Here is a 288358-nt window from a genome sequence, read left to right as displayed (position 1 = left end):
ATGTTAATATTTACAATAATTTTTTATAGAATTATTATCAACCCCTCTAGCAGCAGTAATATTATATTGCAGATAACCGAACTCTGCCGAGGTCGCGATGTTGGCTGTCAACGCCACTGGCGGCAGTGGCAACGCCGCGTACTAGACATTCGTGACAGCGCGGTCACTTTAGTTAGCGTGGGAGAATGCCAGAGGAACCAAAAGAACTTGTTATTGCCGGGTATGGATGTGGATGGCACGTCTTTTATGTCCGGGCGCCCGCTTCGGCGAACTGCAGCAGGAGAGTGGACGGAAGAATTCTGGAAAGTCCAATCATTGAAAACAGCTTCAAAATTCTTGATCTGCTTGCGGGCGCAGGATATTTGCGAGGCGCTTGTGTTTGAGAAACGTAGTCCCCGGGCGTGTTGACATCTTTAAAAGACATACTTTCGTTAGCGAGAGAGCGGTTCGGAGTGTAACAAGCGGCACGCCAGCCCACTAATTTGTTCAGTTTCCCTCTCTCTCTCTCCCTCTCTCTCTCTCTCTCTCTTTTTTTTTTTTTTTTTTGTAGTGGCGTGAAGCAGTGTCAGGCTCGTTCTTTCTTTTTGTGACCCTGTGCAGTAAAGATGAGTTGTTAATCAGCGCTTCAGTTTGTCTTTCTTCATTTTTTTTCTTCGTTTGTTCGTTCAGTTCGTGTGAGCGGCGGCGCCTTGGACTGGCGTACGGAGTTCTTCTGCAGTGAAAGAACTGTTTTCACCTGTTTCATATCCAGAAATCTGGGACACGAAGCAATGACGCCCCTGGTGGCCCCGACGCGAAGCACGCGCGTTTTCATTGGGAAGAGGCTGTTTTTTGAATTTAATTAAAAATACAGGGCATAAATTGAATTTGTGAGGACGGGGAACGCTTCCAGTAATCACTGCGAACATTTTAAAGGCCACAGCACGTTTGCGCACGCAACATTAGTTGTTCCCACAGCGAATGAAGTTTAAACAATGGGAGCCTATGGAAGCAGCTAAAATTTGGGGCCACTTTCAGCCACAAAAACGCGCCTAGTGACAACACAGTGGCTGAAGTGCAAGTTGTGTTAACTGATATAGCTAGAGCAGGGACTTGGCTTCCCTTGCGTGCAAACGACAAGTCATCACGCGGACGATAAAGCGTTCCAAATTGACAATTTCTGAAACACAGTCGCTGTTATCGCCTAGCAGCTACATAAGCGCACTCTTCATTCAGCGCTTCCATGTGCCGATGGCCGAGCGGTTTTACCTCAGGCACTTTGCGTTGATTTCATTTTGCAGGGAAGGGATGTCGATTCCGGACGCCGCAGCTGTTTTTTTTTTTTTTCGATTTAACTTTGGTGGTGAAAGGACGACATTTTTGGTGACAAACATTTTTAGTGGTACATCTACTGTACCTCGCGCGTTTGCTTTATAACGTTTGTACAGATATCCTTTTAATGCTTATTTTCTCTGCTTATGAGGGGTAAAAGCTCGTCGCGAAATATGTTTAGCACAGTTTCAATGTTTTCTTTGTGTGTATGCAATGTTAAGGTAGCTGGCTGTGATTCGTTTATTCAACATACAGCAGTTATCAACGAAAAAGTTCAGAAATTGCAAAAAATATTAGAAGTGACATAGGTCCCTGGGATAAATTGCTAGGTAGCGCCATCTACGCAGTTCCCGTGAACTAAAAATGTCGCAGTTGAAGAAAGTTACAAGGGCGGCGCTAAACAACAACTCGTATCATGGGGGGGGGGGGGGGTACATGCGAGAGGGAAGGTATCTCTACGTTGTTTGACTGTTGGCCTTTAGCTTTGACCATACAGATACAGTGGCTAGAAGAGGGAAGTGTGTTTACCGCCGGTGGGCTCCTATGGCCACCGCCGTCGCCGCCTTTCATGCATCCGCGAGATGGCGCTAGCGGTCGTTTACACGTCGATCTGAGCGCGCGATACATGGCCGCAAGCGCGTTTTGCGATCTTTTCGTTCTAAATTTTTATCGCGCTTCGTCAGAGTTATGCTAGATGTGGTGCTGAAATTTTGTCTGGGATAAGCCGCTGCCTTTAGAGTCACTGTTTTGTGCTTGGTTGCACGACGGGTAATAAATGCATGGTTCCAGAAGTTGCTTTTCGGGGAGTCGGAAGGCGAGTAAACGTGGCTCAAGTGGCAGGGCAACAAGCCGCTCGACCATTTAGATCCGCAGTTAGCGTCGCGCGTCAATTTGAACGCAACATCCAAGGTAAAATGCTGCGCTGGTGCACCATCTCACCTTGAATGTTGTGCATGCCGTTTCTCCAGCCGGATGGGAGCCCAACGATCTTCCCAAACGTGCCACATTGCCTCTCAAAGCCAGTGCCCAGGAAGAGAAAACCAAAGGGAAGGTTGGAAAACAAATAAAGTTGCGCCTCCACAAAAATATGCCCCGAATATGGAAGGGTTGTCACTGGACGAATTATGCGACGCCCCCGCGCATATTGCCGCCAACTCTCTAGATTACCGAAATGTCATTATTCCAAGTCAGGCAAGCACATTTTTAGAACATTTATTTCACCGCAGGGCATAAATGAAAGGGTTCGGTTCAATTAGGATAAGGAATTGAAGAGTAATTAGGTGAATATAAAATCTTAATGTTTTCTCTGAAAAACTGTGAGCGGTGGTGTCAAACTGCCTTTTTGCTTAATTGTTTCTGGTAATTATAAATGGAGAAGTATACGAAACGATCGAAACATTTATTGTTCTCATTATTACTTACGTAACAGGTGTCAATTAAGCGTCACCGTTGGTTTTATCTTTCCTTCAATTACGTATCGTAATATGAATTTCTTCATTCTTCAGGCAAACCTATTTATAAAACAAATTGAATTTAAAGGGGTTTCTTTTGGTCTTGCCAATTATGCTTTGCTAATATGATATTTATTCAATAAAACCTTTTATGCTTGTCAAATATATCGTGTTTTAGTTAATTACTGTGTCAAAAAAAAAACGAAACGAGCACGAAACTAATATGTGTTTTCTTAGCTGGATGCAGCCACAACCGACAGTATGGAAAGTACAGTGATTGATAAAACATTCAGCCGTTGCTGTAACATTTCGATAACTACACCCGGTTTCATTAAGTTATAATCGGCATAGAAAACTGTCCAATAAATTGTGCAGAAATGTAAATATTCAGTGACCCAAGGTGACTATCCATGCCAAAGAATTCAATAATCTAATTGCAACTTCCCTTTCACGGACCGCTTTTTGTTTGGGGGCTGTGCCTGCGCCTTCACATGTGTGCGCGAAAAGCGACTGTAATGAAGCGAAACTCGGAAGTTTCCCGGCTGGCCGCTTGCGCGAGAGCATTTCAAGACGGCATATATTTCGAGGCAAATAACGTGTTCTGTAATAGGAAGCGTATATTATTATATAGTTGCTGCAATTGTGAAATAATCTGAGGTAAAAAAATGCGTCGCAAACCACGGAGCTTATCGGACTGCAACTGACGCGGCGTTGACCGGCACGTCGGGCGACGTGAAAACGAGCGTCAGCGCCACCGCGCGGTTGCATCCAAGAAGCGCACGCGAGCCGCGGCGCCTTCGTCACACTTCCCTATTCTAGCCACTGTAATACAGACGGAAAACTATTCCCTGACGCCTGTTATTTCATGTCCCACGCGCTGCGAAGGCGCGCATGTTTTACATCTTGGTGCTGCGATCGCAATTCCCTTTTAGAGCAGTAAACAATCGTGACAGGTGACAATATTAGAGGGAAGTAATGGCTAAATATACTAACCACCTCCGCTAAAGGAAAAAACTGTGGCCACCATCCCGCCCTGCGAACGTGAATGTCCAGCGAAGCTGTATGAAACACCACACATGCTGATGGGGGGTATGTTTTATTATTACTTTAGAGTAATGGTAGTGATAATCGCTTTGTGGTCGCTGTTGTAGACCGTGATTGGTTCTGCGACCATTTTCGCTACATTTTATGCAACCGGGAAACACAAGCGGGGTGAAGGAACGTGCTCCCATTGCTGCAGGCTTGGTTATAAACCATTATGCGGTTTGCACTTCACATGAGAGTTTCAAATGAGATCAAACGGCCCTTTCGAAAGCAGCTGCAACCTAACCTTTACCGGGAACGCGTGCGAGGGTGTTCCCATTGTTCACAGGACCTTATCATCCATCATATGCGGTATGATGCTTATTGAAACGAATTTTAAACCATCGTAGCCGTTTGACTGAGGGTTGCATATTTATGTTTAATTACTGGATACGTCCATGTACCCCTCTCCAAATGCGAACGGCTTCGACCGCGTCGGAATGGCACAATCGCATTGACATCGGCTACATATCGCGAAGGACCCATGTTCGAATCCGAACACGGGAACTGTTTTTTTTTCTTGAATTCATCCACTATCATCACCATTGCCAGTGAAAGTTGACTTTCCTGCAGTGCGTTTTGCGTTTACGCCACGACATTTTTCCACCAACGAGAGGTATACAGCTTCGTTGTAAAAAGACCGAAGGTTCGTCGAGGAAGGACCAGACTTGCCGTGGGAGCTTCTGTGGATTAGATTTATTTTCAATTACGGATGCCCTGTAGCTAGTATTGCCTGCTCTGACTGATATTTATGTGTAGAAGAAGTAACAACTGGGCTAGTTGGTAATGTAAATGGGACATCTTGAAGGTAGCGCACTTAAACACGGTCACTAGCGAAAGAAACGACAAACCACAGCGCTGTGGTTTGTCGTTTCTTTCGCCAGTGTCCGTGTTTAAGTGCGCTACCTTCAAGATGTCCCATTATGATATTTATGTAGTGGTTACTGTAACTTCGCGTTTCGTGCTGTGCTCTTTCTCCCCCTTTCCCTTTTTTTAGATACGTGCGTGAAAGCTTGTTCGGCAGCGTGCGACGTATCGTTGTCTGCGGATCGTCCTGGTTCCCCCGTGTCAAGTGTTGCGACCACGCACACCAGACGTAATCGAATTAGCAGTTATCAAGCCGCTGCCGGTTTGTGCATACTCAAGTTCTAGTCATACAAGGGGCCGGATTCTGTAAACTGCTGGCCGTCTTTGGGAATGACGGGGTTTTGGCGTTAGAAATGAGTGTTTTCCTTGGTTCGGGAGGTCTGTGATCGTAGACAGCCGAAAAAAATAGCGCTGCTCCTGACGAGAAGCAAAACGACAGCTCGAAGCGACGCGACACTGGGCGCGAAAAAAAAAGAAAAGAAAACAGAGCCATTTTGAAGAGGAGGAAACGACAACAAGGAACGCGACGGTGTCGCTTCTAGTCAGTGTTATTTGCCTTTTTAAATATACCTACAACATTTCGTCTTTTATTGCTGAGCTTCTAGGTGCTTTTATCTACTTTGCGTGCGAACTGAAGCTACTCAAGTTATCGTCGGTAGACGGAAATATCGCAATCCTAAACGGTATCGGCATGCTTTCTACTAGCGCGCGAGAATTGAAAATCAGGCGCTAGCTGTTTAACGAAGAGCCATTATAGCTGTGCTTGAACCATGATCATATTGTCCAAAGATACTTTAGCAACAATGTATAATTGATCATTTTCAGAAGAAACGCCCCATGCAAAGACAGAAAGCGCCGCACAGTTACATGCTCCACCCCCCCCCCCCCCCCAACTTTGATCTCAGCATATGAATGACAATTATTCACATGTTTAATAACAGCGTAGTGCAGACAGGATGCAGAAAAAAAAAATATTTTTTTGGTGTTTCGAGTAAGCTCAATGAATGGGCACCCGAGTAGCTTCGTCCAGCCCTGTTACAGTCATGAGTGTGGAAGTTCCCAATCACTATGAATAAAACCCTGTAAGCACGTGTCATTTACATGCTATTTCCGTTTTAGATGCGACTGCATCTCATTCACTCGCCTTGTCCCTCCATACGGCGTTGTCCGTCCACACCCCTCCCCCTACACTATAAAAAAAATAATAGTTAGCGGCGCCCGGTTTCGATCCCACGACCCAGTGGGCGGAACGCGAGGTACATGGTGCTCTTCCCACTGCGCCACAAAACCGAGACAGAATCAAATGCTACGAACGCGCCTTATATCCTTGACTCATTCAAAATACGTCAAGATGCTACTGATACAACGCATGATGGGGCAATGATTAACACTTGCAATAAAAGAAAAGAAGCTCCCACTTACCGCAACAATGATGGAGTAAAGGTCGTTGCGACAGCGAAGCCCCAAGCATACCACTTAGAGAGATTGACCAAGATTGGCCAAGAAAACATAATAATAATCATAAAACATAATAATCATGCGCGTTCCCGACACGTTTCACGCGATTTCAGAATCAATCCAACGGAAACACCAAGTGAACCCCACGATGCGTCGCATCTACACAGGGTTCCCCTCGCGGGGAGGTGGGCGCAATTTTTTCTTTCATTTCGTTTTATAAATTATCAAAATCGTTTTAAATGCGAATGCATTTATTAGTCGGGGGTTGTCTTGCGTCCATCGAGCGGCGTGCGCCTGCATTCCTCCAGCGCGAGCGCACGTGAGCGCGCGCCTCGTAGTTCTGCCTTCGTCGTCGTCGTAAATGCGAATGCATTTCTTAGTCGGGGGTTGTCGTGCTCCGTCGGCGTGTGCCCGCAGGTGTTATCTCTCCGCGCTCCTCCAGTACTGCGGTGTTAGTCTCGTGTCTAACGTGTATGGGAACTTGATATCGCACGCCGTTGCCACGTCTCCCGTTCGAGACACGTCTCCGTACAAGGACTTGTACACCCTTGCCTACACCGGAGACGGAGCCTTTGTGGTGACCGTGTACCTCGCGCCCAACCTCGCTCGAGACGCCGTTGCCGCGCAGCTGGACGCGGCTATGGAAAGTGTGCGCGTGCGCTCCAAACCCTCTGACCCCATAGTCTTGGTTGGCGACTTCAACGTTGACGTGCGCAAGAAGAGTGGCGAGTGGCTGGTCGAGTACATGCAGACCAGGCACTCTATGCATTGTCTCTCTGCCGGCTTCGACACGTGCCCCACTACCATTCACGGGAGTTGCATTGATCTGGTCTTTACGCGAAACTGTGACGCGCGTATGCTTCTCAAAGACCCTTTGACCGTGCACTTTAGCGATCACAAGGCAGTGATTGTGGCCGTCAGGTACAACGATAACACAAACAGGTGCTGATGAATAAAGGATTACGTTCACACTCTCGTCATTAATTACGCCATTACTCGCAACACACTCATCGGTGCACCCAATGCATTCGAATTTCTGCACGATTCCCTTCAGGAGGTGCGGGGGAATTTTTTTCTTTTATTTTTTCAGTCTCTGAAAGTTCCCCCTCAGGCTGTGCTCCTGGTCGAATAATAGATACATTAAGAAGGGAAAATAGCAGTTTGTAAACACTGTTATTATGACATAGCTTGATATTTCATTCTCACAAACTGATTCCATTTTCCCCCTTGCTATGGGAATCACATTTATTTGCAATGCGTTATGCATAGAAGGAAAAGCTGAAATTTTAAGGATGTGCAATGCCGTCAGGATTTCCAGTAGGGCATGAACCTTTCCATGTGCTGGGAAAAATAAAAAGGATATTGCCGCTTTTAAGAAAATGCAAAACTAGAGAGTTTTAGCTGAGCGGATTTTCGGCCAGCGGAGCGCAGACGCCAGTGTGCCTGCGCAGAACGCTGAGGTCACCAGCGGTTTCTGGGAGCGGATTTCACGTGCGCTAAACTACCCACCCTACGGTGTTAAAGGGGTACTGATACCAATTTTCGGGGCTGATATTATTGTACAGTTCCTTTCCTTTACCCACCAGCGTACCCTGCGTAAATTATAAACAGCACGCGTCGCGTGGAACATATCCTAAATTGAGTGCAAATGTAGCGCCGACGAGACTGCTGTGCTGGAGGCTTCCACCGAAATCGACATCGTGTGACATCAGGATGTGGCAGAGCAAACGAGGTGACGCAGCCGTGTGCTCCCCTGCTCCTTGACGTCTACCCGGCACCCGGCTAATGACAAGGCGCAACCGTCTGGCGCGTGGATGGAGCGTCACAGGTTTTCGCATACCCACGTGATAGCGCCGGCCCGGTTCAGCGGAAACCGTGACATCCTAGCGTACTTTTGGGCGCCCGCGAACTCAGGGCTTTTTGAAACGGCAGCCGTTGACGGCGGTTATCGCGGCGTTATAGTCCCTCATTTATCGTCCGATGATGTATTTGAACTACTGTTTCATGATAGTTAGCCCCGTAGGCATCGATCTAAGCAATAAAAATATGACGTAAAAATTTGGTGTCAATAAACGCTTCGTTTTGTTTCTAAGCTAGAGGTTATCTTTATCCTTTTTGACTGAAATAAGGGAATGTACGGCCGGCTAGGGAAAATAATTTGTCTCTGTAGACCACCCAGTTATCACTCATGTTACGACTGTAGAAAGATGGCAGGAATGTGTCAGTATAGAAGGTCTCGAGTTCGGCGTTAATTTTGCTGTAGTCACCTTTACTGTAACCGCGATTTTTTTTTTGTTTCAGTGCCAGTGAACGCAAGCCGAATGTTAAGCATTACTTGAGGAAGGTTGTGATCGCAAAATCTATCTATGTGTAGCACGGTACCAACTGTTTCAGGGGTGGTCGTCAGAATGAGGTAGGGAATGTTAGAACAGCGAATGCATTGGTTCACCATTTGAGATATAATGTCTAAGGCTAGGTTTATAAACTCAATAGACGTCTTCTTCCAACCTACTAAAGTTACTATATTTCAGAAGCCGGCCAAACAAACGCAAAAAAAGCTTTAATTGAAGGTCAACGCCGGTATTGAATTGAAATTTAGCGTGCGCTGCATCCTTGGAAGAATGACAGGGACAGTGCAACAGACAAAGCTTATGTTGGTGCGCAAATTTGCAACTGGTTTAATCGAAGTGTTGATCGTTTCATGTGTGCATGCGAGGTAGTGGTGGGGGTACAATCCTGGTGAAACTGCTCACGTGTGCTCACAAGACATCGGATTTTTTCTTTAGCATTGCGATCTCCTTAGCAGTGCGCGCTATTGTCGGCACGCTTAACACATTCGCCATGTGCCTCCGAGAACATATTAATTAACAGCCTCTGCCACCTCCCTCACTCTCTGGTCCCGAGAGCATGACAGCTCAGTTGCATGGCCAGCCGCGCATCCACACCTAGCACATCGAGTAAATGGAGCTTTCAATAGCTCCCCGGTACCACACGAAGTACAACCGGTTATACCCAATTGCAACAGTACAAAAACAGGCCAACCGGCAAAAAGAATTTTGTCCACACGAAGGTGGAGAGAAATTAACTGGAAAGACTTTCTTGCGACCCACACAGTGGACAGCTATATGGACCGGCGATTGCAGTTGTTTGCGAGCGTTGTTGCGCTCGAAGTCTATCATTCAAACACCGGCCAATTTGGCCGATGTAAGATGCACCACATGAAAAGAGAATTTTATAAACAACGCGAACTGCGAATTCGACGAATTCGCTGACTTGTTTTAGCCACGAGACCATTGCACGTTTTGCGTGGTTTCCTTCAGCGAATTTACTTTTTTGAAGATCGCCTTTAGTTTCGAATGCGCAGAACATACCACGTAAAGATTGTGCCTGCCTGCCACTTTTTTCAGTATGTGCGAAACTCTGTGAGCGTACAAGAGCACTACAAGGGCTTTTTTATATGGTTTCGCTTTATTTTGGTCATAAATGTTTCTGGGCATTGTTCTTGAAGTTTGAGCTTTCAAGCTGAGCGCCTTAGGTCCAGCGGATACACGAAGCAGGGGGTGGTTTCCGTGGCTAAAAGTGCCTCAGGAAAATTCATGACAAACCGAAAGAAAAAGCGAAACTACACAGAAAAGTCCCCGGTAGTGCTCCCTTACGTGCACAGAGTTTCGCACACACTGAAAAATGTGGCAGGCAGGTACAATATTTACGTGGTATGTTCTGCGCCTTCGGAACAAAAGGCGATATGCGTGTTATTTGTCTGTCCCACTGTTCCTACATGTCATTCGTCCAAGGATACAACGCACGCTAAATTTGAATTCCAGGCCATACCAAGTAGCCTCTACACAAGCCTTTGTTAGCTTCAACGCTGCTGTCATGCGTTTCAATCTCAGTTTTTTTTTTTATTCTGAATATTATGTTCCGGTGTCGATAGTAAAGCTAATGTGCCGCAGTCCGAGGGGGTTTTCATTAAATTTCGCTGAACGGGCAAGTGGCAAACAACCACGTCGCACTGCCCTCACACCTCACAGTCAGGAGGAATCAGATTTTGAAACCGCTCCCAGCACCCCTACCCCCAAAAAACGTCATCGTCAAGCAGCGTCGCTCGAGAAAGGGTCCGGCCCTTATCACCTTCAACCTGGGCCGGAATCATTTATCATTCCACTCCGGCGCAGGCCCATCCTTCTTCTCAACGCCTACTAGGGCGAAAGCTTTAAGTGCCCCATTCTGCGAAAAAGTGCGGTTGTAGCTGTTCGGTACAGGAAAGGGCTGCCGCTGTAAAGAGTAAATAAATAAAAAACACTTGTCTTCCGATCGGATTTCAACTCGGGCTTCCAGCGCCGTAGAAAAGCGCGTTACCAACCACACTATCTCCGCAGTTTGCCAGCGGTGGAACAAAACTTGTTAATCCTTTCTTCGTGCCACATACCCGTTTGGGGCATTGGCCACGAATCGAGAGCTTTAAGGGGCTTATGTGCCAACTTCACAAAATTTACAAAAAATTGGCTGACGATTACGATACTCCCTAATGCGAAATGTGAGCGCAGCTGTTTAGCTGGCTCGACTATCCAAAATATGTTGAGGCAAATAATTTCGGACAGACGTATATGTATGGTTACAGACCACTTTTATTCTTCACATATTACTCCTTCTTCGCGGTGCGACTCCACGCTAATCCGGGCATCGCGGGAGCCAGCGAGTGGGTGCGGTCCACAGCCGCGCCGCAGACACCTCCTGTTATGCTGCGCTTTGTTTCCACATTGGTATCGGTGGACGTGCTACGCATTAGTGATCGCGTCATCGGCGAACACACAACGGCATGCGCTAAAGCTTCCCTCTCTCCAGTTTCCTCTTCTTTCGACACACGGCGGCTCGTGGCGAACACACAACGGCACGCGCTACAGCTTTCCTATCAGCGGCGTCCTCTTCTCTCGACACACGGTGGCTCGCGATGCCGCTTGCCTCGCTTCGGTGTCCTCTTCGTTCTCTCGGTTACACAGACGCCAATGCCGATGCCGACGCTTACGCTGACAAACCCCTGGAGCGGACGCATAAGAGCTGCCCTCTAAAATGTGAATTGAACCGCAAAAGTTGTAACACAGTGTGTACCGCGTGACACCTGAACGTGATGGCACGTGAGCAGAACAGGTGCACACCAGCCCCACAGAACCCTGACTCTCGGAAAGCTGTGGCGGGCACCAATCAGGTTGCTGTCGTAAGCAGTGAATACAACAATGCAATAATGACTATCGCTAATAATGGACAGTACTTCCCCCGATATATTGGTTCGGAGCGTGTCAAGGCACGCATTCCGCATTTAGCGCGTGTATGATAACCAGAAGCTGAAGCAAGAGCAGCTGCGGGCGATCTAACATCGCCTTCACTTTTTAAACAGCTGAGCTGTTTAAGCTTGCGAGTTCCATCCGTGTCTGGCGTCGCTCAAAAACTCGGTGCAGCAAAGTGGAGAGGAGGAAAGTGCTAGGCCAAGAACTGTCAGGGAAAATGGCGAGGAGGCGAGGAGCCGACGAGTAGGTGTGGGGAGTGCGCGCCTCAAGAAAAAAAAAACCACTTCTCGTGTTCGGAGTCAAAAATGGGTCCCTGGCTTCATGAAACCGGCGTCTATCCGATTACGCTATCATCGCATTCTTGGCGCTCAGCACTTCCTTTGGGTTTGTAGAGTGATTTGATTTGATTGTAGGGTTTAACGCGCCTTGAAAATGTCATATGATCAACATAAAGGTGAGCGCTTCCTTTTATGCCAGAAAATAAAAGTAAAAATGGCCTAATAGCTTAGTGTTTCTCTTGCGTAGTTAAAATGGAGTGGGCATCTTACGGCCAATTTATTGGTACTGACTGCCGTTAGGCTCCTGACATTCGGGTTTGGTAATTTACTACACAAAACTATACTGCCGAGAACAACGCCGATCTGATTTTTGTGCTTATGTTTTGGTGCTAGCTCCTGGCCGCGCCCAGCTATCTGTTTTGTGTTAAGTGAAGCGCGGGTGTCGTCCTCCTCCTTTTGTACGCCACACCCGCAATCTTATTTTGATAGGAAACATGTGTTGCTTGTGGTCGCTATACTTGAAGCTTCTCGTTTAATCTATAGTGTTCTCGGTCTTAACCGACGTTTGCGGAAAGGAGCACCTATCGATAAAATCGGGCTGAACATACGCCTTGACATTCACTTCGCCGACGCTCGACTGTGCATGCCACTTTGTTCACTGTCGACATTTGTGTTTCTTTTTTTGATTTATTAGGGAGCAAACGTTCGCTCCAAATAAACGTTACTTCTTCAAAAACCTTGCGTCGTTCCTGGCTGCGTGACAGTATAAGGGGGAACAATACAAATCCCTACAGAAAATAGTGCAAATATGTAAAGTCCAGCCTCGTTTTACTAATAAATGCGCCTCCATCCACCAAAATGCCCCACGTAAGATGGTTTTTAAGCCCCCACATAAAGTAAAACAAACTTGGGATACAAAACTTTTAAATTTTTCACATGCACAGAAGGATGGACTTCGCAGAGAGCATTGGGTTTGTTTTACGTACATTGAGTGTAGGCTACGCAGAGGGGAATACGACATCGCCAGCTCCTACGTCACCCCAAAGTGAAATGAATTTTCTCGATAGCACCTCAACCTCACCGTTTAGGTTTAGGTCTAGACAGGCGAGTTCAGCATAGCATGGGATAAACCCATGCATTTTAGTTAACGGAAGGTGACGGACGAGAAACAGGATCCTACCAGATGTATGCCACGCCCCCTTCCCTGGCACCCCCTTTACTTCACATTTACCGCAAATGTATACAAAGTACTTAACACGCCAAATGTCTTTTTACGACGCCACACGACGCCAAAATGTGCGTCGTAATGCACGCGCCATGGGAAAATGATTATCGCGGTGTGTCGCCTTCTGCACGCACGAGCCAGCGGGTTCGCCTTGCGTGTGCGCCGTGACGCTGGGCGCCGTAAAACTTCAACGAAAACGATAGCGAGCGGGCGCGCATAAGAAATGAAATACAAAGAAATGTAGCGCGCCCATTGACTGCGACGCGTACTTAGCAAAAAATGTACAAAGGGAGAGCGCTTACGCTTTCTCGTTCCACCCTTAAAGGCGAAGCTTAAATATTAAAAAAAAATCAATGAACAAAATTAAATTATAGGTAATAAATAATAAAGATTAAAAAATAAATTAAATAAAAAAATAAAATAAGACATTCAATAAAGAAATAAATAAAAATATATCAAAACAAACGAAAATACGTGCATAAAACAATGAAAAGATATAAAAGAAAAATACATCCATAAATAATGTGAACACAAATGAAAATGAGGAAAAAGACAAGTAAAAGATTAGTGTAAATAAATAAAGCATAGTATAAAATAAATGAAAATAAAAACAAATTGGAAATGAGTACAAATGAATAGATTTATTGATTGATTGTGGAGGTTTAACGCGCTGACGCAACGCAGGCGATGAGGCGCGCCGTAGTGGAGGGCTCCGGATTAATTTTGACCACCTGGGGATCTTTAACGTGCGCCGAAATCTCGTACACACAGGCGTTTTTGCTTTCCGACTCCACCAGAAAAGCGGCCGCAGCGGCCGGGAATCGAACCCGCGACCTCGTGCTCAGCAGCACAACGCCTTAGCCACTGAGCCACCGCGGCGGGTAGTATAAATGAATAAATAAATAAATAATTATAATATAACTGAAATAAAATTGGCAAAACTACGCATTGCGCGCTAAGCTTCGCTGGTCATTCACCTTCACAGAGTGGATTGGCTCATCAATTTTTTTATCTTCATCGCCGCTGCTCTTTGGGTGCTGCACGACACAGCTGGTAGCCCGTGGCGATTTTCATTATTTCTTGAAAGAAACAAACAGGCAGTAACAAGAAAAGCTACGAGCACAAGTTTCTGAGATACTGCTGTGCGCTCACAGCAGCTTACGATAAACTAGCCGTAGTTCCCGGCCATGCCCGGGTGTGTCAGTACGCATAACGATGGGTATAACACATACTGAGTACACCGTTAAAGCCGTTGTTTTAGCCAAATCTAGATTGGCCTCCGTAGGTATAGTTTAGAACGAAGTCCGAAATTACGTCGAAGACATTAACCTCGAAGACATAAAATTACTTCGAAGGATCTCTGAAAGAATCGTTTTATTGATTGATTGATTGATTGATTGACTGATTGATTGATTGATTGATTGATTGATTGACTGATTGACTGATTGATTGATTGATTGATTGATTGATTGATTGATTGATTGATTGATTGATTGATTGATTGATTGATTGATTGATTGATGGGTTTAACGCGCCGACGCAACGCAGGCGATGAGGCGCGCCGTAGTGGAGGGCTCCGGATTAATTTTGACCACCTGGGGATCTTTAACGTGCGCCGAAATCTCGTACACACGGGCGTTTTTGCTTTTCGCCTCCATCAGAAAAGCGGCCGCCGCAAAGAATCGTTTTAGCCTTTGAGTGAAACTGTATACCAATACCCCTCTCCATCACAAATAACTCAATCGTGTACGGTGTCAATAGACGAAAGTACACACAATACGCTTTACGGCAAAGCCAACTTCCCCACGAATTCTCAGTAGCTCTATGTCCAACTGGCGATTTTTAAAGGCGAAGGCCTGAAGTGCCCCATTGTGCGAACAATCGGCGTTGCTGTTGGAGAAGTTGTTATCATCCCGCTCAGAATACGGACGCAGCTGAAAAGAGTAAATAAATAACGCATTTCAGTGCGAGTGGGAATCGAACCTGGGTCTCCGGAGTATGAGCTGAATGCGTTACCACCACGCTACCACAATTTTTTTAGGGGCGAAGCTCCTCTTGCTCGGGCCCTGTCCCGTCCCTCGTTGCTGCTGTATCCGGCACATTAATGATGATTGTGGCAGGATCCCACTAGGGATTGGCCAACCAAAGATTGGCCGAAGAGGTCAAAACGTTCAACGCGTTCGTTGCTACCCAACAAGGAGGAGAGGAAGAAGAAGAGGTTGTCGTTCGTCGCCTGCGAGCTCAAAACACGTACCGGGGGTGCGCGACACAAGACGGTCTCCAGAAGGCGATGGCCAAGGTGGCTAAAATGTCACACACCGAATTCGCCAACTTACCCATGGAGATTTTCATCGTCCCAAACAAGCCCTACATAATCACCACAAACATCGACGTCGTCGACGGGCTTGTCAACGGAGCGGTGGTAAGCTTGACGTGTCGAGTCTTTATATGATGTGCGGGCGAATGTTTCACGGTTTTACCGATAAGTATTTTAGCATCTAGTATCTACCATTGTCGCTGAAGAAGAAAGTGTATGACAGCTGCATCTTACCGGTACTCACCTACGGGGCAGAAACTTGGAGGCTCACTAAGAGGGTTCAACTTAAATTGAGAACGACTCAGCGGGCAATGGAGCGGAAAATGATAGGTGTAACATTAAGGGACAAGAAGAGAGCGGAGTGGGTCAGAGAGCAAACTGGTGTTAAAGACATATTAGTAGAAATTAAGAAGAAGAAATGGACGTGGGCAGGGCATGTAATGCGAAGGCAAGATAACCGCTGGTCATTAAGAGTAACAGAGTGGATCCCTAGAGAAGGCAAGCGTTGCAGGGGGCGGCAGAAAGTTAGATGGGCAGATGAGATCAAGAAGTTTGCGGGGATAAATTGGTCACAGTTGGCGCAGGACCGAGGTAATTGGAGAATAATGGGAGAGGCCTTTGCCCTGCAGTGGGCGTAGATAGGCTGGTGATGATGATGATGATGATTTTAGCATCGCCCCTCTCATCATCATTCACTTCGTGGAAATGACGGGATTTTTCTTTAATGCCGGTATTCGACACAGCACAAAAACACAAAACAAACTGATTTACGTGAGCAACTCGAGCGACAAGCCACCTACCTATGAAAGCTGATGTCTCTCTAAAATTCCCTAAGCGTAATCAAGGGTTCTATCTTTGACAGCCACTCAGGAGCGCATGCCTTGCGCTTCTGGACTTCTACGTACTGGGATATGGACTCACGAATATACTGCCGCGTAGGGCGGACGTCCAGATCACCGCGGAGCCAGGCCATGCGCGAGCACCGTATGCTATGCAAGGCCACCAACATAACGGGGTCCAAGGGCGCTTCCTCCTCGTTTTCTACCGCTAGATAGCGTATGCCATGGGGGCTCAGCGGGAAATCTTTATGAAGGGTCCTATACCGCGGCACAACAATGCAGAAAAACGTGCTCTATCATTTCTGGCTGTTTACAAATTGAACACTGAGTTCCTCATGACACAAATATCCCTCTATTCTACATCCACATTCCAACAGACAAGGTGCCAGTGTGTAATTTGAAGAAAACGGTTTCCACTCAAGGGTGAACCTCCATTCTTTTGACGCGCTTTAGCACATTTTGGCCTGGCCCAGCACGGTAATTATATCTACAAATAGGACGGGGAAAACAACATCGCAAATGCCCTTATACTGTTTTTTGCGTGTCACAGAGGACAGGTACCCGTCAGATAAACGTGCGAATAGAAAATGGGCCGTCATAACTATTTCCTTCAAATACCCATACACGCCACCTGGCATGCACCATGTTGATACTACATATTCCGGCATAGCACGCGCCAGCCGTACTTGCATGACACTCTGCAGGAATGGGTCACGAACATCTCGCAAAAACAAAACCTGGTTTACCAGCTGTCGCACATACAGGTGCGCCAGCCCCAAGCCACCATCTCGGACTCTCCGAAACAGGTTTGTTCTGCTGCACCTCGCCCATGAAGAAGCCCAAACGAACACTGCAAATGCCCGGTGAAGCCATAAAGCAAGGTGTCCTCGAGTGCTGCGACGCCCTGCACACGGGGGGTGCAGTCCTGCAGATTGACTTGGAAAAAGCGTTTGATTGTGTGTCACACGAGACATTGTTTTGTATTTTGGACCATGTGAACGTTGGATTTGTAATTAAAGAGGGCGTCGCCCTGGCGTACCGCAATTGCACTACGCGGCTGATCATGAACAAAAAGTTGGGAGCCCCAATTGAAATGAAACGTTCGGCATAGGTCGGCAAACTGACTCACGAGTGCACTCACACCCCCCCCCCCCCCTCACCACTCACGAGTGAGTGGTGAGTGAGCCTCACCGTCGTTTTGGTCTGGTGAGTGCGAGTGCGAGTGAGTGCGAGCGCCACTCATGGTGAGCCCCGTTCACCACTCGCGAGTGCGCGTTCCACTCGCAGCGGGCCACGCCGAGCATGCATTCGCGAGTGCGAGCGCCACTCGCGGCGAGTGGAACTCGTCACTCGTGAGTGCAAGTTCCACTCGCGGTGAGCCCCGCTCAGCACTCGCGAGTGCGAAAGCCACTCGCGGTGAACCCCACTAACCACTCGCGAGTGCGGGTTCCACTCGTGGTGAGCCCCACTCACCACTCGTGAGTGCGAGTTGCGGGGCTTACCGGGGCTAAGTGCGGGGCTTACCGCGGTGAGCATCACTCGTTGTTGGCATTCGTCGCAGGAGCCGCTTTCTGTGGTAATTGCTGCTGGCGATATCCACTCGTACGCATAGTTAATAGAACGACTGCCTTTAGCCTCTGGAATATCTGGCTACTCTTTTTTATAATTAAGGCACCGTGGAATCAACTCTCCAGTGACCTGTTGATTTAGGAATACGGTTTGGATGGACGTCTCACGCCATAATTCACTGATACTCTCACCGTCATAACTCATTGAGGGGCTGTTGCGCACACTCTCGCCGAATGATGTTTCTGGCTCGCAGCGTTTTCTGTTGGAATTAGTGTCGGTAATGTCGTCGCAACAAAGCGATTGCACTTCACGACCGCTGAGCGCTGCGATGGAGGCATAAGGAAGCACCGTGGTCTAGTGCCGTAGTACTTGGTGTACATAATTGGCCGGCTTGCTGCAGCTGTCAAATGGCCGGCTGTTCTGAAGCGCAAATTGCGAGTGCCCGTATTTGTTTGAAAAGGTATCGCAGATTCTCACTGATTCGCGTATCAGGATGGCGAAACGGTTCGGTTTGCCGAGTTGCGTATTGTGGAAGCAATAGCTCATTTTCGATGCCTTTGCGTATTGAACGTATCAGTATTTGCCTATACTTGTTACGGCGGCGCTCTGTTATGATGCTCGCTTCCACGCGGACTTGGCGTCACACATCCTTCTACGGCAGTTAGGGTGCTTGCCTTGAGGCATGTGATTTGCTGCTGTCCGGGTGTTTGACACACCTGAAAACTTTACCGCTGCTGATTTTTGCAAACTTTACCAAAATGTTTACGTTTCGTTATGTTGCGTGAATGTTGCAGTGACTCATATACGCCGATGTGCGTACCTTTCGCTAGCAAACGAAGTAACCTCGCTTTAGCATAACCTCACATAGTATTTGCCATGCTGACTCGCCGATTGCATCCCTTCCATTAGTTCCCTGTCTCCCTCTGAAGTTTGTGTATCCGTTCGTGCACATTCACAAGAATCGTGCGTTATGTGTGACTCCTCATTCGCCTTACCGAATCACGGAGTTCGAATCGTTACTGTTGCGTGCGTTTTGTGAAATATATATTTCATATCTTCAGATAGCGAAAATTAAGATACTCGCTGTTCGCGCTGCTCTGTTGTCATCGACGGTCATTTACCATTACGCTTGTGAATTTGCCTGCCCAAGTGGAAATTGGGACCTGGGCTTCCGCATTTCGCTTTTTTCATTCTGTCCGTTCACAGTCGCCAACCTGCTAGCTATGAAAGCGAAATTGCTTCTGGTGTTTTTTTTTTCGTATTTAGCGTTGTGGTCAGCACAAACACTGTAGTCCTCGTCACGCTTGCTGCGCTGATTTGCTGAAAGGTCTTCGCAGTCTAGTGTTCCTCATATTTTTTGCACTGTATGTAGATCGTCGTAGACTAGCGGAGAGGTACTGTGACCCCTGTGTGGTGTGACGAATGGCGCATTCAGTACAGCTGACAAGTCGAATTGAGCCGCGAGGATTCCACGTTTAAATTTCCCGCCAGCACAACGCGCATGTCATCGGTAGCGGTATGAAGACTAGCTATGCATGCACGACCCCCTTCGTTCACACCATAGAGTTTGTTAGTAAGTATACTAGAGAGGAAACACCGCCCGTAAGCCATGTCGTCGGGGGGGGGGGGGGGGGGGTCATGGGAAGCCCCCCTTTTTTGGCTTGGGCTTGGCGTGACAATTGGATTCTTAAGCGGTTTTCGGGATTTGCTCTCTTCACTATGCATTAACACGTTTATAAGCTACAAGGAAGCCAAAATCCTCCCTGTTGTGTGGTAGCCGTATTCGATGAAACAGCAGGCAGTGCGTGATCGCACCTGACGTTGCTCATACCGCAATCGAAGGACGCATGACTGAGTGGGTGATATGCCGCCGCGAAATTTGTAGCCGACGAAAAGAATAAACAAAACGTACTTGGACGAAGACAAGATACGACAGCAAAGATACTACAGTTACGGGCGCTTGTATGCGTCCTATCTTGTCATCGTGCACGACTCTTTAACGCCACGTTTTCTTTTTGCTTGTTAAAAGTTGGCCCTCGGTGCTCCGGTTCACCACTAAGGCAACGTTGTAATAGGCACGCTCCAAAAAACTTTCCGAACTCTTCAAGCAACCTAATATTTGCAATAATGGTAAAATAATAAAATCAGTCTCTAATGAGTTGAGTTGCCCCCCCCCCCCCCCAAATATTAACCTTGTTCGTAACTACAACATTGGACTGCGGAATACCAGGCACAACAGTTCCGACAAAAATACGCTTTGCTTCTTATTCCTTAGTTTTAAAACAGCCTGTTTTTATTTTCTACTTGCATAATTACCATATATTCTTCGCGTTTTGTGGCACTTTGTTTAAATTTGCGGTCACTAAAACGTTTCAATCCAAGCCAATAATGAAACAAAGACGAGCTCGATGTATAATGGCGGCCCATGACGACACAGACGGCCTTGATGTGAGCCGCATAAACGCTAGCGCCAGATTCCTCTCTAGTGTATAATGTAAGAAACTCTGTTTCACACCACCCAGTGCAAGCATAACCCGGCAATCGGTGATGGCCGCGTGCTTAGGCATAAAATACACGAGCGAAAATGTCGCGCTGAAAGCCTCTCATGCTGAAACATTATCGGCTCACGTTGGCGTTCAAAGCCGCAAAGTTGCTCAGGTAACGCCTGATAAGGGTGCTACCGCCGTTATCAGCTGATTTCGAAGCTTGTGAAAGAGAAATCGGTGGTGGCGAGGGGAATAACAATTGTGAAAGAAGTGTCAGCAGTGGCAAGGAGAGGTCTAGTTGGGTTCGTATTATTGTGGGCTGCGTTTTAGGTTTTATGGTACACATAATTAGTGAGATCACACGAACCAAGGGTACAGCACAAACGCAGCTATCAACTAATTTATTCAACTAATTTGCATGGACATCATGAGGGACAACAAGATGCCTCAATAAGAAGCTTAGGAAGTCTATCACATATAAAGCGAGCAGAGCGCATACATGCACTCATGCTCGGTAATTCTGACCGCCCCTAAAATGGACCTAATGAAACGCAGCTTACAGAGAGTTGACACATGGAAAGAAAAGGCGCCAGGTACGCGGGTTCGATTCTCGGCCCCGACGGGCGCTTTTCTGGCGAAGGCGAAAAGCAAGAACGCCTGTTTTTTCGAGATGAGGCGCACGTTAAAGACCCCCAAGTGGTAAAAATTAATTCGGAGCCCTCCGCTACAGCGCGCCTCACAACCTGCGTAGTTTCGGCGTGTTAAACCATAAAGCGTCCTGCAGAGAATGCACTGCTACTAAAAAATTAAAACAAAGGAAAAGTGCCTTTTACCAGCTTATGATGCTTTGAGTTATGATGCTTTGAGTCACCTGTGAGTTATAGTGAAACGTTTTCCTACACTTGCCCCTCCACCCATTCTATTTGTATCTTGTAACCCTTCCGACTGGTCTCGAAGGAAATAATGTACTTGTAATAAATCAATTTACAGTAGCGCTCACAATGTCCACTTCGTGTTTTTTTCACCATGCAACCTAAAGCGCACTCTACAAAACGAAGGTGAAATTCATTTTTATGTATTGAGGGTGCAATAACCGGCCTAGCAAAGTAGCAGACGCCACTGCTTGGAGTCGGCCGTTAAAACTGAAAGACTGTCGCCATAGAGAAATATTTTGTAGCTGTTGCGCTTAGCAGCTGCATTGCCGATTTGGGAGGTTACGTGTTACTCCTTTTTCAGCGTGCTTTTAACAGTGAGGCTGTTGTTGCTGACCGTAATGTGTGCGGTGTGCGGCGTCATCAAAAAAACTTTGTCATAGTTACTCCGGCTGTTTACCGAGCACACGAGCAAGCGTCTCACAAGGAGCGCCCGGCGTCGTCCTGGCTTGAACACGGCGCTCGCAAAAAAAATGCGAAGACAACAGTTCACGTACGTCGGCGCCTCAAAGGGGGTACACAAGGAAGCTCGCGCTACAGACGCCCAGTTCGTGAAGTCGGTTTCACCTGCGGAAAAAACGACACGGACCCGCCAGTCATGCATGAACAATGGTATAGATGGATATGACAATGACTACTACTATCGAAGTGAAAAGCGACTATGCAACATGTAAATAAACAGTTTCAAACCTAATGCAATGCGTCGTGGTTCTTACATCGAAAGAGAGTGCCCACAGAGAAAGAAATCATCCAGCTTCGTTGTGGTGTAAGCCTTGCGCAACTTAGTGCAAACTTCGCCATTTTTTTATGTGAAGCTTTTTATTCCTCGCTGATGGCGTGGGAGCCTGAGTAAAATCCATGTAGAAAAGCGAACCTTACAAAGTGGTTTTCAGAAAACGATGATGATGTCAAGCGAAGGCACATCAAGCGCTTCAAGAAAAACCTTTCCCTTGGTGAGGATTGAACCTGGGTTTCCCGCGATTTGAAGCCGATGTCTATCCGATTCCGCCATCCTAACACTGTTGAATCAGTTTCTATTTTAACTGTGACTTTGACTCAGGTTGCACGGAAGAAAGCTTCGAGGTTTAATTCTCGCAATACAGGCATTTTTTTTTTGTCATTTGGATCACGTTGGTTCGAGTTAATGATTGTTTTGCGGCATGCCTCACAGCCAATGTGAAGCTTATCTGAAATGAAACAATGAAACACCCAATTTTTTTCCCGCTTCACGTAACATAGTTGTGTCGGTGTTAATAGGGCCGCATTGAAGGTCTCCGCAAAATGGAGCGATTCATCTGGTTTACAAAAGGGCGAAGTTAAAACTCCCGTGCAGTAAAAAAACAAAGTTAGTTGTAACGTGAATTAGCGGTGGTTGTGAATGAGCGTGAGTGGGTGATCATGTGAAGGTAGCGAGTGGTGATTGCGAGTGAGTGTGAGTGGCCATTGCAAGGGGCGAGTGCGAGGGAGTGTAAGCGGTGAATGCGAGCGGTGAGCGTGAGCGCGGATGAGTGCGAGTGGTGACGCTGAGTGGTGAGCGCGAGCGCGAGTGAGTGTGAGTGGTGGGGATGAGTGGTGAGCGTGAGTGAGTGCGAGTTGTTACAACGAGTGGTGAGCGTGAGTGCGAGTGGTGAGGACGAGTGGCGAGCGTGAGCGGGAGTGAGTGAGAGTGGTGAAGGTGGAGTGGCGAGCGTGAGTGCGAGTGAGTGCGAATGGTGACGACGAGTGGTGAGCGTGAACGGGAGTGAGTGCGAGTAGTGAGGCCTGAGTGGCGAGCGTGAGTGCGAGTGAGTGCGAGTGGCGGGGCGGAGGGGTGAGCGTGAGCGCGAGTGAGTGCGAGTTGATAGTGCGGAGTGGTGAGCGTGAACGTGAGTGAGTGCGAGTGGTGAAGACAAATGGCCAGCGTGAGCGCGAGTGAGTGCGCGTGGTGAGGGTGGAGTGGCGAGTGCGAGTGAGTGCGTTAGGATAAATATATTTTTTTGAGTGAGTGTGAGTGAGTGGCATCCAGTTTTGCCGAGCTATGGCGTTCGGTGCGCCAGGGCTGCCCCCTCAGCCATGGCGCCCTGGGCTGAGGGGGCCCTGTGTATGAGTATAATCAGAAATAGTGCCATCGAAGGTTTCAGACTACATGAGTCGGAAGTCAAACTTTTGGCTTACGCAGACGACGTGGCTGTTTTTTGTATGAACGAAGAAAGCGTTCATTCAATTGGTAGTTGACACGGTCAGAATGTTTGGCATGGTGACGGGTAGTTTTGTGAACTGGGCAAAGTGCAAAGGATATTGGCATGGGAAATGGTCATCAACACTGCCAGCCTTTTCTAATATTAGTTGGGTCACCACTCCAGTGAAGTACTTGGGCGTTGAACTGGAATATTACAGGGATAGCGAACCATACTGGCGTAGCCAGACACAGGCGTTGAGGGAGAAGGCCGAGAAATGGAAGGGGGCAAGGTTGTCAATTTTTGCAAGGGCCACTACATGTAACTTATTCTTTGTACGAAGATCTGGTATATAATGCAGGTACTGCATTCTTCGCGAATCAACGTCCACCGCGCTACCACAATACGTTGCAAGGCGAGGAACAAGAGTTAGCCTAGGACGTGCTCGCTGACGCCAACTCGGGTGACACGTGAGTAGAGAATGTGCACACCAGCCACGGAGAGCTACGATTATGCGGAAGGTGGGGCTGGAAGTGTCGCAGTTGTCTGTTGTAGTTATTCGCGCCAAAAGACAAAGGAACGAAAGTCAATGAAGGGACGCAAACACGATATTGCAGTAACGAAGTTTTTGATAAGTAGACAGCTCCACGGGGTCCTTACTTACCCCCGTGCTAGCTAGTTACGTGTGCCCCAGTGTTTATGAAAGTGATGTGAGTAAACTGTGTGCGAAGGAGAGAGCCACCGCGGCTCACATCCTGTGGGACTGCAGAGTGAACCCAAGAGAGGCCAGCAAGATGACGACGCTTCCGCCGCAAATTGAGACGGCGTTGAAGACCTACGATCGAGAAGCACAGCTTCAGGCCGTGCAGCAGGTCTCGGCAGCTGTGGAAAGGCAGCGACCGAGCGAAACTGAGGGGAAGGGGGGAAGCACCCCCAGGAAGGGGGCGGCGGCCCTCTTGACCCGAAGGAGTAGCGAGTGAGCAAGACCTCGAGGAGCACGGCGCCCGAGATAGACGTGATAGCCGCGTCGCGGTGAAGACCCGTCTTCCCAGTGGGGAGACATCTTAACCGACTGCAAGCCATTCAATGAAGTTGTTCTCTCTCTCTCTCTTCAAAGCACGCAAGCAGACTTACAGGGACCGAGAAGCACTTTTCTAGGAAATTACAAAAACCCTGTAGAGGAAGAAGAAGAAAGAAAGGAAAGGCCGGGAGGTCAACCAGGTGTAGAGCCCGGTTTGCTACCCTGCACTGGGGGAATGGTGCTCAGGGAATAAAAGGGCGGGAGAAGAGGAAGAGATAGGAGTGGGAACGCGCGCTCTCTAGTCCCGTTTCGGGCACTATAGTCTTTCACGTCAGTTCGTTTCACTCAGGAAGCGTAAGAGGGCTTTCGTCGCCTTCTGCGATGTCGATGGTAAAGACCGATGACTTAGAATAGTTTCCACTGTAAATGGCCGATTGTCCAATCGGCTGAGCGCGGTGGCAAGAATGCTCCTCTCCGACGAGTATTCGGGGCAGCGACACAGCACATGTTCTATAGTCTCTTCCGCCCCACAGGCGTCACAGTGGGCGCTGCTAGCCATCCCGATGAGGAAGGAGTAGGCTTTCGTGAAGGCCACTCCCAACCACAGTCTACAAAGTAAAGTTGACTGGGGCCGAGACAGCCATACGGAATACGGCGCTGAAGAAGAGGATCCTGAATATACAGACGGAGATTCGAGAAGTCCGGTGTGCTCCATTGCTGCATGGTAATCTTGCGTGCAAAGGAGCGAAGTGTCGTGGCGGTATCGGTCCTTGAAAGCGGAAGCAGAATGGTGCGGTCGCTCTCATGGCCTGTACGGGCAGCTTCACCCGCCAACACGTTACCGATGACTCCGAAGTGACGTGGAAGCCACTGGAATATTACGTCATGGCCGGCTGTGATGGCTTGATGGAATTTTTCTCTTATCTCTGTCACCAATTGGTGTAGGGGGCCGTAGTGCAGGGCTGCGCGTAATCTCTGTATACAAGGCAGCCTTGGAATCCGAGAAGATCGCCCAATTTTGATGAGTAGCTCCGATGACATGATCAAGAGCCTCACGAATGGCTGCAAGTTCTGCTCGAGCTCGTGGTATGGCAAACGCGGAATCTAGTTGTGGCAAAATCTGCTGGCACAAACATCGCACCTGCCGAACTGGATGACGTTACTGAGCCATCCGTGTACACATGTTTCCAGTCGTTGTACCGTTCATGCAGTAACAGCAGAGAAAGCTGTTGAAGGGTCAATGGTGACAAGTCGGCTTTTTTTCGAATTCCCGGAACAATGAGGCGAATCTCAGGTTGTGCCAGGCACCACAACGGGGAGGACGGTGTTCCCGCAGGGGCGTACCTTGAAGTGATTGCAGCCCTGTGCGTTGTGATAATCGCTGAAAAAGTAGATCGTGGTCTATTTTGAGGAAGCTGCGCCAGATGGTGAGAAGGCAGCCTCGTGAGGAGCCTGATGTACTATTACGAGCAATATGAAAGGGAACGCAGGAACGCGTGGCAAACAGCCTCGAAACAGACTCGGAGCGATACGCGGATGGCGCTGTGAAAAACGAAGGGGGAAAGGAGGGAGCTCTTCCACTAACTGTTGGCACCCCTACCACGCTGACATTTCTACAAAGACGCAGCTTACGTCATTTTACCGATAATTTGGTATCGTCGGACAGCCGATAAGACACACGGCGGGAATGGGAACAGTTGTTAGAACAGCGTCCTCCTTTCCACTTTGGTTCGGACGGCGGCCGCTGCGTATGACTCATATCTGGGTCTGAGGGTGTTTTCCACGCGTTCCCGTGTTCCCTTTCATATTGCTCATAATAGTACAGGCGTAGTGTTTCAGTAGCCACGTACGTTGCTATTGGGTGTTCCTGAGCGATGAAAATGGTGCCCACTGTTGATGCACAATGCGGCAAACTAAGACACGCACGCAGAGCCTGCGCTTGGGCGCTCTGTATTACCCGCAGGTTAGTGGTGCAAGTGTTGGAAATTGCTGGAAAGCTGTAACGCAAGGCTCCTATGCCTCAAGGAATCAATGTAGAAACGCATTGCCGTTGTAATTATTGCCCTACGTTCGGTATTAGGCATGTCACGAGCGATAAAAGTACCCCTCAATCTCCGCCGATCGCTTCCTCCTCCCTCTTTGTTTCTTTCGAAAGAGCTGGAAACATTGGGACTCTTCGATTTACCGCCTCGGACTCACCGAGGATAGTCCGCAGGTATTCCGAAGATTCTCCATGCCATAGGAATGCATATGAAAAATGAATGCCAGATTGTTGCTCGGGGAGTCCGTGGTGAGTCCGGGACGGTAAATCGAGGAGCCCCACTGTAAATAGTCACGTGACGTCAGGACGCTCGACTTTCCGTCTGTGAATCCTGCCAACGCCGCCTGTGCGTTGATCCTGCTTATCTGAGGCACTATGGGTCCGAACCTTGAAGAATGGTAACCCTTGCTCTGCCGACCGCAACGAGTGGTTATACGTTTCTGTAGGCCCTAGGGTTGCTGAGTTATTCAACTTTACGTCTGCCCGCCTACCCCACCCTTGGTCGCGCCCTACTCGTAGCCGGTTTTTGGCCGGATGGTGCGGACGCTACGATTTGGATATTTGAGGTTTTTCTCCTTCCTAACTTACTGTCGGGGGCGGCGGAAGGGTCTCGGAACCTATTTCAACTACTTATTGGTACCTACCGAGTACATTGATTACTTTTTTTTTCGACTTTTGCTCCGCCGGCTTGGCCGGTTCGGCTTGCGACGAGAACGGTTTGATATCAGCAAACACGAGTTCGATATCTGAACGGGCCGGCGATAAATTCGGTCGGTCGTCAGTACCTAATTGTTTTGATAGAAATTTTATTGCGCCGTGAGAGAGAGAGAGCGATCTTTAATGAAGTCTGGCGATGTTAGCTGGGCTAAAATGCCTAATTTGCTACGCCAGTTGATGACGTGATGAAGATGATGGCGAAGATGTTCAAGAAGTTGATGCGTACATATACGGCGAGTTATTCACAGCGACTGGTCTAGACCTGGGCCGAAACCCACGCTGGCCGTTCGCATGAGCAAGACGGGCTATTGCAGCTATCCTAGCCCCCAGAGAAACAAATAAAAAAAAGATAATGCTCCTCCTCCCTTCTCTCCTCTTTTGTTTTTACCGGCGCATTTATTTCCCGCAGAGCTCAAAAAACGGCGTCCGACGGTGCCAAAAGTAACTTCACTTTGATAGCGACGTCGCCTCGGTCGCTATCGAAAGCACCAGCAGTGCTGGCATGACGGAGTGCTTAACGGGAGGTGTAGATAAAGGACCACACACGGAAAGGCGATCGGCGATAAAGCCCGCTACTGGAAACGTGAATTCTTTTTCTTATAATTTTCATTTCCCGCATCACCGATTACGTCACCGCGGGAAGTTTGAAATCTTGAAGGTTGAGACGCCACGTGGTGCCAACCAGCTGAACTAGAAGCTTCCTGTCCCAGATTTCTGGATAAGTAATAGAGCGTAGATGCGCGTTTGCTCCTTGTGGGATTCTCTGCATTACACGTTGCTGTTCTACTGTTGCTATCATAGACAGTTCACGGTATCCTCAAGGAAAGATATGTATGACGGGGAATAGAACTCGCGTCCATGGGCTCAGACCACTGCGGGGTGCGCGAGTGATAACTGGAGTAATGAAGTTCACGAGTGAACGGCGATGAGGCCAAGCCTGCGTTCTCTTGATTTGAACGCTTGTTTTAAAAGTTCGCTCTGTACAAAAATTTAATTGTTCTTTTTTCGACGTGTAGGGATTTACACCAAAGTTTTGCTGTTTTTTTTTTCTGAGTATTTATAGGCACAATTGCGTCACTGGAATATTCTTATGCGTTTGGGTTTGTGAGATAAGTATTCATTTCTGCAAACAGCGCTGTTAGTATCGTGCCTCCACAGAAAAACACTGAATCATCGCACTAGGATGCGATGTCACTGATGCCTTTTGTAGATGTAGCAGATGAAATCGCGTTTTAAATGTACCTCCTCCCCACCATCCATCCTCGGAACTGGGACCCGAAATGTGTAGCCTCACCCCCCCCCTCCCGCCTTTCCGTTTTTTCCCGGCCGAGATATGCATGCTTCGTGATGCCGCTCCAACTTTCCCGAAGACTGACTTCGACTATGTCCACTGCCGCTAAAGCGGAAGCTTAGCAGTAGTGGAGATTGCTCATTCATTATGTCAATGCGTGCTAAGGTATAAAGAAGAAAATCCGCTGCTATTCGCCCCGAGCGCGAACAGAGTCGGCCCCTGGCGGCGGCGGGACGAACCGCTCCTAGTGTGGATGGCGCTCTCGCGTCGTCTGCTTTATCACGTTGCGTGCGGCGCAAGACGCGTGCTGCACACGACGAAACAACCAATATGTGTGCTCGTTTGGCAGTAAGCAATGACATAGTTACCTCTGCTTGTGCATTTCCTCTAGAAACGCAATAATCAGCGGCCGTTGCGGGTTAATGCGCTGGTTTAATTCCGCGAAACATCTTCGCCGTGGTCACCGCGGCTTGAGTGTGAACATCAATTGCTTCCACACATTGCACTTTTGCTATTGCTGAGTGCAGTCGTCTGCCGTTTCGGGAACGTCGAAGGGTGCTTTTTGAAGGTGGCGTGGTGATTATTTAAAGGATAAAAGTTTAGTACGCGAAACGGGTAAGAAGCGACAAGACCTGTGCATACGCGTGCAAATTCCACACCCTTGTAAAACTGCGCTGTGTCCTTATAGAAAGAAGAAACAAACAAAAACATTTACACTGCACACGACCCCTGAGCTATCGCCCATACATTACCGGACACGTATTTTACACCAGCAAGCGCCTGTGTGATCGTGTCCTTCCCGTATATTTCTAAAATAAATACCATTAGTCGTATTTATACTGAGGAGGAGGAATAAACATTTATTCAACTGTATCGAGTTGATAATTTTACGTATTATTTAAAATACGTTTCTATGGATGCGCTAGAGTATTTAGGGGGGATTTTTGGTAAAATTAAGCAGTTGTGAGTTTGCGTCTGTCATGTGGCATTTCGTGTGTCATTTTCATATATATCATTTTCAAATCCGACATGAATCACCTTGTCCAGAAACGTGTCTCACTCAGCATAACCAAATGCCTAATATGGTCAAGTCTTAACCTCTTAAGGTGGACCTAAGTTTAAAGAAAGAGGAGAAAACGTGTAATATAATGCACGTTGTTGCCCACATGTGTGAGGGGTGTGTGCCTTGACTCGCTGATTTTTTCTTAATTTTTTCCCACAATGCTTGCTTTCAATACATTTTTGAAAAAGGCGAACCACAATTTCTGGGCAATCTCGGACCAAAGGGGGGTTAATTAATTTTGAAAATACGTGTTAAAGTACTGCTTTTTCACCGCTACAGAACACAACTCCTAGTGTAGTTTCGATTGTCAGTATTGATAACCATAGTTTGGCTTTTCGCGTTACATGCGTTCTCTTCTCTCTGTTCTTGCAACGTTGGCAGGACCCCCCCCCCCCCTCTTCCCGAAAAAAAAAAACAAAAAAAGAAATGCACAGAATTTCATTTGTTAACCAATCCTCAAGAATTAAATGCCAAGACAAAGGCGATATTCAGTTTACAAAACAAAGTAGTTACCGGGAACCCGTTGCGCTGATTCGCAACGAGAAATAAAAAGGAAATGTTTTACTACATCTGCAAAAGCGCAACTTCGATCATTTATTGCCATCTTTTGGGTTCGTAAGTGACCTTATACGCAAGAATGCAAACACATGTCGCTGTTGCAGGCACCTGTTTGATTTTAAAAGGAACGATGGTCAACAGAGCAGCCGTAACAGAAAATTTGTGCTCACTGTGAGGTCCCAGAAGCTTGGTTTGCACACTGTAAACCTGCTTGTCCCTTTGCTAAAACCTAGCTAAACATGAGATGTTGATTGTACTGCGTGCCTTGACAATTCAATTCGCAAGTTCACTTGCGACGAAAGCCGTAAATAAGTGATCTGAAACCGTTATTCATCAATTTGATTGATGATTGTAGGTTTTAACGCGCCGACGCAACGCAGGCTAAGAGGCGCGCCGTAGTGGAGGGCTCCGGATTAATTTTGACCACCTTGGGATCTTTAACGTGCGCCGAAATCTCGTACACACGGGCGTTTTTGCTTTTCGCCTCCATCAGAAAAGCGGCCGCCGCGGCCGGGAATCGAACCCGTTATTCATCAAACCTTCAGAGTCGCTAAAATTTAATTTAAAAGACCCGTTAGAGCGGTTACATTTATATCTCTGCGTTGACCAAAATTCAGTAATTTTATGTTGCCTTTTGAACCCACAAAAAATATCGTAAGCTCTTAGAAAGAATTTCGGGGCAGTTAAGTAGTGTTACCATTTCAGGGCATCCCACAAATGCAAGAATGCGTCACGCTACCAGTGAAAGCGATTGAGATTGCCGTTGTAAACTGAATTTCAGAGATCGAGGATTCCTGATTGGTTTCTAATTATGCTTTTATTGAAGGCTCAAAGCCATAGTCTGGAAAGATCGAGGTTGCTACGAGCCACAGCGTACAAGTTCATTGTCACAATTACGGCCATTCTGAGATTCCCGATGAGCCGTCGCTTTTTTGGCGTAGTAATGAAAACTGACTGCCGCTTCTATGCTTTACATTGAACGTTGAGGAACCGAACTACAGCATACCACTCTTGTTTGCACCTTTCGTGCGCACATACTGCGAGAAAAAAGCACGAAGCGCGCCCACACTGTGCATTCTTACGGGCCGCTCAGCGGAGCATCCACACTAGCAGCGCGACGGTGTCGCCACCTACATGTCGAGCTCGCGGCGAATAGCAATGAAACGATTCCGCGGGAGTCACGTGCCAGAAGAGATGAGTCACTAGAATTTTGTCAATGTTTATTTCCTCCATTGTTTTGTGCAAAGCATGTTGCGGCAGTATTTGAGGAAATGCAGTCAAAAATTGTCCAATATAATTGATTTCCCCACTTAGCAGGTATAATTATTGTTTGGGCGAAGATGCTGCTGGTAAAGGCTACTGGCCTAAGGAGTTTTATCAGCTTTGAAAATTAAGCGCGAACCATAAACCATGGACAAAAAAGAAGGACACTGGTATAATTTTTAACAACGTATGTTCACCAACTAGCTCGACTCTCAATTTTACTTGATTTTTGTCAGTAGAATCTCTATTGAGTTTCAATTAAACGAAGTCATTTGATATTCTGTTGAGTTTTGTCTATTGAAACCTTGTTGACCTTTTATTGACTGCACTCAATAGAAATGTTTCTGTAGAATAAAAAAACATAAAAGTAACCTAGTAGTCTTAATTCTGCAGACACAGTGGGCAGCGCTGAAAAAAATAGCCCTTCAAAGTGTATGTTTCAGCCTGATGAGTTTTGTCAATTGGTTCTCCAAAGAGTTTCAATAGACTGGTGTCAGTTCGTTTTGTATTGCGTTTTCTCAATACAAATCCTTTTGAGTTTCTACTGACACATCTCAATAGCCAATTGAGTTTGAATTAGGTTTCTGTTGACTCAATAAAAACTCAACTGGAACTGAATTGAAACTCAAAATCCATTTTTGTAAGGGTGTGCTCAGAATCACTCATGCGTGAGATGTTGCGAGGATGATATAAGGGTCCTATACGCAAGTTAACTACAGTCTCAAGGTTTTTTTTCAGTATGTTTGGTTGTAGTGTTAGTTTTGTTGAAAGCTTCCACATAGCAATTGCACTACCACTCAGTGTTAATATTTTTATGTTGATGAAAGCAGGAAAAATGTTAATCAGAACCTGCAAGTGTACAACAATAAGCTATTTCTCAGTAATAACGATGTTCCATCAACATAGATATATGTTGGTTTGTCGTCTTCGGCATCGTGTAATATCTGATCTGCAATGCAGGCGTCTGCCAACTGAACAGGCTGAGTGTACGCAGTGTGTTACGTATTTCAATGCTTCACTTTGCCTTGTAGTTTGTTTCTTCTTTTGTATCGCTGGTCCACTTGAACGGCTCCATCGGAAGTCGTAGCCCCACACGACCTTGCTTGCCCTAAATACGGCAGACACCTCAGTTTTTTTCATTGCATCGTGCAATGCGCCAGGAGCAAACATGAATGTATAACTGCGCTTCTCAATGGTTTTTCGTTTAACTTTCATGTCGTCATGATAACCGAAACGTGGTATACTTGTGACGGTGAAGTTCTTTTAATACCGGGTTATCGATCTTTTTTTCTTAAATAGGCAAGGAAAGCGAGGTGGAGGAGTGCTTCAGGTAATAAAAAGTGAACTTTCTGGAAATTGGCTGCCTACCTTTACAGTATCTTCAGTAAACTACAAAGTACTATCTGTACCGTGCGGTGACTACATGTTTACAGTTATATATATGCCACCATCTGGTAATTTGACTTTCTTTTTGGAAACTTTATTTTGATTTGCGAACGATAATAAACTCAGAATGGTCATTGGTGGTGACCTCAACTGTAACATGTTAGAAGTGAACACGATGACTAATGAACTTTCATTACTGCTAGAATCAAATAATCTTAAGAATATAATTTCTGAACTTACGCGCATTATTCTGGAAGCTGAAACTCTTCTAGATCTCTTTCTTACACAAGCTGAGGTACAAAATATAAAAGCCGGAGTTATCGAAAATACCATTAGTGACCATCTTCCTATTTATATGTTCCTAAAGGCTAATCCCCAATGCAAGAATATTTATTCATCCTCTACAGTTCTGATGGAGGACATCACTGCTGAATTAGGAAGCTACGATTTGATGCGACCGAAGTGCCATTGTATTTTGTTTGTGGACCCTTTGTGGTCCAACACTGTTTTTGTGGTATGTTGCTCTGCAAAAATAATGAATGAAGCTTCAATCAATCAATCACTGATACTACCCTGAATACTTTCCGAGAACAAATTACTTTATTGAACTGAAATAATGTAATAACCTCGCACAACGCAAATGAAGCCTACAATATTTTTATCGACGAATTTACTTGTGTCTATAAAGAATGCTTTAAATTAAAAAAACGTGTGAAATCAAAGAAAATACGTCACCGCAGAACGCCTCGAGATGATTCGCCAGAAGAACTTCTTGTACTGAATGTACAACTTCTTGAACAAACCTACTGAATGAGGCCACTACGAGACATCCCGATAAAAATTGCGCCCACCTCCCCGCGAGGGGAACCCTGTGCAGATGCGACGCATCGTGGGGTTTACTTGGTGTTTCCGTTGGATTGATTGTGAAATCGCGTGAAACGTGTCGGGAACGCGTATGATTATTATGTTTTATGATTATTATTATGTTTTATTGGCCAATCTTGGTCAATCTCTCTAAGTGGTATGCTTGGGGCTTCGCTGTCGCAACGACCTTTACTCCATCATTGTTGCTGTAAGTGGGAGCTTCTTTTCTTTTATTGAAAGTGTTAATCATTGCCCCATCATGCGTTGTATCAGTAGCTTCTTGACGTAGTTTGAATGAGTCAAGGATATAAGGCGCGTTCGTAGCATTTGATTCTGTCTCGGTTAAAAAAAAGGATTTGTGGCGCAGTGGGAAGAGCACCATGTACCTCGCGTTCCGCCCACAGGGTCGTGGGATCGAAACCGGGCGCCGCTAACTATTATTTTTTTATAGTGTAGGAGTAGGGGTGTGGACGAGAGAGGGGCATCGAAGAGGAGAGAGGGTGAGCGGCGGAGAGCGCAGTTCGCGCGGCGAGGAGAATGGGGGAGGGGCGGACGACAACAACGCCGACGCTGCATGGACAAGGCGAGTGAATGAGATGCAGTCGCATCTAAAACACGGCGTTCACTAAACACACTTTTAAACGGGTCGCGAGCGTGCAATGAGATAACCCAAATAGAACACAACGGCGCTATTTTTAGTGGCGGAACACCTAGCAGATGAGTTTAACTCTTATTTTACTAACCTAGTTAAAAGCAACCACGACGAATCTATCAGGCAGTTTCTGACAACGCCTAATGAAAATAGCGTATTTTTGAGCCCAACGAGGCAACAGGAAATTTTTGCAGTTTTTATTTCGCTGAGTAACTGAAAGTCCAGGGGTGTTGATGGCATTTCCACAAGACTAATAGAGTATGTTCTTGACTGTATTTTACCACCATTGGAGCATATTTATAACCTATGCTTGCACTCCGAAGTGTTTTAAGACAAAATGAAACGGGCTAAAGTGGTAATTATATACAAATCTGGAGATAAAAACAATTTTTCAAAACTACCGTCCAATTTCTATACTTCCTGCATTTTCAAAAGCTCTAGAAAAAATATATCAATACGAATCAATTCTTTCTGTGACAAGAATAATATCCTATCAACTCAGCAGTTTGGCTTTAGGAAGGGTAGATCGACAGAGCTAGCACTAATAACAGAAAAAGACATTATCCCACAACCATTGGAAGATAAGAAACTGGGTATTTTTCTTGATTTCTCAAAAGCATTTGATTCTCTTAATCACCATTCACTATTATTAAAACTTGAACACTATGGTTTCCGCGGTGTTGCCTTAGAATTATTCAGATCATACCTTGACAATAGGGAACAGTGTATTCTGATCAACGAATGTATGTCTAAATTTATGAAACTAACCGCTGGCGTTCCTCAGGGTAGTACACTCGGGCCACAACTTTTTAATCTATATGTCAATGATGTCGTAAAGATAACTACTGAAGCCACATTTATTATCTATGCCGATGATACGAGCATCTTTATACAATCAAAAGATCCGCATGAACTTTGCCAAATGGCGAACGCAACATTGCACAATCTAAATATATGGAGTGCGGCTAATTCACTTAAAATAAATACCGCCAAAACCAAAGCAGTTCTTTTTACTCCCTCCCAGAAGCGTTTATATTATCAGTTTTGCGTTCGAATCGGCCTAAACAACATCGAAGTAGTGTCAGAAATTGAAACACCTGGGGTAATCTTTAATCAGATTATGTCTTGGACTTCGCATGTGAACCGAGTACTCTGTTCTCTGGCTAAGATCTCAGGCGCTCTTTGCAGAGTCCGTTATGTTTCACCTGAGAAATTTAAGTTATTAGTTTCGAAAGCTCTTTTTTTCTCCCAGATAAATTATTGTACTTTGAACTGGGGAACTACCTCAAAACAAAATATAAATAGGATTTACTCAGCCCAAAGATAGTGCCTCCGACACATAGCAAACCTAAGCTATCATTCACCCATTGACCACCTTCTCCATTCCTATAAGGTTTTGCCGGTAACTTCTTTATACAATTTCAATTTACTCATCAGGTACAAAAACAGCCTCAAGCGTAATAACACAACATTTTTATCTCTATCCAGTTTGCAGAGTGTCCCTGAAACTGGGTATTCTTTTCGAAGTAGAGATTATTGGGTGATTCCGTTTTGTAGGACCATCCACGGAATTGATATGATTAACAACCGTGCACCACGGATTTTACATGAATTCGCCTCCGAAGGAAGTCATTTACGTAGCATTACACCTACTCAACTGAAACTTTATTACCTTCAGAACCATTTGTAAACACCGCTTTTTTTCCTTCCTTTCTTTGAATTACTGTGCATTGTTACATTAGAACTGAGATTTAATAAAGCTCCAACCAATACAATGCAAAAAAGCAAAAAACCCGACGTTTCGAAGCCGGCTAGGCTTCTTCTTCAGGGGTGACAGTGGCCACGCTGCAGCTCCATCTTATAGTCTCACATTTGCTGGCCTCGCACATTTGTATTTGCCATTGTGCGTTTGTAACGTGATCCCAATGTGTTGCAGTTCTTTTTTCCCATATTCTTTCAGCTGTAGAATCCTGCACTTTTTTTTTCCACCGAAGCTAAATCCTACAAAGTTGTAACGATGTACTAGATGATAGTCTTCCTTTTTCTTTTATCCTTGTTTACGTTGCACTGCAAGTGTCCAGTGTCATTTTTTTTTGTGAACGTGAAAAGCATGATAAAAAGAGAGAGAGAGAAGAAACATTTATTAGAGCAGACGGTGGTGGTTGAGCCGTCACTCGGTGGGGTGGGTTCACCTCAGTCCAGGTACCCTTGGGCCTTGGCTGCAGCCCTGGCACGGGTGACCAGAAAGATCTGGTCAGCGTGACGGGAGCTGGTCAGCAGGACCTCCCACTGCTCTGGGGAAGGTCTGGAATTGGGGCAAGCGATGGGGTGTTTTGACAGGCCCACACCATGTGGTAGGTAGTATTAAGAGAGGGGCAGAATTGGCAGGTGAGGGTGTATTGGGTAGGGGAGATAGCGTGGAGGATGGGGGCGTTGTAATATGTGTTTGTTTGTAATCGACGCCAGATGACTGCTTCCTCCTTGGTTAGTTGAGGGTGAGGGTGAGGCAAAGTGAGGCGAACGTTGCGATAATGGTGCAGGATGTCGTGGTAGCGTGATGGAACAGCGGGAGTTGGAGGAGGCTGGACCGTAGGTTCTGTTCCTGAGGGAAATGCCCGGTGTGGAAGGGCGCGGGCAGCGGCGTGAGCCGCCTCATTTCCCTCGAGGGACGAGTGGCCAGGGGTCCAGACGATGTACAGGTCGGGGAGGGGATTGATTGAGGCGAGTATGCGTAATGCAGGAAGTGAGATGCGTCCACGTTGAATGTTACGGCAGGCTTGCTGGGAATCTGTTATTATTGTAAGGTATTCGGAGCCAGTTGTAGCGGCGATGGCTATGGCAATTTCTTCGGCAGTGGTGGTTGATGTCGAGAGAGTTGTGAGGGAGGTGAGAAGTGTGCCTTCTGAGTTGCCACTAAGAAGATCGTGCCCCCACAGGATGCAGGATAGCATCCATGCACAAGAAGCGCGCCTACATAGCTCTGGCTATCCACATGACGTGGTGACGTCTGTGGCGGGGCAGGTTCTGAGGGAGCTGAAGAAGAACCGCCGCCGGAGCGAGGGCGAGGCCACGGTTGTGGTAGAAAAGGAAAAAGAAAAAAGGAAGGTTGCAGTAATTCCATACATACATAATATAGCCCATAGGCTGAAAAAAAATAGGGAATGCCGCTGACGTACAAGTGGTTTTTTCCGCCCCTCGCAAACTGGGGGTCCTTTGCAAAAAGACGTACCTCCCGAGAAAGGATTCCCACAAGTGCTCCATTGAGGGCAAAACGAAGTTCGTCCTATGCGCAAAGTCGGTAATCTATGAGATTCCTTTGCCATGCGGAAAAAAGTACGTGGGCCGGACGGGAAGGTGTCTTAATACAAGGCTCCGGGAGTATAGCAACAACGTACGAACAAGTGTCAAAGAGCAGTTTGGCATTCACTGCCGAGATTGTAAAGGCACCACCGGAAAGTGCATTCCCATGTTCGAAAAATGCGAAGTCATTCAGCGCCATAGTGACCAGATGACAAGGGAGATAGTGCAGGCAGCGAAAATTGCTAGGTTGGGGGAAAATTGCGTCAGCGTACCTTCGGTTGCTCTGTCAGCCAAGGAACTTGATTTTTTACAAGGGGGACGGAACGCTACATAGAAAGTAATCTAGGGGCGCAACACGTGTGTCATGGCTTGAGAGGGTTTTTATCATTTCAAGTGCGTGTGTTCTAATGGGAATTTTTAGAGCGTGTGTGGCGCGTCATAGCACCGCTGTGATGAATTGCTTGTTTTGTTGTGTGCATTTATGGCACGTGTGTGTAGGTGTGTGGGGTATAAATATGTGTTTTTTCAATAAAAGATCAGTTAGAAGTCAGCGCTCGTCCTGTGTACCTCAGCTATAGTCCGTGTTTTTGTTGCGCTGTTTAGTAATGGGGCAATACGAAGCTTCCTGGCAGGACTGATATCCCTGCCAGTGGCCAAAACACTTCCGACGTATATTGGCGACAGATGCAGGCATGTTCGCCTTGTATGGAGACCGGCACACTCGTTTCTGCCGGGGAATGAACTGGCTTACGAGGCAGCCCGAGATTTCGGCAACCAGGCTGACCACGACGGAGACATCGGGCCTACGTTCATGGGTAGTCGAGCCAGGCTGTCTCGTAGAGGGAGATGACGCACACTACAGGGGGAGCCGCCTGGAGTACCCTGCACCCCACTCTTACCTCAGCAGATGGCAGCCGGTTGCGTGTAGGCGAATACAGTCGAACACCTTCCCTAACCCCGTTATCTGCAACCTATATTCCCAAGACACACCTTCCGACAGACGCAAGTGGTGTGCAGTCTAATCCACCCTACAACTCATCCTATTCACACAGAAACCTCACTCACCTAGTCGAACATTAAGCATCGAAACTCAAAAGCAACGGGAGGCCACCTTGCTCAGCTCTCACCCCGACTCACAGCTACTACTCGCCCAAATGGCGGAAGATGCAGCTAGGGCCCACGGGAGATGCAGCTAGGGCGCCATCTACCGGGGAAGGCCAAGTGAGAGAGCGAGAGAAATAACTTTTATTTACATAGTGGATTAAGGCGCGGTGGGCGCAACCCTGAGGGTCGCGACCACTTCAGCCGCTCGAGAGAGAGAGAGAGAAAATGACATTTATTTGTGTCCGGCGTGCAGGGGCGGGTCAGGCCACGCAGGGCTTCACCGCCCCCTATCGGGAGGCTAGACCTCGGGGAACTCTAGGCCGATGCTCCAGCTTTGGCTACTTGGCGAGCCCGCTTCCTCCCGCTAGGGGATGGAGGGTCTCCCGTTCGCGCCTGCTGGGCAAGGGCGTCCTCGAGCCGCTGGTTCAGCCGCTCGAGTCACGAGCTCCTTCTGGAGCTGGGGGTCCGAGCGGCAAAGTGACTTCCTCCCTGAAGTTTCCTTCCAACAGTTTGGGCTTCAATAAAGTTCCTTCTTTCTCTCTCTCTGTCTTGTTCCGAGCTAGTGCTGCCAAGATTACGGCGATTCCTTTTTTGGCCAATCATGGCCATTCTCTCTAAGTGGCCAATCTTGGCCAATGTCCCTTGTCGGCATGCACGGGGTTTTCTTGCTATTTTAACTGCGGACTGCTGGAAAGAGCCAAGCTAGGGCCTTTCGCCACTGGAGTCCTGGAAATAGGATTCCACCCTTAACTGCACCCCGTCCCATTCTACCTTTGTTGTGAATAACTTTACTACTACTACTACTACTACTACTACTACTTTAACTGCGGACACGAAAAATAACGATTTGCTAAACAGCTTTCCTGTTAAAAATGCTGAATGAAAAGGAAATTCAAATTGACTTTGGAAATTGAAACCTAGATACACCTGGATGGGAACCAAGTGTGCAGGCGCGATCGTTTTAAACTTCAGCAACCTAGATACACCTGGATGGGAACCAAGTGTGCAGGCGCGATCGTTTTAAACTTCAGCATTTGTAACCTATGCACTGCGGCTTATGTTGGGAGCCACAAACAATGGTGTTTGAATTCGGGCAAGCAGCGAAGCCGCAAAATCTTTTGGTGCCCTGACACGAGCCAGTTTGCTTGCAAATGTTGGTTCGGAATGGCTGCAAGATGATTTGGTGTGAAGCCTTAAATTGTGGCTTTGTACGGCGACGATCCAGGTGCAGGACCGACTGGCTGGTCCATGGGAAGGCAAGAATGCTGGGTGGGGTGATTGCTTTGATGCATCTCCTGTACGACGCGTTCGGCCAACGCGATTGGTTGACTTGGATGACGAATTAGGTGTTGATGCTGGTGACACTTCTTACATCGTATTCGATGACCCAGATGGTCGTATGGTCGTTCGCCTGGTGGTTCGCTGTTGCTTGTGTTTTATCCCGAAGCAGCGTTTTTTTTTTTGCGACAGTATGCCCTTTGGCATAAAGTCTTAGAGGTACAAGTTGGCACCCGTTTTCCGGAGGAAATCCAGAAGACAGCGGTGGTGGGGCCCCCACAGCCATCGGTGCAGATCAGGAGGTCTCCCAAGATGCAGGCCTGTGCCGCGAAGGTGTCTGGATCTCGCTGCACTAAGGGAAGGGCACGTCCATAGTAGGTGGTTGGTGTCGGCGTCTTCGGCAGGAACCGTACAGAAAGGGCAGGTGTTGGTAAACGGGGCATGGTATCGTGGTGGCCACGCCCGAGTTACCGCAGGAGATAGGGCCACCCCAACTCGAAGTCTACGCAGCAGGACCTCCTCCCAGTGAGCGAGCCCACTGGGAAGGTCTGTTCCACACGGTGGGATGAGAGCGCGTGTGGCGCGACGCAGATCTTCCTTTAGTTGGACAAATTTCTCATGTGGTGAAGTTCCATTGGCACGTAATTCTCAGAAACCAAGCCACTCACCGACCGCTGTGCATCTGATGTCGGAGTCACGCCTACAGCTTCACGGCTTTGTCCAAATGCAACCGGTTCATCCGCAGCTGGTGTGGTTGCCGTCGTAAGAGTTCACGGTGAAGGCTATAATGACCTCTCCACTTGCACGCTGAAGGATGTAGGCCAACGCTCTCCTCGGTGACCGGGGGCTTCTTTGACGCCAAAACACCGACAACTCACTGCGACACGGGCTGCGGGCATGTATCTGTCACCTGTTCGACTATGTAGACGTGATTATTTTACGTATGGGAGGTATTTACGCAGTTTGTGAGATTTTTCTCAGGAGCAGTGTGAAATCAGTTATTCTTTCTTTTTCTTGGGCGAGTTGGTTACTGACTAATGAGCTCTCCAGGGTAAACGAATGGACACCAGTACCACCAGGGTAAAAAATAGACAGCCAGAGACAAGTCTAGAGGAAGGGGAACGCCATTATTTCGATGGGGGCATAGAATAACAGCAATCAGTGCAAAAAAAAATTGACTCGGGCAGCACAGGACAAGAGCGGTGAAGGTCAATGCAAGAGGTCTCCATGCTGAAGGGGACCTGAATAGGATGTTGATCATGATGATGATGAATACACCCTCATATCGTGTCTTCATAACGCTTTTGAAGAAATCTTGAAAACCACTCTCGTAGCACAAAACAAAAACAAAATCGGGACGGGCCATCGTATCGAAGATCGGCACCCCATCAGAAAAGAGACGACTGCATGCCATGAAAGGCAGGTCACAGATACAGCGATTCCGCACAAACACTCCCTTTTATTTATTTAAAATATTTATTTATTCAGGTACCTCTAAAGGCCCTCCGCAGGAGGGTATTACCTAGGGGGTCGGGGGGCATTCAGATACATCAAACAAACAAAACATGAATGGGTGCTAACAAAATCGAATTATAAGTATAGAAAAACGCAAGCAATAACATTTTCTCAATCCACAAACCACATAACCACAAAACACATGACTACAAAGTCACATTACTACAAAAAAGTTTTAAAGGATGTGAAAGCAGCCGCGTCGGCGGATTGCCTCGAAAGCGCGTCATCCCTATTTCATATTTGCCGCGCTTTCGAGGCGCTTTTTCAAAGAAAGTGCTACGAGTTGTGCCGCGCCTCCGCCAGATGGCGCCACGGGTCCCGCGTCCAAGAGAAGACGCAGTGAAACATCCCCCTCGCGAGGGGCACGATCAAATGCAGAGCATTTCCGGGGGCGCACGACGTTAAGTAGTTTGCGTTACGTTAATGTTGTTGCACTTGTGGCAACTGCTGACGAGAGAGCGCTCGTCAGCAGTAATTTGAATGAGTCAACGATATAAGGCGCGTTCGTAGCGTCCCATTCTGTGTCGGCTTTGTGGCGCAGTGGGTAGAGCACCATATACATTGCGTTCCGCCCGCAGGGTCGAGGGATCGAAACCGGGCGCCGGATAGTATTTTTTTATATAGTAGGGAGGGGTGCGGTGCGGACTACGGACGTCAACGCGGGTGACATCGTGAATTACTGAAATGCTCTGCATTTAAAAGAAGGAAAGCATATGGAAACAAGCAAAGAATTCGATCAGGTCGCTTCATTCCTTAACAAGTCTTGAAATTTTCTTATGTTAGCTTTAGTGGCGATGTGGTGTGGTAGGTTATTCCATTCTACTATTGTGCGTGGAATGAATGACTGGGCGAACGCAGATGAATGGCAAGTGATACGCTTAACTTTGCAAGAATGATAGCGCCGTGAAAATGTAACAGCGGATGTGTGAAAGAAGTCGTCGTGAAGGCGCTCATGGTGATACAATTTATGAAAAAGTGTTAAGCGAGCATGTTGGCGGCGAAGCGATAATGAAACCAACTCGGCCCGGTTTTTTAGGGCAGTGACGCTTGCGAATGGTGAATAATCAGACAAAATAAAACGAGCAGCACGGTTTTGCAGGGATTCAATGTCGCGTATTATGTAATCGTGACTTGGATCCCAAATGGCCGATGCATATTCTATTTTAGGGCAGATAAGAGTGAGGTATGCCGGTTTTCTAATATGTGATGGTGCCTGCTTTAGGTTATGTTTTATTACGCCTAGTGTACGATTGGCAGATGCGAGCGTCTGATTTATATGGTTATGCCATGTTAAGTTCGATTGAAAATGCACTCCAAGGTACTTATAAGTAGGAACTAGTTCTACTGTAGTGTTATTTAGCAAATACGTAGTTGAAATTCTAGAGGAGGAACGGGTGAATGACACGCACTTTGTTTTAGAATAGTTAAGAATCATTAGCCAATCAGAACACCGTGCGTTTATTGTGTCAAGGTCAGTCTGAAGGGCCTGGCGGTCAGCGTCATTTGAAATGTTACGATATATTACCCAATCATCGGCAAAGAGCCTTACTCTGGATGTTAGACCGTTAGGTGAGTCATTAATATAAACAAGGAAGAGCAAAGCGCCAAGCACACTGCCCTGGGGTACCCCAGACATCACCTGCACCAAAGTCGAATTTGAGCTGTTAACGGATGTAAACTGAGTTCGGGAGGATAGAAAATCTGTTATCCATGCAAGAACGTTAGAGTGAATATTAAGACGTCTTAGTTTGATTAGAAGTCGGTGGTGAGGAACACGATCGAAAGCCTTAGAAAAAAAAATCCCCGCACCTCGCCGAGGGGGATTGTGAGGATGATGAGTGTGATGCGATTAATGGCGAAGAGAGAGGCGCGAGTGTGAGCGTAATCATTTATTTTTTTCTTTTCCCACACCCGTCATTTCCGCTTCGTTATAGAGAAGCGTCTTCGAGACCGCGTTGAACGCAAGCGCCAACTGCAGAGGATCGTTCACGTCAATGTCGTCGGGAATCGTTTCGAACTTACCCTCAGCATCATCGACTTCGTCTTCCTGCGGTTCCTTTCGTTCGCCGCCGTCATCGAAGTGATCGAGCCGACTCCAATCGACCAGAACGTTGATGGCGCGATACAACGGGGTGTGTTCCAGGTGCTTGAGCCAAGCCAGGATGTTGCCGCGGTTCACCAAACCGCGCTTGTACGTTGCCGGACTCATCAGCCTCCGCTTGATGTGAACGTCGAACGCAACGTCCTCGGGTACCATGCGAGGAAGGCACCGCACAACCTTCGATACGTCGATGGGCACGTTCACCGCCTGTCCCTTGATTCGAAACTGCCCGTTGCCTCGAGTCAGCCGCCTGATGCTCATGAAGGGGAGTCGAGGCGCGATGAGCCGCTCTTCGACCGGGTTCAGATCGGGAAGATGCGCCGGCCGAGGAGAATAACGGTAGCCAAAACTCACGCAGCCCTCCTCTTCGCAGCTTTGTCTTCTTCTCCTTCTTCTTCAGCGGTTCCCCTACAGGAAGATGACGATGGTGGTTGAACGCGAAGCTATCTCGTGATGGATTGTTTGGTTGGCCAATCCATAGGAGCACCATGCCACAATCATCATCGGACGCGCTGCGCACGCCGGCCAAGGGACGCACGACAACCCCCGACTATAATGCATTTCTGCATAAAATTCAAAAAAATTGCGTCAACCTGATTACTGGCGTCAAGAGATGAGTGGAAGTCATGAGTAAAACCGGTGAGCTGTGTGTCACATGAGTAACCCCTGCGAAAACTGTGCTGATATTTGTAAATAATGTTGTGTTCTTCATGGTGTCGAGTGATTCGGGAATGTATTATATGTTCTAATTGTTTGCAGATTGTATTAGTTAATTAAATGGGCCGGTAATTAAATGGTGATGTCCAATCGCCTGATTTGAAAATTGGGACCACTTTAGCAATGTGCCAGTCATCAGGAATCAAACCATGAGATAATGACTGTGAAAAAAGCGCTGTTAAAATTACAGACATGCTGCGCGATATATTTTTAAGAAGTTTGTTGTTGAATCCTACATAATCGGATGTCGAGGAAATTTTTTATTTGTTTAATAGCAAGTAAATACCCCCTTCTTCAATTACAATTTCTGCCATAGGACTATCTGGTGGTATATTAGAAGTTAACGGAACGGACAGACAGGCATCCTCCCGAGTAAACACTGATGCAAAGGCGTCGTTTAAAGAGTTGTGCACACTCAGATTCTGGAATCGTTGCACCATTAGAATCGCTAAGGATGATATCGGGATTGTGTCTTGGATTAATTACACGCCAGAATTTTCGGGGGTTATTCAGAAGCAAGGAAGACAAGTCATGATTAAAAAAAGTCATGATTAAAAAAATACGGACTGGTATTCTTTTTCACATTTCTTGTACTTAAGCCAGGATGTCGAAAGTCGGTCTTTATCAGCTAATCTGTAAAGCCTTTTCTTTTTATTATTAAGGCAGTGAAGCTGTCGGTTAAACCAAGGAGTGTTATTGTTTGTTTTTATACTCCTTATAGGGACAAATCTGCTGATGAGGCTAGTTAAATCATCTTTCAAAAAAATCCAGTTTTTTTCAACCGTGCGATTTAAGTAAGTTTCAAGAAACCGTTCGCTGAAAATGAATAACTCGGAATTAATTGCACCAAAATTTGCTCTGTTGTAACAAGCTATGTTCTTATTGACAACTTTTTTAGTTGCGGTATGAATAATATCTCCTGTGATTATATCGTGATCAGAAAGCCCATCAAGATGAGTGATGTCTGAGAAAATGTGTGGATCATTTGTCAGAATAAGATCTAATATGTTAGAGGTAGAACCAGCATGCCGCGTGCGCTGGGTGACTGTTTGTGTTAAAGTGTGATCAAGGCATCTCTGCAGGAATGAATGTGTTTCCTTGTCACTGGAAGTAACTGATAGTGATGACCAATTGATATTAGGGAAGTTAAAATCGCCAAAGATAATTAGTGAGCACTTTAGGTACGGAGTATACACTTCACACAAGACACGATTAAACTCGGCAGAAAAGATATTGCCACGATGACATGGTATACGGGGCTCACGCTTTTAGCAAGCTGCTGCCGCCGCCAAGCGGCTGCACGGCTTTATGAATGAGGGGATCGGCTTGGTTGCTCTGTGTTCTTCTTCTTCTTCTCTCTTCTGGCCTGCGGCTGCTGGCTGTTCTGATCGCCGCTCTTAAATCATTAAAACCCCCTTCCACCTGGACTCGGCTTTGGGACGTGACAATATTATCCATATCAGGCGGCCGATAAACGACACCCACTACTACGTCAGTAGTTTTACATTTCAGCAAAACCCACACGCACTCCAAAAACGAAGTTATATTTAAAGGTGCACAGATAAATTCTTCTTTTATGGCTATCAGTACGCCACCACCTTTGCGTTGTTTTCTGTCGCAACGAAAAATGTTAAATTTTGTACTAGAGACAAAAATATTCATCAAATCAAATCAATCAAATCAAATGAACTTGATTCGCCTTACAGATGGGTACAGCGGAAGGAGCAGCCACAAAAAGCTGCGCAGAGCAGCTTGACGGGGCGGCTGCCCACCACGTGACTGACAGCGACGGTGTCGAAAAGATTAAAAGATACAGCAGAGGAACTTGAAACACGTGTGAAGTAAAACATAGCAAAATGGGCTTAACAGCCATCGTTAGCAGGGCAATAGAAACAGCAAAATGAATTCAACAGGTGCATGTCACAGGCATTCATAACAACAAAAATACAACAAATATATAATACGCGTTACAAAAAATATTCTTTCAAAACCGATTTAGAGAGTTTACCGATCTCAATTGAGTTACTTGAGAAGTTATTCAGCAGTCTGGGTAAAGTGAAAGTTAAGGATTGACGGTCGTAGTTGTTGTGGGGTGTAGGAGTATACCATGTGTCTGGATTGCGCGTGTTATATGCTGTAATATTTTTCTTTAACTTCGCTGGGCCCTCGTAAAAGCGGTTGTTATTTTTTATAGCTGCAAGGTATGACTGGGCCAACCGGTATTCGTAGTAATTGCTAACTTTATATATTTTAAACTTCTTGAAGAGTTCAGGCGTGTAGAAATTATATGGCAGATTCGCTATTATCCTTGCAACTTTTTGTTGGACTAGGAAAAGCTGGTTAAAGTTCTTGTTGGTTGTCGTTCCCCAGACCAAGTGTGCATACCTGAGTTGCGGTAAAAGTAGTGAATTATATAATAACAGTTTCATTCGTTCAGGTAAGATATGTCTACATTTATTGACGTCAGAAACAGTATCACTAAGCCATGTTTCTGTTAAAATAATTATTGACGAGGAACTTGAGTCAGCAAGCGATAAGAGTGCAATATTTTTGGGAATTACGCTCCTGATATTAGTGTAGAGGAAAGAAAGACTGTTAACTGAGCTAGTCTGCTTCGCCGCTGTGAAGCAGGACGTGTTTTACCCATCGGAACAAGCAGAGCTGATGTGTCATGACACAACCTCTGGCACGGGTGAAGCATTCACCTCTGGAGCGACAGGTTGAGATAAACATATAGCACGATTGGCTCCTGCATCCCATACATAAACAGCGTCATTCACCATTAGCTTGTTGAACGCGAGGCGCACGCGGTCTCCCTCTTTTTTTCTCGCTCGCGAAACTCAAGTAGCCTACGACGTTTTTCTCGGACAGCCTCAGAATAAATCGCGTGAAATACTGAACGTTGTGTTCTTAAGTTTAAGCCAATAACTTAGAACAGTTTCGACCTCTTTTTCATTGTAAAATTTGGCTATGACTGGGCGCGTTTTATCAGGTGAGAACCGCCCAATTCTGTGAGCCCTGGCAATTGAAGTGGCTGTCACACCAAGCTTATTTGAGCAAAACTCGCGAATATGTGTTTCCGACGCTTCCCATGGTTCCGAGTGGTCAGTGTCTGCAATGCCAAAAAACAAGACATTCGACCTCCGTGAGCGGTTTTCCAAGTCGTCAAGTTTTTTCTGCATACAGGTCAAATTCGCATCATGACTAATGCTGGTTTCAGTTGAAGCAGCCACCACGGATTTGGTTTCTAGATCATTGACACGTTTAGTCAACGCATCTAATTCATTCTTTATGTCGATATGGATTAGCAAGAGTTTGCTGACCGCTTAAAGTACGGTCGCATTGCTGGCTTCGAGGCGTTGGACAGTACTAAAAACTAAGCCCTATTTTTCTTCTTGTGCTTTAGTCATTGGTCCCGGGTTTGCTTCAACGTCACCGCCAAGGAGTAGTAGTCGCCAAATATACAATGCAGTTGAAGGTATACGCTTCAAAATATCGGGGGGCCACGACATCGCAACAAGACAGACATTATTGTCTCGGTAACAGCCCGTTTTTAAGTAACTGACATGTGCAAACGTGAACGGTGAGCGTGGCATGCCGAGTGGGGTGGCGCGGACCGAAGCAGCGTTGAAGTGCGCACCGCTATATGCTGCCCAATCTTGTGACGCACTCCCATGTTGCCAGGCGAAGTTGGTAGTCACCGCCAACATTGGCACCGTTCCTTGCAGCTGGCTGGAAGAAACGCCGAAATCCACCAGTTCTCATGAGAGGCCGGTAGAATCAACGCTCCATCGACGTTCATGTAGCACGAGTGCCACATCAGTCCAGCCTGGCAGCAGGAGACCCAAGAAGACCAGCGACAGCGCCTGTGCAAACGTGAACGGCGAGCGTGGCATGTTGAGTGCGGTGGCGCGGACCGAAGCAGCGTTGAAGTGCGCGCCGCTATATGCTGCCCAATCTTGTAACGCAATCCCGTGTTGCCAGGCGAAGTTGGTAGTCACCGCCAACATTGGCAGCGATCCTTGCAGCTGGCTGGAAGAAACACCGAAATCCACCAGTTCTCATGAGAGGCCGGTAGAATCAACGCTCCATCGACGTTCATGTAGCACGAGTGCCACATCAGTCCAGCCTGGCAGCAGGAGACCCAAGAAGACCAGCGACAGCGCCTGTGCAAACGTGTACGGTGAGCGTGGCATGCCGAGTGCGGTGGGGCGGCCCTTGTATCGAAAAATTGCCTAGCGAGCTAATTACTTTGCCAAAGAATAGGAACAGCCCCGCGATAATGCTCCTGTCACGGAATAACTAGGTTTCTTTTAGTTGCCTTAACACCTACCCCTAGCTGAAACTTGTCGTGGCCATCCCTTCGCCGGAAAAAAGAACACGTTTATATCTGTAAATGTATTGGTGATAGAAAGTGCAAATTTCGTACAAAGGTGCTCTAGAATTTTATGAAAGACAAGTGAAGAAGGATGGTATCTTACATTGGAGATTTCCTGACGAAAATTTGATATTCCACGCCATTCCCTCCAAACTCGTCTGCCATGACGTCATCAAAGTACGGTACCCAGGAGTACTGTACTCATACTCATGAGTGCTGTACTCATCATTACTGTACTCACGAGTTTTGTACTCATGTCTGTGCTCTCTTCTCAGCATGCTCCCTTTCTAAATCAGAGGGAGTACTCACTCATCAATGTAGTCAGTTGTAAGTTTTAGTACAAATGAGTACAAATGAGTGTACTAACGCCGACCTATGGCAGAGCTACTCACGTATCCGTCTATTAAATGACGGCATCTTTCTTCACGCGGACTGGCCTGGATTTTGGCCAGCACCAGCGGAATAGCACCCGATTTTGAGGAAAGAAATTGTGCACAGTGTTGCCTGCTAGTTTCTCCGCACGTGTAGATGACCGGCAAACTGGATCATCCGGGGACGTATTACATGGGCATGTACCTGCCTGCACTGGTGGCAATGGCTTGACACGTTAGTTTTATTGGCCTGGCACGTTGTGTGCAAATATTGCTAGTACCTACAGTTGAGCTTATTTTTCGCGGCACGAAATGCGTAAGTAGGCCGCTTTGATACTGAAGTTCTGTCCGCATTATTTATTTATTTATTTTTACATGCTGCAGCACCCGCTTGGGGTAAGCATTAAACAGAGCAACCGAGCAATGATCGGATTAGAAGAAGCGTGGTTTCTGGAGATGTTTCTTTTTTCTGCCTGTGAGCTTAGTCAACGCCAGCCCGCGCTTGGGTTCTCTGATCCACTTGCGGATGTAGTCCCTCTCGATGTTCCGCGCTCGAGTGAGGGCGGGGGGGTCAGTGGGCCTTCGGAAGCGCATGTCGGCGTGGTGCGCGGCGCCCGGAATCAGCAGAGCCACCACGGCCTCGTTCGGGGGCTCCAGGACGCCCAGGGCGGCCCACGGATCCAGCTCTCCGTTGCTGCGATGGAAAATAGTGGGAAAGTTGCGCGGATCAATGCGCACTCAAGCGTGTCCTCAGATAGCGCATGCATGTCGCCAGGCGGTATCGAAGGCGACTCGCGGTGTTTGCTCGCACCCATAACTGGCAGTGGGACTGAATAAACGTGTGCGCCAGTGAGTGAGTGAGCAAGTAACAATAACGAAGTTGCATTGCCGTTGCGCTACTGTCGTAATAAAGTACCTTCCGCCTTCGTAGGCCAGCGACGAAATGCTGCAGCTCGCTGAACGTGGTGAGAGATGCGGCCAGACATTCTTAATGCCGAAGGACTGAAAGGCCCATTGATTGAGAGAGAGGGAGATCGTCCTTTTTAGGCACGAGGGCTGTACATCAAGGGGAGCGGGGAACTGGGAGTAGACGGAGGGGCCCTTTTGCATAGCTCGAATAGAAACATGTCGGCCCCTCGAGAGGGCAAACTCACGGCTCTAAACAGAGAACACTCACGCCTCTAAACTGCTCGCTCTAGGCCACTTCCTGTAGAGTCACGTGTAATTCGAATGAGAGTAGAAACTCCTAATATATAAGGGTGAAAAACCGGCGTCTGGCGCCTGTACAGCAACGCGACGGACCCGACCATCCCTGCCGGTGGCTGCGGCGCGGAGCACACCCCGGGGAGGCGCATTCAAGACGTGGCTCGGAAATGCACCAACACGGAGAACACAAAAGCCTTATCGTTCTGCATATCTGTGAAAGACTTTTGTTTCCTCAAGTCTCGCTGCTTTTTTTTTTCTACGGTTAGTTGTCACCCTTTAGGCAAGAGATGAAACGACCGATGATATAAAAAAAGCATCCTCCGTATCCGAGTTTTTAACCCAGACGCAGCAAAGTGACGAGGCTACCAGCACGGCAAAAACAAATTCTGGACTTTTTGACCATAAACTAAATGGCTGTTTTACCAAATTGGCTGGTTGAAACAGCCGTTAAAATTTTAGAGTGCGTCCAATGTTAAACGGACCAGGTATGGTACAACCTCACTCAGCATTTTCAGAATACCAAATTCACAAAAACCTTTTTAGAACTGTTGGTGCACTATAAACATACATGCCGATATGAATTACCCAAAATTATTAAACACATTGTTTCTACCTCGACTCAGCTTTGCACAAACAACGTCGACAAATATATTAGACAAACTATTCTTACTGAAAAACCAGTGGTAAAAAGAAGAAACATCCCCCTCGCGAGGGGCACGATCAAATGCAGAGCATTTCTGCGGGGGGGCGCGCCTGCAAGTCGTATGGATTACGTATTGGTTGTTGTTGTAATTGTTGTCTTCCAGCGTAGACATTGTCGATGAAGTCGATGGTGAAACGTGCCGTGAAGCCCCTGCCGCGGCTATGACGCAACGTGGAGCGGCTATGACGCAACGTGGCGCGGCAATGACGCAACACAATCCAACACAATCCACTTTAATCCAATCCAAATCCAAGCCAATCCAAGCCAATCGAATCCAATCCAATGCCCCTCGCGAGAGAGTGTTATAGCGCCGAAATCGCCACTACGCGAACGCGTGATGCTGCCGTCACGATCACGTCACAGATGTTAGCGACCGCAGCGCGCGCGAACGACATATGTTTTTTAAGCGCGAACCGACCGCGGCGAGAGAGCGCGATGCGAGCGCCCCACCTGTTCTTGCGCGCGAACCTAACACGGCGAAAGAGGGTGTTGCGCACGTCCCCACCTGTTGTGCGCCCGAACCGAACGCGGCGAGAGAGGGCGTTGAGAGCGGAGAGAAGGCGAGGAGGACGCGGGGGAGAGGGCGCACCTCTGGCCGATGGTTGAATGAGTCAAGGATATAAGGCACGTTCGTAACCTTCCGTTCTGTGTCGGCTTTGTGGCTCAGTTGGTAGAGTACCGTGCACCTTGCGTTCCGCCCGCAGAGTCGTAGGATCGAAACCTGGCGCCGGCAAGTATTTATATAGTGTAGGGGGAGCGATGCGGACGCGGACTACGGACGCCAACGCGGGTGACATCGTGAGTTACTGAAATGCTCTGCATTTAAAAATACCGAAATGGCGTCCCGTCTCATGACTGTTACCAGTAAGCAATTTGTCCCACGTGATTCCCCTCATCGTCACCTTTAACTTGATAGCTCACAAGCCCTAGTGGCATCACTTTCACTTATAACCGAATCCATGACTCACGTGACCATCTCGTGACTAACCAGGAAATAATTTTTTATTTGCCCAATGTGATTCCCCTTATTAAAACCTTTAATTTGATACCTCAAAAGCCCTAGTGGCATCACTTTCACTTATAACCGAATCCATGACTCACGTGACCATCTCATGACTAACGAGGAAATAATTTTTTATTTGACCAAAGTGATTCCTCTTATCAAAACCTTTAATTTGATATCTCACAAGCCCTTTTAACCGAATCCATGACTCACGTGACTATCTCATGACCATAGAACATTTCTCACCGGTCACTGCTCAGAGGGCGCGACGAATAAAGTACACCCAGCGCCGCCCCGCAGAAGCTTGAGCTAACTTTGGGTCGGTGGAGCCAGACGGCGGGCTCGCGTTCATATATTGTGCACCTCTCGGTTGTTTGTATTTGCGATTCTGCGATTGTTTTTGAAAGGTGTCTCGTGCTTGAAAACTGTTCTGGCAAATAGTTCCCCCCTATATGAAGTGCTTCTGTGTGATTTCCGGACAATTACCTGGCGCAACTACTACGGTCGGCCTCGCGTGCGCGAGATGTTCGAGATTGTACGTTCCCGCGCGCGTGTGCGCCGTGCAAGAAATTGATGGGACAGACATCGTTGCGAAGACCCATTCTCAGCAAGGGAAGCCTATTTAGAGCGCCGATTCAGGTCAGTATTAATTTTTTATTGTTTTACAGCCTAATAAAGTGACCCCAGCATATACAACGGCGCTCCACGACAGAAGCGTGTTTGTGCTGTTTCCTGTGTTCGCGCAACCACACTGCAGAGACTTTTCCGGTTGCCCTTCTTCAGCTCGGTTGGTGTTGTCACTAAATAACAACGGATTCCAAACGTTATTAGCTAATTACAAAGCACGTACACAGTTGGAAATCTGCTGCGGAGCTTCGGTTGTCTTTACGAAGATTCCGTTCAGTTTCTTCTTCTATCTTGTGAGTAATGTTAGAGTCATCTTAGCGGCTAATTGTGATACAGTTTGTTCAGGCCATTCAGAATTCTAAAAAAAAATATTTCCTCCTCCTCCCTATCCTCTGCTTAAACAATAGTAACCTCAACTTTCAGAGTACGCAAAACGCATTAAAGAAGTCCGCGCGAGTGAATGCAACATTGCCTTTGACAGCTTGCCCCGCACAAGCTTTGTCCCGCACAATTTTACAACACACGAGGAGAGAGAGAACGACTTTCAGAGAGCATCGCTCCAGGGGTTTATGCAGAATTTCGATTTTGGGGGGGTGTCGGTGGGATGTTTGAGGGGGGGGGGGGTGTATAAATTTCTAGGCAGGGTTGTGTGGTTGTGGAATCTTTTTGTGGGGGTGTCGAAGTCCTTCTGAAGGGGGGGGGGGGTGTTGGGGGGGTGTTGGGGGGGTGTTAGGGGGGTGTGTATAAATCCCTGCATCGCTCAGACAATCGTGTGTAACTCGCCCTCGTCCTATCTAGCGTATTTGCGAGTTTCAGCGCTCAGAGCTCCTCGATAAGTATTTAAAATGCGTATGCTTCCCTTAACTATTTCTGAGATGCTCTTATGAAGGCTCAAGTCTAATGCTACGCATCAAGCAGCGGGTCGCACAGCAGGAAATAAAACGGGTGTTTTTCTGTCGGTGTTGTTGGATGAACGTTTTTTTTTTTCTGTGCCCAACGCATTCATTTTTCTGCACCGTCCTAAACGTCCTAGGAGGTTGGGGGATGTTTGCGAGGCTCACAAAGTTCGTGTGAATATTCCATGCAATAAGATCTGTGCTACGGCGCAGATAACGTTGTCCACAGTACTCGAAGGCGGCTTTTGTGCACCTAATTTCTATCGAACCATCGATATCGTAACGAAATCGATCTCAACCCGAAAAGTTATGACATGATTACGGCGTTGAAAACTTGATATACTTGCTAACTAACGCAATAAATAGTATACATGCCAATTTTCAGTATAACACAATTCGAAACCAATGAATATGTCCAGACAACTCTTTATTGTTTTCCAACCCATTTAGTCGCAAAGAACAAATCCTGGCCTACTCGGGATGGCGTTTGGTGAATTGAAGAATGAATCTTACTCTCTCGTCTTGGACTGAGGAGCCTGCCCACTAACCAGCTCGATTTTACTATTAAAGTTTTCTCCTCCTCCTGGTCCTCCCCCTCTTGAGTGCAGTTTTACTATAACGCCTATCTGAATATTGGGATGATATGGCTGCGCTAAATGTACCGAAATATCCCTCCAAAATCTGAACAAACATAGCCTTACTGTATGTTTGCCTTACAGGTTACTCGTTTTGCTCAATAAGCCTGCATACTGGTTAGAAGCCATAAAACCAGCACGCGCCTATACACACAGCAGGTTATTTGGAAATCAACCTACATTATTTGTGCCCCATAGTGCATGTCCGCACACTTTCATGCCGTGACAACGTAAAGTGACTTGATACAATAGTTTCGAGTGTTAGGCAAGATTGCCAAATCTGTTTTACCTTACATACGATTAGCTGGAATCGTAATGCCTTCTGCCAAAGCCGACAGCCCCGAAGGGCTGGAATTTGTTTTGGTCTTCCGTTTTCGCTGTTGTCGGTTGTCAGCCTGCGGCTGTTACCTTTGTTCGAAAGACTGCTGAACACAGAGGCTGACGGCCTAGCTCCGACTCTTCGCGCTCCGCACAGGACCAGCTTCGCATCAATGCATGGGCGACGCCGGCAATATTTTTTTCCGGAGCGGTATCAAAAACTATACTTAAAATCACGCCTTGAGCTAGTTTACGCTATTTTAAATCTTTTGTTACGAAAAAAAAGTTGCGCATTTGCGAGATCTGCTGCGGACAAGCACAAAATCTCAACCGCGCGCAAAGAGCATAGAGAGCGAGCCCGAGTGAAGCAGACGACAAATGCAAGAATCCCTAAGCCGACGTCACGGAGGCGCGCTCCGCAGCGCCGCCCGTGGTCGCGCTCACCGCCAATAGAGGAGCACTGCGGACGCCGCCGCCGCCGCCGCCGGCGGTGGATGATTTGGGGTCGCTTATAAAGTGCATTCGCACTTAAAAAATTCCCCCGCATTTCCCCGAGGGGGAGAATGTGAAAGTGCGAATGCACGGTTGTCGGCCCGCTTGCGGCGCTTGCGCTCGGCCCCCGCAGCCCACCGCCTCGCCGCCTTCTCTTCCATCTCTTCCATCGGGTTTGTAGTATCACGTGTACACCACGCAGTTATCAAGCCGCTATAACGCCGCTGAGTCGCCAACGCACGCCGCTGACGACGTAGTTTGAATGCGTTAAAGATATAAGGCGCGTCACTAACACTGATATCTGCGTCGCGTCCGTGGCTTGGTCGGTAGAGCGTCGCGCTGCGGCCGCAAAGTCCTCGGATCGAAACCTGGCGCCGGATGCTGTTTCTTTTTTAAAAATAGAGGAGCACTGCGGACGCCGCAGCCACCGCCGCCGCCGCCGCCGGCGGTGGATGGTTTGGGGTCGCTTATAAAGTGCATTCGCACTTAAAATGTCATGGCTTTCTCACTGCCAAAATCCATTTCTTGCGACGCTTATCCTCCCCGGCTGCCCGAGAAACCCGCACAGACTTACGCGGTTGTGGCAGTTCTTCACGCAGCAGTAGCGGCGTGGCCACTAATTCTTTCCTGCGGCATTTTGATCCTTTCGGACCCTCTAACTCGCATTTATAACTATGTTCCTTAAAAAACTTCCGCCACACAACGTCGAACCGCATGCAGCGCGCGTATTTTTATGCGAGCTGAACGGCCGGTCGCGACATCCACCGACCCAGAGTTGCTAAGCGGCGGCGAAAGATGGCGCTGCAGTCGCGCGCAAACTTCACTGTCCGGTGCCTATAACCAGGAAGCAACTTTTAATTTGTCTCGCGTGATTCCCCTCATCAAGACCTTTAATTTGATTTCTCACAAGCCCTAGTGACATTAATTTGACTTTTAAGCCAATAAATTAACAAATAATTATTATTACGAGTAATTAACATGGAATATGTAATTAATAAGATGAACAAGCGTCGCCCGCACCTAATGTCTGACAAAAAATGTGTGTGTCATATGACTTACATTGTCAGGGTAACGAGCGGCTGCACATTTAAACAACACGGAAACACGCGTGCTCCACATTCACACGCCAGGGCATGTCCAGACCATTTTTGCGATTTTCTTCCTCGGGTGGCGCTGTTGAACGGCACCAGCAGCGCCACCTGTCCCACGTTCGGGCTCCCATAGGCGCTACAATTTTGCGTGCGTGTGTGCGTGCGAGCGTGCGTGTGTGTGTGTGTGTGTGTCTGTGTGTGTGTGTGTCAAAGCCTGTAATTTTCGTTCAGTGTAACCAGTGGCATTTTCTCTTTTGTGTGTGTGAGATGTGCACATCTCGCTTCGCCTGTTTCCTCTTGTTTTTTTTTTTTTTGTCGTGCGCCAGCACAAAGGCCCCCAGACTGTTCTTGGGCACACTAATAAACATTGATTTATTGATTGACTGATTATTATGCGGTCTGTGCCCGGTGGCCCAGCAGGGGTGCATTTGCTGCTGCCGGTGCCTTCAATGACTTTCTTGCGACACGTGACCTTATTCCCCCCAATCACTTGGAACCAACGAGCGCCTAGGCGCCTCTGCAGCGGAAGGGTGCCGCCACATGCTTGTGGCCTTGAGCACACGAGGTGCACGCTCGAAGGTCAGAGGGACCCTAACAGGAATCTCCTGGGTCTGCAGTTGCAAGTTTGGCTTAAAACTGCGAGGATATGAGCAAACTGTGCGAACAGGCCATCAAAGTGCGGCCGGGATGGGGTCCCCGAGCAAAGGGCCATTTTTGCCATCTCGTATGTGGCGCACCAACGCAATATCGTAATATCAGCTGCGAAATAAAGCAGGGTGAATAAGGATAACAGCGCATTAGATAACCACAGTTAACTTTTTTCAGTGAGGACGTGGGTCCAGTCTCACTTCCTGGCCTTACAACGCTAATCACCCGATATGAAATTGGCTTGAAAACGGTAGAATTTTGAAAGTACTTAAACAAATGCCGCGAAACAGTATTCACGTAAACTGGTTACTTGGCACGCCGAAAAATTCCGCAACCTAGCAAGAACTAAAGCACACGAATGGTAGCCGATGTTATTGGTTTTGCTTTTGTTTGCTTTCTTGTTGAAAGTGTTTTTTTTTTTTTTTGCGGTGCGTATGCGTGTCCTTTTCTCAATAGATGTAACGTTTTTCCTGTGAGAGAGTATTGCATGTGTATGATTGTGCTTACTTACCGCGTGAATATTATTGTTTGCTTACTTGCACAGGCCGCGGATCAGGTGGAACCAGTTCTGTTGGTCTTTCGTCCTTCTTTGCATAGTATGCAACAATCGCTTCATGTTGTTTGATTGAGCGTTTGTTTCCACTCGAGTGAGTATATTTGCTGGGGACTACGCCCGTTTGCTAGTACCTCGAAAACAATGTTTTTAAGGAAGACACTGTAGTCACTGTCTGTTCAACTCGAATATTTTGGAGCGGCATGAACAAACTGTACATCCTCGACTCGTCGGTACACTAACAATGCAACATGCTGCTACCTAGCTGCTAAGCTTTACATTCTTCTCCGTAAATTACCGCCTAACTTTTATTGTGTGCTTTCCGTGGTAAACATAACTGCGAAAACGAGAGCTGAAGGCGGGTGTAGCCTTGGCTGGCCATATAGTGAGAACGACGGCAAGGATACGAAGATGCATTTTTCAGCGACATTGATTGCATTTGAATGAATCGGTCACCTGAAGATAATATTGGAGGCCGTCTCGAAGCTGTCCCCTCCGTAGAGCATGATGGTGCGGTAAAAGTCTGGGCTGATGCCGAATTCCTCTCGACAGCGCTCCCTCTCGGCCGAGGCGTTCCAAGTGTAAGGGAAGAACATGTCGCTCACGCCGTTACCGCACGTCGCACTCATCAGCTCGTTGCACGTCTGTAGCAGAAAAACATAATTTGAACCATTCAAGCCTGTGGAGGTGGATCACCAGCGAAACCTTTTAGCACGCTACATATAGGTGACACAGAGTGACGGCATAAATGGGCCGTGGTTGAACGCGGGCAACAAGGTTGTCGAGCCGCTGCTGTAAATGCGCGCACAACTGCACCGCAATAAAAACAAACGCCACCCAGCGCCGACACCCTGTAGGCCCCAGCGCGCAGAAAATTTCAATGTTCTGTCATTGGCAGATCGAATACGAACCGCGGAACGCACGGCCGATGCTACTGGTGGAGCCACCTGGAAGTGGCCCTGGGAAGTGTCCCTGGCACAGACATGCGCAGTTGACAGGCTGGGAGCGAGATTGCCATCTTGCCACGATACAGTTCCCTGTCCTCGCTCACACGCTCCACCTCAAGAAATCTGAAAGTACTACCAGCAGCACAACTGCTGGACCGGTAGTTTGTGCTTCGGTTCGCCAAACGTGTGCTTCGGTTCGCCAAACTATCTACTTAATAATTCGTTCTTGAAGAAAACCAGCGTTCGGACGCAGAGATAAGCATGAAAAGAAAGCAACGTCATTTTTGGCGGCGTTGCATTCTTTTGCGTTCGTCAGCAGTTACTGGGGCAGGGAACAATGAGTTGTCCGTCCAGGACGTACGTACTTTCCTAGAACGCATTATGGCTGAATCACTTTGTAAATTCGATGCTTGTACAAACGTAACAAAATACTTGCAGCCTTCATAATGATAATGCAGGAAAAATACAAGTTCGTTTTATTCGAAGGATTTGGTGTCTTATAGTGCCCCCAGAGTTTGCCTGGCACCAACCGATGCCTTATTCACTGGGAATAAACAATTTAGGCCGCATGTTTTATTCTCCCGCTGTGTTTCGTGGCGTTGAGATGGCTTATCTGGGAAAGTACTGCTACGTATGCGGACTATGGATGCAGGGAACGCCTTATTCTCTGTCTTTGATGGCGCCACCGCTGCGTTCTGTTGGCCGGTGTTGTGCGTAATGTTTCTTACATTTGACAGTTCTTGTTTATTGAAACACCGGGTATGCTCGATAAACAGTCACGTAAGACAATGTCGCTAAGCCAGTTTGCCAGTGTAATTACACTGGCCTATTACAATTAAGCGGGCGCGTTGAGCTAAACGCGCCCGCCCCTCTCAAGCCAGAACCGGCATAGGGCGCGCTGTACGCAGTGGAGCTTCTATGTTTTCATGCGAGTTCGTAACTACCATTGTTTATCCCACCATTCTTGCTCCGAAAAAATAAATACGCATCAAAGTTCAGCGCAAGCAGCTGGTTCTGCAAGCCTGCAATCACTGTTTAAGTTGGCAAAGCAGCGATTCTCACAGCTGCCCGTAATACGTCGTAGGTTCTATCGTGGAAAATGAGCCAGAGGGTCGATAGCCGTTCTCTTTTTTATTAATGATATGGCTCATTCCAGCGAGATTTGCGTTCAAAGCGGTATCAGTCTCATTCTAACGAGGCAATATTTCGAATGAACCAAGGCTGTGTTTTTTTTCTGCATGGTCCCTTGAAAAGCAAGTTTCCCAAAAAAGAAAGTGAAGCAGCTCCAATTATTTAAAAGGCGCGTTGCCCTTGCACAAAACGGCGAATTGCTCGAGGCATTGCAGCACGCATACGAAGCCATGCGATGCTGACCCGGACGGGAGCGTGCGACGTGGGGTCTGCGGATGGCAACGACTGCACGCCGCAACGTGGCTTCAGCGCTCTTGCAGCGGGGCGACAGGGCGAGCAAGCAAGCAGGGAGAGGAGACGCACGCTCGCCAATGGCATCTCAACGGCGCATGTGCATGGATTTCCCAAGGCCACTGGTGGGCGTCGTCTCCAACGTGGTTCCGTATTCAATTGGCCCATGACCGCAGCATAATCTTTGGCGCCGGCTTCATCTCGGATGAGGAGGAGCCGCTTTCTCTGTGTCACCTGGACTTAGTTTCGGTTCGCTTATTCTGCGCTTGAAACTTCCTAGCCCGCCAAGATTAAATTCTGAGCATTTGCAGTAGGTGTAAAATGAATTGGCCTTGTGCAACTAATTTTTGCAGTTTTAAGGAGCACCAATTCGAGAAAGTCCGCGAAAACTCCCTAGTAACGCTAAGCATTCTGGCACCCCTCGTCTATATTCTTTACAGCCCGATTTGGCTATGAGTAGCCATATACGTTTGGTTGTTTCACAGCTTCGGATATATTTTTTGTTTCTTGTCCAAAATGCTGTACTTTCAACCATTACAGTGACTAAGTGCCTTTAGTTCTGAAAATATGTTATCAAGAAAGCACTGCGCGAAGTCAACCTGGGCGAAGGACAGTGAGATACGAGATGGAGGCATACGTGCATCTCGTGTCTCATTGTACTTTGTCTATGTAATGTTGCAGAGTGTTTTCTTAATTAACAATGTACCAACGAAGCCGCAAATAACCCCTCCATGGAAAATATGAGTTTTTCTGCAGATGCAAAGCGTAGTGCAGGGTTGGTTCGTTTTCGCAATTTTCAATTCAAGTTTCGTCATTCTTTTACAGGCCTCATTAGTTAAGTCCTGGATTTTTGGAGATGTTTATATATACGTTTATACATAAATTATAAATATGACTCTTATTCATATTTAAAATTTTGTCAGTTCAATCACATAACTTTTTATTTTTCATTTCTTTTGTTCCTCAAATTTCGCTTCGACCAAGTGTCTCTATTAAGGTTTTTATAACGCGGAAATGTGTTTTTTTCGCGAAATACTTGTTTTTGTGCAAATTCAGGGCGCTATACGCTTAGCTCATTTCCGATATTTGTCATTCGTATTTCCAACGTTCTTTTCAGGGCTTTCCTACACTGTAAACTCAAACTAGCCGGGAATGGAGTTTTAATCAAGTAATGTGCCCTGAAAAGTACTTATAGCAAAAAATGTACTCCCTAGGCATGGTCTAAAAATGTGGACGAACCTCCACGGTAGTACCGTTGCCCATCCGTGTAGCAAAAGGGAGGATTTAGAACCACTTAACACCATTTGTGAGATGGCGTTCGGTTCTTTGTATAGTACCACGTCCAAAATAAACTCCCTATCTGGGATAATCATCTCAAGCGGGTGGTCGCCATGTTAGTCTTCTGTTGTTTCCGTGTATCAACGAGTAAGCAGGACGCGACGGTTGCATGCAGCTACAAACCCCATACCGTACGTATACCCGTATAGATGCTTCAGCCAGCGCAATCACAGGCAGACAGCGCGGCCGTGTTGTTTCAATCTGTTTATTTTGGCGATAGGTGTTGTCAAACTCTTATGAAAACGAAGAGACAGTTCTCGTCGTTGCAAACAATTGCAATGCTCATCTGCTTCGCTTGCTTGTGCATATATAGACGATTGAAATTCTCGTGCCAGCGCGCCAACGCACCCGACTGCAGCGACTCAACTTGCCCTGGCGGCACGACTTGCTGCCCGGATGTAAACAACCTCCGTGCTATCAACGCAGCGCGGCCGGTGACTCGGTGCGGCCGGAGCTTCAAGCCTCGCCTTGGGCCATCGTTTTTTCTTATTTGAGAAGGACTAGTAGTGCCATTTGGTGGAAAGATTTTTATGTGCCCCTGTCACACGAGGAACGGCCGCTAACAGCATTTGGATACGGCGACAGCTGTGGACAGCTCGCTGGTAAGTGGTCTGTTATCAGTCGATGCGTTTGTCAAACGTTTGGATAGGGTTAACTGCGAAGTACCCTTGCCGCACACAGCACGTACACGCACGGGCAAAGAAAAAAGCGCACACTCGTTTTATTGTACTTGCTTGTGGCTTTTGGGGTATGCATTCGCATTCTTTTGTAGGCCGGTTTGTAACAGGGCATTCGAGAAGAAATCGTTTGTCGCGCGCGTAGTCGTTTCAAAGCAACGTGACGGTTACTCAGGTAGCCGAATCGCCTCCGACAGCGGTGCATCGTCGGGCCCGGTCGGTGAATATTGTGGGACTCTGTCTCTCATATGCATCGAACTGCTCGTGTTCTTTTTAGTTAACAGATCTACTTTGTAATATCTATTTGTTAACGCTCCTGATGGCTTGCCTGTCCAAATATAAGTCTTTGTGTTGTTTTCGTTCAAGGCTCTGACTCATTCTTAGCGCTCTGGTCGGCGAAAGCCGCAGATCAGACGGCCACCCCCTTCGAAAACTCTACCCTGTAGATTCGGTGGGGTTGTTTGCTCGCTTGAGTCGACTCTTCACATCTAACAGCGTACCCTATTAAGGAAACGATGACATGCGTAAAAGATGCTATGAGCCTATCGAACGATTAAATGCATATAGTGTGGACCACGACGGCGACGTGGTTCGAAAGCGAAATGTTTTTATTCCCTTTCGGATGATAGTGAGGGGTCTGTATACAATCGGGGCCCGTCAGTCGCCAGCTAAGGCCACGTAATTAAAAACACAAATTCATGCCCTTATGGAAGAGAACCGAGTTTGCCGTAGCATGACACAAGTCTGCCGGGCATAAAAAAGGATATCATTTTTTAGAAGAACAATGCACACACTCTTCTTTTGTTGGTAATAACTTTGTCATAATCAATAGTAAGACCGTACACAAAAATTACTCGATTATCTGACACTCGATTTTGACACGGAGCTTGCAGCTCCAAAAAGTGCACTGTGATTTTGCGTGACGGAAACTTCTACAATCATGGTAAATTAACTAAGGCAGGTGTGTGTGGCATGCAGCGTTGGTAAGTTTGCGAGAATAGCGTTTCAATTTCAGCTGTTTTTTTTTTGGTTGCCATGCAATCACAAGTAATTTGGTGCCATGAACGAGGTTTACGTTAGCTAACAAGGATGTAGTAACGGTTGCGGCTACAAATGACCTTATGCACCAATCATGCTTGTCAGCTCGGTGACACAGAATATTAAGGTGTCAGAATACGGATGACTGAGTCGCCTAGTTTATCACTACTGTAAAAAAAGAAAGTGTTTTCTGACCCAGTGAAGGACTTTCCTGTATGACTAGCTGTGTTATGACAGATGACCATACTTGATGAGACAAGCCGTAACAAATTAGCTTTGGATGTAACACCAGGAGGGAAATAGGTGAGTATAACTGAAACAGTGGGTGCCTGTCCGGCATGAATTCATTATTTGCTGACACGATTTTCTTCTGCAGATCCTGATGCATGATCGAGTTGAATGACTTCATAGATCTTAAGGCAGGATAGGCTGTGCTGTACAAGGCAAGGCTGCATTCGGAAACCAAGTTGGCCCCTCCAGCAGAAGTGAGTATTGCACGGCTTGGAACAGCCGTCCAGCTCGAAAAACCTGCACTTTTTCTATGAAAGTGAGCCACCATGGTAGGGGAGAGGCAGTGTAAGGGTTTGCATCTTTAACTGTGTGCCCATTCACTTGAATAGATGCAAGCTGGCATCTTAAAGCAAGAGACAGCAGTTAACAAAATCATGCAATACCAAAGTGTTTTTCAGTCAAAAACAAAAATTAATCTATCAACCTACAGAGACTTGCATTTTATCTTCACTGTCATTTAAAGTTGGGCTCGAGTACATTGTGCGGAAGTAATATGTTTTTTATGGCTGCCAAAGCCACGACGGTTAATGTACTGGCACTTGGTTTTATGAAGCCTTTGCATTCCTAATTTAGGTACTAGAATTCGGAGGGAACCTGGCCTTACAATTTTATTACTGTACCGAATTATTAAGTTCATTTAACCATAGTGTCTGTTACGTGTGGGGCATTTTTTTTCTTTGCTTTTTCAGGCAGATGTTCTTCTGACTCCCTGCCCGCATTCCGTGAACGGGGAAGTTAGCCTCCACATCGATGGCCAGCGTGTCTTGACTGCATCATCTTTACTGGGAGGACTGTGTAGTCTGTTTGCATCGTTCTGGGTTTTCAACATTCAGTATCCCAAGAAGGCACACAGAGCTCTGACGTTTGTGGAACATGCATTTTTGTACCTTGCCAACACCAAACCACGTGTGAAGGATTTAGAACTAATTAACTTTTATCGCATCAATATCGCTCACTAATATTTGTTTTCAATCCTGTAATCATTGGATAGTAGTCAAAAAGAATTCCGTATTATATTTCTGACTTTTTCTTTTTTCTTTTTTTAATAAAAAGGGGATATTTGATGGGCCGTTCTGTATGCTGATAATACAGCTATCTTTCAGTGAAGCAATAATATTAACAAACTAATTTAACTTGAAACAATTATCTAAATAATATTGGCAACTGGTGCGAAATGAATCAACTAAAAATTATCCGAAAAACACGAATTTCGTGGCTTTTTGTTCTCACTCTAAAGAAGCTGTCGCGATACCACCCATTCTGTTCTATATCATTGCAATTAACCCGCCAGACTCGGTCACTTTTCTTGGCGCATTTGTGTCTTTATCCAAACGCACTGGTATTTTCCGCAGAATATTTTTCGTTCTTTATATTACTCATTTATCCATATCCATCTCACTGCAGTCTGTCTCCTACATCATTTATCTCTTGTGCCTTTACCACCTACAAAATGCTTGTTACCTTTCATTATCAAATCGTTGCACAGCTCTCGCTCATTTCACCACAAATTGAAAAAATGTTTTGTTGTTGTAAACCACTGCAACCATTTTTTCTTCACTTTGTGGAGAAGAAGGTCGCCGTGCTTTGGCTGCACATCGGCTCCTTTCTAATTGATTTTTTGGCCTGTTTTACTCATGTGCTGCACTTTTTTTTTGGTGACAATGGCTCCTTGAAGTTCATCGCTGTCATCAGGCCGCTGGATTTTTGAGGGGACGCAGCTCAATCGGAACTGTGGGGCAAAGCTCGTTTCCGTCTGCGCTACGCCTAACACCAGCGCAACGTCCGCGCCACCAGCCTCTCGCCTGGTGCTGCGGCCGTCGTTGCTGCAGCAGCCACCCCTGTCGACATTGCCGCAAGCGTTAGCGTCGTCCCCTCAATGTGTTGCCCCACCTTTGCTTTGTGCCTCTCAGCCGTCACTGCCCACAACTGTTTCTATGAGGCCCATCTCTACCTCGTCAAATCGAGCCTCGACACCACTGCGGCCTGCCTCTCTTAATCGAGTGCCTACTTCACGAACTGTGCCTCCATCACAGCTGGAATCTGTGACTCCAATGGATGAAGACGGTCAGGCTCAAGACGAGAACCGCTCCCAAGACGACCCCATCCAACCTGACCCATCGCAGTCAGCTCCTCCATCGACGCTGCAATCTTCCGTGCAACCAGTGCGACAGTGGTGCCGACCCAAGATACGAGCTGAAGATCGAGTAACTCGCACCGACCGGGTGAGTAGGCCCCGCTCTCAACTTGTGCTACGACCGCTCATCAGATTCAGTGTTAACGACATTCCCAAGCATACTTTCGCACATGTCATTTGAACAACTGCCCCCCAACCATTTCTAGCTGAACTCGCCTCGCACAAATATGACACCATAGGCAACTGTGTTTACATAACAGTCTATGATGACACGCACGCATCGAGACTACTACTCGTCACGTCACTATCTTGGGCTGACCGCATTCGAACTAATTCAGCATCGGCGAATCAATCCGATGCCGTCGCATCTTCTTCCAGTAAGCCCCAGGATGCAACTTTGGCCTCCATACTTTTGCAACTGGCTGCATTGCGTTCCGACATTCAACAGCTGCGAACTGAAAATCGCCAACTCCGCACAGGGAACCAAGAGCTCAGAAGCCGCCTCCTTGACAGAACAAAGCCTCCCGCGAAGTCTAACTCCAAGCTCCGTCTGACCTACCAAAACCGACCCAGCCGTAGTCCCAGCACCAAGCGCACACCAACCTCCAAGTCGTCCCACGACTCCCCTCTTCAACTTGCCCTCCAGGCGGTCCGCACGGACATTCATTATGAGCGTCTCGCGCGCCAGGCAGATCGAAAAAAAGACCAGGAAAACTTTGACAACCAACTCAGCCAGATCAGAACCCTAATTGAATCTGTTATTCAGAAACTGCCCAAGCAAGAGCCCCCCAAAGAACCCCCTCGCAAAGTCCCATCGCGACCCACCAAACAGCCACAATAGGTACACCCGCGACTGCCCTACCGTGGAACTGCAGAAGCTTCTGCCAACAAGAAACTATCTTCAAACAGAAAATAAAACAAATTCAACCACTCTATATTCTTCTCCAAGAAACGCGATGTACCCCTCACGTAGCTGGGTATGTTACGTTTTCTAACCCCTCTATACCTCATCACATCCGCCGTGGTTCTCTTACCACTTCTGTTCTCCCCGGTTACGCTGCAGTTCTGGTGCGTTCCTCCGTAGGTACCCAGCAAATTTTTTCTAGCGAATTTAACTCCAACAACCATGAAGTCGTCGCGGTGCACACCCGCTTACCTAGCGGTAAGGCTGTTATCGTGGCCACTGCCTATTACAAACCTGTCAATTCAACAAAAACTAACGTCTCTTTCGCCTGGCTTCCTGCTCTCATGGCCCAATTTCCCGGTACCCCAATCCTTCTCGGTGGTGACTTCAATGCACAGAGCACCACATGGGGCTATGCCCACACTCATTCTCGTGGACAAGCGCTAGAAGACGCCGCCGAGGCCTCAAATCTCATTTTAATTAATGAACCAGGCATGACCACTCGAGTTGGCCTTCATTCTTCGCAGCAAGATACGACCCCTGACCTAACCTGGGCTACTCCTGGCCTTACTCGCAAATGGTTACCGTTCTCTACAACTTGGGGCATCATCTCCCAATACTTATCCATCTCCGTGGGAAGAAGATCCGCCGACGGAAGACCATGAAGCGAATTGATTGGGATGCCTTCAGGGAGGCTATAATGAGTGCATCTCCCCCAGCCTCATTACGGGACTTCTGCTCCTTAATCACCACAACATTTATCCGGGCACAGGAGGACATCGAATGTGCTATGGAAACACCGCACATGGACAACCACATGGCTAACCTTTGGAAAAAAGTACATAAGCTCACTCGCACCTACAGATCTAATGGAAAATGCCAGAAAGATCTCCAAAAGATTCGTAAACAGTACCAACTTATTACCGCTTATCAAAAAGAGCTAAACCAATATTATTGGACAACTCTATGTGACACCCTCAGTCACGCGAGAGGCTTACCGGCGCTTTGGCGTCTGCACCACAGCCTCACTCAGAAGACTGCCAAACGAACCCCTCTTTTCGCTACCCTAACCCTCAGCGCAGACCCATCAACAGTGGAGCAGCGACTTATAAGTACCTTCTTTCCCCATGCTTCCACCTCTCCCCCCGCTCCACTTCCAATTATTGATATTCCTCAGCCTGACCCTGACTTGGAGCTACCTTTTACAATGGCCGAGTTACGCATCGCAATCCGCCAGGGACGGCTTCATTCTGCGCCTGGTCATGACGGTGTCACGCGGCAGCACCTCCGAAACCTCCCGTCTGAGGCCTTGGAACACCTTTTATGTCAGATCAATGACCTCTGGGAGCACGGAGTAGTGCCAGAACACCTTAAACTAACGCTTATTTTTCCTATTCCCAAACCCAACAAGCATTCCAGTGAAATCAAGAACCTTAGGCCGATATCCCTCACGCCCGTTATTTGCAAATTGATTGAGCGCCTTATCAACAATCGGCTCACACATTATTTGGAATATGTCCAACCGTATTTTCACCCAGCCCAAACAGGCTTCCGGCCAAATGTTGGCACGCATGATAGCCTCTGGCTTCTGCGTAGGGTAATTAACCGCCCTCACTACCATCGCGACACTCCTGACCTGATCATGGCGGTTGATCTGCGAAAGGCGTTCGACAACGTTAGCCACCTGGTCATTCTAGAGGAACTTGCTCACGCCTACCCCAGTGCCCGCACGCAAAATTGGATTAGAGCATTTCTCCAAAGCCGGCCTGTACGCCTTCACGGTTCGCACCCTGGATGGGAACCTACGACTTACTACCTCGACCGCGGTGTTCCCCAAGGGTCGATTTTAGGCCCTCTACTTTTCAACCTGGCCATGACCAGAGTAGCTCGACAACTTGAAATTGACTCAGGCACCCGCTTCACCATATACGCCGATGATATCACGGTCTGGACTGAAGCGGCCGACTTTGATTCTTTAGGGGGCCAGGTTGTTGAGCTACAGGCCGCGGCTAATAGCCTTGAGCTCACTCTGGCTCAGCTAGGTCTACAACTCGCACCTGAAAAAACCGAATTTTTGGCAGTATACGGTTGTAAGCCACCTGACCCGCCCCAAGAAATTGTAGTCAACCTAGTCAACTGCGATGTATCTGCTTCAACTGAGCCCATTACACTCCTAGGCCTCCCCATTGAAACAAAAAACAGTCCTGGCATCTGGCTCAAAAGATTAAAACAGAAATGGAATGCCATACTGCACTCCATTCGTCGATTGTCGAATAAATATGGTGGAGCATCGCAGAAAGCCATCTTGAATATGGCCAGGGCTGTCACTGTGAGCACCCTCACGTACGGTGCAACGGCTTACGACCTCAACAAGACCGACACCAAAACCATTCAGGTGCTACATCGGGCGACCCTCAGGACAGTCACTGGCTTACCAAAGCATACACCCATTGGTAAACTGGAGCAAGCTGTACCTCTTCCTCCTATTGAAGCCATCATTCAGGAGGCCAAAGCCCAGGCGGACTTCAAAAGACCCCTTACACACCAGGGACACGCCTTAGTAGCGTGGGACGCCAGAAGACCACCAGTACTTTCCAATTACCCAGTCGCCATAGCACCCTGGCAGCGACCAGCAATTGATACTGCTACGCATAGCAGACCTATAGAGCGTACTAATACTCTATTGCGACAGCGGCGAATTCGACGCCTCCAAAGGGATCGCCTTCAGAACGAACTGGACATTTTCACGGACGCAAGCGTAAACCAGTACGGCGCGGGCCTTGCTTGGACATGCCCTGAGGCACCGGTTCTCTCAGGGTACACTACCATACTTGGCAAAGAACTTTCCAGCCTCGATGCGGAGCTGTACGCTATTAACAACGCAGTGTCAGCTATCGCCTTTGACTGTGACCCACCTCTACCGTCCTCCATACGCATACTCACAGATTCGTACGAGGCCCTCACAGCTTTGCGATCATATGATTCGACCCACCCTGTCGTCCACGAAATTCTATTTCAAATTCAACTCCTCAAACGGAACAACACCAACATCCGCGTCGACTGGGTACCTGGCCACGAACCATTTTCTTCAGGCAACCAGGCGGCTCATATGGCCGCTCAGGAGAGTTCCCCCTCTTATCCTCCACTGGTACCTGGGGTAAGGCCGTCGCGGTCTCCCTCTCCCTCCCCAGCGATGCGTATTCACCAGCACAAGAAGGACCGACGCACACGTCTAAAAGCCCTAACTCCAGCTGGCTTCCTCAGCCGCCTACCTCCTATTCCCCGCTCAGGCGAAATTTTTATTAACAAATATATTGCAAATTCAGCGTACACACCTGAAACACTTCGCAAGTGGTATACCCCTCACCTGCCCCCTCGATGTCCTTACTGCCGTACCACAACTCCATCAGACCTCACACACCTAGTTTGGTGGTGCCCAGCTTTCGCCACGCACCGTACATTTCAATCTCCCCAACCCCATCCCGATCTACAACAAACTGATGCACAACTATTATATGAAATAGCGGTTTATTCAATCAAAAGCGGTCTGGCACGGGTTGTTTGAGCGGGTCCTCCCCCGAACGAACTGGTGTATGTGCACAAACTCTATTGCGATCACCATGAACTGGCCCATGAATTGCAGGTTACACGAACTGGCCCAGTTATTGACTCTACTGAGAACGACCAGCATTAATTTGTTTATTTTCTCTTACCCTCCCTCCCCATTCCTTTCCCCCATCGTGACCAGTGGTCATCCTTTTCTATTAAAGGTTGTCTCTCTCTCTCACTTTGTGTACTTAGTACTTATGCGTACTGATAAGTTCTGATAAATACTGACGCGTTCTCGATCCTCTAGTATTATATAATGATTTCACTTACCATGCGGTTGTGTTTGTGCCTATCTTTGTTTTTCGCGTATTTCCAGTTCTTTTAGTAATATTGATTCTGCGGTCTGTTCAACTAGCATCGTATTGCTGTCTTCAATTCCTAACTTGCGTGTTATTTAGCAATGTACCATTTGTGATTTCCAATATGAGGTCGCCATAAGTATTTATTTCGGAACAACCTTGTGTACACCATGTACCATGTAAACTTGTCTACGAAAGTTCGTTTGAAATAAACCTGAAATCGAGAAAAATCGTGTGAAATCAGTACTCCCGCAGGGAACTAGAAATTCTCCCTTGTGGCCTTGAAAACCTCCTTTCGGAAGGCCTACAAAACTCCCCAAGCTTTCGTCAAATCCATTCAAAAGAAGTAAATGCTTCCCTTGATCCTCCTAAAAACGCCCCTAAACTAACATAAGTACTTCCAAAGGGAGCCATAAAAGGCTCCTATTCAACCGCCTAAAAATTCCGTAAACATCACTTAAAAACGTCCTTCAGGAAGTAAAGAATACTCCATTTTGACCTCCTTAAATTCTCCCGAACATTTCTTACCACTCCCTAAATACCTCCTTTCTATAACCTAAAAACGCCCTGTTTTGAGGAGGTAAACAAAACCTCCCTGTTCCATGTAGCAAAAAAACTACTACAAGGAGGACCACTAGAGGACAGGCGAAAAAGAACCTCTAGGGAGTATATGGGAGGAAAAAAAGTTTAGAGTGTAGTTCAGTTGTTTTCTGAAGATCCTTAAAGGAGCACTGACGCCAATTTTCGGTGTTAATATTATTGCACAGTTCGCTTCCTCCACTCAACAGAATACCCTGGCTGAAATATGAGTGGCCTGCGACGCGAAGAACATAGTTCAATTGGATCGCATTTATCGCGCCGACGGAGCAGCGCGCGGAGCGGCACTCAGCAAATGGACATCAGCGTGACATCACTCCAGGAGACGAAAAAGAAGTGACGCGACAGCGCTCGTCAAAAACTCGTCACGTCACTTCACGCGCGCGGCCCCACGAGCGGCGAGCAGGCGCTCTCTCAAGCGGGCGCCGGTGACGTCCGCACAAAGCGGTGAGTTCAAACCGGGAGGCTGTCATATGCTCCGTTCGGGATGAAAGCGCGGGAATTTGAAACAAACGATTTTCAGGCCGTTCAATGTAATTAAATATCGCGCGCTGAAGTATTTGAAGTGCTGTTTCAGGTTCGCCAGACCATTAAGCATCGATAAAAGCAATAAAAGTGTAACATAAAATTTTCGTGTCAGTGCTCCTTTAAGACGCATATTTTTTATTTTGACAAGACACTTTTGTTAATTTTAGCGTTTTATATTTTTGTTTTCTTTGTGTTGTAGGTTTTGTTTAACCAATTAACCCCATTCAGGGCATTACAATTATTAAATGATTTGCTTCCGCCAAATATTCGTTTTGGGGCAAATCGGGAAGTTACATGGACTGCTCATTTTGAATACTTTTATACGTATTTCTAATGTTTTTTTCCAGAGTTTCTTAGTTCAGTTTTGTTTTTTGAGATATTTTTAGGACACACATTGGATTTTGTCAGATCAATTACTTCTGTTTAATTTTTTTTATTTAAATGTTCATTTGGCCAATTATCTGCACTTACGCGATTATAACGTTTAAATATGTTGCTACCACCAATTATCCGTTTTTGGGCAAACCAAGCCCGCTACATGGTTTGGTGATTTTTTATATTTTAATGCGCAATTGCAACAATCCTTTGGGGGCTTTTATAGTTGTCCTCGCTTTTTGAAGAAGTTAAAATGCATATGTTTTATGGTGCATAAAATTTATGTAATTTTGTAATTTATTTTTGTTTGTATATTCTGGTTCTTCACAAGTTGTTATACGATTTAACCCCCGGTAAAGGTATTACAACGATTTAATGTGTTTCTTCCACCAATTATTCATTTTTTCGCCAGTCCTCGGTGCTGCACGGTTTGCTCATTTTCGATATTTTATTCGTTTTTCCCATGTCTTTTTTCGGCCTATATCACTTGAGTCCGCAGTTTTGGGAGGTGTTTAAAATGCATAGTTTTTATTTCGTTCGATAATCTTTGTGAAATTCCTTCATTCTCTTCGTGTTTCTTTTGTTTTCAAAATTCTCTGCCACCCTGGCCATCGCGCTGAATTTGAGTGCCAAGGAGACTTTTATGCACGAAACTGGTGCTTTTGGGCGAGTGCTACGGAAAGTAGCAATCGTACGACGTTCGACAAACAAGTGCAGGGGACACGTCGCCTCGGTTGAAAGTTTTCCGACTCCCGATGTTTAGCGAAAAATGCCGGGCCATCTCCTCTAACGCCGAACCTGGGGAATGGCGAAGCATGCAGTTTATAAGGGTATCCTTGGCGCCTTGGCGTTTTTGCCAACAGGAGATGATACCGGTGGGCGGTACAGGCATACGACTTTGCTGTAAAAGGCTCGTGTCTTTGAAGCACGAAGTATTCCAGAGCGAGGCTTAAACTAGTGTCCCGGTGTTTTTTTAGTACACGTCACGAAGCGTTATGGGCAGATGAGATCAAGGCGTTTGCGGGAACAAATTGGGGCCGGGTTCATGCTGGAGCGCACGCGCGTTCCGAGGGCGCAGATACGCTCCCCATGCCCTATTGCGACCTGAACGACGGCGTTGAATTCGTCGTGCATGAGGATAGCCTGAAACTGGTTGTCAAACTCGTGCAAGGCTTGCTGCTTCACGAGGAGTAAGTCGAGATGCGTGTGCTGCGTGCATTTCGAAGGTCAATGCTGCCGGTTTCTTCAGCACAGCGTCGAGTGCCGTAATCTATTTCGTAACAGCAGTACTAATCCATGGCGCGAGTCGGAGCTACCGGACGGCTAGGGTTTTCGGCACGAGGCATTGTGCGACGGAAACAGCTAGAGGACCAGTCTTCCGGCTACTGTGAAGAAAGCCAACCGAAAGCCGTGGAGGGAGCTCCCGCTGACTGCGCTTGTGGTTAGCGTCTTATCATTATTCAACAGCACCCATACGCTAGCGAGGAGTGGTTGATTCGGAATTATTGCTCACGGGTAAGATGGTCCGAACGCCTCACTACCACCCGATTGCGCATTTCCAAGGAAACACGTTGATTCCGTCTAAAGTCACTGTCGGCATCACTCAGCAGTCACTTGAGCAGAGCCGTGTTGTGGCTGCGTATGCACCCATTACATTTGCGGTCGTCAAACCACAGTGAACGCCCACCTGGAATCGGTAACTCGAGAGGTTCCGCTCGAAGATGAATAGGTCGTTGCACTCGCGCTGTCCACTAGTGTTGTAGAAGACGTTCATGGCGTTCGCGACTGCATCCACCAACTGCGACGCCTCACTAGTGTAGGCGCTCGCCAGGCCTTTGCACACCACCTGTGGGACAAACATGCGACCGGTTATAGAGCCCCTTCCTGGCACAGTGCCCTCCCAGCGAGTGTCACTGTGGAGCAAGCCGAATCAGTCCCAATGTTTGCGTCGTGATGGACCATTATGATCCTTGTTAAACGCCTATCAAGCACATCAAGTTAAAAATGGCTAGGCATGGCCAGTGCTCAGTCCCCGTTTCCAGGACGCGGCGGTTTCTGGAAAGGCGTCTTTTTAAAATAGAGATTCAACGCCTAATCCGCCTTTATATACATTCTAAAATGATATCTGAACGCGCGAGTTCTCCGTGGTTTAATACATTCCTTAAACGCTTAAAGAACACAGATAAAGCGATTGTTCCGGGCCGCAAAGAATTCTAACACGAGTCAAGCCTGGCAGAAATGTTGCACCGCTGAAAGCGATTACAACACTTCAACCGCCCACGCTAAACAAAGTATCTTCTCTGTCACCTGACCGTCTGTACTACGCACTGAACCGAAGCGCTTCTGGAAAACGATTAATCCCAGTGCACCTAACTCTGTTTCCCTGTGCGATAGCTCTGGACTCCCTACTCCGGAACATGAAGTACCAGATATATTAAACGCCGCATTACGCGCCGTTTTTACGCGTGAACCCTTGAATGACCTTCCCGCTGTCCATTCTTATGATAACCCCCCCCCCCCCCCCACAGAGTATTCAACCACAAGGCATAGTCAAAGTGATTGAATCACTGAAAAATTCATCGTCTGTCGGTATTGATGGTATAAATTTTAAAGTGGTAAAAAACACCAAACACGTAAGCAGCTTGTTTCTCTCACTCTATTTTCAACAGTGTCTCAACACAGGATCAGTTCCCTATGACTGGCGCATCGGTAAGGTCATCCAAGTCTTTAAAAAGGGCAATCCCTTGAACCCTAGTAATTACCGTCCCATTTCCATTACTAGTATTTGTTCTAAAACCATGAAGCATGGAACCATGGAGCCATGGAACCATGGAACACATGATTTGTTCTAAAACCATGAAACAAATTCGCGCTTTGCCAAATTTTTGAATTCTGTTGAGTTCTTTCATCCTAATCAGCATGGTTTCCGTAAAGATCATTCCTGTGACACTCAGCTTGCCATGTTCCTTCATGACGTGCATTCATGCCTAGACCGCAACATTCCAACTGATGCAATCTGTATTGATTTTGAATCGCCGACTGCTAAAATTGTCTCGCCTAACTTGGACCCATTAGTTTTGAATTGGATAAGCGCCTTTCTAAGTGACCGCCAGCAATTTGTCCACGCCAGTTCGCATACATCCCGTTTGCATACACGCCAGTTCGCATCATCACTCACGCACGTGCTCTCCGGTGTTCCCCATGGAACCATCCTGGGGCCACTTCTTTTTCTCATATATATAAATGATCTCCCCATAAATCCTACTTCGAACGTCCGTCTTCTCGTTGACGACTGTGCCATTTACTGCCCTTTAAGTAGTAACTGTTACATATCCGCACTACAAGAAGACTTATTTCAAGTTCAGGATTGGCGCAATAACTGGCTGATGTCTTTAAATGTCGAAAAAACTGTGCACGTTTCTTTCCACCGCCGCCGCAATTTTGTGGAGCCTAAGTATACTATTAACAACATTACTATTGGCTCTGCTGACTCGGTTAAATACTTAGTTGTCCGTATATCCCACGACTTAAACTGGTCCTGTCACATTAACCACATAACGAACTCGGCTAACCGTGCTCTTGACTACCTACGCCGTAATCTTGGCCTAACCCCTTCCTCAATAAAATTACTTACATACGTAACTTTCGTGTGGCCTAAACTAGGATATGCAAACGCTGTCTTCGATCCTCACCAAAATTATTTGATCAACCCCCTCGAATCTGCCCAAAATCACGCCGCTCGATTTATTTTGTCTGATTACTCCCACTATTCAAGCGTGACGGCGTTAAAAGCAGAACTTAACATTCCTACACTTCAGTCTCGTCGCAGAATAGCTCGACTGTGCCTTTACCACAAATTCTTCCACTCGCAACAAATTAGAAATCAGTGGATCCGACTAGCCCACCGTATTTCCCGTGCTAGTCACACCAATGCAGTCTATCCGGAACGTGTCCATACTAATACATTCCAACAGTCATTTTTCATCTGCAAATCCCGAGAGTGCAATGACCTAACTGCTGCAGTTGCTACCATCATTGACCAATCACGATTCAAGCACGTCATTTCATTGAAGAAGTGCCCCCATAATTAGTGTACCCCTTCTGTTGCCGTGACTACGTTGTTGTAACCCTCCTTTCTACACTCTTAGGCAAAAAGGACTAACAGTTCGTCCTTTGGGGGACTAACTGCCTCTGCCACAATCATTAGTCCCTTTGGGGACTAACTGCGAGGGGACGAACGGTTAGTCCCCCACCCCCGATGGTCTGTTCCGATACTCCCCAGAGACGAACTGCTGAGAGTGCAGAAAAAAGAAAAGCGCTCAGGCACCGGCAGGGATCGAACCCCTGACGCCCGGAAATATACACAAGGAACCCGACGCGCTATCCGCTAGGCCACACCGCTTTTTTTTCTTTATTGCCTGCTTTGGCACATACAGAACAAAGACATTCATTCACAGACAGCCGTCAACCGGACTTTGGTTGACGTCATGTGTTTAAAAGTCCCTTAGGTGTACCAACGATTCCATGTCTGCAAGACATTCGGGCGGATTCGACATATATTTTTTATTTCCACGTATTCACTCATTGCCTCTCTAAAATACTGTCTCGCGCTTCGCGCATCGATGTCAGAGTACCTTGCGGCCATTCTTGCTTTCCAAATAGAGCTCAATCCAACAAGCATGATCAGGTCGTAAGGCATTCCATCCTCGCTTTCAACAGGCAAGTACCGTATACCTTGGGCATCCACAGGCAGATCCTTTTTCAGAGTTCGTTGGAGCATACCCCACAGGAACACAGCATCCCAAGAATCGATGAATACATGCTCAATAGTTTCAGCTTTTTTGCATATTATACAGTCAATTCTTCATGGAACGAACAAGTCTTTTTCTGCCATCCACGTCTTAACAGAGAGGGTTCCAGTATGCAGTTTGAAGAAAAACGTCTTTAGGCTAGGGGGTACCTGCATACGTGCATACGCTTAACTCTTTTAAGCGCATCTTTACCCCTACCTACTCTATACGCTGGGCCACGCCGCCGGGTAGTAGCTGCGGTAGATAATAATATTCAAGTGTACAGCGTGTAGTTCTGTGCATAACGCAACAGATCCATTGCAACTGGTACCCGAATTTCTATCCGTACAAGCGAACGTGAGCGCGTTTTGCGCCTTGCGCTTAGCGCTTTGCTAGGTTTAGGGACCATTGCTCAGTTCGATTGGAAGTAGAGCCTCACAACCATAGTTTTTTCTCGTAAATAACAATCAACTCGTCGTCGCCTAGTTGATATAGGTAGCTGGGCGATCGGAGGACTCATGTGTTTCCCCACAAATTAGCGCAAGCTAAATGTTTTCTTAGTGTTCGATACATATGTTAAGTACTCTAGGTATTGTGTGTGAAAGCGGTCGCCTGTGTGATTGTCAGAATAGGGAAACGGACCATATTTTCCTGCATCGGTGAAACCAAATTCGGTGTTCCTTAGCCTGAATTCTTCAAGTTCGCGTCGCTAGACGATTGCGACTGGGAAATGCAACCGGGTTTTACAGCAGTTGCAACATTGTCATGGCTTTGGTGCACAAGGCAATTATGTACCGAGTGCAAAAGATTACTTCGAGACGCTTACTTGTAGCGAGCATTTTTATTTTGCAGTTGTCATCAGCACTTACTGCGTTTTTTCTCGTCTGTTAAACATATACATATTCATTACGCTTAGGAATCAACGTTTGCTATTGTCAATAATTTTTGTGACTGTTGACGCGCTTGAAATCTTTCATTGGACGCTATTACCTCGCATGAATCGTACGAAACACAGCGTGTCAACATAACCTCACCGAGAAGCGTCTGGCAATCGCGCTTCGCCGCTCCTTGCCATTACCTGCCGCTCTAGTAACCCTTGGTGATTTTCTTATAATTAACATCAATATTTTCTCCCGCGGCACCATCTAAAGGACCCACTGACTGCAATGGCTTGTGTTTTGGAAATGTAAAACTGTTCGCAGACATATGCGCAAAATGGCAACGACGACGCCATTAGGGGATTAACGACGCAGCAAAGGGACTAACTGCGTGCGTTTCGTCTTCCTGTTGCTCCTTATAGATCGGCGGGGACGAACAGTTATTCCGCATTTATGCACACGGCACGTACTCTGCTGCACATACTCCCCTTGAAGTTGAACGGTCGCCCGCGAAGACTAACGGCTGTATTTTACTCCCTATTTTAGTCCTTTTTGCCGTAAGAGTGTAGTAGTGTATCATACCCACCGCTTATATAGAATTGCCGCCATAATAACTGTAAATTGTCTGTTACCGTTACCATGTTGTTACCCTTCGTTCAAGTGCCCACCCTCATGTAATGTCCAAATGGTACCTTTGAGGAATCAATCAATCAACAAGTGTAACTGTCGCTACAACTCGCCCGCCTGAACAATATTTAGACGACACGTCTTCAAATACATTTTACAAAGCGTGCAATTATATTCGCATATCCATTGACTTTTCATTGAACCATAAGGCGGTCCTGCGGTGTTTTGTGTGCATGCCAATGCAGTAGTAACTACAGTGGTAATTCTTAAGGACCTAAATTAACGCAATATTTTGCCGGATTCGGTTTCGGTCAAAACATATTTGCTTAAAGGGAAACTGAGGCAGTTTTCAAACTGCTGAATACACAGAAATTCGGAAGCGTTGACCTTAAACACCTTACCTACGAGGTGTTTTTCTTTTTTTTTTTGTTGAAATAGTGGCGTAATAGGCGAATAAACAAGCGCCATCGCCACGCCCCCGCGACGCGCAGAGCGCAGGGAAGGAGGACGGCACGAGAGTGAAAGGGGTCGTGGTGACGTCGTCGTGAGGAGCGATCGGGAGCCGCGGCAAGTGTTCGGCCCCTGCTGCTACCTTTCTCAGCGTGCCGTCCGCCATCGTTAGCTTTCCTGGGTCCCGTGCTGTGTTTTGTTTTTATTTAGCAACTAGTAGTGGAAACTTTTTCAGTGCTTCGTTGTACTGCTTCACAATCGTGCCGAGGAAGCGCAGTAACCATGCCGAGGTTCTGCTCGGCATTCGGTAGCAACAGCTCCTATGGCCGCGATGAAGTGGTCTTTCACAGATTACCGCGGGAGCCGAAACTCGCTGCTCAGTGGGTTGCTACTTTAAACAGGGAACACTTCAAGCCCACAAAGGCGAGTGTGTTGTGTTCCAGACATTCCCAGACAGGCTGCTTCTAGGCAGTATCGGGGTGCCATTCTGTCGAAGTGCAACCTCCAGCACAGCCCTGTTGAAGCACACCTGGGGTGCCGTTGCCTCTCTCGAACCTCCCGTATCTCCTGGCAACAGCAGCAGTCTTCTTCGTCGGTCATTGTAACGCAGTGTGCGCATGAGCACCTGTTATGAAAACGTGTTTATCGTGATATGAGTGCCTCAGAAGGGACCACTACTGGCCAAAGCGTTTCAATATAGCTCATGCTGAACTAAGTGACGACGCCACTGCAGTTACAAAAGCCCCAGCGGCGGGATATCGGCTCTAAAATCTGGAACAGCAGTGGTGACGTCGCAAAAAACAGCTGTGAGGAGCGGCTCTCTCTAATCAAAATTAGAGTAGCGTATTGCCGCTGCACGACTGAAGCCGTTCGTGCGTACTGGCGTGTGCGCTGCTTGTACTGTATGTACTCCTCAACTTGTTGGATCAAGGACAAAGAAAATATAATGGATGTTATGGATGAACCCCCGGAGAAAAGTCCTCTGTAGAACTTAAAATTTGCATATAAATTAGTGCGTCCGTCAGCAGAAATTTAACCCCCTCTAATAAAGAAGGCCTTACTTTGCACCATGGTACCGCATTTTCGAGAAACACAGTGCAAGAAAGGGAAATTAATTGTTGTGGCTCAAGACGACACTCGCTGTTTCGAAGGAAACTTTTTATTGCAGAGGTAGTTGCTTCTCAAAATCAGCGCAGAAAATGATTCACAAATTGTATACGCAAACCATACCCCTTAAAAAAAACGCTCGAAAAAAAAAACTGACTTCGCCGGGAATTGAACCCGCAAAGTTGAACACATGGGCGCGACGCGCGAGAGTACTGCGCCACCGCACAAATGCTGACACCTGCGAAATAGCCTGGGTAATAGATGAAGGCCCATCCTTCCGTGTCATACGTCGGTGTTTACTAGCTGGTTTACAGAATTCCTGGCTGGTAAACTGAAATTTCTTAAATAGCGCTAGCACAGCAAGGTTCCCCGAAGCCCCCACAATACCTTATCACCATCAACTCCGCTGCTTCGCGAAAGCGCTCGCAAAAATGTGTGCGCGGCTGCGACTGCGATTTCCCACTGCGGGGATAGTGCTTGCCGTACTTTGGCTTTACGTTCCACGTTAAAAACCTTGGCCGATATTGATTCCTTATTACCCAAATTACCCTATGTAACTCTTCTTTTGCACGAAACTGACCTTATATTTTCTACAGGCGAGCCGATCGCACACGCATTTACAGCTTGCAGCTCCGGGATAGCGGAGTCGCCGAAGAGCACAGCCGAAGCGTCGAAAGCCAAAATACGGATTGCATTAGGGCTAGTGTTGAGTTGCACGGGCTTCGTGGACCTTACTGAGTTTATTACACTCCACAAACTATCAAAATAGAGCCGCATTATTGCGGCACGGATGTTGTCGGGGAGCAATTTTCGCTTCTCGGTCGATTCCCGACGACGCGTCGGGCGACCGGTCGGGTGACCGATTTTGTTGGCTTCTTCGGTCGGCGAGTCAGTCTCACTACGGCGACTTTCCATCGGCCGACGTGTTTGTGTCGCCGTCGGCGTAGTATGACAGCGCGGTCAGGCCGATGGTTTGCCGATGGTTTGGCGACTCGTCGGCATCGCCGTCGCGCCGTCGTCGTGCCGGCCTAGTGTGAACGCGCCTTAACCGCGTCGACAACGCCGCCCATACATTACTGTAAGCCACGCGAAGCTAAAATTCTCAACACATGGGCGAGCGACGCCGTCAGAATCGCCCCTCCATTGAGCGGCACAGAAACGCACGATGTGTTGCCAGCTTGCCACACCTTGTTAGCGAGAATGTCTACGCGTATACTACTAGTGTTATGCGTTTGTTTATTTTGTTCCTCGCACGGTATTGAGGTGTTGACATGCATTTACGTGCCAGTCAAGGTTTCCCAGGCGGGTGAACGTTGCCGGTAGGGACGCGTATTCCTCGGAAGTGTTGTTATCGTCCCCGGCACTTGTGGCCGTCGCCGCTCGTGCACGGGCGAGAGGCTCGAACAGTACGGGTGTACGATAAACTCACTACTCGGACTGGCCATCGTGGGATCAATTAAACAAATGCAAATACAGCGCTTTCTACCACGACGACTCGCTGGGAACGCGTTTCATGCTCCGCCTCCTCCCAGGTTCCTCACGACGACGTCACGAAGACGACTTCACCAATCACGAACGGCAGTGAGGTTCGCCAAATGGCCCTAGGCACCCGTTGTTCATTTTTGCAAAAATTAAGTGCTTTGTAATAGTTTATGCCAACCTTTGACTTGATTTTCGAGTTCGCGTATGAAAAATAATAAAATCGGAGCAAAAGCTCTTTTTTGTAAAAAGTGCTTCAGTATCCCTTTAAAAAGCACGGGAATGAGGATAAGTAAATATTGTGTTCGCGAGTACACCCAAGTGGAGAGGTCCGCACTGGTGGAGGAAGTCGTGTTGCGATGTGAAACGCCGATGTTGGTAGTGTCATTAAATGAAATAATAATGCCGAATAAAAAAGTAGCGCAGCGAAGGGCATGCACACGACGTACAGGCCATTGATATAGCGACTGCTCTGCAAATCTCTCTGCTGCCGAAAAACATGAGTCGGAACATAAACAATGACAGGCGGCGAACCCGGGTCAAATCTCGCTGAGGAAAGTTCTAAAACTGTGAAAAACCGTTGACAGTGCGCAACAAGTCCTACGACGGTTCAGGCGGAGTGGACGGTGTACGAGACCCCCGGTGCGCATGAACTTATGAACCGCAGTGGGCCGTCCGAGTGCGGCCGTTGTGCGCGCACTCACTAGAAGGGGGGGGGAGGGGGGGGGAGTATTGTGGTGACGCAAAGCGGCGCTTCGGTGTGTGCTGCAAAGAGCGCATGCGCACGCAAGAGAAAGTTATCTGCGAGAGGAAGGCTGATAATAAACACAGTTGTTGTTTTGGACGCGGGTTGTTCACTTGCGCAGCTCCGCCGAGCAGCGCGTCCTCACCGGCACTACCAGTGAACTCTCATGCCCATGGGTTTAGATAACAGTCCTGTGGTTTTAGGGCACACCGCTGATGTTGTCCTCTAAGGACTCATTGGGCATGTGTGCCACGTTTACATGGATGACATCATCGTGTATACCACTAAAGGAGCCATGAAGAGAAAATACAACTTTGTTTAATTTGAAAGAACTAGGATTCAGTATCTTACTCAGCTCCATTACAGCCCCAAAAGATGTTTTTTTAACGAAAAAAAGCAAAAAGTATTTAAAAACTTTCAAATTTTGCGCCACAGTGACGTGTTATGAGCAAGCATGACGTCATAAGGGCCAACAATAAAACATAATTTTCAGTGCGTTAACTGCACGTTAGCATTCAAGTGATGCGGTCAAATGAAACTAGAGGCCCCATTACAGACGTCGAGTCAGTGTCATCGCGACAGGTCACTTAGGCGGCCGCCAATCGCGCAAACAAGGTTCCGTGACGTCATAGAAAAGTTGCGGGAAATTGGCTAGGGGGTCGCGACTGCTTCACACGTTTTCTTCAATATCTCCGTTATTTGTTCGAAGATTGCGATGATATTTGTATCATTGTTATCGGGACTAAGCAGTCTTTCTAATAAGCCCAACTTGTATTTTGTCTTCATGGCTCCTCTAAGCTAGAAAAACACATGGAAGACATTGAAGCAGTTCTGAGGCGACTTGGTGGGGCTCGCCTAAGGCTGAAGCCAAAAAGTGTCAATTTTTGAAACCCCTTGTAAAATATTTGGGTAACGTGGTCTCATCCGAAAAAGTACGACCTGACGAGGAGAAAGTAGAGGCTGTGAGCGGCTTCCCCTCGCCAACAAGTGTCAAGCAGGTGCGAGAATATCTAGGCTTGTAGGATGTTATCGGCGCCACATTGCTAATTTCGCGCAAATCGCGAAGCCCCTCACCTTGCTCACCGCAAAAACGCCAGTTTCGAGTGGACGTCGGAGGCAGAATAAGACGATGATGGTTGGATGTTAATGGCGCAAGGCCAACTTGGGAAAGGGCGCCAAAACAATGGTTACATAAGTGAGGTGAAACCATAAACACTAAGATAAGTTAGCAAAAACAAAAGTAAAATCAGAAAACGACAATGAGCACGGCTGGTGTATAGGGCCAGGGAGTGATCATGTAAGGTATGAAATTATGTATAAAAATTTAACTTCTTCTAAATATAAAAAAAAACACTTGATAGAACACATGGAATAGTCAGACAGGAAAAACGTTTTGTGTAGTGGGACGTGTAGTCTGTGTAGTTGTGGGAAGTGTTTGCGTCGTGTTGTGTGAAGTGTTTACAATGAATGAGTATACTTTTGGAGTTCCCAAATAAGCGGCTGTGCAAAGGACAGAACCCTCGGGCAGGCAGCTTCATACCCTATTTGGCGAGGCCTTCGATAAGGTTTCCGGCCAGTCACAGGAGATTGCGGAGAACCGCTGCTCCCCACTTTAGGTACGATAATTGCGAGCGCGAGACCTTCTGCAAACGGATACTACCGGGAACACCGCCCGTCAGAACTGCCACGAACAGCAAGGATGGCCTGCAGAACCACCGGTGGGGCCGAGTGCGGACCGTGGAGCTACCGCCAACCGTCCAAGAGGACCTCGGTCGAAGCGACCGCGGAACTCAAGAGGCTGCGGGAGCTGGCGCTTACGAGAGCGGCGCGAGCCTTCGGGCAGCAGCAGTGGGCGAGGCGGTTCCGGCTACCACCTCGGCTCGCATCAGGACGCTGCCTCGGCATTCGTCGGCTGCGGATGCAAGCTGCCCCCTGGCCTGGCAACCTGCTGTGCTGCCTAATTGCGAGGGACTCGGATCCAGCGCAATGGGTTTGCGTGTTTGTGAGGCGAGCACCGCGACGGCAGCATGGTGTGGCGAACCTTAGTGTGGACTAGCACAGGAGGGGCGTTTGGTGACAGTATTGCTGACTTGAGGCATTGTGACGATTGCGGCGAAACATGGCGTCACTCGAGCTCAAGAGGCGTCCAGTCTCTAGGGGGGAGGAGTGTGGGAATCGTGGATAACAGCCACCCACGATCCCGAGCTGGTGCGAGCTTCCGGGAGAGACGCGTTGCGCTGAAACCAGTTCTTGCAAAGGTCCCTGTATTTTTCAAAGGTAACGCAAACTCCCTTCCCCGCGCCGTTTCCTTCTCGCCCCCCTCTCTCGGCCGCCATTAGTGAGCGACTCCCGCAGAGCGCGCCGCCGGACCTTTTCGTTTCGTATGCGCGGCGCGTTGAAGTGCTTGCTTAAAACGCGACAGTTCTAGGCGTAAATTCACAACGGTGTTCGCAGATAATGTGTAGGAAGAACTGTGTGTGATTGGCCAATGCCTTAGCTATCATCTCGCGTTTTGAGGGAGCCAACTGCACTTTTGTGCCGGCCTATCGAAATCTGCGTTTGTAGTACTCACGGTCGATTTAATCTGGGGCCTTCTTCACAAGATAGAAAAATCTGGTCTATGTGGAATTTTTCTTGAGTTTATAATTGTGAAAGAGCACCTCAAAGTTCATGTGAGGGCTATCAGAGCTCGAGTTGGTCCGTGAACAACACAGCCCCACTACAATTTGGAACATGCACGCCTACTTCCAGAATGGGACGTGTGTACAGTCAAACCCGGCTATAACGAACCCGGATAAAGCGAATTATGCTATATATCGAACAAAAATATTTCAGTTACGGAAATACATGGGAAACATATTCCTTATAACGAAGTTCACACCCGATATATCGAACTCTGCGCGCCGAAAATGGCCGCCGAAATGCACGGTCTCGGAGCGGCGATTGGGATGCGGATTGGCCGCGACCACAAAGCAAGAGTTGCGACTGAGACATTGCGCCTCGCAGGGACGACGTAACGCCAGACACTTTCCGTAACTGTTTCCGACGCGCGGGACTCACGACGGAACCCGCGCAGCCAGCGAGTCCGGACCACTACAGCAGCATCGGTGAAATGCGGGAAGAGCTCCCCCATGTTCCCGCTGATGTCTCGAGTGAAAGCCGTCCGACGCTTATAATGAAGCGCTTTCGGGAGTCGATGTGCTCGGCCAATGCGTTTTAGATTTTGGAAGACGCGGACTCGAACTGGTGTAACAATCTTTCGTGTGGAGAATGCTATGCTAGTTGAAGCCGCCAAAACGAAAGTGAAAACAAAAATCACCGCTTTTTTCGTTCCAAAGTAGGCAGTTCAGGCGGAAAGTAGCTTTATTACTTGCAATAAATGGATTATTTTGGGTATGGTACTGGCTACTTCAATGTGTTCGTTTCTGCATGCGGAGATGGTGGAGTTGAGGAGGGCGAGATGGGAGGGGGAAGGGGGGGGGGGGGGCGGGGCTCCCTCGGATTGCGAACTTGTACCAATAAGTTCGTTATAGGCGGGTTCGGCTATATCGAACTATTGGATATATCAAACTAATCCCAGTGCATATTGCAATACGCTATAAACGGGTTTGACTGTATATTGCGCTGCTGAGCACGAGGTCGCGGGTTCGATTCCAGGCCGCTTTTCTGATGGATGCTGAAAGCAAAAACGCCCGTGTGTACGAGATTTCGGCGCACGTTAAATATCCCCAGGTGGTCAAAATTAATCCGAGCCCTCCTGTACGGCGCGCCTTATTGCTTGCGTTGCGTCGGCGTGTTAAACCCTACAATCAATAATCGGGGACGTGTGTATACGATTCATTCATAAAATACACAAACCTTCAGTGGATCGAAAGTAGATTTTATTTACCCTTCCGCGGGGTGGTTTGCGCTCTTTCGAAAGAGGCCGATGCGCAAATATGGAAGGAACCGCATTTGGCTTGACTTTATTGAGGCCAGTTTGTGACAGAATTACTGGTTCAAACTGACCCCTCGTGAAGTGTTTCTGAAAGATACAGACATCCTCTATCGCATTCTTTGCAGTTTGGCTGAAGAAATATTGATGAATCAAAACATTTTGCTTCTTATGTTAAAAAATGCAAACAGCCGCGAAAACAGGATGGTGTTCTTGCATTCACTAGGTTACTCACTATTTGTTAATCGAAAGTGTTCGCAAGTATGTTCGAAACTTGAACAAAAGCATCCATGCATTTCACAAATAAACAACTAAACAACATTATATTAACTATGCACTCTCTTATATTAGCTGTACAAGCACGCACAAAATTCGCGTGCAAGTGCACAGAAATGGTTATAAATATGAAAGAATACAAACTGAGAACATAATAAACCACAAAAAAACAACGAACGGCGAAATTTTGCCTACAGGTAATCAAAGTTCAAGCTAAAAAGATTAAAGGAAAAAAGATAAAACACGTGATTGCTCTCCGGTAAATAGAAAGCAAATCGTGAACGCCAAACATTTGGCAGTAATTATATTGTGGCTGTTTCCGAATACCCGATCCAATACGAGCGAGCTAAACACGAACGGGCTATCATCGTTGTTGAAATCGTGGGAGAATGCGTCGACGGAAACATCAAGTTGCTTTTTTTTCTGTTTAACCTGAACGTCAGTACCAGGGCTGAGCTTCATCTAAAAGCCTTCCAGAGGCATGTCTACGCGAAAAAGTTTTGTAGTGACTGCTTACCTCGCAAAGCCTCCCTCAATGACAATCGAAGTTTTTTCCGGCTATGCGATGCAGCCATACCACTCTCCGCTCGGTATCATTTTTCCTTCGTGGAACCACAAAAAGCTTGTCGCCTTTTGCAATGCTGCTGGAGCAGCCAACGGCACAGCAGGTCGGCATTACACTGCAGCCGAGACCGCCTTGCGAAAGGCAGCGCACATGGGAGCGAGGAGCAGTACGCTCCCTAATGGCGTCGTTACCCGACGAAACCGAAAGTGACGAGGGGTCAACAGGGTTCATTGGTCACGTGTTGCGCCAGGTCCAATAGGGGAGTAGAAAAGGGCGCAGTGGGAAGGAGAGAAGTAGAGGGCGGGGAGAAAATTCTCCTCTTTACTTTGTACAATGGTTTGCGCTACCTTTGAAAAATACAGGGACCTTAGTTCTTGCTGGTTCGTCGGCGCCACCTAGAGATGGCACCACCGATCTGTGTGCGCCATAGGCGCGCTGGCTGCGCGAACATTTGCGCGCGGGGGACGGAGAGAGACTCTCATCTGGGTGACTTCGCAGGAAGAGAGCGGCTGCGGCGGACCATGTGACAACTGTGATAGTCGAGCGCCGTGAGTGCCTGCCTCCCTTTCGCGATCCCGACCAGGGTGGCATGATTTATGAACGCCGTCCATATGAGCCGTCCTTGGTGCTCGCATGCTTTGGGAGTTCCAAAGTAAACGGTTCTGCTTCGGCGCTACTGTCTACTGTGTTCTTGTATCGGCGAACCCAGGCAGCCGCAGGTGTGGGGGCCTACACATTATTGACACGTCGGGAGCTAGCGTGATGTCCCACGCCAGATTTCTGTCTAGGTCGCCCCCAAAGCCCCACATAATCCACAGCTGCGTCCGCACTCGATGGTCGGGAAACGCGAGACGCTGTTGAAGGAACCTGTTTCAGGCGCGACGGGTTTGCGAGCCCGAACGCGCCCAACCCCAAGTAACGCCGACTCGCATGAAAACCGCTCATGCAACAAAGATGAAAGCCACAAGAAAGGTTAGTTGGGAGCCAGTAAAGTTAGGTTCGTTGAAGAAGGTGGATGGTTTCGTACTGGAGTGGTGAAAGTAGTCGATAACGCTGACGCAGGAGGTAGATGTTGAAGAAAAGTATATTTACAACGATATTTACAAGGACTCATAGAAGACACGAAGACATCTCAGGACAATGGAAACTGGATTACAATTAAAGGGCGCCGTAGCGCACAAGGTGGTATCGCAGCACGATCGGTAGGGGCCCGGAGGCCAAGAAGGTGCCAAACCGCCGCATGGTTGGCTGTCAAGGTGTGCGGGGTTCTGGCGCCCACAAACCGCCACGGGAGCGAGTCTTCGTGCGACCGCTCGGAGTCGCAGCTCTCGAGAAACTTAGCGAAATTGCGCATGCAGTCACACGCGAAGCTACCCCCGCACTGCAACACACCTACCAATTAGGGTTCTCATTCCCCGCCGCCCTGACGGTCGGGAGGAAACGAAAGCATTCCCAAAGGGTTACCAGATTGCGCTATTATTTTGGGCTACATTGTGGTTAAGTTCGGGCTCCTCACTTATTAATTAAGACCGTCCGGCAATTAAATATCTTCCGCTTGGGGTTAGCTTGTTTACCTGTATTCTGTTTGTTTCCCCACCGGCCGAACTGAGTTAGGCGCGAGTGCCGTAGGTAGAAACGTGGAGGCTTTTGTTATTCGCCGCACTTTTGCGTCCACCCGGAGAGCGGGCCCGCAGACGACGTATACAAGCGCGTCGGTCATACCATAATGGCTTAAAGCGATGTATGCTTTCGGAGAAAGATTTTCTTGCGTTCATCTGAGAAGCAGGCGGAGGGGGACAGTTGATGTTTTAATGACCGCGTTTACCGCAAAGAGAATCTCCGAAGGGGACGGGAGTTGAAGGTCGGTCTTGTGGTGAAACATTGGATCATACCTAGGAAGAAGTCACCAGACGTTCAGTCTGGGACAGTTGCGCTGCTCAGTGTTACTGGGCGAAGTTTCAGTTCGTCACACGTCTGAGCCTGGCGACTTGGCGGCTGGATCCGTCAATAGGGTGGACGACCAGATGCTCCACGTGTTAACAAAGGAAAGGAATTCTGGCGGCGTGGAGCACAAACATAGGCGTGCACGGTATGACAATACTTTAAGATGGCAGGGTGGCGAGTTGGGCGAGTTGGCGTACTTGCATCTTGGGGAACAGCGCGAACTAACAGGGACACAAAAAGAAAGAAGTGGACAGGACTAGCTCAGCGCTAGTCCTGTCCACTTCTTTCTTTTTGTGTCCCTGTTAGTTCGCGCTGTTCCCCAAGATGCAAGACTTTAAGATGGGTCGGCCGCGAGCCGATTACCGGAGTTGGGTCTGCTTTTAGTTGGTTGGTTTTCATTTAGGTTATATTTGTGTTTTGCAGAATACCTTTGGGTTTCTGTATGAGAGAGGTGGGTCACGTGACTATTTTGAACCCACCTAACTTTGTTTGTCGTGGTGGCCAATCAGTGGCCTAGTGTGGGCTAATAAAGAGCCATCCTCACTTTGAAGTTGTGACGTCCCTTGTGTGGTTGGGGTTTTGTTCTTAATCCGAGGTGTTTGATGTTTCTGGAGGAGGATTTGAACGGAGAGGGAGGTTGAACTGAGAGAGGAGGTGGAGCCCCGCTCGACGCGGGCCTTTCCCGACCTCTTGTTTACGATCACAAGCCATGAGTTGTAAATACGTGATGTAAATAAACGGTACATATTGTACATTTTGAGTTTACTTGGAGTAGACCGTTGTCGGCTATGTGCCGTCGGCCAACAAGCCAGCGAGCCGTCGTCTCATCGAATCATCGATCTTCGACCTCGGCGACCGATCCACCTTCTTATTTTAACTATTGTGTTCGAGTTGGCGTCGATATTTTTTTCGTTGGCTATGTGGCTACATGGCTACATGTGGCTACATGTGGCTACATTGGGCTACATGGCATCGAAAACTGCCCCCTCCCTTCTTCCGCCACAACGCGTCTCCCCCAAACTGGTGACGCTAAGGATGGGGCGCATGCCGGACTGATTTGCCGACGTGTTTGCAGGATTTCAACTTGCAGGCTTTCCACGCGCTAGCAATTAACAACTCGCAGGAAAATTGCACGTTTAAGCTTGTTTCACAAAATATTCTACACTAACCCAGATATTCAAACTGACATTGTTTCACCTCCATCTTACATTTCCCCACGCTTTGACCACAGATTAAAAGTTGCAGTCCCCAATTGCCGGACGAATTTGCGTTTAAATTCGTTCTCACCGAAGACAGCATCGGACTGGAACAGCCTCCCCGCCTCCATTGCCAGCAACCCTGATCCTGTTTCCTATAAGACGGCCATAACTTGCATTGTATAAACCTTCCAACTCCTCTCTGTAACGCCCTTCGGGGCTTTGAGAGTATTGAAATAAATAAATAAATAAAAATAAATAAATAAGCGCAGAAGCAAAGGTCGGGCAAGCGCCTCCGCCTCGCGAAACTCTAATCCAACTTGCCTGATGTATGGAAACATAGATGATGGAACTTCGAGTGACACGTTGCCATCCACGGGAGCTTCCAGACTGCTGCCACCTGGCTCCTGTGATCAATGGGTGCTTCAGTGATTGGGCGTTGGCGTCCGGAATCACACTGGATCGAGCGAAGTGTGTTGCACTCGCCAGAAAGGTACCAGGACCAACGTTTTGAGATGAACTCTTGGAAGATGAACTCTTGGAAGGTGAACTCTGGCGCGCCATATTCACTGATTCTGGACAAGAGCACGGACATCTCAAGTACAACGGAACTATAGTTGTCATGGCGCGTTTTTTCTCTTTTTTCTAGCAGCAAAAATGATTTTGTTACAGCCTTTCTTGGCCTGGTGCCTGTAACTGATGCTTGTGCGGGGAGTCCATTTTCACAATTGAAGGCGCTGCTAGCTGAACGCAAACTTGACATCAAATTTTGTACAGGCCTCGAGACACACGGGGCAAGCGTCATGTGTGGACCGCACGTACGACAGCCTTTACACTAAAATAAAGGCAGAAAATTCTCGGCTGGTGCTTGTAAAGGGTGTGTGCCATTCGCTCCAGCCAGCCTGGAATGAAGCGATTAATGTGCTACCCAGGCTCATTGAATAGTCGTATACGAAACTTTCAACTGGTTCGCGCATTTCCCAAAAAGGCAGCAGGAATACAAGAACACATACGCAGCCATATAAACTGGTAGGTGTCTTTGCAATAAGATGGCTAAGGATTGCACCTGCCTTGAAGTCAAACGTGAATCAATGGTATGCACTGCAATCCCACTTCGAAGCAACGAAAAGTCGGAAACGCTGCTATGCACCAAAAGTGCTAAGCGAAATGTACACTCGTCCGCCAAATTTACTTCTATTTCAATTTTTAAGCACAATCATCGACGAATTCGAGAGAATTACAAGCCCTTTCTGCGCGAGGACCTGGACCCTGTGGAGGAATTTATGAGGAATTTATTTCCTAAGTGAAAGCGCTTATGGAAAGAGTTCCAATGCCTTGCTATGCAGAGCCTGACAACACGGAATGAGAGCAGCACATACTGCATGCCAGGCATGCGGCTTTGGAGTTTGTTTTCTCGACTGTCTGGAGAAGTCGTCGCTCAGTAATTCTGACAGAGTTTTTCTATTGAAAAGATACCGCAAGTTCATCATAGCTTGCATCAAAAGCGTGCTGAAGCGGTTTCCTGTGAACCTGAAGCTTTTGTGTGACATGCAGCGTCTTGAACCAAAAAAGATAAAAAACTACTCATTCGGTTTTTTCAACAGCTCGTTCAGTGCTTTTAAAGAAACAACTGCTATTCCGGCTCTACAATCTCAGTGTGGCTTGCTCCAAACTAAATTCGACAATCTGGCGGAGGGTACCGATACTATGAACGAAATATGGGTAAGCGTGAAAAATGTAAAAATCGTTGCCGGGAGCCGGACCTTCCCGCTGATGTCTGAGCTGGCGCTCTCTTTGCTATCACTACCCGTGTCAAACGCTGCCGTGGAACAGCGTTGAGCCAAGTCTCGATTGCTAAAACTGACCTTCCAAATAAAATGTGTAACGAGACATTTCACGTGAAGTTTGGTCTGGCGCGGAACGGAGACTGCTGCAAGAGTTTTGAACCCGGCCAAGAATTTTCGTGCCGTTTTAGTTCGAACATTTTGTACGGGGCAAGCAGTTCCACTCCCACATAAGATCATCATGGCTAAGATCCCTCTTTAGCCATCTGTACTCTCTGCATACTCTCTAGCCTAGTGTACGTTCTTTGTTATAATGTTTATTTCAATGAGTTCTTTAGATATGAATGTGTGCTTTTAAATAAGCTGATGTAAATAGTTATGTACTTTTATGAAGCCTTGTCAGTTTCTGTATGTATAGAATGTAAATAGATTCTTCTGTGTGCTGTTTTTCTCAGAATTTTCTTTTTTGCGTCAACTTATCTGATTCTGCGAAGCGCTGCAGTTTCTGTATGTAGATGTACAGATTGACAACAGATGTTCTGTCTGCTGTTTGGTGGCTATTCGTCAAGTTATGTGATTCGACGAAGCCTAGTCAGTTTCTGCATGCAGCTGTATCGATTGTAAATAGATGCCCTCTGTGCTGTCTTTCTCCTAAAGTTTTGTCTGCGTTGCGTTAAGTTACAATAAACTTTTTACATTGTATACAATCATTAATCGATCGTTTTCTACGACAAACAATATAATGTATATGTACACCATGTGAAACAATGCAGCCGTTTATGATTTGGAGTTGTTCTTGGCCTGCGTAAAGCAAGAATGTCAAAAATGGTACAATTGGCCGGTCAGTTACGCGCCCGGCATTCGGGCCCCGGTGATCTCCCTGGGGCGCATGGCCTTCGTGATGGTAATTTGCCTATAATAAGCACATGCTGCGCGCGGTGAGAAAACCACGCAGTTCGCACCTCAAATTTCGTGACTGACGAAAAAAAATTAATGCCCTTCCACTCTGTGAAGAAGGATGACCTGCAAAGCTGGACGCAGTCCACGGAGTGCACGAAACAAAACACGTTTGTTGTAATTTGCGATGCAGCACACTTCCCAGCCACTTCTGAGCGGAATCAACCTCTGAAAGGATCCAAGCTTTGTACTTGCAGACAAACATGGAGCTGCCTGTGTCCCCCTCCCCCCGCGTCATAAGCATCTTACTGTTTGTGTAACACACAAACCCAATCCGCTCTTCCACTAAGGCTGACACACAGGTCCCATTTAAAGATCGAGTTTAAACCTCGCACCAGCACAGTGGGAATGCCATCAATCAGTACGGGCCTGAAACCAATAGCTCTGCGTGCCCGATCCAACTGTTTTTCTCTACAAACCTGCGCTGCGCACGCATAACCCGGCAACCATTCATGTGCGCGCCCTTAGAAGTGACAGACGCGGTCGAAAACATCTCCTATATGCCCTCTGAAGAAATGATATCGGCTCACGCTGGCATTGAATACGGGAAAGTTGCTGTTCATCCACGAGGGATTCGCCGCTACTCGATGAGCGGAACTTAAGGCGGTAACGGCGGCGCCAGCAGCTTTCCTTTATTTTTGCTCCCGTTTGGGCTTGTGTTCGGACCAACGCTTCAATTCTTGCTCTTCCTCCAAATGAACGACATGCATCCGTGCCATAACGATTTAAAACCTGGAAGCCCTTCAGCTCCATTCTCGCAAACAAACATGTGGCGGCCTTGTTCCCTTCCCCCTCGTAGGCATCTTACTGCTTGTGTAAGATGTCTGTGCAACACATCAACCCACATCGGAACGACTCGATTAAGGACAGCCGACTAAGCGCACTGAGCCATGTAATTTCGACATCTAAATCTCCAACAAGCACGACCAACATTTCATCGGTGGCGGCATAAGCCTAGCGGTGTGTGCACGCCCCCTTTTTCCACCCGCAAACTGCGCACGCAGAGACCATCAAACTGGTGAGGGCGCATACTTAGGCGTGAAAGACCCAGGCGAGAATATCGCTTCGGAGGCTTTTTAACCAGAAAAAGAAATATGGGCTCACGCCGACCTTTCGACGGGGCAAGTTTCTCTCCAACCGGAAGAGATTCGCAGCTACAGGGTGAAGTGGAATTTCAGTGGACACGGTTACGGCGCGTTTCGATCGTCTTAGGGGGCAGCCCTTTGGCAGCCGTTACCGGGGCTTCGCGGGAGCGGTGTCTGTTTATGTCCGCGTAACCGAGTGAGCGAGTGCAGCAGCGACGAAAGAAAGAAAACGGAGAAGAGCGTCTGGTGAAGGGTGAGGTATAGTACGACACGTGCTGTTACGGAGTCATCTCTCTCACTGCCTTTCCCTGACGCATGTCTCATGCGGCGCCACCAAGGAGCTCCCTCCCCCTGACACTTTCCCGAGACACTGTTCCATTCTCCGCTAATCCAAACAACTTGACAATTGCGCGGGGGGTTCCAACACGATTCGCAACATCATCGCTGCTCCCTTACGCGGGGCTAATCCGAACCACTTGACATTTGCGCGGGACGTTCAAACACGATTTGCAACACGCTGTCCGGGGGCTGCGGCGCGCTGCGTGGTAGCGTCAGAGTAGCGCACGCCGCCGTGCGTTCGTTGATCACGCAAACACTTCCTGAGACGCAGCAGAAATGCGCCGTGATCGAGAAGACTGCAGCTCGCACTGCGCACAAATTTCATATTAGTTAGTAGAGTAATCATCAGGGCATTTTCGACACCCATCCGTGGTTGGGTTTATTTTTCGCAATCATCAGATAACCGCACTACCGCCGTTAGCTGGCGACTGCGCAACTTGCCAAAGGGGCACTGGTGGAGGCGAGAGGAAAAATAGTTGTGAAATACGTGTCAGCGGTGGTGAGGAAGAGCCCCGGAGCGGCGCCGAGTAAATAGATGACACCGGAATGAGACATACTGCTTTGCACTAAAAGACCTCCTTGCGGAAAAGTAATTTAATGCGCACAAAAAATCACTTGTAAAAAATTAATGTTGGACTACTTTTGGGATATTTGGCGGTTTGTGGTTGGAACGATCTGATAACCCTGGCTAGAAGGTCGCCGGCAAGGCCGTCCCAAAGGGCTGTCACTTCGCCGACGGATGGGGGGGACAACAAAGCCAGGAGAACGAAGGAGGGTTATAGCCCCGACGGGGTCCATCGGCACTGGCATCACTACAGAGCCAGTACAACGGGTAAACCGCGTGGAGTAAACATGGCGACAAGCGAAGCAGTGCTTGTCCAGCAAATCATGGCACGGAGCTGTTCACCTACGACGGTGTCTTCAATGCCTTGGGAGTACGTCGGGTAATGAGGTCAACCGTGGACGCTGGTTGCTCACCGCTGTCCGTGCGTCGTGGTTGCGGCTCACGCCACGCTACCCCCCCCACCCCCCCCCCCCCCCCCCTTCCACCACCTTTGGCCCCAGCTGCTCTCCGGCGTGCGCACCACCCACCTGCTCACCCAAGAACCGCATGTTTGTGACATCGTTTGCGCATGTGCCGTGTTTGATGGCTTTACGCTCACTTCGTCCTCCTGTGTCCGTGGTGTGCTCACTACCCACAGTCACCGGCACGCTAGGGGCACAGGACACGTCGGGGGCTCACGTGCCCTCAGAGCTCATGTTTAGGCTGTGTCGTTCCGTACTGTGAGTCACTTATGGGTGGAGTCGAAGTGAAGGTTCCTGATGCGTCGTCGGTGGTTCGTGGCGTTGGCTACAACGCTCCAAACTGTAAGACCACCGTGATCACTCTCACGCCCCCGGCGACTGTGGCCCTTGACCCCACAGCGTAGGCGTGGTCTTCTGTCGCTTTGAAGTTTTTTTTTAGTTTCTGGGTGAGGTTACGTACGTGGCTTGGCGTCTAAACGGGGCTGCTTTACCGTGCAACAAACCTCCACTTGCGCACGTGGCACATCTAAAACGCTCTATTTTCCCAAACACATAGTGACTCGAACCGAACAGGGCTACGTCTGCGACAAGGACTGCGTTACCCTGCAGAAATTCAGCAATGCCGGCTTTTCTCATCCGCTTACCCAACCGTCTTGACTAAGCTGGAGAATAGAAGGCCGACGTTGAGACGCAAGCCATTGTGTGGAGTACAAACTGGGCATTTTTCCCGTTTTGCTCTGCCCGTCCCTTTTCCTCCTCCCTCAGAGCCAACGCTCTTCTGTAAGTAAATCATTTCCCTGTGTCACAATACTACGAAATGTCCCAATTCTTAGGTCACGATTATTCGATTACCTCCATTATTTTGTTCATGCTTGGGATGTTCGCTCATTTTTTATCTTTAAGTATGCGACCAGAAGCATGCAGAGGCCTTTTATCACTACGGTTAGTGAAGAAGGATGTGTAGTTTTGGAGGAGAGGGTGAGGGCACCACTTCCAGGACGCGTACTCCGGAAGCGCATGGAAGCAATCAGTGCCTGTCATGGCCGCGAGGCCCACCACTGGAGAGGCCGGCGCTGCGATCGTTTTGACGTCCCTTGTAGGATCACCGTTCCTACTTGCTGCGTAGTTGGCTTGCAACGCGTGACACTTCGCTTAGGAAGCGCGTTCTAAAAGTATTTTCGTGTCATTTTCCTTAGTTTGAAGTTAATTCTCACTGCGTCAAGCGCAGTTCGACCTAATGGTGACTGACTAATGGTGACCGTATCAACTGTGGTAGATTATCCGCAAAAACCATGAGCGTGGTGGTGTATTACGCATGCGACCGAAGCGTAAGCAGCGGCTTGTTTCCCCGATCAACAATGTGGACTACGACGATCGCTGAGTGAAGTTTCTAGATTTCCCTTGTTTGCAAAAAATGTATAAAGCAGGAAATCGTGAAGCGTTAACTGCTCGCAGAAGCACACGCACCCGCCGTGCCTGCCCGCATAGCCGACGGTGCGGCTAGAACCAACGCAGGTCGCGGCAGCAACAACTTGTCGCCGCTTTTTAAAATCACACAAGTCGTGGAAAAGAAGTTCCAGATTGGTGAAAGTGGATGTTAGTGTGATGGAAAATTCTGATAGGTAGTGTCATCAGCTGTGATTTTCAAAACGATGCTCAAATATCTGCCGCGTTTACGCCGACCGGCCGCGGAGGTCGGTCCCGGCAGCGCCGGCCCGTTCGCGCACGGTGCGGCGAGCGACCGAAGGATGGCTATGCTTGCGCGCAAGAATCCGCCGAGGCCGTGCAGGTATCTTGATCGTCGATCGCTTCAACGGAAATCACCGCGCTTACAGAGTTCCCAGCGCGGGGAAACGTTCTGTTAGGGACTGCCACTCGCAATTCTAACGGCGATGATATATTGCTGCGACGCCAAGCCTAAAGTTCCCAACATCCGATTACGTGCATCCGAAGCCGGCTGCGAGCTGTTGGCGAAGGCCCTCCTGTCGCGCACGCGCGTGTTGCGTTTGGGTTTCCCTAACTTCTTGGGGGCCTCCAGCGCTCGGTTCTCCTATTCTAAATATCCCCATTACCCGAAATCATTAACGACGTGTTTCGCCTCGTACGCAGCCTCGCCTTCTGTGAGCAGTCACGAGTTTCGAAATTGAGGCTTGAGAAATGCCGGCTTACGGTAAACATACAAAACACGCTGCAATTAAAATTGACACGCCGAGCACCTAATGAAAACTAAATATAGCCTTGCCCGAACCCGCTCGAAGGCGTTAAAAACTCGCGTTCATACCGTTCATACATTGCGGACAAGTCGCGAAAAGTAAACATCAGCCGTGCAGAGTATGGGCAACAGCAGTGATCGTTAATCGAATCTGGGCATCACTATAAAAACATCGTAGGGGAAATAGGCACTGATTAAGCCAAACTGCAGACCATAACAATACTTTTAAGCATGTGCGGCGAAGCAATATGATCACCGTTCTCGCGTCATTCATTTACCAGGCAATACGAGCAGTTCGCCGGTGAGATCATAAGTGAGCGACGCGTTTCCGTCGCTGTTACAAGGTCTTTGCTTGCACACACATGTCCCGTCACAAAGTATTTCATAGTGAATTCACAGCGTACATCTCTCGGCATCAGTTCCATCGTCCTTGGCGTTAGCTGGCTGCGTATGTAAGAGCTGTGGGTCGCGATGGTAGCAACTACCTAAACGCGGCGGTGTCGCCGGGAACAAGCGAGTCGCTGATTGCTTGCCCGAATTATTTGGTTTACAGACAACTTTTTTGGTAATTTGCATCAAATCCACAAGGAGCGGGCGAGACGGTGGCTACAACAACAACAACAAAAAAAAAAAAAAACACGCTTCCGCATACGCGCAGGAAATATGTTGTAGCAGACGACAACACGATTCGGCGTCCTACAAGTGACATGGTGACTAAACAGCGCAGAAGACGAAACACAGAGAAGAGCAAAAACAGGACGAGCGCTCGTCCTGTTTTTGCTCTTCTCTGTGTTTCGTCTTCTGCGCTGTTTAGTCACCATGTCGCAACACCAACTCGCCCAACTTTCCATCCTCCTACAAGTGACGTCACTCGTACGTGGCGCCATGGTATGTCCTCGGGGCCAATATAAATCGAAGCCGCGAATGACCCGGTGTATTGCACAACGATCCATTCAAGGCCCTCGCCCAGTAAGTGCCTTTTGTGAAGGCTTGCGATGTTGGCGTCAAGCGTGCTAGAGATTTTCCCCGCCCTCGGCCTGCTTGGAAGCACGTCATCGCTGCTTTTGACCGGCCTCACAGCGTTGCAAGAACTCCGACCGACCCACTGGAAATAGAGACGGCATCCACGGGAAGATTGAAAAGTGGCAGGCATTTTCATACGTTTTTCCAGTGTGGTTCTAAAACGATCAAAACATTGCATGGGTATTTATAGCTGTCCAATATGATGCCGTTTTTTTGTAAGGTTGATTTACGCCGCTCCTCCTGGAAAGACAAGCGAGAGCACCACGGAGCAACGGGAACATTTCCTGAAATACCCTGCCGGGGAGTCGACAATTCCACGCGCATAGCACACCTTGACTGGCTTGGCGGGCAGGGCTCCAACGAGGTCGGCTGGCTCCGGAAAATTGGCCATAGCGAGTGTGGAGTACGTTTCCTTGATCCAGTGCCTCAGCAGCGTGTAGTTGTTGGGAGACAGACTCTGGCAAAGCTTGAACGTCTTCCTCAGCCGTTCGCATCCGGCAACTGCAGGTAGAAAACAGGGTCGAGCACCGATGTGTGAATAAATTTTTACTTTCAACAAACACGTTTATAGAGGAAATTAATGGAACAGTGGCAATTATGCAACTTGACAGGCCTTACAGCTTATTATAGTTTGCGACAGCAGCGTAGACGCAATAAAAAGAGCAAAAGCAGCATACGCGTCTATAGAAAAGGCGAAACAGAAATAACCTTGAAAGGATAAATGATCTGGTAGCAAACCCATCCTCCCCGCATGGTACGAAAAAAGAAGGCGGGAGGCTGGGGGTGGGGGTGGAGGCAGGGGCTCATGGGGTGCAGAACAGAGAGTAATGCATAGATATTCCCACGTATTTGTTTAGGAAGCAATCCCGAGAAATTATATGGAGGCAGTAGAAGTAAACAGTGACTCCAAATGAAAACAAGGAAACAAAAAAGAACGAGTTTACACATGTGGCGGCATAATGCTGGAGTGCATGAAGTTTTTGACAAGAAGGCTTGTTAGTTGTGTAGGTCTAGGTTGTTTATTACACTGGCACCTGAAGATACGTTACATCAATTCTATGAAATTGCAGGATTTTTCGTAATTTTGGAAAGTCGTAAGAAAGCATTTGCTCGGCACAAATAGCACGCGGGTGCGCGAAACGCCAACGTTGTGATTTCCGGGTGGTATAGCTGGGAATGTTTGGAAGATACAAGATATTTTATTTCAAAGTCAAATGATGCCAGGCTTCGGGTTTGCTAGACTAACAATAAACCTTTGACTATTTTCTATTTGTTCACGGTCGATGATTGATTGATTGATTGATTGATTGATTGATTGATTGATTGATTGATTGATTGTGGGATTTGAGGCGCCGACGCTACACAGGTGATGAGGCGCGCCGTAGTGGAGGGCTCCACATTAATTTTGGCTGCGTAGGGATCTTTAAAGTGCGCAAAAATCTCCAACACGCGGGCGCTTACGCTTTTCACGTGCACCAAAAAAGCGAAACGGCAAAGAATCGAACCCACGCCCTCGTCCTCAGCATCACAACGCCATAGCCTCATAGCCACCGCGGTCCTTGCTGTAAATAAGTGCAAGGCGGCTGGTAAAGTGGTGCGGTATTTAGAGAACTCCAAGATTACTGAACAAGGGCGCAGTGTTAGACACCAGATGTTTGGACACCAAATATTTGCAGCAGTGTTCGTACCCCAAGCCAGACTTCATTATTTAGGCGGGATTGAAGAAAGAGAACTACAAATGAATAGTTTTAGTTCACCGAAGCGAATATACTTGTCCTTCAATCTGGGAAACATAACCTGTTGAAATAAGTATGTGCGTATTCCGTAACGAAGCTTGGTCAAAGTACACACCGGGCGTTTCGGGGGAAGTTACCATCTCTAATTGTGACAAGTTTATTTTGAAATCAAACGGAGCCTTCAGCAGAGAAGCAATGGCAATTCGATGATTAAGGTGTTTCCCAAAACTTAGTATAACAAAGAATAGAAATCTCCGGCACCGGCAGAATTAGAACCTGTGACTGGGAAATAAACGTAGTTCGAGTCAGTCTTCTTACCCACTTGGCTGCCCCCGTCAGTTAGTACCCCAGAGTCAAACGGCATACTCACTCGGCTGTGACTGTGGGGAGAGGAATGACGCCACCAGCTCGACACAGAACACGCTATAGGGTACACGTTGCACCTTCGGGCGCCCACTTTAACTGTTCGTTCAGTTTGCTTCCTCGATTGGTTTCTTCTTTGCCGTTGTAGCAACACAGATGAAGTAAAGGTCGTTGCGGCAGTGAAGAAGAAGCAAATAGGCTGCAATCGTCCCCTCAAACCATCGGGATGGTCGCCAAGGTTGCGTACAGCTTCGCTACCTGCAACTCTTACGCGTCAGGGTGAGCTTCCTTCTTTTTTTATACGTCTACCATTTTTCTGATCAATATTTCTCTTGCTTTGTTGTGAAAGCAAAGCTTTATTTCGCCGCGGATGCCCGCGTTCACCTTTTGACCGGAGCCACACCCGCTGCGACAAACCCTCCGAAGCGCATCGCATGATCCGCCGGGCCCGCCTTCGGCAGTGCGCAGAAGGCCCCGTTTTTAAATGCGAATGCATTTCTTAGTCGAAGGTTGTCGTGCGTTGGCCGGCGTGCGCCTAGCAACAGCTGTGGCGCGCCTAGCAACCGGATCACGTGGTAGCTCGGGCGGGAGTAGCGGAGGGCAAGGGGAGAGGAGGAGCGCGCTCGGCGTGTGAGGGTGCTCGCATCGCGGAGCTCGGGCGGTGTAGCGGAGAGTGAGTGGAGAGAAGGAGCGCGCTCGGGCGTGTGAGGGCGCTCGCATCGCGGAGCTCGGCAGAGAGAGCTCGCGCGCGGGGCGGGCGTGTTGCGCGGGTCTCTCTCTCCTCTCCCCATACCCTCTCTCCGCTCGCTGCGCTCGGAAAAATATATATAAATGCAGTGGAGCGCGCGCCTCCCTCCGTGACTGCTTGCCGCACTCATCGGTGCACCCAATGCATTCGCATTTCCGCACGATCCCCTTCGGGGAGGTGGGGGGAGTTTTTTTGTCGTTCTGCTCACCCATGAGTGGCGGCGACTGCGGCGGTTGCAGCCGATCAGCTGATCGCCAGCCGATCACCCCCGCAGTGTCCCACGCTTGCGCCGCTGGGTTATCTCGGGCTACGTCACTCGGATGCCGTGGGCGTGACTCGTCCTGCCTTTCGCCGTGGATAAAAGCGAGGCCGGGCCTCCTTGCGTAAGCGTTGCACGCAACCGAACAACTTTTAGCTGTCGTCGGCAACAAGCTGCATCAAAGGATAGCCAAGCAAAACCAAGACTGAAGCAGACTAGGCCAAGCTTTCGCTTTCCATATCCAAGGTTAGCTGAGCTAAGCCGCAGCCGTTTTTTTGAGTCCTTAAGCCATTTTTCGTTGACCATAGTTGCAGTTTATTTCGAGCAGAGTTTGCGATCACGATTAACTTGTTTCGGTTGTCGGCTCTAAATGGTAACGTGCTGTCATTCGCGCATATAATATATTTGGTATTAGCGTCAATGTTTACAACATCGTTTACATATAATATGAGGACCTAAAACGCTTCCCAGAGAGAAACCAGCATTTATCCATTTGAGTTTTGAAGGATATATGGGTGAGCTGATGTCTGTGACCTAAATAAGATTTAATGAGCTTTCGGGTGACTCCGCGATTTTCATTATATGTCATTTTCTAACGTTATTTTCAAACTAATAATTGGTGATCGATGCTGTCAAAGGCTCTTCTGCAATCTAAACGCCCCAACAGGAACGAGACGATCTTCAAAATATTGTAAAATAAATTCTTTTTGCTCCAGAAATGGGAACTCCGTACCCATTCTTTTGCAGGGGGCAATTCCCGTCCCCCGAAATGCCTTTGCGTACATTACAGTGCTATACCGATTAAATGACCTCAGAAATGAACCAGGTTTGTGCTGCTGAAAGAAGTGACGGTTAATGTTCTTAGGCAATTTTTCGTTTGTGTTGAAGGTTTTATTACTGCATTAGTCGTGTGATCGAGGTAGTTTCGATAGACTACTGTGATGTAAATGCTGGTTTTCAGTTTTGGTATTTTTTTTTTGTTTTTCTTCACACATGACCGCGACCAGGGGGCTGACGTAGATGCACGCGCCTCACTTCAGCTCCTGCTTTTATCGCTCTACCAGTGGCCGGTCTCAACAAGCCACGTCCAAAACTTCCCCACTGGCTTCGTAAAGTCCAGCAGAGCATTTGGACACCAAGACGACCCCCGAAGACCATCGGGGGAACTCCAGCCCAGAAACTTTTCCGACCATACCGGCAGGACGGCTAGGCCTCGCCTTCAGGCCTAACGGTACGGGCCTCCCCGCCGAGGCTCATCCCCAAGCGACCACGATGGCGAGCTCCGGAATACCGCCAGCATCCATGGAGTACGACGAATCCAGCGGCCGGGCGATCCATCCACACAACCCATGAACCGAGGTCATCGCAGCGCGAACCCGCCAAGCTCTCCGCAAAGCGCGAGCCGAGAATTCAACAACTCCGGACAGCAGCTCTGCAGCCAAGCCTCACGTGCCTGAGCGCGCCATTCCAGCTCTCCGCCTTCCTGACTCGCACTACATGGCTGTATATCGACCAAGACCGGGCCTGTGAGTTGGAGCTTGGGCCACGCGAGACATCGTACAAGGTTTGATCAACTAAAGCGGTCTCCCACGGGAGCAGTTCCTGGAACGGGTCACCATCCAAGCCCAACCGGCCCAGAAGTTCGTCGTAGCCGGCACCCAGACCCCGACATCGCCACCGTCCTCTCACAAATAAGAACGATCTTTCTCGGGCAAATCAGCTTCGAAATCACTGCCTACTCCCGGGACTTCCCGAGGAGTAACCCGCAGCCTGCCCGAGGACATCGACAGTGACGCCCTACTCGAAATGACTGCTGCCAATAAGCCTTACCTAATTCATGCAACCCCGCAGGGGCACCTTGTCTATTTAAGGTGACAGTAGTGGCGACACACACGCGGACCCCGATCCCATGTGGGTTGGACCCACGCACGCCCCGGCTGCGCGGGACTTACCCGTGTCCAGGGAAAAGGGCATCCTGGTTGCTGAGTTGACGCTGGGGTTGTCATTGGACCTTTACGGCCCCCTGGCGGCAACAACCCGCCACGGTGGCCCTTGCTTCCTGCAGACGTACCCTAGGATTTACCCGCCCTGGGGAAATATCCAGTCGCCTTTTCCTGTCTCCTCCACTGTCTTTCTTTTTCTGTCCTGTCATATTTTTATGCCTGTCCTCTCACCTACTCTTTTCCTGTTTGCAAGGGTTAACTTTGTCGAAAATGGCCAACCTAGGCTATTTTACATGAAGTTATAGTGGCCACGTATGGCTAGCCTGAGTACCTGCGCGCTCCCCTGGTTGGGCTCCGTGGCGGGCGGCCAGCCTGGCTACCGAAAAACCAGCTAACCACAAGGCAAAGGGCAAAACACCTCCTGATCGGTCCCTGAAAAGTGCCCGGACCGAAGTGACGGCTCTGTCCATCCCGCAAAAAAACAGTGACAACTTTGCACGATTCTTTGGTATTCAGGGAATCGAAGAACCTTTGCGGACGAAATCCCCCTTTGCGATAGCCAAGGAACTCATTCAGGTAGTCGGGAAGAACTACAACGCCAGGAAACTCCAGATTGGTGACGTACTGGTAGAAGTGCACATCAGAGAAGAAGCAAAAATCAGGGAACTTGCGAAACTGCAAGACACAAATGTGGCAGTGACAACGCACCGCTCACTAAACTTCTCCAAAGGCTTGGTCTCCGAGTCCGAGCTATTTCACTGCTCTGACGCGGAGATAGAAAACTTACTGGCAGAACAAGGGGTGGTCGCAGCACGAAGAATACTGATTAGGAAGACCAAACATGTAGTTTTAACATTCAACTCGACCACACCACCAGAGTCGGTGAATGCAGCATATCTGCGTTGCAAAGTTCGGCCCTACATCCCAAACCTAAGGCGGTGTTTGCAGTGCCAGCGGTTTGGTCACGGATCGGGATCATGTCGCGGCAAACCCACATGCGCCAGATGTGGAAGAAAAGCGTACAAAAATGAAAGGTGCAAGAAAGAACTCTACTGTGCTAAATTTTCTGGGAGCCATGGTGCGTACTCCATATTCTGTCCGGTCTGGAAGAATGAAAAAGAAGTCATGACGATCAAAACCACACAAAATGTGTCATACCCCGCGGCTAAGGAAAGACTTAGTTTCCAACAAAAAGAAACTTTTACGGAGGTGGTGCGGCGGGGGCCGGCGTCATCTCTGGTGGCTGTAGGCACGCAGGTTGAGCGGAAGGACCTGGTGTCGGTGGTACGGCCCCCTCCTGTCCCAGAGGCAGGGCTGCCCAACGCCTGGTACTGAGTCCGTCCATGAGTGGGCCGCTCAGCGGACTGCTCAGTCCCGCAGCTCTCTACACAAGTCGGGCCAGACGCCGGTGTAGCGGCTACTGATGGGGTGGACGAGGCTTTGGGGCTAACACGCGACTCAGCGGGTTCTGCCCCGCTGCACGGTCGACCCCCCTTCTCGGGAACGGTCGACACGCCCCAGAAGAAGGCGCCGCCCGGAAGTGGCACTGTTACAGGTGTGGCTCCTGCTGGGCAACGGCCTGGGGAACCCACCGACCCTCGAAGGGTGCCGAAGTGGCGCGGAAAGCCAGGGCGTCCAACAGGCGACAGTAGGAAATACAGAAAGGAGGAGATGGACGTGACCTCACCCACACCTCCTCGAATACAAGAAAGCAAACCCGAAAAAACCAGTATGGTGCGAATCATACAATGGAACTGCCGTGGAATATTGCGTTACATAGATGACACTCACGAATTTTTGGAGAAGTCCCAACCATCTCTTATCTGTCTACACGAAACGCATTTATCTTCTATGCACAATAATCCATTCAGAAAACACAAACCTTACCGCAAAGACACAGCAAATTCACTTGTATCTTCTAGAGGAGTGGCAATCGTCCCTCCCTAGTCGATCCCAACAAACGAACTGAAGCTTCAGACCACTTTGCAGACAGTAGCCGTAAGAACACACATTGGAATAGCCCTCACGATTTGCTCCCTATATTCTCACGATGACAAAGACGACGCAGTTGTCTTCAAGAAAAACAAGTTTATTGGAGCGAACTTGTGCTCCCCTAACAACTCAAAGAATACACAGGCGGCGAAGCAGCAGTCAGCAGAGTGACGTACGCAAGCGAGCGTCGGCAACCGGAATCCCGCGGCGTCTGCTCTGCAGGCTTTTATCTTTCGGCGCGAGTGTTTCTCGAACCGTGGATTTACATTTAGAACGTTGTATATCAAAAAAGACTATACGAGGGTAGTGACGTTAGGGCGAAAGGCTCTCCGTATCACAATAAGATAACTCGTGCGGCATAAAAATAAAGAATGAAACACGCCCTTCGCTTGGGACACAGATAACATAGCCGGGCGCGGCCGGGCAGTAAAAACAATACATAAGCAAACAAACCCAATGCCTAGTTCGCGAAATTACTCCCCATCTAATAGCGCTTTCCATTGGGCGAACAGGAGCACTTCTAACTGCACCCAAAGTGCTCTCGCGAGTTCTGGCGTCTTCCAGTGGTCGGGCAGGAGCAGGGGCGTTGTGTTTCATTGGTCGATGAGGAGCACTTTTTTGGCGCCGAGAGCAGCCGAGAGCAGTTCTCGGTGCTCCGTCACCAGCGGCGGAGTAACAGGGAACGCCGAGGAAGTCACATCACCTCTTTTGCGTCACTTCTCGTTTTATCCCCGGGTGGCGGAGGAAAAATGGCGGAATCCAGCAGCCGCGGTAGTCGCTCAGTGCGTACGGCAGCAGCTAAGCGCGGCCGTCTGGACAAGGCATTGCTGCTACTTTTAGGTGATGAAAGCACCACAGATTCAAGCGCAAGCTTATCATCGGACAGCAGCAGCAGCGACGACGACGACAATTTGACATTGCATGAGTTTATGTTCGAGCCACTGTTCACCCCGCCGGAGCAGCGACCGAAGGTAGAGTCGTATCTGGAAAAGACGGTGGACGCTGTTATCGTTCGCAGCTAATTTTTGGGAGACACGATGGTGACCCCTTTATCATGAACATGAACATCCGCTCGGCTTCTTCATTCGTCGCCATGCGGAAGGCAGACACAAAACCACCGGCACGTATCTGGCAAAACTGGCGAGGAATAACTGCGTGCGGACATCGCGAGCGCGGGAAACGTTTGGTCACATGACTCTTGACATCTCGCCCTCCCCCTCTTTTCACTGCTCCCACGGCAGCGAGAATGTTTCATTCGCGGAACGAAAGCACACGTCCCCGTTACTCCCGTGTGCTGCTCTGGCTGCTCGCTCCACGTGCTCCTGTTCGCCCAATGGAATTCGCCATAAGAGTGCATCGAACTGATGATAAAATAAAACGACACTCCGAACAAATAGGAACAACAAAAGAAAGTCCACCATCTCGCGCAGCAAGGTTTGAGGCGAACCACGTGGACGACTTCGGGCCGAGTGCGTCGTCGTGATGTCCCGGAATCACCATCAAAGACCACCTCGTAGGTAAGTTGACCAACACGTCGTAGAATCCGGTAGCGTCTGAAATACCGTCTCCGAAGCTTCTCCCTGAGTCTGCGTCGTTGGGTGGAAGTCCAAACCCACAAACGATAATCAGGGTGGCACTCGGTGTCTCGGCGTCAGAGATTGTAGCATCCGGCATCCACCAGCTGCTGGTCATTATACGAACACGAGTGAGCTGGCGGGTCTCCTCCGCACGTTGAAGGTATCCTTGGACGTCGGCGTTGACATTGTCGTCTTCTACGTGCGGAAGGATGGCGTCGAGCATCGTAGTCGACCGTCTTCCGTAGACAAGCTCGAATGGTTTCATCTGCGTAGTTTCCTCAATTGCCGTGTTGTACGCAAACGTGACATATGCGAGGATTTTGTCCCAAGTCTTATGTTCAACGTCAACGTACATAGCATATCCGCGATTGTCTTGTTCAGACGTTGCGTTAGTCCGTTCGTTTGGGGGTGGTACGTCATCGTTCTTCAGTGATCCGTGTTGCTAAAGCGTAAGATTCCTTGCATAAGCTCCGCAGTGAAGGCCGTTCCGCGGCAAGTGATTAGGACTTCAGGTGCTCCATGTCGCAGCACAACCAGGTTTATGAAGAACTACGTGACTTCTTGTGCAGTCCAGTCGCCCTAGGAAGAGCGGCCGTCTCGGTGTAGCGCGTCATGTAGTCTGTCGCTACGACCATCCACTTGTTCTTGGATCGTGACGTAGGGAACGGGCCCAGAAGGTCCATTCCAATCGGGTGGAAGGGCCTCGATGGGACGGCGATTGGCTGAAGAAGTCCGCCGGGTCCCGTCGGCGGCGTTTTTCGTCGCTGGCAGTCACGGCAGCTCCAAACGTAGTGGGTGACATCGAATGTAAGGCGGGGCCCTTGATTTTTCGCCTTGATTTTTCGGCAGTGGCACAGCTTTCGCATTGCGCTCACGGTGCATCTGCTTTGCATTTTTTAGGTGAGTGTGCAAACGTTTATTACTGTAAAGTGTTTACAATATTCGCCATTTATGCCACTGCCGACTGCGTGTGTACCTGTTGTTGGTGCCAACTGTTCCTTTTGCATGTAAGTGTCATTCACGATGAGTTCAGACACATCTTAGGGGATGAAGGCCATTAATGACCTACAGCGGTAAATGCGCGCGGAACATCGCGCAGTACACCAGAGTCTGAAGGATACTTCCGACACTGCAAATAAATTGAAATCGGCTGTGAAGAAGATCAAGTCGATCACGGCTGAATTAAAAAAGACAAGAGAGGACTACGCGGTTTTGCGAAAACGAAATGCGGAGTTGACTGAGAGGTTGGCGAAAGCTGAGGACCGGATTCTCGAGCTTGAAAACTACAGCCGGTTGTACAACCTAGAAATTAAGGGACTCCCATTAACTGTAAAGGACCAAGCGAACGAAATGTTCAAGAAAATTGCACAGGTTTGTAAGGTACCTCTTGACGAAACAGATATTGACATTGCAGATGGCGTACCAGTGAACACAAGCAATGACATTAACCTCATTGCTAGGTTTACTACGCGATCTAAACGTAACTTGATCCTGGCGGCTGCGCGGAAGCTGAGACTGACAACCTCGATGTTAGGTTTCTCCGGGCCCACGCAAAATATCTATGTCAACGAACACCTGACCCCTAAAACCAAGCGGCTTCTGGGTGCCACTATCGCTCGAAAGAAGGAGATGTTCTGGAAGCATGTATGGACGAGGAATGGGGCAATTCTTGCGCGCGAGACGGATGCCTCTGACCAAATTCGGATCCGATCATTAGCTGACCTGCCAAAGATGACCTAAGCTCCGCCCGCTGTCATAGATGCAACGTTTTCCCACAAGCTCCAATGGAAAGTACACCGCTTTATTCGCTTGATACGTTCAGCGTACCCATCTCTGCAGATGAGTCAAAATATTTAAAACTATTGAATCTTAATATGCAATCTTCTGTCAACAAAAGCGGCCGGTTTTCTTACTTTTTAGACACGCTGCCATTCTCTACTGATGTACTATACTTAACTGAAACGTGGTACCACGACGATAACCATGTTATACGCATTCCCGGGTACAATTCGTTCTTTCATAACCGTACAGATAGACGAGGCGGAGGCGTTGCCCTCATGATAAAAGACAGCTACGCTTGCCATCTGATCACTCTCTTTCGAACGAAGATATTGAAATGCTTACAATCAGGGCTGGTCGATGTATATTTACCGTTGTTTATCGTCCCCCGCATGGTGATCGGGCTAGCTTTTTTGAGAAATTTGAACGATCAACTTTTTATTTTAGTTCTGAATTTTTTGCATCTTACGTTGCCGGTGATTTCAATATAGACATGGGCGCACCTAGCTTTGCGCAACAGGAAATGTTACTTACACTCCAATGCACCGGCTTTAAGAATTTGATCCTGAGTCCTACACGCATTACGTCAACATGTCCCACTATCCTAGACTTGATAATTGCAAATAACGACCGCAAACTTTTTCCTGGGCGCATTGCCGCTGATATCAGTGACCACCTCCCTGTTTTTGTGTTACTTGAAAAGCATGTACCTAAAACCACAGTTAGCAACTGGCGGCAGCCGATTCCATCTAGCTCGCTTGAGCCGCAGCGGCGGCGTTCCACTCTACCGGCTGCAGCGCAGCGACGCCGCTCAATTCCCCAGCATGGAAAACGTCGTCGAAGGTGTAGAGATGGACCCCGCTGAGTTTCAGAAGCCTGGCTGGGCCACCATCCGGCACCGCCAACAAGTCTTGACGCCGCGGAACAAGCCTCCACAAGTATGATGAATACTCCAGGCTCAATGCGCGCAGCACAACAAGGCCGCCGGCGCCCTCCGAAGCGAAAGCCACCTGCTTCCCCACTGCCAGCCTCCGACGTCAAAATTATCTTACGCCCACGAGGCGGACTAGCGTTAACGTCTGTCGCACAAGCAATGCTAGCTGACGTCATCCACGCTCAGCTGGATTAACCCCTAACTGAGATGACCAGATAAGAATTAACCAGGTCGCCAACTACGTCATCGTCAGCACCCCATCAGAGGAACGAGCGAAAATGTACGCCAACATCAACTCCCTCACGTTCCGTGGACAGCAGTATGAAATTGCAGCTCACGTCTCGGCACCAGCCAACACCGTTGTCGGTGTAATCTTCAACATTCTCGAGGACGATACTCCAGAGCAGATCATGAACAGCATTTGCAACTACAACCCGGATCTTAAAATACTGGACGCCAAAAGGTTGAACTCTTCCAATATGGTCCAAATTCTCTTCGACGGCATGCAAGTCCCCTATTGGATCCGCTACAGGGCGACTACCTATCGCTGCAAGCCGTTTCGTAGGAAGACAGAGGCCTGCACAGTATGTTGGCAGGCCAGACACAGACCAGATGTGTGCCCGAATTCGAACGCTCAAGGTCGTCCCCGCTGCTCCAGCTGCGGCACAGTGAACCCCGCTGAGGCCCACCTCTGTTCTCCCAGGTGCATCGTCTGTGAGGGCCCTCATGTCACTGGGACTGCGGATTGCCCTAAACGATTCCGACCGCGCAGACGACAACCCACATTTGCCCAAGGCCACAACATCAACAGGACCCCTGAAAAGGACGCCGAATTCCCGCGATCACAAGACAAACCAAAGGATAATCCCACCAGCCAGGCCAACGACGCGGGACCCAAAACAACAACTGGTGGCAACTCCTTCTCGCCCCGCCGCCGGGTCACCTCGTCAAAACCCGAACTGAACTTCGGAAAACAGGTGAGCTACCCGACGCCTCCCACCCTGGCTCGGCACACTCGGTCTCGCCCCTCCCTCCCTCCCATGACATCTTTAAAGAGCTTGACGCCATTAGGGCGGAAATGACTCTCCTTCGCCAGGAGAACGCAGCACTCAGGCAGGAAAACCAATCTCTGAAACAGAGAATTACTCCTCACATGGAAGAAGCTCCCTCTCCCTCTCCCAATCCCCAACCACCTAAGTGTAAGGCAGTTTCAGACGACTCCCAGTCCGCTCCCGCCTTGTCGGACAGAGAGGAACTGGTGGGAAAGCACCTTACCACTATAGAAGACTCATGTAAGCAGGCGCTCCTGGAGCAAAAGGCAGAATACCCCAACTTGTATCAAGCTCTGCAAAGCAATCTCTCCGTTGTTCAGACCAACACTGAAGAACTACGAACAGAACTGCACAATTTCATGAGGGAAATTTTTGCCCGTATTAACGCTTCCACGGCCCCTCCTGCGGTGAGCCAGCCCCCCCCTTATGACACCACGTATGAGCAACAATAAGGAGGTGCTCCGAGTGTGGCAGTGGAATTGCAGAGGGTACCGCAGGAAACGCCCCAATCTGCAGATGCTCATTCAGTCTACGGAGTTACCCCCTGTAGTTATTGTCTTACAGGAAACAGGCACTGCAGTTAAGCTCCCGGGTTACAATGCGTTCCAATGTATAACCAATCCAAAAACGGCGGTCTTGGTTCAACGGAATGTGCCAGCTCAAAGATCTCAATTCGATAGCGTTGATATCGCACATGATCTTGTCGTCTTATTTCCCCCTAAACGAGATGTACTTAGGATATACATACTTAACGTATACAGCAGCCCCAAAGATACTGGGCACAAATTTGGTCACTTATTTTCTCTCGCTAAGAAGGCAGCCCAGAATCACATGCTGATCATAGCAGGGGACTTCAATACCCCTCATACTGCTTGGGGTTACTCTCATTGTACAAAGAAGGGTCGCCTGCTATGGGAACAAATACAAGCACACAGGCTTGTTATTGAGTCAGATTCCTCGATCCCCACCAGAATTGGCAATAGCGTCCAAAAAGACTCCTCCCCAGACCTCACTCTCACTCACAAAATCAAGCGCTGCCGTTGGACCTGCACTGATTCATCGCTGGGCAGCGATCACTGAATTATTTAAACGGATATCTTCCTTGACGTTACCATTCCACCGCGAACCAGACAAACCTATTTTACTAATTGGGATGAATTCCGCAACGTCCGTGCTAATAACTCCTCGCAAGAACTTAGCACCCACAACTTCCAGGACTGGGTAGACAGAATCATCTCCGATGCCCGACTTGTAAGCACTCGCTTAGACCCAGAAATTCCTTCGGATGTAGTAGATTCCCGGCTACAGCACATGTGGGAAGCATTCAAAAGCATACAGCGCCGCTGGCGCAACAACAAGCACAACCGCAAACTCCGCCTGAAGCTAGCTGAGTTAACCGAGTCCATACAAAACCACGCTGCCGAATAAGCGCGAGATCAATGGGGCTAGATCTGTGATCAGATGAAGGGAAACCTAAGTATGAAACGCACATGGTCACTTCTCAGACATCTAGATCCCGAACGGTCCAAGACAACTCAGTTGAATTGACTGTCCGCATAGTTCATAATTTCCCGGGCACAAATCAGCAACTCTTCAATAAGGTACGCTCTCTTTACATCCCGAGAGGCGATAGACAGGCTCTTCCGTCCTATTCAGGGGAAACTAATGCTGAACTAGATGCGGAAATAAGGGAAGCGGAGGTACGAGCCGCCCTCCTCCACCCCCTGCTGCAGTCCCGGATCCTCCACCACATACGGCCCGGGTGAGCTGATAAGGGGCCGAACGCGGCACTCCCACTGCTTCCTCCCAACCTTTAACTACGTCCCACAACAACCCCTATCCCCCTACATAACAGCGTTCCTACACAATATGTCCCAGCAACAAAAAGAATTTCAGGCATGCCTAGATGCCCTCGCATAAAAAGTGAACACACTCACCTGCTCCCCTTCCCGCCCCTCCCGTCTCCAGAGCCCGAGCAGCTCGATGAGCGTTTCGACACTCTGCTGGACACCATTTTAAAAGCCCTATCCGGAGCAACCTCCCCACTACACGCCGCAGTGGAAGCACTTACAACACGTCAGCTGAAGCTGGAAAAGGCATTCTCTGCCCTCTCACCAGCCACCAGCCTCATCACGAAAACTGAAGTTCAACACGCGTCAGAATATGCGCTGTTCCCTCCCACCGCCGACTGGCCCAACCCCTTCATTGCCCCTTTACGGCAAATAAAGTGATCCCAATCGTGTGCATATCATTTGCGAAAAGTGCTTCACGTTTTACGCTTTGTGTAAAAGCTTCGGCACATTTAATTGTTTTTTCACCTAGATTCACTTCGAAAATCCTTCTCCTGACTTTATTTGAGCGTAAATTTTAAAAAGCGTACTTTCGCGCTTACAGCTTGCAATTCCATATACAGCTTACAAGTTAGCCAAGAGTCGTAAGCCAATATACGGGCGAAATATGATCTAGTGTGGGGGCATTTTGACTTTATGAGCTTGGCTAAGCTTATTACACGGCAAAGACTAAAAACAACCAAGCCACGATCTTCGCACCACAAATCTTCCAGTTCTCAGTTTTTACCATGGCCATGGTTTTTACTTCTGACCGATGTCATGACTCGACGGCGGACCGGTCTCACGACAGAACATGTTGGAGTTTCTGTGGGTCCTGCGGGTTGATGTGGCTCGTGACATTACTTTTACGCCAGTACGAAAATATATTAGCTGTCGCCATGCACTCTTAATAGACTGTGGATTGGTTAATTATCACTGCTTGCGTTGCTATTGTTCTTGTCGTTAGCTCCGCAATTATTACATTTCAGCTCCGCTCAGCGGCTAGTTCAGCGTCCACACAACTGGCATGCTCTAATTGAACGCCCAATTTTTCAGGTGGATGAGCGGATCATTGTTCTGTGGGCGCTGGTCCGTTATGTACGTTGCCGCGACGGTGAACTTCAGGCTGTGAGTTTCCCGGGAGCTGGACTCAAGGCGAGAATTTCTGAATTCCCTCTCCACGGCACCTGCGTTTCGGTATGCCGCCAAGATCCCTGCTTCTTGCCTCTTCCGGAGTGAGCACATATGCTTCGTTTTGCTTCGTGTCAGGTTTTACTCAGTTATAGTTACTGATGTGCGTGCATTCCTAGTTCTACGTAAGCACTCTTTCGTTCATGATGGCCAGCCCAGATGAAAACAGGACAAGAAGAGCATGGACGACACAAGCGCTCTTGTCCTGTTTTCGTATTCACTGACCAACATAAATGTGCTACAAATCGCCCAATTCGCTACATTATTGCACTGTTTCCTGACCGCCTCCGATCCGTAGGCCGGTAGAGCAAATTTTGAACCCTGCAGTACCGCTCGCTGTATCGGCGAGAAAGCATTGAAAATAGCTGTCAAACCACTGCGAAGTTTGAAAGCATTGGGCTGCGCTACCTACCCGTGTTCCCTAGGTTTTGAAGCGCTGTCCATGATCTTCGGATGGCAGCTGAGCACAGCTCGGACTCCCGGTCAAAAGCAGCCGTAACCGCCTCGTTGAATGTTTCGCAAGGCACGAGGCCAGGGGACATGTTGATCGGAGCGCTGCCTGCGAGCGCACTGAAACACACGCAAGAAATTGGTGGGGTTAGCCTTGAGCACTTGTTACGATTCAGATGTCCCTCTAGGCTACAACAGACGCCCCGAATCAGGCGAATCAGGCCCGCTGTTCCACGCATCACAAAGACACCGATGCGTGCAAAGGAGTTGGCCTCTGTTGCCAGGCTACAGCCCCGTGAATTGCAATAGACCCCTCTCAGCAAAAGCCGTTGCAGAAATTACAGCAGTGTGGAGACAGGTATGGTCGTCTCATACGCTTTCCTAGACTCGGATTTCCTAGACTGCAGCACGAAAAGTGAAACGGGATTGTCTAAGCGTTTTTTAGATGCGACGCATCTCTTGCTCTGAGGCATGTCCCTCTTGCGTCGTCGTCGCGCCATCCGTCCGCATTCTTCTCTCCCACAGCTGTGTGCAACACTCTCACTCCGGCTCATTAGCATACCCCAGCTGGCGCGCTTGTTTGGGCGCGCTTCTCTGCGTAACGCTGCATTAGCAACTGCTCCGGCGCGCGACTCTCCTCCAGTGTCTCCTCTCCTTCAAGCGCTGTGAATATAAAGCGGGTATCGCGCTGCAGCGGTTCAGTCAAGCGCTCGCTCTCGCACTTGACGTGACCTTGCTTGACTACTTCGTGCTTGACTTGATTCTTCCGATGAAGACGTGATGGAAGCGACAGTCCCTTCAGTGAGTGGTGTGACACAACAATTACGCCCATCGTCCCGCGTATAGGAACACCCGCATGTGATGGAAACACGTTTCACGCGATTTAGAGAATCAACCCAACGGAAACACCAATTAAACCTCCCGATGCGTCGCATCACACCAGGGTTTCCTCGCGGGAAGATGGGCGTAATTTTTTGTCTTAAAGAGCCATATCAGTAAAGCATAAAATATAATTGTATGCGGGAACTTCTACCAAGATCACTTCTAAAAACGCTCCGATTTCAACTTCTGAAGATTATTGAGCGGGTTATTTTACTGGCGTTAACATTACCTTAGCTTCTATTGCGATCCAGCCGGCTGATGTTGCAAAAAATGATAATTTAAAAATATGTAGCGCCACCATCATCATCTTCTTAAGCACCACCATCATCATCAGGAGATTCGCCAGCTGGCACAGCGGAACACACTTGGCACCCGGCACACCTCTGGAACGGCACCCTCGTTCTACGTACCTGGTCCTGTCCATGGCACAGCCAACGCAACCAAAATAAACGTGGGCTCGGCCGCACCGCCTCATCGGCCGCCTACAAATATAATAATTGTTGCCCGGTAAATTTGCTGGCGAATGGAAAGCTGATTAAAATCTGTTCTGAGGTCTGTAATGTATGGTTGATCGCATGAGTCGAATGGAGAAGTGTTTGAGTTGTTACGCATGCCTAATTTTTCTGTGTTTTTCAGATCATAGAGTTTTATTTATTTATTTATTTATTTATTTATTTATTTATTTATTTATTTATTTATTTATTTATTTATTTATTTATTTATTTATTTATTTATTTATTTATTTATTTATTTATTTATTTATTTATTTATTTATTTATTTATTTATTTATTTATTTATTTATTTATTTATTTATTTATTTATTTATTTATTTATTTATTTATTTATTTATTGATACTGCTTGCCTCAACTCTGGAGGCTATTGCAGGATTGGGGGATACAGGAATAATAGGCGTGCTCTTTTTAAACAATTCACGAAAGCAGAAACAAGGGTCAAGTTGAAAACAACAATATCAACAAGAATTATCAACAATCCCACTCGCGTACAATTCAATTCGTCAACTTTATTCATCTATTTATAAAAAATGAAAAGAATAGACCACATTGCTCAGGCGTACTCGGTGCTCACATAAGTTATCACCTAACAATTTGTTTTGTCATGAGTAGCCATATGATTCAAATCGAAAAATTAAAAAGCAAGCAATCAAATATCGCAACATGAACGATATAACACCGAAGAAGTTCTCAAACGCATTGTCAAATGCGAATTTGGATGCTGTTTTTCATAATGAAGATTGTAACGATTTTGTAACAAATTTCAGGAGCTTATATTGCAAATGCTTTGCCCATAAACCAAGACGTAAACCTCGTAAGGCACGTAATAGCTGGATTACTAATGATTCTTTAAAAGCGATAAAGAATAGAAAGCCTTTTACCGGCTTTTTCGAGAACCTGAAATGCTGAATATTTCCAAATTTAAGGAAACACAAAAATATAACAACCTATTGCGTAAAATTAGAAATTAGTATTTTCAAAATTTGTTTAACGGTGATGAAGTGCAAAGCTCTGACATAATCTGGAAGCAACTAATTGCTCGGCTCAAACGGCAACCCGGCCTAAATTCGAGGGCATTAGAAATAGTACAGAAAGGCAGAACATTGACCGGTGAAGACGTCCCAATGCATTTAATGACGAATTTGTGTCCATTACAAGAAGCTGTCTTAACACAAACTGTGCAAGCTTCCCTAAATTTAAGCATAGATTAACAGAAAATGCATTCTTATACTCATCGATATCTGTAAAAATCTGAGAAGCAATGCTCTCGTTAAAAATAGCACGAGTTGCGACAAAGGAGACTTCGAAATTAAAATCACTGAAAAAGCACGATTGGTGCGGTAATTGATGTTTTTGAGTGCGTAATAAATCAAACAATCTTAGAGATAAAATTCCCCGGAAGAGTCCAGTTAGCAAAAGTGTACGTAGTTTTTAAGGGCGGCGACCGTAAAATGATGTAAAACTAAAGGCCTGTATCTGCATTGCCGACATCTTAGAAAGTCATTGAAAATTTTGGCCGCGTATCTGCTCTTTTCGTTGCAAATTTTGACGAAAGTCTTTCGTCGACATTTGCCAAGTAACTGCCACCCTTCTCTTTCCCGCTCACCTCTCATGCTATTTCTATCCCGTCCCGCTCCTCCCAAGGTAAACACGCTGGAGCGTTTCTCACGTCAGTTTACCTTTACCGCGTTCCACTGCTCCAGGCCGGGTTCCTCGATGCCAGCGCTGCAGTACGGTGGAGCGGCCTCCTACTTCAATGTTTTCTAACCACATTTCCCTACTTCACGTGCATTCCAAGCGGAGCTTTGGAGCCTTTCGAAACTGTTTCCGTTTGATTTCTTTAAATTCCGCTAGAAGCAATATTAGAGCGGCCAACAGCACGTGACGCAGTGTTTTTTTAAGCAATGGATGCAGTATTTCATTTCCAAAATCATGCACTCATAAACTAGTTATAAAGGAACACAGCAAATGTCACTTATGTATTGATTTTCTGAGCCATATTTACGTAATTGTTTGTTCTCGGCCAACAATGCTGGCAATTGCCACCGGACTTAGACGCTTAGATTTGGCTGTGGATACATAAACCGATTGTGCAGCTACTGTTTCACTTTGGCCGACCTGAAACGAGTTGCAGACACAGTAGCCCAAGAAAGACTACCGTCCTCGAAATTTCTGAACAAACAAATGAAAGCATTCATGAGCATGCATACGAGTATGCCAGTGTGGGTTAACAAAACACCGTTCCACTGAAAGCCTCCAAAAAGAAATACTTGTGCTCTCCTTCGCGCAGAAACCTCACATGCCCGCATTATTCAAAAGCTTTCAACAGAATAAATCATAATACCATCACCGAAAAATGACAACCGCATGGTTCTCTTAGACAGTTTCTGCAGCTCTTAAACAGCGATTGCAATGATCGTAAGGAGCAATTATTATTATATCATTCCAAATTGAAGCGTCTATCAATATGGGGTGGTATACCACAAGGAAGCATGCTTGGACAAGTGTTGTTAATATCAATATCAATGATGTTGCGTATATGGATAAAAGCTGTTGATTTTTATGCACGCTGATGATATTAGTCTCGTCTCTAATCTTCAGAGAGCACCATATCGAGACGTAAAACAAAGCGAAGCAATGTACTCACATCGTTGAATTCATGGAGTTTACCAAATTCTCTAGGCACAAACGAGTCTAAAACCAAGGCAGTGCGGTTATGTCCAAGAAATTAAAAGTTGACTTGTCTTTATCTCCCACCCATGGGGCTAGTAACATCGAAAAGGCCTCAACAGAAAAAATTTAGGTGTAATTTTTAATAAATTTGTTGCATGAAACACACATGTGGCAGCAGCAGCAACAGTGGCAGAAGCAGCAGCAGCAGCGCGGCGCTTCATATAGCCGATTCCCCGCACGGGGCAGCTTGAGTATTCATGGTGACGGTGAACAGCGACACCGCGGACCCCGACCTCCCATACATAAGCCGTGTCCAGCGGTGGCGAGGTGTTCAAAAGTGAAGGGTAGAAGCCGTAAACGGTGGCCGTCGGAGCCCTGGTCAAGCTCCGGCCGATGGGCTCCCCGTCTGTCTACTAGGCAGGGAGCTCCGGGACCTCATTTACTACCAGGGTTAGGTCAATGAAGAAAGAACCCCGGTCCCCTGCTTTATACTATGGCGCATGGTGTTCTCAAAACCCCTCTCTTCAAATGATCGGGCCCCAAAAAGAACCAGCACCGAAGCAATTTCCAAGCCTATTTCAAACCTGCTTTTCACCAATCCTGACAACTTTACACGCTTTCTAATAATACAGGCAGCTGATAAGGCAACGCCCATTACCAGCAGGTCTGTGTTCTTAGTAGCAAAGTTTACAGAAAGTCTCGTAGGCAAAAACTACCAAGCCAAAAAACTAACCTCTGGAGACCTGCTTATTCAAGTGAACAACAAGAACCAATCGAACACCCTACTGAAGCAACCGAATTTAGCCGACTTTGACATCACTGTAACTTACCACCGCACCCTCAACAGCTGCCAAGGAGTCATTTCAGAAGCAGAACTGATATATGAAGCTGACTCGGACCTCCTTGATGGTTTGCGCGATCAGGGGGTAACCGCTGTTCCACGCATCACAATGAGACGTGACGGAAAGAAAATAAGGACAAAGCACATCAGTTTAGCCTTTGATCATTGCACTTTGCCATCAACGCTGGCTTTATTCACTGCAATACCAGAGTGTACATACCTACCCGCGCCGTTGCTTTAGGTGTCAACGGACGGTATGGGCATGGAACTAATGGGTGCCGAGGGAAACAAACGTGTGCTAAGTACGCCGGACACGACCCTGAGACTGACGAGTGCAAAGCAACACAATTCAAGTTTCAAGCAACACAATTCACTGCCCTGATTCAGGCGCAGTGACGCAGGTAGCATCACCCAGAAAACCGCATACACAGCACCATAGTCCTCCTAGGCTTTAATGCTAGCCCAAAGTATAATGCAATGGAACTGTAGGGGCCTAATGAAAAACCTCGATGACATCTACGAAATTCTCCACAAGTATCAGCCAAATATCATGTGCCTACAAGAAACACACCTGAAACCCACACGAACCAACTTCCTCACTCAATACACAGTATTCAGGAAAGGCAGATACAGCTGCACTCACTCCTCTGGTGGTGTAGCGATTGTCACGCAAACATCTGTCCCCTGTCAATTCCTTCAGTTACTCCTCTCGAAGCAGTGGCTGTCCGGGCAATAATTTTTAATAGGCTAATAACAGTCTGCTGCTTATACATTCCGCCTGACTACCACCTATCAAGTTCAGATTTCGAGTCTTTAATAGACGAGCTTCGACCGCCTTTTTTGTTAGTAAGGGATCTTAATGCTTATTGTGAACTCTGGGAGTCTGAACGTCTGAACCCGGGGCCGCTTGCTGGAAAAGTTTCTTTTATCATCCGGTGCTTGCCTATTCAACAAAAAACAGCCAAACAGCCAACATACTACACTCAAACACACCACACATATTCGCACAACGATTTGGCTATTGGGTCTTCCATTCTTTTTCTATGTGTTGAATTGGAGGTCGACACTAACCCCTACGGAAGTGACCACTTCCCAGTTACCCTCAGATGTCTAGAAACGTGCCCCTCCACTTCCATCTCCTATAAAAAGTTAAGAGAATCCGGTGCTGACTGGGAAAAGTTTAAGAAAAAATAAAAACGTTCTTACTCAACCATCAGTCACTTGGGCATCGATGAATCTTGTAGTTTTCTTACGTGTCATATCCTTGAGTCTGCCCGAAGTGCCATTCCCCAGGCATCTTGTGGTAGTTCTAATCTTAGGAGACCTTGGTGAAATGAGGAATGCAGGCTTGCACGACAAACACAAAATAAGGCCTGGGGTGTTCTCCGTAGATACCCCACTGCCCAGAACCTCATAGCTTTTAAACGCGCTAAAGCCATGGGAAAGCGCATCCGGCCGCAAAGAAGCCAAAACCAACAGTTGGAGGTCTTTTATATCATCTATTAATTCTTACACTGACACAGCCAAGGTGTGGAATCGAATAAGGAAACTCAAAGGACACAAGACAAACAATTTACCACTTGTCAGCACCACAGGCAACACGCTTGAGCACCAGGCAAACACGCTTGCGAAACACTTTGAACACGTATCAAGTTCATCACACTACACGAGCACATTTATACAGCATAAAAAGTCAGCTGAGCACAAACCCATACGGGACAACAAGCCACTTAAGGGCTCTTACAACTCCCTATTCTCGCTCCAGGAGCTTCAGGCTGCCCTGGCCGCATGTGAAAATTCAGCACCTGGCCCAGACAAAATCTCATTGAAATGATACGAAACCTCCACGCTAACACAATTGACGCTCTTCTTTTCCCTCGTTAATAAAATGTGGTCTCTTGGACGCTTTCCATGGGCGTGGAGAGAGTCAATAGTTGTACCAATTGTGAAGGAAGTCAAGGATCCTTCCTCTCAATCTAGTTGTTATCGTCCCATTGCCCTTACCAGCTGTCTAAGCAAGTTGCTTGAAAAGATGATTAATAGACGAGTTATGTACTTCTTAGAATATTACGGAATCCTCGATAGCTGCCAGGAAGGATTTCGGTCGGGCAGATGCACGACTGACCAGTTGGTGGCGTTGGAGTCGTACGTCAAGGATGCATTCAGTCACAGGCAGCACTGCATGTCTATTTTTTTTATTTGGAGAGAGCGTATGACACTGCATGGCGTTACGGTATCCTGCGCGACATGAAGTCATACGGTGTGTCAGGAAACATGCTGAATACACTAGAAAGCTACCTGTCTGAGCGTATCTTCCGAGTAAGAGTTGGTGCAGCACTTTCGAAAATACACGCACAAGAAAACGGAGTTCCAGAGGGCGGGGTACTCAGCTGTACACTATTTATCATTAACATGAACAGTCTTTGAAAGGCACTGCCGCCAACTATTTTTTACTCCGTATATGTGGATGATATACATATCAGTTTCAAATCCTGTAACCTATACATATGTGAGCGGCAGGACCAACTAGGTGTGAACAAGCTTGCCAAGTGGGCTGATGAGAATGGCTTTAAGGTGAACCCCGATAAAACTACCTGTTTTGTTCTCAAGGCTGCGTAGCATAGGCCTGACCCTGATATTATTTTGAATGGTACGGCCATTCCGTTAAAAAGAAACATACATTGCTTGGTGTTGTGCTAGACGACAATCCGACGTTTATTCCGCACATTAAACAACTAAAGAGTAAATGCATAAGGGCAATGAACATTCTCAAAATCTTGTCCCATCAGTCCTAGGAGCAGATAAAACGTGCCTTCTGCGTCTCTTCAACAGCTTGATGAGGTCGCGCCTTGACTATGGCAGTGTCGTATATGGATCCGCTACTAAAACAGCCCTAAAAATGTTAGATCCAGTCCTCCACCTAGGGCTCCGGCTTGCGTCCGGTGCCTTTCGGACAAGTCCCATCCAAAGCCTATATGTTGAGTGTGACCAATGGTGCTTAGAGCACCAGTGGACGTATACAGCAGTAAAGTATGCTCTTAAGATAGCATCGTTGACTAATCATCCATGTAATTCGATCATCATGGACACGTCGGCTAGCGATTTCTTTTCTAACCGTCCATCTATCACCATGCCATTCCCCTTCCGAACGGGAATGCAGGCACAGGAACTTCGGGTCTCATTTAATGACTTATACAAGACTGCTCCAACCGACCTCGTTGCCCCTTGGGACCTGCGTCCAGCGTCGTCTGACGTATCCTTTAGACAAATAAGCAAAAAAACGCACCAAGAGAACTTATTTTACAGCATTTTTCACACTTGCAACACACGTACCCCTACACTAATTTTTACACAGATGCGTCGAAGTCCGCTTCTGGTGTCCCATGTGCTACACATGGCCCCAACTTCACTAGTACAAAGACAGTGAACGCAAACTGCAGCATTTTTACAGCAGAAGCATACGGAATTATAATTACGGTAGAGTACACCACAGAAACAAACATACAACAGTCAGTTATCTTTACAGATTCTCTCAGTGTCGTGATGGCATTAAATTGGCCAAACCAAGTAAAAACCCCGTATTAAAAGAGCTCTATAGCCGGTATTCAATAGCATGGAATGCATGCAGGCAACCATGCGAGTGCGCCGCCATATCTTTGGCCAAGCGTGTGTTGCCAAGGCGACGTTGTGTGCACGGCCCCCAGAGCAGGCCCCCTCTTCTCCTCCATGCCTTCATAGCGCCCAGGCAGGCCACGGGCCACGACGGGACCTTGGGTTTCCGTGCAAGGCGTGTGCGAGTGATTCGAGAGTCAGTTGTACCGCGATAGCGTTGGTTACGCGAAAAGTCATGATTCGGCTCATAGTGTGACAACCTTATCTGCAATTCAACCCCAGCCTCCGCGCACACCTACGAGCGAGTGCGAGTCGGTTGTGGCACAAAGGTTGCAACGTGAGCGCAGTGGTCTGTTTGACCGCAGGAACTGCATCGTTTTCAAACTGTTGCCCTCTGGACGCAAAGTAATACCTCGACGCCAAGTGCTGTTGACTGCAGCACGCTACGATCTACCTATCGCAAGACGCGTATGAAGTAGCCGCCGCAGATCAGTTGATTGCCAGCCGCCGCGCTCTAAAGTCAGACGTGAGTTGTTTTGTTGGGTGTGAAACATTTAGCCCACAAGAAAGCCAGCGCTAAATCGGTGTACGTGTGAACCATTTCTCCAAAGAAATTATTCGGTTTTGCTACTCAACCACGTATTAGAGGCCACCTACCAGACATAAAGTCGTGGGTGCGGTGCGGGTGCACATGCGTCGACATCCGCGGCGGCAGCCAACTGCAACGTCGGACTTATGCTGTTTATACGCGCCGTTCGCAGCCGCGGTTTCATCCTCCGTTGATTCGAAGTGCTCGAGGGTAGGTAGAGCTCCACCACTTAATGTGAGTGCGAATAATATTATATCTGTTGACGCCACTACCGATAAGCGGGCTGAAACGCAACAGACGATGTGCGCTGGTGTTTTTTTTCGTCGAGATGCGGGCGCAAAGCGTATGCGCTGGCACGGTGGCCACCGACATGGCGATTTTTAGTGTTGCCAGGTGGAGAAATCGCCCGCTAAACTTTTCATTGAATACCGCCTATAGGAAGATAATGTTGGCTTATGCTTTAGATATGAGGATAGTAGTGTGGTGGGTGCCGAGGCACAGCAGCATACGGGGGAGCGAAATTGCCGACCGGTATGCTGCGGCAGCTGCTCTTCGCACTCGCGAGGATGAACCTCTGGTTCCATATCTGGACATGAAACCAGCTATATGATGGAGGCTTCGTGAAATGTGGCAGCAGGAATGGAACGAAGGATCCAACAACGTGTTACGCACAGTTAAACCTTACATAGGTATATATCGCACCGAGAAACAAGATAGATTCACAGAGGTATTCATGTGTAGACTGCGAAGATGCCACACACACGCCACACACGCATATCTTTTGAATGGCGCACTCCCACCAGTTTTTGACAAGTTTGGGGAACGGCTCTCCGTTCTCCACGTGTTAACTGAGTGTACGTCCATGAATGATGCCAGAAAACGACACTTCCCTAAACTCTACACACACAATATTCCACTACACCCTTCACTATTCTTCGGAGACGAACCAATGTTATCTTAAAAATTTCTTTTAACTTATCTTGCAGATGTCCGTTTCTTAAAACTCATTTCATACAGAGCGTGACTTCAGACCACAGACTCTCTCCTATTTCATGGAGTTTCTGAAGACAGGGAGCCTGGCTGTGCAGCATGCTCTGAGGCTCCAGGCGCCCTCATGTATCAACCATTGTTCCTCTCATCCGCCATTATCAGCATTTTTATTTTTTAGTCTAAGGGCCCTCTACACCCATATATAGTTTTTAGGCAGTGTCATGCCCATGCTAATCTCATACACATTTTAACTACAAACCTGACATAGAAAGACCACCTAACAGAGTCGTAGCGCTCTTTGGTCGCAGATACCCTTGCGCCGTTAAACACAACCATAATAATAAAAATAGTGCTGATTTGTTTATTTTGTTACTTACAAATACTGCTGGCCAGAGGCCAGGGGGGGGGGCAAAACAATACAGTTATCATACATCATCATACATGAAAGAAGAAAGAAAACGAAAACAGGAAATATTTTATACGAACGCCACGAGAGCAAAGGTTGGGATTTTGTGCGTGTGAATGCCGGGTCGGACGTGTTCTAATTGGTCTGAAGTAGGGGTCATGGTTCAGAGCAAGCTTGTGGTTACAAGCAGGTACAAAGATTTTAGGCGCAAGAAGCTGCGTCGTGACTGCAAAGTTAGGATACCATTTGATAGCATAATGTGTAGTGACAGAACAACGAGCTTATAGAGAATAAATGAAAGGAAATACCCTCTGCTGAAATTTTTCTGTTTCAATGTTAGTTTTAGTATATGGGTCCAGGACAATGCAGACACATTCCACTTTTGGGAGTATCGAGGATTGGTAAGCTGAACTTTTGTGGGAGGATGCTTCAGCTTGTGCCTCGGGAAGCATAATTTACGCACCATTGACGAGGAAACTTGCTTAATGTTGGAAATCCAGCTAAAATTATTTGTTAGAGTTACACCAAGATACTTGTATTCCTTGACTTCCTGGAGAGGTAGGTTACAGAGCTTATATTCAGTTAGTACCCGCTCTTTCATGTTAGTGGCACGGGGAAGAACTGATTTATCAAAGTTTAGTTTCCTCCCAAATTGGTTGCAACATGAAGATATTATAGTGGGGTTTATTGACAGGGCGTTATAGCGAGGTCTTACTGCCGTGAAGTCCAAACGGGTCAGAGCGAGCTCTCGGCGGGTCTCAGGAGCAGTCTCCCGCACAGCACTCTCGGTGGGGCTGCCAGTCGCAGATCCAGGCACATACCCGCTTGTGGCGGATTGTCCCGTATTCGAGGACATACCCGCTTTGGGGGAATTGTCCCGATACTACGCACATACCCATTTAAGGAAGTGCCCTTGCTGCTCGTAGTATCTTCATTACAATATATATTGTTTAGAGCGGAATGGAGAGCTCCTTGGTCATCAGGATTTCCTATCGAGTTAAACAGAATACTGCGGCGAAACGTGCAGTGGGTTTGTTTATATATGTTTTGGTATTGCCGCCCGGCTGCGCCGGGCCGTGTTATCCGCGTTATCAGTGGGCCAAGTGGAGCGCGTATTCCATTTTTTATTTTTGATGCCGCATGTGTAATCGCACAAAGGCGATAACACATACGGCATCAAAAATAAAAAATGGAGAGCGCTTTGAACTAACGTCACCAGCCTAGAATAATCTTATTTGATCCACAGTCTTCTGGATGTCATTCGACACTTCGAGAAACACTCGCGCCGAAACAGAAACACCCTCAGAGCGGGTGACGCGGTATTCGCAGAGCGATGACGTGGTATTCGCAGAGCCATGACACAGTATTCGCAGAGCTATGACACCTACACTCACCTGCGCACTTCAATTTGTTGACTGCTGCTTCACCGCCTCTGTATTCTCCAAGTTCGCTCCAATAAACTTGTTCTTCCTTAAAGTCAGCTCGTCGTCTTTGGCTTCGTGGCAGTCCAATCATCCGCAAAAAAAAAAACATTAACAGGTTTATTTACACGATTTACTATAACATTAAAAATAAAAATACTAGAGCACCAGGTACCATGCCCTGTGGAACACCTTAAGTAAGCGGTAGAAGAACTGAATGTTGATCATTAATGCAGACGAACTGGGAGCGATCAGACAAGTAGTTAGGAATCCAAGCTAATCGAAAATGGGGGAATCCAACAAGCGTAACTTAACAATTAGTTTGTCCTGGGGGATTCTGCAGAACGTTTTGCAGAAATCTAAGAATATGACGTCGTCTTTACCGCCTTTATCAGTCGCAGATGCAAGGGAATGAATGACTAAATTGTTGTTGAGAAGCCTTTCGAAAACCCATGCTGATAGGGAAATAAAATGTTACGCTCATCTAGATGTTTTGATATGCATGGGGTGACAATGTGCTCTAACATTTTGTCCAAGACGGTATTTGACCAAGGAGTGGGCTAGGCAGCGGCAGCGGCGGCAGTATGCTTAACCACTCCTGCAGGTTTTGGGATTCCTGACGGCCGTGAATCAACACTCCTGTGCATCCACCCGCTTCGAGCATGTGCGAACCACTGGTGCGTCATCGTTCTTTGGGAACTTCACGCACAGCAGCATCAAGCGTTGCCACACGGACTCCTCTGTCACGCGCGCCTGTGTCTACCGCGCTGGGCCCTGCAGCTGCTTGGTCGGAGTGTTACATGCGCATGACCACCGCGACCAGCCAATCATCGACAGGCATCATTCTGTTACGCCATCCAGGAAAAGTGTGAACCTCTGCACGTGGTCTCCCTCGTCAGTTGGCTGGGCAGCGGCTGCGGCGGCCGCATGCTTAACCGCTTCGCCTTTATTCTGCAGGTATGTTATCTTGGTCATGCCAAGTGTTTTCGCTCTGACAATCGTTGTTTCCTGCTGCTGTCATGTCCACACAATTCTGTCAGTGTTTGCTCTCATGCCGCATATAGTTTACGTCGCCTTCTCCTGAGCGGCGATGTTGAACTAAAGACCCCCCCCCCCCCTAAACCTCTCCCGCTAAATCAAGTGGTAATGATGGAAATCCTCAGGTACCCACGACGCGTTCTAAGAATGAAGCAAACGCTGGTTTGATGGATGGTAACTCCTCCGTGGAGCAACTGCTTTCTAAACTCCTCGACGGTCAAAATCAAATGGGCAAAGCTATCCTCGATATTAAAAAAATTTCACCATACTGTCAGCGCTAGATCGGGTTCTCTGGATTCACGTGTTACGGCCTATTCCATCCCTGCAGCGATTGCTTCATCGGTAGCATTTAGCAGTGAATTTGCAGCGCTGACAAAGACGGTTAATGAACTAACATGAAAAAATGATGATCTCCAAAATCCCGTGAGCCGACATCTGCTGCATAAGCTCGGTCGACATGCAGAGCAGACTCCCGATACCCCCCAGCGAATACCCACTGCTCAACGCGTGAACATACGGGTGCTTCCCATCCCACGCCATATGCACCCCACGTACAACATTGGACGACGACAGCATCGGACCCGCCTCCTTCTTCGAAAGTAGGGCAGTGATTCAACTGCCCTTTACACCGACGCCACTCCCTACAGCCGACAACGAGCGCACGTAACTGCCGTAGTGCGCTCCGACACCACCACCCTCGTTGCTGCCAGCCTACAAACAGCATCAACTAGCACGGCAGAAGGAGCCGCTATAGCGTCGCCATCACTCACGCTACGACTCCAACTGTCACGGTGCTCACGGACTCTTAAGCCGCCTGCCGCCGCTACGCTCAAGGCAGAGTTTCGACCCCGGCACTCCACATCCTGTCCCAACGCCGCACTCTACCGTTAACCCGCATCGTGTGGACACCGAGCCACAACGAAGTGGCTCACCGAGCCTGGCAACGACACCGAGCCTGGACAGGGAGCGTGGCAACGAAGTGGCTCACGCCATGGCGCGCGATCTTCTTACCCGGGCCCTCCTAGACGAGGCCTGCCGCCCCAACCTAGACCACGGTCCCCCTGCTCTGACCCCCTCCAACAAACCTAAACCGACATCCTGTACCACTACAGGGCCTCCCGACGCACTTATCCCCCTCCTCACCTTTCGCTCTCTGTTTCCGACGCCCGCGTCTGGCGAATACTTCAAACTCAAACATACCACAACCACGTCGCCCTCCACCACATCTCCCCCACCTGCTATGCACCCAACTGCTCACGCTGCGACACTCCCAACACGACCCTGCACCTTGTTTGGATGTGCCCACTGAACCCCCAACCACCCGATCCCCCTTCTATAGAGCGATGGGAGAGCGCGTTGCGCAGTTGGCAGCTCGAGGACCAGGAAGCCCTGATCTCTCGGGCGAAGGCTGAGGGCGACGCTGCGCGGCCTACTGGAATAGGATGGCCACCCACCGCTCCTAACTATTTCTCTCCCCTCTCCCTTTTTCTGAATAAATGTTTTCCAACAACACGAACTAGAACGCAACAACGTAATCTTTGCATGGATTGAATGAAGAAGACGAAAATAGTGACAGTGTCAGGGCTAAGGTATCCCAAGTGATACCTTGCTCATAGACTGTCCTGCCATTGAACGTTGCCTTAGGCTCGGCCGGTCCCGAGATAACCATGTTCGGCCCGTTATTGTGAAGCTGCTAGACTACCGCGATAAAATGAAAGCTGCGAAGAAAATCTCCAAGTTCAAAGGATCTAACTGGTACGTTACGCAACATTATCCCCAAAGTGTGTGCTCTGTCCGAAAAAAGCTTTGGGATGCTACTGCTCCATTTCGTAACAGCGGGTCTGAAGTACGTTTGCGCGTCGATAAACTTTTTATTGATAACATTCAGTATACCATAGACGCCACATCAAACACGCTTGTTAAAGTACCCTCCCGTCAATCTTCACGTAACCCTGTTCCCCCTCCTATATCTTCGTCCCCTCCCTGACTACCCCTCCGTCCATAAAGACCTAATAATTTTGAATGTGAATGCAAGAAGCCCACTCAATAAATTTCCTAGCTTTGTCTCCCTAGTATCCACGTTTTCCCAACACATAGTAGGTGTAACCGAATTTTGGCTACATGAAGGCGTTTATGACTCTGAGATAATTCCACCCGGGTACGTCCCAGTTCGCAATGGTCGACCCAATGGTTCGCAATGGTTCGCAATGGTCGGCAAAGTCGGGGGTGTGGCCTTATTCTTTCGGTCGGACTTGAAGTTCTCTGTTTTGCCTGCGACTTTAGATGCTGAATCTGATCATCTCGTGGTTGGTGTCTGCTACCGCCCACCTGGCACCTCCGTCGATCCTATACGCAATCCTAACACAGTGAAAGGTCGGTAATTCAAACTTAACTGTTTCCACTGTTTCCACCATAGTGGAAGCTGTTTCCACCACAGTGGATTTCTAGCTGGAAGTGCTCGGGGCAGTCGCGACATCGGGGTGGATGGGGCTGAGGAGCTCATGCCAGTGGCATTGCGCGGAAACCTTCAGGGCGTCAGTTTTTACGATTCTGTTGAAGTTGAGGCAGGCGCCTCGTTGCCGTTATGAAATCCCCCTCCGCCTACCCCGAGACTATGTTAATCCCCTGCGAGGCCACATGGGCGCATTTCACCTTCAGTTTCCACGTATGTGAACTCTATGCCACTATGATCTCTACGTGAACTCAAAAAATTTACACCATCTTCCCGCGAGGGGAACCATGGGGTAGATGCGACGCATCGGGAGTTTCCTTTGCGTTTCCGTCATGTTAGCGTGTCCATTGTTGTTGTGTGTCCATATTTTACGCAGCATGTTCATCGCCGATGCGTCGCATCTACCCCATGGTTCCCCCCGCGAGAAGATGGTGTAAATTTTTATCGGGGTGGCCGGTGCTTGTTACCACTTGTGGCCTGAATGTCCAACGAGACGAAAGATCCAACGAGTCGAAAGGTCCAATTCGTCACGTGACCAGCGAGTCTGAATGTCCAACGAGACGAAAGGTCCAATCGAGCCTGAATGTCCAACGAGACGAAAGGTCCAACGAGTCTGAAGGTCCAATCGAGCCTGAATGTCCATCGGGATGAAAGATCTACCGAGACGAAAGGTCCAACAATGAGATAAGTTTAGTGCACTCATTCGGATAAAGCGGACAGCGGTGGGTTTGAATCAGTTGTGTAAAATTTTACCCCATCAAATTTAACCGATCGTTTTGACAATTTTGTTATTCTTATTCATGTAAGACTCAGTTTTGCGTTCATGTAACCTGTTGCACGTGAGGGTATTGATTGATTGATTGATTGACTCTTGGGTTAATGCGCCGACGCTACAGAGGCGATGAGGCGCGCCGAAGTGGAGGGCTCCGGGTAATTTTTACCACCATCTGAGAAACGGCTGCCGCGGCCATAAATCGAACGCGCGACCTCGGGCTCACCAGCACAAACGCGAGCGTATTGTCCCGCGATGTTCAGTGGTCAATTTCAGTAATATGGTCTGTAAATAAAACAAACAATAAAATTTCGTTTTGAGTACTGCTATTCGTCATAGTCTAATCAGTTGGCTTCCTCACACACAGAGTGGTAGCATCACTAAATACACGTGAATGTTGTCGTCAGATAATCATATTTGGATAATTACCTGTAGGCTAGAAAAAGAAACTTCTTGCGCTTGCTATTTTTCTTGAAATCAACGCACGATCCATCCTATTGAGTTAGCTGGTGCACTAAAAGACTTGATTCAAGTTAAGCTTGACGGGATTTAACGTGCAGAGAAAAGCAGCTCAAGACACAGCGGATTGCATAATTTAATGGGTTCAGCATCGACAGCCAGCCCTGTAACTTTTTCGCTGCATAGTGCAAATTTAAAGCGCAACAAATTTAGACAAAAGATGAATGACTTGTCCTTGTGGTCCTTGTGTCATTCGTCTTTCGTCTAAATTTGTTGCGCTTTAAATTTGCACTATGGAGTACCAACTAGCTTGAACCTTCACGTTGTAAGTTATTTTTCGCCCCGTAGCTTCAAGCAGAACTGTGCATTATTTTGCAGTTGTAGTGTATTACATGGGCGGAACATTACAGCCACTTGGTTTCTACTCCCAGAGGCTAAAACCTGTCGAGACGAGGTACAGCACCTTCGGGCGCGAGCTACTACTGGCTGTCTACCTTGCCATCAAACATTTCCGGCATTTCCTGGAAAGCAGGGACTTCTACGTCCTTACGGATCACAAGCCCCTGACGTTCGCTTTCCAGCGCAACCACAGCTCGTACTCGTCGCGTGAGATCCGTCACCTCTCCTTCGTCTCGGAGTTTACTGTCGATCTCCGCCATGTCAGCGGCCCGATCAACACTGCTGCTGACGCGCTGTCTTGCGTCGAAGCACTTTCGTCTACACCCCAACCAATTTCCATGGAAGAGCTTGCTTCTGCACAGCGACAAGACCCTGAGCTCCAGCAACGCCGCTGTGACACCTCCACGCTGACTTTCACGGATGTGCCGTTGCCGTTTACCGAAGGCACAATCACATGTGAGACATCAGCCGGCGTCTCCCGACCTTATGTTCCACCGGCGTTTCGTCGAGCCGTTTTTGACACCCTGCACGGCAAGAGTCACCCCGGCATCCGAGCAACTCAACACCTCGTCACAGCTCGGTGGTTCTGGCCCTCCATGAATGCAGATGTCCGCCGGTGGGCACTCACCTGCCTCCAGTGCCAACGTGTCAAAGTAACCAGGCACACGGTCACTCCTGCCTCGCCATTCCATCCACCGGACAGCCGTTTCGCGCACGTGCACATTGACCTGGTCGGCCCCCTACCACCGTCGCGATGCGCCACCTACTTGTTGACGTGCGTCGACCGCTTCACGCGCTGGCCAGAGGCAGTCCCGATACCTGATATTACGGCGGAAACAGTCGCCAAAGCATTTGTTGGTGGTTGGGTGTCCCGTTTCGGCTGCCCTTCTGTTGTCACCACTGATCGCGGGCGTCAATTCCAATCAGCCCTGTTCAACGCTCTCGCTGCCATCTTGGGAGTACGCCACATACACACCACCTCCTACCATCCGTCTGCCAACGGGATGGTGGAACGTTTACACCGCCAACTCAAGGCAGCTCTCACCACCTACGAGCCAAGGGAACACTGGGCCGACCACCTTCCCCTCGTCTTGCTCGGACTACGCTCGGCTTTTAAGGCAGACCTGCATTGCACATCTGCCGAGCTGGTGTATGGCTGCCCTCTTCGTCTCCCGGGCGACCTCCTCACACCTCCGCCTGCCGATGGTCCTTCGGACCCCGCCGGTTACGTGGCTGACCTTCGTCGCCTTTTCGAGCAAATCCGGCCTGTCCTTCCTCGACAACGCAGCGAGCACTCCGTCTTCGTAAGCCAGGACCTTTCTTCCTGCAATCACGTGTTCGTGCGCCACGACGCTGCCCCTCGACCCCTCACTCCCGCTTTCGATGGCCCGTACCGCGTCATCGAGCGGCACCCGAAGACGTTCACCCTCGACATCAACGGCCGCCAAGACGTCGTCGCCGCTGACCGGGTAAAGCCTGCATACCTCGCCTCTCTCCGACCCAGCCAGACCCTCCCCGTCTCAACAACCATGCCCAGAACTTTGCACCATCAACCGTCCAAAGCTGTCACGTGGTCTTCAACAACGGCCTCCGGCTCTACGGGGGGGAGCCCTGTAGCGGCACGTGTCCACCGCGCCGAGACGACGACGACGACGAAGGCGGAACCACGAGGCGCACGCTCACGTGCGCTCGTGCTGGAGGATTAAAAAATCAGTTCGAGCCTAAACGCTGTTGTGGCTGGTTGTCACTGCGCCGGTCGCGACAATATGTATACACAGATGATTGTATGTCAATGCTATTGTTTTAGAAGTATCTCTACTACTACTGGCAACAAGCACATGTGTCGGAATGTAGTTGTCGTTTATTTCTGTAGAGTTGTTCAAACCAGTTTCAGTTTTGGGTTCCCCGCAGCAACATGCTTGGCGCCCAACGTTACCGCTGGTTGGATGTCGTTGTCGGCGGCATTATAGGTCAGACAAGGATGCCAGACGCGCTTAAAGTCGAAACGTGTACTAGATGACGCTATCGCAGTGGCTGCATGCCGTCCGCAGCATCGGAGACGCTCAGCTTCTCCCTCAACTCCGGAGCGTGCCTTGCTCGTCTCTGCTTAAGGCCGAGGCTCTCACGAGGCCGGCAGTCGGCGGATTCGGCACTGTGCCTCCAAGCTGCCGGTTATGTCAACACCACGCCAACGAAAACTCGCCAGCGCGTCAGTGTCTGTCTGTACGTTGTCTTTAAACTCGCTCATAAGGCAATGATGATTGCAGCGCAGAATGGCGAATGCAGTAGATAAAACGTTACCTAAAAAAAAATAAACTGCCCTGCCCCCCCCCCTTCCCCCCCTCCCCCCCCAAAAAAATTAAATTAAACCGGAGATTCGAACCTCCAGCTAGGAAGCACTGCATCTAGTGCTTCAGAGCACTCGTCCATGCCGCACTTCGTTTATGCATAAAAAAACTTGCAGTTAATATGCAATACAAAAGTTAACTGTTATCTAAGAAGGATAACACCAAAGCAGCTACAATAAAGCAGCCGCCAAAACTTTAGAAAGCAGTCATGTGCGTCCAACAGGTGCAGCCACTCTGGTGGGTAATTTTCCTTCGCATAGATGCTCTCGACCAACGCAGCCAGCTCCCAAAAAACGGACTTCGTCGGGCGGGGGAGTTCGGCATGCCGGTCAGTCATGCGGCACTTCTACAAGGTACACAATTCCATCACAAAAAATATATCATAGGGCACTCCAGTAGTATCTAGAGAAGGCAAGAACCGCACTGTGTAAGGGACATGGACAAGTAAACGTGTACATGTCCCTTTTAACAGTTTGTTGCAAAACATCCCCAAAACCACCTCATCCCAGCACAAAACAAAGCAACGATTAATGGCTTCTGGTTGATATAAGCGGCAATTATCAGATCAAGAGATCGACATTCCTTTGTGGCGCAAGTATGTTTTCACTAAGAGTTTTGATGTAAGCAGCTTAAAGGAAATTTTTTTTGCCTCCATCAAATCCCCACAAATATGTTTCACTAGAGACTGCGTTCTTCAGGCTGGTAAAAAGAGATTGCACATGTGCGATCGTGCTGCGGACCTCTGTGCTAGCTCACCCTGCGCTAAAAATGTTTCCCGTACCTTGGATTTACGCTTTACAAAGACAGTATTGGTCGATTTTCTGGCGTATTACTTACATTAAATTCGCTGAATCTTCTCCCACTTTTTATTGGCCTTCGAGTTTCTACTAGCGTAGCAGTTGCGCGGGCAAATGCAACTTACAGCTCTCGTGAAGCGAACTCAGTGAAGCGTCGTAAGCCAATATAAGTATTGCATGTGCGCTAGCGTAGATATACATTGACTTGGACTTTTTGCAAACTACCAAAATAAAGCCACATTCTTCCAGACACAATTCTTGTCAGGGCTTAGTTTTAACTTAGGGAATGAATTGCGACGACCCGCGGGCGGCCGGCCTAGGGTCGGCGAGCCGCAGTGGGTGTAGTCAAAGCCTACAAGAGTAAACGTCATACGAAATTAAATCGGCAAGGAGGATGCAGAGATTAGGATAACACTTTAAAATAATTTATAAGAAAGTTGCGTAAACGCAATCAGAGTGGTCGAAGCCCAAGGGACTCTAGACTATAATCTCCACATGTAATCCCGCCATGTTTACAGATCACTTCACCGTCACCTTTGGATAATTCGACTTCCATACGCACGGTGATGTGTATTGAAAAACGTCACAGGTGGTTCGCATGTGTTTGTGGGCATTCCTGTTGTTAAGGTGCATATTCCTGCTTTGTGAAAAAAAAATCCGTTCTCCGCCATATTTCAACTTCGTTAGAACGGTGGCTTGGGCTATTTGGTGCATACTAACTGAATTCGTAACAGCGCAAAAAGACGTGCAAAAAACACCGCCGTGTGTAGTCGTTTCTTGTGATGTCTTTTGCGCTTTTTGAATACAGTTAGTCACATTTAAATGCTTGAAGAATTTGGCGGGTATTTTCAACCCTCTGCCGACACTATGGCCAACACAAATCGCGTAGGTATTGCCGTCCGCTAAACCGTCGAATACGTGCTGAGACGTCCCACAGACCGCTTAAAACGTGCTGCCGAATTTCCAAAAACAAATATGTACCTTCCGCTCTTACAAGAAGTGGACAAAAATGAATCACCACGCTTCGTCTTGGAGCTGCAACAAAGAACTCGACAGGCTTTCACCGAACCGCGTCCCAACCAATTTTTTTAACCCCCTTGGTCCCAACAGCGTAATTATGTCAGTAGCTGGGAAATTGAGGCCCGAGAACAACAGTTTTGTAGAAGGGTGGCGTAAATACACTGCACTGTCGCCCTTGAGGGTCAATATCCCGCCGTTATTTAGCTTACTCAGTTCCTTAAAACAGTTGAATGATCACAGACGAAGCAAACATAACCTTTCAGGCTTTATCCATTCACTCTGCAGGTAAAGCCGGTGTTGCGCACAGTCTTGCGCAGGATCGACAGGAAGCGCAGGAAAATGGGGCAGTTTTTGATATTTATAAATAGTTAGGCTTCCACGTAGAAAGAGTAAAGTTATCTGAATGATATAAAGGGGACCTGTGCACTCCAGTGAACCCGTCTAAATTATAAAAGAAAATAGCAAAGTGCACAATTGAGAAATTAAATGTGCGCAGATTTCAGGTAGGCTCGCTGAAGTGCTGCCCGTGTCCATGCGGCGGGAAGGAACTTCGTTCGTTCGTTCGTAGGAGGAGGAATAAACATTTAATTGAGCAGTCAATGTTCTTGGGTTGACCGCCAGGTGGGGGACCTCCTTAGTCCAGGAAGCCCTGGGTCTTGGCGGGCTGTCTCGCACGGTCTACCAGATGTGTTGGTGATCCGGGTTGGAGCTGGTCAACCGACCCTCCCACTGCTCAAGTGAGGGATTTGGGTTTGGGGCAAGGGATGGTGTGTGGCGGCACTCCCATACCATGTGGTAGAGAGTGCATGGCTCCACGCAGAATTTACAAGTGTATGTGTGCAGTGTCGGATGCATTGAGTGTAGTAATGTACCATGTGGAAATGTGTTAGTCTGTAGCTGTCTGTAGATGACCGTGTCTTCGCGAGACATGTTGAGATGTGGAGGCGGAAAGGTTCTTCGTCCCAAGTGGTAGTGGGCCAGGATGTCACTGTACCTTCTGGGGATTATTTCTCTCGTTGGGCAAATGGAAGGACTGCCTGACATCCCAGAAGGAGACGCCCGGTGAGTGTGGGCTCGGGCTGCGGCATGGGCCGCCTCATTCCCTTCCAGTGATGAATGAGCCGGTGTCCATATGATGAAAATTTCGGGTAAATCAGGGTGGGCCGATAAAATTTTTGCTGCTGTTGATGAAATGCGTCCAATTTGAAAGTTTCGACACGCCGTCTGGGAATCTGATAGGATGATGACATGTTCTTTGCCAGTGGTAGCTGCAAGGGCAATGGCTGCTTCTTCGGCGGTGTCGATGTCCTTGGTAACTGGAGCTAGCTCCAGTCCCTGGTTATTGACTATGCTGATGGCGTGGGCTGATCTACTGGGGTATAGTGATGCGTCCGCGTACCTAACGTCAGGCCGTTTCCCGTATGCAGTTCGAAGAGCTTGAACTCTTGCCTTGCGTCGTGCTTTGTTGTGGATCGGATGCATATTTCTTGGTATTGGGGCGACAGTGATTTTCTCTCTAACATGTAGAGGAATGCGTTGTTTAGCGTTATTTTCTTTCGGGACTTCGTAACCCAGTTTTCGTAGGGTGTGTCTTCCCGTCTTGGTGAGTGTTAGGCGTTCCAGTAGGCTAGTTTTGTGGGCTTCAGCCAATTCCTCCCAAGTGTTGTGCAGGCCTAATTCCAATAATTTGTCTGTAGAAGCAGTGAGGGGTAAACCGAGAGAAAATTTGTAGGCTTTTCGGATCAAGATATTGAGTTTTTCTTTTTCGTTATTTTTCAGGGCTAGATACGGCGTTCCATACGTAATTCTGCTCGTAATTAATGCTTGCACAATTTTAATTGTGTCCTGTTCTTTGAGGCCATGTCGGCGATTTGTGATACGGGGTATGAGATGTAGAACTTGATGAATTGTAGTTTGCAGTTTATGGAAGATATTATTTTTAGATAGGCGCTTGGCGCTTTCTGGCTAAGGGGAATTTAATAAATCTCGCACACCGTAACACAGGCACTCACAGGCATAAAGGAGAATCCAGCGCATTCGCAAAAATGTTTGTTGTGGACACTCTTCAGTCGATATGACAGTGATAACATATATCTTGTAAACTATAGTCATTTCATCTTCGTGAAGCTGTTGTTCGCAAATGGCGTTCCTGACCACGTGGAAAGGCCAACGCCGAGGGTATATTAAAATTTAAAATATCGTGTACTTAAGCGAAGTCATATACTCGCACCTGAAAAGCAGACGTTCTCTCTATTAATTTCGTGAATTGGGTTGTGAAGGTGATGGTAGAGAGCTTCAGATGTTCATAGAATACGGAAGAGCCTGAATGTCCAACAAGACGAAAGATCCACCGAGCCTGAACGTCCAACGAGACGAAAGATCCAACGAGACGGAATATCCACTGTTGGACTATTCGTCTCGTTGGATCTTTCGTCTCGTTGTACCTTTAGACGCTGAATCCTTGTTACGGTTGCGCCAACCATCGCGATAGCATGCCTGTTAGTCTCCATTCAAATCATCGGTGGTCATCGGAAAATGTTATCGGCGGAGCGACGGCGGAACGACTGAGCGGAGCGGCGCAGTTACCGCGTTTATATGCAGCGGAATGAGAGAGAGCAGCGCATAGCAGCGCATGCGCATGTGTTAAACGAGCGCAAGCTGCGTGCAAGCTGCCCGCAACCCGCACCCACGCACAGCTGGCACGACGACGGAGCGAGTGCCGGCGAGCGCTAACACGCAGATGGCGCTGTGGTGAGAGCGGCGCTACGCGCAGCTGGCGCGGCGAGAAGAATGGGGGAGGGATGCGTAATACGCCGGACGACGCCGGAGGGACAAGGCGAGTGAAAGAGATGCGTCGCATCTAAAACGGACGTCGTGATAAGCGTGCCGTACTACCAAAGCTTGGCAACCCATGCAGGCGTCGTGTAATTGCCGTACTCGCTCGCCGCGGCGCGCGGCCCGAACTCTCGCACCGTTTCCTGCCCTTGCATACTATTTTCTCCCCCCTGCACTCTGTAAATTCTCATCTGTTTAACTACACCTCCTGCGTCCTCATCTCTTGTCTACTTTTCTTCCAGCACAACTCCGCCAGCACCTGGTCGACGCATACGTTGTTGGAGCAAGTTGGCGAGCGAGTACGGCTATTTCATGAAGCCTGACGTTGTTGCCGAGTTTCACGAGTACGGCACGCATATCACGACGCCCGTTTTTCGGGCCACGAGGTGGACGGCCGCGACGGCGGCATCCGGTCTCGCGAGCACAATAGCTGCGAAGCGCACTGAACAGAATTGAGTCTCGGGTATGGGGGGTGGGGGGGGGGATTTGACAACGCTTACGAGGCGCCAGCGGAAGTTGAAACCTGTGCATCGGTGTGTGGTGCCCTGACTAATGAGGACATTATGCTCAAGCAGCCGGTGTGCAGCCTGTTGCTGAAGAGGCAGAAGGCGAGGACGACGAAGACGACGAAGTGCCTGCGCGCTCGTCGGCTTCTGAGGTAATGGAGCCACTTAATGTGACGCGTCTCTTCTTCAGCTTTGAAAAAGGCGAAGAGGATTCCCTGCGCCGCATCCGCGCGCTGGAACAGAGAGTCGCAGCTGTGGCATTCAGAGAAAAGAAGCAGATTGTTATGAGTGATCTTTTGGCCAATAAATCTTTTTCGTGCCCCCGCCCCTTGAAATCCACCCATTTTTGCTCACTTTCATTATTTTGAATTTCGTTTAATTCAAAACTGCTAAGCGTCCCCGTTGAATTCCAATTAACGAGCTTTTACTGTACTTAAACTCATAACCACAATATCGATTCATCAAATACTGTCTGAATGGGAGATTTCAATGCAACCGGAATTCATTTGTCTTCTCTGACACCTTCCGGTGGGAACCTGGCCTCGGCCGAGAGCTAATCAATATTTCACTGTCGCATGACTTGGTGCAGTTGGTTAGTGATGCCACCCGACTGGACGCGCTTCTCGACCTTTCTTTTCGAAATACCAAGTAGCTATTTAAGAAGTTATTATGTTTACTATTTAGGTGTGTTTCTTGAAGACACATTAGACTTGGTTGATGTGAATCAAGTATCTCGTACACATCATCTAGATTGTTGGTAAGGCCTCCGCAGTTCCAATGAATGATGTTTGCTGTTCCCGTTATTTACACTTAAGGATGACTGGAGTGGGTATGTGTGTTCATGTGTTGTCTTTCGGGGCTGTAATTCTGGAATAGGCTTTTTGGACCTTTCTGTTGGATTGGACGTCGGAGGCCGCTCCTTGCGCTGCGTTGCAGGCAGGAACAGCCCGACATCCATCTCCTCGTCAGATGTCAGAGGGGTGCGGGTCGGGCCCCCTGGACTTAGCCCCCCTTCGGGGTCCCTTGGTTTTACCCGCCCCCGCCGAGGGTGTCGGGGGCGCCAGAGGTAGCACGGGCGGTGCGGGGGCGGTGCGGGCCCATGTGGGGCCCCCGGTGTCCATCCCCTCGGCACCCTCCAACGCATTGGAGGACGGGGAGGCAGGGGCGGGAGCGGCACCGATCTCGACGGAAGCGGTTGGCACCACAACCGCTGCTGCCTCAGCAAACGGCGTGGTGACGGGGTGGGCTGCCTGAGGCAACCCAGCGGGAGGAGGGTGAGGGACCAGATCACACTGGTTGAACTCGCTGAACGACGCAGCTCACCGACGCCGCTCCGGTCCCCGGTGGATAGAGGCGAACGTCTTTCGCGCCTTTGGGAAGGTGATGTTCTCAGTGACCTTGATGTTGATGATCTTTTTTCAAGCTGACATTTTCACATTTACGGGAGTACGCTGCGTGCGGCCCCCGGCAGTTTACACAAATGAGGGTGCTATATGTACAATTATCGCTCGGTTGATCTTGCGCCGCGCATTTTGCACAAGTTGTTCGGCCAGGGGCAGAGTTTGTACCGTGCCCGAACCGCTGGCACTTCAAACAGCCCCATGGGTTCGGGATGTAGGGACGGATTGAGCACCGGATAATACCTGCATTTATATGTTGTGGGAGTGTTGAACGGTCAAAGGTCAAGATGATGTGCTTGGTAGGAATCTCCTTGTCGTCTCTGCGGATGGTGATGCGCCTCACGGCACTGACACCCTGATCCTTCAAGCCTTCAAGGAGATCCCCATCCGTCTCGTTCAGCAGATCTGGCTCACAGATCACACCCTGAGAGCTGTTGAGGCTCCGATGGGCTGTGACCCTGATGTCCAGATCATCCAGTGTAGTCTGAGCTAGAAGCTTTGTGGACTGCTGCTTGTCATTCACCTCAATGAGGAGTTCCCAGTTCTTTGTTTTTGGCCTGATTCGTTTTCCAAGTATGGCTTCAAGGTATTTTGCGATCAAGAAAACTGACTGCGATGCACGACGGTGGGCTGGATTGAGGGACTCCATGACAATAAATCGAGAGTAATGGTCCGGTTCAGGAAAGGTTACTGATGGCAATGGGGGAAAAGATACTTCGGTGCGACCCCTTTTCAGAGACCGATCACGTTTGGGGGAGGTGTTTATAAAATACCATATAGCATAGTACGTAAGCAGCGGACGGGGGTACTTTCTTCGCTCGGGTTACCCTGATACCGAGAGAGGTCCTGGAGCTTCCTGCCTGGTAAACCGACAGGGAGCCCATCCGCCGGAGCTTGACCTGGGTTCTAACGGCCACCGTTTGAGGTTTATACCCTTCACCTTAAAACTCATTACGACGTCCGGTTACAGCGTGAGTATGGGGGCTCGGGGTCCGGGGTGTCGCCAATAGCACCACCAAGATTACTCAAGGTGCCCCGTGCGGGGTCTTTTGACAGGGCCACAACATGTGGTAGGTAGTATTAAAAGAGGGGCAGAAGTGACAGGCGAGGGTGTTTTGGTAGGTGAAATAGCGCGGAGAATGGGTGCATTGTAACAGGTGTTTGTAATCGACGCCAGATGATTGCTTTCGCCTTGGTTAGTGAGGGTGAGGCAAGGTGAGGCGACGGTTGCGGTAGTGTTGCAGGATGTCGTGGTTGTACAGCGGGAGGCGGATGAGGCTGGACCGTTGGATCTGACCCTTAGGGTCAGCCCGGTCTGGAAGGGGGCAGGCATCGGCGTGAGCCGCCTCATTTTCCTCGAGGGACGAGTGGCCGGGAGTCCAGAGGATGCACAGCTCGGGGAGCGGATTGATCGATGGGAGTATGCGTAAGGCGGGAAGTGAGATGCGCCCACGTTGAATGTCACAGCAGGCTTGCTAGGAATCTGTTAAAATTGTGAGGTATTCGGAGCCAGTGGTAGCGACGATGGGTATGGCAACTTCTTCGGCAATGGTGTTTTATGTTGTTGAAAAAAGGTTCCAGCTTTCATCCGGGTAGTCAGTCGAGAAAGAGTGAGACAGACCAAACTTTTATTTGATTAATTAATCGATTTATTTACCTTTATTTTTTATTTTTTTTATTTTTCTTATTTATTTATTTATTTATTTATTTATTTATTTATTTATTTATTTATTTATTGTGAGGTTTAAGGCGCCGACGCTCCACAGGCCAGGAGGCGCGCCGCGGTGGAGGGCTCCGGATGAACTTTGGCGGCCTGGGGATCTTTAACGCGCGCCGATATCTCAAACACAAGGCATTTTTTTCTTTTTGCCTCCATCAGAAAAGTGGCCGCCGCGGCCCGGAATCGAAGGACACCTTTCGCATTTCGGTATTGTACGAAAGACAGTGGGCTTTAAAAGGCAGGCTCCTTCGCGACGGCTGCGACCGGCGCTGTTCACCTGGCTCAGGCTTCGCTACACAAACTGCTCCTGCTTGCGATGTCCCGCGTCCCGCTCGTACAAAATATTTGCAGTGCATTTGTGCCGTATTTTTGCCAACAGCTTGTAAAGAAACGCGACGACCTCGAGCCACATGTGCACGACGCGCGCTATGCGACAAACCCCGAACCAGAATTGTCGGGTCTTTTTGCGGTCGTACGAAACACGTCGTGCTTCTGAAATACCCAAGTACTGAAGAGAAACACGCAAGCCATGTTTACGGGTGCTCACTTACGCAGACACAACGTGCGGGTACTTGAGGCGCAACCAAGCGGCCAGCATGCCACCGTAGGAGCCGCCGAAGGCGACCACGGGGCTTTTCTCGGCACCGGGCAGGGCAAATCTCAGGTGGAGGATGAGGTCGGCGTAGTCAGCCAGCGCCTGCTCCGAGCTCAGGTAGCCCAGGTTGTGCGGACTCTGCAGTGAGACGTCATCCGGTGCTGTTTTTGCCCCGTCGCTTCGGACGAGCCGCAATGGAAAAGAAAGCGTCTCGGCACGCCGCCATCCATGACGAGCACGAAATTGAGGTCGCCTACTCGATACGGACGCAAGCAGTTACCGCTCCCGTGACCGCCACTGTGCTGCAGTCCCCAAATCCACGTTGCTCCTTTTTGGCTACAACTCATTTGGCTAAACTGGGAGAAGGCGCCTGTTCATAATAATGCCGCCGGCGTGGAAGGAGGACGGTTTACATGGACTCTCGCGTGCACCACGTCTCGCACACGACATGGTGCGCCATCATCGCCCGCCTGTTTGCGTCCGCTACAGAACCAAGGCCTCGCGGGTTTCTTCAGGCGTTCTCGTGCTACGATGCCTTCGTACGTTTGTTTGCTCGGTATTTGCTCATTTCATCGCTCAATCAATTTCTTCGCCTCTGTTACTTCCAGAGCCACGTTTGGGTAGCCGCTGTATTGCCCCGGTGGTTCAGCGGTCGTCAGCTCTCCAGGTTGCAGTTCGCCATTTAATACACACACCAGACCATATATGGCGACAGCAGGAAGAGAGCGTGACACATACTCAAGTGCACAGAAAACCACAGCTCAAGTTCAACAAGGAATACCGCTTTGCTACGCTATGCGTACAGAATTAGCGCACATCAATCTGGCACTGTTCGAGGAAGACAACAATACATGACCACTGTAATTCTAGAAGGAACAAGGTTTGCAATTTGGAATAAAAGTTACCAGTGCACCTTTTTGATGAATACAGGGATCATGGGTCTATCAAGATTACGCACTTTTGTAGCGTTACAATAAAATATAGTCGTAAGTTACGCCTGTGTAGAAATGCCTGCAATTCTATTCTATTTTAACCACGACCTGGGAGGGGATATCAGCCGATGGATGTTTGTAATAGATATGTCTAACTGACTTGCTTTGTATCCACTCAACTTTGGTCATAATTTTTGTATGCTCGGGTCCTTAAAGTTTTATTTATTTATTTATTTATTTATTTATTTATTTATTTATTTATTTATTTATTTATTTATTTATTTATTTATTTATTTATTTATTTACATAGAGGGCATTACATAGAGGGGACTGATTTATGCACAGCAAAAAACATCTTGATAACACCATTGTAAAAAGAGATGCACATTGAACACTAGGAAGTAACAATAATACAGAAAAAAAATAAGCAACCTAGGGTGCAAGAGGCGTAGAAACAGCAAGAATGCACAAACAAGAAACCGCAACAGTTTTAAACATCCGAAATATTTATCATCGAGGCAGGCCAAAAGGGCAGTTTGAAACGATGACCTCTGGGTTAAGTGGGTTACGTGGGATGGCAACTCAGTGATGATGAGCAAATGCGGGGAATTTCGATAGTACCGGGCTACCCGCATAATAAAGGTTCATGCGGCTGGTCACAGGTAAATGGGGGTGGGCGCTATGATACAAAGAGGGCGGTATGGCAGCCCGGAAAATATTCTGCACATACGGCGAGAGGCTGAAGTTGAAGAGAGAGTTTTTCGTGAAGATACACTCTGCTACCGAAAGTATGAGGATAAAAAGAACCTTTCAGCTTTATTTTGAACGTACTCTAATAAGTCGGTTTCTATTCTATTGAACACATACTCTAATGAAAGTCTGATTAGTGAAAGATGTCCCAACCGGTGCTTTAAAGAACATGTTTTTTCAGAGGTTTGGTAGAGATAAGCTCAACGTTAGAGTTACAAGTCACATTTTCAATAAATAACTCCTGATTCTTTGAATGAAAAAATGGGTTGCACTTGCGTGTGATTAATTATATAACTTTTCGGGGATTGGCAACTACTCGTAGCATTTTTAAACATTTCTTTGTTTTTACATCATAATTTTCATTTGGCATATTCATCCTGTTACGAATCGGCCAGCGCCGCCGTACTTTCCCGCATCACTCCTCGGCTGTGTGGCGAAGCCACTGCGTGCGCCTTTCAGCCGTCAGGCGCCACCATGTCGGTGACTCACCATTCGAGTTTTGACAAGCCGAGCCAGACGCCTCGCTTTCAACGCGCTTCAAACTCCGGCGGTTGCCAGCGGCGCGTCGAGACTTATTCAAGGACACAGAGGCACCGCGATCTCAGCGGAGTCCTCCTCTCTCCCCTCTCTCGGACTCAACGTGCCCCGAGGCTACCGACGACTCACGAACTCTGGAAAGAGCGTTGTGTGTGTCTGTGACGTTCGTGGCGTGTTGGCGCTTGTTGGCGTTTGACCGTTTCGGCTTTTGGGTATAAATAGAAGCCGCCCAAGCGCTGTAATCCATTCCTGTTAGAGCAGCGAATCCATGCTGTTACTCTGCTGGAGTCCTGTATTGTAACCTCGCCCGTCGGGGCATTGTTTTTTTGGCTTCGGATCACCTCTCACTATGAAGTAAACAGTCAGGTTAGCCTACAGCTTCTGGACTTCTTCACGGCTGCAACAGCGGCTGGCCGCTCGCATCATACACGCTACCACTCGTATGCCGGAGGCCACGGAGCTCGGATCGGGTTTGCCCACCCGGTCGTAACAACTGGTGGCAGCGGTGGGATAGCAATTTCGTAACACCTGGAGCCAGCCGTGCGAGACCCAACACCTCTGACGTCAAGGCGGCTTCGGACTTCGCAGAATTCACGGCGGTCAATGGTGAGTGCGGGACTTTTCTTCACTGAGTTTTACCAGGCTTCTGAGGATAGCTGGTAGGGCGTGTGTTTTTGTCGCATGGGTTATTCGCGCAAAACATTTTTGGAGAAGTGGGAAAGCAGTACTCTAGACCGGCCATGGATTTGAAGGCGTTGAAAAAACCACAGTGGTTGGAGCTTGCAAAAGAGTTGCGCTTGAATGTTACGGACGCGCTGAGAAAGCCAGAGCTGATACAGGCTATACTCGCTGTTGGGGCTGACGATGACGAGCTGCCTGAGTGCATTGAGACGATCAATGGCAGGAAGACCGCTAAACGTCAGGCTGCAGAGGCACAGGCTGAGCGCCAGCGGGAGGAACGCGAGGAGAAAACGCACCACCTCCCCTCGCGGGAACCCCTGTGTAGATGCGACGCATAGGGGGTTCACGTTGCAGCGTTGGACAGCGGAGGAACGGCGCTGGAACGATGGAGCGGAGCGGCGCAGGCACCGCGTTTTATAGCGCGCATAACGGTGAGGGGATGCGCCGGCGCGAGTGCGTCTGCCGCGGCTATGACGCAACACAATCCAACACAATCCACTTTAATCCAATCCAATCCAAATCCAATCCAAGCCAATCCAATCCATGCCAATCCAATCGAATCCAATCCAATGCCCCTCGCGAGAGAGTGTTCGCTATCGGAGAGGAGAGGGGGTGAGCGGCAGAGAGTGCAGCTGGCGCGGCGAGGAGAATGGGGGAGGGGCGGACGCCGACGACGACAACGCCGACGACGCTGGATGCAGGGACAAGGCGGGTGAATGAGATGCGGTCGCATCTAAAAAGCGAGAACAGGAGCTCGAAAGGCAGAAACAAGAAGAGGAACGCGAGGATAGAAGACGAGAACAGGAGCGACAGCATGAGCTGGAAATGAAGCGTCTAGACGTCGAGGCATCTCAACCTAAACGTGAGAGGGACAGCAACGCGCCAAGCGAGCAGTCTGCGGCGACTGAGCGACCTACGTTGCGAATGTGTGACCTAATGCGACCCTACAAGGTAGAAGACGTCGGTCATTTTTTAAATGCAGAGCATTTCTTTAACTCACATGTAGCGTCCGCCGTCCGTCCGCAACAGCTCAGCGCGCAGGTGCGCCCTCTCCCCCCTCCTCCTCTCCCGCATCACGCTACCCTCCTCGCTCTCATCAACAGGTCCGCACCCCTGTCCCTACACTATATAAAAAAAATAATAGTTATCGGCGCCTGGTTTCGATCCCACGACCCTGGGGGCGGAACGCGAGGTACATGGTGCTCTTCCCACTGCGCCACAAAAGCGACACAGAATCAAAGGGTATGAACGCGCCTTATATCCTTGACTCATTCAAACTACGTCAAGAAGCTGCTGATACACGGCAGCAGTTGCATCGATCTCGTCTTCACCAGTTGCTGCAACGCACGACCACTGCTTAAAGACCCCTGAACAGTACACTTTAGCGACCACGAAGCCGGCGTTCTCAGCGTCCAATACAACGACAACAGCAACAAATAAATAAATAACGACTTACAACAACCTACTCCTTGCCTTCACTTCTTGCGTCACAAAAAAAAAGAAAAAACCATCTCTCCACGAGGGGGGCCTCGAGTCGCAAAATCACGAAAGTAATAATTAATATATGAAAGAAATAATAATCATAACACATTCACTACCACCCCACCACCACCCCCCAAACACTAACGTTAACGCAATACACCCACCCCTTACGCGACGCATTTACTCGAGTCCCCCCTCGTGGGGAGATGGGCCCAATTTTAGGTCAACTTCGAGCGTACGTGTGGGAGGGCCCAGTTTAGCCGAGACTCATGGCCGCAAAAGCTGCTTACGCTTTTGCCAGGTGAGGCATCCGACGTGATGGCCCGCTTGCCAAAGGAGGAGGCGGAGGACTACGAGAAAGTCAAGTCGAGCCTCCTGCGTAAGTACAGCAGAGGCATTTCGCCTGAAGTTCCGTGAAGCCGAGAAAGCTAGGGGCGAGTCGTACTCGGAGTTCGCCTACGAGCTGAGGGCAAACATGGAAGAGTGGCTCAAAGAGCAAAGGCTTTCGGAGAGCACGACAAGGTAGTTGAGTGCTTCGGTCTTGAGCAGTTTTACCGCCGTCTGCCAGGAAACCTGAGACTCTGGGTGCAAGACAGGCCAGGGGTAAGTACTGTGGATCCGGCAGCTCAGCTGGCCGTCGAGTTCATCGCACGTCGAGGTGCGCAGGGGCCGAAAGACGGCCAAAAAGAGTTCAGGCCGAGGCCTGATAAGTCAGGGCCGAAAGGCAGAGCTCCCCAGCAAGGGAAGTCGTTGTCGTGGATAGATAAACTGGCCACGATAACGAAAAGAGAGCAGCAGACGCTGAGGAGCAGCGCAGAAAGAAAGCTTTTGAAGCGCGCAGACAGGCTGCGTGTTACAACTGCGGCGAGACGGGACATTTCGCCGCGAGTTGCAAAAAGGGAAAACTAGTCTTTCACGTACTAGATAAGAGTGAGGACACAATGCAGTTTCTGGAGCCGTACGTACGTGAGCTTGTCGTCAACGCTAAACCGTGCCGAGTTCTTCACGACTACGCGGCGACGGTAGACATGATCCACCTTTCGTACGTTGAACCGGATCAGCTAACGGGGCAGTGTGGGTGAAGTCAGCCGTAGGAGCACGAAACGTGCGCCTGCCAATTGCTAAGGTCAGCATCGGAGGTTCGTTTGGTGAACTTGTGACGCAGGCAGCAGTATCCCCACAACTTCTTCCGGAGTACAGGTACCCATTCTCGAACAGGTCGGATCAGCTGTTAGGCGACAAGGGGTACAATTTTGAGAAACTGCCGAGGGAAGAACCAGCTGGGCTCGCTGCGAAGCGCTCATGTAGCGATAGTATCGCCACCTCTGTGAGGAATGGCGAGACTCCATGGAGGAAAGAAAAGCTTAGGAGAGGCCCTGACGTCACACCCAGCGCAGCCGGAAACGCCATTTCTGTAAGTCGAATGGCGGACCATTGGCCCTCCATGCCATTGGCGGACTCTTTTTGCCTCTCTCTCTCGGTGCACCTTCTCCGCCTCCTCCGTCCTGTATCGCCTCTCTTGTCGTCTGCATCTGCCAGCGCTGAGCCGGCGGAAATCAGCTGATAGGCAGGTAGAAGGCCGTTTTGCAGCGCGTGACCGTGAACCTAAACGCGCGGTTACACTGTTACACGTCTTCAGTGTGGCCGCAGCAGGTTTGCGAAGCGGCTCGCTCTAACAATGCCGCAATGCTCGGTGCCAGGCTGCAAGTCGCGATCGGTACCCAAGGAATTGGGCGTCACTTTCCACGGGTTAGTGCATCATTCCGCTGACAAGTATTGCTGTACATTGGTGTGCATTCATCCTTTGTTTGCAATCGCCGCCGTTTATAGGTTCCCAAGCGATGGAGAACGCCGCAAACAGTGGGCGAACACCGTGCGGCTACAGGACTGGAAAGTGCCCAAGTTTGCGTTGCAGTTTCACTGGCAATCCCAGAGATGACTAGTCAATTAAACGGCCGTTCTATATATATAGGTAAGCAGTACTTCATGCAGATTTCACGCTAAAAAATTATGGAATGTTTTTACCGTTGTTCGCGTGCCTTCGATATAATTTTTTGCGAAGGAGGAGGAGGAGGAGAAGGAGGAGGAGGCAAAACGTTTTATTGAGTAAAAAAAAATGAGAGGGTGGGTGGCGCCAATAAACTTTTTTTCGCCAAGTTTCAACTTGTCTTAGTGTCAATAAATTCAAGGTGATATCAGTTGAAAACGTTCATGCACTAACCTCGCAGTATGAAGCGTTGAAAAGTGAAATCCAGAGCGAGACCACAAAAAGATCCAGATTCCAGATCCAGCACTCTTCCAGTCAACAGACGGACACCTACTAAGGTAATAGGACGATTGAATCATATCAACTGGGAATCTACCTTGTAACAGTTGCAAAAGCACTGCCGCGCATTGCCGGCCTAGCAAACTATATATTGCAGCGGCGATAACCAAAAAATTGAGTTGCGAATCGTTCGGTTGCAAGTCGCCTACGTACTGCACACCGTGTATCACTTCCCGAAAATCTACCAGACGGGTGTCCGCGCGTACGACGGGACGGCGCGTTCACGATATCTGCACTTCAATAGGCGCGTCGTGATCGCGACCGGAGCAATAGCCCAAGCAGCATTGGCCGATAGCCAATCATTGGACGCCCCTTGGCTTCCCTTTGGCTTCCGATAGCTTGGCCAAACGCCGGCCTGTACGCAAAAGCCATTCGTGGACAACGAGCGCTATACGACCGGCCTTGAGGACACACATTGGCCGGTGCGCAAAAAATCACACTGGACAGCCGATAGCTTGGCCAGACGCCGGCCTGTACGCAAAAGCCATTCGTGGACAACGAGCGCTATACGACCGGCCTTGAGGACACGCATTGGCCGGTGCGCAAAAAATCACACTGGACAGCGCGCTCATTCAGACGTAATTTTTGATCATTAAATTTTATGAAGAGTAGTAGCCTATATGTGACGCAGGTATTTATGAGTGCCTTTACGCACGTCTTGGCATGTTCTTGTTAGTTGAATGACCACTCAAGTTCACTCAAAATATTACTGAAGTTTGCGTGTTTTTGAATTTGTTTTCACGCGCAGCGCACAACAAAAAAAGTAGTTCCAAATCATTTTCAAGCTTGTGTCAAGTAGCACATTTAAATAAAAAGTATTGGCAGGTGTAAATGCCGACAGCCTTGCCTGTTTTTGCATATTGTTACATGAAGTCTCACTGTAGAGCACTCGTGTGCGTTATTTTGCGTGTGTACATGCGCACCCGGCGCGCAAGCAGCACCACTCGAGGGCAGCATTGCGGTCGTTGCCCGCGGCGGTTCCCCAAACGGTTAGAGCGCGGTGCACAGGCCAAAACGCAGCAAAAAGTAGTTACCTAAAGAGCCACAGCACCGTGCCACGAAACAAAGCGTACTTAAACTAAAGTGCAGCTTATTCAAAACAGCGTGAGAGAGAGTGTTAAACGTTCAGTAGGAATTGGTCATTTGTGCGTCCTAACGCAACGGTGAACGTCGAACTACTTCAGCGTTGTGCCTTTGCGCGTTCTTTGAACCCGCGGCGGGGCCGGTGCACGGGCGCGTTGCACCGACGGCTCCGTCTCTTTTGTGGCATTGAAACTGCGGTAGTACTCCTGTACGTGTCTGTGAGGTGCGTTTTGGTGTCGGTGGCTATGTGAAGTATACCTGACTGGTGTAATAACATCGTTTGCCTGCTACGGCCGCCGCTGAAAACGTAAGTCACCATTTCATTTTTTCGCGGTGCGGGAGTGCTCGCGCTCGTTCCCGCCAAAACTTCAGCTGTCGTTTATAACTGGCGCTCGCGAGTGCTGCTTAGTGTTGTTGGTTCTTGCGAAGAAAAAAGTGGTCACATACATGTGCTTCCAATTGTGTGACGCCAGTTCTAGCTATCCTTTTTCCGGCTTTGTGTTTTCCGAATAAGCAGCCGTGCTCCCACTGCAGGTTCACGACGTGCAGCATGCGTTGAAGCAAGACTCGTGTGCAGTATAAGAGTTGCGGATGTATTACGCTGGCTTAATTAAACTCTACCTATTAATGAAGCTTTCGTTTTATTTTCTTGAGCAACGTAAAGGTATTGTCGAGCGACAAAGTAATTACACTACCGCTGGGCTTCTCCGTCGGTTCCGTTCGCGTCTGATACCCCTGTCACACGGGCACTTTCAATCGCGATTGAGTCGATCCGGATCGAGCTCAATCCGGATCGGGCACCTGCTACACGGCAGTTTCAATCGCGATAGAGCTCGATCCCGCTCGAACTCAATCCTGGTTTCTCAAGCGCGATCGAGGCTTCCAAGCGCGATCGAACGAAAGCGGCGATACTCTCGTCCCCGCTCAGTAATGGCACCGAATGTGACAACTTCAACTAACGCCACAAATTGTGTCAAATAACTTGACCCAAATAAGCGTGAGGTAATATTTACATAGTTACGTATACCTACTACCGCGCGAAGTTACCAGACGCCGGCCGCAAGTACATGGTTAGCGCCATCTGGCGAACGCGAGTGCAACCCGTGCAACTTCTCAATCGCGATTGAAACGTGCCGTGTAGCAGCGGCAGTACGCCGAGCGCGCTCGAAAACTCGATCGCGATTCACTTCAATCGCGATTGAAAGTGCCCGTGTGACAGGGGTATTAATTCCGCGTCTGACGGGGCAGAAGTGAGCGAAGGCACAACAAAATTTCACGGAACCGCTGGCGTGTCGCTTTGTCTATTGGACTTTTTATATTACTTTGCGCTACTGCAATAAGAGTGAAGCCCATTTTCGGTGAAATTCCGGACTGTTTTCTCAAGAACGAGCCAAGTAACTGCCACCGTAAAACGCAGTATTGAAAAATGAATAGTGCAGTACGCTTTATGTTTCATAGCGAGTGTTAACAAGCTAGAACTTTAGGCTGAATATTTTCACACGGATATGTGGTAAGGCTTGTATAGGTGCTGTATTTAGTAAGCAGCGTGAATTTAGCATTATAGTGAACTATTTTTTTTTTTACTTATTACAGGCGCTACGACGCACAGGTGTTTCCCGTGGACAAGTGGCGGATGCAGCAGTGACAAGCTTTCCAAGCTGGGCTATTCTACAATAGTGCTGTTCAACAACATATTGTGATCTTGGCAGGTCGGCGAATTACCGGGAATGAGGGTCCTGTTTTCATTTACCTGAATGCTTCTGTTTTGTAGGCATCTCAAGCAGTTAAACGAATGATAATCGGTTCGCGCTTCATGAGCAGCGCTTTTTAAAATTTTTTCTCCACTGTTATTTGTGTTTGCTTTCATGTTTGTGTTCGTATTCTTGCCACTGTTAAGCGAGGTTTCTCGTATATTTGATGAGAATAATAAAAAAGCTACACAGAGAGACCCGGTGTGTTGTGTTGCTCCATTGTTTTTGGCAAGTCACGTATGTATAATTGGTTTGCAAAGTTGATGCAGTTTGCTTATTGTGCCTCGCGGTCCCATTTCTGTTTTATACATGCCATTGTACAGGAAATTATTTAACGAGTGCGCATTAAATAAATAATGCGCACCCGTTTAATAATTTCCTGTATACTGGCATGTATAAAGCAGAAATCGGGCCGCGAGGCAACTCGTAAAATAAGCATTGGTCATAAGGACTGGCCACAAAGCCAAAAATGTGCATGAAAATAGCGTGGGGTCCACCAATTGGCATTATCATGGCAAGGTACTTTGCCAAGCGTTGTCCAATATTGGCCTTCCAGGGCTTGGCCAATTGTTGGCTTGTCACCTTTCCCAAACACCAGCCAATATTGGCGGCCGAGGTATTGCCAAGCTCGGACACATTGGCCACTGATGTTTTGCCATGCTTGGGCTTGGCAATTTCTGCTGCTTGGGAGCTTGACGCGGTACAAGGTGCACTTGCAAGTAGAAATTAAATGACATATTCACATCGGCGCAGCTGTCGCAACTCGCAGCATCCTTTTCGAGTTCCGCAAGACCACAGCGCAGCAATCTTCGCAATCGGATGACAAGGCAGGCGCTGCCTTTCCTCCATGACTGGCGAACGGCGGGCGGGCTGTTGCTAGGACGCCGTTGCTAACGCGACTTCCAATGGCCGCCGAAAACACGTGACTTCCTCCACACTTTTGCCAATGCGCGGGGATAGCTGGGGGCCTCTCCTAAGCTTTTTTTTCCTCCATGCGAGACTCAGACAGAAAGCGATGATGTGGCATTTCCGGAGGCTCACGACAGAGGGCAGCGTAAGTACACTGTGTGTAAGGCATGGAGGAAAGAAAAGTAAAGAAAGAAAAAGGGGAAAGAGCAAAGAAAAAGAAAAGAAAAGGAAAGAAAAGAAAAGGAAAGGAAAGAAAAGAAAAGAAAGAAAAGGTATTTTTTCCTCCATGGTGTAAGGCCCCTACGGTGAACGGAGATGTTTCGGCGCCATGTTCGAAGTGCGCTAGATCACGGGAGGCCTTGAAAACGGCTGTCGACCCGAGCGTGCGCAGTTCGCGGGCTACCGGCGTTCCGCGGGAAAGCCTAAACCGGGACGTTAGCGGAAGGAGGCAACCCGAGTCTCTTGAAACGGCGGTTGCTTCTCCGGACGCGAGTTCAGAACCTAGCAATGCTGGGGCAGAGCCGGCAGTCGAGACACTGAACGATGTTCACGGTGCAGCTAAGCGTAGTGACGGCGCCGCAACGGAGCGAGTCGCTAGCGTTCCACCGGAAACTCAGATACGCGATGTCAGGCAACGGCCAGCCGAGCACGTAGCCATTCCGGTGTCGCCTGGGGTTGAGCCGTCTTCTGAGACCGGGCCGCCCGTGCCTAAACTGGCCTTGACAGCCGGAAAGGGGAGCGAAAACACCCTACGGTGTTCGCTTGCAGACGGTGTCGCAAAGAAATGCGGCCAGAGCTCTCTTACGCTCCTGCCAAGTGGCAGAGCCGCACGCTCGCTTTGCGCCGGGTCTCAGCGGACCACGCAGCGGCCGAGAACGAAAGCGCACGCCTTGCTCGAGCGGCGGAAATTAGAGCAGTGTCCTCCTCGCGCTCGAGACACGTCTCGGAAGAGGGCCGATGCCCTCTCGACCGGTCGCAGTCGCTTTCAGAAAGGAGGCACATCTAAAGTGCGGTACAAATTGGGGAAAGCTCCGGGGAATGACAAGAGCTCAAATGGCAGCTCTCTGCGCGAGAAGTGGCCTGTAGGCGCCGGACTTTCTCAAGTTCATTGTTTTTCCTGGCGCAGGTTTCGCCCTTTACGATTACGTTTGTTGTGTGTGTGTGTGTGTGTGGGACATTTCTAATCACGCGAAATGTCACCTTTCAAGTTTGTGCACTTTCAAGTTTGTGCACTTGCACTTTCAAGGCCAAAATATAACTAGAGTAGGTAGTTATTCGCGTATTTTTGTGCAACTAAAAGCCTGGTAGATCTTCAGTGTGGATTTGTCTTCGCACTTGCCAGCGATGCGGTTGTGTCTTCCTGTGTTGTTCTGTTGCTTGCCTGAGCAAGACAGAGATGTTCTTGGGGAGCCACTACTCGTCCAGTGACCGGCCCGTTGAAACTCCAGCACGGTGTCGTACAGCCCAGGCATGGAGTCGAGCGTCTGCCGAGCACTTCACTTCGAAAGCATCCCTCCGGACAACGGTTGAAGACCCTTATCCATCGGGATCTCGGACCCCCGGCGGAGAAGCTGTTACGAATCGGCCAGCGCCGCCGTACTTTCCCGCATCACTCCTCGGCTGTGCGGCGAAGCCACTGCGTGCGCCTTTCAGCCGTCAGGCGCCACCACGTCGGGGACTCACCATTCGAGTTTCGACAAGCCGAGCCAGACGCCTCGCTTTCAACGCGCTTCAAGCTCCGGCAGTTGCCAGCGGCGAGTCGAGACTTGTTCAAGGACACAGAGGCACCGCGATCTCAGCGGAGTCCTCCTCTCTCCCCTCTCTCGGACTCAACGTGCCCCGAGGCTACCGACGACTCACGAACTCTGGAAAGAGCGTTGTGTGTGTCTGTGACGTTCGTGGCGTGTTGCGGCTTGTTGGCGTTTTGACCGTTACGGCTTTTGGGTAAAAATAGAAGCCGCCCAAGCGCTGTAATCCATTCCTGTTAGAGCAGCGAATCCATGCTGTCACTCTGCTCGAGTCCTGTATTGTAACCTCGCCCGTCGGGGCATTGTTTTTTTGGCTTCGGCTCACCTCTCGCTATGAAGTAAACAGTCAGGTTAGCCTACAGCTTCTGGACGTCTTCACGGCTGCAACAGCGGCTGGCCGCTCGCTTTACGCTACGCTACCACACGTATGCCGGAGGCGATTGGACCTCTTCCCGGCTGCAGTCGGCCTTCCCGGTTGCAACAATCCCCAGTTTATTAACGTTGTGAGATCATATTGTAAGGTAACTACGTCACTCGGATTATCTTTTGTTCTGTAAACCACGCAGAGATCGGCGAAAAGACAGGTATACGGGTCAATATTGTTTGGCATATTAAGCAACTAAAACGAGAAATTTCCCCTACGTTTCTCGGGATATTTGGGGAAGCGACACAGAGTTTATGCCTCAAGAACTCAAGCTTGCTAAAAGTAGCTGAAGACGGCGCACAGAACAACACAACCAAAGCACACAAAGTACACAACACAACCTCACGATTAATGCTTGAAGGGATAGCGTTGCTACAGTGTAGGCCAGCGTAAGAGTCCAACGTCGGTGAAAGGGATGTACACCTGCCAACGTGGAGGCGTGCGGCTCCGACAAGCTAATATTTTAAAGTAAAGTGTATGGTTGGGCAAGTTGTAACGAGTTGACGGTATAACTACGGCGCGGTGGACAAAACACGAAAGGCCGATTGTGCCTTTTCCTGCATGCTGTACCACGAAGCTGATTTTCCTAATCGTTTTTCGGAGGCCCCCAGAATCCTTATCATTGTGATGCGGAATAAAGATTCTATTCTATTCCATTCTATTCTATCCCATAAACTATCGCGAGATTTTAACTCTGCTCATTTGAAGAGAAATGTGGCTAAAATTCCTATTTTTACTATAGAACACTCAACTATCCATTTGATCTGACTCTAAACTCAAGACATCTGCAGCCCGACTGTGAAGTAAGAGGCACCTAGAATCACACAATGGTTCACGAGGACATCGTCCAATGCTGGGTTTTCGCGAACTGCCACAGAGTAGAACCAGCTGTAATTATCACACATTGCAAGTCTCGATGCCATCAAATTCTGCTGATGTGTATTTTTGTGCACAAATTTATCTTACTCCCCTCCTGCTTGGGTCCGTAAATGGACCGGCAGTGGACCTAAGTGGACCTAAATGAATAAATATATGTATATGTTCTGGATTTCGTTTACCACGTTTTGGGGAGTTGTCTGCATCGGGAGGAAAAGAACGGGGTTAAAAGATTCCCTACACGGTGCAGGCTCACACTTTCGAACGCGTAGTCGCATCGTCTGTTCAAAGTCATTCTTACAACTCAAGCGGGGTTCCGTCTTCGTGAGGCGCAGGGTACTCAAAGTGCGCCCGACGGTCAGCGGACTTTCGCCACTGTACAGCCGTGAGCTGAAGTAAACGGACCGCGGGAGCGGTGGCCAAAACTAATCGCTGCGCCGCCTGGTTACGCGGCGCCTGCGGTCGAGACCGCGCACAGCGCAGGCGCGGCCTACCAGCACAGCACGCATGCCGCTATCGCTCGCGTCTTCGCGACTGCATCTTGCTTCGATAACTCAGCGCCAGGGGAATCAGCCCGCACAGTTAGAGGCACACCACCGGGCACCGCCCTATCATTGAAAACGATGCGACTCACCTGATATGCGACAATGGTGCTACGCTGCCCCACATAGCGTGCTGTGGCTGCGTTGGGCTCGTAGCCTTGTCACCCGTCCGTTGGCGATCGGCGTCCGCAGCCAGCCAGCACGTGCGCCCCTCCCCCGCTCCCCCTCGCTCTCAACAACAGGTGCGGGCGCGCATGCGCGTGCTCCGGCGCTGAAAGAGGCGTTGCAGCAGCAGGTGCTACCTCCTCTCCCTCTACTGCGCGCGCTACGAATATAAAGCGGGTATCGGCGCGGCTCACTCCATTCTACTCCTGCGCTCTGTTCTGCTTACTCTCGAGTTTGGTCGTCGTCGAAGTTCATAAGCGATGGAAGCAACACCTTCCACCAGTACCGCGACGCGAGCCAACGTCAGCGTTGCAGTACCAGTTCAAGACATCGTGCCATCCTCTTCATCGACGGCGGCAGAAGACAAGGCGGCGAGATAATAAAGATCCAACCGATTGCCCCGCAGAGAGGGTGGGGTGCAAACGATGGCAATAAATAACACGTTACGTACTTACGTCTCTCGTCTCTCTCTCTCTCTCTCTCTCGTCTCGCAACCCAACTACCCAACCCCTACGACAACAACAACTACAACTACCACCGCCAACTACCACAACCTACGCCACGTGACCACCCCCAATGCTCTGCATTTACTCGTGTCCCTCGCGCCGGGACACGCGGAGTACATTTTTTTTTATTCCTCGGTATCACGATTGATTGATTGATTGATTGATTGATTGATTGATTGATTGATTGATTGATTGATTGATTGATTGATTGATTGATTGATTGATTGATTGATTATAGGGTTTAACGCGCCGACGCAACGCAGGCGATGAGGCGCGCCGTAGTGGAGGGCTCCGGATTAATTTTGACCACCTGGGGATCTTTAACGTGCGCCGAAATCTCGCACACACGGGCGCTTTTGCTTTTCGCCTCCATCAAAAAAGCGGCCGCTGCGGCCGGGAAACGAACCCGCGACCTTGTGCTCAGCAGCAGAACGCCTTAGCCACTGAGCCACCGCGGCGGGTTTCCTCGGTATCACAAGGTCGCAGCGGGAAAGCATTGCAGTAAATACATCCGGAAAAAGTGACCAACCAACGTGGGTGCTTTCTGTTTGCTCGAGATGGTGTACGGGCTATTTTGCTTGCTTTGATATACTTGCGCCCGATGCAGGGAAGACAGGCTTCCGGAACTAAATCTAATTGAAAAATGTAGTTTGCTTGCGTTTCGATAGTCGCTGGGCATGCAAGGATAGGTTCAATGGTATCTCATATAGCAATATAGTTTTTGAACATTCAATGTATGTTTCGGTGCCTCGAACTTTAAACAAATACGAAGCTGGATTTTCCCGAGCAATTGTGAAATGGCACATATGCCGCATACGGCAAACGAAGTTTCGTAAAGCAATGCAATACATACCTAAACGCACATGTATTTGCAAAACCTTAGCATGTAAGCTTAGAATAAATAATATTTCGAGTTCGCTGATATTCTCGGGAGGCTGTAATTTAGAATCTATGCTCAAAACCGACAAAGATGGTGTTTTGTCTTATTTTCTTCGACTGCACAGTAAATTTTCTCTGCTTCATTTTGTACTTCAATATACGACGCGGGAGTGTCATGGGGGGGGGGGGGGGGGGGGGCGTGCAAAAAAAAAAAAGCTACAAGCACGAGATCGCGCCAACTCTGCCAGCGGAGCCGCGTTGCCGCCGATTGCGACAGCGCACCGTTTCCACGGGTGTGTTGACCAGCAGACAGCAAAAGGGTGGCGCGGTTCCCCTCGCGCAATTTTTCGGAGCGTGAGACAATAGAGAAGAAGCGAGCGACAGCGGCATGTGTGCTGTACTGCTAGGCTGCGCCTGCGCTGTACGCGGTCTCGACAGCAGGCGCCGCGCAACCAGACGGCGCAGCGATTATAACCGACCACGGGAGCTAGCTCCCGTGGTCGGTTTACTTCAGCTCACGGCTGTACGTTTCATGAAACGTACGGAAACCATTGCCTTCCCGCAAAAACGCAGCGTGTAGACACACATGAGGTGGTGCCACAGGAGAAGGCATCAGCACAGCTGCGCTCGGCTAAAGCAAGCGTGGAAGGACATTGCGCTAACGGCAACACTCACCTCGTACGACTTGTCTCCGAATGGCAGGGATTGCCCGTAGTAGCGGTGTTCAGCAAACACGATAAGAGCTTTGAACTCTGGCGCCCAATCCCACATGATGCCCTGTAATGATAAAAACGATTTGTGGTTCCAATCAAATACCTTCTCTCACTTGTCTCTGGCAGTCCGGCAATTTCTGGCATAGTTATCGTAGCCACTCGGACAGACACAAATCGAGATTCGATAATGAGAGCATACCGTGCATAATGTAACATTGAAACCGTCTTCCGCAAAGAAATCGTTTGGTCCGCGATTCTCGGCAGTGCTGACGTACAAAGCAGGGAACTCATGTTTATGGCCAAAGAACCGAGAGAAAGCTGTGCTAACAGGTTGATGGTCAAATAAGTACCGTGAGCATTTTTTGAAGTTCTCTGCAGGGGCTTATCCCTCCTAGTTTGGGAACTCTGGAGAAATATCGATAACGACGAGGCTGTTGCCAGGAAGAGCTAGGCAGAAGCCAGGGGGACCTGGGATCCATGAGTGTACAGTCATCGCTCGGGTGCGGCTTCTGCCAACCTGCGTCCATAGCTAACCAAAGTCTAGCCCTCGTTCGAGCCCTCGCAGCCACAACCAGTCCGCGGCAACCGTTTACCCTTCGTCCGAGCCCGCACCGCAGCATCCTGACGGCGGTGAACGACCAGCCCTTCCTTGAATCCCTACCCAGCGAAGGACGACGAGCCGTAGGCGAGATCGAACCAGGTTGAATATACAAACAATTTCGTACGTCTACGCCTCCATCTCGTGGTGCCCAGTGTGGACCCAGGGCCAGTTTAAAGGGGCCGTGCAGAAAAAATGCAAGTTTGTTTTATTTGAAAGATTTCGTGTTTTGTGGTGCCCCTGCGCTTGTCCGGAAGCAAACCGTACTTTATTCACTGGCAAATTATTCAACTTAAATTTTTTATTCTCCCGCCAAATCGTGTGTTTTCGTGGCGTTTGCAATGATTTCATATGTGCTGGGGAGCCTTGTTTACCGTTAGTCAACCTAGATTGCGCTACCATACCGCGCCGGGCCTTTTACTGGCTTTGTTTCTGACCGTATTTCCACCTGGCTGGTTTTTGATAAGGTAGGAAAAAAATTCGCGCCAATCCACCCCGTGAATGTCGGAAAGCAAAGCTGTAAACGGCACACGTAACGATTACCCATGCGACGTCACTTAAATTCACTCACTTCGCTATAGAAATATCGAAACCAGAGAGAAGTTAAGTGCGCTTAACCACACCCTTTATTACTTCGAAGAAATATTCTTAGTACGCATAAATCAATGCATGATCCATGGACGGTGGCTGGTACAGTTGTATCGGTGTAGCCCGTGAGTGGAAACTCTTTTTTATAAAATGAAAGGAAGCTCGAATCCGTTGTTCGACTATCTCATTTCTTCCTCTCTGTCGCCGCGGACGGAGGGTACGAGACCGACGAGATCGGCCCATACAATCCGGCTCCTTCCCACACCAGACGCGTATTCACCTAATGCACCCGAAACGCTACGAAACCGGATGTAAATTTCGCTGAGAAGTAGGATTCCCGGCCGCGGCGGCCGCTTTACTGATGGAGGCGAAAAGCAAAAACGCCCGTGTGTACGAGATTTCGGCGCACGTTAAAGATCCCCAGGTGGTCAAAATTAATCCGGAGCCCTCCACTACGGCGCGCCTCATCGCCTGCGCTGCGTCGGCGCGTTAAAACCCTACAATCAATCAATGAAAGCAAAGGGGAGGTTGTGGTAGGTTATTGAAACAGATAAAGAATTTGGAAAGAAAGAAAGAAAGCGCAGAAAAAATGCGCGCCAGGTGGGATCCGAACCCACGATCTCCAGTATACCGGTCTGGTGCGATAAGCACTACGCTACCGGAAGGGCAATCCCCCCCCCCCCCCTTCCCCCGCTTTCTGGGGTATTTATGTCAATGTAATTATTTCCTGTGCTTGGGGGTGGTAGCCAGCGCCACTCTGACTTCTCGGGGTGAAGGGGACCTTTTTTTTTAATCCCCGCGCCGTGACTCGAGTGTCTACGACATGTCGAGAGTGGTCAACCAGCGTTAAACCCTGGAGTCACGGCCCGGACGGGGTGTAACTCGTCCTTTCTTGCTTATTCGCGAGGATCAGCGATCAGAGCTTCTCGATAAGTATTCAAAATGCGTAGGTTTCCCTGCAGTATTTTTGAGATGCTCCTATGAAGACTCAACAGTCTAATACTATGTACCAAGCAGCGGCCTCTACACGCTCATCGCACAGCAGGAAACAAAGCGGCTTTCTTCTGTATCTTTCGTTGTCTTGTATCGGATTAATGTTTCTTGCTTTTTTTCTGCCCAACGCATTAATTTTTCTGCGCCCTCACCAACTTCTTATTAGGAGGTTTCGGGATGTTTGGGAGCCTCACAAAGGTCGTGTGGATATTTCCTTCATTTTGTATGGCATACATTCCCTTCTTCACAAGTTGGCTTTCATTACGGCTGCGTGCAAGAAGGTGCATATCCGCAGCGTGCTTTGTTTATTCACATGTAAATACAATGAGAAGGTTTGTGCTATGTCACCGCGATCGCGCCCTAAACAATGTGGTCCACAGTACTCGAAGGCGGCTTTTGTGCTCCGAATTTCTATCGTAATTATATCGTTATCATAACGAACTGACTCTCAACTCGAACAATGATGACATGATTACGGTGTTGAAGGCATGACATACTCGCTAACTAACGTAATAAATAGTATACCTGCATAATTACAAGACTCGAAACCGAAGAAGAATTCCAAGTATATCTTTATTGCTTTTCAACCCTTCCAGGCGCGAAGAACAAATCCTATTCTACTCGGAATGGCGTTCTATGATTTGAAGAAAATTACTTTACTCTCTTGTCCTGGACTAATGACACGGCCCACTAATCAGATCTATTTTATTGTTAAACAAAGTTTTCCCCTCCTCCCCTTACTCCTCCAGTATTCCTAGAGAGAGAGAGAGAGAGAGAGAGAGAGAGAGAACGCAGTTTAATGGTACTGACGAGGTCTGTCCAACAGATAGACTAACATGCTACGTCAGGTGAATAATGACACAAATGAAAAAAAAAATGACAAGCGGTCTGTAGACAGAGTTCAGTAGTTCAAGGTAAAAATGAAAGAAGTGTTAAAACACACTAGAGAAATGTTCTAACGCATTGGGGAAATGTTCGCTTTCAATTTTAGCAGAGTTGAGGCAACCGCGGAGCGACAACACGTGGTCATGAGATCACTAGGTCAGGTTAAAAATAAAAGAAGGCGTAAACACGCAATGGCTGAATGTTTACTTTGAATTTAAGCGCAGTTCAGGAAACTGCGGAGCGACCACGAGCAATCATAACACTTTGACAGCCAACCTAGTAGTCACGGTGATCACACCCCGAAATGTTCGCTGGGACACCACTAAGTGCTTGAGAGCGCAAAGGTGACGGTCACGGTTCTGTAGCACATGTCGAATCAATGCTCGGCACTGTTAAAATCTGTGAACTAGGCCTGAACTGCGAAGGAAGCTTAGGAAGGCCCTCGTCGCACGTGAAGCCATCTTTGCGCATGACCAGGGGCCAAGCACATCATTCAACGTAAGATACGATGTGGGTAGCCTGCCCAAAGTCACTGTCAAGGAGCGTCTTGGTTCGTCATATCGTTTACACACACATACGACATGGTAAACATCTTCGGGACAGTTCCAGTCCCGACAGTTAACAGTTTTCCTATAACGCATATCCGAATATCGGGAAGATATGGCTGTGCAAAATATTCCGAAATATCCCTCCAGGTCTTAACAAACATATATGTGTTACTATAAATTTAACGAAGACGTGACTCGTTTTGCTCAATAAACCTCCATACTGGTTAGATGCATGGTATAGAATCAGCACGCGCGTATATACGCACTGGGTTATTTGGAACTCAACCTACAGTTTTTGCAGTCTATAGTGCATGTCGGCAAACTTTCATTCCTTGACAACGTAAAGTGATGTGACAAAACGCATTCGAGCGTTCGTCAAGGTTGCAAAAACTGTGTTACCTTACATATGATTACCGGGAATCGTGATGCCTTCTGCCAAAGCCGACAGCCCTGAAGGCCTAGAATTTGTTTTCGTCTTCCATTTTCGCTGTTGTCGGTTCTTAGCAGCTGACTGTTCCTTTTGTTCGAATGCTTACATGAGAAGCTGACGCCTAGCTCCGACTCTTCGCGTTCCGCACAGGACCGGCTTCGCAAGGAATGGGTTGGCGCCAGCAATGTTTCTCCCGTAGCGGTATCCAAAAACTATCCTTTAATTGACACCATGAGCTAGTTTATGCGATTTTAAGCCTATTGTTATGATAAAAAGTTACCCACACGCCAATTCTGGTGCTGACAAGCAACAGACGTTCACCGAGCGCAAAGACCGAGCGATCCTGAGTGAAGCAGACGACAGATGCGAGAATCCCTATGCTGACGTCACGGAGGCGCGCTTCGCAGCGCCGCCTGTGTTCGCGCTCACCGCCAGTAGGGAAACGAAACATTCGTGGACAGCTTTGAAAAAAAGGTCAGTTAGTCCCCAGTCCGTGGAAGCTCGTACGGGTCCGTCTGAGTGAAATGGTCCCGAAAGTTTGCGTAGAAACCGATTTGCGCCTCGTAAAGAACCACAGGCAGAGAAGGATTTATTACGTCACCGCAGCCAGGGGGCAGTTGCCATGCGGACCGTCCCGCCCCGCCTCCCTCCCCCCTTCCCCCCCCCTCCCGGTTCCCTCGTCTAAAAAATGCCGGCACAACGCGGCTCCCTTCAGGGACGGAGGGGATGTGTTCTACGAACTTAAAAGAGCAAAAAAAATATTGAATGACCACTCGTTTCCCCCTCCCCCAAAACACTTCAGGGTGGTTAGGTCAGTTTCGAAAGCAACTCAATCTCCCTGTGGTCTCATTTATTCCTTCGGCAAACGTCCGAAATTTATGTATAAAGAATGATTCTCTTTGTTCCCGCTCGTATGTGGTGCGGAAGCCGGACTGAATTAAGACGGCCTGTACTTTTCCAGGAGTCGGAGATGCCTAGACAGCGGAAGGTCGGGGAGGCCCTTCACGTGTGACCGGTGATTTTTAAACCTTTTGCGGAAACATATTTTTGTTTGGCCAATTTATTCCTCCTCACAGACAAGGCAACGGAGTTTGTAGATTACATTAGGGGTGTAACAGTTGAGGCTGTCTTTGATTTCATATTTAGACGTTGACCTAGTGGCCTGGGCAACATTAGTGGCCTCCATGTGGGGGCAAAGCTTACAGCGCGGCTTGTCGCATGGCCGGAAGCCCAGAGTTCGCTCAGGTACTTCTCTGTTTTTGCCCTGACCAAAAGGTCCTTCAAGTTTCTGGCCCGTCTGTACACAGCACGGGGGGGCCGCTGAAAATCAGCCGACAAGCGCTCACTCTGCCTTATGATATTAAAATGTCGTCTCAAGATGTTGTTTACTTGCGAAGTTTCGGACGAGTACGTAGGGACTGAGTTAGTCTCATGGTGGGTTTCTTTTGGGGTTTCAGTCAGAATGTCTTCTCTTTGTAAATTGCGGGCTCGGTTAATCGCATCGTCAATAATTTCTTCGGGATATTTCTGACCATTCAGGGAGGTCCTTAGCTCCTTAGCATGTTTTTCGAAATCGTCCCGTCCAGAGCATGTCCCGTCCCGTCCAGGGCGGGACGGGACCTCGCCCTGTATCGTCGCGTCCAGGGCGATGTGTCCAAATTGTTGACGATTGCTGGTCTGTTATAACGATTTTGCGGTGTGGTGATGTGGAGAGCAACCCTGGTCCAGACCTTGAGGAACCTATAAATACTATACTAGCTGAACTAAAGCAATCTAAAGAGGAACAAAAGAAACGCGGCACCACACTTTCAGATATTAACAAAAAACTTTCCAAACTAGACGAAGTATTAAAGGTATCAAAGGCGAACGAAGAAAAAATAAAGAAGCTGGAGGGAAGAACAGAGCGCGTAGAAAAGGCTCTGACAGGACAAGACAAAAAGCTTGTCGATTACGAAGATCGTTCGAGAACGAATAATTTGGTCGTATTCGGCATACCGGAAGGACCAGACGAAAACAGAGAAATTCTGGAAGACAAAGTTATTTCTAAAGTTTTCCAAGACACCCAAAAGGTCACAGTTACTTCCGTGAGCGCATTCATAGAATTGGCCGGGTGAATGAACAACGCCCAAGGCCGGTCATTGTGCGGTTGTACAATTACAACGAAAAACTTTCGCTTTTCAGGAAGTGTAGCATACTAAATGATTCTGGTGTATCAATATCTCACGACTTCTCGCAAGCAACACCTCAGCTACGAAAAAAGCTCTGGAAAACAGTAAAGGACAACAGAAGTCAGGGTGATCAGACGTACTTAGTTTATGATAAGCTATACATCAATGATGACGTCTACGTATGGGATGAGCGTCAAAACTGCAGAAACTCCTGCGCAGCGCTGAGTGCTCGGAGGATTGACATCACGATGACGAGCAAATCTTAGCGCACAAGCGGCTTCGCTTGATAAAACTTAATGCACAGAGCCTGCGCAATAAACAAGAACAGCTTGAACACGTTCTGCTATCCTATGACCCTCACATAGCCGTCATTTCAGAGACCTGGTTGCACCCTGACGATCCAGATAGTTGTGTGTTTCCGCCTTCATATACGTGCTATCGTAAGGATCGTAAAACAAGGGGTGGTGGCACTGCAGTTCTTGTCAAAAGTGGTGTGCCGTCGTATCGATTGCCTAAGATTGATGTCTACCACGAGAGTGTGCTTTGCAAATGTGAATTTTTAGGAAACCAAATCATCGTCGTAGGTCTGTACAGACCGCCCAATGCTGAGCCAGATTTTTTGTTAAAACTTTACGACCAGCTAAACCAGTATCGTAACCAACTTCGTTTCATTGTTGGGGATTTCAATCTGCCATGTATCAAGAAACGCTAAAGTGCGGCCCCACAGACATGCCGAATGCTGAAATTTTGCTTGACATGCTCTTGGCGTTTAATCTGACTCAAACCGTTTTGCTTCCCACTCGGGTGACAAGCAGTACATCTTCGATTCTAGATCTCGTCTTGTGCTCCTCAACTATAACTAATATTACCACGGAAATTTGTGAGAGAATTTCAGATCATAAGTTGGTATACTTTACGTCATTACTCCCACGTCAATCCAACCCACCCCAATGCAAATCTATTATTATAAAGCAGTACACATGCGCAGATGATGAAAATATAACTAATTATCTCGAAGAAGCCAGTCTTTTGTTTGATGATAGTGATGACGTTAATACATTATGGACAAAGTTCACAGCTCAATGTAATTTCTGTATACAACATTTTATTCCAGATAACGTGAAAAAAGTTGGCAGGACGAATCCGTGGATAAATAGAGAAATAATTCATGTGAAGCGCAAATTAAAACGCTTGCGGAAACGTTCCAATGCTGTTCAAGCAGACATTTGTGATTTGCAGGCTACATTAAAGTCCAAATTAGCTGCTTCTAGGAATCACTACTTTAATGTGACACTCAATTGTTTTGTATCTGAAAGTCCCTCTAAATTTTGGCAATTTTTATCGAATAAGGGTGGCACGAGGCTTGATCAAATCGGCAAAGGTGATCGTGTACTTACTGATCCAAGAGAAATGGCTGAGGTGTTTAACTAGTATTTCCAAAGTGTGTTTTCAATGTCAGATCCTTTAAACGGTGGTGTTTGTGAAAATAGTGATTGTGGTGTCATTCGGGTTTCTTTGGAAGGTGTCACCGAATTGCTTTTGCGATTGGATCAGAAAAATCGACAGGCCCTGAGAATATCCCTTCCGCGTTTCTCAGACGTTACGCTACACAGTTAGCCAGGGCCCTTGTAGTCATTTTTCAGAAATCCATTTCATCTGGTGCGGTACCTGATGATTGGCGTATTGCACGTGTGACTCTTGTGTTTAAGAAGGGTAACCGTCTCAATTTTTGTGACTATCGGCCCATCTCTCTCACCTGTCATTGTTGTAAATTGCTGGAACATATTAACGCAAAATACCTCCATAACTTTCTTCAATCCCAAAAATATTCTCACTGAACACCAACATGGTTTCCGACGAGGCCTTTCTACTACTACGCAGTTATTAACTACAATTAATGAATTTGCGAAGGCTCTAGATGGTGGTAGACAGGTTGACGTTATCTTTTTTGACCTCTCGAAGGCATTCGATAAAGCTCCACATAAAAAATAATAAATAAACTGAAATCAATGGGCGTTCCTTCAGATATAACAAACTGGGTCACATCTTACCTACTAAACCGTAAACAGTATGTAGAGATTGAGGGATCGCGCTCGCGTTTTTTAGACGTTTTTTTCCGGAATACCGCAGGGGTCCGTACTCGGTCCCGATTTATTTAACATTTATATTAATGGTTTGGCTGAAGCAATAGATACCAGAGTATCAGTTAAACTGTTCGCAGACGAATGCATTCTTTTCAAAGTCATTAACTCAACGGCAGATCAACAAGTTTTAAACAGAAATATCGGTAACTTGGAAACTTGATGTTCTGAGTGGAACATGGTAATTAATCTAGAAAAACTGCTCATTTGTGTATCACCAACAAAATCAACAAGTTTCAATTCAAATATGATATAAAAGGGTCGCAGATTACACAAGTGGAAGAATATAAATATTTGGGTGCAACAATTACCTCAAGCCTCAACTGGACAACCCATATAGTAAATGCATGCTCTTCCGCACGTAAAAAACTACGGCTTCTAAAGCATCGATTACCTAATGCCCCCAGTTCCTTAAAGCTTAAAGCTTACAAACCAATGGTAAAACCGTCCTTGGAGTACGCCTCCGTAGTATGGGACCCTCACACAAAAAGCAATATACAAAAGATAGAAAAAATTCAGCGCCTGGCAGACCGTTTTATTTACAGTAGGTATAGACGCCGCGATTCCCCCTCTGCGATGTTGCAGTTGGCAAATCTTGAACCCCTTGAGAACAGACGACGAGCTGCTCGACTTAACTTACTCCGTCTAATATATTTTTCTAAACTAGAAGTAAAGCCAGAAAATTACATGGTAAAAGATTCTTCCCGGCCTTCCCGTCACAAACAGCTGCAGCATCAAGCCAATCTTCGCAAGAACTAATATATACAAACACTCTTTTTCCCGAAATCAATCACTGACTGGAACGTGTTGCCCCGAAATTCTACTCTTCTTTCCATTCCACCATAAAACGCGCCTTGTTTCCTGACTTTCGCAATACTTCTTTGATTTAACAACATATTGTGTGCCTAAGAGTGTGGTGATTTGCTTATGGGTTGTGTTGCAGTGGGTGTACTCAACCCTATGGAAACGAATAAAATTTGATGGTGATTTCCATGTATTTGTTATATTTGATGTATCCTAGTAACAATTTTGTTGTAACTTTGTTGTACCTTTGTTTTACCTTCGAACTTGCTGTACCTTTCCTGCTTGGACCTTAAATGGTTCGCAGTATATGATAAATAAAATAAATAAATAAGTAAATATCCTGCTGTACCGGTGTGCTTGTGAGTAAGGTATACTTGTTTTACAATGGAGGGTATGGCTGCTGTAGAAGTGAAGATATCGTTGGCGGTCAGTGGGCTTCCTGTACAATGTTGTTGAGACTCTCCCTTGGTCCAATATGAGCGTGAGATCCAAAATATTTGTGGTTTCAGTTGATATCCCATAGGTCAGTTTGATTGACGGATGCAGAGAGTTCATTTCTGAGATAAATTCCCAGAGGCTTACCTCATCATTATTCCAAATTAAGAAGATGTCATCGAGGAATCGTTTATAAAGGATAGGTTTTGGACAGCATTTTGCAATAAACTCTGGTTCTAATGACGCCATAGAGATATTGGCGTATGTAGGTGCCATTTTGGTACACATGGCTGTGCCGTTAATTTGGAGGTAGCTATTGTCGAATTCGAAGGGATTGTACTCAAGGACGAGGTGGAGGAGGGTTTTCAATGTTCCAGCGGTTACATCCAAGCAGAAATTAGAGTCACCGTAGCATGAGACTGCGCTAAGGATGCCATCAGAGTGAGGAATGTTAGTGTACAGGGACGTAACATCCATGGTGACGAGAAAACTGCCGGTTGGGACCTCGAGGCCCGAAACTCGCGGAGAGGCCTGTATCCTTTAAGTATGATGGGAACGTCTGGGGGATGTCTAATTAGGTGGTCAATGAAACTAGATATTTTTGTCTGTTGCCATTCCATTGCTGGATACAATGGGGCGACCGGGATTGTTTTCTTTGTGTATTTTAGGTAGGAGATAGAAACGCCCCGGCTTAGAATGTCGGGGTAGCATCGCTCCATACATCGGATCGGTTATTTTCTCATTACGCAGCAAGGACTTTAATGTATGGCCAGTTTCAGCTTCAAATTGCAATGTTGCGTCGTCTGTGAGCTTGCGGTAGAATGTCTCCTCAGCTAGCTGTCGCTGTCCCTCGTTTAGATAGTCAGTCTTGTTCATAATTACCACGGCCCCGCCTTTGTCTGCAGGTTTTATTACAATGGCAGTATCCTCACTCAGGCAGTTCAGTGCTTCACGCTCGTCCCTAGCGAGGTTGCCGCAGATGGGCAACCGTTTTTTTGAACTTTCTGATTATATTTTTTTGCACGGCCGAAATGTATAGATTCAAGTGCTTATCCCGTTGCTCGTTTGGTGTCCACATTTTGTCTGAGGGGGCTGGAAGTAATTTTTTGCTTTCAGTTGGACGCCCGTGAAAGCATTCCCGAAGGCGCAGGTTTCTTGCAAAGTTGTCCAGGTCCTGATATAGTTCCACTTCATTAACATTTCCCGATGAAAGACAGAATTTTAGGCCCTTTGACAGTAATTTGATTTCCGCTGGAGAGAGCTCTCTATCTTGAGATGTTCACAACGTTAGAATGCGAGTGTTTGCGCTCAGCGGGAGAGGGCTGTTTATTTGGGACGTTCAAAACGAGAGAGCACTTAAGGCTGTTTTTTGGGTGGCATATAGTCTCTAGTCCCCCACGGTCCTCCCCCTCGGCAACCACCACCATTCCCGCGAATCGAAATTTTGTCTCGTTCGCATTTTTTTTTGCCTTTTGGTTTTCCGCAATTTTGTGTTTTTTATCTTCGTATCTTTCCAGTTCAGATTGCTCCGGATTAAAGAGAATAGCTTTCTGGCGTTTTACGAGTGCAGCTGATCTGAGTTTCTCGGCCTTCCGACTGCTGTGCTTTGTAACCAATTTCGTCAGGCTCACAGCCGCGTCATTTAGGATCCTTTCCCACTCCTTTCTCTCGGTGCCACTAAACGTAGACATTGAAGGTGACAACCGGAGCTGAAGACCCTTTGGTGCTGAAATATTCTTCACGTAGGAATTTAGATAGGAGGCATGTGAGGTAAATCGTACTTTTTTTTCTACAGTTTTACGTAATGACAGGAATAATTTGGACCACTTCACGCCAGAGCGGACCCCACCTGAGCGCCGAGCTGTCAATTCCTCGCACCCGATGGCCCCGCCCGAGTCGCCTGGGCGTAGCTGAGTCGGCCGGCCGGCAGCGCTGCAGGCCAATCAGCCGCCGCAGCACCCGGCGTGGGGCGTAGCGGGGACCTTCGGCGAGCGCCGCCCACGATTTGGAAGCTCAATTCGTCTTTTTGTGGCTGTGGGAACCTCTGCGGCAGCACAGGAAAGTCCAAAAGCCCGTTGATGGCCGAGGTATCCGCACAATCTGAGGCGTAGACCTTTTTGCTCAGGGCAAAAACAGACGTTTCTGAGCGAACTACAGGCTGCTGGCCATGCGGCAACCCGTGCTGTAAGCTTTGTCCCTACATGGAGGCCACTAATGTTGCCCGTGCCACCAGGTCAACCTCTAATATGAAATCAAAGAAAGCCTCAACTGTTACACCCCTAATGTAATCTACAAACTCTGCTACCTTGTCTGTGAGGAGGAATATATTTGCCAAACAAAAACACCTTTCCGCAAAAGGTTTAACAATCACAAGTCACACGAGAAGGCCCTCCCCGACATTCCGCTGTCTAGGCATCTTCGACTCCCGGGTCACTCGTTTGCAAAAATACAGGCCGTCTTAATTCAGTCCGGCTTCCGCACCACATACGAGCGGGAACAAACAGAATCATTCTTTATACATAAATTTCGGACGTTTGCCGAAGGAATAAATGAGACCACAGGGAGATGGAGTTGCTTTCAAAACTGACGTAACCATTCTTAGATGTTTTGAGGGAGTACGAAACGAATGGTCATGCAATATTTTTTTTGCTCTTTTACACATCCCCTCCGCCCCTGAAGGGAGCCGCGTTGTGCCGGCATTTTTGAGACGAGTGGGACCGTGGGGGGAAGGGGGGGGGCGGGTCTGTCCGCGTGGCATCTGCCCCTCCGGCGGCGGTGACGTAATAAACCCTTTTCGGCCTGTGGTTCTTTACGAGGCGCAAATTGGTTTCTACGGAAACTTTCCGGACCATTTCACTCAGACAAACCCGTACGAGCCTCCGCGGACTGGGGACTGACTGACCTTTTTTTCAAAGCTTTCCACGAATGTTTCGTTTCCCTATAAGCTTCCTTCGGTCACCTTCGGGCCATGTGGCACATGTCTCTTTATAACGACGGTCTCAAACTGCCATTACAAATGCTGTTTTTCGTTCTTTTTTACCATTGATCACCAGTAGGCAGAGGTTGGCATGCTTCTCTGCCATCCAGAGCCTTTTCGTTCAGGCTTTCGAGCTTCGACTCTCCAAATGTTATCTCTCTCTCTCTCTCTCTCTCTCTCTCTCTCTCTCTCTCTCTCTCTCTCTCTCTCTCTCTCTCTCTCTCTCTCTTTTTCTGCAACCAGACGCAGCACGCCGTTTTTTTTTCTGTAGACGTACATTGGTTGAACTTTATGCGTCTGTGTTCTGTCTATCAAGTCGCAACTGTGCCTACTTCCCATTTACAGCTTCCCTCTCTCCCCTCCTTTTCTCTTCTTTTTTCCCAGCTTCGGAAGTATAGTTACGACATGTTATTGCTACTCTCCCGCTCTTTAGCTCTCCCCGAGAGTTCTCATTGGCGAGGGCGAAGAGAAAGGGAAGCCCTCGGGGGCAAAGTGTGTATACGCGTGTTTCTGCCCATTCTAAGATAACCCCCGAAGAAGAAAGGTCCACCTTTCAAATTTATTGGGAACAATAAAACCCTTGTTCACTGTTCTCCAAATGTCTCGCACACAAGTTATATATAGATAAGAGCCTAACCACACCCCTATGCCTCCTTTGGAGTTGTAGACTGCCGACCTATCTTTCTGTATTTCCTCAACGAGCCTCTCCTTTCCTTACTATATATATATATATATATATATATATATATATATATATATATATATATATATTGTGGTGACGTTTATTGACACCTGGGAAGGGTCACGTCGTCAAGTCAGGCAGAGTTCGAGCGGACGTAGGAAACCGGGGCTGAGGTTGGAGCTGTGCGAGGACACACTTCGTCTCCTTCCAAAAGCGCTGCATGGCACATAACCTTATCGGAAGTATGTCCACCAACAGGACATGACAGGACATAGCCACTGGAAAAGTGTCCATCTGCTAATGTTTAGGTTCTTCGCTACAATCACCCCCGGCGAGAAGAGGGAGCCATCCTGGCGACTCATGGTGACGACGGAACCAGCGGATCATAGTAGGGCTTGAGTCGCTGAACATGCACAGTCTCACGGCCGCGGCGCCGAAGATCCGATGAGGGCATAACTGGTTCGACGATATAATTCACTGGCGAAGTGCTTTTGATAACATGGTAAGGACCGTGGTATTTCGATGTAAGCTTCGGAGAGAGACCTGGAGTGGAACATGGCAACCAAAGCCAAACAAGGGAGCCGGGAGAGAAATCGCGTGGTGCACTGGACGCGTCATGGCGAGATTTATGTAGCTGCTGGTGTTCAGAAGTGAATGAACGAGCGAGCTGGCGGCATTCCTCAGCAAACTGCGAAATCTGGGAAATCGGTGTACACTCGGAGGGATCAGGGCGGTATGGAAGTACCGTGTCCAGCGTGCAGGTTGGCTCCCGTCCGTAGAGGAGGAAGAACGGGGAAAATCTGGTAGTCGACTGCGTCGCGGTATTGTACGCGTACGTGATGAACGGAAGGACCTGATCCCAGTTTAAATGGTCTGATGAAATATACATAGACAGCATGTCTCCCAGAGTGCGGTTGAATCGTTCGGTTAGGCCATTGGTTTGCGGATGGTACGCTGTGGTAGTGCGGTGAACGATGTTACACTCGGCCAAGAGCGATTTGATAACGTCCGATAAAAATACGCGACCTCTGTCACTCAGCAGCTCTCGGAGCGCTCCGTGTCGAAGGATGAAACGACGGAGGAGGAAAGACGCCACGTCCCGGGCTGTGGCTGCTGAAAGGGCTGCTGTCTCAGCGTATCGCGTGAGATGATCTACCGCAACGATAATCCAGCGGTGCTATCTGGAGGTGCACGGCAACGGCCCGTAGAGGTCGATACCCACTCTATCGAAGGGGCGGGCAGGGCACGGCAGAGGCTGGAGTTCGCTCGTTGTTGATCGCGGGGGAGACTTACGGCGCTGGCAGTCTGTGCAGGAACGAACATATTTTGTGACGAAGGTGTACATGCCTCGCCAGTAAAAGCGAAGGCGAAGTCTTCGGTATGTCTTCAGGACACCTCCGTGGGCACACTGCGCGTCACCGTGGAACGAAGAACAGATGTGCACGCGTAAATGACGAGGGATGACCAGGAGCCATTTGTGACCTTCGGACGAATAGTTTCGGCGGTGAAGGAGTTGGTCACGGACAGAGAAATGGGCAGCTTGGCGACGGAGAGAGCGAGGTGCGGCTGCTGACGATGGACGGGACAAAAATTCCACAATGGAAGCGATCCACGGATCCTTTCGCTGTTCAGCAGCCATGTCGGTGATATCAAGGGGGCAGAGTGCACTCCACAGAAGATAAATCTTCAGCGTCGGATGGTAGAGGAGACCTAGAAAGGGCATCTGCGTCTGTGTGCTTGCGGCCGGACCGGTATACCACTCGTATGTCATGCTCTTGCAGCCGGAGGGCCCATCGACCGAGGCGGCTAGACGGATCCTTTAGCGACGAGATCCAACAAAGGGCGTGGTGGCCCGTCACCACGTCGAATGGGCGCCCGTAGAGGTACGGGCGAAATTTCGTAATAGCCCAAACGATCGCTAAGCATTCCTTTTCGGTCACGGAGTAGTTGACTTCGGCTTTTGTAAGGGTACGGCTGGCGTAAGCGACGACGTACTCCTCGAATCCGGTCTTGCGTTGTGCGAGTACTGCGCCCAGGCCCACACCGCTGGCATCGGTATGGATTTCCGAGGGAGCGCTGGGATCAAAATGTCGCAGTACCGGTGGGGAAACAAGAAGGCGGCGCAACATATTGAAGGCGTCCTCGCAGGCGGGTGACCAATCGCCGACCTCGTTGTTACCACCGAGGAGCTTCGTCAAAGGCGCAATGATGGTGGCGAAATTGCGAACAAAGCGCCGGAAGTAAGAGCAAAGTCCTATAAAGCTGCGAAGTTGTTTCATTGTCGTCGGTTTGGGAAATTCCGCCACGGCGCGAAGTTTTGCTGGGTCAGGAAGGACACCATCTTTTGACACTACGTGGCCTAGAATAGTAAGTTTTCGAGCTGCAAAGCGGCATTTCTTCAAGTTTAACTGCAGGCCGGCTGTGACAAGGCAGGTTAACACTTGTTCGAGGCGGGTAAGATGCGTCGCAAAATCAGGGGAAAACACGACTATGTCATCTAAGTAACAGAAGCATGTTTTCCACTTCAGGCCGCGCAATATGTTGTCCATCATCCTTTCAAAGGTTGCTGGCGCATTGCAAAGCCCCAAGGGCATGACGTTGAATTCGTACAGCCCGTCAGGTGTGACAAAGGCGGTTTTGAGACGATCCGCTTCTGCCATAAGAATTTGCCAATAGCCGGACCGTAAATCCAGAGAAGAGAAGAACTCGGCTCCTTGCAAGCAATCGAGGGCGTCATCTATGCGAGGAAGCGGATAGACGTCTTTCCGCGTGATCTTGTTTAGACGCCGGTAGTCCACGCAGAAGCGAATTGAGCCATCTTTTTTCGTCACAAGTACTACGGGAGAGGCCCAGGGGCTTGTCGAAGGGCGTACAACGTCGCGCTTGAGCATGTCCGCGACGTGCTCATCAATGACTTGGCGCTCAGTGGGCGACACACGGTATGGCCGCTGTCTGAGGGGTGCGTGGGAACCGGTGTCAATAGGGTGCGAAACACTGGATGCCCGGCCCAATTCGACGCGTTGGGCATCGAAAGAGTCTCGGAAACGATGCAGAAGGGCCAGAAGCTCGTCTCGTTGCACAGGAGCTAAAGCGTCGTCGAGGGAACGTAAAAAGACATCGGAGTCACAGTTCACACTAGGCCCAAGCGCGGCGAGGTGCAGTGATGCAGCGTTCTCGGATGCGTCGACGATGAGATGATCGTCAACTGGCTCGACGTGGCCAAGACATTCACTGCGAAGCAATGTGGCGGGGCATGACGACGGGTTTGAAACGAGGATTGTACCGAGACCAGAGCGACTTTCAAGGACCGCGAAAGGTAGCGGCAAACATTTCCGGGCGCTGAAGAGTGGCGACGGCGTAAAGAAAACGGTGGTGTCCGACAGACAGTCACAAGACACGGAAACAAGCGCTGAGGTGCCGGGAGGAATATCGGTATCATCGGCGGCAATCAATTTGGCGGGACGTTCGGGGATAGCGATGTCGTCAAACGGGAAAAGTTCAACCTCAGCGCGAGCACATTGAATGATCGCGTGATGTCGGGACAAAAAGTCCCAACCGAGGATGATACCGTGCGAACAGGAGGCCAAAACGATGAACTGGATGATATAGACATTTTGCTGGATTGTAACTCGGGCGGTGCACGTGGCCAATGGTTTCACGTCTTGAGCATTCGCGGTCCGGAGGGTGAGGCCAGAAAGCGGAGTGGTGACTTTCCTCAAGGAACGACAGACTTTCACGTATTACAGACACAGCGGCACCAGTATCGATAAGAGCGCAAGCGAAAACACCTTCTACGGTAACGTCAATCACATTGTTAGGCGAAAACGAAGGACTTGGGTAGTTCGACGTGGCCGCAGTTGTTGCCTCCGGAACTGCGGCCGCTAGTTTCCCTCAGCTGCGGGGTTGGCACGTGGGCGCATCGGGGAAACGGAGCGGCGACGCGGAGAAAAGGAACGGCGGCTTGAAGGCGTCGAGGTCGACTGGTCGGCTGAGTACGAAGGTGGGGTTGCGCTAGAAGTAGCGGGAGCGAAAAGTGGTGGAAATCCATAGGCTGGGAACTGGCAGGCGTCAACCGGAGATTGGGGTCGACGGCGACATAAACGTGCCACATGTCCCGGAAGTCGACAAGCGAAGCAGATTGGGCGGTTGTCGGGGGTGCGCTATGGATTCGGGGTCCGAGGCGCCATTCGAGGATACGGCGCTGCTGTCTGCTCCGCGGGACATACAAAGGAAGGGAATGGTGCCAGCGGCGGTCTTGTGGCGACGGAAGCGTAGGTGAGTGGGTCTTCGACGTATTGTTCAATAGGCGACACGACAGGAGGTGCGACCGACGCGGCCACTGGTGAAATGGTGGATGCCGGCGCAACTGACGGCTGGCGTACGGCAGGGATCGTCTCGGCAACACGCTCTCGGATCACCCGTTGGACCGAGTGAGGCAACGTGGAAGGGGGCTGTGGAGCGCAGGGAAGCAGGGACAGCTGACGCGAAACCTCTTCTCGCACGAACTGCTCGATATGAGGTAGAAGAGCCGAGAGGTCAGGAGAAGCAGCCAATGCCGACAGCGACCCACGTTGCGGTTCTTCCCGCGAAGGGCGTTGGCGGGTGAAAATGCGCTGCTTGCGGAGCTCGTCATAGCTCTGACACCAGTTCACGACGTCGCTAATAGTCTGCGGGTTTTTATTCAGTAGCATTTCAAACGCATCATCCTCAATGCCCTTGAGAATGTGTTTGTCCTTAGACTGACTTTATACGCACGACGTCGTGTAGTCTGGCGGGAGCCATTATACGCACGACGCGACTATAGCGCCAACGCGGCAGTTGCTGAAAACTGAAAGCGCCCTCATATAACGGGTTGGCGGGTTCCCTAAGCCCCTTGGCGGCTTCGACGGAGGCGGCATGACATTCGAAGTTGGGGCACGATTTAGTTGCTTTAGCGATTTCGATCCCGCCATTGAGAATTTCAGCTCCGGAACAACTCCTTTTTCGTAGTGAAAGCTACAAAAACAGTGGACGTCGTTCATTCGCGGCTAAGTGTACGACTTGAACGACTGCAAAAGAAACTGAAGTACACAAACGCGACAACAGACTCTGACATCACGATAACAGAATCGGACAATAGACTAGGAAATCGCCGTGAGTTATTATTTTCCGAACGATCGGTGCAGTTTGTTGTTGAGTGTCGCGGTTGGTCGCGTGACTGTTACGTTACACACTGATACTTCTACGCATGCCGTTTTGTTTTAGCGTCCGGAATAAACTGCTTCTTTCTGTTTCTTGCGTGTCGGCGTCGTATCGTCGAGGGGGGTCAGGCTCGCGAACCCTTCGCACATGAAGGAAGTTCCTTCGCACATGAAGGAAGTTCCTTCGCGACGTATACATAAACCAAGCAGTTCTTGGAACGTTCAGTGCACATTTGGTTTCTAACTTTTAGTGTACGTCAATGGCTAATGCCCAAAGCAAACATGAAAGCTGTTATCATTGCTCCACACATGTGGATGTGCTTGAAATGAAATGTCGTGGGTATTCATTTCGAAATGGTGAAAATTGGCTTGCATGTGGCCACTGAAATCCGTTTAAGAACAAAATGAATTGGGGGTGCATCTGACTTCGTTTTTTAATAATTTGTTGCAACTGTATTTGAACCTGTAACTTTCTTAATGCGCATGAGTAGAACAATTTGCCGCATTGTTTAAGCTATCGGTCAACGTAATCCTCCATATACGTGATAATTCTAAATGTAGGACAGGTGCTTCCACCCCGCAGTAATAATTCGGAGGCTGGTTAAGAGCACCGCCATCCGTTAGGGTTCGATGCGATCGCAACCCGAGCGCTTCTCAACTGCATTGACTATGCAGATTTTAAGCCGAGATAAAAAATGCGTGAAAATTATAACCTAGGTTATTTTTAGGTAGCTGAACGTTATTCAAGAGCCCCAAATTTCCCATCGGTCGGTCTGTCAAGGACGTAATGTGACACAGAGCATGTTAAATAAGTCGCATAGCTGCAATCGTAGGTGAAATAAATGCATTATCCGGTTCTATGTCGTGCTTTGTATCCATAACATCAGCTGTGATTTTTTTTATTGCGATACGGAGCGCAAAAGCTAATCGAAAACCCATTTCGAGGAGCGTTGTACGGTTGTCATTTGAACCATCGGCTTCGCGACCCATGATGCGACGGAAAAGGGCGATAGAGACGCTTGGAAACAGCGCGGCGCCGGTTGCTTTGGCTGCCGCGTTGGCGCGTCACTCACGTCGTGCGTATAGTGGCTTCCGCCAGACCACACGACGTCGTGCGTATAAAGTCAGTCTTGATCTTATCGCTTTCGGCCATAGCTGGATTTGCACGCCTGCAGAGGTCGACGACGTCCTCTATGTAGCTCGTAAATGTTTCACCGGCTTGCTGCGCTCGCTCACGCAGCTGCTGCTCGGCCTGGAGTTTGCGAAGTGCCGGTCGGCCGAAAACTTTCGTAAATTCAGCTTTGAAGTCTGGCCAAGTAGTGAAGGTAGATCCGTTGTTGTTAAACCACGTCTCAGCCAGCACCGTAAAATAGAATCCGACGTTATTGAGCTTCATCGTGTCATCCCATTTATTATAGGTGCTCACCCGTTCGAAGATTGAAAGCCAGTCTTCCGCATCACGGTCATCGGAGCCGTTAAAGAAAGGCGGGTCTCGTTGCCGGAGCGTACCGGAACAGACGATGGGCTGCTGGGGTGTAGGCGGCATGTCGTCGCTGACCGGGAGTCTTCTGCTTCGCAATTCCAGGCTGTCAGTTCTTGCGGGGATCGCAACCTCCACCAAAAATGTGGTGACGTTTATTGACACCTGGGAACGGTCACGTCGTCAAGTCAGGCAAAGTTCGAGCGGACGTAGGAAACCGGGGCTGAGGTTCGAGCTGTGCGAGGACACACTTCGTCTCCTTCCAAAAGCGTTGCATGGCACATAACCTTATCGGAAGATTGTCCACCAACAGGACATGACAGGACATAGCCACTGAAAAAGTGTCCATCTGCTAATGTTCAGGTTCTTCGCTACAATATATATATAAGTACCTCGCGTTGCCGCCGAACTCTTTTGTGTTGACTGAAGAGGTCAGCCCTGCTGGCGGCAGTATTTGCTACGCCAGATGGGGATGTGTATAATGAAGTGAGGTGAATGTGGGAGGTTGTGGAAAGAACAGTGAGACACAGAGAGAAAACTTTTATTTTGCAAAGAGTGGGTGAAATTTTCCTACAAACGGGTCCTTCCGTCCAGGGCTATGGCCTCTTCCGCTCAACAAAATATAATAGAAGCCCAAACCCTCGTTTGGTATTTCAAGATGTACAAGAATCACCAAAATCGCTAGGAGCCGTCGTAAACCACCTCCTTAAATGCGGCGTCATCGCGCTCTACGCTCGGAACTGCATGCAACTAAAACAAGACACAACATGAAGAAAGTACCGCTAAACGTTTACCAAACATTACGGTACCGTTCAACTTATGCCTTCTGTTCCATAAATTATTGAGGGTTCTGACCTACTGACGTTGAAATTGCACCCACCGTATTCACTATGAAGTTTTCCACTTCATCTTCATTGCCGGTGTAAAAGAAAACTGGGCCGCCGTCGTGGTCCCAGTACTGATCCGCCACCATGTATCGAATCTCGAAGGTCTTGTTGTTGTGGAAGGCGAAGTGGTCCAGCTGAAAAGGAGTGCACAGCAGGGAAAATTAATGGCACATTGGGATGACTCAATTTCCCGCTGCGGGTTGAAGGGGGCAAAGCCGAGCTCGTTTTAGCAGCAGCAGCAGCAGTTGCGTTGGCGTGAGCTACTCGTAACCATCAGCTTGACGTTAGGTTGGTCCTCGTTTATTTCCCGCTTTGTAGGCACTATGCTGCGCCGAAACTGCTGCTGATTGCGTTTCTAGCGCTGCTTAGCGCAGCCCATTCAGTAGTTTGTTTATACAGATTGTTTCCTTAACGTAAACATGCTCACAACTTCTCAGTCGGAAAAGGAGCTCGATTCGGTCATTATAGCTTCTGATTTTCATAATGCCATCACGAAGCCAACACGGATTACCGAGGAAAGTGTGTCTTTCATAGACGTCTTCATCACAAACTGCAACACGCAGCTAGTGCTGGCAGACACTATTTACACGGACATTAGTGATCACTTTGCGATATTTAAGCTGGTTTCGAAGTGCAGTCACCATTCCTGAAATGTTGCACAAGTTACACATGTTCAACCAATCACAAATTCACAGCTTCAATCCTTTCGTACCGCTGTGAGCAACGAAACCAGGGATAACGTTTACAAATCGGGAACTAGTGATGCCGCCTACAGAAGCTTTATTGACACGTTTAAAAGAAGTTATGACGCCAATTTTTCATTCAAAGAAATGCACAAACCTAAAAAAGCTCGAAAGCCATGGCTTAGCTCTGAACTATTAAAAATGGTTACACATAAAAACAAGTTGTATGCAGATTTTATAAAAAGAAGGAATCCCGAGATACTCAGAGAATTTAAAGTTTACCGAAACAAGCTTACATCCAAATTCAAAGCAGCTAAAAACTACTACTTTATCAACATGTTTTCAGAGAATAATATGCAACGCTCAGATGTTGTTTGGAAGAAGTTAAATTCTCTGTTGCACCCTAATGCATCCGCAACCATTCCTGATAACTTTGTACACGAGGGACGGGAATTGCAAGGTAGCTCACTGGCTACTGCCTTCAACCGATACTTTATCCAGCAGGGTCAGGTTGACAATAATGATGGAAGAAGTTCTTTGCCTGGCTACGATTCTTCATTGCGTGCAAGTAGCACCGAAAAATCACTGTTTCTTACACCTACTGATTGCGCAGAGGTTTTCTCGTGCATTAGTAAATCTAGATATTTAAAAGGCTTCCAGATCGAACCTGTTAAGTATGTGCTGGACATTTTATGCCCCGTGATTACCCACATCTATAATTTAATCCTCTGTTCTGGTGTGTTCCCCAAAGACATGCAAATTGGACGTGTAACGCCAATTTTCAAACATGGGGACAAGAACACTCTAAACAATTACAGGCCCATTTTCATATTGCCGATATTTTCGAAAGGAATTGAAAAAATACTTCATTTTAGGCTGTTATCGTACTTAAATAAGCATAACTTACTACACGACTTCCAACACGGCTTTCGAAAACACCGATCAACGGAGACGGCTTTACTACAACACAAAGAAATAACAATCGAATCATTCACAAACAAAAAAATTATTGCAGGCATCTATATTGATTTCTCTAAGGCTTTCGATCTCATTAATTCTCATAATATTCTACTGTTCAAAATCTACAAATATGGGATCAGAGGAATCCCGCATGTTCTGTTTGAATCGTACTTGTCTCATAGTAAAAAAAATAGTAAAATCAGTTAAAGATAATGGTGATGGCTGGTGTATAGGGCCAGATTTGATTATGCGTGATATGAAATGAGGTTTAAAAACTTAACGTCAGACAAATACTCAAACACACGTTTCACAGAAACACTGGCATCGTCACCTAGAAACAGCGATGGATGTAGTGGGATATGTTGTCTGTAGAGTTCTCTGAAGTGTTTGTGTCGTGTTGTGTGAAGTGCCTTGCATGTGATTAGTATGTGCACTACGGATAGGGCCTCTCCGCACCTGCTGCAAAGAGGTCTTGGAGATGCAGTAAGAAGGTGCGAGTGCGTTGCATGTGTGTGCCCTATCCGTAATCTGGCCAAGGCGACTTCAGAGTACCTATTGCGTGTGTCGGTGGTGTATGGTCCCAAGTGAGGTTTTATTACGTGTAACTTGTTGTCTGTTTGTTCACTCCAGTGTGTTTGCCAGGTTTTGCGAAGTTGTTGTCTGATGTGTGGTTTCATGTCGGTGTAGGGTAATGTGGTTATGTCTACTGCATTCAAGAGTGTAGCAGCAGCAGCCATTCGGTCTGCTGCTTCGTTACCGGCTATACCACAGTGGCCAGGGACCCAACAAAGAGCCAGTTCAAATTTGCGTACATACACAGACATACTACCCTTGACGATCAGATTGACAACGTGGTTTTTCGAAGGCATTGTTGACGACAGTGCCCGCACAACACTGAGGGAATCTGTATAGATAATAGATTGTGGGATGTGACTTTGAAGTATATGATTGACAACAAGAAGTACACCGTAAGCCTCTGCCGTAAAGATACTAGTATGACTATTCAGAGTTCTAGTGACACTAAGGCCGGGCCCATGCGCCGCGCAGGACACAGAGGTGGCAGTTCTAGAAGCGTCCGTATAAAATTCAGAACACTCATACTTCTGCTGCAAATGCAAGAAATGCTGCAGAATTGCACATGTGGAATCTCGGTTTTTATCTACATATGTGAAAGATGTGTCGCATGATACAGGGCGGAGATGCCATGGTGCTATAAAATCCGTTAGAGAACTTTGGATTGTATCTAAAAAGGAGACAGCAAGCTCTGGCGCTTCCTCTCTAACTCTGTAAGAGAAGGGCGCAGAGAAAGATGGTCGATTTAAAAGGAGTTCAGTCATGGAGGTATCATGAAAAACTGATTTAAAAGGATGGTGAGGCATGGATGAAATTTTAAAAGCATAAAGGAGATATGTGTATGCTCGCTGACGTTGTAGGTTCCATTTGTTGCACTCCACATAGAGGCTTTCGACCGGGCTAGTGTGGAAGGCGCCACACGCCAGGCGGAGCCCGAGATGGAGCACTGGGTCCAGCATTTTGAGGGATGTTTTACTTGCTGACCCATAAAAAACGCTACCATAGTCCAATCGTGATCCTATCAAGCTGGTAGAAACACGTAAAAGAAGTTTGTCAGAAGGCAGTTGCAACGAAGGCAGTTTCAAGGAAGCCTTGGAGAAATCCACAATAATTCCAAGAAATAATTTTTGACCTTCAAAAGCTGCAAGATTGAATTTGTTTTGGCTCTCAAGAGCAAGTTTGCCGTGCTGTGGGTGCATGAGAGAGAGGGTTGGGTCACGTGACCGCAGGTGGGGACATGTGTAGGATTGATTGGTTCTTGTGGCCAATCAATAGTTCATATTAATCTTTATTTTTATGTCTACAGTTCGTTTATGTATATATATATATATATATTTGCTGTGTTTCTGTCATTTCATTAAGAATCTGCCTCAGTTCTATGCCTGTACCATCGACCATCACCGGCTGTGAAAATTATTTACTTGCTCCCCCCCTTATGTAATACTCCGAAAGGGGACTTTAAGGGTATCATCATCATCATAAATTATGATGATGATGATGATGATGATGATGATGAAACTTGTTTTCAGAACTCCGCACTGGGATTTTGCTAATGAATCCTATTTATCCCCAGAAAAGGTATGTCTAGAATGCCAAAGTTTTCGCAATACTATAGATATAAAACAAGAAAACGTGACGCAAAGTAGACGTGGACGAAGACGACAAGGTGGTAGTGGTGCCAAAAGATGTGGCTCATACCCACTCCGGGGGATTGGCCAGGAAAGGGGCGCTCACAGAGAGGAATTATAAAGTAATTAAAGAAACACATTTAAGGAATGAAATAAAACAGTCGTTTAGGGGGAAATATAAACAAAAAAAACTGCCCAAACATGAGACGTTGCTTCAGGAAGTGTTGACACCGACATAAAAATAACGAAAATTAAAGGAAAGAAAACATGAAAACTATGTAGAGAAATAAAAGAAAAAAGGGAAGTTGGTCAAGGAGAGGCAGTGGGTACGACAGCTATCTGTCTTACCTCGTCTTCTTAATCCAGGCCACGTTTTCCCCTTTTATAAGTATGTCATCATGATCATCATCATCATCATCACCAGCCTATCTACGCCTACTGCAGGGTCAAGGCCTCTCCCATTTTTCTCCAATTGCATCGGTCCTGTGCCAACTGTGACCAATTTACCCCCGCAAACTTCTTGATCTCATCTGCCCACCTAACTTTCTGCCGCCCCCTGCAACGCTTGCCTTCTCTAGGGATCCACTCTGTTACCCTTAATAACCAGCGATTATCTTGCCTTCGCATTACATGCCCTGCCCACGTCCATTTATTTTTCTTAATTTCTACTAATATATCTTTAACACCAGTTTGCTCCCTGACCCACTGCGCTCTCTTCTAGTCACTTAATGTTACACCTATCATTTTCCGCTCCATTGCCCGCTGAGTCGTTCTCAATTTAAGTTGAACCCTCTTAGTGAGCATCCAGGTTTCTGCCCCGTAGGTGAGTACCGGAAAGATGCAGCTGTCATACACTTTCTTCTTCAGCGACAATAATAGGCTACTATTCATTACCTGAGAATGTCTGCCATACGCACCCCACCCCATTCTGATCCTTTTAATTATCTCTGCCTCATGGTTGGGATCTGGGGTCACAACTTGGCCTAAGTAGATATATTCGCTTACCACTTCCACTGCCTCGCCACCTATCTCAAACTGCTGTGCTGTCCCGAGGTTATTGATCATTACTTTAGTTTTTTGCATATTAATTTTCAGGCCCACGGTTCTACTCTGTTCGCCAGTGCAGAAAGCATGCTTTGCAATTCGTCCCCCGAGTTACTTAGCAAGGCAACGTCATCAGCAAATCTGAGGTTACTGAGGTATTCTCCATTAACCCTTACTCCCACCTGTTCCCAATCCAACGTTCTGAATACTTCTTGTAAGCATGCTGTGAATAACATTGGAGAGATTGCGTCTCCTTGTCTGACACCCTTCCTTATAGGTATTTTACTGCTCTCCCTATGGAGGATGATGGTAGCTGTAGACCCATTGTAGATATCCTCTAGTATTCTTACATAATTCTCATCTACCCCCTGGTTCCGTAATGCCTGAATGACTGCTAGGGTTTCGACCCAGTCAAATGCTTCCTCATAATCTTTGAAGGCTATATATAGGGGTTCAGCATACTCAGCGCACTTCTCTATCACCTGATTGATCGTGTGAATATGGTCCTTTGTTGAATAACCTTTACGGAACCCTGCTTGTTCTTTAGGTTGAATGAAATCTAAGGTTGTTGAGATTCGGTTAGCGATTACTTTGATAAATACCTTGTAGACGACTGACAGTAAGCTGATCGGCCTGTAATTTTTGAAGTCCTTCATGTCGCCTATCTTATGGATTAGGATGATGTTCATGTTCTTCCAAGATTCCGGTACCATTGCGGTCATTAGGCATAGCGTATACAGGTCTGCCAGTTTTTCAAGTACAATTTCTCCGCCATCCTTCAAGAGGTCTGCTGTTATCTGATCCTCACCAGGTGTTTTGCCCCCTTTCATTTCTTTCAAGGCCTTCCTTACTTCTTTGGTCGTTACTGGAGGGATGTCTATCTCCTCTGAACTACTGTCTCGTTAGGCATTATCCTGTATGTCCCTGCTATTGTACAGATCCCTATGGAACTCCTCGGCCACTGTGACTATTTTATCCCTATTTGTGATGACATTGCCTTGCTTATCCTTAAGTGCATGCATCTGATTTTTCCCCACGCCAAGACGTCTCTTCACTGCTTTCAGGCTACCTCCGTTCTTTACAGCGTATTCGATCCTCTCCATATTATACTTCCGTATGTCAGCTGTCTTGCGCTTATTGATTAACTTCTAGAGCTGGGCTAGTTAGTTCTGTTCGGTCAGCTGCGGTGGAGATTCTCATGGTTTGCCGTTTCCTGATTAGATCTTTCGTCTCCTGTGAAAGTTTACCAGTATCCTGTCTAGCCATAGTGCCCCCGACTACTACTGCACACTCCGCGATGATGCGTGTAAGGTTGTCGCTGGCTTCCTGTGTCGTAAGCTCGGCTTCCTCGTTAAGGGCGGAATATCGGTTCTGCAGCGCGATCCTGAATTCTTCTAATTTATGTCTTACTGTTAGCCCATTTATCGGCTTCTTTCGTACTAGCTTGTTGCGATCCCTCCTTAAATCTAGCCTAATTCGGGATCTTACCATACGGTGGTCACTACACCTTACCCTTCCGAGCTCTTCCACATCCTGCACGACGCCAGGGTTATCGCATAATATGAGGTCTATTTCATTTTTGTGCTCCCCATTCGGGCTACTCCAGGTCCACTTCCGACTCTCCCGTTTACAGAAGAACGTATTCATTATGCGTAGGTTATTCCGTTCTGCAAACTCAACTAGTAGGTCCCCCCTACTATTTCTACAGCCCAGACCATAGTTCCCAACTGCCTTGTCTCCAGCCTGATTCTTGCCTACTTTAGCATTGAAGTCCCCCATAATTACGTTATACTGTGTTTTTACTTTAGCCATTGCCGATTCCACATCTTCATAGAAGCGTTCCACTACTTGGTCGTCGTGGCTGGATGTGGGCGCGTAGCCCAGCACCACCTTGAGCTTGTACCTCTTATTGAGCCTAATTACAAGACCTGCTGCCCTTTCGTTAATGCTATAATTCGTCGATGTTGCCAGCTATGCTCTTATTGACTAGAAGTCCCAATCCCTGTTCTCTCCTGTCCTCTAGACCACGGTAACATAGGACGTGTCCATTTTTCAGCACCGTAAATGCTTCGCCTGCCCTCCGAAGCTCACTAAGCCCTATTACATCCCATTTAATGCCCTCTAATTCCTCGAACAACACCTCCAGACTTGCTTCGCTAGATAAGGTTCGCGCGTTAAACGTTGCCAAGTTCAGATTCCATTGGCGGCCTGTCCGGATCCAGGGATTCTTAGCACCCTCTGCTGCGTCACAAGTCTGACCGCCGCCGTGGTCAGTTGCTTCGCAGCCGCTGGGGACTGAGGGCCTAGGGTTAATTGGCGTATTCATGGGAGGTTGTGGCCGTTACTACACCAGGGTGGCCAGTCCTGCTCTGGTGAGGGAGTGCATTACCGGCAATGGTCACCGGGGTCAGGCCGCACACCAAGCCCCTTTGTGCAATTCCATCAATACGAGGATTTTTTTTAATCCGGTGGGAATTGTCCGACACCGGGATTCGAACCACGGTCCTTCTGCACGCGAGGCGGGTGTTCTACCTCTACACCATCGCTGCTTCTTATGCATGTATAAGTATGTATGTACCAATTAAGTCGTATTACTGTAGAAAAAATGGTAAAAGGCGTGTGTGCCACGATTATTTTTGTCACCTTATTATATAAAACGACAGCATTTTCCCCTCTTTGCTATCTGAAGCAAAGAGGGGAAAGTTGCGCTAGAAAAACTAATTTAAAATGCGTGCATTTCTGGAGCAGTAATAATGTTCGCAACAAATTTATGGGACCTAGCTGCACATCGAATTAGTCCGAAGAGTTACTTTGATTTAGTTCCATAATGGTTGAGACAACGTTTTATTCGGTTACAGAAATATCTTGGCAATGAGAATTCATGTTTTTGAATCTGCACTTGCTCTCAAAATCATATTTATAAGATGGTCACTCACAGCATTCGCAAGAGCACTTCCTTTAACCTGCTCACCATCCACCGTAACTGCGGCTACTACTGTGCAAGCATTAAAAACTTTGAAGTTTGGATCGTGGTTTTTAGGACGGGGCACTTTAGGGGCCCGGGTTTTCGTCACACCTCTTCCGTGTGACGGTGTGCAGCCACTCTAGTGACGCGTGATGCACTTGAACCAAGGGCTCGAAAAGGGTTTCTCTTGCAAGAATAAAACCTGGCTTCCTCGCGTTACGAAGCCGATGTGAAACCCATTGGGGCACGCGACCACACTTTCTTCATGCGCAAAGTGTCGGGGTGACGGGGGTCACGGCGCCGTCACCGCGGAGGCTGCCGCTGCTAGGCCGCACAACAGGATGAAATGTGAAAAAATCATAAATTAACGCATCAGTAACCCCCAATGAATGACAGCTAAACCTAGCGTTGTTTTATTGGCGTTTGCAGCAGGGGCTGTGGTGCCCTCTGCCGAATATCTGTGGCATCAACGCTTGCTCAAGAGAGGGCGCCACGGCCGCTCTGGCGAATCCCTGCGACGTAATTGACAGTTTTCACGTTCACAGGAACTGTTTTATTTTTTCAAAGGAAGAGCAAAATGTCCGCTCAATTTCTCATGGAGGTTATTGTAATATCATTTCATGTCTTCGTTATTTCGAAATTGCGCCCGTATACATGGGCGTGGGCGGGGCACCTCCCTCCCTGAACCTCCCCACTCGAGCAGCACCACCCTTCCCCGTGCTTTTTCCCCCTATTCCTCACCCCCTCTCATGCTTTCTCTCATGCTTGCTTGTTATCCTGCTGGTACTGATGACCAGAAACCTTTCAAAATGTCCATTGCCAACCAACCTTCTAAAAAATGGTCGGTCTCTCTTCTGTCGGTCTCTCTTTGGGGAAAACGCACCCAGACATCACCAAACAAGATCTAAGCTAGCAACCACTGGAAGCCTTTACAGTTTAAATTCGGGTCCTATGCAAGATGTCATTTCAGACGAATCGCAGACCTAAAATTTTCATATCATCGCCTGTGTTTTTTCTTAGCCACCCCTCTGTTTGGGTGCACGCGCTGCGCCACTCACGCGGCGTGGCTGGCCTTTGCACGCGTTGAACATGCAAAACCTTCTGGCCAGGAGCTCTTTTCGGAGTCGGAACATGCATTTTCTTTATTTCCACAACGTGACAAGGTCCTATTTGCAAGAAACGAGGTTCCGCTGAATCCGTTTGACCCAACCGTGTTGCCACCAGCAACATTGATTGATTGATAGGCTTTAATGAGAAAGAGGCGGGAAAAGGGAATAAAGGGTGGGGTGGGGAGAGGGCTTACATAATATCGGAAGGTGATAGTATTAACAAAATAAATACATCCGTCCTTGACCACTCGGGGGGCAAGTTGCCTCAGGGTGTGTGGTCTAAGGTTTTGCTGACCACACTATTTTGGCTCCTCTTGCCACCTCTTGCAAGCAGCTTTTCGACTTAAGGAGGGCAGCGAGCAGCGTTGCCAGAATAGAAAGAGGGTTCGGCCCCAGCCGCTGCTGAAAATTTCACCAGGTTTCACCAGCACTAAAATATGGCCGTTGCGACTTTTTTCAAACTCCTGCATGTCGTATGTGAGAGGACTTTGCCGAGATAGTCTAAGATAGTGTTTTTGTTTATCTTGTCCAGCCCATTGCGGAGGGTGCGACTTGATTACTTCATTATTACGTTACCAAGATGGGTTTGAGCCAAGTAATGCAATATTTTTATGTAGTCAAGAGTTCGACGAAAGTTCGTCTGGTCAGGTATCATGATGAGGACAAAATGCGGTCATTGACCAAGTCAAGGTGAAAACACACAGACGTTTCGGAACCCGTACGGGTTCCTTGATCACACTCTGTATGATATGTAGTCAAGAGTTCGACGAAAGTTCATCTGGTCAGGTATCATGATGAGGACAAAATGCGGTCATTGACCAAGTCAAGGTGAAAACACACAGGCGTTTCGGAACCCGTACGGGTTCCTTGATCACACTCTGTATGATATGTAGTCAAGAGTTCGACGAAAGTTCATCTGGTCAGGTATCATGATGAGGACAAAATGCGGTCATTGACCAAGTCAAGGTGAAAACAAACAGACGTTTCGGAACCCGTACGGGTTCCTTGATCACACTCTGTATGATATGTAGTCAAGAGTTCGACGAAAGTTCGTCTGTTCACTGAAGACAAAATGGTAAATGAGGACAAAATGCGGTCACTGACCAAGTCAAAATGAAAACACAGAGACGTTTCGGAACCCGTACGGGTTCCGAAACGTCTCTGTGTTTTCACCTTGACTTGGTCAGTGACCGCATTTTGTCCTCACAATATTTTTTATTCATGTATGTCGCTGTGCAGGTTAAAATACCACCTGGTCCATTTTCTATAGGGAAGCTCGCACAGACAGCTACCGCGCATCACTGCTCGCAGTTATTTTCTGCCTATATTGCTATTCGAACAGAACACCTGAAGGAATGTACAGTTCTTCAATTTCATGTTACTGCTTATTGTAGAATCAATATGTCATAAAAACCAGTGAGGAATTGTTTATAAAGGCAACGCGCGTGGGACGTACTGCATAAAAGAGTTCGAAGTATCTTATTCAGTGTGATTTGTTTTAAATACAAGATGTCACATTTGAGTTTTCATCATTTTCAAGGGATGGTGAAAATGAATAATACTTATCCCGCACGCTAAAGAATTCGAGAGCATGACGGAATTCCGTCTGGGCGGAAGGGCACATTCGGAACAAAAAAGAGACGCCGATCAGTCCTAACAAAAATGTTTGGACGTTTCTGCTTCCAGCACGGTAGCCTTGTTCACAATTAATGCATCACCAGAAGTGGGTCGTTTAAGTGGCGCGTATACGCACGCTCTGTGCACGCTGAAAAGAGCGTGCGTAAATCGGGTTTAGATTTCCGTCGTTACGGTTCACTGTCCTAGATGTGGTCTGAGTGATTCTGGATTCCCGATGCAGCCGTGATTCTGGCATTTTTGCTGTTGTGATGATTCTTGCGTTGTCCCAACCAATGTTGTGGTCATTCACGATGCCGTGCTCGGCTACTGCATTGTTCCGTGCTGCTGCAGACAATTCTTGTAATTCCCTTATTCGCCGAAATAAACAGCGCTGCAGTCCCCGCAAGGTGTCTCGTATACCACACCGGGGAAACGCTCCTTGTACAGGGAAAAAACCGCTGAAAAACACGCTACACAAGAGAAGAGGCAAGACACGGACAGTCACTGGATGTACAACAAAAGTTTGTTTTGTCACTTGGTGCAGTACGTGCGTGATTGCAAGTGCACTCCGGATTTGAAAAATGTTTCCATTGTGGGGCGGGGTGCTTCGAAGAATGAGCGAGAACAGGTAGAGACCTTCTTGATCAAGAAAGGAGGAGAGAATTGCGTCAGTGAGCCCTCGGTGGCACTAACTGATAAAGAGATAGCGTTTCTCAATGCGGCCTAAGATGACACCGGTGTGGGAGAGAGTTCTGTGGCGATCTTGGGTTTTTGAAGGGGTGAGGGGGTCACCCATCTGCGCGTGCGTCGTTTTTAAGTATTTGTGGGAGGTCTTCCAATTAACTTTTGTTGTAAGTCCAGTGACTGTCCTTGTCTTGCCTCTTCTCTTGTGTAGCGTGTTTTCCATTGGTTTTTCCCTGAACATGACGAACCAACAGGTCCAGACTTCCACTTTACTACGTTAATATTCTTGTACCCTGAGTTCTCTTTTACATGTGCAATCTCCCAGTCAACAAGCCTTGGCCTGTGTGAGTGCCATCGCCTCCACTTCCTGCAGGGCGCGTGTCCTGTCCCACTACATCAAAGGGGGGTCACCGCCGCCTGACGTCGGAGCACTTTTCGGTCCCTTGCTCCCTTCCGTTGGACACTAGAAGCGGACATGTAGAATCCTCAAGTCCGAGGTACATCGCCAGGTGAACCATCGGCACGAGTGCCTTGGAATTCTCTGCCTGCAGAATTGGCAAGGCTGGTTTGCCATGAAACAGCTCCGAGAGCATCGGCGTCTTGAAGCCCAGATGACCGAAATTTACTGGAATGACATCTGTCTCCGACTACGGAAGAAACGAAAAAATACGCCGTCAGGCACGGAGGTAACGTGCCTTGAAGGCGCGAAAGTTCCCAGGGACGTCTATGCCATTCTGAAGCTCAGACCCAAGTTCTGCCGTGAACCGGCAACCGGCCGTGAACCGTGAACCGGCTAGCTCGGCCAACTGTTACAGCTATTATTTATTATGGCCGTGGTGCACTGCAAAGCCGTCCGTGCGAGCGCACGCGGCGAAGTAGCCGTATCTGCATTATTGGGCTTATCTGCGCATAAACAGCATCCTTACACATCGCAAAGTTTTACACGTGCCTGCTTACCAAGCGAAACCACTCGCCGACCCCAAAAACGCGCGCGCGCGTCGCTTCGCTTTGGCGCGTCAAGTGCCTTGAAAACGCGTGTTTAGTCGGCAGATAACAGGTTTGCTGGAGGCCGGGTGAGTATGCAGTGAATTGACACCTTCAAATTTGGCCTTCGTTCTACATTGTATCACAAGTCTGGTATCGCAGGAATTGCATAGAACTATTCCGCACTTGCCGCTTTTTTTAACCGTTTGCTCTTTTTCCTCAAATCATATTTTCGCTAGTTTCATAAAACACGTATTGCGCATATTGCGCTTATTCACTCTGAGCTGTGTGTGTTCTTGTCACGTTTTTCAGGTAATCAGTATAGGGTGATCACTGCTGCGTGCCACGGTGCCCACACAGCAGCCAAATATACCTTCGCCAGGTGCCCGGTCTCTGGATGCGTTTCTCTCGCGGGCCCGTGGGGCAACAGGTGTTTTGGCTTTGTATTACGTTCATTTCGCCCTCGCTGTTCGTCCTGATTTTACAAAAAAGACAAAGGGATTCAGACTATGTGAGCAACATTATCATTTTTTTATACCAAACAACTGAATTGCATTAAGAATGTGCCTAACCAGTGTTGCGCAATTACAAAGACGCATATTTTTAGTGTTGCTAATAGGGCGACCGCACGATTGCTGAATAGAATAAGAGAACTTCTTATGTTGTAAATAGGTGGCATCCGCCAGTTGCTAGTTGCAGTGAAATTTACAGACTGTTCGCAGGTCATCTGTCATAGCAAACAGTTTGTGTACTATTTCCCCTATAAGTTGTGCAGGTCTACAGCGTGGGTGGCCTACACTGGACGAGTTGCTATCAAGCAAAGCCAACCAGCCAGCTGCATTCGTCATACCAGACGTGCTGGAGGCGCTTCATGGCACAGGACTTCATGAATCCTTCCCTCACACGACTCAGAAAATGGCCGTGCCAACTGTTCTCCCAGAGTTATTCGGTTGTATTAATGACTAATCTGCAGTGCTTCTTGCTGCCTCCTGGTGGGTACGGAAAAAAATTACGCCATCTTCCCGTGGGGAACCCTGATGAGGATGCGAAGCATCGTGGCGGTTCCGTAGGGTTCCATTGTGTTGCCGTTATGTTGAGTGATCTGGTTTTTACTAGCGCCAGAGGGAATTCCGCGTCCGGGTCCACACCGGTGGCAAAGGCACGCAAGTGCTGTTGTGTTACGGTGAGTAGGCGGTGGTTCTCCAGGCGCCGAAACTCGTCCGTCATGTTCTTGTCGATGTTGTCTCTGTGGTAGAATCGGTAGTCTCCGTCAGCTTTGGTGACGTAAAGGTTGTTGACATTGGTGCACCGGCTGAGAGCAATGTACACGCCCTCCTCTTCGCAGCTTTGTCTTCTCGTTCTTCTTCTTCTTCGGCGGTTCCCCTACGGGAAGATGACGACGGTGGTTGAACGCGAACCTATCTCGTGATGGATTCTTTGGTTGGCCAATCCCTAGTGGCATCCTGCAACAATCACCATCAGGGGCGCTGCGGACGGGGCTGGTTGAGCTGCAAGGCGCGTGGCGTCACAGCTTTCCCACGGGAAATTCAGCATCCCCCTCTAAAGTTTTCAGTTGGTCGTTTCCGTTGACGTTCAGCTTCGCGTGCCTTCGTTGTATCAGTAGCTTCTTGACGTAGTTTGAATGAGTCAAGGACATAAGGCGCGTTCGTAGCACTAGCTCCTGCCCCGGATTCGCTGGTATTATTTGGGATAGCGCCCCACTTCAGCACCTCGGCGTGCCGTTACATCACATACGGAACACAGGGCCTCATTGGTCATCAGCGCTCACAGCAAGTTAAGCGTGCATCGCAGGCATGGAATGGGCGAGACCTCTCTGTGTTTGCACGTGCAAGAGTGTGTAACGTCTTCCTTGCCACAAAGCTCCTTTATGTGCTTCAAGTGCTTCATTGTGCGCGCCCTACATAGCGTTTTTGCAACATTTGTGTGGTGCTCTCAATGGGAACCTATGCGCAGGGACAACTTGTTTCTTCCTTTAAAGGCAGGGGGTGTTGGGCTCATGCATTTGTTTGTGCACCAACTCGTGTCTCGTTTTTTCTTCTACAAATTGGTTGATCACCCACTTTTAATAACTGTACTTCAGCAGCGCATAAGTTTCCATTTGCCTTTTTTGCTTGTATGTACGGGCGAAGTCAATAAGAAGCCTCCATGGGGATTTCTCGAATAGGTCGTGGAGTCATTTAACTTTCTTACCGCGCGGTTTTCCTTGGAATATCTGCTCAGCATGTCAAGGAAAACTACGACGAACACTCTTATTGAAAGTATTCCCGGTGCCTGTTTATCGCCAGCCTTACTTAGGCCACCAGAAGAGCAATGTTTTAAAACGCGTAATGAGCATGTGTATCCCGCCAAATGCAAAAACATTTTTCTTCAAGGTTCATTCTTCCACACTCCCAGTTAAGACATGGCTACGCGAAAAAGGGATGTCTATTCCTTGGTCGGACAATTGTCGCCTCTGTAATCAACCAGAGACAATTGATCATTGTTTTGTGTTGTGCCGGGACGCTGTGTTCTTCTGGGACGTTTTGCAGCGGACATTAAAAAAGGACATGGACATCACCCCGTACACCATTCGCTTCCTGCCATTTGAAGATGTTAATCGGGTGCCATATGACGTTTTCGTTCTCCTAGGATTGTTTAGCTTGTGGAAGTGCCGCATGACTGATCGGCATGCGGAACCCCCTAGGCCGACCAAGTGCATCTTTCGGGAACAGGCGGCGTTGGTGCGGAGCGTTTATGCTGCGCAGAGTGATCCACCAGAGGGGCTGCCTTTTTTGGATGCGTGCGTTTGCTTGCCTGATTTTTTATCTTTGTTCGACTGATTTCCTTGCCCTTTGCACCCGCCGCGGTGGCTCAGTGGCTAAGGCGTTGCGCTGCTGAGCACGTGGTCGCGGGTTCGATTCCCGGCCGCGGCGGCCGCTTTTCTGATGGAGGCGAAAAGCAAAAACGCCCGTGTGTACGAGATTTCGGCGCACGATAAAGATCCCCAGGTGGTCAAAATTAATCCGGAGCCCTCCACTACGGCGCGCCTCATCGCCTGCGTTGCGTCGGCGCGTTAAACCCCACAATCAATCAAATCAATCCTTGCCCTTTGCTGTCTGTTAGTGTTTATATTGTGTGTTAAGTGTCTTGTCTTTTGAAGTTTTATAAACTTTCCATGCATTAAAGAAAAAAAAATTTGTAGCGTAGTGGGAATAGCACCGCGTACCTCCCGTTGCGGCCAGAGAGTCGTGGGATCGAAACCGGGCGCCGTTAACTATTTCTTTTTTTATAGTGTAGTATCGCGGAGCTGTGGGTGTAAGGAGGAGAGTTGCGCATGCGCAGTGAGCGTGTGGACGGCGCAGCCATCAGCGACGGAGGACCAGGCGAGCCTAAGAAATGCTCCGCATTTCAAATATTCCAACTTTTGACCTTGCCATTAGCACCCGGAAATCGAACGTAAGTCTCGGCAATCAATAAGGCGTGAAAACTGAAAAGCCTATCGTTGACACAATTGACGTGCGTCATCTTGTTACAACCACTCGCAACAGCGTCCGGTCTCCAAACTCCACTCGCAAATTATTGTTGCTGCTAGGACTAATAACGTGATACAGTACATCCACGAAAATCCTTTTACAATTTGAAGACTTCCAGGGTAAGATATTATGATAAATGTCGTTGTTTGTCACCGAACGTGCCGCGTGTTGTTGGAGTGACCTATATGAAAGAGAACCATGTTGGGACCTACGTTTTCAAATGCTCTCATAACGTCCTCAGCAAGGATGCCTGTCTTAGCTGAGAAAAACTTCTCGCTGGGCTTGTTGGTGAATAGTTTCCAGCGCCTGTCTCACCTACTCTGTTTCTTTGTGCGTGTATTTCGTTGCGCTCCAAATGATGGGTCTGTTGCTGAACTTTGGAAGTTCGTCGGTACTTCGGGAAACCCCTCAGCAGAGAAAACTTTAGTCGGGTGTTTTTTTTCTGGTGAATTGTGTACTCCCATTGTGGTAAACAGATGCACCTGTTGTAAGTGCAGTGTACGCCGACTGTGTAGTATGGTGGTCCTTTTCCGGACTCTTTGTTTTCAGGCGAAGCACAGCTTCCAAATATACGCAGTGCTCCCATGATGTGCCTCGTTAATCAACATGCACTGCAATTATTCTTGTTGTTATCAGGCAGATAATATGTATAATGCCATGTTGAATGCACATATGCGGTGTAATATGAGAGCGTATAGGCGGCACAGATATTTTTAACCTCTTTCATAGCGCATGGTGGATTGCTAAGAATGCCGGATGTAAGTGTACTCTGTAGCATTCCTCTCACTGCCTGGTGCCTGGTTATGAGATGCAAAGCATAGAAATGTCAAGTTCAGCTGTGCATTTGAGCGCGGAACTGTTGAAATTGTGCTCGACTGCGTGTTTGCAAAGGCAAAAATGTGGCACGTGTTCCCACAAATGTTGTCGCATTACCTGATGGGAGTCTGTAATGTGTCGCCATTATCTCATACACAAGAAGCATAAACTGCTTCTCTGTTTCTTATATTAGACTGTTCGTATTGACAGCACAAGACGTGAATTTCTGTGCCTTGATCGAGCCTGGAACCTGCCGTTTGACTACGTACACGTACCTAAAATATCCCCGCCTGCATTTACTAGGAAGGCAACGTTTTCGGTAGCTAACCCGGCTACTGGGGAAATTGCACCCTTGCAAGGAACCAATCGGAAGTTGATTTTTTTTCCTCTTAAAGGGGCACTGACACAAAATTTTGAAGGCGAGATAACGTCGGAGATAGATTGGTGGGAACACATATACATCATCTGCAAAATATCAGCGGCGAATACAGCCTAGAACATATTTAAAATCAATTTTGAAGTGTGCGAAACGCAACCGAGCAGCCAGCAGAGGACCACGCGCAATTGTAAATAAACAACATCCAAACACGTCACGAGTTTGTGTTTGCCGCTTCCGCACTACCGGGGTTTTACACGGGCTCGCCCCGGGCTCGCCCGGCTCGCCGCTCCAATCGGAGGGCCGGAGGGCGGAGCTTCTGCTCTCGAGAACGAACGACCCGATCGTTGGCGGCGGAGGCGCCGTGATTTCGTCAGCTAATCGGGCAGCTGGCCGCGACCAAAGTTCTACAGCGATTCCAGGCACTCTGTTTCTATTACTGTTTATTACCATTGGATGCGAAAACGCGCCGGAGGCACGAAAAGCCCCCTGAGCTAGCCGCACGGTCGCTGTGCAGGCGGCGGCCACGGCCGCGAAGTGGCCCAGGCCGGCGCAGGTAGCTCGAGTGATAGCTTGTTACCGCTGCACGAAATTGTCCCCAAGTCCCGACCATAGTGGCTTAAATGAGAAAGGAGTTAATGATGCGATGGCGGGTTGCATTAAAAATTGTCATCTGCACCGCTTACGAGAGCGGCACTCGAATATCCGCCGCAGTGCTGAGCCGAACACATCTGTAGGCGGACCTGTAGGCAGACCGGCCGGCTGCTCCCAGCGCGCGTCTTGACACCCACCGCCTCGAGCGTCGCGCGTCGTTCTTTAGCCGCGGTAGCATTTGCACTCGCAGCGCCTGCGTCACATCCACGGTCGCGTTTTAATTAAGCGCCTCACGAGATTAGTACGTGGGGGCATTCGCAGAAACTGCCGTCGATGCGGATTCGACAGTGCTACGGCGGCTCTGCTCTGTGATATCCCTCCGACGGTCACGTGGTCAGCTTTGTTCACACAAAATCCACAAAATCCATCGTTTCGCGGCACTCGCTGAAACCGAAACTGCGACTGGCCGCATTTAAAATCCCTCTAATTAAACAACCGTCGCACGCTGAAGCAAATGAGGTTTCTACAGGTTATAAGTAGGTCACTAGCTACTTATCGCAACGAAAAAAACAAGATGCTAAATTTTTGTGTCAGTGCCCCTTTAACGTTTTTGCGTGCGCATGCCCACACAAAAGTTGATTTTTTGCCTCTTAGCGTTTTTGCGTGTGCATGTCCCAAAAATGTGATTTCTGTTCAATTACTGCTACTTATATGAAGTTGCCCCCAGGCAATAGACTTCATTGGAGTTAATCACATATAGCAAGGCCATCAAAGTCTTTTGTAAGCGGGGCGCAAGTGTTTCCCTTCTTTCACATCCTAACTCGAGAAATTGATTGATTGATTGATTGATTGATTGATTGATTGATTGATTCATTCATTCATTCATTCATTCATTCATTCATTCATTCATTGTGGGGCTTAACGCGCCCACGCAACGCAGACGATGAGGCGCGCCGTAGTGGAGGGCTCTTGATTATATTGACCACCTGGGGATCTTTAACGTGGCCGAAATCTCATACACACGGGCGTTTTTGCTTTTCGCCTCCATCAGAAAAGCGCCCGCCGCGGCCGGGAATCGAACCCGCGACCTCGTGCTCAGCAGCGCAACGGCTTACTCATTCAGCCACCGCGACGGGTAACTCGAGAAATTGCCACAGAAAAAAAAAAATCTGCAAAGGTTATGGTCGTAATTACTTGCAAGTATCCCAGTGTCTAGATTTTGTTATGGTTGATATTTGTGTATGACTGCAACAGCATACACAGTCTGAGGGTGTCGTAGATACAAGTAAAACTGCGGATGGTTGATTCTTCCGGGTTCTGTGCGTTTTCAATTACCATGGGGATAAATACTTTGTGTGGTTGCGTTATCTCTACTTGAGCATTTTTTTTTTCATCTCTGGAAACGCGTTTTCCTCTCAGTATTGTGTATATTGTGTCTGTTGTGGTGTATTACCGTTCATCTATTATTATAGGTGTATTGCAATGATGATGATGATGATGATGATGACGATGAATAAATCTTTATTTGTCCAGCTGGTGCAGATGTTAGGGCACCCGCCCGGTGGTGGGCTTCCCTAGAGTTCCTGTATATGCTCCCTACGGGAGCCCGTAGGGAGCATATACAGGAACTCTAGGCTTCCCTATTCCGGGATACCCTGAGCTCGGCTGGCGGTCCAGGCCCTCTTCACCAGTTCACGCTGGATCCCAAGGTCCGGGCTCGTCAGGCGGTTTACCCACTGCTTGTAGGAAGGGGAGGTTATTGGCGCAATGCCTGGGGTCTTCTGGCACTCCCAAATCTGGTGGTACAGTGTACCGGGAGTTGGACAGAAATTGCAGGTAGACGGGTATTGGGTAGGGTAAATCGCATGGAGTAGGGTTCTATGGGGGTACGTGTTTGTCTGTAGTCTTCGAAGGGTGGTGGTTTCTGCTCTTGTTAATTGGGAGTGCGGAGTCGGGAAGGTTCTTCGGCCTTGACGGTAATAAATGAGAATGTCAGCATACCTGACAAGCGGTTCTGTTTTGGGGGCCGCAAGCCGTGTTTTTCCCTCTGTGGTAATGGCCCGGTGTATAAGCGCGCGGGCAGCGGCGTGAGCCGCCTCATTACCTTCGAGAGATTCGTGTCCAGGTATCCAGATGAGCCTCGTTTCAGGTATGTGGGCAGTATTCTTAAGAATTTGAAGTGCCGTTTTGTTGATGCGGCCTCGTTGGTAACTGCGGCACGCCGCCTGCGAATCCGTCAAAATTGTAATTGCATCTTTTCCGTCGTGATGGCCAGGGCAATAGCGGCTTCTTCAGCAGCTTCCGTTGATGTTGTGCGGACGGTGAGGGCGGTTGTTACTTACCCTGCTGCATTGGCGACACACACAACGTGGGCTGGCTTGTTTATGTACGGAGACGCGTCCGTATACCTTGTTGTTGGATTGTCGCCGTATTTATTATTCATGGCTCGTACTCTTGCTATGCGTCGAGCTTTGTTGTGGAGTGGGTGCATGTTTCCTGGGATGGGAGCTACCCTGATGGCTTGTCTGAGTTGGAGTGGAACCTGCTCCGGTATGGCATATCCCAGCCGTCGCAGTGTAGCTCGTCCCGTTGGTGTTAGGCCTAAGCGTTCCAATTGAGAGCTACGGTGGTGGTGGTGAAACTTTATTTCCAAAAAGGGTCCTGAAGGACACCTGACCAGTGTCAAGGTGTAGAGGGCATCTCCCACGTCGGGACGGGGAGCCCGAGACTCTCCGCCGCTACGCGGGCCTTCTGGACAGCCCAGAGTTGATCGTTAAGTTCACTGCTCCTGAGAGCACTGTCCCACTTGACCTTATCCTCCAGATAGGAGGCTTGCGTAGCACAACCACACAACATATGACCCAAGTTCACATGCCCATCACACTTTGAACACGTAGCAGTTCCGTCGTAGTCCGAGTCGATGTGACTCATCCTCCAAGGATTGGCGTATGAGTCCGTTTGTAACATGCGGAGAGTGACTGACTGCGCCCTGTTGAGTCCTTTGTGTGGGAGCGCAAATTCCCGTCGATTTAAGTAGAAGTGCTTGGTGAGCTCGTTGTAGGTCTGAAGTTGATCCTTGAAAGCCCTTTGTGGAGACGGGGGTGGTTGGGAGGGTGCGCGGCTGCTGAGTCCTCGCGCCGCCTCGTGTGCGGATTCATTGAAGTTCCGCTGTCCTCCCCCGAGGTCGCCCATGTGGGCTGGAAACCAGACTATCGAATGATTACTAATGTGTCTATCTTCCAATAACTTGGAGACTTTGGCATCAACCACTCCCCTGGCGAAGGCTCGAGTGGCCGCCCTAGAGTCGCTATAAATGACCTTATGTTGAGGATCAAGCAGAGCAAGTGCAATGGCCATTTGCTCAGCAACCTCCGGATTCTTGGTAAACACGGAAAGTGCGTTGCACATCCGTTCTTGAGCATCAATGACGGCTATCGAAAAGGCCTGTCTTCCATTTATCTGAGCAGCATCTACAAAAGCCGACTCCGTAGGGCTCTCGAGAGCTGCAGCTAGAAGTGCCTTGGCTCGAGACAGTCTCCTTCCTTGATTAAAGACAGGGTGGACGTTTCTGGGGAAAGGACGGACCACGATGGAGTCTCTGATTTCTCTGCTAAGGTGTTTAACACTCTCCTTATTCTGTTCGGTAAAGATGCCCAGAGTGACCAGAATGTCTCTGCCTGCTCTTGTGCCTGACAGTCGACCTACCTGCGCAGTGTGCTGGGCTTCTGCGATTTCTGATAACGTATTGTGAACCCCTAGTTTCAATAGGAGATCTGTGGATGCATTGATAGGAAGCCCCAAAGCTACCTTAAAAACACGACGAATCATGGTGTCGAGGCGTTTCTCTTCGGTTTTCTTCCAATTGAGCATAGCCGCGACGTAAGAAATGTGGCATAGGACGAAAGCGTGGATAAGCCTGATGGCGCACTCCTCGCTTATACCCCTATTCCTGTTGAGAATGCGTCGAAACATTCGTAACGCGTTTTCAACTTCCCCGGTAATCTTGTGTAACATTAAGTTATTGGAACCGTTTCCTTCGATAATTAAGCCCAGAACTCTGATGGAATTGACCTCCGGAATGCGATTGCCGTGCATGTCAAAAAGCGCAACGTTGGGCCTCCTGTCCTGCTCCCAACCCCTGGGCTTGCGCCCTGGTCTAGATGGGCTATAGAAAAGCAACTTCGACTTCTTTGAGGAGCATTTAAGACCCGCAGGGGCGAGGTATAGCTCTGTGGCCCTGACAGCTTTTTGCAATCGATCCTCCAATTCACCGTCACTGCCCCCAGCACTCGACAGGGTAACATCATCAGCGTAGATGGTGTGTTCAACCCCCTCAATATCGAGAAGTGTTCTAGCTAATTTGGACATCACTAGATTGAACAAAAAGGGAGACAGTACCGAGCCTTGAGGAGTTCCCCTGTCTCCAAGCTCGAGGGGTTCTGATATAATATCTCCAATGCGTAGGGAGGCGGTTCTGCCGCTGAGAAAAGATCGAACGTAAGAAAAGAAACGCTCGCCGAGACTAAGGTCCGATATGGCCTGAAGTATAGCCGTGTGGCGTATATTATCAAAGGATTTTTCTACATCAAGGCCCAGAATGGCCCTTGTGTCTTGAGTGACCCGATCTAGCAGCTTCTTTTTGATCCGGAGCATAGCTTCCTGGGTCGAAAGACCCGGCCTGAAACCGATCATGGTATACGGGAAAAGCTGGTTATCCTCCGCATAAGCGGAGAGCCTGTTAAGCACAACATGCTCCGCAACCTTGCCGAGGCAGGACGTCAGAGAGATCGGTCTGAGGTTTTTAAGTCCGAGAGGCTTGCCCGGCTTAGGAATGAGTATCGTATTAGCGTGTTTCCGTAGCCCTCTCTCCAGATATTATTGATTTGTCTGGTTAGATAGCTGATGGAATTATCCTCAAGATTGCGAAGAACTCTGTTCGAAATACCATCAGGGCCAGCAGCAGATTTACTGTTAAGCTCCTGAATAGCAAAACGAACTTCTCCCTCCGAAAACTCTCCGTCAAGCGCGTGGTTGGGAGAACCCGTATACACTACTGGCGGAGGGACGAAAGTCTGCGTTTTTATAAGTGCAAATACTGACCGGCTAGATCTTCCAAGAGCTCGTCATCCTTAGCTTCCTTCCGCGCCTTGTGAATTATTTTGCTCAGTAGCGACCGCTGGGTTGGCTTGGATCTGGAACCTCCCTCATCTAGTAGATGTCTGAGGAGACCCCAGCCTCTCCCTTTGCGAAGTTGGCCGTCTAAGGAATTGCATATCTCATCCCATTGTTGTTTACATAGAATTTTACAGTACTCCTCAATCTCTCTGTTCAGCAGCGCGATCTTTTTCCTAAGTCTCGTGTTCAGTCGTTGGCCTTTCCACCGTGCTAGTATTGATTGCTTAGCCTCAAGGAGATTAGCTAATCTGTGGTCCATCTTCTCAGTTCCAACATCCGTGAGGATGGTTCTTTCTGACGCGTGAATGTCCAGCCCAAGCTGCTCTATCCAGCTCTCGAGCAGAGGATCTGCCTCATCGGGAGAGGCATCGGGATTAGCCCTCAATTTGCGGAACTTATCCCAATCAATCAGTTTAAACTCCCTCAGCTTCTTACAGACTACCTCGAAGCTGACGACTACAATATAGTGAACGCTGCCGAGGTCAATATCAGTATTCACCCAGCTAGGTTTCTCGATTCCCCGGCAAAAGTTAGGTCCGGCGTCGAGTCCCTGCACGTAGAAGAGCCGCATCTAGTTGGGTGACCCGGGTCTGTAATGAGAGTGAGACTAAGGTCCGAGGCGTGCGTCCATAACCTTTCACCCTTGCCGGTGGAGCAAGGGTATTTCCACGCTTGGTGAGGGGCATTGAAATCCCCACCAACAATCAGAGGAGCGTTACCGGCCAGCCGTGACACTTTAGTTAGGATGGCCTTAAAGCTCTGCCTCGATTCTTTTGGGCTACTATACAAATTGAGGATAAATATACTGCTGCTGTTGCCTATGTAATTGTTAGGAATTATCTCCACAGCGATAAATTCTACCTTACAATGCGACGTACGGAGCTCGTGTCGGATATAAGGGATCTTCTTATTTATCAAAATAGCCACACCCCTGCCTTTATCCTCCCGGAGGCTCTCCGCCTTGTATCCCGTTAAAGGGAGGTCAGCCGCAAGAGTCTCCTGAAGCAAAATAACCTGTGGTTTTTCAGCTTGTGATCTAATAAACTGCTGGAGGGCCGCCTTTTTTTGGCTGAATCCTCGGCAGTTCCATTGCCAGGCTCTAAAGGCTTTAGTTATCGAGGCCATCTTGACCGTGTGGGCTTGCGTTATTTAGGTTAGTATTACTGTGGGAAATACCCTGCTCTGCCAAAGGGTTGGGATAGATCTTCACCATAGCTGGAACTACCGTATCATTCAAGTATGCCTCGATCTTTTGCAGCCTAGCCCCGACGCTCTCCTCATTGTGCTCAATACGGGTGAGTCGGTCGTTAATCTGCTTGATACTATCATTAATCGCAGATAGGGCCTCCTTGATTTCCGACTTTGCCTTAAACTGCAACTGACTGGGCGGAGTAAGGGCCCGCTTCTTGGGAGCTGGGCACTCTGCGACCTCGCCCTCTGGCGGAGCAACCTCCATGGACCTTGGAACTTCGCTATCTGAGGGACGCTCGCCCTCTGACGGAGCAACCTCCATGGACCCCGGAACCTCGCTATCAGAGGGACTCTCAGAGGACTCGGACTTGTTACGAGTAATCTCTCTGCGGAGCTCGATCAATTCGAGAGTGAGCCTCTCTACCGCCGCCCTGAGGCTGTTGTTCTCCCTTTCCAGCGATAGAATCCTATCTCGTTCTAGACTACGATTCGTTTGGGTCATTGGCTGATCCACGCCTTTTTCTTTGCCCTTAACCTTGTTGGCCCACGAGTCTGCGCCACCACCAGCCGCGAAACGCGCCTGCGGCCCTCTGGAGCGGGAGCGACCTCTGCTCCTGCTTGCGTCTCGCTTTTTTGATGACGCACGACGTCGGGACCGAGAGCGGCAGCGCGAGCTAGCTCGCCCCCTGGATTCGGACCTGTCGCTCACCGTCTGCGTCTCTTCCTTGACCATCTGTGCCTTCGCGCGCTCTTGACGTCTAACACGCACCACGTATGGCATCAAGTAGCGTTTCTTGCACGATTTATCCGCTGTCACATGCAAGCCCCCGCACAGCTTGCATTTCGGGTTGTACACATGTGGGTCACTTGGGTTGCGCACGCCGTAGCCCCTACATTCCGAAACACCGGGTGTCGGGCAAACGTCCTTCCGGTGTCCGATCTTTCCGCAAGCGTAGCACACGTCCACTTGTTTCCGATATAAGTAGCAGCGCACTAGAGTAGGTCCATATCTCACAAAGTTTGGTACACGAAGTCCATCGAATACAATGATAACAGATCCGGAGTTCTTGATTCTCTTGACGCCGAGCGCCAACGGGTTACGGTCGTTCAAAATGTTCCTTTCAAGGGTTGCAGGCCCGTCTGCGATGTCCACGTTTCTAATAACCCCCTTGCACGTATCGCTGGGGGCGGTCTCGTAAGCGTTGACTTCGAAGACCTTCCCGGCCACCGTTATGAACTTGATGCGAGCGTACTTGTCCGCATTTTCTCTTAGAGGGGTGCTGGCCACCATAATGTTTTGCGTAATGTTTGGGCAGATTACGTCATGCAGCGTTTGCTCCGAGCTCAAGCTTGCCGCTTCGGTAATCGCCTTACCCACGGTGGGGCCCACTTTCTCCAAATTCAATCCCCCTCTGGGGCGTATCACAATCTTGATGTGCTCCTGAGGCATGGGAGGCATGCGTGAGGCCTTTACCACCCGATTCACGACGCTGGAAAACGGCCGGCGTGCACTCACCTTCTCTTCGCTAGCGTGGCTATCGTGCTGCTCTCGGCTGACTTTTTTTTCTCTTCGGCTGGTGACCTTCTTCCAGCCCGATTCCTTGTCAATATCGTCTTCGGCGATGAAATCGCCTTCCACTTGCATCGAAGCCGCCGCCATGACAGCTGTCGCAGAGTTCGCCGCGCCAGCAGTGAGGGCAGCCACCGGCGCGTCGCCGCGCTAGGCCTGCCGAGCGTTAGGCCTAGCGGTCGCCAGCGTGGCGCTCGGGGAAAAAGTTCAGTACTTCGGTAAAAAGATCACCCACCGGCGAAAACCTGGTATCCACAGAAGCGCTGCAACTTCCGGCGTTGGTTGAAGCCAAAAACACAGCGATAAAAGTAGATTATCCGACCGAAATCGTTCAAACAGTTGGGAGCCGATCTTGTCACGTCTGCACTGGTCGGCGCCCCCTGGCGGTCGCGCCTCCTGTATTTCCTCCCATGTGTTATGTAGTCCAAGATGCAATAATCTCTTCGTCGACGTTTTTTGGTGCAGTCCTAAGGCTGTCTTATATGCTTGACGAATCATGACATTGAGCCTGGATTTTTCGGATGTTTTCAGGGCCAAATAAGGGGTTCCGTAAGCTACCCGGCTTATGAGTATGGCTTGGACAATGCGCACTGTGTCTGACTCTTGCAAGCCAAATCGGCGGTTTGACACGCGTCTTATGAGGCGGATTAGCTGATTTAGTGTCCGTTGAAGCGGTGCGACTGTATGAAGGCCTGATCCATTTTTTGGTAGTGTAAGACCTAGGATGCGTAGTATAGATACAGTTGGCACTGTCTGGTCGTTGATGGTAAGCTCCGGGTCGGGAATGCTGCGCTTTCGTTGGTGCGCCGTCGCGATGCAGAGAGTGAGGAGAGCAGACTTTTCCAGAGCACATTCGAGCCCTTTATCGTGAAGGTAACGTTGGGCTTCATCTATGGCTGCTTGAAGAGCATCTTGTTGTTCCCCTATTGATCCTGTTGGTGTCCACAGGGTGAGATCATCCGCATAGAGAGCATGTCTAAGGTGCGGTATATCTTTCAGTAGGGGAGGAAGGTCCTTCATAGTAATATTGAATAAGAACGGGGAAATAACTGAGCCTTGGGGAGTTCCTCGGGAAATTGTATTGAATTTTGTTGAGCGGAGGTGTCCGATGCCAATTGTCGCCGTACGGACGGTTAGAAAGGCTGCGACGTAGTCGTACATGCGCTGTCCACAAACAATGGAGGCTAGACCTTGGAGGATGGCCTTATGACTGATGTTATCAAACGCGTCCTTGATGTCCAGGGTAAAAATGCATCTCTTGTAGGTATTGGTGAGGTGATCAATGATCTCTTCTTTCAGTTGCAGCAGGACATCTTCCGTGGATAAGTGTGGCCGAAATCCGTACATAGCGTCTGGGAAGTGTCCACCATCTTTAATATAAGGAGAAAGGCGATTGTGCACCATGTGTTCCAGTAGCTTTCCTACACATGATGTGAGAAAGATGGGCCGTAGGTTGCCGGGAGCGAGCGGTTTTCCAGGTTTGGGTATTACTGTGATGTCTGCGTGCTTCCATGAAGAAGGGAGCTTGCCGGTCGTCCATTGTTCGTTGATGTAATTTAGAAGAACCTCTAATGCTTCTGTATCTAGATTCCGAAATAATTTGTTGGGAATTTTGTCATTTCCTAGCGTTGTATTTCGGGTTAGATGGTGCGCTGCTGACTCTATTTTGACGAGGCTGAAAGGGGCATCCATTTCTGGGTTAGGAGCGCCCGCGTACGGTGCCGTAGGGAGCGGTGCCGTTTTGCTTGTATCCTCCCACGGTTTCTTCAATTCCTCGATGAGGTTTTCGTCTGTGCCTTGCTAGTTATGTATCAATCTTTTCAGTTGATGTGTTGTTGCCATTTTACTCTCTCTGTTTCCCATTAAAGACCGAAGTAGGTGCCACGTACGATGAGTGCCGATTGTACCTTGTAGCGTTGTGCAGAATTGGGACCAGTTTTGCTGGCTGAGCTGCTTTGCATATTCAGCTGCTTCTTTCGTTAGCAGAGCTACACGGACCCGAATCTTCCTGTTGTTTCTACGTTTTTTCCACCTTTTCGTTAGTCCTCTTCGGGCTTCCCAAAGGTGTAGTAGGTGCGTGTCTACAACCGGGCAATCTTCGGTCAGTGTAATTGCCTTCGTGTGTTTTTGGGCGGCTGCAAGCATTTGTGCTGTCCATTCTTCTATTGCTTGGATGGGGCAGGCTGGTGCTGTTTCGCGGAATTTTTGCCAATCTGTGATGCGAGCTGTGCCTATTTTCGAAGATCGGGCTTGATGGGGTAGCTGCAGCTGGATGATGTAATGATCGCGGCCGAGTGTTTTGTCTAGGCATTCCCAAATTGGATCTTTGATGCCATGGGTCAGCGTAAGGTGTCGCGAGAGACACTGTTGCCAATTCTGGTTGGTGTATCTATGTTGTTACACAGATGGAAATTGTTATTACAAATCGCTTCGTATAATTTCTGCCCTTTCGTGTTGTCTCTTTGATACCCCCACGTAGTATGGTGTGCATTAAAATCACCGACGATTATCAAGGCATGTCCTTTGGCACGCTGCTTAACCGTCTTGAAAAGGTGATCGATTTTACCCAGGAATGATGATGAGGGACTGTAAATATTCAAAATGAAGATGCTGGCTTGCATCTTCTTGTCCGGGATGATCTCGACAAATGTGTAATCCAAGTCTGTTGGTAGGGATAGGCACCACACACCTGACAGTGGGGCGTGCCATCTCGGGTCATGATATAGTGAAGAACGAGGTCACAAGGGAGGGAGAGAGTCTGAGCCTGGCGGATGTAAGTGCCTTCGCGGCGTGTGAAACACACCTACTGGACTTGTCCTCGCGCCAGGAGATCACCTCACTTTCTTCATCCACACCTTTTACCATCCCACATTCCATACTCATGGGAAAACTGGGCCGCTCCTCCGCCTTATCTTCGCCCCATCCTTTGGCCTCGCCTCGCCCGGCACATTGCCCACGTGCGGGGCCCTGACACCTGCGGAATTCCCACCTGAACGTCTTCCAGGCCCACCAGAACCACATTTTCGGCAGCCCGGACATGGGCCGCTTTAAATAAAGTTTGATCTCTCTCTCTCTCTCTGTTGGTAGGGTATGCATATGTGCTGTTTGGCTTGCTTGAACCAGGATCGCTGTCCGCGCTCTCTTATCAGCAGCGTACGTTTGGTAACCCCGGAGAGTCACTTGTTCGGTATTTGTCTCTTGAAGCGCAATGACTGTCGGTGAGTATAGCAACACGAAATGAGATAGCGAGCTTTGTTTACTTCGATACGACCGACAATTGCACTGCCATACAACTGTTGGTCGAATAGGGGTGCCCTTCAGGTTCCCCGTTTTAGCCTGACTCCCATTCATCATCAGACGGAATTGTGCAGGGCGGGTTGCTAGAGGTTTGGGGCATTTGTTGGTTGCTGGAGGTTTGGGGCATTTGGTTCTTGCGACTTTTTCTTTTGACTGCTTCGTTGGCCTCCAAGCGTTTTTCCAAAGCCGTCATGCGGCTGTCAATTTGCCTTCCAAGGTCGTAGATTAGTTTTTCCAGCTTGCCCATGCTTTCCAATGTAGGGAGCGATGGCGCCTGTTGCGCTGGCTGTGCAGTGGGCAGGTCCGGTACCGATTCTTGCGTCGGTGCCTTCGTAAGAGCTTCCAGATGCGTTGACAGCTCTTCAATACGGCGTTCGAGTTGCTCAGTGCGAGCCGTTTGTGCATCTAGCTGCTTCTTCAGCTGTTCGTTTTCTACTTCAAGTTTTTGTATGCGGGGATGATTATGTTGCTTTGAGGCTTGTTGTGCAGGCAACGCGGGAAAATCTTCTCGGGGTGCGGCTTAGGAGCGACCACTGCGGACAAGCTTACTTGATGCGGTGTGCAATGTTGTCGCGTAGTGGGGGCTTGCACTTGCTGCTGAGGCGGCCTGTGAAGTGCTGGCGACTGGTGTTGGGGATGGCGTTGGAGGTCGCGGGTTCGATTCCCGGCCGCGGCGGCCGCTTTTCTGATGGAGGCGAAAAGCAAAAAACGCCCATGTGTACGAGATTTCGGCGCACGTTAAAGATCCCCAGGTGGTCAAAATTAATCCGGAGCCCTCCACTACGGCGCGCCTCATCGCCTGCGTTGCGTCGGCGCGTTAAACCCTACAATCAATCAATCAAATGGGGATGGCGTTGGTACACTTGCAATGCCCGAGAGAACCGTTCCCGTACGTGCAAGGGTGGCGGCGGCGGGCGGAGTTTCTTACGGCACTCCCTGCTTGCCGTTGTATGGTCGAAGCCGCACAGTTTGCACTTCGGGGTGCATGCGTGTTCTGAGATGATGACAATTTGAACTTGTTCCGTTTAGTGCCATGCAATAAATATTTCTTCAGTTATGACGTGTCTTTTTTAGGTGGCTCGAGAAGATGTGAAAACACGACGGAATTCGTAACCATCTGTAAGCGGCACTGTCAATTGCAATTTCACATTTCAAAAAACATTATTTGCAGGACAGACTTCAACAGCCTATATAGACTGCGTGACGGAGTACTTGGAAAGACGGGGCCTTGTGTGCGCCTCTACCAAGTCAGCTTTACTGGTCCTTCGGGCACGCACACGAGGTAGACCACCCAACCCAACGCCCGAACCAACCGTCAGCATCGCATCCAGCCCGGTACCTCAAGTCACATCACTTCGCATTTTGGCAGTGCTCTTTTATGCAGACGGCTCAGGTACCGACTCATTACCACAACTAAACACCACGGTCATGCAGTTGATGCACTTGATCTGACGGATCTGCACCCAGCAGAGCGGTCTTAAAGAACAGAGCACCTGCTGCATCGTTCAGGCACTGCTGACAAACCGCATCGCCTATGGCACCCCATACCCCATACGTCCAACGACGCCCCAAGGAACACTCTAAATAGATGCCCGAATTCATAAGCTGGCCCTGGGACTTCCCACTTTTACGCCTACAGACAACCTTCTCAAGCATGGACTCCATAACACCTTGAGCAAAATTCTGGAAGCGCAACGAGCAAGCCAACTAAATCGACTAGCTCTAACTTCAACGGGCCTCGTGGTTCTGGACAAACTGGGCTACCCCATCCCTGCACCATCTAACGCGCCTACCCAGATCCCATCAAACATACGAACCAACATCAAAGAAGCCCCCATTCCAAGACACATGCACCCTGAATACAACAAAGGGAGAAGACAGGCAAGAACAGGATACTTGTGCAATAAATTCACCGACAACTCGGATGTCTTATATACAGACGTCGCAAGAAATCCCGACCGCCAGACCCGCATTGCAGTGGTCGTGGGTTCCGAAGGGACATACATCTCAGCTGCAACAGTCCGAACAACCGACACCGATGATGCAGAAGAGACAGCCATCGCCCTAGCGGCCACCTCCAGCAAAAAGCAAATTATTACAGTCATCACTGACTCGCAACACGCGTGCCGGCATTACCTATCAGGGCTAGTATCTCCGCATGCGCTCACACTTCTAAAACACGCCAAAGCTCCCGACCATTCACATTGTTTCGACGCCTGGTCATGCCTCCCTCCCCGGGAATGAGGCGGCTTACGCCGCTGCCCGCGACATTTTACACCGGGCATTCCCAAGGGAGGCCGACGACACACCTCGAGGAATTCCAGTGGCCCCCTGGAATGAGGAGGCCTTAGCCCAAAGCGCAAATAAAATTCTCTCTCTCTCTCTCTCACGGACTGTGCCGAGGCCTTACGTTCCCTTATAGGAATTCCACGGAAACACTCTGCAGCATACTGCATTAAACAATCATGCAGCTCTCTGCACAACACCTCCCACACGCCCGTAACAGTACGGTGGATCCCTGGCCATGGGGGGCATCCCGGTAATGAAAGCGCCCACAGGCTGGCGAGCGAGGCATCTTCGTCGTACCGCCGTCAGCCCGGGGAGACCATAGCCAGCGGAGCCCACTTCGATCCTGACGAGGAGCGCCAGCGTCTCCGACATGCCCGGCGCCTTCACCTCCAGTCATCAGTACCCCAGAACCCGCATCCCCTGCCTCCTGGATTATCTCGCGGCGCCCAGGTTTTTCTCAACCGGGCCCGTTCTGGCTTCGCCGTAACCGCTGACATCGTCGCACGGTGGCGAGGACGGCACACTCACTTTGACCCTTCGGGCAATGAATCCCAACACGGCAACACCATACCGCAGGCAGGTTCTCCGACGTCAACAACGGCGGGAAACTCCCATTCTGTAGACCTCGCAGGACCTCCACAGGCCGGATCAGCTCCCAGTTCCTCCCCTTCTCTCTTGGACCCCAATGTGCTCTGCTACGCATGCCATGGCACAACAAAGCCTGACCTTCCGCACCTCGTCTGGTCTTGCCCGGGCCTTGCCGTGCTTCGCGCCCAACACCGCCCGGCGTGGGTTCACTCCTACGAAGAGTGGATTCGGCCCTCTTGGCGTGTCAAGGACACCTTGGCAGCACTCTGGAGCTTTGTCTGTGCGGCGTCGATGGCTGGACATTACTAGCGTCCTTCCTGCCCTCCCCCTTCCCCTGCGGCTTCGGGCCATCCTTTCTTAATAAAGTTTTCTTCCTTCCTTCCTTCTCTCTCTCTCTCTCTCTCTCCAATCGCCTCGGCCAGCCACTTAGTCCCAAAAACATACACGGACATCTTATATCATTATCGCCGGGAGCGCCTCTTTTACCCTCCTCCTCACCCATCACTCAATACACAAGACTCTGGAATCTGGCGCCGAATCCAAACACAGTTACTACAACATGGCAATATTGTAATGTGGCGGCAGGACAGATGACATGAACGATGAGACAGTCGAACGATCTATTTACAGATTATTTACATGGCGGCCAAGCCAGAGCCCGCGCAGGCCGAGCGCACAGACAGATCTTCGTCGTCCTCGTAGGCTGGGGTTACCGTGCCGCGTTACGTTGCCCTCTTCATCGTCTTCTCGTGACATGACCCTCCGGTTGAAAGCGACGGTCCCGGTCGACGCCGCCGTATTGCGCGATGTGGTGAGGACGAAAGATGAGATGACAATGTACAATGAAGCCCTTGCCGCCACATAGGATGATGATGCTGTAGGCGATGCCTGGTCCCGCGACACGACCTCCTCAAGGCACCGACGAAACGTCGAAGGTATCCGGAACCACGTCGGACTACTGGGCTGGGGACACGTCATCGTCGTCTGGTCACGTCTTCGGGTCTTGGCGGTTCTGAATCGGCTGGTCACGGGCTGGGGATACGGGGCGGAGGGAACGTCGTCGAGTGCTGGTAGCGGCGGGGCTGGGGCTGCCGACGTGGGTCACGCCCCCTCGAAGATTGCCACGATGCCGATGAGGTGTGCAGCTGCGGCCACCATGGGGAGGGACCCGCACACTCCACCAAAATGTAACGTGGCGGCAGGACAGACGACATGAACGATGAGACAGTCGAACGATCTATTTACAGATTATTTACATGGCGGCCAAGCCAGAGCCCGCGCAGGCCGAGCGCACAGACAGATCTTCGTCGTCGTCGTAGGCTGGTATTACCGTGCCGCGTTTCGTTGCCCTCTTCATCGTCTTCTCGTGACGTCGTGTCGTCTATCCTGCCGCCACGTTACAATATTACATCATATTTCACCAACTGTTTTTCCCTACAACTGATTGATTGATTGATTGATTGATTGTGGGGTTTAACGCGCCGACGCAACGCAGGCGATGAGGCGCGCCGTAGTGGAGGGCTCCGGATTAATTTTGACCACCTGGGGATCTTTATCGTGCGCCGAAATCTCGTACACACGGGCGTTTTTGCTTTTCGCCTCCATCAGAAAAGCGGCCGCCGCGGCCGGGAATCGAACCCGCGACCTCGTGCTCAGCAGCGCAACGCCTTAGCCACTGAGCCACCGCGGCGGGTTTCCCTACAACTGCCCACATGCAATACACCAAACACCACCTATCCCCTCGTATGGAAGTGCGTCAAACATCCAAACACAATTCCATCACCTACATTGGAACAGTGGGTGCACAGACTGACCAGCTTCCAGCTCGAGGATCAGGAGTACCTGATCTCCAGGGCGAGGGCTGCTGGGGGGCCTGAAGGCGGCCTGGACAGAGGCCACCAGCCACTCTCCTTTCCCCCTACCCTTTCCCTTAGAAAAAAAACTCCCACCTCCCCTCGCGGGAACCCCTGTGTAGATGCGACGCATAGGCGGAGCGGCGAAGGGACCGCGTTTTATAGCGCGCATAACGTTGAGGGGACTGCGTAAGCCGGTCCCAGTCGATGACGACGTTGGCGTACTTGTAAAGCGGCGTGTACTCTAGGTGTTTGAGCCAAGCGTGGATGTTGCTTCGCCGGAGAACGGCACACCGGTTATATGCGCAGCGCGCCCGAAGGAGAGGAAACCGCGGAAGAGAGAGTACTGCACATGCGCCAGCCCCAGCGCGTCTGCCACGGCTATGACGCAACGTGTAGCGGCTATGACGCAACACAATCCAACACAATCCACTTTAATCCAATCCAATCCAAATCAAATCTAATCAAATCCATGTCAAGCCAAGCCAAGCCAAGCCAATCCAATCCAATCCAATGCCCCTTGCGAGAGAGAGGGGGTGAGCGGCGGAGAGCGCAGCTGGCGCGGCGAGGAGAAGGGGGGAGGGGTGGACAACGCCGACGACGACGACGACGACGACGACGACGCCGGAGGGCCAAGGCGAGTGAATCAGATGCTCTTCATCTAATAAATGTCATGCCTCCCTCCTGAAAGCATGCGGGCACCAAGCCTGAGAATGATATATTCAAATAAACGCTAACCAATGCATGAGAGCGTATGAGTACCGTACCGATGCCCGTCGCCGTAAGCAGCGCTTTCCAGCCATTCAAACTATACCAGCTAAAATCGGTGTCCGCGAAACGGAAAGTGAACAGTTAGTTGTGTGTCCGTCCGTTTGCTGCGCTAGTCGATTCGGCCGCAGGGGTCTATGGGAGTGTCCTCTCTTACTAGGGTGCCTTGATGCTCGCGCGCTCCGCTGACGGTGAGGAGAGCCGCGTCGTCTGCTGCATCCGCCATTACGCCTCCCGCCGCAGCTGCGAAGCGCGCGACCACTTGCGGTGCACGATACGTTCAGGAACAAGCGCACGTTCGCAAGCTTTCCTATTGTGCGAAGCTTAGCCAGCACTTAGTGCTCTTGTTGCCTAAATGCTTATCAAAGGAACGAAGTATGCCTTGTAAGATAATGGCCTGTGCCTGTGTTAGGCGTCAGTGGTTGACGTAGACTTCGATATATTAAAAACGAATCATCTTCCTTAGGCGGCAAAACAACAGACGTTCGATAAGTCTAAACCTTTGCCGATTTTCTTTGTACAAAACGTTGTTCCAAACACGCTACCCATCGTTTGAGGCACTTATAAGCATGATGCCAACAGCCGTAGATGTACCTCAATGTAAAAATTTCAGTATTGTGGAGCTAGCTAGTGTTTCAATGAGCGTATCAATGAGCGCGACAATGGACCTTGCCTGCTTTAAACCGTTGAACTGAAAATTTATGCGAATAAAAACAATCAGCTGACGAAGAATCCGGTTTGTGGGGCGAGATTTTATAAAGGGAGTTCCTTGCCTGCTGTTCGGGTAATGCGTTAAACCTTGCAACTGAAAATGTTTGCGCATAAAAAACAATGAGCTGAGGAAAGGTAAGGTCGTTGGGGCGACACTTTCTAGCAGGCGTTACAGATTTATTTCTATGAAAAGACTGTAGCCGAGTCGTGATTTCCTACTAGGGCAGAATTTAATTATCCTGTAAGAATGACACAACACTGCGCAATAGGTCTGGGCTTGCTTTTACTTGTCATTTAAAAAGCACTGCTTCACAAGAACAGAGACGGCGGTAACCGGCCCGGCATCGTAACGCTGAACATTTTTCGCAGTAACAGCATAAGTCTTGTGTCCAAGCGTCCTCATTTCGGAAGAGGCATGCAACTTTCGACGAAGTTGTAGAAAGCACGCACGAATAAATATAAGTTCAGAACCCAGCGTGAAACTTTCCCACGCAACGACACTACTCTGAAACCCTCGGTAGTACTTTTGAATGTATCAGAATACTCGGCGCCTTTTAAGCTGCGCCAAATATTGCCCACACGAGTGCTTTTGTATTCAATAAATACTCCGGGCTCTTATCTGGGGCATTTTCTTACCGCGTTCGTTCCCCAAATTCCCCGTACGCTCCACGACACTTGGCTGCCCGACGTTTGCCCATCCACCCAAATAAAAAATAATGGTGCGCTAAATATTTCTTGCTGATATTTCGAGCATCGCGCTCAAAAAATAAATGTTTACTTACGATACAAATAGATGAGGCTTTGGTGGAATGCCGCTTGTCGCGCTTGATTTTCGCTGTACAAAAAAGCCTTCCTTTCGATCCCCTGGGCAAGTGCTAGAGTTTTCAGCCATTCCTAGAATAATTTTTGCCGCCCTGCGGCCTGCAGAACAAGGGCACGGTGATGGAAACGGTCGCATAGAACTGGCGGGGAACGAGCGTCGAGTCAAAATGGCGACCACGCTGCCGCACCACGCTGCCGAGGCGGCACCTGCCCTTTCAAAAGCTGACACCACTGTAGCGAAAGAGGACCAGCGTCTGGCTTCCCATACGGTGATGGAGTCGATTAGCGAGGCAGTACGCACCTTCGATCCTCATCTTCCTGTCATCACCTTGCCGCCTCGCCTTTGTCCCCGCGCGCACTGGTACAATGAGGGAGTCGTGGGCTGACCTCTTCCCCAGACTAAGGGATGCCGCTGCCCGCCGCCTGACTGGCGGGAAGAGCTGCTCCAAGCCCAGGCGTGAATTCTCGAGACGAATGACCCATAAACGAACAGCACCTACGCCGGATTCGTAAAATCCTCAAAGACCACGCCGCGCGCCTTTTCGGCACTAAGAAACAGCATCCTTTCGCGTACCGTCAGCTGTTAACCTTGACGCACGACCGAACCACCTCCCAACGTCGGCAAGCCATAATAGCGGTGTGCGCGCTGTCCGAGAGAGAACAACTCGCCAAGACTGTTTTCACTGCTGTGCACCCAACTGCCTTTTGTCAAGCCGACCGCATAGCAACGCAACAGCAGTACTCGGGCTAAGCACTCCCGTCTATTGCCACACAAAAGAAACACAAAGCACGCTCTCAGCGGTCGCCGACTTCGCGTGCCTGCGGCTGCATGAACGGACCGGAGCGTGGCAGCTACAAGCGGAGGCAACGTCGATACCTTCCCAGCAAACCACTAACATCTCTGCGACGTCCCAAAAAGAACCGAACGTCTATGTCCCAGCAGTATCTCTATTAGACATCCGTACAACGTGCAATATTTTTATGAAAATTTTTTGATGTTGAGATAACGTTGCTGGTACCCTAATGTCGGACGTTATTTCAACTATGCTAAAGACGTACTCTCGATGTTGCTGCTGCTTCATTTGTGGACGGTATTTAGACTTATTTTGCTGACGTTGTTCAGATGTTGCTGGTATGTCCGTTTTTTTACTTCGTACATGTCTATCGCAGTTAAATTTATTTTAGCTATATCTGCTATACAAAACTCTCCGCAGGCGTACTGTTTTCGAGTTACCGAGTGGTTTCATATGTATTTTGTATGGGTTTTGTACCGACGGCTTTTGTGCAAGTTTTGTAATCCACCAATATTGCTTTTACGGAAATATAAATGCGGAGGACATAATAAATAAATTAGACTCAACATATGCCTGAACAAAATTTGATGCTCACAGGAGTATTTATTCAGTGAAACCACCATTTTACTTGGTTTGTTCTACATTCGTAATGAAAATACAAATGCTGGCCTGACAAATCCCTGGCGACACTGTTCAGCCACATATGTTAACAAAAAAATTTCCCCAGTTTGTACCGATGGTGAAAGGCTTGAGGAACAGGAGAGCCGGCGGGCTCTCCCCCGATCGCTTTCCTCACCGTATGGACATCTTACCCCGCAACAACGGAAGAGGCGGCAATAGCCCTGGCCCGCATCATCAGGCTGCCACCACACATTATAATCATTTATTCGAAGACGGAAATTCAAAACTTTATTCGTGGTTGCGTTTCGGCTACAGCACTCACGATTCTCCAAAATCCCCATACTCAACCACTCAACATCGTCTCGACCCCAGCCCCCACTGGGGTGGGAGGCAATGAGGCGGCCCACAAAGCAGCATGAGAACTAAACAGCCATGCTGGGCTCGCTCCTTCTCTCTAACACAGTGCTCGGTTGGCCCGCGATCGTCTGCTCTCCTATCAAGAAGCCACGGAGCATTATCATCTCTCCCGCCGCCGTTTTCCCACTGCCCCCACATCCCTCACCAACGCTCAGAAGCGCCTATGGCGACTCCTTCAGACCAACTCCCTCGCCCGTCGATCCCTCCTCCACAAGACCTACTCCTCTGAGTTCCCTGCGCCCAACTGTCCTCTAAATAGGAGCGTCCATGTGTGTTTCGCCAAAATCGGACACATTTTGTTCTTTTGCGCCTTAATAGTCAGCAGAAAAATACTACATTCTTAAGCATCATACACGTGTGTTTCACAAATTCTAAAAGCAAAAGGAGCCGACAATGAAGCTAGTGCACTTCCCTGAAAAATAGAACCGTGTGCTGCAGTCCGGATCGCTCGCGAGGCTTAATAAACTGCTGGAATAGGAAATGGACCTTCTTAGTATTGTTTTAAGAAGTAAGACGTTAGCTTTATGCGTTATATTTTCAATTTAAACTTATACACGCGTAATGTCTTGAGATATCAAACATACAACCTGCGCCCTTTTGATTCTGTTTCAATTTCGCGCCATTTGCGTATGTTGGGCTATTCGAATTAGCAATGCAAGATTTAGGCAGATAAATCATCTTTATTTTATTTTAGCAAAATTCCTTATAAATAACGAATTTTATTTAAGGTTCGAGGTTCGTGGCCAACAATATTCTTTTATTTGTAGCCATGAGCGCCGTCTGCTTCATTATACCTGCAATGCCCAAAGTGTGGCATGAATTCCTCCCGTTAAGATAAAAACTACTTAAAATACTCAAAATCTGTACTAACGCTACAGTTTGAACCGTTGAAAAGTTCATTGATATGTTGTTTTGAGACCGCAAAATAACGACGGTGCTATAAAGCCAGATCACATTAGCCAATCCCATCCACTGGTCATGACCTTCGGCGTACATAGAGTGTACTAGATGGATTTGAGTGGGACGAACGGAGCGCTCCACGTGAAGCGGCGCTTGTAGATTCAATAGATGACGCAGCGTGCGAAGTGGAGTCGCGAGTTGCGCTCGCCCAAGCGCGCGGTATAGCGCGGGCCGCGCTTTTTCGCGTGTCGCCCAATTTTTATGTTATTAGGAATGCTAAAGCGACAGCGGGGTAGAAAACAACATGGCATAATAAATTAAAAGGCATTTAAGAGGCTTTGTGGCGAAAGCGTGCCCTGTTATTTTTATTCTATTTTTTCAACGAAGTGCTTACGACGCGGAAAAAAGTACGACAAACGAACGAAGTAGACCGGGACAAGCGCTGGAATACCACCATCCACTATTTTTTTTCGTGTTCCCTCCTCTCTCCCGGCGTAATATGCAATGAATAGAAGAAACATGGGCAATGCTGCATTAAATTTCGTTTCGTCTTTTTAATGACACTGAGGCACTTCACTGCAGCGTTGTGCCGTTCTCCGGCGAAGCAACATCCACGCTTGGCTCAAGCACCTAGAGTCCACGCCGCTTTACAAGTACGCCAACGTCGTCGTCGACAGGGACCGGCTTACGCAGTCCCCTCAACGTTATGCGCGCTATAAAACGCGGTCCCTTCGCCGTTCCGCCTATGCGTCGCATCTACACAGGGGTTCCCGCGAGGGGAGGTGGGAGTTTTTTCAATGCAGAGCATTTCAGTAACTCACGATGTCCCCCGCGTTGACCCGTCGTAGTCCGCACCGTCGTTGTCCGCAACTCTCCCCCTACACTATATAAAAGAAAATACTATCCGGCGCCAGGTTTCGATCCCTCGACCCTGCGGGCGGAACGCAATGTACATGGTGCTCTACCCACTGAGCCACACAGTCGACACAGAATGGGACGCTACGTACGCGCCTTATATCGTTGACTCATTCAAATTACTGCTGACGAGCGCTCTCTCGTCAGCAGTTGCCACAAGTGCAACAACATTAACGTAACGCAAACTACTTAAAGGGACACTGAATTGATATGCAAACATTGCGGGATTACTTGCGCAAATTGTAGTCCGGAGTCCCCAGGCCATGTTTCGACCACCCTGGGCGCGTTTACGCGATTTTATTTAATAGAAAAAATCATTCGAAAATGCTGTCCTCCTCTCTTTACGCTCGCCCATTTTCTGCGGCGTTTTCGTGTGACGTCGCGAGGAGCCGAGCTCGCAATTGGCTGCGCGCGGCTCCCCGACCCCCGACTCCCCGACCTTCGGCTCCCCGACCTTCGGCTCCCCGACCTTCAGACAGAGTTAGTCGGCCCAGCGTTTTGTCCGCCGGCCGCCGACGGGTCGTCGCAATTCGTTCGCTCAGTTGAAACGAAGCCAGGACACGTTTGTGAATGGAAGAATCTCCCTTTCTTTACTTGGTTAGTTTGTACACTGTATCTACCTCCAAGTCAAGGTCGCTTCACACAAGCGCTGCACAAGCGCACATGCGACGCTTCGCTGACTGGTTCGCCAGTAGGGAAATATAAGGCCTCTTGAAGGCGGGAGAAGAGTCAGCGAAGTCAATATAGGTACTAAGGAAATAAAATCAACTGATATTTTTACCGTACAGCGTAAAACTAGGGTGCGGGAAGCACTTTTTTGCGCTGGGCGAACAAGCACAGCGGTCAGCAGCACGACTACGCATCTGCGAACGTTTTTCCGTCTACGAAATGCAATTGCTAGACGTGAGCTATTGTGGAAACTCGGGCGACGCTTACTGCACGAGCGCAATACAACAAATAGTCACCTAAGCTGCTTGAAATGTCAAAACTAAATAAAAGTGTAAACTTGTTGTACAATATATACCATATATTACAGAGGGCTGCGGAGCCCGCCCCGTGGCCGAGTTGTCTGGGGCGCTAGGCATGTTGCCGCAAGTGTTTTGCAAGTCACGAGTTCGAATCCCCGCGGGAACGTGCTTTTTTTTTTGTAAGTTGACTTTTTCGTTTTCCGCCGATGTTTTCTATATTGAGTTCACCTTTTTTTGGGCCGCAACGTTCAGGGCTCCACGAACTAGTTCACAAAACACGCGCAGGCTGGCGCTGGCGCGCTAGCGAGTTCTCGTTGGCGTGCTGTTGCCATAAGCACCGACTCTTGCAGGCAGTGGGCACAGGCCAGAATGAACAGACCCTTGGCCTGGTGCGAACACGCTTTTTACGATACAGGCATGAGGGAGGCAAGCTCCAAATATGGGGGAAAAGCGCATGACATTTTGGTGTCTACGGGTACGCGGAGGGCGTTCATGCACTGCGTAGGTCTCGGCTAGTGAATGCTACGATTCCAAGCCGTCCTGGGAGGCTTATCTTTATGCATTTTTACAGCTGACAACATGGCAGAAGCGCGGTACGATGATTACTGAGTTATTGAGAATGCCCATCCAACAACGCCACCGGTTGTATTTTACGGAACCGAAACCGAAACCGAAACTTGTTTGGTTGCTCACCTTGGGCATCGTCCAATCACGGTGCCCGCTCCCCCCAACGTCACAGCTTTAGTTGGTGCGGCCGCCGCAAACCGCGCATGGTAGTTTTTCTTCTCTCGCGCTTTGTAAAATAATTACCGATTTGTCAACCGGATAAACGATGAAAACTGTGCTAATTTGAGCCAGTCTACGCAGTGCCGGCAAAAACGGGAGCTTGACAAATTCACTTCAGTGTCCCTTTAACGTCGTGCGCCCCCGGAAATGCTCTGCATTTGATCTTGCCCCTCGCGAGGGGAATGTTCGTTATCGCTCTGAGATGTGACGACATTATCGGTCGCTGAACCGGCAAGTATGTACGTTCTCTCCAAGTTATGCTTGCCATGCACACGCCGTGCTTGCGATTGAGGTTACGTAGGCCTAAATCAATACGGGCGGGTGTCAATTGATTGCACTCTTTCCGTTTCGGGCTTCGTGCTGGGGCGATAAAATAGGTTGGGCCTCCTAAACAAGTAACTCTCGCCGCCTTTTTTTAAACATACTCCTAGCTGCGGCCTTCGATTTTACTGTATGCCTGTGAGTGATGCGCAGCTTGTCGCAAACTCTCCGAAACTTGAGTCCGATTCACCGAAACTGTACGAGGCGCACCGTAGTGGAATGCTCCCGATTAATTTTGGCCATGGAGATCTGTGACATGCGCCGAAATCTCGAATACACGGGAGTTTTGGCTTTTCGCCTGCGGAAAATCGGCCGCCGCGGCCGAGAATTGAACCCGCGTCCTTGTGCTCAGCAGCAGAACATCTTAGCCTCTGAGCCACCGGGGCGGGTTAGTCAGATTTTTGCATCTTATTTGCTCTTAGCAGAACACCGCGAATAGACGCACTATTTAGTAGATATTCTGAGAATATGCCATACAGACCAGTCATGATATTTTATTAGAGCAATTAGGACTCTTATTCGGGCTTTGAATAAGCAAGCTTCTGTCTAGCGTACTCAATTACAGTTGGGAGTGCAGACACCACTAATGATTGGGAAGATTGCTTCGGCGGGATTAAAGGTCGAAGGCACGAGATTGCTAGCAAATGTATCCGTCCGGACTCGAAAAACACAAGCCCTTTGCCCATACATTGGCACTGGACCGAGCCTACCAACTTTTTGATCAGTAACAGCAGCATATCCCGTGATAAGGAAGAACCGCCGCTCAGCAGAACAAGCGGCTGCTGGTCAACATTTTTGTTCATGGACATTTAATCTTACGCCACTTGGAAACCAATGCGATCTGTAATGACTCGTGCGAGTGGCGCATCCCCGCTCAAACACTTCTATACGTCGGGCGTCACAGCGGGCACAACTCGGGAGGGCGATTCTCACTTCTTTACCATCGATAACGTGCGTGCAGTCACGCTGTATGTAGCAGTACTCGAAGTGAAGCTTGCACACCACGCAGTTTTGTTTCTTAGCTTGATCCTCGAGCTTCATCTCTCGGAACGCTAAGGTGTGATAAGACAGTTTTGTAGCCGGCGCGGCATCCCAGCGCGCGAAAGTGGCGAAGGCTATAGGCATGCCGAGGACGGTGAAATTAAACACCAAAGGCTCATTGCATTTACAACACTTAACAGAGAGGGATGAACAGCAGCGGCGGTTCCGCACAGTTCTAAAACAATTGACTGAAAACGACTGCGGGACCTCCGTTCTACGGTCGCCCTATGCCGCCGCTTGCAGTTCGCACCGGCACAACCCAATTCACTGCGACCGCAGCGCCGCCACGCCAACTTTCCACAAACTGCGCTTCGCGACGAAACAGGCTCGGAGCCGGCGGCTCGTCCCACTCAACTCTTCTAGTACACTCTAGCGTGCAACAAGTACAACCGTCAGACCCGTGCTGCGCCTTTCAGTTTAAACATGTAACAGGATGAGAGCCTTGAATTTTACTCAAACGCCTACTGTTACTACTGTGAATGAATGAAGACTGTGTGCAGCCGCGTGAGTTGTGCTGTGAACTCAATTCGTCTGCAAGAGCTCAGCGAGTCGAAACCGCGACGACAGTTGTCACCGATGCAACGCTATTTCCGTTGCGACCTTGTGCATCGCCTTTCCCTCGTGAGTATTGTGCATCTCAACGTCATTACTAATGAAATATCACACTTTATTAGTTTTTCCAGCATATCTGTGAAAACGCATATAGGTTCTCTACTTTGTTGTTGGCGTTGTGTGAAACGTGCCTTAGAAATAAACCATAAAGGGTTAACAGCGCACAAACACGAAGACACACAAAGAAGAGAAGACAGGACAGTCGTGTTTGTGTGACAGTCGTGTTTGTGTGTGACAAGACAGTCGTGTTTGTGCGCTGTTAACCCTTTATGATGCTACACCAACTAGCCCACCAAGCCATCCTCGTGAACTTCATTTCGAAATAAAGCAGTGGCGTTACAGACGGGCGGAGCGATAAGTAGATAAACACTTGCGCTTTGTTACTTTAGTTTCCGCCCCGTCCGCTCCGTTGGCTTCCGCCTCTCTCGAACCAAACAGCCGAAGTTCAAACTCTTGTGAAGCGTGCCTCAACAAAAACGGTTGTTGGGGACGTGATCTTCAATGGATTAACAGCGCACGTAGACGAGGAAATAACAAGAAGAGAAGATAGGACAAAGCGCTGAACTGTAACTGAGTTTTATTCAGGCAAGAAAGACGTAAACCGGGACACATCCGAAAGGAATGGCAACACCACCTGACGTAAACATCATCTCGCGCACTGCCAGCTATTGGCGGTGAGATCTTTGAGTGGCGCCCCCTGGCTCTGACGTCGGCTTAGGGATTCGCGCCGCTGTCGTCTCCTACACTCCGCTTGTGAGGGGCAACAGTGCATGTGCTAGAAATCGCCCGCTTCATTGCTGTAGTGCGTTAAAAAGCGCATTTCTAGCGACTCACTTATTTTGCCAGCTTCTGACGCATCTGAATAATTTGAAGCTGTATCCCCCACAAGTTTGCAACACACGAAGAGATAGAGAACAACGTTCTTCAGAGTATCGGTCAGAAAATCGTGTGTAACTCGTCCTTTCTTGCTTATTCGCGAGGATAAGCGATCAGAGCTTCTCGATAAGTATTCAAAATGCGTAGGCTTCCCTGCAATATTTTTGAGATGCTCCTATGAAGACTCAACAGTCTAATGCTACGTACCAAGCAGCGGCCTCTACACGCTCATCGCACAGCAGGAAATAAAGCGGCTTTCTTCTGTTTCTTTCGTTGTTGTCTTGTATCGGATTAATGTTTCTCGCTTTTTTTTCTGCCCAACGCATTAATTTTTCTGCGCCGTCACTAACTTCTTATTAGGAGGTTTCAGGATGTTTGGAAGCCTCACAAAGGTCGTGTGTATATTTCCTTCATTTCGTATGGCATACACTCCCTTCTTCACAAATTGGCTTTCATTACGGCTGCGTGCAAGAAGGTGTATATCCGCAGCGTGCTTTGTTTATTCACATGCAAATACAATGGGAAGGTTTGTTCTACGCCACCGCGATCGCGCCCTAAACAACGTGGTCCACAGTACTCGAAGGCGCCTCCCAGGTAGCACAAAAGAGCTTAAATACTTCTACTACCGCGATTTTTCAGGACGAAAGAAACGGCTTGCAAACATCCCAGACAATCCGATCACGCATTCGCGACGTTTTCGAAAGGTCTTAAATCACGTCTAATGTCCAGCGGGTATTACTATTTCTAGACGATTTATTTACTCTCTTTAAAACATCCTCAAAAATCGGTTTAGAAGTTGGATTTTACAAGAGCTGTATAAGTCTGTCAATGCGACTTTTCAATCCGCATTTTAGATGGTTAGAAGACGTCCTGATAATTCTGGTCTAGCAAAGGGCTTTAGAAAGATGCTAAGAATCCCTTTCTTGGGATATTTAGAGGCGCTTTTTAGACGTATGAAATACGGCTTTATGAGCCCCCCAGCCATACCCCCCTCCCCCGGAGGTGATGCTGGGGGCGAATGCAGCGGCTTTGCTGCATGCATACGCAATTAAAAGCCATTTGCTCGAGCAAACATTTTATTGAGACCAAGCAATGGGGGTAATGTACTGAGGAGAAAAATACCGTTACAATTCAGACAACATTGCGGTGAAAGCGTCCTTTCCACCTGCCAGAAGCATCTTATATAAAAACGTCCAAATAAAACACTTAACAAGATAAGAGCAATGCAACAAACTTGTATCAACAAGTCCAGAGCTCTACACTTTCTTATTTTTAAACAAAGGATGGAGGGCAAACAGAACTCTGGAAATAAAACAAAATAAATCAATGCAAGAAACTTGTAAAATCAGGTCAGGTCCATAACTCTGTGAACTTGCTTATGGATATTAGAAGGTACGAATGCAGCACAAATAAAACACTACAAAAAAGGCACACGCAAGAAACTCTCACCATTACGTCCACAACTTGTAGAGTTGTGTATGATTATTTGAAAGCAAGTATGCAGCACAAATAAAACTTTCACGAAAAAATATAAATAGAAGAAAATTGTACCATCAGGTCCACAACTTTGTACATTTCTTTTTAAACTTAAACAATAAGATGCAAGGACAACTTGTTCTACAAAAAATGATAGTCACTTAGGAAAGTGAAACAATTGAACTGCGTTTATCCGAAAGATCACATTGTAAAATGTACCACAAAATGTGTTAAATACTTTCTTCCAAATAAGAAGCCACGTGCAGCATGACTAACAAAGCATCACCAGCGGGAGTGAACATATCTTAAATGCAAAAGCTTTTCTTCAATACACATGGTTCATACATGGTTGAAAAAAAAAAAAAGAAAACAATGCACAATTTTTCTAAACAAATAAAAAGCCATGTGCGGCACGACTAGCAAATATAACCAGTAGTAGTAAACCTATCCTAAATGCCAAAACGTTTCATCAATAGTCATGGTTCATACATGCTTGAAAAAAAAAAATACCCTCAGCAACCACAACAGATAATGGGGTCCTCTTGTCTGCACTGATGAGGGGCAAATCCTCTGTGACCTTTCTGTCGACGACGCCTTTCCCATTTCTTGCACTTTCCTTAATTAGCTGTGCTGTACTGGTCGTACCTCCAGCTGTTCAGGTTGTCTGGATGAACTACAGAAAAAAAGCCAATAGAAACCCTAGGTGTGTAATCCGTTTAAAATACCCTGTATGTGTTAGTCAATGTGGGTCTTACGTTCGCGCCTTTGCATTCTTGAGCTGGATCATGATGACTGTCTTCATTTCTGCGTCCGTGGCTCCTCGTGTTTGCATATTCGCTCTCACAGCCTCTTAAAAAGAGTTGTACACGCACGCATATTTCAGAGAACATCCCTTTTTTACGGCCTATTGTACGTACCACATAAATTTAACTAAACTGAGCAGTTGCAATAAGATAATAAAAAGTTGAACCAGGGCAAGCTGAAGCAGCAAGCATGGTGCTATTTCATTTAACACTGCAGGCTTCACAGCCCAAAAAGGAGTTGACTACCTATTGACTAACCTCTGACGAGGTGGCACAAGCTTGTTTTTCTGGCCCGAGTTTTCTGTCGCGAGCTGCCTAATTATTTGCCAGCTGCTTCGCTGAGCCACGGCACAACGATATCTTCCGTCAGGTGAAGGGTGCAGGCCTTTTGGGCTGGAAAGTATTTGCCGGCAGCTTGGTTTAAGTAAAGGTCCTATTCTAGGTCCATTTTAAAAGCGCTGTAACGGCGCAAATGACCGAAATAACCCACGTGGTCGTACTGTCACGGAAGTTGTCCTTCGCGAGTAAAGAGTGCCGGCATTTCGTGTCAGAATAATTATTTGCCGTGAGAGCACGGCCGGGTGGCTTATTTCGGTTATTTGCGCCGCCACAGTGCGTTAAAATCGGGCCTAGAATATGATCTTTAGTTAAACCAAGCTGCCGGCAAATAATTATCAGCTAGCGCAAGAGGCATATGCACCCTTCACCTAACGGAACATCGATGTGTCGCGGCTAAGGCAAGGAGCCGGCAAATAATTAGGCAGCTCCGACAGAAAACTGCCAAGAAAGCTGCCGGCTAATAACAGCTTACAGCGCGGAAGACCGGCACTCTTCGCTTCACGGCAGCTTGCGAAAGAAAACTCTCCAGCTGTCTGCCGGCAAAGCGCGTTCTCATACAGCATGCCGGCACTAATCATGTGACCACAGCAAGCCAATAAGGGGAGACTGCCGGCAAACTTCCGCTCGCGCGGGTAGGCCGGCTGCCGCCCGAATATCCACTCCCAAGAATTGATGTTTCAAGCTGATATATTTTAAAATTTGCTTAAAATATGCAAAACTAACCATCGCGCGACATTTTTGCACTACTTTAATTTAACATTGCCGAAAGAGCCTTATCTCTAGCCAGGATTTAACATCTTGCGACGCTTACCACGTCTATCATCTGGTTGGGGCGGCATGTTGCGATGGCAACAGTCGGGTCGGTTCCGAAACAGATCGCGATTTGAACCTACGTAGATTTTAATTGCGGCAATACGTTGATATTAATTGCTGCGAAAAAAAAATAAACAGGCGCCAGTAAAATCGCAGTGCCGCTTCGAGCAGAGGCACCCGTGTTGGAGGCGGTTTGCAGAGCTTTATCGGCATCAAAACACGGATATCTCAGGCGCTGCGGCTGGCTAAACGTTCACCCACGACGCCCTGTCAGGCAGGCACTGCGTCATGGCATGGGACGACAGAATTCTCTCATAAGGAGTGAAACAAACCCACTTGTTCGCTTACGGCCCTCCTGGGTTAGTGCAAAAAAGATGCCACAAAAGTTTGACGCCGGCTTTCTTAAAAATTACGGTGAAAGCGCAGCTCAGCGTTTCCGACCAAGGATGCGAAGATGCAGCACAAGTTGTCGCGCAAGTAAGCCAAAACATTTAATAAATGTTACAATGCCAACAATATATTCCAGGAGCAGCTGCTTAACCAAATACTTCTCGCCTAAAACTAACCATGGCATTACGTATACAACACTCGTGTTTGACAACATCGCGAAACTGCACACATCAAGACAACTTAACGGGTGCTTGTGGCTGGAAATAAAGCTTTTTTCAAAATCACTGTCACAAATACATCAGAAACATGTCACAGCGCGGCGGTATCAACGGGCGGAATAATATGTGACCAATGAAAACGGCACAAATAGCAAATACTTACAAAAATGAGGGTTACACAAAGAAGCTCGAAGATCGGCTCCCAGCCGCAAACTGACCGTTGGGGTTGGCGCCAAAATGAATACTCTTCAACCCAGCGCGCGCCCACGCTCATGCGAACGCTGCGGAGGAGGCAGGGGCAGAGAGGAAAGCCACTGTTTTCCCAGTCCATGGAGTCACATCAGGCCATACTGTTGGCGCCAAACCTGATTACTCTCAAACCAGCGCGCGCCCAAGCGCGGGACTGTACGGCCGGCTACAAGAAGGCTCTAGGAAGAACTGCTAACAGCAGTTATCAGAAATACGTTTTAAAGACGTCATTGTCTGAGGGATATTATCCTTGCAATGATTGACTTCTAGAAGCCATCTTTTCCTGTCTGAAATCCCTTTCTGACGTTTCCTCCATAAATACGACGTTTTCTAGACATTCTGTGCTACCTGGGCTTTTGTGCTCCGTATTTCGATCGTAATTATATCGTTATCATAACGAGCTGACTCTTAACTCGAACAATGATGACATGATTACGGTGTTGAAAGCATGATATACTCGCTAACTAACGTAATAAATAGTATACCTGCATACATTACAAGACTCGAAACCGAAGAAGAATTCTAAGTAGCTCTTTATTGCTTTTCAACCCTTCCAGGCGCGAAGAACAACTCCTATTCTACTCGGGATGGGGTTCTGTGATTTGAAGAAAATTACTTTTACTCTCTTGTCCTGGACTGAGGACCCGGCCCACTAACCAGATCGATTTAATTGTTAGACAAACTTTTCCCCTCCTCCCCTTACTCCTCCTCCTCCTCTTGAGTGCAGTTTTCCTATAACGCGTATCCGAATATCGGGAAGATATGGCTGTGCAAAATGTTCCGAAATATCCCTCCAGGTCTTAACAAACATATATGTGTTTCTATAAATTTAACGAAGACGTGACTTGTTTTGCTCAATAAACCTCCATACTGGTTAGATGCCTGGTATATAATCATTACGCGCGTATATACACACTGGGTTATTTGGAACTCAACCTAGAGTTTTTGCAGTCTATAGTGCATGTCGGCAAACTTTCATGCCTTGACACCGTAAAGTGATGTGACAAAACGCGTTCGAGCGTTCGGCAAGGTTGCAAAAACTGTTTTACCTTACATATGATTACCGGGAATCGTGATGCCTTCTGCCAAATCCGACAGCCCTGAAAGCCTAGAATTTGTTTTGGTCTTCCATTTTCGCTGTTGTCGGTTATTAGCAGCTGACTGTTCCTTTTGTTCGAATGCTTACATGAGAAGCTGACGCCTAGCTCCGACTCTTCGCGCTCCGCACAGGACCGGCTTCGCAAGGAATGGGGTGGCGCCGGCAATGTTTCTCCCGTAGCGGTATCCAAAACTATACTTTAATTGACACCATGAGCGAGTGTATGCGATTTTAAGCCTATTATTATGATAAAAAGTTACCCACACGCCAATTCTGGTGCGGACAACCATCAGACGTTGACCGAGAGCAAAGAAACAGCAGGGAGAGCGATCCTGAGTGAAGCAGACGACAAATACGAGAATCCCTAAGCTGACGTCCCGGAGGCGCGCTTCGCAGCGCCGCCTGTGTTCGCGCTCACCGCCAATACCCGTTCCTCCTACTGGCTCCGCAACGCTGATTTGCCCCAGTGGCCTAGCTGTGTGGATCTTTTGTCCATATTCTTTAGCGCAGCCTCGTTTCCCACTCGTGCGTTAAAGCACAACGCCTTAGAAGTGTGTTCGGGATTTGTTTGTGTTCGCAGCATAGAAGGCGCCTTTTGTACAGTCAGTTATAAAAAAAACAGAACGAGAAATTGTTCACCAGAACAGGGAAACCGATGTGCGGCAGTGATGTAATGAACACGAGTGGCAGGCATTTCTATTTTTACATCCTGTGTGTATATATTTCTGCGATTTGGGCGGAGAAACTGTAGAAAGACAAAATTGGTGCGATGGTACATAGCACGCAATGGAACCGAAGCGCCCAACCACTAAGCGTGCAATGGAACGGAAGATGATAGGTATAACATTATGCGACAAGAGAGCGGAGTGGATCAGGGAACGAACGCGTGTTAAGGACATATTAGTAGAAATTAAGAAGAAGAAATGGACGTGGGCAAAGCATGTAATGCGAAGGCAAGATAACCGTTGCTCATTAAGGGTAACAGAGTGGATCCCTAGAGATGGCAAGCGTGACAGGGGGCGGTAGAAATTAAGTTAGATGGGCAGATGAGATCAAGAAGTTTGCGGAGTAAATTGATCACAGCGCAGGACCGGGGTAATTGACGATCTATGGGAGAGGCCTTTACCCAGCAGTGGGCGTAGATTGGCTGGTGATGATGATGACTCACTTTCAGTCCTTCAGCATTTTAAGCATAAATAGCTTAAAATAATGCAATAGTGACATTTCTATTTTTAGCACACGGTTCTACTGAATACAGCAACCTTGTTTTCGCAAAAGTTGGTGTCTCTTTTATGTCTAGCGCTGAACTGCAAATGCAACACCAAACTCTTAACTTGACTGACTGCCAACTTTTACTTGGGGAAGACCTACCCCGAATAGCATGCTATACAGACAGTCAAGTCATCCCACCTATGCAACAAACAAAGCCTGCTGTATGCCGTAAAATTAAGCCAGTATCCATTGCAGATTGCGTTCATGTTTTACTTCACGTGCATCTTGTTTGCGTCCTGATTATTCCGTCTACCAGTCATGGCTGTTGCCTAAATGCCACCCAAGTCCTTATTTTTGCATGTGCTTCATTGCTGAGACAAAGATATCTTAAGTTGTTTTCCCCATGTAGCTCCTGCTACAACCCAATTCCGTCTCATGCCCCACCTTGCACTGCATTGTAGGAATTGTGCGGTAGCTGTGGAATCGTAGCAGACGATGCGGCGAACGCAGAGGTGAGACAGCTGCGCATATTGCGCAGTTTTGATGCAAATTCGTTTTTTTGCGCCAGGCTGCTCCAAAAGCTTGAAAATGGCAAAAATTGCGCCAAACTGCTCCGAAAGAGTATGAGAGCCAAGGATTTTAACGCTCCGGTCAATTTCAGAGGGGGAAAATGCTTACTGACGGCATACTTTTCCAGCACCTTGAAGGTGATGCTGTTTGTAAAGGTTTATTTGATTGATCATTCAATAAAAAACCCGCATAAAATTGTCCACGGGATAGTTTTTTCGAAAGTCACAATGTCGGGTTGCACATGTTACATTGTGCGAAGTTTTAAAGTTTTGCCATATAAAGCTTTCACAAACTACTTGTGCAAGTTGATTTTAAAACGGCAATTTTGGGAGCGCCACATCTCCAGAACGACATTAGTGGGCGCCGCCATCTTGGTGCGGTGAAGATTGGAAAACATGGCCGCTGGGAGAAGAGAGAGAGAGAGAGAAAATTTTAATTGCCCTTTACGCTAAGGCCTCCTCATTCCAGGGGGCCACTGGAATTCCTTGTTAGTTGGTTTTCCAGGGGTCTAGCCGGGAAGGCGGGATGCATATATGGTCTTTTGGACAAAGCTTGCCAACGATAGCTGCTGCTCTAGCGTGGCCGGTTGAGTCAGCCACTCCCTGCGGATACTGCTTCTATCTACCTTGGGGCATAGCCATAACATGTGCTCTTGGTTGATCGGTACGTGGCATTCATTTTCTCGTGGTTCAGGCAGAATGCTCTTCGCTGGTTTCTACCGCGGTTTTGGTTATGGGGGTGGCCGGGTTTTCGTTTGACCTCTTACGGGAAGTTACGCGACTCGAAAGACGGGGGTTCATCAAAAACAACGGGGTACCCGCGATATCGCCGTGTTTCGGCCTTGAGTGTGAGCCGCGGTGCTTGCTTGAAGTGAAATTCAGGACTTATTGCGGCGTTATAAAACGCCAAGTTATTGTTGCTATTGATAGTGAGCTTGCGAGCGGCGGGAGTGGGACGATGGACACTGCAGAAGTGGCGGCACAGGCTGCATCACTGGCAAATGTTCAAGCAGTGTCTGATAGCGGAACGGGCTATTATCGCACGCTAGTAATAATGGTTCATCTATCTGAATTGAAATTTAATGCCAAAAGGGAGGTGACTAAACATACCAATACTCTAATTACGATCGTTGTGAACGCCCACCTTGGGGCTTGAATCGGAGGGCTGGTGGGGTGCGACGACTGCCACCTCGCTTTGCGCAACTTTTGCCGTGGCTCTCAGTTGTGAGTGACGCCGAGTCCGGGATTACAAAAATAACAACTGCGGCATTCACGGGATAATAACAATTCCTTAAAATTGCTTAGTTTTTCAATTAGGTATTTTCAACGGAACTCCGCGTTATCTAGCATAGAGCCCAAGAATGTAAAAATGGTTTGAAAAAGGTAGTTCGTTCCTTGTGATACCCAGGTAGAAACAACTTTATTGAAAGGCTGTTTCAGTGTTATGTACGTTCAAAATCGATTAAAAAACGCACTCCCCCCCCCCCCCCCCCAAGTGGCCAAAAATGTTATTTTTCAGGCTCTTAAGGTGACATAATAAATGTCATTCTTCTACTCCGAATCAAGGTTCTTCTGCTCCAAAATCGAAATTTCGCTGCTCCAAAAGCTGCTCCCAAATCTGGTTCAGCTGTCTCACCCCTGCGAACGTCCCTGACGTCACGGGTGAGACCGTAACGTAAGGCTGGCCCGCTTGCAGGCTGGCCTTCGAACGGCCTCATTAACTGTGCATTGATGCAAAGTTGAATTGCAAAAATGTTCAGCTTGCTCGGAATCAGGGTATACTAGGTGCAGTAGTAGCCAAAGTGAGTGGGGGATCTATTATTTTGGTTTCATTCCCACCCGGTGTTTAAGCAATGCCGCAGCCACCACCGTCACATGGCCGTTGTTTAAACGCAATGGCCACTGAAAGAACTTAAGCAAAACGCACCTAAAGGAGTACTGACACCAAATTTTGACGCCTAAAAATGATATAATTGGTTTCAGTAGTTTGTACAGATGCCTCACAGAAATTTTTGCAGCGATCCGAGGCCGGAATCACATTTAAAATCGATTTTGATTGTCCCGGCCGCGAGCTTCCACAAATCGGCAGCACTAGCGAAATCGCTTTCGGCGGGACGAAACATCGGCCTGCGTGTCTGGCCGGTTCAGGGTGACGTCATATAATCGTTTTCGAAACCGGAAACGATATCCTGCGCTGCTGTTGTCGGTGGTGTTCGTTTGGGCAGGAGACGTGGGCGTATACCTGTGCGAGCAATGCTTGTAAACTTTGCATGTTCGACGTCTTTGCTCTTCAGTTCGTGGCCGGCGCATGGTGTTCCCTTGCACTGGTGCCGAAAACTGCGCGGAGCCGGCACCGCGCGGTGCGCGATGTCGACGGGCACCGCGGCGACGCGGCGGTGCGCGTCGCCGAGCTCGCCCAAGTTGTGCTATGGCAAGCTCGCGGAATGCGAAGTACTGCTCATGGAAGCCTGTCCGAGCAAATCGACGACGACGCCAAGATGCATTATTTTCGACGCGACGACATGCAGCGCTAAACGTGGACTGAATTCGTGTGCGGCGGCGGCCGCAAGAACTGTCGCCCAAGCCAGAGGGCTCGAGGTTCCAGCAGTTTCAGCGATCGGTGACCAAGACATCTGCCGCAGCCTGTTTTAATTCTAGCGCGCAGGTGGCGCCATCTTTCGGCCGGTCGCCGCACCGCGGTGCCGGCAGTGCTGGGTCGGAGCACCGAACCTCCGCTTCCGGTCAGCGTAGGCTTACCATCGCGGGAAATATCTGAACGCCACTTTTAAATTCAGCGCTGATAACAACCCCTATCACAATTTTTCAACACACTAACATCTACTTTCTCGCATGTGGAACTTCTTTTTCGCGATCAGATTGATTAGAAGAGTGGCGACAAGCTGTTGCTATCACGGTCTGCGCCGGTTCGAGCCGCAGTGATATTAAAAAAAACGGACGACGGCGAGGACATCGCCGGCCTAATCGCCTGGCCAAATAAAGTTGTTCTGTCTGTCGGGTGGCAGCGACTCATCCGAGTCTGACGATTCAGGCGACATGTCGACTGCGAGGGTGAGTGCGGACCATGTGAAATCGTAGCAGACGATGCGGCGAACGTCCCTGACGTCACGGGTGAGACCGTGACGTAAGGCTGGCCCGCTTGCAGGCCAACGGCCATTTCTCCGCGCGGCGACCGAATTTGAAACTGGTTGCAATAAACGTGCTATAATTAATTCTATGTTGGCGGCTGACGGTTTTCAGTTCGGTTTTCGTAATTACTGGGCCAATAGGTATTCTTTACAGCATAAAAATTGAAAGCGAGAAATCTCGTGTCAGTACTCCTTTAATTTAATGAAAGCCTGCCTAAACAACTGACTACAATCGAATTCTAACCTCGGCAATTCAAATACAGTGACCACTGGAAATTTGACACAGAGTTTAAATTAAGGGAAGACTATGTTTGAATGTGATTGTGCGGTAAAAATTTCTTGCACTACTTTGATGCTTCCTGCTGTACAACGTATACTTCAACTAAAAATGTAGACCTGGCAGGGCAAGCGAACAGGACAACAGGGCGAGTTTTTCAGTGATGTGCTTTTTGAAGGTTTAGTTATGCATAAATACCAACTAGGCTACCCCGCCATTCTGCTGCAGGATTCTGGGGCAGTGACGCTGTCCGGGTTTGTGCATGTTTCCTTTTGCCACATTTTGTGGACATGCCTTCATCCGTGTACATATTGTCACTTCAATCAACCAAAGGGTTAGAATATACAGAGAAAAATATTTTGAAAGTTCAGATGGGACCTGTACCTGGGCCAAAATGTGCTCAGAGTCCCCGTTCACGAAATATAGTTCTTATAAATAGTGGTACCTCACATTACCAGTCATAGTTAGTTTTAAGGTTGCCTTAGTAGTACCAATGCTGACATTAAATTATATCCACTCCGCTCTCTTCCTGTCCCTTAATGTTGCACCCATAATCTAGCGTTCTATTGCCGGCTAAGTCGTCCTTAATTTAAGTTAGACCCTTTTAGTGAGCCTGGAAGTTTCTACCCCTAAGGTGAGTACCGGTAAGATGCAGCTGTCGTGCATTGTCTTTTTCAGGGACAATGGTAGACGGCCATTCTGTATTATACCAGTCCTAAAAGCTGTATTAACAACACAGATTTTCCTGTACCCATGCCTAGATTGATGAACTGGCTTGCAAGGGAGGTGCTACTGCAACAGTCTGCACAAGGTGCCTGCTCAAGCTACTGTTGACGGAAAACTTGGCGCAGGACTTCACCTGGTTTGGGAAACAGGGAACACGCTTTTTTCCACCTTCGAGTGTCATCCTGCATTGTGTGTAAATAGATATATTTGTGTTGTTACAGACTTCAAATTCTTTCACCAATGTATAGGGCCCAGATTTTTATTGTCAGTCACATACTCTGCAAATATCAGCTTTGTCAACAAACTGCGGCTTCTTAGTTTTTATTGCTAGAAGAGGTAATAAATGTCTTTCAGCCTTTGGACCATGAAATTTTTACTCACTTTGGTCTGGTCTGCAACAATTTTGGCAGTTTCTGGCACCACAACGAAGAACGCAAACTGTTCAAGAATCCCTACCATTACTTATGATGGAGGCATGCACCGTTGAACCACCATTGAATCATTTCCGTGCTTCCATGCGTTTTTATTTTGTGTTATTGTTCTTTGAGCGTATCCCTTGGTGTGAATCACGTAGTCGTGTAAATCTGTCTTGTTGTAACTATTATTCAAACATTTCCGTGTTCCCCGTTTTTTCTTTTGTTCCCAAGTCATATAATTTTGTGTGAAATATTGAAATAGTGTAACTTTGTATTGTTTTCCTAACCAGAATTCAATAAGTTGTTTCTAAAGTTTTTGTTTTATTGTTGTCCTGCCGTTTCACTAAGTGTGAATCATGTCATCACGTAAATTGCTACTGCTCTTGTAACCGCCGTACAGCCATTTCTGTATACACACCCTTTCTATAGTTCATAACCATTTCCCTAGATGTTGGTTTGTTTAAAGTAGCTTAAATTTTGTGGCACTCACAACCACCACTCAACACCACTTCTGTGTTTCCAAGGTTTTTTCGTATTTTTTCAAGGTTTTTTCATGTTTTCCAAGGTTTTCCATGTTTTTTGTTCCCCAAACTTTTCACTATATGTGAACTACTTAGTTTCGTAAATTTGCTTTGTTTTTGTGGCCACCATTCAATCATTTTTGTTTCCACAATTTTCTTGCGTTGTTTTCCACCCATTTCACTTAATGTGAGATATTTGAAGTTGCCTAACTATCTTGCGCTTCTACACTGGGTTTACGTGTTTGCTTTTTTTCCTATTTTTTGTCAACCTTTCTGCTGTGTGTGACTTAATTATAGTCATGAATACTTGTAATTATACAATGCGTACCCTGTTGGCCAGGGTAGATAGGAATCAGAATTAAAGTGGTTGTGTTGCGAAAGCATATTACATAATTTGGAAGTTAATATAAACTTTTACCTGAACTCTTTTGTGTTTTATGTGTACTTTGAAAGCTTTCTTACTACCCAGCTGCACTTAGAGCTTGGTTGGCAAGACTGTCATTTTAATTAGTTTAATTTTTGAATTGTTTCTCTGGTATTTTATTTGCAGAAGGCCTGTACAGCCGTGCTGTGTGATACAATTCGATGGTTGCCTTAGTGTGGTTGCCTTAGTTTCAAGGGCGCTTGTGCTGATGAGGACTTCTTTGTTTTCGATGCCGCTTGTTTTCGATGCGACATTTCTTGTTTAGAGCTGTTCTTCGTGTGCTTCTGCAAGAGTGTGTGGTCAGCTTGGCACTTCACATATGGGACTTCATGCAGTATGCAGCCCTTCAAAAATGGAAACACATTAATCTAGAAAGCAGGTGCCAAGTAGCAGCAAACAGTGCTGAATAGCTAGCAAGACATGTATTTGTAGTATAAATGCCCACAACACGTAGGCAACCTTGGAAAGGGGGCTGGTCAAACTCGAAAATATGTATAAAGAATGTAAATTTCAAGCATACAGGTTCATCTCAACAATATCATACTAACGTACACTTGTCATGAATATAACAAACTATAGCTTGTGCCAAAGACAAAAAAACAATGTAGAACAGACATCTATATACGTCTTGCATGCGTACCACTACAATATCCATAAGATGTACCACTAAGGTAACGTCCCGTAAACAGCATATAAAAGTACCATAAGAGGTCTATTGTACGTATCCTTCGTGTGATTTGGATAGGTTTTTTTGCAGTTGTAGCAACGTTGAACATATGTAACTTCGACCCCAACGGTACGTATCCTGGACATCTGCAATGTCGATAGCTGACGTCTCCAGGATATCTGCACCACGTAACGTGGTTTGCTGGGTTGCTACCGGCAGCTTTCATTAATTAAATGAGGAGCCTCAACTTAACATTAGTGCCGGTGGCGCTCCGCAGCTCCGTGATGCAAACGATGCCGGTATGGCACCCACTGAGATACAAATTGACATCGGGGAGTAAATACGTATTTTAAATGCCACCATGCTTGTTATGTTCACCGATTAGTCATGTATGCGGAAGCGTGGACGTCGAATGCGGAGTGCGCACAGCGCGTAGGTCTCGCTGACCCGCGCTCGCGATGGACTTTCGACAAGGCGATTGCGACGCTATTGACATTGAAATAGAATATAATCTTTCTGAACTAGAATTATGACGGTTACTGACGAAACAAAACTGCCTGGGCGGAAAAGTAACACGAGCGCTAAACCAGTAAAATTACTATTCGAAGGTTGTCATCATGATTGACCTAACTCTGCCCAGCGCTGTACCCTGTCGCTCGGAGCCCATCTTTGTAGACCCTCTATTCGCCCCATGAATGCTTTACGCGATCAGCAGGGGCTGTTTTGTGATTGTAGTGCTTTTGATTCTGTGATAACGCAAAAAGATGAGAAACTTTTCCTTTGACCGCGTTGTGAACAGGTTGAGCTATTTTGATGATGATGGTTTGAGTTTAATAGCGCAAGGCCGACATGGGCAAAGAGCGCCAAACACAAAGTTATTTGATGAGGAGGGAACACGGATAAATGAGTTAAAGACTATGCGCACGGCTGGTGTAAAAGGCCAGGGTGAAGAACAAGAGTGGTTAAAAGATAAAAAATTACGCCCACCTCCCCTCGCGGGAACCCTGGTGTGATGCGACGCTGAGGGGGTTCAAGCGCAATCGGAGAGCAACCGTCGACCGAAAGGCCGCCGGAGAGCGGCACACCAGTTATATTCTAAGCACTATATATGCGCAGCGCGCCCGAAGAAGAGGAAACCGCGAGAGAGAGAGTACTGCACATGCGCAGCACCGCGCGCAGCGCCGCCCACCGGCGGAGTGAGAGCGCGCTGGGCCGCACACGCTCTCACCTGGGCACGCGCCGGCGCCAGTGCGTCTGCCGTGGCTATGACGCAACACGATCCACTTTAATCCAATCCAAGCCAAGCTTTAATCGAATCCAATCCAATGCCCCTCGCGAGAGAGTGTTCACTATCGAAGAGGAGAGCGGGAGAGTGGCTGCGGACAACGGACGCACGCAGGAAGGACAGGGCCGCCGACAAGAGATGCTCTGAGCGTCGCATCTAATAAGGTGGCTGGTGTATCGGACCACGGGTAAAACTACGGGTGGTATGAGATGAGTTGTAAGAAGTGAACTTCTGATGTGGACTTAAAGGTGCGCTGAACCGAAAACTAGGCATCGTCTCCTAAGAAGTTTGACGGGTGTGGTGGAATATGTCGTGTGTGTAGTTGTGCGAAGTGTTTCCGTCGTGTAATGTCGAGTGCCTTACATTGTATGAGGATGTGGATCACGGATAGGGCCTCTCCGCACCTGCTGCACAGAGGTCTTGGAGATCCAGTGAGAAGGTGCGAGTGCGTTGCATGTGTGTGCCCTATCCGTAATCTAGCCAAGGCGACTTTAGGGTATCTATTGCGTGTGTCGGTGGTGTATGGTCCCAAGTGAGGTTTTACATGTAACTTGTCTGTCTGTTCGCTCCAGTGTTTGCCATGTTTTGCGAAGTTGTCTGATGTGTGGTTTCACGTCGGTGTAGTGTAATGTGGTTATGTCTACTGTATTCAAGAGTGTAGCAGCAGCAGCCATTCGATCGGCTGCTTCGTTTCCGGCTATTCGGTTCTAATCATGAGATAGTCATTATGAGGCATAGATGGGGTTAAATTCAAGGTGAGGCCGCTAAAGCATGTGGGGTGTCAAATTGAAGGTTTCAGTTAGGGGAATCACTTCGGACATTTAAATAATGTGTCCTGGTTACAGTCATGAGTCATGGTTAGTTTGACTGGTATGAATTCCATATGATCCTGCTAGGGTGTGTGGAGTATCAAATTAAAGGTCTCGTCGAGCGGGATCACGTGGGACAAATATAAAAATGCCTTCTGGTTATAGTTATGAGGATATAGCAAAAGGTATCTTTCTTTAATTGCTGAGTCTGGTTTAACTAAAATTCCTTGCCAACCCGTAAGGCGGTTGGGCTATATACATGCGAAGGCTTGTCTAGAGATGTCCATCAATGCGGTATATAGTAATAAAAATATTGGCGTCTAATTGCTGAATCATGAGGCAGGATGGCATGGGGTAAAAACGCCAAGCTCTCGAACTTAAGTCACCAGTCTCAAAAACGCTCTGGTAATAACTACCATTCAAACGTTACTTCCTCCATTTCCCCGTGTCCCAACAACCAAGCAAATCCTTCGACACATATGGTGTCGTGGAAATTGTGGACGACCATAGGTAACAGGGGGCATCAGAGCTTGTCAGAAAGGCGGATTTCACATTTGTTTATGAATAAGCCTTGCGGCCGCGTTTCGTGTCCGGAATTTCCTTCCCACAGTGTACCAACGTGCACTCGAATCCAGAATTGGCCAATTACATGTGAGACACGAACTCCTTGCTAGAGTGTAGGAGATAGAGAGGTAACAGAGCCACCAAGACATAAACAGACATTGCGACAGAAGGAAAACGCTTCAGAAAAATAAGCAAGCGCAGTTTGTGCGTGCGCTAGAACGGTTTTTATTACAATAAGAAATCAGCGCATGATATCAAAACTAGCACATGATAACAATGTAAAGGAAAAGAAATAACTCGGGCTCTGCAGTTCTCCAACGACATGTCAAACACAATGAAAAAACAGGTGACTGATGCAACAAACACACACACACCCACGCAAACGCACGCGCACACGCACTCGCACACGCACACGGGTGCATGCTGGAAGTTAACAGCTGGGTACGGTGGCGGTAATTGCTTACAGCGATAGCGTGGTGCTTTTGCGAGCTACGGGAGCTCATCCCACATAGTCAATGCTAATAACAACTAATACAAGTGCCTCAGCAAACAACGAGGCACTTTTCTATTTGTCCCACGTGATTTCCCTCCTCGAGACCCTCATTTTGGTACCCCACATTCTTTAGCGCCGCATCTCTCTGAATTTTAACCCAATCTGAGAAGATCGATGACTCCTGTGTTACACGGTTCGCTATTTTCGATATTTTTTCTTATTATTTCTTTTTTAGCTTTTAACATTTAGTTTGATCAATTGTCTACATTTACGCTTTTATATTGATTACAGGTTGAACTTCCGTGATATCTGCATTTTTGTGTGAAGGCTGAGCTGAACGACACGATCCTGTCGGGGTTTGGAGGAGGGGGGTACTCGGCAAAGAATGCTACGCATTAAGAAAGCAAAGTCATATCCATGAACGCCTCGCGCTTCAGAGATTCGCGGGGACAGTTCGCTTTGACACAATGCGTTTTTTTCAGGATGCAGAGCAAGAATGCACGGAACCGTAACCCTAAACAGCTTCGACGTAAATGAACGGAGAAGTGAGCGCACGTCCCCTTGCCCAATCTTGCTTGTTTCGACCCAGGGGCCCAGCCCACCGTCGAGTCTGGACCGCATCTGTCATAAACACGAACACGGAGCCTACTTCAAGATTTTGGTATCCAATATATACGTACAATTGCTTGCAACCAGCGATAGTCATCATGGGCAGCAGGTATAGCTGTAATAAATCTGCAACGAAAATTGTATCCGACCTCACAGGAGGAGCTATGGTGTCATGTCGTGCCGAATGCAAGAGTTTGAGCTCACGAATTTGCACCCGTAATATTTTTACCACGCGTGAATTTGAAAACACTGAATGCTAATGAAATCAGAGTTCATCTGAGCCCGAGTAAATTCCTAGCACGAGAGAGTTGTGAGGCCATTTGAGTTCTGAATTCAGTTTGATTTCTCAGCCCATTTTGAGTTCCGAGTTTATTTTGTGTTTTGGGTACATTTTGAGTTTTGAGTCGATTTTGAAGTTTGAGTACATGTTGAGTTCTGAGTACATTTTGAGTTTTGAGTACATTTTGAGTTTTGAGCCTATTTTAAGTTTGAGTACACTTTGAGTTTGAGTACATTTTGAGTTTTGAGTCCGAGTGAGTTTTGAGTTTTGCGCTCAATGTGAGTTTGAGTGAGCGCAGATGTGCTGCTCAGCATTGAGTCTGAGTTTGAGTGAGTGGTGATTCGAAAAAAAAAAATTGTGAGTGAGTTTGAGTGAGCCGCGCCAACGTTGCCGAGGTATGCTAGTCGCTATGCTGGTTGGTTAACCTGCGTAGGCCCTGGAGTCGGCTTACGCGCCGGGCGCTGCGTCTTCAAGAATTCAACTTCACATTGTCTATGAGTGGCCGGAAGCACGCCGACGCTGATTGTCTCTCTCGCCGTCCCATGGAAAAGACCGACAGTGACACGGATGCCTTTGAACAGCCGGCATTTCTTGACGTGCATAAATTCCCACTTGAACAACACAACAATAAGACTCGGCAACGCTTTTGCCCCCGGGATGGTTTGCTTTATAAAAATGACTACTCTCCGAGGGCACTCGCCATCTGCTTGTGGTGCCGCGAAACCTGCGCCCCTCTGTTCTCCAAGTCGTGCCTGATGATGTTACCTCTGAACGTATGTACGGCCTCTCCATCGCGCACAGCAGCGGTTTTATTGGCGCAAGATGCGCGAAACAACCGAAGGGGTTGTTCAAGCTGCTCGATTTGGCAACCTCACTAACGTCCCCCCACTGCTCCTGCTGGCCAACTTCACCCCGTAAGGCCACCTACCATTCCTCTAAAAAGTCGGTATAGGTCTACTGGAACCATTCCCCCGGCCTACGTGTGGCAACCGCTGGATCGTGGTAGCCGTCGACTAGCTTAATTCGAATTGGCCGGCCTGGGGCAAAGTCATTTTGAAACAGCCAAAATAAAATGGATCGAGAACTGATCCTTGAGGAATCAGTCCTCGGTCCCCGATGAGGGGAACGATCTCATTATAAGCAACATTTCGAAGCATAAGATTTACAATAGAATTCCATTTTGCGCGCCTTGTATATGTGCAGTAATAAAATATAGCAATTCATGTCTAAGATAGCTACACACAAGTGCATGAACAATGACTTTCTGGAGATAAAAGGGGAACAGGTGTCTAGAGTGATACGGGAGGCAAGATACTAAACGAAGCTTTCTAAATCTGTGATATGAATGTTTAACGTCATAACAATAAAACATCATGCCTATATATTTTAAAATATTCGTGATCTGGGTGGCGTGCATTTGCAGACAATACGGTTACAGTTATAACAAAAAAATGGCACAGGTTGATCAACTTTTTTAGGTAGGAAAAAAAAACAAGTTTAATCCATCAATTCCAATTTCGATATCCGTACACCAGTTCATTATAGGTGTGGCATCCGCTTGAAGGTTATCAACGCATGTATACCAAAAGAGGCTTGAGTTCACAGAAGGCTAGTATTGTCGGATTGCGGGAGTAGACGACATTCTGGTATAAATTGGGGTAATTTTGACGTAGAGGTTAAATAACAGAGGAGATAAAATGGACCCCTGGGGAACACCCGTGTTTCAGAGTATTTTACACTTAGGTAGTCGCCGACATGTACCAACTGCGACCGATTAGAACAGTATAAACACTCGATCTTTATCTTAGCCGACAAACGCGTCCCTCGTCCCGCATCGTAGGCGTCTTACTTTTTGTGTAACACGCCAAACAAATCTGCTCTGCCCCTAAAAACAATTGACCGGTCGCAGTGGGCTGTTTGACGGCCACGTTTAAACTTCAAGACACAACGGACATGTCAGCAGTAAGGGCATGAAACCTATAGCTGCGAGTGCCCGCCCTACATCCACTCCCATCCCGTGCACGCATAAACCGGCATACGGTTCTGAGCGGGTGCTTAGAAGTGAAAGACACTGTCCAACATGTCGATGTGAAAGCCATTTAAGCTGAACAAGGGATATTGTACCACGTCGGTGTTCCAAGCGCGCGAGTTGCTGCTCATCCGGGAGGGATTCGCAGCTACTCGATCGGCTTCTGTTCGGGCTGACGCTTTTTCCGTTTTCGCTCTTCTTCCTCCATGCGAACTACATGCGTGCGGGCCATGCGTGCGGGCCATGCGGGCCATTGCGGGCCAAAGGCCTCGACCTTTATTCTAACGGACCAACACGTGGATATCCTTTCGCTGCCCAGTCATTGGCATCTTATTGCTTGTGCAACACACCAACTCAGACCTAAACCGCTCGATGGCAGAGGACAGCTGACAGGGGGTGTTAAGCCATGAGACACCCATGTTTAATCCTCCCACCACCGCAAGGGGTGTGTTACCGGTAGCGGCATTAAGCTCTTGTGTGCATGCATGCCCCCTCTCTCATCCCCTACCCGAGCCCGCATAAACCGGCAGCCGGGGATGGGGGCATAATTAGGTGTGAAATACACCAACGAAGTGAGAAAGAAAGACTGTCTATTATATCACGGCAGCAGTTAGAATTACCCTCAGACATTCCTCGCGGCAGTCGCCTCTCATTGGCTAAGCACGCTACCCGGAGAGTCTATGGGAGAAATATTCCCTAAAAAGCCGCACTGGCAGCGGCCTCTGTAGCGCTGTGGTATAGTACTTGATATTAAAGGGGTCCTGAAATACCTTCCGCCGATGCGTGGATGTACATGTAACCAAATAAAGCAATGTATTAGCAATCTCCTCCCGCAAGAATTTTGTTGAAGCGATGAGTATTAGCTGAGAAATCGTATATCAAAAACCGCGCATTATCGTCGCGCCGCGTTTCCTCCTTCTTTCAACTTACTCTCCGCTGTTGACGGCGAGCGAGCCTTCCCTCCCATGATGCTGCGCTCCTCGGCGGTGACGTACTTGCGCTATTGCGCTGCTCACACAGCCGTCTGCTACGGGCAAGCTTTGTTGACACCATGAATTCCGCACTCCGCTCAAGGCTGGAAAAGCGAACGAAAAATCTGGCCCCTTGTGTGCGGCGGCCTGGCCTTGCCCTTTCGCGGTGTACGTTGCTGCAGAACTTTGCTATCGGCGGCACGCGACTTTTTATCGGCGGCGAACTCGCAGCCGCACGGGGAGGATCCTGCGCTCGCTCTCTTGGATGCACAGCGCACTGTTTATCCAAAAAGCGCCGTATCAGATGTGGCCCCGCTGGTGCCGGGTCTTATTTTGTGGCGGTAGTAATTCCTGCCGGCGGCATGTGAAAAAGACATTTTGAACCGATACAGAACCCGTGCACAAAACGCCAGTTCAGCTTCGGGCGACGCGTGGTGGAGAGCGGCAACGTTGGCAAAACATGCTCCGCCACGGCTCTGAGCTTCCTCGCGCTGGAGCGAGCACCATTTCTTTGACAATATCAAACATCGGTTGCCCTGGCAACAAGGCACAAACCGCTCTAGAAGTCAGTTACGGTTGCGTGATCCCGGTTCAGCTTGGGGCCCCACCTCGCGGCATATGGGCACTGCAGGCATACTACTCACTCCCATTTGGAAGTGCGAGAGGCGTTTGGCATGAGGCGATGGTGTGTGTGTTCTGGACGCCTTTGTTTCGCGATGAAATGCGTTGTGCTTCTGCGGGTGGATAGTGCTTCCCATGGTCTGGATTATCTTTCTCAAGCGGCGTACGACTCAACCTCGCATGGGGTATGTGCAGTGTGCGTGGCTAAAAGCCATCTCGGCTTGTGCGCCGGAGTTAAGTGACTTGCTGTTCGTCCCCGCAAACCGCGCGCGAGGTGAGTGCCGAATTTACGAGGTGCAGGAGGAGGCAACCCATCGTCTGTCAATCGCGGTTCGGACTTGCAACGCATGTTGTGACGTTGTGGTCGTTCGAAACACATCTCTGGATTGTTTGGAAGTTGAATAAAATGTATGCGTCAAACCCGGGCATTCGGCTCAGGGCGTTCTCTGCGATTGCAAGAAAGAAGTGCCACGGGGCTTCAACGCTTTCTTTATGGAACGTACTTAAGTAAGAGAATATTTATGTCGTGTTATGGCCCTGTTGCATTTAATACAAACGGTTAAGCGTTTGTTTACACTTGTTTCGTTTGTCGTAAAATGTCCAAGCACTCCGGCACTCCGCTGGCAGATCAGCCGGCGAGCCGACGCTGAGCAGACGACTCATCTCTTCGCCGGAAGTGCGTGAAAAAGCCGCTCAATAGCAGGATGTCTAGCTCATGACGAACATCTGGGAATCGATGATGTAGACATGTGAAGATGGCGGCGTCCAAAAACACGAAGGAAAGGGTGAGAAAAAAGCGACCAACTTTGCAACAAAAGTGTGAGCTTTCCGCTGCGCGTAAAAGAGTAATACTTGGCACAGATGATGTTGACGACCCAATCTAACGATTGCGCTAGTCAATTTAGTGTGCTCAAAACGCCTTTCAGGGCCCCTTTAAACGAGACGGCTCAAATTCGAGTCCGACATTTCGATGTTCTTTTTTGAGCTTTCGAAATTTTTCGTTCATCATGGTTTTGTTAACGCTTTTTTTACTCTGGTTTTTTACTATATCAAGAGACCGACTCCCAGGACTTCTAGAATGGGTTAAATTAAGTTTAATATAGGTTGTGTTCTGTGTCGTTGGGCTGGGTTAGATTAGGTTTGTTGCAGTTGGGCTGGATTTTGGTAGGTTACGACGCGTTCAGTTAGGTTACGTTAGGTTCAGTGAGGTTACGTTATGTTAGGTTCGATTACGTTGGGGCGTAATAATATTAGACGTAATATTAGACGCACGGGCATTTTAGAGATATCTTCAAGGTCAATGTTACATCTGTAGAACGTATGCACCGAAATGGCTGGAAAAGACAAAATCGAGAGCGGCCAGTAATTCTAAAGCTGTACAATTTCTCTGAAAAAATGTTAGTTCTTAGTAATTGCTGCAAAGTGAAGGGAACAGCAATATTGATATCCGAAGACTTTCCCGCACGAGTTCGGGACCTGCGCAAAAAACTATGGCAATAAGCAAAGTAAGATCTGGACAATGGTGGCAAGGTTACTCTTTTATGCGATAAACTGAAGATAGATGACGACTTGTACGTATGGAATGAAGAGAAAAATGCCGGAGTTTCCCTGAGAAGGGCAAATTACGATGGTCCCGCGAAAAACAACGCGTGACACGCGCAAGCCACTACACCATTTTTCTTGGTATGTTTCAATGCCCGTAGGTTTGTTAACAAAACTGACAAGCTAGAAGAATTGTTATTTTCGTACACTCCTGATATTTTCGTGATAACCGAAACGTGGCTGCACCCAGACATACTTGATTTTGAAATTGTCCCTACGTCATATCGCCTACTCCGGTCAGATCGTGACGGTCGCGGGGCGGGGTCGCCATTGCAATAAAACGCGGCTTGCAATATCGCAGATAAAAGGGTATCGCGAATCATGAAAGCGTTTGGCGCACAATACTTGCTCGCGATGCTCCAGTACTGATCGGTGGCATCTATAGAAAGCCAAATGCGTCTGATGATTACCTTTTACAAGTACATGACTATCTGGTTGCTACGGTAACCCCCCCCCCCCCCCATACTGAATTAATACTTACTGGATATTTCAATCTCACTATTGACGGGACAAACTTTACAACTACTAGAAATACCGCCAACAGCAAGCTGTTAATCAATGTAATGTTTTTTTTAATTTGCGATAGTATGCCCGTTGGCACAAATACTATGCTACAAGTATACGTTGACTCCCGTTTCGCGAACAAACGCAAGGAGTGGTGGGGTCCCCATATCCACCGATGGAGGTCAGATGGTCTGCCAGGGTGGAGGCCTGTGCCTCGAAGGTGTCGTGTTCTGGCCGCTTGCAATGAAGGGCACGTCCACAGCAAATGTTCTGTGTTAGCATCTTCGGCAGGAGCCGTGCAAAAGGGGCAGTTCTGGTCGAACGGGGCGTGGTAGCGTGGTGGCCACCCCCGGGTAACAGCGGGAGAGAGGGCTACACCAATACGAAGTCTTCGCAGCAACACCTCCTCCCAGCGAGCGAGTCGGCTAGGGAGGTCCGTTCCACACGGTGTAATTAGAGCTCGTGTGGCGTGGCGAAGATGTTCTTTCCTTTGTAAAAACTGTCCTGGGGTATCTAATGTCAGTAAAGGCAATGGTCGTGGAACAAATGCAGTGTGGGAGGCACCATCCGCCGCAATGTGAGCGGGAAGCGTATTTCGCCGGACCCACGAGAGCCGCAGAGGGCAGGGGTACGTATCCAGCATGTCATGAATGTCCCTCGAGATAGCCGAGTTGTTATTCACTCGACGTAAATCACGTATGGCCGCCGTTGAGTCTGTATAAATTTGTAAAGTAGTACCTCTAGGGGCTTGATGAAGACCAGGAGTTAGTGCTTGCAAGCCGTCCCGGATGGCCGTAAGCTCAACCAGCATAGACGGCAGGGTGCGGTGTGTTTCGTAGAAGCACGTTTGACAGGCCTCTGGGTGGGAAGGACATTGTAGTGTTGTCGTCACCACGTAGTCCTTGGCCCCAGCGTCCACAAATGCCTGCACCACCTGGGGTTGAGACTCAGCCGCCAGTTCTTGTGCGACCGCGAAAAGCTTATCAGTATGGCCGTTGCATCGATTGTGAAGTCGCGTTAGTGGCCTGTTGTCGGTCACCTGGTGGTATAGCCAAGGTGGCCTGGTAACGATGCAGGCTGGAGATGTGGGTAGTGAACGACCCATGAAATTTCCTAAGGCCGCTGCCTCAGCAACACAGGTGAGTTTATGCATGCGGGCGGACCGACGCTGATGGACAAGCTCATCCAAGGTGTTAACTTGAGCTTCAGCCTGAAGAGCAGGGATCGGTGTTATCCTAGGGAGGCAGGTAATTGCACGCATTGCGGCTCGGTTAATTGCCTCAAGTCGAGCCCACTCCGCCTAATTCAGGTGTTGGAATTGTGCCTGGTAAACAAGCCGAGGCTGGAGTACAGACCGCACCAATAGACGGGCCATTTTGGAACAGGAGCCACCAGACTTCTGTGAGATGCGTCGGATGAGGTGGAGCATCTGTCCCGCTTTTTGGCGAGCTGAGCGTATCCACATAGACGCTGACCCAGACGCATACATTTCTAATCCAAGCACGCGAAGTGAGGTGGCAGTGCGTACTGGTCGCCCGCAGAGTTGCAATGCGATTGGAGACATCGCCAGTCGGTGACGGCCCCAAGCACTGGCCACAGGCAGAATAGCTGTCTTTTCGACGGAAAGTGTCAGTCCAGCATATTCGCACCATTTCTGCGTGTCAGACAAGGCTTGTTGGAGGCACGCGGTTTGCCGAGTCAGGTCTGAGTGTACAGTCCACACTGTGACGCCATCCGCGTACATCAGAAAGTGCATGTCAGGCATAGAGCCGAGATGCCAGGCCAGCGGTAACATAATAACATTAAAAAGGAAGGGCGAGATTACCGATCCCTGAGGCACTCCGCGGACAGGCGTAAAGTGACCGTAACTCGTCCCACCAATGCGAACCGAAAAGGATAGGTTTGCTCCTTCCTCACAATATAATGTTTAATTTTTGATTGTCTCATGTTGGTCGAGGTACCAACCCGTATTGAAGGAAATACTTGCTCCATACTAGACCTAGCTTTTCTTTCTGATAACCTATCCGGTAAAGCCACTCAAGAAGATGGAATATCTGACCACAAAATGTTAATCATAACTTTTAACCGTGAATGCTTAAATCCCTAACCCGATGGCACAAATCCATGGGTAGCCGTGAAAGGCTACACCAGAGCTAATTATGTTTGTGTTATTGATTACCTCGACACAGCACTAGAGATTTTTTCTCTAAAGGAATGTGAGGGTATTAATCTTTGAATCTTTGAATCTTTATTCGACATCAGACTTGTTACAGATGTCCAGAGCACAGACAAAAAGCCTCAAAGGATTGGGCTTGACGAGGGTCTGTGCCCCTTCGTCGGATGTTTGTTTATAGTCAAACAAACAAGGATGCTTAGCAGCGGGAGTAGCACAGAACTTATAAATTATTGTGGAATGGTATGTGGATTCAAGTGAAAAAAATAATTTCGTACTGTGAACAAAATTTATCCCAACGAAACTAAAACGCACACAAAGATAAACACCATGGATCAAACGCCATGTTATTCAACTTAAAAGAAGGGTACAGAGAATGCGCAAAAACAAGAAGAACCCAGTCATTTCAAAGAAACTTGCGTCTCATCTTAAAGGGACACTGAAGTGTTTTGTAAACAATGTGGGATTACGAGCGCAAATTGTAGTCCGGATTCCCTAGGCCCTGTTTCGACCACACTGAGCACGTTTACGCGAATTATTTAGTAGAAAAATCAATTCGAAAATGTTGTCCTCCTCTCTGCATTCTCGCCCATTTTCTGTGGCGTTTTCGTGTGACGTCAGCAGGAGAGGAGCCGGCAATTGGCTGCGCTACTGCACGGCTCGCCGACCTTCCGCGACCGAGTCAGTCGGCCCAACGTTTAGTCCGCCGGCCGCCGACGGGTCGTCGCAATTCGCTCGATCAGGTGAAACTAAGCCACAACACGTTTGGGAATGGAAGAATGTGCCTTTCTTTACTTCGTTAGTTTGTACACTGTATCTAGCTCCAAGTCAAGGTCGCTTCACACAACCGCTGCACAAGCGCACATGCGCCGCTTCGCTGACTGGTACGCCAGTAGGAAAATATAAGGCCTCTTGAAGGGGGAGAAGAGTCAGCGAAGTCAATAAAGGTACTAAGGAAATAAAATCAACTGATATTTTTACCGTACAGCGTAAACCTAGGGTGCGGGAAGCACTTTTTTGCGCTGGGCGTACAAGCACAGCGGTCAGCAGCACGACTACGCTTCTTCGAACGCTTTTCCGTCTACGAAATGCAATTCCTAGACGTGAGCTATTGTGGAAACTCGGGGGACGCTTATTGCACGAGCGCAATACAACAAATAGCCTCCTAAGCTGCTTGAAATACTAAAACTAAATAAAAGTGTAAACTGGTTATACATTATATACCTTATATTTCAAATGTCAGGCAGCCCCCGCGCGTGGCCTAGTGGTTTGGAGCGTTAGGTATGTCACCGCAAGTGTTTTGCCAGTCGCAAGTTCGAATCCTCGTGGGTTCATGCTTTTTTTTTTATAAGTTAACTTTTTCGTTTTTCGCCGATGTTTTCTATACGGCGTTCATCTTTTTTTTTTTTTTTTGCCGCAACGTTCATTGCTCCACGAACTAGTCCACAGAACTCGCGCAGGCTGGCACTGGCGCGCTAGCGAGTTCTCGTTGGCGTGCTGTTGCCATAAGCACCGACTGCTTGCGGGAAGCGGGCACAGGCCAGAATCAACAGACCCTTGGCCTGGTGCGAACACGCTTTTTACGATACAGGCATGAGTGAGGAAAGTTCCAAATATGGGGGAAAATCGCATGTATTTGAGCGTCTGCGGGGACGCGGAGGGCGTTCATGCACTGCGTAGGCCTCAGCTAGTGAATGCTACGATTCCAAGCCGTCCTGGGAGGCTTATCTTATGCGTTTTACAGCCGACAACATGGCAGAAGCGCGGTACTACGATTACTGGGATATTGAGAATGCCCATCTAACGACGCCATCGGATGTCAAACACGTTGTTTTACAGAACCGAAACCGAAACTTGTTTGATTGCTAACCTTGGGTATCGTCCAATCACGGTGGCCCCTCTTCCTAACGTCACAGCTTAGTTTGTGCGGCCGCCGCAAACCGCGCATGGCAGTTTTTCTTCTTTCGCGCTTTGTAAAATAATTACCGATTTGTCAACCGGATAAACGATGAAAAGTGTACTAATTTGAGCCAGTCTACGCAGTGCAAGCAAAAACGGGAGCTTGACAAATTCACTTCAGTGTCCCTTTAAGGCTAAAATTAGAAGTGCAAGACAAGCTTTTTTTCCCATACTTTATCTCACTTCATGATGCATCAGCCACAAAAATTTTACCGTTACTTGGCACGGCCTGAAAACCCAACAACCGAAGTAGAAATTGAGGGTACTATTGTAAATGTGTTGTGTTGTGTTGTGCTGTGTTGTGTTGTGTTTTATGGCACATAAGCAACTAAGGCTATCATGCGCCAAACAAAAGGTTTGGTGTTTTTGTTGATAATAACCAATTGTTTTTTTTTTTGTTATAGCTTGTTTAGAAGTGTAGCTTCTTTTAAAAAACTAAAGCCAGAGGAAATTTTAACAACAGCATCCTCTCCTAGGAGTAGGCTGGGGTGAAATGGAATTTGCTCACTGTAGAACAGCTTAAAATGTTTTTTTCCATCAAGGCCTCTAATTTCGCACATGAGAATAAGATGTGATTTACTGTAAGTTCCTGGTCACAATCTTCACATCTCGGTTTGTCTTGTTTCATAAGAAGACATCTATGTGGAGATGTGTGTGTCCAATGCGGAGACGATATAAAATCACTTCTTTGAGGCTCTCTTCATGTCTGCTTGATTCCCACTCTGCTATCGTGGGTTTAACTAGGTGGAGTTTAATGGCGGTTTCCTTATCCCATGAGGACTGCCAAGTTTCTCTCAGTTTACTCCGTATAAATTTCATGCAGTCGCTGTGAAGAATCTGTACTTTCTCTATTGTTTCGTTACCTGCCTGTGCAGCAACCGCATCGGCTCTCTCATTTCCCTTCATCCCAACATGGCTAGGGACCCTGCACAACTTTATTTCCTGTCCTTGTGTTGTGACTGTTACTAAATTGTGTATTATGTCTCCTATTAGAGGTTGAGCTGCATTTGTGTAATGTACTGCTTGGAGTGCGCTTAGAGAGTCTTTATATATAATAGTGTGTTTAATTTTATTCTTCATTATCGTTTCTACTGCCAGAGCAATGGCACAACATTCCGCTGTGTAAACGGAAGGACATTGGTGAACCCTGATCACATTTTCCCACTTCCCTTGCACTACTGCACTCCCGATAGCATGGTGTTTTGGAACCGTCTGTGTAAAATTAGGTGCAGTCTTTGTATTTTTCGTTTAGTGCCGAAAATTTCAGTGAAATATGTTCTCGCGGTGTCTGCTTTTTTCGAAGGCGTGTTAGTGTAAAGTCACATGTTGTAGGAAAAAAATACCAAGGGGGTAGTTGGTTCTGTTTGTGGGCAATTTGAGGTACTGTGTCCAGTATACTGAGTTCTTGGCGTCTCTCTTCAGACCGAAGAAGCAATGGTCTGACAGCTTGTGGTTTATTTTTAAACAGTGTCCTAGACGGGCATTTTTAACTATGGGATAGCACAGATGTTTCGGCAGTGAACGGATCTTTGGTATGTATGAGCATGTCAGCATTGTTCTTCTGTGTGTGAGTGGTGGTTCATTTGTTTCGACGCAGAGGCTGTTTATGGGTGTTGTTCTATACGCCCCCGACGAGAGACGTAAACCTAAACTGTGAACTGGGTCCATCCGTTTCAAGTAGGACTGTCTCGCGGAGAGAATTCCCATTTTCTGCGGGAAATTCTCACGGCTGCCGTGAGATTAAACGCAGCCAAGATTTTATATGCGGTCAGACTAAGAACAATTATTACTCTTCCTCCAGAAGAACAATGGCTAACTGTTCAACGAGGGCCGCCGACGCGACAGCGTCGCTCGGAATGGCTTTCAAGCTCAAGACGAATTATGTGTTCACGACGGCGTTCCAACGGGGCAAGTTGCCTTCAACCGGCCGGGGCGCTAGTGGGGGAGGTGGAATTTGAGGAGACCGAGGCTACATTCTACGAGGCAGTGGCGGCGGCTTTTGGGCGTTTGTACACCTAATCGTGCTGATGCTGGTTCTCCGCAACCATCTGATAACGGCGCTACAGCCGCTGTCGGCCGACTGCGCAACCTGTGAAAGTGGTATCGGTGGTGACCAGGGGAGTAACCATTATAAAAGAGAGTCGGAGTTGGTGACGAGGAGCCACGGAGCGGTGCCGAGTAAATCGGCTCCACCAGAATAGAAACTGTGTGTGTGTGTGTGGGGGGGGGGGGGGGGATGATGAGAAATATTTGGCGTCGCAGTTAATTTCTTGGATGTCTGACGTGAGGTTGCTGAAACACATCTTCTAAAGATTGATGCGTGTTTCATCAAAATGCTTTATTAATAGCTCATCACACCTTATTGGGGCATAAGCAAATTATTATTAAAATAGCGACGTATTGCCGGCCGACTCATCGCGCTTACCTTGTTTCGCATTGACTGGTCTGTCTGTATTGTTTGGAGAACGCTTTGAACGTGACCAAAGGGCGTCTTTTTTTAATGGCCGTCCTTACTTTCTTTTTCTTATATCTAAGGTTAGTTATGGAACCTTGGGGTTGCGTTTTTTATGGCTATTGTTTTCTGGGAGGTACTTTTTCGAGAACAGGTTGTGTCAACAAAACACATGTGAGCGGTACAAATTGCGGCATTACGTAAAAATTTGGTCCAATCAAAGCCGGCCACAAGTTTCTAAATTTAGCTATGTCAAGGATGTTTGAGCAGCGAATATTAGGGCGTGATTTACATGAAACTGGAAACGCAAGATGACAGCCTACAATATATTGATCGGCCAGTTTACACTTGACTACTGATGAAACGGTTGTAGTCAATATAGCTCTTAGAAATACAGTCGAGGCACGATTGCACAGATTTGCTTCCGGTATATTCTTCTCACGTATAGGCAGTAATGGTTGTACTGACTCCCAATTTTCTAATGTTTTTATGTACTCTTTTTTTGCGAGAGATTGCCCTAAAGCAAAAGAAAAAGTTTTCATGTGTACAACACTGCACGCTGCACACGTAAAGCGCGAAAATCCTAGAAGAGACCGGTGCTGGGGCCCCCATAGCCACCGCTTGAGACCTGGGGTTCTCCCAGGATGGAGCCCTGGGCCTCGGCGGTGGTACGTTTGGCCGTCGCTAAGACCTGGGCCAGTCCACAGCAAGTGTTAAACGGCAGCTTCTGACGCAGGAAGCAGACAGAAGGGCCAAGTGTCTGCAAATGGCGCGTGATAACGGGCAGGCCAAGCGTGGGCAGCTGCTGGGGATAACGCCACCTCAACCGGCAGCCCCCGCAGTACAACCCCCTCCCAACGAGCGAGCCCACTGGGGAGGTAAGTTCCACGCGTGGCGTGACGGGGGGTTCCCCTTTTCCCAAGCAGTTCTTCTACGGTAGATACTGGAAGTAGTGGCAGTGGCAGTGGGAGGTCTCTGTGGCGGGCGCGATCCCCCGCTGTGTGGGCAGGAAGCATGTCCCAGCGAATCCACAAAACGTGGACAGGGCACGGATAAGTGTCCATAATCTCGGGAATACATGAGACCAGGCTTGTGCAACGCGCAACGCGACGGAAATTCCGAATCGCTGCCGTTGAGTTCCAACTTGTCCCCACTAGTCAATGTCGATGCAAGCGCTTCCTGACCATCCCGAATTGCAGCAAGTTCTGCTAGCAGGCTTGGTATTCGCACGGAGTGCCTCGTACGCGCCGCATTGGTTTAGGGCAGTGTAAGAGGGACACCTCAAGGCCGTGTTGACGAAGCAGTCGTATGCCTCGGCGTCCACAAAAGCCGCGTGTCAGGCGCCCAGTCAGGGACATCAAGACGGCATCTGGAGGCTGGTGAAGGCCCGTGGTACGGAGGTGTAGCCTTGTCAGAGGCTTGTTGGCCGTCACTTTTTGGTACAGCCAGGACGTCCTCTCGGTGTAAAAGGCTGGCATCGTATCCGGCGGATGACCCATGTACGCGGCGTGAACTTCTGCGGCGTGAGCGTGAGCCTCTGGAACCAGTCCACGTTTCAACAGGCGTGCGGAACGACGCTGATGAATGAGTTCATCAAGCGTGTTTAGCTTGGCTTCTGCTTGGAGCTGTGGAATTGGTTATAGCCTCCAGCCGGTCCCAGTTCCCTTGCGCCATGTCCTGGAACTGTACCCGGTACACGAGCCTTGGCGGCTGCAGGACGGAGAACACTAGGAGACGGGCAATCGTCCAGCAGGCCCCGCAAGACTTCTGGGAGATGCGGCGAACAAGGTGGAGCATTTGTCCGGCTTTCCATCGAGAAGATCGGAGCCACTGAGCCGCTGAACCTGAAGCCGATATCTCCAATTCAGAACCCGAAGGTGTCCAACAATGGGAATGGCGGGGCATTCAGCTGCAGTGCGAACGGAGATAACGCAAGGGAGCGACGACCTTAAGCGTTCGCGACAGGAAGCGCAGCAGTCTTCTCTCAATAGGGTGAGGCCCGCATGCTCCACCATTTCTGGCAGTCTGATGAGGCTTGCTGGAGGCACTCTGCTTGTCTGGACAGGTCTGGACCAACTGTACATACAGTAATGTCATCCGCGTACATTAGGAAATACAAGCCTTGGATAGTGGAAAAGGGCCAAGCTTGCAATACAATGTTAAAAGCAGCGGAGACAGACACAGCCTTGTGGTACGCGGTGGACTCGAGCAAACGAGCCAGGCTTCCGCCATTGATGCGTTACAAAAAGACTGTACGGTGTTAAAGAAAATGTCTGGACAACATAGGACCTGTAATATTGCAGCGTGACTGACGTTGTCACACGCCTTGCATATGTCCATGCATATGTTCTTGCATACGCCTTGCACAGGCCTCACATGGCGAGAATGGCCTCCCACAAAAACCATAAACGACAGGTATTCCAAGCCATGTTCAGTGCCAGGATGAGGCCTGAATCCGATTTGCGCCGGGCGATACCAATGCAAAGTGTCAATCCACCAGCGAAGACGTGTGGCAAGTATCCGCTCTAACAGCGTGCACAGGGTGGATGTCAAAGCGATTGGCCGCAAGTTGCGAAGTTCCTGCGGTGCTTTCTCGGGCTTTGGGATCGGAACAATAGCCGCCCACAGCCAGGATTCAGAGAGTTGACAAGATGGCCACACCAGATTGAAGGTGTCCAAAAGAATCGTGAGAGCTAGGTTGTGAATATTTTTGTATACTTCGTATGGAATTCCGTCGGGACCCGGAGCAGTCCACCGTTTAGCTCGATCGACCGCGGCCTAAAATTCGGCCATTGTGAAGGGTAACTGAATTCCAGAAATGGTCAGCTGCCGGTACGCCCACATTGCTCGGAAGAAGGAACGGAATCGGCATTTCCACTGGAACACAAAGGCAGGAAACAAGGTGCAGGCAACGTCGAGAGCGAATTGTGCCGGCTCGCTCTCTGCTGCTTCCGGAGGGCGACTGCCCTATTCCATGGTGCCAAAGGTGCGCCAGACAGACGCCGTAGAAGATGACGGACTGCGAGAAGTGCACCAGTCAAGCCAGTGCTGCCTGGACTGTATTTTCTCGTGCCGTCTAGCAGCAGCGGTAAGGCGGTGATACTGCAGCCTGGCAGGTATCGACGTACAGTCCCGGGTGGCAATTACTTCAGCTTGCTTGCGTTTGGCCCAGAGCTGCAGGAGCCGGAGATCAGGCCTTGAGCGGGTCTCCTCCACCCACGTATGCTGGCAGGCATCCGCAAGAACACGGCGAAGCAGATCGGTGGGGTCTGGGATGGTCGCTGAAATGGAAGCGTTGAGGATAGATTCCGGAGTTAAGGGGTCGCCTTACTCACCTTCTGTTTTTTACACACTTGCAAACAACTGGCACATTGACGGCAGTAGCGTTTCAATATTCATGTCCCCAAGCAGGCAAAGTATCGTATTTGGCTTTGGTTTTTTTCGGTTTACGGCAAAAATTACGTCAGCCAGCAGACTGGCACGCAACACAGCTTCCCTGGTATAAGTGTTCCTTGTAGCTCGTGAGCACCTGTTCTACTCACGTGGCATTGCGCTGAAGGCACGCATTAATCTACAACTGCTGTGTTTCCAAGTCATAGCTCCCTGAATACTTTTAATCAAATTGCTCCTTAAAGCTGCCGATTTCTGGCCAATTCCTGAAGTGTGTATGTACAACAACAAATGCAAATTTTGTTCTACGCACGCGACGTGCGTAGGTTGCCCAGTTGTCCAGTCAGTACATTGATGTAATGGGATGCCAGGGAATATTTTTGTGACGATGTCCGTTAGCTAATCGAGGCGCTGAAAGATGAGCGTTGCCTACCGGAGCGGGTGAATGAACTGGAGCGTGTGGCCATAACGCTAAGTTTTAGACCTGACACACTAGCACGATATGTTCTAGTGTTGCTCCCGGGGTGTTTATTTTTGTGATGCCGTGTTTGGTATGTTTTGACCCAAACCAGCAATATTGTCATGTTTCAAGGGCACCCCCCGAGAGGGGATGCATCAAGACCCAAAAAAGGGAAAAAAGAACAAAGAAACGCCAATTTGAACGGCGCCAGGAGCGCACCAATGAGGGGACGCTAGTGCCTAAACCCCGAGGCATCATGGTCAAAGATGGCAGCGCGCTGATCAGCCAATTAGAGAACGCCGCGCAGGAGACCAGTGGCGTGAGGACCATATATGGACATGAAAAGGCAAGGAACCATAGAAAATGAGCCGCGTTCAAGCCCAGAGGGGTTGAAAGCCGGGTGCACAAGGAGCACGGAGAGGCAAGAAACCGAGAGGCAAGAAACGAGAGGCCAGAAACCAGGAGGCGGTAGGAGCACATGACTTTCAAGGAACGAGCCAGGGAGACGTGGCCAGGCAACCGACTACGACTACCAAGCCTGGGCGGGAGCGGGCCGACTTCGCATCGGCTGCGGCATCCTAGGCGCACCACGAACCTATGTCTTCGTGGCCCCAGTGGCTGCGGTCGGGCTCCTGCGGACAACGTCCACGCTCCGTCGACCTTCACTTCGACGGCCCCGAGAGGCTACGTTCGTGCCGAGCCTATCTGGGACGCCCAGCGGTAGCAGGTTACCGGGGGTAGCCACCGACGAAACTTCAGGACGCGCGGAGCCCACGCCGTCCAAGGAAAGGCCGCACGCATCGAACGCCGGTACCGAAGCGAGACGAGGACGGCTACCACCGAGTCGCGGTCACGCATGGGTGCGACACGTCAGCGCCGACGATAGCGGGGTAGGCCAGTCCAATAGGGACGCAGCTATAGGACACAACTAGGAGGTTGTGGTGGTAGACAGACCACTTAGGGCGTGATGAAACGAGCTGATTTGAACTAGAGAGTTGTGTAGAACTTTATTGTGGAGACGTTTGGGCTTTGCCTGGAACTGTATTTTGGGATTTTTAGTATGGGGTTGAATGGTTAGCGGGTTTTGTGCAATTTTCTTGAGTGGTTTGCTTTAAGGTTTGCCAAGTGTGCATTAAATGTACGTTTTGCTAAACATGTCAACGGCATTCCTGCATCTCTCTGAGCTGGTGAAGACAACCTCACCATCCGTTCACGCGACAAATGTAATAAGGAGTAGCACAGCTGGTTGGGACCCGCACTGCTACTGTACATACCCGGGTTCGAATCTCATCGGTTCCTACGTGTTTTTATTTACGCTTCCCAGCAGTGCTTATATTCTTGACCATACAACTACATCAACTGCTTTTTGTTGAAAGTTAGCGCTTGTCCCGTCCACTCCTCATCCTGTGTTTTTATTTAGCGCTTGTTTTCCGTCTGACGATGAACCAACACGCCCAAACCTTTTCCCTTCTGCACAACAACAAAGGCACGTGGAATGGCCACTTGAAGGTTTCAGGTTATCAAAATTTCCTCATACCTTTTGCGTAAATTATGAGTCACCTTTCTGTCTTGTGCTAAAAAGCTTCACTGCTGATCCACCTTCACGCAGCGGAATGGCCGAATGTTTCGGTTTCGTGTTCAACATAGACACGAAATGGCTCAGGGAGTCCTTTATTGACAGCTCTCGCCCGCAGAGGTTTGTTGTGAGCCGGTAACGTGATTTCTTTACATTCGAACTCAATCAATACCCGTTGAGTGAGAGAGCAGCGAAGAAGTCTCCGATTGGCGCCTGCTCCGTATCCTATGCCAGCAGGGGTGTGTCGGCCAACCTCGCCGGGCTGCTTAACGTTAATCCAAACAAGGTCGGCCGTACATGCCCCCAGAGGTGCACCCGGAAGTGTCCGTTTCGCGAGGATTATCGGCGTGTCCTCAGAGGAACGCACACCCACCTCTCCCAGCGGCGCAGAGGGGGCAAGCGCGCTAGGCCCTCATGCGCCCTCGTGCAGCAGCGCCGGTAGTGTGGGCCTGTAGCAAAAGGTGCTGTCCACGCCAGAACGCGGGGGAAAAATCGAAAATTTTACTCGCCCCGAATGAGCACTCGGCGGCGCTCAAATGGGCATTAGTGCTACGCTTTGGCATTAAGCATTTCCACAAGTTCTTTAATGTAGCCGAGATTTATTTCTCTATTCACATTTAGTTAGAGTTCAGCGCACTAACGGAATATATGCCGTTTGGGTTCATGTTCAGTTTCGCAAAAGTAACCTCCGAGCTCCCAATTTTCTGTTTCGGTTAGGTGCGGGTTCAACAGGCAGATAGGGAGCCCTCTTGAGGCTTCCGCAAGAAGAGGTGGCACTAACCTTCGTGCTGAATTTGTATTCCTTGTACGACGTGTCGACTGCAGCTTCGATGTTGCTGGGTAGCGTCAGCACCAGAATCAGCAGGAAATGCATGGCAGCAGGTGCTTGGTTCCGCCTAAAACTCATCTTTCCTTTCCCACTGACGCGCGCGTGTCGCCGCACAAAAATCTTGTCTCCGTGCTGGCCTCCGCGCGCTAAAGAGGCCTCCCTTATCGCGCCATGATAAGGAAGCCTGCAGTTCGAACGTATTTGTTCCTATTGTCAATGCCGGATAACAGCCCGCAACTTGATAGTGGCGAAGGAAAAACCGCAGCGGAATTTTCTGTTGTGCACAAAAATGTTCCTAGAAGTCATGTCTCGGAAAATGAACGTGTACAAAATTTTTATGGGGACAGTACACAGACACATCCGATTTGCAGAGAAAGTTCGGAAGCCTTCAGTGAGCTTCTCGACCACCCACCGTGTTTTATAATCCTGGCTTTCTCGCCATCAGCCCCAAAAGCGAGCCTTTGCTCCAGGGAATGCAACACACCTGCTTAAAGGGAGAGACAACTGATTTCTGTCAAGTATATATTCTCTATCCCAAATGAAAGGCCATCACTTAAAGTACCTTGACGAGAAACGGTTTTGCTGATAACGCCCTATAACTTTTTAAATCGAATTTTTTGATCTACGAGCCGTATGTGTCCCTCCCAAAACTAATGCTGGCAACCATGACATAGAGTAGCTGGGAAACATACTTTTGTCTGTATGCGAAATAAAAAACAATATTTAAAAACTTGTTCCCAGCTAAAAAGTTTGAATCGCAGGCTTTCCTGTTCCTTTATGTTTTTTTTTTTAATGCAACAGTCTATTTTGCACGAATGCGCCACCTGTTGGGATAGACGATAGGTAGAATCTGGCTTCACGTTGTGGAGGCGGGAAGTTCGAGTCTCCCCGGGCGCGACGTTTTTTTTTTTTTTTTTTAAGCTGCCGTTGGCGTATTTGGAAACTGAAATCAAATATTTTGGCAGATTAAACGCCTCTGCCTCAGGCAGAATCGTCAAAGCTTCTTCACTGGGTCTGTTTACTGAACGCTGCCGTTGATTCTGGGCATGGAGGCTCAGTTAGCCACACTGAGAGCAACCCAACGGCGGCGGGTGGCGTGTCTAAAAAAATTTCAAAATAATGCTAAAAAATACATATACAATTTAAGTTTGTACAAATACTTGTGTTAAAAGGTTTCCAATACGTAAATAAACATTTAGGCAGTTACAGTAGCTGCTAGGTTTGCAGGTCACGTGACAGGGACACATATTGTAGTTTCGACACTACGAACCGCCACCCTTCCGTTTTCAGGAAGTTTGCTGCCAAATTAAAATTATTTCCGCCAGTTTGTTTATAAATTGCTTGTGGTTACCGGGCTATATAAAACGCTGGCTGTGATATGAGCTAGAGAACATATACGCGACAAAAATCGGTTGTCTGTCCCTTTAAGGAAAGCTACGGCTGGTGGTTTATTAGGTGTCATTGCCAATTTAGTCAATAGTGCATAACGAAGTCTGGTCCGCAGTAAGCTCGCTAGCGTTACGATTTTCAATGCGCAGGATGCTGAATTCTTTATAATATTGTGGTTTGGCGGTTAGGCGCGCGTAGTTGGAAGGGAGGAGGCGTTACATACATACATACATACATACATACATACATACATACATACATACATACATACATACATACATACATACATACATACATACATACATACATAGAACTTTATTTCACTATAAATTTTACTGTACATTTCGTGCCCGTAGAAGCGCAAATCGCTTGTGGGCGTGCGCGTCTGCGGGCACGAAATGTACAGTAAAATTTATCGTGAAATAAAATTCTATGTATGTATGTATGTATGTATGTATGTATGTATGTATGTATGTATGTATGTATGTAACGCCTCCTCCCTTCCAACTACGCGCGCCTAACCGCCAACCGCAATATTATAAACAATTCAGCATCCTGCGCATTGGAAATAGTAACGCTAGCGAGCTTAGGATGCTCGCTCAGGGGTAACAATAGAAGAGGCAACTGTTTTGCCAAAGACAAAACAAAAACGAAAACACCATATACACATAACTATAACAAGATGCATATTCGCACTCATGAAAGTTCACAAAATCTCCAATTTCTGAAGTTCACAACCTGTTGATAAGATTTACAGAATATAAACGAATGAGGCAGTAAAAACTAATGAAACAAATAAAACTACTGAATGGACAGAAGGAGCTGTTCGAAATAGATCACACTGCTTCTACCGGCTAACACACTGTCAACGACACTTCATTACTTTACATAATTTAACCAATGTTTAATTTGAGATTTCGCCTTATTAATTCAGCTTAGCCTTTCTATGTCCTCGGGCAACTGATTGAAATAAAAAGGAACGTAGTATTCTCGGCACCGTTTGCCATAGTTGGTATATATTCTAGGCAATTCGTAACGGTCTGTTTTGCGTAGAACCTTAGGATTTTTTACTACTTTTTTATTTCGAGTACAAAAGAAATTTCGCAAAACTACTACTTGATTGTACAGATCCACAAAAGAATCCACACCGGCAATGTACGTTTTTACCCCTTTGTTCAATGTTTCGAGGTCAGTACCATATAATATGTTACTAGATATTCGATCCAATAACTTTCCGATTCTGTGTATTCTGGTGTGTGTGCAGGAATGATAGACTGAAATTCCATATAGCAGAATAGACTGCCCTCGGGCCTTAAAAACCAGCCGGCGCAGGTTGAGAGCGGAACTAAATTTTAGTTTATATAATAGGGCGGACACGGTTCTGAGGCGTTTGATAGTGTATTCAACGTGAAGCACCCAGGACATGTGCTCGTCGAAATGAAGACCCAGGTAATTCACTGTGGATGAAAGCTGTAGCGGGAAGCATGAACAGTCTTTACAATAATCAGAATGCAACCCAATAGATCCGTTACGTATTATTGTCTTATGCGGGTTCCTAAAGCAAATTAACGTGGTTTTGTTCTTTTTTAAAAATATTTGATTTTTATCCAGCCATGTTACTACTTTGGGTACATCATTTTGAAGTAGCTCTATAGCCTCATTGTAAGATTCCCGTGACAAGATAGTGCCGTGTCATCTGCGTACTGAAGGAGTTGGGCATTCAATTGAAGGTTTGCAATATCAATAACATAAATGTTAAATAAAATAGGTCCGAGCACAGATCCTTGTGGTACTCCGTATTTAACATGCATTAAGGCGCTATGCACGTTTTTAACACCCACTACTTGAATGCGATTAGCAAAATAACGGGTAAAAAAGTTTTGGTATGGACGGCGGAAACCTTTATTTTATAGTTTGTATAGCATTATGTTTTGGTCGATGGTATCGAATGCTTTTGTTAAATCGAAAAAAAGTCCAACTACTATTTTGTTTTAATCTATATGCTTGTTTATATAGTCGCTGCATTCTTCTAGCAGATCAATAGTACTAAGTCCACTCCTGAAGCCGTATTGCGTTGGACTTATAATAGAGCATCATTCACAGATAAATGTGATGCTTTTATGAACAAGTTTTTCCATTATAAGGCTTAGAACAGGGATCTTTCCAAGGCTCCCTAACTTTCTGGTCTGCCGACATAACCGATTACTGCAACGTGGGGGGGGGGGGTGTTAATGTGTTAATAGGAGTAAATAGATCTGTCCGTCACTCTAAAATTGAAATAAACTGCCCCCTGGAAGCGTTCTGGATATCGTGCGAAAGCCTTCAAGGCACTACGATTGTTACGGAAGGAGGAGACAGGCGGCAGGGTTCGGGGTCATGGCTGACCGCTACGTGATGAATCACTTTAAAGGCAGGGATCATGTGCTAATGATGATGACAATGGTGGTGGCGGTGGCGCATACCCCCAGCGGGGATTAAACATCCTCCCGCCGCCGGGAGGATGTTTAATCGGGAGGTGCGCACCGGGAGGTGTGCGCAGGAAGTGCGCACACAACCGCGCACTTCTTTCTTCTCTTCTTCCAAGTGACCGTGCACGCGCTTTCCCCCGCAATCGAGAATCAATATCCTCCTGCGGCCGCGGTTGACTCCAAAAGGAAGAGCCGCTGAATGGCGCGTCGGATTCGCTATCTATTAGGAACGAGAATCTCGTGGTAGTGCTGGACGCCCTCTCTTCGTGGAAATAACTGGACCACACGGCCGCTCTTGCAGCTCAGTGGGGCCACGTTGTCATCTTGAACCCCGACGATGTCCTCTACGTGAAGTTTCGGAGGGAGCGTTGACGTGCCTTGATACGCTGATCGAAGCAGCAGCAGATATTCTTTGTTCCACCTTCTCCATAATCGACGTACGGTTCCCTCTCTGTACTTAGCACGTCGACGCACATCGGGTGCAGCGGGCGTTGGCATGGTGCACTCTGTCTCCAGTTTGACGACTGTGTGTTCAGGGAGGAAGTAAACTGCGTCCCCGGAGAAAGGAACTTGCAGCACTTCCTCCACATGACCTTCCTTGAAATGCTCGCCGATGGCAGCGTCGTACTCTTCCAGAATATTCGGGTGATGTTCACCGCGTTGTAGCTGCCGTCGAAGTCTGCTCTCCACTACAACCCGGTTAGTGCTGGACACAAGGCCTGGCGGTTCGATCGTGAGCGGCACTACAGGCCTAACTTCTTCTTTGTGCAGTCCACACGGAAACTTCACTAACGCATCGTGGTGTTCGTCGTTAGTCTTATCAGGCGGGTCAGTTATCCCTATGGCATCCAATCTCCACATTTCTGAGGGCTCGCCCGGTCCCGGTCCCCGGAAATGTTCGCCCGGTCCTTCAACGCAGGCCAAAAACAAGGCCCTAGTGCTGCTTCTCCTTACCAGGGTGCTATCGCTGCATAAGTGCGGTCCCTGAAGAACCCAGCCGAACACTGTATCAACGGCGCAAAGGTTGTCATTAAAGCGCTCGATGCGCCCGCTCACGAGCCTCCAGTAATTGTCCGAACCCACTAACACACTTATAGTCGGCGTCTGTGCTTTCCCTTCTTCTGGTTCATCGGCAACAAGGAAATTGCGGTCGCGAAGCAGATTTACAAGTTCAGTTTTCAAGGAAGGACCGTCTACCGTGCAGACCTCTGGCACTTCAAGAGCGTCGAGGGTAACTGGACTCGACTTATAGCGGCTTCGTAAGGTGATCGCCACCTTCCGGCACTGGTACGACCGCGGACGGTTCGAGCTGCCAAAAGTAAACACGGCCAAGTCCTCCACTCCAGAACCAGGCAGGGCCAGCTGACGACACAGGTCACTGCTCACGAAGGTTCGTTGGCTCCCAGTATCGAGGAGTAGCTGGACCAACACCGGCCGACCGCAGTCACCAGATGCCCACACTGTGGCAGTTTGGAGCAGCACCGACGAGGAGCACGTGCTGCTGGCAGAAGCTGTCGTCACGTTACGATCTCGTTGTGGACGTTGCTCACGATCGGTGTCACCGTCACGGCGAGCAGCAGTCGTGCAAGTGGTCCCCGATCGCTCCCAAATGTCACAAAGGACGGTTATGTGAGGTCCCGAACAAGTATCACACTTGAGTGTCGTGCTAGTACGACAGTTGCGCGCCACGTGCCCTTGCCTCGCGCATCTAAAACAGCAGTGGTTTCTTGAAAGGCGCCGTCGCTTTTCCGCCACTGTTAAGACGGCCCGGCAGTCCCGTGCCTTGTGGCCCTGACTACCGCACAGGTAGCACACCAGTTTTCCTCCGGGCGACAAATTTGTTGAAGCCGATGCAGAGCCTGCTGACAAGGCCAAGGCGGACGTCAAGTGAGGAGAGGAGGTGTCCGGCTGCTGCGGGATTGAAGACATCCTCGAGTCAGAGTTCGATCGAAAAGCTCTGCTGTCCTCCCTGCTCTCCACCTGAATTTTCAAGAACGCCATGATGGCCTTGACTTGCTCTTCTCGAGACGTTGGCTGAACATTGCCGTTGGCGGTCTCCTTCATACGCTGACGGTAGAGAATCGCCAGGTCTTCAGGTAACGAGCGCATGAGGACTCGGTTCAGGATCACCGCGTACTCGGAAGCTGGAACGCCAAGGCTCTCGAGACAGCCAGTCCTGAATTGTACCTGCTCGTACAGGTCTCGGAGGCGTGCCACTTGCGTCGACGATTGAATTGGTGTGATGGCGAGTAGGCTGTCTACGTGGTCGTCCACGAGTAGTTCTGTGCGTCCAAACCGGTCGGTGAGGATCTTCACCGCCTGCCGGTAATTTGCGTCGTTTAGGCGAATCCATTCAACTGCGCGTTTTGCGTCTCCGGTGAGGTAAGATCTTAAATACTTAAATTTCTCTATGTCGGGTAGGTCCGGGTGGTTATGAATGGTCGCCTCAAAATGGTCCCAAAATTCCTGCCATTCGCGTGGTTCGCCAGAAAAGTGGGGAACTTGCAGCGTCGGCAGGACAACCCGCGTTGTGAATGGAGAGCCGACGTACGGCGGCGGGTTAGGATGGGCTGCAGGGCGGACGCCTTCGACCTCCACGCTCTGCGGTTGAACTGGTGGTGGTTCCCCTGCAGTTCCTCCGCCGGAAGCTCTCATGGGCAACCGCAGCTCATTCAAGGCTGAGCGCAGCCGACTGATCGCACGACATATGTTTTCTTGATATTCTATCACGTCGGCAATATCCTGGCCGAACTCATCGCCTTCGAGTGCTTCCCCGATCTTGTCATCCAGTGAGCGCTCTTTACTTGCCAGCTGGTCTATGGCCTCTTGCAGGTCACGCAAAGACGGCGAGGGGCTTTCGTAGATCTCGGTGGCTGCCTTCAGCAGCCTCGTGACAGCTCCACGGAGAGCGCCTCGCTGACGGCGGAGCTTGTCCATCGGTCAGGACACGATGCCGGTCTTCTCCCGGGTTTCACGGCACCAGAAATATAAACTCGAGAAGACCCGACGCCGCGCTACCGTTCGGAACGCCTTGAACTTTTATTTCTTCCGATTAAGCACGAGCGCGCGCACACAACCGCGCACTTCTTTCTTCTCTTCTTCCAAGTGACCGTGCACGCGCTTTCCCCCGCAATCGAGAATCAACATCGATATTTGGTGTGTGTTATCGCCCCCTTAAGCCAGATTACGATTTCCCCACCCATCTTAACGACGCCCTTGACTTCCTACACAAAAAATTTCCAAAAGGTAGCTTCATTCTAGTAGGTGATTTCAACTATCCAAACATTAATTGGCGAGATAACTGCACCACATATCCACATTCAGAATGTAATGAATTTCTAAACTGCTTGGAAAACTATCAGTTAACTCAAGTGATCACACAGGCTACCAGAGAAAGAGCAACCACATCCAACATTCTGGACCTAATGCTGTTGTCGGACCCAAGCAGCCTGCAATTGGTGTTATACCTGCAGGAGTTAAGTGACCACAAAGTTATTCTAGCAACATTTACAACGCACCTTATAGTTGAGAAATCCCGAAACAAACAAATCAAACTCTATCATCGGGGGAATTATGAAGGTATTAACACGGCACTGGATTAGTTCTACCACTCTTTCAAAGAAGGATTCGATGACCGATCTGTACAGGAGAATTGGCATCTTTTTTTATCTAAAATAACCGAACTGAGTGAAACATTTATACCAACAATCACAATCAAAGAAAAACCATCAGCCCCTTGGTTCACTAAGACAATTGAAAGAATGATAGGCAAGAAAAAACGCATGTTTAAAACAGCAAGGAAGAAAAACCAGAAGTCAGCATGGGAATCCTACCACAAGGCGGAAATACAACTAAAAAAAGCCATTAGCACGGCCAAATATCAGTTTGTTCACGTCAGCTTACCTAACATGCTGAAGACTAATCCCAAGCAGTTTTGGCGAACCATAATTCCGTCCACTTCTTCTACATTAATTTTTTCCGGCAACTCAGACGAAATGCTAGGTGATAAAGATTGCGCAAACGTACTTAATGATTCTGTTCCGTGTTTACGAAAGAGCGCACCACGAAAGAGCGCACCACGAAAGAGCGCACCACCTTCCCAGCAGACCACACTGTCATTCTGAATAATATGCCCCCCATTACAATTGACACCAACGGAATCACCTACCTAATGAAAAGCTTGAAGAATTCTTCAGCTGCGGGGCCCGATAACATCGTATAAAAATACTTAAAAACACAATGGATGTGACAAGCGCATTATAGACAATGCTGTTCTCCCAATCACTGTCATCTAGCCATATGCCTTGGGAATGGAAACTCGGAAAAATTGTCCCAATCTTTAAAAGTGGTAACAAATCATCGCCACGTAACTATCGTCCAATATCACTAACCAGCATTCCCTCAAAGATTATGGAACATATCATTTTTACAAATGTGATAAATCAACTGGATAATAACTTCATACATCAGTCACAGCACGGCTTCCGGAAAGGATTGTCGTGTGAAACACAGCTCGCTACATTCCTTCATGATTTGCACACAAACCTTGATAATAACATTCAAACCGACGCAATATTTCTGGACTTCGAAAAAGCATTTGATAAAGTTCCTCATCGTCGTTTGATGCATAAATTAAAACAGCTGAACCTTGATTCATTCGGTTAGCCTGGATATGTAACTTTCTTACTAATAGAAAACAATGTGTAGTCGTAAACAACACTGCTGTCAATACTACCGAAGTACACTCTGGAGTGCCACAAGGCGCTGTACTCGGACCACTTCTGTTCCTAATTTATATCAATGACCTGCCTTCCCCAGTAACTAATACAATTACGCTTTTCGCGGACGATTGTGTGATATATATATCAGAATAAATAGCCGCGACGATCAATTAACCTTACAAGGGGACCTTTTAGATATTGAAAATTGGTGTAGCGAGTGGCAAATGTCGCTAAATGTTCTGAAATGCAAAACCATATCTTTCCATAGACGCGCAAACCCACTTAATTACAATTACTCCCTCCACGGTTCGGTACTCCAACCTACTAGCTCGTACAAATACCTAGGTGTACATCTAACAAATGATCTGACCTGGTCCGTTTATGCTAAATTTGTCGTTTCTGCAGCAACCAAAACTCTCGGTATTCTCCAACGCAATTTAAAACTGGCCCCTCCAGAACTAAAATTACTAGCCTACAGAACACTAGTACGCCCAAAATTAGAATATGCAGCCGCTATCTGGGATCCCTACCAAAAGTACCTTGTTCAGGCATTGGAAGCAGTACAAGATCGTGCAGTCAGGTTTGCATTTTCAGATTATTCATCTTGTACGAGCGTAACCGAGCTAAAACAGCGTTCTTCTCTTCCACTTCTAAGTCACCGCCGAAAGCTTCCCCGACTAGCACTCTTTCATAAATATTCTTACACACTGTCACCTAACGAATACGTCATACGTCACGCAAGTTTTTCGAGATGAAGCAAAAACACTTTCCAAGTATCGTATACGCGGCCAAAAACCGTTACATTAGCCCACTCTGTTTTCATTCGCACAGCCAAAGACTGGAACGACCTCCCGCAGGAACTGGCGCAGATTAGAGATACAGTACAGTTCAGGCAATCGCTGTTAAAAATGCCAGCCGATTGACTTCGCTTAGTTTGCGTGCATTTCTTTCTCCCCGATAGCACGTTTTCGATTATCTGCATGTCTTCAAAAATTGCTTTGATCCTTCTTATGGCATCTTCAACTTCTTCTTAACTGCTTTCGCTCTTTATTTTTCCCCTTGTGACCCGCCGCCCTACTTTTTTAAATCAATTGCTTGTCAAGTTCGTTCATGTCTCGCGTGATTTTTCACCTGTGAATTTTTTATTTTGTGTGTATGCCATAAACTTTTTACCACTCCTTCCGCCTTTTTATTTTTTTTCCCCACTTGTGACCCGCCCTCACCTGCAGTTTCTCAAATCAATTGTTTGTCAAATGCTTTGTTAATATCTGTGTGGTCTTTCTTGCCAGCGATTTTTCTTTTGAGCTCACCCCTCATGTAATGGCTGTCGACCAGGCCATTGAGGTACTGAAATAAATAAATAAATAAATAAATAAATAATTGAAATTGGTCTGTAATTATTTTGTCCGCCTTCCGGCCAGCTTTATGAACGGGCGTAATCACCGATACCTTCATGCCCTGCGGAAGTACACCAGTTTCAAAGCTCCCGTTTAAAATAAAAACAAGCAAGTCCTTATATTTACAATAATTATATTTTATGTCTCGTAGACTCAATCGGTCGTAACCCGGCGGTTTAACTAGGGAAAGTGTATCAATAACCTTCCATAGCTCATTTCCATCGACTGACGGCAGGTAGGCAGAATTCGAAAGAGTAGGGCCAATATATGACAAACCCGACACCACATTGGACTTTTCGTTCAACTTTTCCAAAAAAGCTTGAAAAGTTTCTTTAAATAAATTCGCGATAGTCGATGGGTGTTCCGGAGCAAAAGTATTCATTAAACTATCATCTAATTTTTTTTGCCTCGGCTTGTCCATGAGATCATTTAAAAGACCACACGTTTTTCTCATATTATTTCTACACTTGCCAAACTCTTCCACAAAATATTGCTTTTTACTTAGCCGTAGTTTTGCCGTCAGCCTGTTACGAATTATTCGATATTCTTGCTGCAGGAGTAAATCAGATGGATTATTTTTACATCGCTTCCACAGCCTATCTTTCTCGTGCGCCACTTCCAGTATAGGCATTGTAATCCATTTTTCTGTGGGTTACGATTTCCGAGTTTCACCTTTTTAGTTGAGAGTGAAAGTAACGTGTTATACTGACTTATCGCCTGGTCATAAGCTGCTACATGGTCCGTGACTGATAACAGAGACCACTCATACTTTTGTATGAGTGCATCCATTCTTTTGTTATTATCAATATGGTCAATAAAATGAGCTGTATCCACAGACTGCGTTGATAAAGCACACAAGGCCGTAAAATAATGATCAGCTACTTTTTTACGCACTACAGTGTCTAAAGTTCCAAACTTAGAACATCTGGAAGCTATCTGGTCAATACACGACTGAGTTAATCGCGAAGCCAAAATTTCTTCCCTAGTGAACTTGTATATAAGGCTATCCATGCCAAAACCAGCCAATAAATCTAAGTAATCCGAGGTTCGTCTTTTCCGTGGGTCACTGATATCAATATTAAAATCCGCCGCTATAATCAGGATTTCGTGGGTAATTTTTCTCAAAAACACTGAAAATTCCTCAAAGAATGAGTGGAGGTCTGAATTCGGATGCCTATACACAGCAACAATAACAGAACTAGCCTCAGGCTTGCTTATAGTGAAAGCGAGAACCTCAGCACTTTTAAACTTGCAGCTAATTGTTTCCGCCAGCCATGCTTCTTTTATAAATACCATTATAGCCCCTCCCTTTCATCCAGGGCGACTTAAAGAGTATTGGTGGAAACCCTGTAGCGCATGCGTAGTACATTCACAATCTGTGAGGTGAGTCTCAGTTATTAACAATGCATCCAAGTAAGCACGCGTATCCTGTAAATGAACATTCAGCAAATCCCAGTGTTTCCTAATACTTCGAACATTAATATGTACAAGGTCTAGCAACGCTCTATTGAACGTGTCGCTGGATACCAGTCTATTTTCTGTCCATTCTTTGAAGCAGTCAACTTCACTGAGCATTCCTAACTTGGTTTCCACAAGTCCATTTCGCTTTGTATTCTTACTGTCTTTAATCCCTCACTCTTCTTCATCAGAAAGTTTCCATTTCTTACCCATGTGAACTGAAATGACTTGGTCTTGGCAACCTGCTTGGCTTGCCAAAGCAGGTGTTTTGTTTCAGGTGCAAGATGCTCATTAATAAATATTTTTCCGTTTTCATTGTGTTACGCTTGTCAAACCAGCTGTCCCGTTGAGCTTGTCTCTCAACTAACGATAATTGGCGGTATCTTCCCTTCTTTCGCCGGCAACCGGTGTGCCACCTCAATACCCCCTGTTGAAACTTGAAGCTTGTCAGCTAAGGACTTCAGTACCACTTGGATGTCCTCTCCGTCAGTTGGCTCTAATCCATGGATTTCAAGGTTATTCATTCGAGAATATGTATCCAGGTTAAGGATTGCTGCACGCAGCTGCACAATTTCTCTGTTCTTAGCAGTCAGGCAAGCACTGAATTCATCTGAGTGCTTCTGCAAAGCAGCAACCTGACCACTTTGAACGTCAATGGAAGTTCTCATTTCCTCGTATTTCGTGGACAGCAAATCCATGAACTTTCGATGCCTTCGATAACTTTGCCTTGTTTTTCTATCATTTCCAGAACGGAGTCATTTTTCGAGGATTGCAACTGAATAGCCTTATCTAGCCCGTCTACGCGGGAACTAACTTCTGTTAGCTTGTTTCCAAGCGAGCATATCGCTTCCATGACATCTCGTAGCGTGGGTTGCTGCTCGGCGGCGTCAACAGAAGCCTGAGGCGGCAGTTTTTTCCTGCGCAGCCTGGGCATAGCCAGTTCGGTTTAGCGTCCTTCTTCGCGATGCCAGAACATTTTCCAGCGTGACACAGACCATTGCAAACAGAACAACTCAACGTAGGCGTCTCACGCTGAACAGGTTTCAAGCAAACTACACAGTTTGACATGTTTCAAATGGCACAATCGCATTCCAACGAGGTACAAAAAATGGGAAAGTTATACCAAGGTTTTTGCTTACCTATAACAGACAAAGCATGTTATTCTTGAGCTGACACCCTGTCGGACTGCGACCTGCTGGCCTGTTCCCGCCGGTTTTGTAGGCTGTCGGGTCCGCTGTGGGCGTCACCCGCGTCACCGAAGGGTTGCTGGAGCAAGATAGACCGGAGGGCTTCGGCGCATGTGCCGCTCGAAGACTGCCAAGGCAAAATCACGAACGGCTCGGCGATCCGGAAAGCGCTCCACAGCGACGAACAGCAGGCCAGCGGGCGATGCGGCTATAACAGACAAAGCATGTTATTCTTGAGCTGACACCCCGTCGGACTGCGATAGGCTGGCCTGTTCCCGCCGGTTTTGTAGGCTGTTGGGTCCGCTGTGGGCGTCACCCGCGCCGCCGAAGGGTTGCTGCAGCAAGATAGTCCGGGGGGCTTCGGCGCATGTGCCGCTCGAAGACTGCCAAGGCAAAATTACGAACGGCCCGGCGATCCGGAAAGCGCTCAACAGCGACGAACAGCAGGCCAGAAGGCAATGCGGCTATAACAGACAAAGCATGTTATTCTTGAGCTGACACCCCGTCGGACGGCGATCGGCTGACCTGTTCCCGCCGGTTTTGTAGGCTGTTGAGTCCGCTGTGAATGTCACCCGCGCCGCCGAAGGGTTGCTGGAGCAAAATAGTCCGGGGGGCTTCGGCGCATGTGCCGCTCGAAGACTCCCAAGGCAAAATCACGAACGGCCGCGCGATCCGGCAAGCGCTCCACAGCGACGAACAGCAGGCCAGCGGGCGATGCGGCTATAACAGACAAAGCATGTTATTCTTGAGCTGACACTCCGTCGGACTGCGATCGGCTGACCTGTTCCCGCCGGTTTTGTATGCTGTTGGGTCCGCTGTGGGCGTCACCCGCGCCGCCGAAGGGTTGCTGGAGCAAGATAGTCCGGGGGGCTTCGGCGCATGTGCCGCTCGAAGACTCCCAAGGCAAAATCACGAACGGCCGCGCGATCCGGAAAGCGCTCCACAGCGACGAACAGCAGGCCAGCGGGCGATGCGGCTATAACAGACAAAGCATGTTATTCTTGAGCTGACACCCCGTCGGACTGCGATAGGCTGGCCTGTTCCCGCCGGTTTTGTAGGCTGTTGGGTCCGCTGTGGGCGTCACCCGCGCCGCCGAAGGGTTGCTGCAGCAAGATAGTCCGGGGGGCTTCGGCACATGTGCCGCTCGAAGACTGCCAAGGCAAAATTACGAACGGCCCGGCGATCCGGAAAGCGCTCAACAGCGACGAACAGCAGGCCAGAGGGCAATGCGGCTATAACAGACAAAGCATGTTATTCTTGAGCTGACACCCCGTCGGACGGCGATCGGCTGACCTGTTCCCGCCGGTTTTGTAGGCTGTTGAGTCCGCTGTGAATGTCACCCGCGCCGCCGAAGGGTTGCTGGAGCAAAATAGTCCGGGGGGCTTCGGCGCATGTGCCGCTCGAAGACTCCCAAGGCAAAATCACGAACGGCCGCGCGATCCGGAAAGCGCTCCACAGCGACGAACAGCAGGCCAGCGGGCAATGCGGCTATAACAGACAAAGCATGTTATTCTTGAGCTGACACCCCGTCGGACGGCGATCGGCTGACCTGTTCCCGCCGGTTTTGTAGGCTGTTGAGTCCGCTGTGAATGTCACCCGCGCCGCCGAAGGGTTGCTGGAGCAAAATAGTCCGGGGGGCTTCGGCGCATGTGCCGCTCGAAGACTCCCAAGGCAAAATCACGAACGGCCGCGCGATCCGGAAAGCGCTCCACAGCGACGAACAGCAGGCCAGCGGGCGATGCGGCTGTAACAGACAAAGCATGTTATTCTTGAGCTGACACTCCGTCGGACTGCGATCGGCTGACCTGTTCCCGCCGGTTTTGTATGCTGTTGGGTCCGCTGTGGGCGTCACCCGCGCCGCCGAAGGGTTGCTGGAGCAAGATAGTCCGGGGGGCTTCGGCGCATGTGCCGCTCGAAGACTGCCAAGGCAAAATCACGAACGGCCCGGCGATCCCGAAAGCGCTCCACAGCGACGAACAGAAGGCCAGCGGGCGATGCGGCTATAACAGACAAAGCATGTTATTCTTGAGCTGACACCCCGTCGGACTGCGATCGGCTGGCCTGTTCCCGCCGGTTTTGTATGCTGTTGGGTCCGCTGTGGGCGTCACCCGCGCCGCCGAAGGGTTGCTGCAGCAAGATAGTCCGGGGGGCTTCGGCGCATGTGCCGCTCGAAGACTGCCAAGGCAAAATCACGAACGGCTCGGCGATCCGGAAAGCGCTCCACAGCGACGAACAGAAGGCCAGCGGGCGATGCGGCTATAACAGACAAAGCATGTTATTCTTGAGCTGACACCCCGTCGGACTGCGATCGGCTGGCCTGTTCCCGCCGGTTTTGTATGCTGTTGGGTCCGCTGTGGGCGTCACCCGCGCCGCCGAAGGGTTGCTGCAGCAAGATAGTCCGGGGGGCTTCGGCGCATGTGCCGCTCGAAGACTGCCAAGGCAAAATCACGAACGGCTCGGCGATCCGGAAAGCGCTCCACAGCGACGAACAGAAGGCCAGCGGGCGATGCGGCTATAACAGACAAAGCATGTTATTCTTGAGCTGACACCCCGTCGGACTGCGATCGGCTGGCCTGTTCCCGCCGGTTTTGTATGCTGTTGGGTCCGCTGTGGGCGTCACCCGCGCCGCCGAAGGGTTGCTGCAGCAAGATAGTCCGGGGGGCTTCGGCGCATGTGCCGCTCGAAGACTGCCAAGGCAAAATCACGAACGGCCCGGCGATCCGGAAAGCGCTCCACAGCGACGAACAGCAGGCCAGAGGGCAATGCGGCTATAACAGACAAAGCATGTTATTTTTGAGCTGACACCCCGTCTCAAGAAAACAGCGCAGCTCATGCTGTGATGGGCGGAACATTTGAGACCGCCAACAAACTTTCTATTTCAGCTGGTAAAAGCTTTTGATACTGTCCGCTGCCTTACACCATATGCACCAGCAGCCTGTCTTTCTTGACGAATTCATAGCGCAAAAAAACGAGGACAGAGAGAGAGCACACAACAGAGCGCTATGTTGTGTGTTAGCGCTGTGTTGTGTGTTCTCTCTGTCCTCGTTCTTTTTGCGCTATGAATTCGTCAAGATCGCCACACCAACTTGCCCAAGAATCCGTACTAGTGAGCCTGTCATTCAGCTACGTTTAGAGTAGAGGCAACTATGCGCCGGGCCAAGTCAGCGCGTTCCACCAGGGCGAGACGCGCAGATAAACGCGCCGCACAGCAGTTCCCATCAGTATTCGACCAAAATACGAGAACGCACGTCCGAATGCGCAATGGGCGGCTTGCCATGACAGATGCACAATGAATGACCACGACGTGCAAGCGCTTCCGTCCTCGCTACCGGGTAGGGCGGCTCAAAGCTGTGTTAATTCAGTTTTGATGTACTTGTAGCGGCACTTCGTCATCGACAGCAGGCGCCCACCATCATCATCATTGGCCGCTACCTCCATCGTCAGCAGCGCGTGGCCGCGACACGCAGGACGAGCCAACGTGTTTAGATTAGGCCAGTAGGCAAAGAGCGCGGCCTTCCAGTACCGCGGCGCGGGCCGGTGCTGTCGCCGACCAGGCGGTGGCGCTGCGGTAGCGTTGAGATTAGAGTTCCTGTATATCGCTTAGCACTTAAGGATAAGCACTTAAGGATAAGTAAGGCAATGTCATCACAAATAGGGATAAAATAGTCACAGTGGCCGAGGAGTTCTATAGGGATATGTACAGTAGGCGGGACATACAGGATAATGCCGAACAAGACAGCAGTTCAGAAGAGATAGACATCCCACCAGTAACGACTGAAGAAGTAAGGAAGGCTTTGAAAGAAATGAAAGGGGGCAAAGCACCTGGTGAGGATCAGATAACAGCAGACCTCTTGAATGATGGCGGAGAAATTGTACTTGAAAAACTGGCAAACCTGTATACGCAATGCCTAATGACCGCAATGGTACCGGAATCTTGGAAGAACGCGAACATCATCCTAATCCATAAGAAAGGCGACATGAAGGACTTGAAAAATTACAGGCCGATCAGCTTACTGTCAGTCGTCTACAAGGTATTTACCAAGGTAATCGCTAACCGAATCTCTGCAACCTTAGATTTCAGTCAACCTAAAGAACAAGCAGGGTTCCGTAAAGGTTATTCAACAATGGACCATATTCAGACGATCAATCAGGTGATAGAGAAGTGCGCTGAGTATACTGAACCCCTATATATAGCCTTCATAGATTATGAGAAAGCATTTGACTCGGTCGAAACCCTAGCAGTCATTCAGGCATTACGGAACCAGGGGGTAGATGAGCATTATGTAAGAATACTAGAGGATATCTACAGTGGGTCTACAGCTACCATCATCCTCCATAGGGAGAGCAGTAAAATACCTATAAGGAAGGGTGTCAGACAAGGAGACACAATCTCTCCAATGTTATTCACAGCATGCTTACAAGAAGTATTCAGAACGTTGGATTGGGAACAGGTGGGAGTAAGGGTTAATGGAGAATACCTCAGTAACCTCAGATTTGCTGATGACGTTGCCTTGCTAAGTAACTCGGGGGACGAATTGCAAAGCATGCTTTCCGCACTGGGCGAACAGAGTAGAACCGTGGGCCTGAAAATTAATATGCAGAAAACTAAAGTAATGATCAATAACCTCGGGACAGCACAGCAGTTGAGATAGGTGGCGAGGCAGTGGAAGTGGTAAGCGAATATATCTACTTAGGCCAAGTTGTGACCCCCGATCCCAACCATGAGGCAGAGATAATTAGAAGGATCAGAATGGGGTGGGGTGCATATGGCAGACATTCTCAGATAATGAATAGCAGCCTACCATTGTCGCTGAAGAAGAAAGTGTATGACAGCTGCATCTTACCGGTACTCACCTACGGGGCAGAAACTTGGAGGCTCACTAAGAGGGTTCTACTTAAATTGAGAACGACTCAGCGGGCAGTGGATCGGAAAATGATAGGTGTAACATTAAGGGACAAGAAGAGAGCGGAGTGGGTCAGAGAACAAACTGGTGTTAAAGACATATTAGTAGAAATTAAGAAGAAGAAATGGATGTGGGCAGGGCATGTAATGCGAAGGCAAGATAACCGCTGGTCATTAAGGGTAACAGAGTGGATCCCTAGAGAAGGCAAGCGTTGCAGGGGGCGGCAGAAAGTTAGATGGGCCGATGAGATCAAGAAGTTTGCGGGGATAAATTGGTCACAGTTGGCACAGGACCGAGGTAATTGGAGAATAATGGGAGAGGCCTTTGCCCTGCAGTGGGCGTAGATAGGCTAGTGATGATGATGATATCGCTTAGCGCCCCTAGGGGAGCTATATACAGGAACTCTAGTTGAGATCGATCTCGGCCCGTCGTCTGCTACTCCTTGCTTCGAAAGGCGCCGGTGAACGACTACCACACACCTTTAACTTTCTTCCTTGAAATGCAAAATCCAACTTCGCTAAAGCTTTACATTTTTACCGACTTTATGACCAGAACCAAGCTGTACTTAAGACATTAGAAAAAAAAAAGGCGAACATTACACAGTGCCCTCGCCTGCAGCTGCTTCGCTTTCCAACGGCCGTATTTTTCTTTAGTAATGGGGTTCCTTCTAGCTGAATCATATTTACAGCTTACATGAACACGTCTTAAGCTGCTGGAAACTGCGGAAAAGCCTACAAAATCCTTCAACAAGGTAAAAATTTGGGCTTGTTGATACATATTCAAAGGGGAGACAAGCAAAACAGCGCGAAGGGCGGCACAAGGAAGTTCTTCTTTGGTCCGTCCTTTGCGCTGCTTTGCTGTGTTCGCCTACAAAAATCAGCCACTAGCTTGGAAGCAAGAAAAGATGCCTCGTCATTTTTATTTCTGCTGGGTAAGGAAATGCAGCAAGGAGATTGTTCACAGTATAGTTACAATGCTGCTCACAGAAACAGTTGTACACGAAGCGTTCACAGGTACATTATCTACACGTATATATTCTCAGGTAGCCAAGGACGACGCAGGTTTCCTTGGAAAACAAATGTTTATTGGTGCGGACGACTCGCGCACCTATAAGAACTCAGGTTACAGAAGCGGCGAAGAAGCACTCAACAAGGCGACGTGCACACGTGTGTCGGCGAATTGGATGCCGAAAAAAAAAGCAAAGAATACACGCACTTTGCTCGAAACGGAGATAACACAGCCGGAAAGTAGTACACAGAAGCATCGAAACAGAATGAATGGTTCGCGGCATTATTTACAATCACAGTAACACAGGACTGTACAGGAAGCCTTCACAAGCACGTTATTTACAGTGACATATGTACAGTCACAATGAGACAGAGCTGTACAGGAAGCATTCACAGATTATTTACAGATACATATTTACAACCACTATAAGACAGAGCTCTACAGGAAGCCGTCACAGGCACATTATTTACAGGGACATATTTACAACCACCATGGCACAGAGCTGTACAGGAAGCTTTTACAGTAGCTTTGCTTTCTTTCTAGCGGACGCGACCTTTTCTGAAGAGCTGAGGCTCTTGCAGACATCTTTTGCAGCAAAGTGCATTCGTAGCACTATGTACAACCGAAGAAGCTCTGCAGTTGCTGTGTCTTTGTGGACTGGGCAGCCAACGCTGGTCACATCATAGTCCCTGAGTGCATCCAAAAGGGTCCAAAAAGTGTCAGAGCACAGCCGGTTTCTTTGTAGCTCATCTGAAACTTTGTGTTCGATTCCACGAAACGTGCAAAAAAGTTCCCATGAGGGCAAGGATCTCTCCAAAGTGAGAAAAGCCTCTGGGACCTCTGCATTTTCTGACTGGATGCTGCGCATACAGCCAGAACATTTCTCCTGCTTGAGAAAAGAATGCACCAGATAACCACGCAGGTAGTAGATGACACAGTCCTGTGCTGTCGGTGTGGAATATCCGTGGTCAGGCGCTGCAAGTGTAGTCTTGGGCGGTAGCACAGATCTCTGACAACTTCGCTCCCACAGTCTCTTGGAGGCTCTCATAGGATGAGAGCCTGTCCTTCTCTCCCCTTTTCATGCTGTCTGCAACAGTGGCAAGCACAAAAGTGTGTTCTTCCTTCACTTGCCAGTCACACAAGTGCTTATTGGTGTATACAGGCTGAGAAGCCTGTAAATGTGTAAATCAGGGTGGGATGGTCTTCGTCACCACCATAGCTCCTCGTCACACCAAAGAACCACTGGAAAAAAGAGAATGACAAGGTGCTTTCTCTATGAAACAAGCTGCACAAACATCAAAGTGATGAAAAAAAGCATGTTGATTACCTCCAAATTGATCCTGGTTCATCTTGCCCGTAAGCACAAAACGTGCTCCTTTGGACAGAAGATCTCCTATAAGGTCCCGCACTGACGCAAGTGTAACTCGAAGGGACTCCATTGTCACTTGTGAAGCAAATATCACTGTTCCTCTGGTGACGTGGCTTTCCTCAGTTTCGTTTACGGCGTCAAGAAACTCCTTGATGACCTTCAAAATAAACCAGCATATCAATTGATTTAACAATAATGCTCTAAAGGGTGTAAAATATTATCCTTACCTCAATTTCTTTTGACGAGCTTGTTATTCCAAATTGGGGAAGCTTCACGTTCAGGGCATCGAACACGTTGTTCACCATAAGGGTGAATTCAGCAGTTTTATGGCAGTCTTGCAGGCCAGGCTCCTTTAACCGCTGGTACACCTTTAGCCCAATGGCAGTGCTCCGGCTGAAAAGCTGCAAAAAACGGATTCGGAAAATTTTCAGCTTTATTCCTTCGTAAATAGTCAGTCACAGATATAAAAAACTAGTTAGCTGCAAAGGACATCGAAATGTGGCATTTTTCTTACCTGTAGAGCCAGTCTCACATTCATCTTCCGCAGATTGTCCAGATTGTCTGGGCTTACATGCTCTTTTGTCAATTTTGGTACCACCCGGAGCTGCTGTTTGCCATCTACTTGGAGTTTCCGGTAGTGGTCAAATTTTATCTTGTGTTGACCGATCTGTAATTTTAATTCAGTTACGAAATGAAAAAAAATGTGTTCTATTGCAAAAAATCACTCCTTCCGAATGGAAATTCAGAAAAAAATGAACACATTCTCATTCACGTACCCTGGCATACTTGTGACGCAGAAGATGGTTTCGGATGAAACTTTATAATGTGAGGAACATCACGAAGGAAGTACAAGTGCTGATCAGGCGCACAAGGATGTTCTACTGTGTGTTTCGGTGCATCAAGCTTGCCAACGATTCCAAAACTTCACCACATGGCCTTGTTGGTACTGGCACCATCACTGATTACAGCGACGACAACTGCATTGCGCTTGTACAGCTCCAAGATGGCTTCCAAAACAAGCTTTGCAAGCACTCTTCCAGGGGCTGCATGCCTTGTGGCAAACCTTGCTATCGGCTGCACCCAGGAGTGAAACAGCGGCACAAACATGAGCACCAAAGCATGATCGGCTGTTGTCTCAGAGTCCTGGCCATCCCCATAGTCAACAAAGCCGTCAACCTTGTAGGTGCTCTTGTTAAACGAAACCACCTCTCGAACCTTCATCTCGTCCAGTACCAGTGTTTCATATCATTGAACCCCTGTTTTGCCCTTCATAAAGGCCCCAACACTGGCAAGAGACGCCTTGTTGAAACCGAATTCACAGGGCATTCTTTTCATCATTTGTCTTAGCCTTGTGGTGGTTGGAAGGGGCAGGAGCTTCATCTTGGACATAAGTCTATAAGCTCTTGGGCTTGAAATTCTTACGAGAAGACAAGTCATGAGCCATTCATGCTCATAACGCCTTCCCCGTGAAGATTTAGCCTTTGCCACTTTCAATGCTGCCCAAAAGGCAAGCTGCTGCGCTTCGGGAAGATTTTCTAGGGCTTTGTCCACTTCGCTTACTGAGACGCCAAGCGGCGTCTCAGCGTATTCAGTTCATTTTTCGCTCTTTCGCGGAATACTGTGGCCCTGATGGCTCTTCTCAGGTTTCTCACTTCACACCGAGGCTTCCGTTTTGTGCTTTTTCTGGGGCGTCGCTTCACTCTGTCCTCCAAGTTCTTTTTAGTTTTTTTGCACGGAGGGCACAAGCTTTCGTTCGACAGCACCATGCATTTATTGTTGTGCCACACACCCTGCTTCTTCATGGCTGTTGTTGCTGATTAAATGCCTGGAAACAGGTCACATTTGCACAGTGCAAATATTTAAGGCATCAATGCAGCGAAAAAACGCTGCAACGTTCTTTTGGCTTGTCAGCCGTGGGTGAACATTCCCATTTTCAACGCTGTAGCTGCGCGGTGGGACAAGCACACCTCTTGAGCTAACTTCAACCGACAAGTCTTGCCCCACTACTACTGACTTCTGAGTCAGCACAATGCCCCCAGACTCTTCATGCTTATAAAAGATAACCTGGGTGGGTGAAGCCTTCACATTCCAGTATTCAAACGTCGGACATTTGCCTAGTCCCTGCATGAAGGCGAGCCAGGGAACAGTTTCTAACGTGCTGACTTCGGTGCTTTGTACATCATCCATACCGTCACTTGCCTCAGTTTGGTCACACGAAAGCCCATCATTTTGGCAGGACGCAACTTGGGCGGGAACCACTGTCCTCACTTTGGGTGGCTTTCTGGCTGCCTTTGGCTTCGACAGTCTGGCAAGTTAGGGAAAATACGGGGTACCGCGCTCTCCCTCAGGGTCCACCTACCTCGCGGTGTCCTTACGGTTTGACCATGGAGGAAAAAAAAGCTTAGGAGAGGCCCCCAGCTATCCCCGCGCATTGGCAAAAGTGTGGAGGAAGTCACGTGTTTTCGGCGGCCATTGGAAGTCGCGTTAGCAACGGCGTCCTAGCAACAGCCCGCCCGCCGTTCGCCAGTCATGGAGGAAAGGCAGCGCCTGCCTTGTCGTCCGATTGCGAAGATTGCTGCTTCGCTTTGCTGCGCTGTGGTCTTGCGGAACTCGAAAAGGATGCTGCGAGTTGCGACAGCTGCGCCGATGTGAATATGTCATTTAATTTCTACTTGCAAGTGCACCTTGTACCGCGTCAAGCTATTGCTCCGGTCGCGATCACGACGCGCCTATTGAAGTGCAGATATCGTGAACGCGCCGTCCCGTCGTACGCGCGGACACCCGTCTCGTAGATTTTCGGGGAGTGATACACGGTGTGCAGTACGTAGGTGACTTGCAACCGAACGATTCGCAACTCAATTTTTTGGTTATCGCCGCTGCAATATATAGTTTGCTAGGCCGGCAAAGCGCGGCAGTGCTTTTGCAACTGTTACAAGGTAGATTCCCAGTTGATATAATTCCATCGTCCTATTACCTTAGTAGGTGTCCGTCTGTTGACTGGAAGAGTGCTGGATCTGAAATCTGGATCTTTTTGTGGTCTCGCTCTGGATTTCGCTTTTCAACGCTTCATACTGCGAGGTTAGTGTATGAACGTTTTCAACTGATATCACCTTGAATTTATTGACACTGAGACAAGTTGAAACTTGGCGAAAAAAAGTTTATTGACGCCACCCACCCTCTCATTTTTTTTTTTACTCAATAAAACGTTTTGCCTCCTCCTCCTCCTCCTCCTTCGCAAAAAATTCTATCGAAGGCACGCGAACAACGGTAAAAACATTCCACAATTTTTTAGCGTGAAATCTGCATGAAGTACTGCTTACCTATATATATATAGAACGGCCGTTTAATTGACTAGTCATCTCTGGGATTGCCAGTGAAACTGCAACGCAAACTTGGGCACTTTCCAGTCCGGTAGCCGCACGGCGTTCGCCCACTGTTTGCGGCGTTCTCCATCGCTTGGGAACCTATAAACGGCGGCGATTGCAAACAAAGGATGAATGCACACCAATGTACAGCAATACTTGTCAGCGGAATGATGCACTAACCGGTGGAAAGTGACGCCCAATTCCTTGGGCGACTTGCAGCCTGGCGACTTGCAGCCTGGCACCGAGCATTGCGGCATTGTTTGAGCGAGCCGCTTCGCAAACCTGCTGCGGCCACACTGAAGACGTGTAACAGTGTAACCGCGCGTTTAGGTTCACGGTCACGCGCTGCAAAACGGCCTTCTACCTGCCTATCAGCTGATTTCCGCCGGCTCGGCGCTGGCAGATGCAGACGACAAGAGAGGCGATACAGGACGGAGGAGGCGGAGAAGGTGCACCGAGAGAGGGAGGCAAAAAGAGTCCGCCAAATGGAGGGCCAATGGTCCGCCATTCGACTTACAGAAATGGCGTTTCCGGCTGCGCTGGGTGTGACGTCAGGGCCTCTCCTAAGCTTTTTTTTCCTCCATGCTGTTTGACCGTTCACGACATGTTCGTAGCTGCACACAATGTCTGCAGAAAATGTGGGTGTGGTGTGTCGGCGCTCAGATTTTTAGACGCATAGCATTTCAGTAACTCACAATGTCACGCGGCGTTGGCGTGCCTTGTCGTAGTCCGCAGCCAGGCCACTACACTCTACACTATAAAAGAGATAACAGTTTCCGGCGCCCGGTTTCGAACCCAGACGCCGCGGGCGGAACGCAAGGTGCCCGGCGCACTACCGACCGAGCCACGAAACCGACACAGATTTCGATGCACCGAACGCGCCTTATATCCTTCACTCATTTCTAGTTTGTTTCGAAAGCGCCAGAAGTTGTCCCGCGCCTCCGAAAGATGGCGACACGGGTCCCGCGATCGAGAGATACGACTTGCCGGCGCACCCCCTCGGAAATGCTGTGCATTTGATCGTGCCCCTCGCGAGGGGGATGTCTTTTTTGTATGGCTCTTTGGAACCGTCTTTCTTTGCAAGTTTCCCAAGATGTTGTCCCCTGTACGTGTATGCAAATAAAGCAGCTCGAACCGGTGCCTTCTGACCTTTCGCATCGTTTTATCTGAAGGCCCTTAAGCGCACGTCTTCGCGGCCCCCTCAGTTACGTCCAGTCAACTGGGAATCTGTTAAATGTAAATGCCGAATAAAAAACAAGACGTGTGCACATGCATACGAAGTTTTATCACCTTCAGTCATCAGATACAGTGATTTCTCCATAACTCGAACTCGGATATCTCGAAATACCGGTCAAGTCGAAACCTTTTTTTGCCGTGCATATACCTGCCATAGGCGCATCTTCCACCCTTTGTCTCGAAACGTCTATTCGGGGATCACGGATATCTCGAAATGTTGACAAAGAGGACGCAATGCAACATCCGCTGCAGGCAGCTGATAAGCTCTCGGTTAAAGCTTAGCTCCCATTTAGGGTTGCCACCTGCCCGGTTTTGGACTGGCCCGACCGGTTTTTTAAACAGCGGGCCGGTTGCCGGTCCATATCTAAAACCGGCCGTCATTGGCCGGTTTTTTGGCCCGTGGGCCGTGATTATGTCCGTTTTGGCGTTTTATAAGCGTCAATTCAACAACCAAGACGATGAATATGTGTCGACAAGCTGCGCAAAGACACGCGACCAGAGAAAATACGCAGGCGAGTGCGCTGCCTGATATGGAGGGGGACCTTAGGGAGGAGCAAAACAAAATGCTACCGCCGCGGTTACGTTTCAGTGAAATCACTTTCAGTACAAACGTTATGTTGATTTCTCTCTAAGAAAACACCACAATAAATGGCACTGCTTGTCAGAAACACGGCGTCTTTTTTTTAACACAAAATAAACATTCTATATACCCCCCCCCCCCCCGAATGGCCGGTTTTTTTTTCGGGGAAAAGTGGCAACCCTACAGTTCCATTACCCGCCGAACACTGTCGCGAACGGCAAATTTGCGCGGGGTACGCACTGTGCGCGGCTGATGTCCCGTTAGCGGGGTGCTGTCCGACGCCTACATTTTTGATATAGCTGGGGAAGACGCTTTTGATCATGTGGACGACGACGGTTCTCAAGAAGTGCCAAAAACGGCAGGAACAAGAAAAACATTAGCTTTGCCTGCTTCACAGCAAGATAGAATATAGCGTTGGCGGCCAACAGTTGATGCGGCATTGAGAAGCTCGAAAACACTTTTTTTGGGACCAGATGTGAAGGCGAAACAGGCGTGCATCACGCAGTTCTTTTTCCGCAATACCTAAAAAAATTGTTTTTTTTTCTGCAAATTATTTTGCCTGTATTCCGGAAGCGTCCCTGTGCATTGGAGCGTTTGTTACCAGCACTAGCTCTTATTCCAGTGATCTGGCCATACATTTTTCTCATTTCGCTTAACCCAACACTCCGCTTACCTCGAAATTTTCAAAAATTTGGGTACTATCAAACCTCTTTTGCGTGCCTGTAATTTTCGTGAATACCACGATTTGAAACATTCGCCAGCATTGGGTACGTGAAACTGATTTTTAATAACACCCGGCTGCAAATCAGTAACTTTGCTTGCATTCCTCATTGCACAGGTTCTTTTTGGTAACCCACACACTCGGAGGGAATTGCGAGACGCACGCGGGGAAAGCAAAACGGGTGAATATTTGTGTTATGGCCAATCATTATAACCGCGGCTGTTTGAAACCAAGGAGTAAAAATATTGAGGTTTATTTATACTGTCATGACCATATATACCTTGCTTTATCCCCCCTCCCACCGCACTCTGCCCAAAGTATATAGGAACAAGTTTTTGCTGGCACAACATTTTACTCAAGCTTTCGCTTTTCTTTTTGTCAGCCTACCAGCCGTCTGCGTGCTTGTCACCGTCAATGACGTTCGGGAATGACCCGGTAGTTTCGATGTGGAACAAACGCAGCTCCTGGTGCCGCAGGGAGCTCTTTTTGAACGGGATCTCACTGTCTGAACATTGATGGTTGAACGCGAAGCTTTCTTGTGAGCGATTCCTTGTCGTCTGAGTTTTGAATTTGACTCATTGAGCTTTCACGTTGGCTCGCACGCATTTTGGACTTATGATCGGGCAGGATTTGACATCGACCGTTTGCCGTTTCATTTCCCGCGAAGAAAACTTCGTGTTCAACCATCGTTGCGGAGTGGAGGAGTGGATAATTTTTCTGACTGCACTCCTCTCCAAATCCAAACTGCTTTGACGATGTTGGAAATGCGCATTGAGATAGACGTTGGCTTCAAAACGCGATGGAGCCAGCTTCGATTCTGACCACGGGAAGCGTTTTTTTTTTTTCCCCTCTCACTTTACTCACGAACAGCCCCGTCGTCAGAGACAGTTGGCTTTCCTGCAGTCTTTTTCGAGGCGGCATAGGCCATCAGTGAGACATAGAAAGCTTCACTTTAATAATGGTTCAAGCGGTGGTAGTGAAACGGCTACGCTAGTTGGTGCGGTTTCATCCTTCGGTCTCACTCGCGAAATTCAGCGGCCGCAAAGAGGCTCCAATTCGCGAAAAACTCGGGGCGTGAAACTAAAATGTCTTATAGTGCTATCGCACCTTCAATTGTGAGCTGATGTACCTCGTACCATTCGATTTCACCGCTCTGAGTGGCCGACAAACCCCGATGCGCGCTCGCGCTCCGCGGCAGTAGCGCGCGGCACAGGCCGGCCCAACGTTACTAGATAGGGCCGGCCGGCCGCTCTCACTCCGCCCCCTTTGCATCAGCGGCGCGGACACGCCTTCCCATAGAGAAAGCGCGCGGACGGCAGACTAGCACAATTTCTAGGGACCATAACGGAACAGACAAGCCCGTACCAGTACCATACGTATGCCAGCACGGGGCCAAAATTCGCTCTTCGATCAAATTCGGCCTCTTCTCCATGCCGCTCGTCCGTACCGTAGGTCATCCGTAAAACCCGTTGTAAATTTATAAAAAGTGCTTTGTTCAAACAACTTCTTCTATGCGAGTGTCGAAACCAGTAACAAACTCAAGTTTCGCAGAGAAAAATATAATGCAAACATCTACAAAGCATGTTTATGACGTGAGGGTAACTAGGTGACGTCATATTAAAATACAATAAACTCAGGCTAAAAATAAATCTTAATATTATAATGGTAGTGTGTCACTGCCAAAAATATATGCAATACTATTGAAATAATTGCAGTGTAATGCAATTACGCACATTTTTTGTTGACTTCCGTGGGGCGCAGCAGCCAGTTCGGGGGGAATCGGCTCGGAAGCCCTGGGTTGCAGCAGACGCAGCCCAAAAGTTATCGTGAGGGGAGCGTGTCTTGTACCACACATGTGGTAGGAGAGGATGCCTTTTTTTTTTTTGTTATTTAAGGGAAATTTAGGCAGAGCGGCTACGGCTGTGGCCCAAAAGCTGCAGCTCCTCTTGGCTCGCGGCATGGCTCTCAGCACCCTCGCTGGCTCTCCTCTCACCTGACGTTCAGGAACGGTGGACGAGCCTTACTGCGCATGCGCCAACTTGACATCACAAAACAAACAAAGCGACTTTTTTTTGCCGGATGTGACGTCATGCTTAAAGAAAAATGGCAGCTGTTGCGCGGTTATCTCGCTGCGCTCTTCTCGTCGTGATTTTTGCCTGCCGTTGCAGCGGTGCATAGGTGTTTGGCTTACGATTGTGATGAAGGCGCTTTTGAACTTCTGGAGAGCACTTACGGTGGTGTGCAGCGTGTGACCTGGACGCTGAGTGTGTTCGCGTAGTACGTTGCGACGGTGACCACGGGCGCCCTGCATCAGTTCTGCCGCCTCGATTTACGACAGTGATGACTGCGTTCCCGACGAACTTCTGCGGTGTGTTTTATTAGAGCGCCGTGTTGAGGCCGCTGGGCGTTTCGCCGCCGCCGTGTTGTGGCGAGAGGCAGCAACGCCGGTCAGACGAGGGCACTGGGACGGCGCATGACCACTCCCATCGTAACCAAGCTAGCCACTGCAAACGTAGACCGCAGGGCTGTGTTTTTGTCCCAGTATAACGGAGTTAACCTGTGCGAAGGTATAATGTTCGGAGTCGTGAGGCAGGCAGGTAATGTTCACCATTGCGAAGGTGTAGTAACTACCATGCTGAATAATCTGTCTGCTAATCACTTCGTTGGTCTGAAACCTTAAGCCAGCTGATAAAAGGACATGCAGCCCGGTGGGAGGTAGGGCTGCGCACAGGACAAAGGTTTTTTTGTTGTTGTTACCAGCTGTAGGAACCAAGCCCTAATAATACACATCCAGGCCTCAAGTAGTGAATGAGAAAATATTAACTAGCTGCACTTAGCCCTGGTGCCAAGCATTTTTTTTTTTTTCGTGGGCCCTCTCAAGTTGCCGTTTTTAAAATTATACCTTCTGAGGCACGTTTAAGCTGGTATAATGCTATGCATTCAACACACGCTGAACAGTTCACTACCCAATATGTCCTTGATGTGTGCTGTCACATGCCGAAGAACAATATTGTATTTAAGTTGGTGCTTTTAGGAACAGATCTTATGATGTGCAATGCTTTCAACTTCATTTCTTCTGTGTTTAGCGTGACTGAGCTGTGTCTGCAGCAAACTTACCGCAAATAAGTTCATCATCATCATCATCACCAGCCTATCTACGCCCACTGCAGGGCAAAGGCCTCTCCCATTATTCTCCAATTACCTCGGTCCTGTGCCAACTGTGACCAATTTATCCCCGCAAACTTCTTGATCTCATCGGCCCATCTAACTTTCTGCCGCCCCCTGCAACGCTTGCCTTCTCTAGGGATCCACTCTGTTACCCTTAATGACCAGCGGTTATCTTGCCTTCGCATTACATGCCCTGCCCACGTCCATTTCTTCTTCTTAATTTCTACTAATATGTCTTTAACACCAGTTTGCTCTCTGACCCACGCGCTCTCTTCTCCGCAAATAAGTTATTGCTTGTCAAACAACATAAAAGTACCACTACAACTTAAAACTGAAATTAGTCAGGGATAAGGTTTTGCTTGTGAGATTTCTCTCTCCAGCAGTGATGACAATGGCAGCAAAGCAGTGGCGTTGCTGGGTATAAACTTGCACCCGGGGCCCAGAAAATTTGTCACCCCCTCACATATACAAAACAATTAATAATAAAACTAGTGTTATTGTTATTATT

General features: G+C 48.4%; 3 protein-coding genes, 1 long non-coding RNA gene and 3 pseudogenes across 4 annotated transcripts; all 7 read right to left on the bottom strand.

Moving 5' to 3' along the window:
• Nucleotides 1-49219: 49219 nt before the first annotated feature.
• Nucleotides 49220-259034, bottom strand: LOC144168778 (lysosomal Pro-X carboxypeptidase-like). The gene is made up of 9 exons (XM_077697743.1): nt 258832-259034; nt 178841-178981; nt 158014-158115; nt 141704-141885; nt 113441-113598; nt 97957-98126; nt 72896-73054; nt 57506-57693; nt 49220-49571 (listed from the first exon to the last, which is right to left on the bottom strand). The coding sequence occupies exons 1-9, from the start codon at nt 258955-258957 to the stop codon at nt 49310-49312; spliced, it is 1488 nt and encodes a 495-aa protein (XP_077553869.1). The 5' UTR covers nt 258958-259034; the 3' UTR covers nt 49220-49309.
• Nucleotides 83438-86170, bottom strand: LOC144170886 (uncharacterized; annotated as a pseudogene).
• Nucleotides 190518-204447, bottom strand: LOC144170885 (uncharacterized). The gene is made up of 2 exons (XM_077700907.1): nt 203489-204447; nt 190518-190655 (listed from the first exon to the last, which is right to left on the bottom strand). Exons 1-2 carry the CDS (start codon nt 204437-204439, stop codon nt 190518-190520), a joined length of 1089 nt encoding a protein of 362 aa, XP_077557033.1. The 5' UTR covers nt 204440-204447.
• LOC144166998 (uncharacterized) lies at nt 224023-225576 on the bottom strand. The gene is made up of 3 exons (XR_013321806.1): nt 225466-225576; nt 225160-225253; nt 224023-225077 (listed from the first exon to the last, which is right to left on the bottom strand). It is a non-coding gene; the product is annotated as an uncharacterized LOC144166998 (long non-coding RNA).
• Nucleotides 259035-264118: 5084 nt separating the features above from the next.
• On the bottom strand, nt 264119-265673 carry LOC144167848 (uncharacterized). The gene is made up of 2 exons (XM_077697005.1): nt 264754-265673; nt 264119-264155 (listed from the first exon to the last, which is right to left on the bottom strand). The coding sequence occupies exons 1-2, from the start codon at nt 265671-265673 to the stop codon at nt 264119-264121; spliced, it is 957 nt and encodes a 318-aa protein (XP_077553131.1).
• Nucleotides 265674-277589: 11916 nt separating this feature from the next.
• Nucleotides 277590-279318, bottom strand: LOC144166997 (uncharacterized; annotated as a pseudogene).
• Nucleotides 279319-279704: 386 nt separating this feature from the next.
• Nucleotides 279705-281212, bottom strand: LOC144167847 (uncharacterized; annotated as a pseudogene).
• Nucleotides 281213-288358: the final 7146 nt, after the last annotated feature.

The sequence above is a fragment of the Haemaphysalis longicornis genome, unplaced genomic scaffold, assembly GCF_048455015.1.
Source record: "Haemaphysalis longicornis isolate Haplotype H1 unplaced genomic scaffold, Haemaphysalis longicornis Haplotype H1 scaffold_2, whole genome shotgun sequence".
NCBI lineage: Eukaryota > Metazoa > Arthropoda > Arachnida > Ixodida > Ixodidae > Haemaphysalis > Haemaphysalis longicornis.
Note: the sequence above shows the minus strand (reverse complement) of the source record. Positions and strands in the feature narration are given on the sequence as shown.

What these genes read in the sequence shown, in the direction of transcription:
- LOC144170885 (XM_077700907.1), bottom strand. Translation starts at nt 204,439, where the DNA reads ATGGCGGCGGCTTCGATGCAAGTGGAAGGCGATTTCATCGCCGAAGAC. An exon ending in TCAAGGAAGAGACGCAGACG is followed by an intron (nt 190,656 to 203,488) that starts GTGAGCGACAGG and finishes CCAATTCTGCAG; the next exon opens with GCAGAGAATTCCAAGGCACT.
- LOC144168778 (XM_077697743.1), bottom strand. Translation starts at nt 258,957, where the DNA reads ATGAGTTTTAGGCGGAACCAAGCACCTGCTGCCATGCATTTCCTGCTG. An exon ending in TACCCGCACGTTGTGTCTGC is followed by an intron (nt 113,599 to 141,703) that starts GTAAGTGAGCAC and finishes CGTGTGTTTCAG; the next exon opens with TGCGCTCGCAGGCAGCGCTC. An exon ending in TGCCCGCCAAGCCAGTCAAG is followed by an intron (nt 73,055 to 97,956) that starts GTGTGCTATGCG and finishes TTTGTCCCACAG; the next exon opens with GTGGTGTGCAAAGGCCTGGC.
- LOC144167848 (XM_077697005.1), bottom strand. Translation starts at nt 265,673, where the DNA reads ATGGACAAGCTCCGCCGTCAGCGAGGCGCTCTCCGTGGAGCTGTCACG. An exon ending in CAGCCAACGTCTCGAGAAGA is followed by an intron (nt 264,156 to 264,753) that starts GCAAGTCAAGGC and finishes GTGTTGGTCCAG; the next exon opens with CTACTCCTCGATACTGGGAG.